General features: G+C 38.5%; 2 protein-coding genes across 11 annotated transcripts; both read left to right on the top strand.

The window, feature by feature from the left end:
- The first annotated feature begins 19,079 nt into the window (after nucleotides 1-19,079).
- On the top strand, nucleotides 19,080-142,089 carry SCEL (sciellin). Of its 8 annotated transcripts, none has more exons than XM_069008589.1 (19): nucleotides 19,080-19,192; nucleotides 92,809-92,997; nucleotides 99,141-99,216; nucleotides 102,869-102,986; nucleotides 103,596-103,658; nucleotides 103,964-104,035; nucleotides 109,297-109,365; nucleotides 111,070-111,135; nucleotides 112,329-112,394; nucleotides 114,438-114,470; nucleotides 115,731-115,802; nucleotides 127,061-127,120; nucleotides 128,747-128,803; nucleotides 129,792-129,848; nucleotides 131,399-131,488; nucleotides 134,880-134,954; nucleotides 136,219-136,327; nucleotides 138,603-138,705; nucleotides 139,756-142,088. In XM_069008589.1, exons 3-19 carry the CDS (start codon nucleotides 99,174-99,176, stop codon nucleotides 139,770-139,772), a joined length of 1,170 nt encoding a protein of 389 aa, XP_068864690.1. In that variant the 5' UTR covers nucleotides 19,080-19,192; nucleotides 92,809-92,997; nucleotides 99,141-99,173; the 3' UTR covers nucleotides 139,773-142,088. The 8 variants fall into 8 exon arrangements, with proteins under 8 accessions (XP_068864690.1, XP_068864692.1, XP_068864716.1 ...); XM_069008591.1 differs by lacking the exon at nucleotides 19,080-19,192 and adding an exon at nucleotides 71,474-71,551 and having other exon boundaries at nucleotides 103,967-104,035; nucleotides 139,756-142,089; XM_069008615.1 differs by lacking the exon at nucleotides 19,080-19,192 and adding an exon at nucleotides 71,474-71,551.
- Nucleotides 142,090-151,709: 9,620 nt separating this feature from the next.
- On the top strand, nucleotides 151,710-202,242 carry SLAIN1 (SLAIN motif family member 1). Of its 3 annotated transcripts, XM_069008586.1 has the most exons (8): nucleotides 151,710-152,397; nucleotides 155,509-155,648; nucleotides 180,654-180,803; nucleotides 182,676-182,825; nucleotides 184,911-185,249; nucleotides 194,786-194,950; nucleotides 196,880-197,171; nucleotides 201,171-202,242. In XM_069008586.1, exons 1-8 carry the CDS (start codon nucleotides 151,946-151,948, stop codon nucleotides 201,244-201,246), a joined length of 1,764 nt encoding a protein of 587 aa, XP_068864687.1. In that variant the 5' UTR covers nucleotides 151,710-151,945; the 3' UTR covers nucleotides 201,247-202,242. The 3 variants fall into 3 exon arrangements, with proteins under 3 accessions (XP_068864687.1, XP_068864678.1, XP_068864684.1); XM_069008577.1 differs by lacking the exon at nucleotides 180,654-180,803 and having other exon boundaries at nucleotides 151,878-152,397; XM_069008583.1 differs by lacking the exon at nucleotides 184,911-185,249 and having other exon boundaries at nucleotides 151,878-152,397.
- The last annotated feature ends 40,211 nt before the right edge of the window (nucleotides 202,243-242,453 follow it).

Raw genomic sequence — 242,453 nt, 5'->3', positions numbered from 1 at the left:
ACAAGAAGCTGGGAGGAGCATAGTCAGGACAGTCGACCCAAACTGTCCAAAGGGATATTCCATACTCAGAACAGCATGCTCATGAACTGGGGGAGCTGGAAGGAGCTGCTGATCACTGCACAAGGGCAGTGGGCACCAGTCAGCAGATGGTGAGCAATTGTATTGCACTTCACTTGTTTCTTTTGGGATTTATTCCTCTCTGTCTCCTTTTCATTACTGTCATTATTATTGTTGTTGTTACTATTATTATTATTATGTTTTAAATTGTTTCAATTATTAAACAGTTCTTATCTCAATGCACGAGTTTTACTGTTTTTTCCTGTTTCTCCTCCTTAGCAGGGCAGGGAGGTGAGCTAGGGTTAAGCCATGACATATACATACACTCAAAAAAATGTCTGCGTCTATCAACATTTCTCACTTATTACTCAAATGCCACTGACCCACTTACATAAAGTTATTTTCTTGGAGTACTTGCATTACCTTGAAGCAGCCAGGCACTTTTCATTCCATTAACACTTAAGACAGGTGTTAGGAAAACACACAGGACTAAGTTTTTTTAAAACTAATTGATCACAGAGGTGAGCTACATCAAGAAGTCTAAAACCTGTGACTCCAGATTCAAAGATTACTTTTTTTTCCCCCCTAGAACTGTCCTGGTACTTAAAGATCTTTTAAAAGAACTAGAATACTAAATTTGTGCTGTTATGAGGTACCAACAGAATGACAACAATAATTACTCTGTAATTATTTTAATGTCACTCCTTAGGTAACAGAAAGGACTGCAGAGCTAGACAGCCAAACATGAAATAGCATTAGTTATGCTCTTACACAAAAGTAGGTCTCATTAAGTAAATCTTCCTTCTCTCTTTGACAGAAATACAGGTATTGGTTTCCAGGTTAGTACTACACAATGTTCCAACTCAACCATCAACACCATATAGAACATAAAATAAATAGGTTATTGACTAGATGATGAACAAGTACTTTTTGAGATGTATCAGTATATGTGCTTTATCCATATTAACCAAATTTACTTCTTCTTCTGCAATTGACCAGTTTCCTATTCCTTCTACACTACAGAGTAACTGAAAAATTAGTGTTGCATAAGAAAAAACAAACATCAAAATAACTCACAAGACAACGCAAAGCTACATTTTAATTTTCACAATCAAGTTACTTAATAGTCACAAGTAGAATATGCTTAATATTCATACGCTTTCAAATATCAACATTAAGAAAAACAATAATTACCTCTGTTACACTTTTTTTTGTGTGGGTTTTTTTTTTGAGAGAAAGAAGACCACTAAAGTAGCATGGCTGTGTCAGCTTCCAACTCTGCACCAGTACTGCTATTAAACAGACAGGCATTATTTTACAAACTCCAAAAAAAGTGCCATTCAGTTCATTCAGCTGCCAAGCAGAAAAAAGCCTCCTGCTAGCCTTCAGTTCACACACTACCTCTTACCTTTCTTTCCTTCATCTTCTCACCCCCAATAAAATTGTTCTCTCTGAGCGTGGACTGCCTTTAAGACAGGACTCCCTTAATCTGGGAATTGTATACCTTAGCACATTCACAGCTGTGTACTACTATTTCTCAAAGTGAAGCAGGCTAATTTCCTAAGTCTCTAACATCAAAGCACAGTGTTATCAAAAAGGACTAAATGTAATCCTTGATTGCAGAATGGAGAAGTGAGGAAGAGGAGAAGTGATTCTGTCTTGTTACATCACATTTTTGAGTTACACCTATTCCTCCTGTCATTGCATTGAGTAGAAGTACTCCTAAATGGGTTTAAATTGCCATAAAAAAGCTTGGATAGAAACACCCTCCAGGTTGCAATACAAAGGTGCTTAGCTGGAACAAGGATTACACCTGACCCTATCCACTGTCCATGCCCCAAGGGCCAGTGAAGAAATGCAGGTTCCTATAATGATTATTTGTCAGTATATTAAAACCACTATTCATGTATATATTCTATATGTTTCATGAAGATATTAAAGAAGTATTTAGAAACAAATTATTCATCAGCAAGCATTGATATGGGCATCTCTAAGTTCTGGTCACAAAATTTAAGGTTTTAAAAGTACTTTCAAAGTAGCAACACATGAACTACATTGTAACACTTGGTCTGGTAGTGCAGTAGCAATCAAATATTTTGTGGAAAGAGTCTTCCCCAAATTGCATTCTTGTTATATAAATTTAATGCCAGGCTAATATTTTGTCTTATAGAAATCATTAGACATCAGGTTAAGGAGCAGCTGTGCTTTTCAAGTAGAGACTTATCTCTTTGGATTACGTCTGTATCTATTTACACACCTTACATTTTTATAGTCTACAGAGCAAAAAACTAGAATGAATATTAGAACTTCTTATTTTATGATTGTCTGACTACTGAGTACTTATAGAGCAGGTGGATTCTTAGCCAATTTGTTTAATTTTGAATGTTCTCCTTTTTAAATACAGGTATAACACATTTACTAACTGAAAAAAAAAAACCAAAAAAACAAAAAAACAAACCAAAACACCCAAGGAACAGAAATACAAGAATGACATTCACTGAGGCTTTACCCAGAAATGAATCATCAGCTTTGTGAATCCTGCATTTGTATAAGTCCACACAGGTACAGGCATTTGGAGCAACATACAAAATAAGTAGTCACATGTGGGTGTACTGTCCCCACTTCTTTATTCCAGAGCCACTTTACAGGTCTTGTGAGACTAGGACTGCTTGCAGTGTAGTGCTCAGAAATAATCTGGAAGCACCATGTGCTAACTGTTGAATTTAGGACAATCTGACAACCTTCTTAAAACCCCACTCCACTCCAAACAGCTGTTGGAATAATGATTTTAAAGAAATGAAGTGTAATATAGATTTAGTTAATTACATTTGGATGACAGTGTCAATTATTTGCTGCTCACAACAGTTACACCTTGGAATGATGACCTATAACTCCTTTAGAGTAGTCATGCTTGTTATAAAAAGGGAAGACTTACTTTACTTAATTATAGTCATTTAAAGATTAGGCATTTCAGAATAATCTGTCTTAAAATCTAACAAAGTACATGTCTCAGTCTATCACAAGCAGCTAGTAATCAATATCCTTCAGGCAGGATTCCCTAATTTTAACCACCTATGTGTTTATTAGCTGTGTTGCCTACACTAGACAAGCTCTTTCCATTGTAAATGAAAAGACATGAGTATCTCCAAATAGCAATTCATCCTGCTTGTTTTTATGGTGGAAAGAATTGCCCTCCAGGTGTGCCCACCATATTTTAATTAGTGCTTGGAGACAGATAAATAGCACATAAAAGCTTTAGACATCTCTTAATCAGGCAGTTATGATGTGTTTTCCAGTTCCTTTACTCATCTTTTGCAATGCAAAGCAGCAAAATAAGAAAGCAGATGTGCCTTATGGTGCAGGTCTTTCTAGAATGTGTTAGAAGGCCATTTACTTTGATTACAGGTGAGCATTGAGTGCAATCTACCTTTGACTATAGCTCTGTTCTGTTGTAAGAGCAAGTAAAATCAAAATATATTCATCTTCTTTAGCCCCTAAACTCTTCAAAGGTCTTCCAGCAAGCCTTACTAATGTCATTCCTTAACCCTGACAATGAAAAAACTTGTTTTTCAGAGTTCAAGAGTTTTGCTAATCAGTTACTGTCATTTTGTTTTCCACACCAGGTTGCCTTTAGCTAAAGCTATATTCCACTGTAGTCCTGAGACCTTAATTATTAAAATGCTCCTGGCTGCAGCTCATCTAATTAATTTTTCCATTACACTTAAAAAAGGTATGGTTTGGGGTTTGGTTTTTTGTTGTTGTTGTTGCTATTTTGGGTTTTGGTTCTTGGCGTTATTTTTTGTTTGTTTGTTTGTTTTTTAGTATAGGAACTGCTTTTGACTGGTGCTCTAAGGTGCTGTGTCAGCTGATCCCTTAACTTGTCCCAGTTTTACGAAGTTCTGCAACAAGTTTTTCTTTGCTTCTAAAGTTTATAATTTTGTTTTTGCTAGACCTGTTTGGGCTCATGAATTTCCAGTTTTACTTCTGCTGTATTCTGAGATAAATAGAAAAGCTGGTATTTAATTTGTTGTCGTCTGAATCTGAACCTCAGTTGTCATGTTTATAGGAGGCTGTAGGCCATATAGTCCCATGCAATTTTTAGATATATGCATAGATAAGGTGAGCCCTCTCATGGAGTCAATTTTTCCCTAATATTAAAGAGCAGTATAGGAATAGCTCTTAAAAATTCAAGGCCTTCTGAATTTTTTTTTAATTAGCAACCTTTCTGCATAAAATTTATGATGAAGCTGCCAAGGCTATCTGTCTTTGCAGAAGGGAAATGAGTGAAAATTTAAGTTTAAGAAGTTTGCTTTATTTGAATAAAATTAACTGTATTATGGGCATCCTGATAAATAGTAGTTGGTTCTCTAGCAGAAGGGCACTAGTTGTTATTTAAAAATCTTGCTCAATGTCTAATAAGAAAAGGAAAGCAACATCTTTATAAAGTTGGAATGTCTTAGATGCTTAGTCATTTGTATTTAAAAGCAGCCAAGTTCAAAGTTAAGTTATATTAGTAACTTAGCTGTGGTGACTTGGTAATAAAAGCTAATATAAATTCAGTTTAAATGAGTGTAGCTAATAGCAGATAATCTAATGTTTCAAATATGCTATAGAAGTTAGTATGTTTGGTTGTTTAGGAAGTCTAAAAGCTATGAAAAGTGAAGAAACATATTTCTCTTAAGAAATATATTTCCCCATAATTTGTTTATTAACATGAAGCTATACTTTCTACCAGGGCATTTTAGAGGTCAACAAGCAACCAGGCTAGAGCTTTTGTCCAGGTAGTTAAATAAATTTAAGGTTGCTTTTTTGATTTCTACTGAATGAAACCTATAATATCCTCTAATAATCCTAAAGTGAGTAGTCCAGACTGAATGCAGCAATAAAACAAATGTTGACTGAGTCATAGCAGGTCAGTGTCTGAACTGACAGCCAACATTTTAAAGCTTTAAACATTGGTCCTGGAAAGAAGTGGATCAGCCATCACTACACTTTGGGAAGAAAGCCTCATCAGAAGAACAAATTTCTACTCTCTATTTTCTTATTGACTTCCTTTCTGCTACACTAATAACACATAGGGCAATCTAAACTGTGGAGCGTGGGGACATGTCCCAATGTCTGGGTCCAGCTACAAACTCCAGCTGCACTCCAGCTTCATCTCAGATAGCGAACCTTCATCCCTTTCCCCTTCTTGTTTACAAAAGCATAGGGAACAGGAGGTGACTTATTTGTGTATCAACCATAGAGACAGTGCTCACAAATTCTGACACGCAGGAATTTTTTTAGAAACTGTGAAAACATGCCTTGCAATTTATCAGGAAATAACAAGAACCAAGGGCACACCATAAGAAATAATGATTAAGAACAGACAGAGAAATGGATCAGTAAAATGTTAATACTAGCAAATTAAAGAGAGAGCAGCCAGTCAGTCTCATAAAATTAACCATAGAAATACAGTTGCAAACTTGATTAACTCATCTGCTTTGGGCAAAAGTGAAAACAATTATGTTAAAAAAAAAAAGTTGATGTCCTAATTAATGTACTTCTTTTAAGATTGATGGTGATAACAAGAATGGAAAACTCTTAGGACTACTGAACTTGAAACTGTGTTTCAACTGATTATTTGGTTTACTTAGGTGGAAGAAATAGAAATATTTCTGCTTTTCCCAACTCTGCTTTCTGCTCTGCAGATTGAAGTTCATTCTGTGAGAGTCAGCAGCAGTTTAACGAGCAGTGTGTTGAAACATTTTAGAGTCCAATTTTTTCCAAACTAATTTTAGGCAAGTAACCAAAGACCCAGTATTGGGGATGTAATTGCCTTGACTCTTAGCTTTCAGTGGGTGACTCAGATGCTACGTGGGCTAGCCTTTGCCATCTGGAGGTGCTATGGAGAGTACTTGACTCTCTTCTCTTCTTCCATGTCTTTAAACAGAAGCTATGATGGCATAAATTGCAAGTCTGGTAAAGATATGGAAAATTTATAGACTTTTTGTGGTGTCATTCAAGCTACAGGACTTTATAAAAATGTTTTCCAGGCTTCAGCACTAGCAAGATAAAATCTTAGTCTGATAAGAGGGGGCCTTTCAATTAGTATCACAACAAAAGTCATCTTGCTGGAATATTTCCCATGAAAGAAGTCTTCTTCCTGTCTTTCCAATCAGAGGTTGAGTTGATGAGGAAATCTGCATGATGAATCTGTTCTTCAAAACCAGTAATATACATGGGGAATTACAGTTTAAGCACACATGAAGTTGCACTTCTTGCAACTGTATCCAGCTTTACACACCTTATATCTGTATCTATATATCTATAGCTATAGCTATACTTTTTTTATATATCACTTTATATAAAATGATTCAGATACATCACTACAGTCTTGTCATCTGGACTCTGTAGTCCCATATAGAGATGTAAACACCAGGTTCTCCTCAGCATCATTTTTGTGACTGTTGCTCCATTTGGAGGGGAGAGGATAAGTTCATCTAACTATGCCCCCCTGTGACAAGCATGAGAGGAAATAGCAAAATCATAAAACCATGAATGTTTTTGGCTCCACATATTCTCCTCTATTTTGTTTGTAACATATTCTCCAGGATTTTATTATGTTTTCAGCTTTAATGTCAATTTAAATGTTTTAAGTGATAATCTGAGGTGTTACTGGCTCAAGATCTGACTGGACACAGTCCCTTTCAGCAAAAGTACTGAAAGAACTGACAGCCTTTGCTAAGAGTGAGTGGTCTCATGGCAGAAAGGCAGAGTTGTTGCCCAAACATAACTGACAAGCATCATTTGAGATGCTGTAGAGAATTAAGGATGTCTTTGATATCCTATACAGACGACCTGCAGGTATGACACAAGTCCTGTGAGAGACCTGCACCTTTGGTGCCTTTGTAGCTGAATCAGATCCTTGTTGACCACTGAAATGAACTGTTCCAGATGGATCTCAAGTCAGGGGACATGACATGGCAGAATTCTGTCATAAACAATCTCTGAAAATTCTTTCCAGAGCCAACAAATCATTCAGCATATGTCAGAGATAGGGAAGCTGAAGTATGGCTGAGTGGCTGGCATTGAGATAACTACGCTTTAGGTGAGTCTTGCTGCAACTCTTTCCTGAAAGATGATGGAAGACTGTGAGATAAGAGGACTTAATATTGTGAGTGGATCTATGAAACTTATTTTGTGCAGGTTGCTCCACAGTTGACAGAAAACTGCAATTTGCCAATGAAGTCCCACAACAGGCTGCTGTAATGGATTTGGGTCAGTTAAAAATGGAAAAATTAGACTAATTGTATACTAATGATGTCAAGATAGTCCATTGTGGGGAATCTCTTTGTCTAGTCCCAGGCAAGTTTAACACAGATTTTCTGAGACTGCTGGGTCTGTGTGAAACTAGTCACCTCAGCACTGTGCATGATGGGATTTAGTAGTCCAAAAGCAGTTTACTCAAGATCTTTATTCCATTTAGTGGGCTGAAAATGTCAGTCTGGTAATGTTACCACAGCCCAAATTGTGCAACAATTGTCCAGGAATGCAAAGAAGTGGGAACCCCTGACTTCTCACTCCATATCCCCACAAAAACTAAGGCTGAATTTGGTCATGTGGATGCGTGTGCTATGTCTGCTTTGCCTGCTGAGTCAGGAGGCTCAGTGCAAACCATGCATCTTGCAACTGCTGCAGGACAACCCCCCCTGGCTTGGCAATTATCTGCTTTGCTCTTTAGCCCAGACAAACAGCACGGAGCTCAGCTCAGCTCAGGGATAAAGTGCAAACTATCCCTCTGGACTTTTTTAATCTATCCATATCTTAAGGGACATCCTGCTAAAATACTTGAAAAGTACACAACTAACCTCTTAGTAAAATAACTAATATTACTTACACACTTGTTACTTCTTTGACTGACTTTGATGGTTTCAGGAAAGTAATAAAAAATGAAGAACCTTTGAAAAGCTGCTCTGTCCACAGCTACACAGAGCTTTCCAAAGGAGTTTGTCTTACAGGCAGTCTCTTCAGAGATAGGAACAGCACGTGTTATCCCAGTAGGTTAATGGAAAAGGGCCCCTGATCTATTTGTGAATCAGAGGCTGTTCCCAAGGGAGAATAGTTGCTGAAGGAGTGTTTAGATATTGTGTGAACAAAATTGGTAAAATATTTTTACTGAAGATGTAAACTCTTGTCCAAAATAACCGCTCTTTCCTGAAATTACCAAGTGCAATTAGGACATTAATGACCAGATTAATAGGCAGTATTAGGAAGGCTCCTGGAAGCATACCAAGTGTTGGATGTACAATTACACATTCAGTTAGAGAGAGCTGTCAGACTGTGTGGGCATTTCAAACAGGAGTTCTTTGGGCTCTACATGTAACGTTAAGAGCAAAGAGACGATAGAAAACTACTAAAAATAGTGTTGTTTTGCAATGTTCTTATTCTGTGTGCCCCACTTGGAAGGCAGAAGTAACACCAGATAGCTGGAAGCCAGCTGGGAGCAAATAGCTATTTCTTCATAAGAACATAAATGAGAAACAACAGGGAGGCTGATGTCAATGTCTGTGAAAGTAACACCTTTTGAATCCAGTCGTTGTGGTTTAGTTCAGCCTCAGCTCTGTTCAGAACCTGAACCTAAACTTAGGTATTTAATTTAAAGGGTGTGTGAAGATTATGGGTTGAAGCATGGTAGGTAGCTTTTCTTTCTGTAGTGAGGAGTCAGATGTTGACTCTGTAGTTCTGATTTTGTCTAAACTCCAGAAATCAAATAACATTTCAAGATACTTTGTAAGTTAATAGGTTGTAATAATTTTGTTAGAAGTCTATCCTATAATAAAAAGGACGCTAGAAATGTCCTACAAGTTTCCTTTTTTCATTAGGAGATAAACTTACTTAGGACAAGTTTTCAGGATGGTAGGTTCTTTGGAGTTTGTCCTTTTCCCATTTCCCTTTGGGATTCATTAATTCACTGCCGCTGAGTGTATCTTTCTCGTGACTGGATTTGTGGGTAGTATCTCCAAGAAAGACAAATAAACAGCCATTGTCAATCTTTTTTTTTTAAGAACAATCATATTTTTTACATTTCTCTACAGCTTTGTTTCCTGAGAGAGCTGTCAGGTAGATTTCATGTTCTATTATGCCTACTACATTTTTTTCTTGTGAAAGTGACATCCCTTAGCCATAGAAAAATCTCTGCTTCTGCTCTTAAAAGATGACTGGGAAGAGATTGTTATGCTAAAAATTGCATCAGATTTAAAACTAGTGAATATGATGGTATAAAATTCGTGGGGAAGTTCAAGGTAGTTCACACTGGCTTATTTTTCAGTTGCTTTTCAGAATAAATGTAATTAAATTTTTATGTTACCTTGAGAATAAATCAAATGCAAACCAGAATGTTTTTAAGGTGAAATGAGCCTAGGTGAATATAGGTTTCAGTGTAATTTTAATTTGCTGTGTTTGTACACACATCTGCCAGTTGTCTTTCCTGTTACAGAGTTTAGGGAAGTATTTGCTTTGGAAAGAAAAGGCAAATTCAGCCACCATCTGGAAGCAAGCTGTGAGAAAGCAGCTCCTCCACAAAAAAAAAATAATATTTAGGAAACAGGAGGTCAACTGATTCCAAAAACCACATCAAGAACTCTCACTTAAATAGAAAAAAAAGGCAAGTGAAAATTTTGCATGAGAGAAGACTGCAGAATGAGATGTAGAGATGTTTGTCCAGCATAATGGGTTTTAACCCATGACACACAGACTTCTGGGGACTTTAAATTTCTTCTAAATAATAAAACCCCCCAAGTTAATTAAGAAATGCAGGATGATTATTTCCCAGTGAGTTTACATTGTTCTATATGCTACTGAAAAATGGCCAAGCTTCCAAAAGTAGAAAAGGTTGAAAATGACATCTCTACTACATTAGCTCACCATTGTGGGAACATTTGAACTGATCCTGTCTTTGGAGTAGCTGTATTCAGTTACAAGGTCATCTTTTGACTGTGAAGCACTTTTATGAACCAGAAGGCTCTGAGTTTGTTCCAGGTAGGACTGCTGGTTTAAAAATAGAATTTAAAAGAAAAAAAAAAAAGAGGGAATGAAAAATGATGAGGATTATAATAAAATCTAAGAAGTTTCTAATATTAACTCTTCACTAAATACCTTTGAAGCCTTTATAAGATTTGGAAAACTTTGAGAAATCATAAACAGTAACTTATCTGTGTTCTTGTACATCCATGGTGAAATTAAAGAGGGCTGCAGAGTGATCTTGAGCATGGTACTTAAATGTTAGCTCAGTCACTGTCTCTGTGTTGTATCGCCTCCACCTCAGACATATCTGTTCATCAAGGGGCAGCACCAAGCAGTGCAGATTCGAGGTGCTTAGTGCCATTTGCCCTTGGCTTCCTGTCTCTGGAGGTAGGTGAACAGTATGGGCCAAGTTGTTGTTTAAATATATTTATTTAAATGCTGTTAACAGCAGTGTTAAATGTTAGTGACCAGGCCAAATACATAATATATATTTTGTGGCTGCTTTTATGGTTTCCCTTATCATCTTATATACTTGCAGTAAAATGTATTTAGCAGACTGAAAGCTTACAGAGCAGCAGAGAGTGCCTGAGAAATCTTTTACTTGAAAGTAGGCACCAGCAGTCTCTTCTATAGAGAACTCTGCTGGGCTCACGTTTTTCTTTCATAGAATAACCTAATGATTAGCACAGTTGCCAAGGAAATGAGAGACCCATATCCCATTACCTCCTCTATCTGAAAGAGCTGTAAAACAAGACTTCCTGGGAGAATATATCAAAAGACTGGATATTGGGATAGTCTTCAAATCTGTCTTTTTTCTCTAACTTCCTTTCTCTCAAGAGCCACATGAAAATAGCAGAAGGATATTTAATTTTGAAGCCTAAGGTATAAGGCACTCTCTGGTATGGCAGAATACCACAGTTCAAGTCATAGAATAGTTTCTGTATTTTCTTTAATGAGTGTTTCACTGAAACCACGTGTATTGCAATAGAAATGCCATTTTGTGGACTTTTTTCCTAATTTTTCCTAGAATATATTAAACCTACTTAAACACTTTAGCTAACTAAAAATTTATTCTTTGAGTTTTGCACATATGGCTTAAGCCTCAAAATCCCATGATGTATCATTTCTCTTGCTGGGATAGTCTCTTGATTTCTTCCTCTTTTTCTTATATCTTGGGTAAAAACTGAGGAGAACATTGGTGGATCTCAGTTGCTTTGGAAAATTAACTCCCATTCTCAGAGTTCCAAAAGCTCTGGGCTTCCTCACATAAAATTCGCTGCTATAGTGAAGAGTTAAGTAATGTCACAGAATATCCCAGCCTTTTCAAAATTTGTCTTAATTTTGAAGCTGTAAACTCTGTCCAGAACTCCGTAACTTGGGTCCAAAATAGATAAGAGACTCGGTGAGTGATAGCTATCCTATACTGCTTGCCACCAGTTATGAAGAAGATTGTCTGGTAACTCAAAAGACAACACTGATAGTGCTGCAATATTTGCAGCTAAGAAGAACATGTTTTCAGAGTGTTTTCATAATCCAACTAATTATAAACAATGGGAGTGGAGTGTTTGTTACAAACTTTACTTAATTACAGTCCACTTTTATTTGGATGCACAATATGCCCTAGACTTTAGTGAGTTTTAATGAAACAGCACATCTAAAAGTTGCAGTGAGTGTTTTTGAGAAAAATTCATGAAGGAATGCTGCTTTTGAGAAGACTGTTTCCTTTCCATAGTTTCAAGAGCACAAAATGCAAACTTTTTCTTAGGTAAAATGGCAGATCTTTGCCCTTCTGGAGGATAGTAGTGGAATCAAGAAAACGTCTGTCTTTGGTAAAGTAATTGTTGTGTCTTTCCCATTCAGTACAAAAGAACACAAAAATTCCTAGAGAATAGGTTCTTCAGGGAATTCATTACCTGGGAGATATTTTTTCCTCTATCTGTCTTAAAGACGGAACTAAATATATGAAGAAGAAAGAAAAAGGTGTCATGGGTAGTATTTAAATATATCAATAATGCACAAGATTTCAGTGAATTTTAGCACCCCGGAAAGTTTAAACAATCTGCAGTTCTCTTGCTAATATAATGAAGGAGAGGGGAAGATGTAGCATTGGGTGCTATATTTCTTAGGGCACCCATTTGGAGTAATTTTTTGTCTGCAAAAAAAAACTGCCTGCATTTCCTTTCCTCACAGAAACTCTTAAGCTCAGAGCAAGTATTGCTATGGTGATAACATATTGACTTTTTCTCACAAAGCAAAAAAATGGAATCCCTCCTATGTCTGAAAAAGATGCATTTTTTTACTGCTTACCTGTGACTGGTGCCTTCAGTCCCTGCCAGGAAAGGCTTCCAGAAACAGTAATAGTTATATTTTTATTTTCAACCCAACAGAAGTTACATCACAAACAAAAAAAAACCAGCATTACTAACAATTTCAAATATTAAAGCCAAGAATAGCTGTGAATAATGAAGCAATAGAAAATATTAGTTAAATTTTCAGGTTCCACTGTGAGTCATTGCTCAGAAATAAAAAAAAGAAAAGAGAATAAATCAGTTTATGATACAGATATTTCATTCTGATCTTAGGAAAAAAATTTTTTTTAAAAAATACAAATGTAGCAGGGCAGAAGCATCCATTGTGTAAATGGCAACTCAGCTGCTCTCCACCTTCCTCATCAGGCATCCCATATCAAAGTAATGAAAAACCACTGTGACACAGAGAGGACTAGGATATGTGTGTTTGCCACAAATATGTTCTTGGCAGCTGTGTAGCAATAGTTCCTGGGCTTTTTTATTATTTCTCATCTTTGCCAAAGCCAGAGAGACACTTCTGTGCTATACAGGAGAGGGGATGTGCAAACTGTCAGCTCAGTGGCTATAGAGATTGGTGTTTCTGCTCCTGAATCTTCCCACTGTAAACCTATGGCTGAATAATTACTTACTATAAAGGAAGAACACCCTGTGAAAAAAAGAAAAGAAAAGAAAAGAAAAGAAAAGAAAAGAAAAGAAAAGAAAAGAAAAGAAAAGAAAAGAAAAGAAAAGAAAAGAAAAGAAAAGAAAAGAAAAGAAAAGAAAAGAAAAGAAAAGAAAAGAAAAGAAAAGGAGAAAAGAAATTTTAACTACTTTAATATTTAACTACTTTAATATTTTTAATTGCCTCAGAAACTGACCTACCTGTAGTTTAGACATTTCAGTCTTTCGTGAAATGATTTGCCAATTTGCTGTTTATTGAATAGTGAGAGGAAAGAAACAGTCCTTGTTCCTGCTATTTTCTAGTAAAGTGACACTAGTGCTTTTGTTGCTGTTATCAAAGACAAATGAAATACAATACTGCATAGTTGGAAAGACTGTTTAGAATTAAAGTTTGACGTTTTTCAGAGCATTCTAACTCTTTAGACCATTTTGAAAATTCTGGATGGGCTTTTATATGATTATGGCGGGTATGGACTCAGGATATTCCAAAAATGCAGAAAATCCTTCAGAGGGCAGTTCTATATCAAGTTTCTCTCACCTGCAAATGGGAGAATAGATAAAAAGCGGTGATCTTATTCCAGTCTATTTCAATATAATATAAATTATGATTCAGAATATTTCTCGTATGATTTCCTTAGAAACTGTAAGAGAGTAGGAGGTTGGAGGAATAAACCACTGCAGAGTTTGCCTCTACATCTTAAATAAAAAAAATTTCTAAGGATCATTTTATTGAAAATGCAGATCTATTTTGATTTCATTTTGGTTTGCATCTGATGGTACATTTAGAAATTAATTATTTAGAAGTAAACATGAAAGTATTAATATCTGAATTTTACATGAACTCATTACAATACAGTGTAGATTATACTTTCTAATAGCTTTCAAAGCACTGATATTTCTTCATAAATACTCATGAAACAATTTCTAAACACAGTCAAAACCTAATTCCCCAAATTTAACACTTGTGGCAGAGAAGAATTCAATGGAAAACTATGTAACAGTAACTATAATCATGGAAGAATCAATAATATTAGCAAATGTAAGAGAAATCAACCTTTTTTATTTATCAATGTAAGTTCAATTCTAGTGTAAGCATTTTAAAATTCACTGTCAAAACCATCAATAAGAAGGGCCGAAGTGAAGACCTAGGAAACGACAAGCTCATTAGTGTTACTTCAATTTTTGGGAAAATAATGGAATTAGTCCTTCTAGAAAGTACTATTCCCCAAATGAAGCAGGTGGCAGGTGATTGAGAAAAATCAGCACAGATTTACCAAAGGTGAATCATACCAGATTAACCTGAACACCCTCTACAATAACATAACATCTGTCCACATGGGGAAAGCACTGGATGTTGTTTACCTGGACTTCAGCAAAGTGCTTGACACTATTTCCCACAGTTTTCTCCTAGACACACTGGCAAGATAGAGATTGGATGTGTGATCAGTGAGATGTGTAGCAAAGTGGCTGACGGGCTGCACTCAGAGGGTGGTGATCAATGCTTTTTACCCAGGCTGGCAGTCTGTTACAATCAGGGTCCCTTAGGGATCAATACTGGGCTTCAGGCTGATAAACATCTTCATAAATTATCTGGATAGAGGTATTGAAAACACTCTCACCAAGTCTGCTGATGACGCCAGACTGGATGGTGAGATGGACTTGTCAGAAGCGAGAGCCCTTTGTCAGAGACAAGCAGGCAGAGTGGGCCAGCAAGAACTGCATGAAGTCTAACAAATGCAAGTGCAGGTCCTGCACCTGGCATGACAAAACCAAAAAACCCAGTGCAGGCTGGGATCTGTGTAGCTGAGAGCAACCTTCCTGTAGAAGACCTGGGGCTCCTGATGGACAACAATATGAACATGAGTCAAGCTGCAGCAACAAAGGCAAATCAGGTCATGGGCTCTATCCATGAGCAGAGATAAAAATATGGTCACCCACTGTATCCAGCATGTATTAGGCCACAGCAGGAGTACTGTGTCTGGATCTGGTACCCACTATTCAAGAAAGATGTGGACAGACTGGAGAGGGTCTAAATAAGGGGCAGGAAGATGATCAAAAGGCTGGAGAACCCGTCCTATTGGGAAAGACTGAAGGGTTAGGTCTTTTCACCCTGGAGAAGACATAGGAGGGACCTCATCATAGTATTCCAGTACCTGAAGAGCGGCTACAAAGAAGACAGTCCCTTCACTAGGTGCCACATGGAGAAGACATGGGGCAACTGGTAGAAGTTGCACCAGGAGAGTTTTCATCTTGACATAAGAAAGAAACGTTTACAACGAGACCAGTCAGTCACTGGAACAATCTCCACAGGGATGCAGTAGAGTCCTCGTTATAGGAGGTTTCTTTCAAGATGCAATGCAACAGGATTCTAGATAATGTCATCTAGGCTCCCTTTCCTGTGAAAGGCTGGATCAGATAATATTTCTTGTTCCCTTCCTGAAGAGTGTGACAGCCTGCTTATTTAGTTGTCAGGTATAAACATCAAGTCAAATTATTTCCAGGTATCTTGTAATTGATAGTAGGTTTCTGTGACAAATCGAAATGCTGTTTTAATTAGATGGTCAAATGAACATCTGAAGTAATCAGCTGCAGAGTGAAGATTGTAAGTTTCTTCCTTCCTTTGTTTTGTGTTGAATATTTAAAATTTATATAAATGTAAACACTCTGGAGTTCAGAATAAGTGTTTAACATTAGATGCAAAACTAACTGTAACAGCTACTAAAATACTTTCGTGACATAGTTTGGGGAAGAAATAGAATATTTCCACATTTTATGGTGGGGAAGACATATATAATGAGACTAATATAACAAGTGAATTATTTTTATTGGCTCATCTGTAGTAATTGTGTCACAAAATTCTTGGTCAAGGACACTGAATCTTATCATTCTGATCATGATGGATGCTATAAATCATGAAATCTCACTGAACTCAATATATTAGAAACCTGAATCTCTCCTGAGAGAAAGGCATTGCCTGGTAATATGAGCTTTTCATTATGAATCAGAAATGTCTCTGTTTTGCCTTACTGGACTTCAGTGCTTTCCACTTAGTCAGTGTAGGATCTATCATGAATCAAAAATGGAGCATTGACGAATGTCAACAATGCAAAAATGCTTTTCATTTTAAAGTGTAGTGATATGTAATAGTAGGAACACTGTGTCCTGTGTTGGTCACTGTGTTCTTCTAAAACTTAGGTGAACTGGAAAGTGTTCAGAGGAAATCAAGAGAATGATAAGAAGGTTAGAAAAGTTTAACTATGACGAAAGGTTGAAGAGCTTACTGATACCACTATGACACCACTGTCGGTTATCTTTGAATGTTCATGGTGATTGAAAGAGGTCCCTGATGACTGGGGAAAAGCAGATGTTACATGCTTTTCAAAAAGGGCAGGAAGAATGATAAAATGAACAATAGGCCACTCAGTCTCCCTTCAGTCTCTCAGAGGATTACGGAGAAAGACCTCACGGAAATTGTTTTCAAGCACGTGAAGAACAAGAATGTGTTTGGGAACAGAGAGCATGGATGTACCCAGGCCAAAGTATGCTTGACTGATTGCCTTCTTAGATGCTAGTGACTCTTTGTATGGGCTGGAGGGAGTGGTGTACATCGTTTGCCTTGGAACAAGCAAGGCCTTTGATAATAGTGTCCCGTAACAAACATGTAGCCTAGAAGAGGAGATGCAGACTGGATGAAACACAAAGTGGATGAAAAACTGTCTGAAACTCCGGGCTTTATGGTAGTGGTCAACAAATTCAAGTTTAACTGGCAGTGATACTCCTCAGTACTGTGATTTAACCCTAGCTGGCAACTCAGACCCACACAGTCTCTTGCTCAAGTCCCCGTGTGCTGGGATGCTGAAGAGAACTGGAAGGGCAAAAGGGAGAAAACTCATGGACTGAGATAAAGGCAGTTAAATAGGCAAGACAAAATACTGCATGTGCAAGAAAAGCACAAGGAATTCATTCATCACCTCCTGTGGGCAGGCAGTTCAGCCATCTCCAGGAAAGCAAGGCCCTAACATGCATTATGGTGACTTGGGAAGACAAACACAATTACGCCGAACATGCCCCCCTTCCTTCTCCTTCCCCCAGCTTTCTATGCTGAGCATGACACCATATGGTGTGGGGTATCCCTTTGGTCAGCTGGGCTCAGCTGTCCCAGCTGTGTCCTCTCCCAACTTCTTGTGCACCCCCAGCCTCCCCACTGGTGGTGTGGGGCGAGCAGCAGAAAAACCTTGACACTCTAAGCACTGCTCAGCAGTAACTGAAACATCCCAGTGTTATCAACACTGTTTCCATCAGAAATTCAAAACGTAAGCCCATATTGGCAAAGAAAATCACCCCAGCCAAAACCAGCACAATCAGGGGCCAGTACTGGGATGATTCTACTTAATACTTTCATGAGAGGAACCTCATGAAGTTTAGCAAAAGCAAATGCAAAGTCTTGTATCTGAGGCAGAACAAATGCATGCAGCAATACAAGCTGCTGAGGTAGCAGTAGCGCAGAAAAGGACCTTGGGGTGGCCAAAAAACTGAATGTGAATCATCAGATTAGAATGTAGGTAGCAGGTCAAAGATGTCAAAGTATTTATTCCCCTTTACCTGGCATTGTGAAGGCCACATCTCGTATATTGTGTTCAGTTTTGCACACCCCAGTACTAAAGTTAGTCCAGCAAAATGTCCTTAAGAGGGTTGAGTGACTGAAGTATACATTGTATGAGATGGAGTGAACTGGATTTGCTTGATCTGGAGAAGGGAAAGTTAAAAGGGGGCTGAATTTCTGTCTTCAGTGACCCAAAAGTCCCTTGTAAAAGCAGACTCTTGCAGGAGGTGAACAGCAAAAAGACAAGAGGTATTTATTTGCCACAGGTTGCAATAAAGAAAAGTGTAACTGAATTTAAGGAACAAAATTTCAGGGTGAAAATTGTTAGGCACTTGAATAGATTGCCAAGAAATGTAATGAAATTTACATCCTTGGAAGTTTCCCTGAACAACCCTATATACTCTTCCGTTCTGTTCACTCTGCTGTTAACACTTCTAGAAAGACAAACTGGTTAATATGTTTTTGGTTAAAAAAAATAAAATCTGATCTTCCCTAGGAGCACAAGAAAGATCTTTGAGGTTCTTTCCAGAACTTCACTTCTATGAATCTTTTGAGGCTAGCCCTACAGAACATAAATTGTGTTTCGCAGCAGCTAGATGTTGGGTTTCTTGATAAATATTAAAATTTATGCCTGCAAATAAGGCATAAGGAATAAGGCTTTCTCTGGAACTCTGGAGTATTCAGGCACCTAAAAACTGGAGTCAAACAAAACCAGTGTGTGGATGCACACTGTGAAATATAAACAAACATAAATGTATACAAGACAGAGATAACAGTTTTTAAGTTTAAGGAATTTATTCAGCCTTCTCTGAATTTGTGATATGGTCAGTTTTTGCCCGTAGTAGGACCTATTGCAGAGTTGTGTGCTTATGTAACTGTTACAGAGCACAGGTAGAAACTAGACATTGAGATGTTCTCTCTTGGTCTTTTTCTTTTTTTCTTTTTCTTTTTTTCTTGAATCAGCTGCTCAATTGTTAGTATACTCAGCAAGGTTAGACAAGACGTTGTGAGAATTAATGCCAAGTCAGCATTTCTTAAGTGCTTTGAAGATTAAAGACAATATAAAGCACTAATTATCAGTACTAATTAGCATCCCACCAAACATGACTCACTGACTGGTTTTTCAAGTCTTTAAAGCGTTGTCAGCAATCTTCTGGAAAGCTTGAAGACCTTTTCCTCACAGACAGAAAGTGAGAGCTGAAAAGCATTGATGTAAAGCCAGTGAACAGCTCTGGGTTTATCTGACTCCAGTCAGAGTAAATTCAGTGTCAGGTGAGTCAGAGGCTGACTTTTAATTTGGGACCACTCTCCAAGCCATGTAGGTAATCATTAAACAAATGTAATGGGTCAGATTCATAATTCATACAATTCTATGAAATGAAATATTCTCTTTCCCAGGATATATACCCAGTGAGGCTGCTCCGTAGATACGACTGACTCCCTGGCTTCCATCCCTGAGGATATTTTTCAGGTGGTAATGTTGAAACTACTCCCATGCAAGTCCAGTGGCATAAGAGACTCCTGTCTTTTTCATCCTAGATTTTTTTATGCAGCTGAGGTAAGAAACAACATATCTTAATCTTAGGGGTGTTGTCTCTGTGTGAACTAGGAGTCTTAGATCTAATTATGTTCTATCTAGAGCTAGATACGATTGATAGTTATCCAGAGCTGGAGATGTATTCAGATGATGAAGTGTGGGTGTCCACCCCAGGACAAGATCAACAGCTTTTTTGAGTCCAGTGACTGGACCAATTATCTCTCTGCTAAAGTAATAGAAGCCCTCAAACTTCTCTTAAATGTAGAACATCTACATTGGAGAAACAGACTTGAGCAGGTTGAATACCATCTGTGTCCATCAGGCAAGTTTATGTTAAATGTCCCCATTGGCCTAATCAATTACAATTGAACTGAGCAAGCCTAACACACGTGAGAAGAATTAATCCCTTCTCAAAATGTGATAGAAGGATCTTAATGAGGCAGAGAATTGTTAGTGATGCCTCTCCTTTTGTCAGACTGTGCCATGTGATGTTACCCTTCCATGCTGGAGCATTTGGGAAGAAGCAGCTGGTTGGCTTGAATACCATCCTTTCCCTGAGGGATTCAAATCTATATCTCTAGAGAGTCAGCCTAAACAGCGGATGGTCTGTTTTGAGAGCAGATGCTTTCCATCTCATTTCCCAAAGAGGTGCCAGCTATTGCAGCAAGAACTTCAAAGTTTATTGCACCATAAAAAGGTAATTGAGTTTCTTCCTGGGCAAACCATATAACCATTACATTGTCTTACAGGAAATGTCATTTCGTTTTGTGAGGAGCCTGATCCCATAATTTATCACTGGGCAGGTATTTTTATCAATTAGCAATTCCCTGATATAACACTTGATACCCTGACACTTCCACTGACCTATTTTAAAAGGCAGGAATTTCCACACCTGCATTTTGTGCCTAGACCTAGCTTTCACTACCTTGGAGAGTCATGGACAAAGGCAGAGGACAGCTTAATTGCTGGTCACAGGCAGGCTTGGGCCAAATCACTTGGCTTTTTAAGACTGTTGCTCTTTTAGGCACACATTTAAATCCAGAGCATGTGGGGAACATGCAGAGTTTAAACAGTTATGCAGAAACAGAGGAAAGATTATGTGAATCTCAGATTTGGATTTATTGTAAAAGTATATATGCAAGTGCTTTTTAGGCCTTTGCCCAAGATGTTATCGTAACTACTAAAAATAATTCATGACATCTGTCTGCAGGCACAGTTTTAAATTACAGCTGCTTCTCATTCACAAACTTTCACGTGTGTGTATGTGTTCGGGGTACATTCCTCAAACCTTTATTGATTTCTGGGATGAACAGACCTGACAGTAAGAGGAGACAGAGCTGCTAACTTCTGCAAGCTTCCAAGATTTAATGTACTTTCTATAATCCCTGAGAGTATGAAAAGACCAGCCTTAGCCTATTAATTATCAGCATTAACACATAAGATATAAATTAAAAATCACAGAATCACAGAATGGGTTAGTTGGAAGGGACCACAGCAGGTCATCTGGTCCAAACTCCCTGCTCAACCAGGGTCATTCTAGAGCACAAAATATAAAGCTTAAGATATAAATCAAAATATGCATTTCCTTAGACAAGTGGCTTTCTAGAAAAGTAAAATTTTTGGCATTGTTCCTGAAGGAGAAAATGGAAAAAAACCAGAATTACTGTAATTGGAGAAGTTCAAAAAATAGCTTACAATGTTAAGACTCTAGAGGCTTTGAAAGGAAATGCTGTTACAGGCAAAGGCCATAGGCAATAAACATCTTAATTGTTTAGAGTTAGAGGTCTTAGATGCTTTCAGGCATCTGTGTCTATGAGCAGTGTACAAGAAAGTTTGGCTACTGACCTGGGCATCATGCGCTCGAAAAGGAAGGAATTTGGAGCTTCAGAATAGGAACCAGTGTATCTGACTTCATGGAGCATGCTGCTACAGAGTAGAAGGTATTTAGCCTTCTACAGTACCTGAATTCTGCCCTTCTCTGAAGCTCTGGTGCCTTCACAGGCTGCATAGAAATGTCTTCTTATGCTACAAGTGCACAGCCTTGAATTCCATGTAAAAGACAGTGTATATGTCACACTGTCCTGTGAAGGGCCAGGAGTTGGAATCAATAATCCTTGGGGGTCCCTTCCAACTCAGGATATTCTAAGGTATCTATTTTTTTCTAACAATCAAGGAAGTCCATTTTATTAAAAAAGATGTATAGGCTGAATTATTTTACCTTTTCATATTTTAACCCATAATCTGGGATTATATCCAAGGCCATCTGAAACAGGAACATTTAAGTTGGATGGATTTATCTTCATAGTTTAATTAGTTTCTTTTTATATGTGGTAAAATATATATATTGGTTTTGTGGTGGTCACCAAAATGAAAACGAAATGCCACAGTACCAGTTTGTTGTCACATTTGCAGTTTCTAAAACCCACTGCCATTCATGTTCTTGCTTACAAGTTGCTGAGGGGATTCTTAGTTGTTTTGTTTGTTTGCAGTTTTGGGTTTGTGCTTGCTTGTTTGTTTATTTTTTGTTGGTTTTTTGTTGTTTTGTTGGGGTTTTTTGGGGGGTTGCATTTTATGATTCTATTTTATCATAGTTTTGAGTATATGTGTCATATCTGAGAGGCTAATCAAAGAAGAATGAGTGCAGAAGACATTTAATTTGCACAGCTTCTGATGGTCCAAGTGTTAATCCTGACAGGCTTTTCTGGGAACTGTCTAGATCTGCAGTCATATTCCAGTTTGGGATGCTGATGGAACTTGAACAAGTTTAAAATATCTGTTGGGAAATCTGAAAGGTAAATAAACTTCTTGAAAATATAAAACATAAAGTTCTGAAAGGAAGAGGCGGAATGATCCTCCTGTTGTCAGCGAGGCTACAAAAGCATATTATCAAGCATAACATTTAGGGACAAAAATAATGATGTCAAGGGATTGTTCATTAGTCATTGTTTTGAAATAGAAGGAGCTGTGTACTATGAATGGCTGCAGTCATCAAAAAAGACCTCTTAGTTTACCTGGAAGTGATAACAAGGACTGACTTTATACCAAATCAAAGCTTCTTTAGAGACATATGGAAGCGAACTGCTAAAGAATTCGTAACAAAAAAATTCACGGTATAAGCTAAAAAATAAGCTAGTTGAGATACGAAAACTAAAATGAATTTTCAGTGGAGAATGGGCAACTCATTTACCTTAATTAAAGAAAGATGAGATTTGAAATGGGCTAGAATCTTACTGCAAAGGCCTTCTAGCACATATAATGTACCGCCATAAAGAGAAAAACATTATATTTCTTCATGGTACATTGCATTTTTATTTCTTCAGTTTTCTACTTAGAGAAAAAAATCTTTTCCCCAGGAAATGCATAAAGATGTTATATTGCAAACACATGTTTATATAATTATATATATGCACATAAATATCTCCCACCAGAAAGGAAGGTGAGTCATTTAGATGCTAGTATTATCACTTCTGAGCAAAAGTTTTGGGCATGTATGTCTTAAAGAATCATCATCAGATTTCACTATCTTAAATGCTACTGCTGTCTCAAATTTCATGTTCACTGACTCACTGATTCAAACCAAGAGCTCCTATTTCTGAGGGGTGACCTCACTGTCGGGATGTGAGGAGGATGGTGGCAAAAGGCTTTTCTTTCAAAGCTCCACTATTTACTTGGCAGAAAATAATTCAAGATTTATTATGCAGCTGAGAAATAAATAAATAAAAGGGTGATTTTGAACTTAGTAAACTGGTTAGGACCTTGGAAGGCAAAGACTGGTACTCCAGTGACTGAATTCTTACGGGTGCTAAGTGGGTATGGGCCAGTTCTAGGTGTTAATGTCCCTCTGATAGTCTTCCGAGTTGGGAGATGGTGCTGTTTAAAGAGAAAGCATTATTTGATTCCCTTATTCAGACTGAACATGGAGGTATGGAGAGACAACCTACTGTGAATTGAATTAGAGCAGTTTGGAAAGTTAGTATTGAGCCCTATGAGCAGCAGTGGATTCTCCCAAGGTTTCTTAAAGGGAAATTAAAGTGGGCTAGCTCAAGTAAGCTATAATGCAAGTGTGTTTTCTTATAACCTTTAACTAACAGATGAAAATGGTATCTTCTTAAACCATTGGATTTTTTTTCCGTAGGGTTGTATATGACAGCAAACTTCTATTGCATTGTTATCAAACAACTATTCACAGCAAATGATTAACACCAAAGAGCACTAATAAAGACTCATTCAAACATCTCTCCTAACCCAGGTGTTGGAAAATTATCTTTTTCTTTGGCTGTACAGCTCATGTATTGGGCAAATTAAGTCTTTTCGTTTGGAAAAATATTTCTCCATTTTTCACTCAATGTGAGTGTTATATTGATTACAGCTAGCTTGGCTGCCTTGGCAACACTAAGATCGATATGCTTTCCTAAATAAAAGTACTAATAAGTTCTCTGTAAGTTCTTCATACATCACAAAGAAATAATATGCATTGCAAAACAAAAGAAAATATGGGAAACTGTAGTTCCATATGGTAAGATACTTCACCTTCATTATGAAATATGCTTAAAGGTCAGTGATACTAAATTTTGGGATCTGAACATGATCAATTCAGAACATTTTGTACAAACAACACTGGTATTTCAGATTTCATAAAAAACACCGACAAGAAAATAAAAAATTGTTTCTCAAAATTCCTTCATCAGTCAGAACAGATTAAGGCTGCTGGCTTAGGATTCCTACATTTTCATTAAACCTAATGATACAAAAACTAAAAATGTATTGGTTAGAAATAAAACAGCTTGTTAATTTTCTTGTCAAGTCATTTAATAGAATGGATTATATCTCTTCTTCTCCTTCCAGCACTTCTATTTGCTTTCTTTTTTTCCTTTCCTTCCTTGCACTTTGATTTTTTTTCTCTCCATCACTCTTTCTGACACATCTTATTTTCCCATTCAGAGTCTATTTTTGACCATATATGTCTTCCTGGCAACCCCTCAACTCCAAATGAGTTTTAGGGAGTACATTTTGGTTTTATTTGTATTACTTTAATGCAAGCCTGTTACCTAGTTTTCCATGTAAAGTCCTGACTTCACCGTTACTCATTTCAGGTCCAAACTTCCAATGACCTTGATATGTGCAAAATCTGTTCCTAAAATTGAAAATATAAACAATACCATAGGAAAGCTAGGGCACTGAGAAAGTACAGAATAAAACTTCTCTCTGAGAATAGCAATGAATGAGTGTGGTCAGGTAGCACTAGCAGGGAAAAGTGTTTCATTATCCTGTCATGGCTTAACCCGAGCCTGGAGCCAAGTCCCACGCAGCCATTTGCTCACTCTCCCACCAGCAGGACTGGAGAGAGAATGGGAAGGGCAAAAGTGAGAAGGCTCATGGGTTGGGATAAAGACAGTTTAAGAGGGAAAGCAAAAGCCTCACATGCAAGCAAAGCAAAACAAGGAATTAATTCACTGCTTCCCATGGGCAGGTGTTCAGCCATCTCCAGGAGAGCAGAGCCCCACCACACGTAACAGTGACTTGAGAAGACACACGCCATCACTTTAAACATCCCCCCTTTTCCTCTTGCTTTCCCCCCTGCGTTTATGTACTGACCATGATGCCATTTGGTCTGGAAATATCCCTTTGGTCAGTTGGGGTCACCTGTCCCAGCTGTATCTCCTCCCATGCTCCCCCAACTTCCTCACCAGTGTGGCCATAGAAAAGAAGAGAAGGCCTTGGCTCTGCTCAGCAATAACAAAAACAGCTCTGCATTATCAACCCTGTGTTCAGCACAAATCCAAAACACAGCCCCACACCAGAAACCGTGAAGAAAGTTAAGTCTACCCCAGCCAAAATCAGCACAAATGCCTAAGGAGATACTTAAACACTTGAATATTTTATGTATTTCAGAGCTATGAAATTAATTTGGAGTTTGTCAAGCTAGGCGAAACTTTGATCTGCTTGAAAGAGTTTGCATGTGTGAGAATGATGAGAAACCTTTCATAACTTTTATATTATGTAAAAAAAAATTTTCTCCCCTCTTTAGTACTTCACTTTTAATTGTGTATTTTTGATAACTGATGTTCTATAAGGTGTTAGTTCTGATTGGAATACCACCTAAATGGATGTTTTATTATTAGCATATATTTTAAAACTTTAATGTGGAAATTAGTTTTTCATTTCTATTGCCATTGTTTTTATCAGTCTCATCCTATTCTTCATACTTTCTCACATTCCAAGTAAGCCTCAACAAATTTTATGCACATGTTAAAAAATACAAGTTAACAAATACTGGAATATAATATGTGTTCCTACTTACTTTCACTTATTTACCCATGTTTTGAGTGGAACTAGTTCATAATGCTATCATAAGTAAAACTCAGATATCTGTGTTCTACAATTTCAAAGGTTTGATTAATTTTAAAATTAATAATTTTGTTCCCTTGCAATTTGTGAGAAGTCGACATATTAGTGTTCTCTTCATGGATAATAGAAAAATAAATTTGTTGCAGAAAACATAAGCAAAACTCTCAAGAAACATCCATAAATTAGACTAGATAAAATGACAAGCAACTCAAGTGCCTGAAAAATCTTAGATTCAATGTTTTCAATTTTTTACTGATTTTTTTTTTCACTTTCTAATTCTCATTTACTGTACATACAGCTAAGAAGTCCATTCATGGGAATGGGACAAACTGAACTACTGATAGTTAACATAATCCTGATTTTGTTTTAGCAATGCAACAGAAGACATTTGATCTTGTGTCATCTAATTGTATGATAGAATTGCATCAGGTCTGTACTCTTGTACTAGATTAGGATGAGAACATAAAGGAATAAAAGTGTATCAACTTTCAATTTTGTTTTTATTTCCATGAAAAAACATTGCAACGTATTTTTACTTGGATAAAATTCTATGTAAATCAGTGGGGTCTTTTGGAAATGTTATATGCCATAGCAGCATTAGAATAAAAGATCTGCATTTTAAATACAGATAACAAGCAACTTGTCACTGGTGTCTTTACCGGTCACTTTGTTTTCCCAGTGATAATAGAAATTACTGGTGAGGAAATGGGGGTGACAGCCCCTGAAAGCTGATGGTTTTATAGATCCTTAATTCATAGAAAACAGATATGGAAAAGTCCTTTCATGGTGAATCATCTAGTATAGTTTGCTGTCTGTTAGAACTTTTAAAATTATTTTATGTTGCAGCATTTTAGTTTGTTAAGTGAAGGAGCTTATAGTTGGCTCCCTCAGGAGAATATTTTGAAGTCTAAGAGGTTTCATTTGGCCTCATTTTATTTACATATATAATTGCTCATTTTATTTACACATATAATAACAATGAAATTAATAGGACAAGATGTATTTGCTACTGAGGAGTTTTTAATGATATTCACTGTCCTTGCTACTCTTCAGTTTCAAATGTTCTTCTTAATAATCTTTAAAAATTGAGATATGCTCAATTAGTTACCACCTGGGGGGCTTTTTCCTTAACACAAAAAACTATATAGGCAAGTTTTGAGTTTGCATGATCTTTGAAAGAGACTTGAGGCAGGGGGAAGTTTACTGTTATTTCCCAGGGAATTATATAAAGGTAAATATATAGAAGTTACTAGCTTTGAAATTATTCCCTTCCTTTATTTCTATCCCTTCCTAATACTTTTCTTAGTTTTCCCTTCTTTAACAAGTTATCAAGAACTATATGACTGCTTTTTGGTGTCAATATTTTTAATCTGTATACAGTTTAGAAGCTGTGATTGTGTAGGTGTCTTATTGTGGATATAGTCAATATGAGCTGAGGCATGTGAGAAAAGAAATCTGTCTCCTGAATATTTTTGTCTTTCTCACATTCATTCTTAATTTTCTATCTAGTTTTCTTTTTGTACCTTCGCTAGAACCATTTCTGTTTTATCTCTTTGCTCTCTTCCCCAACAAAGCTGCAGATGACAGTATATTGCAGCAGCAGAGAGACAAGGAAAATATTGCAATAAGGCTACTGACCTGCTATTGGAGACTGATACTTATATTGACCTCAACAGCTTTGGGAACATGTACCCGGATGGCAGAGTAAGAGCTGTACACTCAGGTAAAATAATTGTGAAATTAGTGAAAGATAATTCTTGAGAGTGACTTGTATTTGTGAAAATATCAAGGATGATTGTGCCCAAGAGAAAAGCAATCTATTCTAAAAATACAGTAGGGAAAAAAGCATTGTTGAGTTTGAATTGCTAACAGAGTAAGCTAATGAAAGGAGTTGGCCAAATAGACTTTATAAAAGCATGTTTCCAGTCTTATAATTGAGAAATGATAATTAGTTTAAGTGTGGGGCTTTTTTCATTCATTTCTTTTAGCATTACATGAATGGATATAGCCTGTCAGAAATGCATTTGGAAAGGAAAATGCCATATATACATATGCCATATCCCTTTGGACATATATAATGCAGAAGTCTAACCATGTAAGTCTTTGGGCCAAGTATTTATGTGGTCATCCTGAGAGCTTTTTGGGAGTTCACAAATGATAACAAGGTAATACTCTAAAAACAGAGAATTTAAAGAAATCACACTGATGAACATCAGCTAAAAATATGAATGAGTATTTGTTACTCCAATAATTCTGAGGAAAAAAGTTACAAAAAAATCAAGGAATATCTTTGATCAGTGGGGAAAAAGAGGTACAATCTTGAGGTAAAAGTTCTTGAATAAATCATCTACTAAGAGTTGTTAAAATCATAAAAGAACAGGGAAGTGAGATCCCACTTGGGACGTGGAGTACATTTATGTGCATCAGATAAAATGAAGGGAATAAATGTGATTAAGAGGGGGATGGAGCAGTCAGGTGGGTAACATCTTTCAAATTAAGTAGGAAATAGTGCTTTTTCAGGGGAGAAGGGAGAAGAGAATGTGCCGGAACCACAGAGTAATAGTGGTGGGAAGGCAGATTAATTCATTTACCCAAAGTCCTGGCACTGATACCTTTATAAGCCCAAGTCATAAGCTCTAAGGATGCTGCCAGAAGTGATCTTAGGCAGGGAAGTGGCTACATAGCTCCTGGAGCAAAAATGAGAGCTGAGCTGGAATTCCCTTTAGTGCCCATAGCTATTGATAATAGTCCACATAGGTATAGATAAACTGAATAAAAATATGTAACTGCAGACTTGTAGGCAGGATGACTTTGTTTTCATTGCCCATGGGTGATGTTCTTAGGGGGACAACTGAACAGGGGTGTGGTTCATTTCTTCCACTGGAGTTTTCACTGAGGTCATACCAATGATGAAGGAACATTCTCAAAACTATGAAAGAGAAGAATTTTAGTCTAAGTTAGCAAATGGTGGCAGTATAAGTTTACAGGTCACCCTTAAAGGCCAAAACTGAAGAGAGGCAAGATACTATGCCATAATGGTGATAGAAAGGATAAAACTCTATTTTAAACATGTTAGGTGTATAATCTAATACAGCAGATTAGATTTAGATGAGTAATGCAAATGATGGTCTTGATGTCTTAGTACACAAGTGAAATAAAGATTTAACTTTTATTACAGAAAATTAGTTCACAGATTTAAAATATTTATATGGGAAAGTAAATTTTGATTTTGAATGGAAAAGAAAGAAGATATTGGTTTTAATGTAAAAAACATATGTAAAAGTATTTGAGCCTCAAAATGCTCATAGAACATGTTGAACTTGATTGGTGTCATGGTGTAACCCCAGCTGGCAGCCAAGTTCCACATGATCACTCACTCACTTTCCCCTGGTCACATGTTGAAGAGACTTGGAAGAGTAAAAGTGAGAAAACTTGTGGGTTGGGATAAAGACATTTTAATGGAGAAAGCAAAAGCTGCACATGCAAGGAAAGCAAAACAAGGAATTCATTCACCACTTCCCATGGGCAGGCAGGTGTTCAGCCATCTCCAGGGAAGCAGAGCTCCATCACATGCACCGGTGACTTGGGAAGACAAATACCATCAATCTGAACATGTGACCCTGAGATGAGCTCAGCTGGTCAGAGCACGGTGCTAGTAACACCAACGTTGGGGGTTCAATCCCTGTATGGGCCTTTCACTGAAGAGTTGGACTCAATGATCCTTGTGGGTCCCTTCCAACTCAGAATATTCTGTGATCTGGAAATATTTACAGAACATGCCCCTCTTCCTCCTTCTTCACCTAGCCTTATATACTGAACATGATGCCACATGTTGTGGGATACCCCTTTGGTCAGCTGGGGTCAGCTGTCCCATATGTGTCCCCTCCCAAGCCCTTGTGTACCTTCATCCTCCTCGCTGGTGGTGTAGGTGAGGAACAGAAAAGACCCTGACCCTGTGTAAGCCCTGTTCAGCAGTAACTAAAACATCCCCGTGTCACCAACACTGTTGCCATCAGAAATCCAAACCACAGGCCCATATTACTGCAAAGAAAATAGGCTCTGTCCCCACCCAACCCAACACACTCAGGGGCCAATGACTATGGGTTATTTACGGTTGTGTTCAGGGTCTCCAGTAGAATATAAGTGTTGGACATTGTGCTTTTTAAAGGGGAGCTACCAACTGAAAACAGGAAGGTCTTTTTTAGTGGAGAACTTTCAGCTCTTCAGTCATCAGCTTGCAAAGAGATAGAACAGACTGGTTAAGGTAAGGTGATGGACAGTAAGACTTCTTTGAACTTGGTTGTGGCCAACTGGGAAGACCTTACTTAGAAAACGAAAGTAAATGGGTAAGGGTTAATATGAAATAATGAATTTTGAAGTTCTTTTCTCTTAAGATGGAGAAAGAGACTAATATGAATTGTTTTCAGGAAAGCAGACTTCCATGAATTCAGAAAAGTGATAGATAAGAAGCTAGGGAAAGTGAAGTTAAAGGAATAAAGACCACAATGTCTGATGCATTCTTAAAAGCCATATACGGGTTACAAATATAGAACTAAGTGCAAAAAAAGGCTAGAAAGTATGCTATGCCATGAATTTAACTGGGATGTGAACTCTGCAGCAACCTCACACACCAGAAGGGATTTCTCAGAATTTATTAAGGGTGAATATAAAAGAACAACATGAAATTGTAGAGACAAAATCAAAAAAGTATAAAATGACATGCAGTTATCAGGAGTTATCAGAAAATAGCCCGTAAGCATACTGCTATTTAGAAGAGTAAAGCAAGATCTCTACACAAAGGGATAGGATATCCAATAGTGGAATATCCTGAGAACTCTGACTGTTTAATATCTTTTTATTTTCATTCTTCAGTAAAATTGTTTAACACAATTAAGACATATGGAAATAGAGGTAAGAACCACTGTACTATAAGTAAAAAAAGAGGAAAGAGACTCATGAGTCATTTTCAAATCTGTTCAGCCAAGTAAAATTCCCAGCAGGAGATACAGCAAACTGAATGAGACCATCTCAAAGCCGTTAACATTTATATCTGAGAACTCATGCAGAATGGATGAAGTCCCAAAAGACTGTAAGAAGGTAAAAATAGCACTAATCCTTGAAAACTAGGGGGGAAAAAGTAAACCAGGATACTATACACAATTAAACAACTTAAGTTCCTGTAAAAGCACCATAATAAATAATATTATTGAAAGCAAGACATAAAGTAAGAGCCCTCATCAATTTGTCCATTACAGATCACGTCAAACCACATTCTTTGTCTTTTTGACAAGGTAACGGGCTGATGGGTAAAAAAGGAGCAGATGTGATTTATTTTGACCACTGAAAGGCTTCAGGCACCACTTCACATGATGGTTTCATGCAGGAGCTAGGGATCAAGATAATCCTACTGTAAGGCTGCACAACTAGGTGCAAAAATAAAGCTCAGGAGAATGGTTTCAATGTCTTACTGTCAAACTGTAGGGATGGATCAAGAAGGGCTGCACAAAAACCTGTCTGAGGCTGGACACTACTTATTGCCACTCCTAATGTCTTCTCTCAAGGACAGAGAGGGTGTTTTCTACTTTTGCCAGGGATATAAATCTGTCTGTGAGTGCTAAGGATGGCTCAAAATGATATTGACTGACAGGAATCAGTCAAACTGAAATTGCTATATTTGAATTATATAATGAAGTATGAAAGATTTTACACATTGATACAAAAAAATCAAGTGCAGAAATATAACATAGAGAGGCTGTCATACCCTTAATTTTTCTATGAAGCAACTGGTTTGCTGATTAGAAACCAAATGTAATTTAAAATAATATTTTATATGTTAATTCATTTTTAAGGCAATAATGTTAAATGGATAATATTCATGATTGGAGAATGATATCTCCCTGTGCCCCGGCCTTTAGTCAGATCTCTCCTCTCCTCTCCTCTCCTCTCCTCTCCTCTCCTCTCCTCTCCTCTCCTCTCCTCTCCTCTCCTCTCCTCTCCTCTCCTCTCCTCTCCTCTCCTCTCCTCTCCTCTCCTCTCCTCTCCTCTCCTCTCCTCTCCTCTCCTCTCCTCTCCTCTCCTCTCCTCTCCTCTCCTCTCCTCTCCTCTCCTCTCCTCTCCTCTCCTCTCCTCTCCTCTCCTCTCCTCTCCTCTCCTCTCCTCTCCTCTCCTCTCCTCTCCTCTCCTCTCCTCTCCTCTCCTCTCCTCTCCTCTCCTCTCCTCTCCTCTCCTCTCCTCTCCTCTCCTCTCCTCTCCTCTCCTCTCCTCTCCTCTCCTCTCCTCTCCTCTCCTCTCCTCTCCCCAATTTCTAGACATACATGTATTTACATTTTCATATATTTGGCATATGCAGTGTTTAAAATTGAGGGCTTGGGTATCTCTAAATATCTGAACTGATCAAAATCTATAGAGAGAATTACTCAGCAAAACTAAGCAAATTAATTACATTTAAGAAGATTATTTGGAAAAATGCTTAGGGTTTGAGATCTATTGCACTGTCATGGTCATTCTTAAATTAGACTAGACAGAGTAGTAATAAAAGCAGTTTAGCAAAGTGTTGGATGCTTCAGTGTTAGGTCCATAACACATAAATATGTAAGACTAGTGAGAGGGTATGAGGGAACTGTGAAGTTACCCAGCTGTCATTAGAGGAATGAAAGTGGGTTTGCAGCATAGATAAGCTTCACTGAAGAAGACAGACTGCCTATGATCTCAGACCAAGAGACTTAGAATTAAACTAGATTTTTATCTATTTCTGGAATTAGAAGTCTGATCTTATGAAAGCTGTCATGTATTTAAATGTCAGGCCCCTGCTACCATAAGCGTTTTTACTCCTTGCGTTGATGTTCTAGTGATATTTCTTCCTAGAAAAATTAGATTATTCTACCATGAGTCACTCAAGAAAAGAACCTGAAGAGTGTAAAAAATTTAGTATGAGCATGATTAGCTCTGTATACAACGATGCAAGCATGAAGGTGAACTGCACACGAATTACTTAAATTGTTTTAAGGTAAGTATAAGGTATTAGCATTTTCTTAGAAACTAACAGAGACTGTATTTACATAATTTGTCTTGATTATAAATCTTCCTACAAGGCTCTGGGAAATGGTACTGAACCATCTTTAGAGATGTTTTCACTGTCTTAGTATTGGGAGGTATAGTAGACAGTGTGAGGGTGTTCAGACAAGGTATAACCTAGATAAGGACTATACTTTGTTTTAGCTTTTATTGAAGCTTTTAAAGATCTGTTATCAAGAACTATCAAGACTGGCATATCCAAATAATGAACTATTTCTTCATTTCATATTCACAGTTAATCCAAATGGAACAATACTGAATTGTGATTGTATAAAGTATATGCATTTGTAACGCGGATTGAATGGCACCTGTGAAGCCTGTTTTGTTCTACTGATTTTCTTTGTAAACATATTTTAGCTAAATTCCAATGGCAGATTTTTAAATAAACAAGATCTTTCCTTAAATAATGACATCATAATTAGGATCTTATGCAGAACATAGTAGTGTTTCAATTCTGATATTCTTTTTACACCTAACATCTATGTAGAGTTACTAATATTTTTTGGTGTTGACACTTGCCTGTGAAGTAGAAACTAGTAAAATAAAATGCAAAAACTGACAAATTATCTACAGACTACTTTCATTAGTAAAGTTTCAAGCTTAACATTTGACAGATCACTGACTTTTCTGATTTTTAGAATATGATGTACAGAAAATGATGGTCAATTTTCTTTTGTTTGGTTGGTTGGTGGTTTTTTTTTTGTTCTGTATCAACTCTCTGCCACTGCATTTTGTGAAAGATCTGAAGAGAAAATAAGTTTTTTTTCTTTACAAGGAAAATATTCTAAATATATTCTAAATATAAGCATAACTATTATGTGTGTAGAAATAATACTTGTAAGTAATAGTCAGTGCCATGGACAATTGAGACCATGTATTGTCCCAAGACTTCCCCAGCTCCTAACAAGAACTGAGTGAAATTTGATGATACGAGAGCTCTTTAAAAATCACGCTACCCAGAACGTACATGATGTCTCTGTCTTTAAGCTCCCTATCTAATTGAGATACTAGACTGTGAGGTCACTAAACTCTTAGAGAAACTTAAACATTCAAGCATTTTAGTCAGACTTAATCTATGCAAATTGTACTGGGACATGCACAGAGTTTTCATTCTCAAAAAACACAATGGGCACAGCAGTGCCTTTTTTTTCACTGTAGGCTCATCACTGCAATACATACAAAAGAAATATAAACCTGAGCTTGTATCTTCTCTAGCCTACGGTGATTCATATGCACATATGTCCTTTCATGAAGACACCTTCACCCCTATCAGAATGTCTTAGTTTGTCTGGGGAGTGGGGCCTCCATTCTTCTTGAAACCAGGATATATTGCAGCCAAAAATGTGAAAGGTGTAGAAGATGACAACTCAGTTATCCAGGGATTGGGGTTTTCAACTGAGCGGATGTAGAGGGAGCTGTGCAGTTTTTTAATCAAAGACCTATCTAAAGGAAACAGCACTGGTTGTTAAGTTCTTATGAAAAAGACAAGTTTCCTATCTAGTTAGCTGCCTACTCTGTAAGAAGAGTCAGATTTTCTAGGTCCATAGTGGCCACAGCTGTCTAATCTGCAGTATGGAAGACATCTCTTTTGTGTGTCTTTATATGACTGTCTTTTCACTTCTGTGAAAGCTGCTTATTCCCATCAGCTGCACAGCACCCATCGCACCTCTGGCACCCTGAGTTAACTCCAGTTGATCAAGGTACTTAATTGCTAGGCAGTGTCATGCCAAAGCATCTCTGATCTCAGGCACACAAGGGAAAAAACCTGGGCCTTCTACATCTTAAAGGCTCCATCTGAAAGGTTAATACACAGAGTACAGACACACATTGTTAGTAGAAAGATCTGGACTGTGAATCCCATATAGACACATGGGATTTCATGCACAAAAGAGCAGGGTTTAAAATATGCAGCTTTTTTTAGGGTAGCTGTTCACTGCTCTAAATTCAGGCAGCTCTTCCTGCACTCTGCATGGAGGTCTGATCTCTGTTCTAATTAAGGGTGACCTACTGCACTGAAGCCCTTCCCCTGAATCTAACCCTATTCCCCTTTCCCCTACGTAGTATAATCATCCTTTAAAAGGAGGTAGTAGAAGCACAGAATCAGCAAGGCCTGTCCACTGCCTGAAACTATTTCTAACTGCCTTTTAAAAGTCAACAGGAGTTTCCATTGGCAGTTATCAATTTCTCAGATGTTACTATTTTTAAAAAATCTCAGATGAGATAAAAAATGGACAGGGAATCATAAAACATTTCATAGAATTTACCAGTGAAGGGTTTCTAGCTGTTTAGAGTTTGACAACAGGCTTAAATGGATCTGAGCACTAGGAAAACTACAAAACAAAAATCCGTAAGGTTGAATACATGAAACTTTTCAAGTGCACTGCTATTTGCAGTAATATTATTACTATTAATAATGCAGTATGTGTGCACTGTATTTGGTGATGTATGAAAAAAACCCCCCAGTGAATAAGTTAAAATTATTACCTAGGAAATTAATTTGTGCCACACTATGGATAACTTGTAAATTAGCAGCAAAATGAAGACATCTTTTATCTCTCTAAATTTTTATCTAGTAGTTGGATTTCACAAGCTTAATCTGGTCCTGGCACCTCTCTCAATGCAGCCAATTCTGTCCCTATTCCTTAGATTGAAAGAAGTGGTTGATTGTGTTATCCCTATGAGCAGTAGGCTGAATAACAAAGATTAAAGGGCACATGATTGTGTTCTTGCCAATGATAACAAAAGAATAGTGGCATGTTGCCACCTTCTATCATTATAAGCCTGCCTGTGATTCTCCCATCTGTGGCTTCGAAAGAGGAATTTTACCTTTAGTTAATGCACAAGGTAACTTTTTGTGGACTCATTCAGTAGTACCAAACAATAATGATTAATGTATTCTAGAAGTTGCTTTATTTTCTTTCCTTAAAATTACTGATATTTTCTTAGAATTTTAATCAGTTTAAATACAACATCCTGTTGATAAGAGATTGAGCTGCTTTAACTGGAATGTAGTGCAAAGGAGATGTGATTGGCTGCTGTAATCTGATCAAAGCAGATGGAATTTTTTAAGATCCTGTGGAGACTATAGCAGGTAAAAGACTGTAAGACTGTATGTATAAAATATATTGATACTTGCAATAATTCTGCCTCTATCCAGCCTGAATTAATTTGAATCCTCTCATGCCGTACCTAGAGAATAATTTCCGCATTTTATGAGATGGGACGCAGTAGATTAGGGCGTTCTTGGCATGAAATGATACACACATTCCTGGTGTGATATGTGCTTTGTAAAGTTCATTAGGAGAAAGGTGCCATGTTGATATCAAATTAACATCTGATGATCCAAGTATCACCCTGTGAAATGAGTTGATATTTCTCTCTGCTATAAATAAAGGTTTGTGTGTTCAGTTAAACATTTTTTGTTGCATAAAAAAAGGATTTTTTTTCTTTGTAATGGTTTTATTTTATTAATATATTCTTGGTTGATATTGATTTATATTTATATTTATATTTATATTTATGTTTACTGTCTTAAGCAATTAAATTTCAGATGAAATTACTTTTTTTCTATTGTTTATTTATAAGTGTCAAAACTTGCATTAGTGTATCAGTCAAGGTTAGCCAAGCTACTGCCAAATTTTCTGACTTGCAATTCATGATTGTCTATGATGTTGGCAACTCAAATCATAAGATGTCATTTTTGTTTCCTAATTAAAGTCTCAGAAGTAACAAGTAGTTGCTGCCCACAAATTAGTTTGCCCACACATGCTTTACTGCACTTGTGATGAGAGGACATGTCATACATACAAATATCCATTCTAACAAGAAATCCTTCATGAAAAGCATCATGAACAGTGAACCATGAGATGAAAGCTTGACTGAGCAAAACATCTGTTGAGGAGTGCCTTCTGAGTGCTTGAAAATTATTTGACAGAGCCAAGCATGCACTGTGAGATCTAATTTGCAAGAAATGTGGTAAAATGTAAATAAGATTGCAGTTTAATATGGACCTTGCAAAGAGACTGTTCTTCAGTAAACAATGAGAGTGAGCAGACTAAATAGGCCTATCTTCAGGAACCCGAGCAAAGCAAAAACTTTGGTTAAATATTTACTTTTCTATGTAATTTTTTGAATGAGTTACCATTTGCCTGTTAAAGTCTCAAATTGTAAAACGTGTCTATCCATCTGGATTTGCGCTCTCTGCTACCATTTTCTGATTAGATAAGGGAGTGGTCCCTAAATCTAAAAAATTTGTTGTGCTAATATTACTAAGTAATTCCCTTTCACCTTTTATTTACAGAGCTCCTAGCTACAAGGAGATTTTAAAGAAAACTAGAATCCAACAACGTTAAGATAAATTATTTCCTATTACATCTTGTAGTTGAATGGACCAGAAAATACAGTTACTAAGTATCACTCCTCAACTTATGTCTGTTTTGTTATTCTATGTACAGGACATATTCCTGCTAGGCTGGGAACATCAGTACTTAAGTAACAACTTCAATAATTCTCTTGGAACAATCATTGCATGAGCAGAAGCACAAGGTGTGGGAGGCAGTTCTTAAGTACCCAACTGGGGTGAGAAAATGTCAAACAGCTCAGCTGGGAGATTTGTGGAGTCCCTTAGGCAGTCCAACCTGTACCTACCCTCTTAGGATAAGAGTCACAACACCCATCTAGAAGAGTGAGCAGACCTGTATCCCATCATAATCCCTGATGCTGGGCCAGAATTACCTTGCTGGTTAAGGATTTGCGTTAGGAATCCTTGTATTAGGAGTTTAGTGGCAACGCTGAAGTTTAGGAAGAGAGCATGTTTCAGAGTACATCTTTACAGCTTCACCATTCCCATAGCTGTTTCCTCTGATTAATTAGATAGCAGGACTTCATTAATGACTTAGCAGCAGGGTACCTTGTACCCTTCTCTAGGAATCACATTAATAATGAAAAAAATGCAGAAATTACATATGTAAGATGATACGTATTTCTATTTTATGTTTCAAATCTCTGAAAATCTGATGCCAAGTTTCAGGAGAGAAGCTGAAGCATGTTATTGAAATAAGACTTGCTGCATGTGGCCTCCCCATATCAAATAAAACAAACCCAAATGAAAATATAAAAATAGTAGCTTATATTAATGAATCTTATTTATGTTCATTTATGTTTAGTGAGAGTTTTGCATGAAGTGCAGCTAAAAAGCTGATCTTCTTGAATGGAAATCATTAGTCCTACAGAGGAGAAAAAGAGGAAGGAGGATCTTTTAAAGTGACAGCTGATTTCTGCAATCTGTTAATGATTCCCTTGGAGAGTTTTTGAAAGCATCCTGGAGACAAGTGAATAAAAATTACAGCATCAATAGTTTTCTCTGGAAAGGCACTGTTGCTGCAAAATTCCTTGTTCCAGGCAGAGTGGGAGGTGTAATTTGCAAGCACTGTTACTCCCTGCAACCTGAGACCACATAATGTGGACCACATTAGCTGAGAGAGAATGCCCACATCCCTGTGTACTGAGCTCATATGTCAGCAATTACTTCATTGCCAGTCCATTCAAGTTTGGAACATAAATAAATAAGCAGATGTGGTATCTGTGCTTTATTCAAGCTTCCAACTAGAGGCCACCCTGCTAAGCATCCTTGATGGAGCTGAGTGAACCAGTGTGAGGGTAACAAAATGAAAATTCTGATATAATGAAAAAGTAAGATTATTTTTCATGCTCAGATTTATTACAAAACATTTGTAAGATGTTTCAAAGACCACTGCTTAAATCTAATTAATCAAAAACTATAATGCAAAGAATGAGGTCTTTGGGTCAAAAGTGAGGGAAAAAAAAGGTGTATCTTTGTTGAATATATTCTGGGATATTTAACTTCTGGAAGTTTAATGAATAGATAATTGTCACATCTTGTTCTTATCCATCTTCCTTAAAGGTATTGTAGTCTAAAAACTCATCTGCCCATCACATGGGGAAATGAATTTTCATCTTTATTTCATCTAGTTTGTCAGAATTTGCCCTGTGGGTTTGTTACAAAGTTTTCCACCATTAATAATGAAACAATTGCATAATATAGATTTTTCTGGGAAGTTTCTGACATGATGTTTATGCAACAAAATCACCTTGAATTATTATAGTGTGTGGGCAAGGTAACCTAAATAATTTCCAATTTATTTTCAGCATCTTCTTCAAAACTTGCAGATGCTTTTCTGTCAGTGCTCTGCATTCTGTTCCATAGCAAAAATTTAAGACATTTGAGTGCCCAATTTAAAATATTTTCATGTCGAGCCTGATAAACCTAGTTTTAAAGCTCAGTTGAAATGTTTTGCATATACCTAAAGATCTGTTTGGGTTGTGAGATCATGTTGAACTGCACAGTTGAAGCAGACATTCTTACAAAAGTGGTCATTTGTGCACTTGTATTTTGTACCATAACTGGTCCATGTAGCTTAACCTGTCTTTCCCATTTTCAGCGGGCCTTGATGAAACCCATGTAAAGATTCCTCCTCATTTTCAGCTAGCAATTTGAATTTAAAACTTATGTAAAATACAATAACTATTTTTCTTTTTTTATCAATTCAACGCAGACAGTAAGTAAGACAGAGAACTTTGTGATTGTAACTGGGAGACAAGAACATCCATAGGATTAATCTATAAACCAACTAACCATCTATCCATAATTTCTCTCCTAACATGTAGGTCATACTATTAAACACTTGCTTATGTTTTCAGTTCCAAGCTCTAACTCAACAGATTACTGCACTTTTAAGAAGTTATCAGTAAATTTGAAATAAATTTTAAATATGCAAGTTCTGAGTTGCCTTGGGATTTCAATATTCATATTGAGACTCAAAATGGAAATTATTTCAAATACTTAATTTAGCTCTATGAATATTTTAAAGACTGATTTAATGCGTAGGTTGTAACACAGTGCCTAAAGACTGCTTACAAATGAGTGAAGTTAAATAAGATGGTCTCTGTATTTGCATTCAAAGTTATTTTAAAACATAGGTAATTTCTGTGGAGTACCACATGGAGCTTTTTACCCTGTGTTTTGTTAATTATAGCATATATATATATGTTTTTAAGGAACACTAATTACTTAACGTTTATTATTTTCTTAACAGAGTAAACTGATGAATCATAGCCTGTGTCTACATGAGGCTCTTGTGTGCTGTTTCAACCAAAAATGAGCACAGAAGCACAGACAGTACCCATATAAAATATTATAAATAATAATTCATACAAAAATATTTAAATACTTTTTGACATTAACATGTTAGGAAAAGACACAGGAATTGGGGAAATTATTTTAAAATTTTTACTATGAAGGCCTCAATCATTCTCCCAGGTTGCTACTCATGCTGTCAATAAACTCATGTTTATCTGTCACAGAAATTGTTAAAATTACAGTCCCAAGACTTTCTTTCAGAACTGAAATAATGGCATATAATTACTGTGATTGATAGACTTATATAACGAAATAAGAAACAGAAATCTAAAGCAAGAGTTCTGAATTGTAAATATCATATAAATTATTATGAATTACAATTAAAATAAATAATAATCCAAGTATTTGACTTTTTTATCTGCACAGCTGTAAATGCTATCAATCATGATGGCATTCACGTACAGCTGTGAACGCAAGGAAGGAAATTATGATCAGCCACGAAATATGGGCTCTTCCAGCTGCTGAGCAGAGAAATGGCTGTATGGTACTTCTATGAACTTGACCCTGCATGTGACAGCACTGTGCTGAGTACAGCTCTGGTACTGCCTGGCTTTCCTCTCTTGGGCCAGCAAATGCTCTCCCAGAAAACACATGGGAATAAAATGGTTTGGTTTTGGTGGTGAAAACTGTCACCATGCCTGTCAACAAGGAAGATGCTCTCAGCTAATTCGCCCTACCCTAGCGCCTCCTTTGAGTCCCGTGGGATTCTCCTTTCTTTGCTCATAAAACAAACCTGATAATTTTCCATGCTGTTTATTTTGTTCTTAGTTGAAAAGTTCTGAAACCATGAGAGTACTGTGTTTTTAAAGTGTGAAAGTAAAAGCATGAATCCAAGCGGTCCTATAGCAGGCATTTCAAAATGAAACAGACTTCCAAAAGTTTTGTGTCAAACCTACCAACCTGATGTGGATGCAGCATGTGCTATAAAGCATCTAAAATGGCAGTACATGTTAATGCTTGCAGGTTCAGTACCAAATTCTCTTTTTCTGAGGGAAAGCATGTCTTCAAAACTGGCATACATAGTGCATATGCATATTCTTGATGCAATTGAAAAAAAAAAAAGAAAACAAGACATAGCCAGTAAACTTTGTCTTTTAAAGTAACAATGATAACATACTTACTCACTTAAATAGCCTTGAGATATAAAAAAAGGGAGAACTAATAGCTATAACACAAAATTTGTTTTTAGAAAATCATTCTGATTAATATCCCATTTCCAAATTCTGACCAACTCTTCATGTTTTCTGACCAAAATTCAGTCATATAGTAGGTTAAAAGTTGTAATGGAGATTTTCAAACCTACAAACCATTTCAAACATGAGCGATTTAAACCTTGATAGTCTCATATCAAACTCTGATTTCCTCTGCCTTTTTATTTGTACTCCAATAAGAGAAAACATGGAGTGTAGCAAAATTAATTGAACAAGTATTGAATATTTTTTGGTATTAACTGGAGAGCATACCTAAGTACAAATATGGTATTTTTTTACTCTAACTAATTTAGATAAATACTACGACAGTATCGTTGCAAGTAAGCCATACATATAATAAATCATAGATGATGAGCAGATCTGTGTGTTTGCCTTTTTCTTCTTTTCATTTGCATCAAATTTTCTTGTACCTCATCATATTCAGGATGCCCCATTCTGAAATTAATACAATTGAAATCTTGCCAGCTTTTTCAGAGGTAAGTATGTCTCATACCCCTCCACCATAAAGCAATTTCAAAAAATCTTCCCAATTTTTTTTAAATGCAGGTGTACTATTTCATATATCTAAAAGCCTACACATTTCTTCTTACTCCCTACACTTTTCTCAAACCATCTGATTAGAAATGGTTTCCATTTAAGATGCATTACATCTAGCAGAATTTATTACCTTACTTAGGGGCCCTAAAAAATGGCTTCTCTTGTCCTTTGCATATCCGCTAACATACAACTCCTATATCAAAAGAGCTTTAGGAGTAGTTCCAACAAACATAATGAATCAGGCTTCTCTTAAAATTTGGTTGAAAATATCTCCTTTCCTACTGCAGAGAGCTAGAAGAAGGAAAGGACATCATTCTTTTTGCAGTAACCCAGAAGGTTTGCCATCCGCCCAACCTGTGTGACTCTGATTCAATGGTGTATTTGGAGAAGGTAAAATCTACTAGTTTCATGGCAATGTCTTAACAGCAGGCTCTATCCTGCCCCATGTGAAACCTGAAAGCAGTTCAAAGCTTTAGGAAGCAAGAAAATAGCAGAGAAAGTAACACTACAACACAGAAATGCCAAGAGTAATCACTGAAGGTTCGAAATCTGGTATTGTGCTCTAAGGCTGACGTGACTTTACTTTTAGCAGTCAGGTAAGTCTGAGTCTTGCTGAGTAGTGACAGTGATGTAACTAAAAGTGCCATCACTTTGAAAAGTCATTTGCAGTCATGCAGAGTTCATTGAAATAAATAATGTGAAGCTATATTTTCAAGAAAATCTTATGCAGATCAAAAGACCCTGAGCTTGACCAGTGGGATTTTAGATGTCTTTTAGTTAAGTCTAGACACTTGCCTGCTTAGCATGCTGGCTGTTTTCAGTTCCATTCTGAGATATCTCCCTTTACTGTGACAATGCAGATCATTCTCAGGAGACATTTTATTACATCACATCACTTCATCACATGACTTTTAGGCCTCTAAGTTCCTTCTATGGATTAGTCTTAAACCTGATCTGATCTTCTCTGACCTTTTTATGTGAATTATTTTATGCAAAACGGAAGTTAAGCATCATTCTGAGAGGAACACAATTGCCTTTTGCTATTATATTTCAAATATATTCTGTCATTGTATTGACAATCAGTTAAAGCAACAAAATCCAAGCTCTTTCTAAAAACATATGCATATATTTCAGTATAAGGCAAGACAGGCTGTGCTGAACAGATGTGCCATGATAATGCTGTCAGAGATTCTGAGCTATGGGCTAAATGAAGCCTCATCGAAGGACCTCAGTAATGAAACTTTTTCCTGCTTCGTTTTCTACTTAAAATGCATTTGTGAGGAGGGGAAACTGTACTTTTATTCACAAATATTTGGTTTTTGAACTTGTGAGTTATGGGCTTTCTGAAATTATCATTAAGGGTTTGAGAGTATGACCTGTGTGCTCTCCACAGCTCTGTCAGATGTGCCTTATGTTGGTCATTCAACAACCAGTGGAGAGAATTCTACTTCACAGAATCATAAAATGGTTTGGGTTGGAAGGGACCTTAAATCCAAGCCCTCTTCTACAGAGAGGGACAACTTTCACTAGACCAGGTTGCTCAGAGTCCCATCCAACCTGGCCTTGAATAACTCCGGGGATGGGGCATTCACAACTTCTCTGACGAATCTGTTCCAGTGCCTCACCACCTACACAGCAAAAAATTTCTTCCTCTTATCTCCTCTAAACCTACTCTCTTTCAGTTTAAAGCCATTTTTGCTCTGTCACAGCAAGCCCTTGTAAAAAGTCTCTCTCCATCTTTCTCATAGGCTCTCTTCAGGTACTGATAGGCCTCAGTTAAGTCACCCTGAAGCCTTCTCTTCTCCAGGCTGAACAATCCAAATTGTCTCAGCCTCTCCTCATAGAAGACGTGCTCCATCTCTCTAAACATATTGGTGGCCCTCCCCTGGACCCACTCCACCAGGTCCTTGTCCTTCCTGTGCTGGGGACTTTGCTGGATCATGTCAAACCTCTCACCCACCAGCCCCCCCAAGTCCTTCTCAGTAGGGCTGCTCTCCATCTGTTCTTCCCCCAGCCTGTGTCGGTACTGGGGGTTGCCCCAACCCAGGTGCAGCACCTTGCACTTGGTCTTATTGAACCTCATGAGATCCCCATGGGCTCAGTTCTGGAGTTTGTCCAGGTCCCTCTGAATGCCATCCCATCCCTCAGGTGTGCCAACTGCACTGCTCAGCCTGGCGTCACCTGCAAATTTGCTGAGGGTGCACTTGAACTCCTTGCCTATGTCATTAATGAAGATATTAAACAGGTTTAAACAGTATGGCACCACTTTTCACTGACATACATCAGGACACTGAGCAGTTCACCACCACCCTCTAAATGCAATGTATTACTATCCAAGATCCTTACAATCTAGTTACTATCAAATGCAGTGCAGGTTGGCCATACATTTGTAAAGTCAATTGCTTGGGCCTATATTGAATACTAGTTAAGTTCAGCACTTTTTTAATCCTCTCAGCCATTCCAGACCTCTAGCAATCCTATGATTAAAAAACGAATACATTGAAATTAATGTTTCATTTGCATTCCAGTTTACCTGCAAAACTTTATTGCAATACAGTAAAGACTTGCTTGGGTATCTTACAGAGTTAAGCATGTCTTTGCTTTAGCAAGTAATTTGTGACATTGTAATATTTCTGTGAAATATCACCAGGAAAATAATTTATTTTTCAGTTAACTCTATTACCTCATTTATAAGCCTTTGTCTGCACCATGACCTTGTAGTAAGTGTAGTTAACTGCTGTCTGTTGTCAATCCAAACAGTTCTCTGAAGAGTAAAAGCAAGTGTCTAATTTGCACCTCACTATTTATTAATCTGCTGTATAATTGTGTTGTATGTCTTTCTGAAGTTTGTTATGTGTTGTGGTCTAACCCCAGCTGGCAGCTCACCCCCATACAGCTGCTCACTCACTGCCCCACCAGCAGGATGGGGGAGAGAACTGAAGGAGTAAAAGTGAGAAAACTCATGGGTTGAGATAAAGACAGCTTAACAGGTAAAGCAGAAGCTGCACAGGCAAGGAAAGCAAAGCAAGGAATTCATTCACCACTTCCCATGGGCAGGCAGGTGTTCAGCCATCTCCAGGGAAGCTGGGCTCCACCACACGAAATGTGGACTTGGGATGACAAATGCCATCACTCCAAATGCCCCCCTTTTTCTTCTTTTCCCCCAGCTTTATATGCTGAGCATGACACCAGACAGTAAGGGATATCCCCTGGGTCAGTTGGGATCAGCTGTCCCAGCTCTGTCCCCTCCCAACATCTCATGCACTCCCAGCCTCCTCCCTGATGGTGAGGAGCAGAGGCAGCCTTGGCTCTGTGTAAACACTGCCCAGCACTAACTAAAACATCATGTTATCAATTTTGTTTCCATTAGAAATCCAAAATATAGCCCCATACCAGCTACTGTGAAGAAAACAAACTCTATCCCATCCAAAACCAGCACAATATATTAAACACAATATATTAAAATCCCAATTTCACCATATTTGTTATGCCTCCCTTAAGGAGCTTCTGACTTTTTAAAGCCAGATCACATTTTTGATTTTGCAATTGAACTATAAATTCATCCAGGGTATTTCTTGTGGCAAAATCAGAATTGCCAAATAATTTATTGTTTATTCCTACCTTTTTTACTAAATTTGATCAGGATCTGGCATCCTAGATTCCTACCTTCTAAGGCACCTTTCCCTCAAATAAGTCTTACTGCCAATATAGGACAATGCAATGGTAAAGCCAAAGCCAGAATGTTTGTACTGGCAAGACATTAAACAAATCAACAACATTAAAGCCTCAAGAAATAAGACCTGAAGTATTTATTCAGAAAAATGTGCCAACTTTTGAGCTTTTACTCCTCAATCAGAATTGTGTAGGTGTAGGTGGCACATGTCCAGGAGTACTGACTTCTGTAGAATAGAAGTAGAATGTAGAGTAGGCAAAGGCAGCTGTAAGCCTGCTGTCCAAACACTCCGTAAAGCACCTACAGTTTCTGAGGGCTACATAAAAATGCTGCTTCTAATGAGCTCCATTTTTCAAAAAAATTTTAGTTTCAGAAGGCTGAACATTTTCATATAAGCAGCAAAGACTCACACAGTGATCCTTGCTACAGAGTTAGAAGTGCTTAAAATAGACCATGGGGGGTTTTTTTTTAATAGAATTTTGAGACACTATAAATGCATACAAATGGATCATATTTTCTTAAAATCAGTTTCAACATTTAATTGTGCTCTTCTAAGCTGTATCTTTTTCCTGGTTTTCCTCATTTTTTAGTTTCTCTTTGCAACTCAACACCTTGGTATGATATATAACCTCATAATATATTAGTTTTCCTTTCGTAATAATTTTCAGAGATATATAATGTCAATTTTAAGATTTTTAAAATAAAAAAAAGAAATAAGAACATTGACTTAATGGGGTTTATTTGGGTTTGTGGTTTTTTTGTAGAAAGGTAAAACATAGGTTTGTGACAGATCAAATAAATAATCAAAGAGAAGCTCTGGAAAGATTCAGCATAGTTGTGAAGGTAAAGGTATGCACTGTACAACTAGGAATAATTTGGTTCAAGATAAGGTGAGGCTACTGATAAACACAGGAACAGTCTCCTGTACTGGATTTTTCAAATAATTTAAATAAAAGCAACAGTAATCTCTCAGCAATGCCCCACCAAAAATAACTAATATATATATATATATATTAAAATGACAGGTTGCAGATTAAAATTAAATTTCAGATCAAAAATGTTCTTGGTTACAGATGTGTTGTTATTGAGTAATTTATTTAACTTGCTGAAGACATTCTAATGAAAGCAGCTATAAAGTGGTTTCACAGGATAGTTGCATCAGCTGTAAGATAATGTGAAACTTCCCATGTTACCTGTTAAATACCAGTGTCTCTCCCTCAGCATGACAGTGGGGTCGAGAGGTGAGAAAAAGCTTGTCCACATGAGGTAAAATAGACATAAAACCACATTGCAAACAGAAAGCTCAGGGATTCAACTAAGGGAACAGATTCTCTATGAGAAAGTTTTTCTGTCTAGTTTGAGATATAATTATGCATCAATATATATTGGTATATATTTTAAAAATCACAGAGCACTTGCTGTTCCACTTCCATCCCAATTATTCTATGGAAGCTGAGTATGTTTGTGGTAGAGAGCAGCCTAGGAGACACAATCAGGGAGCAAAATTAGAGCCTCATTGTGCTAAACAACCAACAGATGAATCAAGCTGACAATTGAGAGGCGACTATTTGCATTTGAAAACAGAGTGAAATGAATTTGCTACACTGAGGTCTTAATCTTTCTACTTCTAATCCTGCAGGTAACTTAATTCAAGTCAATGGCATCACTTGCCTGAGTAAAACAAGCAGTATTGAGTTCTTCCTCAGTGCTGTGCATTAATTAAATGAGAGGCAGAGAGCATTAAAACAGACATACAACAGGCTTGCCTTCAACTCCTTTGTGTTTGCCTGAGAGGAAGACGGACACTCAGAATTGCTGTTTTTCCTTTCAAAGGGCAGATTGTGCATGCTGTTCTTTTTATATTTTAGTCTTTCATCAGGGAATAATGAAAGACACTGCACTTTCCTCTACAAGGCTTGTTTGCACAGGAAAATTTACTAGTGCATCTATGGTGGGATATAATCAGACCAGTGTAACAACCCATTGTTAATACTGCTATGCCAGAATAGTTACACCAGAAATGTCTCCATTTTAGACAGCACCTTTGTTCTGAAAGTATGAACATATGATATGTGGCTGCACTGCTACGCCTACAGAAGTCTTTACCCACTGCCTGGGATTATTTCCTATGTATATTAAGTGTCTTCCTGCATACTGGTTGATGATCTTGTTGAAATACTCAATTCTATATTTACACAAAGAGCTTCAACAATCGCCATGAAATACCCTCTAGCTGAACTTATCACAGGGACCCAAAATGCCTCCTGCCAATATAATTCAAGGATTAATCCCCATCCAACAGGGAATTTGGAGTTGCATATGCCCACCATATAATCAGGGCAATTATATGACCAGCCTTGACCTCTCTCCACTGTGATGCTTGCTAGACCTTTGCTCCCTTATCTCCAAAGCCATCACTTCACTTCTGGCTAAGGACCAGAACTAACTCAAATCTTGTGGCAGTGACAAGTTTTTCCAGAGAAGCAGGTTTCTAGGAAGGTGGTAGGATTCCATGGGGATAAGAGAGGAGAGAGAAAGGTCTGTAAGGCTCTAAGGAAATGACACGTAGGACCAATAGACAGCAAGAGAAAAGGGGTATGAGATGCTGTGAAAAGGAAACTCCCTCATTCCTCGCTATGGCCACTGCTCTCAGACTTTTTTCATTCCTGTGGTGGTCTGGACAACCATGTTTCTTGCCTTTTTTTACCCTCCAGGGTTTCTCAAATTGTAGAAAAAAAGCAAAAGAGGCAAGGTTATTCCATGGAAGAAGGAAAGGATGTGAAGCACAGCAAAGCCAGAATGACAGCATATGGTTGTAGGCATATATTCCTCAGGTGGAACAGAAGACTGTACGGGAAGAGACAAAATTTTTCAGGGTAAAACAGCTCCATCATCGTCTCAGGAACAGACAAAACAACCCATCTTGCCATAAAATAGCTGCAGGATAATATATCCTGGAAAGCAGCTTGGTGGAGAAGGACCTGGGGGCCCTGGTGGACAGCAAGCTGTCCATGAGCCAGCAGTGTTCTCTTGTGGCCAAGAAGACCAGAGGTATCCTGGAGTGCATTAGGAAGAGCTCTGCCAGAAGGATGACGGAGGTGATCCTGCCCCTCTACTCAGCCCTGGTGAGGCACATCTGGAGTGCTGTCTCCATTTTGTGGCTCCCTGGTACAAGAAAGACACGGAATGAGGAGAGGATCCAGTGGAGGGTTATTTTAGAGGATTGGAGTATCTCTGTTATGAGAGAGCTGGGCCTGTTTAGCCTGAAGAGATGACTGAGGGGGGGATCTTATCAATGCATACAAATATCTTAAGGGCAAGGCTTGAAAAGATGGGGCCAGGTTCTTTTCAGTGGTGCCATGACAGGACAAGGGGCAAGGGGTAAAACTGAAACACAGGAAGTTCCATCTGAATATGAGGAAAAATTTCTTTACTTTGAGGGTGACAGAGCAGTGGAACAGACTGCCCATAGAGGTTATGGAGTCTCTTTCTCTAGACACATATAAACCAACTCCTGGTCACAATTGTGTTCAGCCTGCTCTAGGTAAACCTGCTTTAGCAGGGAGTTGGACCAGATGAACTCCAGAGGTCCCTTCAGCCCCAACCGGGGCTTGAAGTATTCTGAGATACAGGAGAGCCAGTACCAGACCCTACTTGAAACCACAGGGCAAGAACTTCAAATGCAATGATAACAAGAGAAAAGGGAAAAGAAGAAGAAAAGAGCAGCACCTTACCTCACCCTTTTTTGTCTTCCCTACTCAATAATTTTCTCCATGTTAATTTTTCCACTACATCTGCAAAGCCAACAGAATATCTCCAAGGCAAGTTTCACACCTGCCCTCACCATGATTCTCCCTTTTACTAGCTCCTATTAAATCTCAGGTTAGGCACAAGGGGAAGAGGAAATTAGAACCATTAGTAACTGTTTCTGGGCTGTTTCCTTATCAGAGATGTAAATTTCATCATATGAGCCTACATGTAATATTTTTTATTAATTTTCAATGTTACAGTAATTAGGTTTAAAACAGTAAGCTGGGACACTCAATGCTGTTATCCAATGTGATGTCTCAGCAATGTAATTCTAACAAAAAGGCAAAGCGAGAGGTACTGTGACTCATTTTAAGTTGTCCTTAAATAGGAGAGGAAATAAACCACAGATTTTTTTGTCTTGCCTTTTTTGTAGTAAACAGCAGAGCAAATGTTCTTCTAACCTAAATGAGAATATAAAACGAGTGCTGTATCATAGCAACAGCCAAAGGTTTGTCTCAATATTTGAATGATTATGAACATCCTTGTTAAGTGTGTAGTATACTGCTATGTCACAAGGAAAACCTAGTAAATTACTGCTATAAAAGTGAGCTGTTGAAGCCGAGTATCTTAGATTCCTTAATGATGGTATTTATTTAGCACTGCAAGAGTGAATTCTTATTCCCAGGCATGCTTTTTAATGACAAGACAGATCATAAGAAGACAAATAATAAGTCCTGATATACTGGGAGTAAAAACTCTCAGATGTATTTTGAAATTGTGCTTCACAATTTTCAAATCAATGTGCAAAGTAACCTTTTTCAGGAATAAGTTTTCATGTCTGCTGTTCAAACTGGGTGAATTGTCAACATGCTGTAATGGGGAAAGCATGTTTTATTGAAGTTTGTGGCAAAAATAGCATTTTTTTAGTGTTTCATCTGTATTTGTCCAGAGCAGGGGTTCTGTGGTAGGTTGGATTTTGGTTTTTTGGATGATTTTTTGCATCAGGTTACTTAAGCCTATTTTGTCCAGTTCTTAAATATTGTGTGTTGTAACCAAGCAACGCAACTAACGTTTTGAAAATCACCTAACTAGGTGCTTACACCAGGGCTGCATTCACAGAAAAATGTGCTGTTACAAAATGTGCCATGCAAAGACACTGCTGGCCAGGGAAATCATTCCCTAGCACCATGGGATGAGAGCACCATGCACACCAGGAGAGGTATTTCTGTGCTATGTGTCTGTGTGTGCATGTGTGTACAGAATCAGGGCTTTGGAGAGGGAAGCATAAAACCTCATCAAGTCAGATAAAGAGCTACTACAGCTGGTCTGTAAGACACACGGGGGAAAGATATCTTAAAAAAGACAGTACCATGACCCTGGGTTGCGTGAAGTACTTGCATTAATCTAGGATCCAGAATAAGGAACCTAACTGGACAGCAGGCTTCATTTGTGTACTGACACTCCCTGTCACATGTTAGTTGTTTTATTCAAGGTAAAAATACTCAGCAGGAAGAATTGAGAGTGCTCCCTCTTTCCAGGACAACCTTCTTACTGCCTGAAAAATGGAAATGGTTTTGAGGAATACAGAGAATGCTGCTGAAATCACCTAACACGGCTCATTACCCTCCAGGTATATTTTAAGAAACAGGAATGATTTTTGAGATGTGCCTTTAGTCTGTAGGAACCAGTAAATATTTCCCAGTGATGAATCCTGACTGGAAACAGCCACTTGTTCCAGCTGTGACCACACCTCTGCTTGTTCAACTCGAAGAACTGCCAAACAAGGGCATTGTTCTTCGATGGGAAGTGTGGAGGAAGAAGAAGCACCTCCATTCTTTAGCAGCCTAACCAGTTTTTCCCTAAGACTTCATGGCAAGTGGTACTCTGACTAGTTAGGGCTTGGCAGCACCCCCATGGTTAGCCCATGAACACCAGTGTAGGAAGGAAACATCATCACTTCATTGCACTTTGGTGCTGAGTGCCAGTCTTTAAATTCTCGTCTATGAATGTGTCTGTTTTGTGAAATAGTGATTGCTGGCTTTGGGGATTTATTGGCCTTGGCATGAACTGGCTGCTCAGGGTTGGCTTTCTCTGTGGCAAAACATTTTGGGCTAAATCTGTCCCACGTAGAGCATGCAGAATAGGCACTGCTCAGGAAGCATGGACAGATGGGGTCCATGGGTGTGCAGTAGGACTTCAATGGGACTTTGGTCCTTCTTTCTTTTTAAAATATAGTACTGGGGCTCCTAAAGTGCTTTGAAAATTGTATAACTCGCCCTAAGAGAGGAAAGACTTTAAATAAGGCTCCGGATTTCTGATTTTTTTTTTTTTTTTGAGCCACAGTATTTTGATCTGATTCAAACCAAAACACATTGATTTTGCTAATGATGTGGGCCAAAGTCATCTACTATGCTCCTTTATACGAGCTCTGACAAATACAGAGAAAATGTAGGGAAAGATAATAGAAAGGCTAAATAGGATATGCATGGAATATCTTAATTTTACTACAAGCTGGGCTAATTAACACTAATTCCTTTTAATGAAAGGGTGTTAAATAAAGTGATATTCAAGCTCTTGTCTCTTACCCTTTCCTTGCTTCAATGCTGGTATTACTCTATTGTCTTTCTCCCCTAATTTCCATAAGTGTAAGAGAAGAATCTGGCCCTTTCATTTTAAGGAAGAAATCCTTGAAATCAGAACTCTGCTCTGGCACTGAAAACCAGTGCAGAATACGAAAGACAACAACTTCCCTGAGCTGGTTTCTGGAGGTACCTGAAGGTGTCATTCCCCTTGGAAACAGCTTGTCTGCACTGCAACATTACTTCTTTTGGAAAAATGGGCATGTTCATTTTTCCTGAAAATGAAAATTTGACGTTTGTGTCAAGTTTCTTCTTCCTGTAACCATCCTCTCCCCTCCAATTGCTATTGTAGAGGTAGACTTTTCTTTAAATTAAAATGAGACTTTCAGAGTGCCCTTCTATTGTATAATAGCAATGGATAATGGCCTGTAGTCCTTTGTCATTGAAAAACACATGCTTTCAGCTGAGAAGATGCATTTTTCTTATCCTTGGCCTCTCTTCCCAGCCACTTTGAAATCTAAGAAATGATGCAGCAGATGATAAGCTGAAAACTAGAAGACATATATGATTTAAGTGTCAGCCGCCTGGTATTTATTGTTCTTTTAGTTCACTATGATAGAAGACTGCAGCTGTGCAAATTAAAATAGAAATCTTAAAAAGATCACAATTTTTATTTCTTTTTTTTCCCAGCGATTTTAAAAAAAATTCAAAACTATATATTCTTTGTCAGTTAAAATCTATATATATTTTACTATACTTTTTCTTTACATGTTAATGTTGTTGTTGCCAGGGGCAACTACAGAAGAAATAAATACAAATAGCCAGTGTGTTCCATGCTTCTTTTCTATTTGTTACTGTGTCATGGGCAAAACAGTTGGGAGGATAAACTCATCATCATAATTTTGCTCTGTTAAATTGGCCAATTTCTGGTTCTGTTCACAACAGCCTGAACAGATTCCAGGGAGACAAAAGGGCTGTGCTACATTCTACCTTGTCTCCACACTGGAATTTTGGAATGAGGTGGGGTTTTGTAGTTGATGACATCAACTATATTCCAACACAATAATCACCTGTATTGTTTAGCCATTAGCTATTGCTTAGGACTTAGGAGTGTTTTAAAAATTAAAATACTGGACACCATTGCTATGAGGGTTTTCTTGAAACTCACCTTCTGTATAAGGAGTCATATATAAAGGAGTCAAAATAAATAATTTGGCTGTGCTACAGCTAAACAGTCTGTATGTTGTCTAAGGGAAGCTTCCTATATTGTTATGTACTTTGGTGATTGCATTTCTTTCAATCTGTTCTCCTAAAACTGCTACAATCACTACATCATTTGGTTTCAGTGTCACAACTCAGTCTTATAGCTCGAGAGAGAGTCCAAGGAATGATGATTTACAAAGCTGAAAATTCATTTGAATGTTCACCAAAAATTACTTTGTAGCCTTTTCACTTGCTGCTTTCCTGTTTCAGATTCTGTTTTAGGGTACAATCCAACCTGAATGCATTAAGGACAGACTATTTTCCCCACTCAATTCACCTTTTCAGATTTTGAGCACAGACTCCACTCCAGAAATGAGCAGCCCAACAGTATTTTTTACTGATCTCAGGAAAGGCAATGCCTGAAGCGGCCGCAAAGATCAATGAGGGAGCTTTGGGGAGACAACTAACATAAAAATTTCAACTATGGAAAGGAATGGAGCTATTGAAAAGGGAAAAACTCAGACTAAGGAACCAGAGACCTCTAAAACAAAAGGTTCAGCTCCAATTCCATTGAAAATACATTAAAGTAATCATGATTTTTCTGTAGGCTACAAAGAAGGCTTAGGTTTCAGTCTGCTACTTTGTTGATAAAAGTTACTCCTCCATATATAAATAATCAAATATCTTAATAAAGGTGAATATTTTGCAATATTTTGTCATTCTCCCATCCTCCATGTGTAGATTGATTTTTCCCACCTTTTTTCTACCCATCACCTGATAGTGTCTCGTTTTATCCATTGGATGGATAAGAGATAATACTGCTGTGATGGTTAATCACTTGCAGTCAAGGATAAAAATATTACAGTGGAGCTGGATGAGTTAAATTTAATGGGTGTATAACTGACAGGCATGTACAGGACAAGCACTTTTATTACGAACTTCTCAGCGCCACTCAGTTCACAGTGTGCTCCACAAATATTGGCAAGGAAATATGTCATGTGCCAGGGAATGAGTAATAGAGATTTGTGTGAAATATGGATGCCAGAGAACGTCTAATTATAGCTCATGAAAGACCAAACAATAACCAATAACAAACCCCAACAGACTCATTCCCTCAAACCAAAAGTGGATTAATGATTTTTGCAGACAACTGACAATACTAATAGTCACTGAAATTCCTATGTGGTCAAGAACCCATGGGTAAAGAAGTGGCCTAAATCTGTGGAAAAGAGGTTCTTATCATGACAGAATGCAGGATGAAATCATCTTTACTTGTGCAAAAGGCATTCCAGCATCTTAAATATAAAACTGTGTGTTAAGCTATGTTGGAATCCGGGAAGGAGCAGCTTTTCCCCAACTAAAAAAAAAAAAAAAAAAATCTGACTTGTACTTCCAACGTTCAAAATAAGGCAGCAGATGGAGTTGCTAGGAGACAGAAGGCAAAGAACAAGAGCCTGAATGTGCTCTAGTGTCTCTACACAATAGCAAAGAGTATATGAAATGAGCTGGAGCTTTAGATCTCACCATCAGCTAGGACTGTTACAAGTGATGAAATGCAGTTGTTGCACTAACCAGGTAAATGTTAAATCTGAACAATTTTAATAAGAGGATCTATGAGAATTATATTATGTGATATTTAATGCTGCTCTACAGGCAATCCTTGTAACCACGGAATTACAGTATAATTCAGGTAGGAGGGACCTTGGGAGATCTAGCTCAACCTCCTGCTTAAATCATAACCAGCTCTGAGGTCAGACCAGGATGCTCAGGGATTTATCCAGTCACGTCTTCCATGAATGGAGATGGCATAACCCCTCTGCACAACCTGCTCCTCCTGACAGCACTCATGGGAGGAAAGGTTTACCTCATATCCTCTCTGAACCACTCTGGTATTAACTTGTGCCTGCTGCCCCTCAGCCTCACACCTCTCACCATGGCTCCCTCTCCTTACTGACAACTCTGCAGATACTGGGAGCTTCTGTCATGTCCCTCCAGAGACATCTCTTCTCCTCACTGAACAAGCCCCAATCCCACAGAGTCTCTTCATGGGACAAATGGTCCAGTCACAATCATCCTGGCTGCCCCTGCTGAACTTATCCCTGTTTTACTGCTGCTTCCTGTGATGCCATGAAGATTTTTTGCCTTTTCTTTTATACCTTTTATACCTTTTATACCTTTTATACCTTTTATACCTGTTATACCTTTTTACAACTTCTGTATTCCTAGTGCTTTTTGCCTACATTCTTGGACTTGTTTGTCAAGCTAAGAGACTAAACATTTTAGAAGCTTCGTAGCTAGAGATCAGTGTGCCCCAGACCCCAAGGTCCTCTCCAGAACACATTCTGTAAACTAAGATAGAACCATCCAGGGGAAGGTTCCTTGGGGAGGGGGGCTCACTTGAGCCTCTCATTGGGTAATCTTTGATAGATATGCTAATTAGTAAAACCTACAATGTTATACCAGATCTTTTGGGGCAATTTTTGGCAGGGTGCATTTCGATGCATATGACCTGAACATGTGCACCTAAGGATCCTTAAAATAAACACCAAGGTAAAATCCCTTTTCCCCTTCTAACCATGCATGACTCTTGATTTTAAGACCAGGAAAAGGCATCACCTGTACTGAAGGCCTAAAACTGGACATTATTATTCATGTGACCTAAGAAATGCTGGCTCTTCTCCTGTTAATACAATTTCGGATGAGTTCAGCCATCTTTGGCATCTTTTGCCAAGGTGCACCACTGGCTTGTGTGTGACTCATGCCTAATTTTGAACCCACCAATACAGGAGGTCAGCAATAGCCTTCTGCCACTCCAAGGATTTTTGTTGACGAGACAATATAGGCACAAGGTGATAGTGCAAGGTAGAAAGAGTAATAGGGTCATGTGCAGTGTTGATGAAATGTGAAGTGAAAGTAAGGGCTGGCTGAGAAGTTGTCTCGGGAAAGATGAAATGGATGAGGAATGAAAGAAGTGTCAGTAGACTTTGATTGTAGGACACTTAGAGCAAGAAAGATTTAGTAACAAAAAATTTTCTTGTAGAAGAATCCCAGGTAGTTTGACCACCACTGGATAAGAAACCATCATGAAATGGGCTAATAGATTAGAGAACGAGTTTAGAACAAAGATATTAAAATATCCATTGAATGCTTCTTCATCTACTTCTTTATGATAATTATAATAATTGGTGAAAAAAAAAGAAAAAAGTTTATCCAGTTATAGAAAAATACTTATATTTAATAATAAATATAAGAAGAAAAGAGTTTATCAATTATAGTATTATGAGGTCATCAGATTTTGAGACAGATGTCTGTAGAACAAAGAAATATGGTGAGCAATACCTAAGTCAGTACTTAATTGATTCTATGAGTGGAGAAAAATTGCTAAAGAAAAATGTTTGCTGGAAAAAAACACTGGGTAAAAGGAATAAAGTAATATAGTTCTATGTGAATTTTAATAAACTACTTGAATAACTATCAATTATTGCTTTAAATATTTATTCCAAAACCAATTTGCAATGAATTGTCACAACTTGGAAAATAACTCATGAAACTACAAAGACTGCCACTTTTGAGCAATTTATTGAATGTAGATGTCTACTAGTCCTCCATAGAGTTCAGAGTTATCATCTAATCATAGTTGTTAACAACCAAAAAAAATCCCCAAACCTTAAACTATGTGTTTGTGTTTTTATGCAATAGGCTGTTGCACATAATCACAGAGCTGACATAAAGAAGGGCAAAAAAAACCCCTTAATTAAAAATAAAAGTAGATAAAAATAACAGAATTGTTTACAGATCCTAAAAAACGCAGGTAATAAGGCATTTGGACAGAACCACAAGAAGGACAGAAAATAGAAACAGGCACTGGGGTGAAAGTACACAATGAATCAGGGAGGAGTCACCAAACAAGAAAAAGTTGGCTGTGCATGCAGGAGTCTGTACAGAGCACGAAGCCCTGGGGCAATGCTGGTTAACCAAACCTGATCTACAGCATTCAGCACAGGCTCTATCAGTGGTTAAAATAAAAAAAACAGACAACACCCCCCACAAAAAATAGGCCGGTAAGTAAAGTAAGTAGGGCATTCAGTGCATGATTGGCTGATACTAATTCTCAAGCTGAGACTTAGCAGGAAATGAGCTTCAAATAAGCTTCAGTAGCTGGCATAACCAGACTTTTATCAGTTGCAGCTTCTCTGGGTTTGGCTTGCACACAACCGCTGTCTAAAAGGATCCAGCAGGGAAAGGATGATTGTGTCTGTTCTGGTCCCACCACCTGCTCTAAGGATGGATTCCCACTTCTCCAGTCAGTGAATTGTGTTCTACAACTTGATGCACGCCCCCTCGAGCAGCCTGGCCCTATCTATAGCACTTGGATATCACAGATGCAGCAGCTATCCCTTGCAGCCACTTACTCCCAGGCATCTTAAACACTGGTGTATTTGTGCAGGATGCCAAGGGTGTGTTTGCATAAGGAGTTATGTATTATGACAGCTCGCTGCCTGCTAGGAAGGAGTTTGAAGGCTGGGCCAGGTGTAGGTGATGGGAACTGGCTTGCTTCCGCCCATAATGCTTATTGGAGCAGGCCCTGAGATGGTTTTATCATTGAGTCAGTTCCAGGTTTTAGCTGGGTGGATACTAAGTCGCTCCATGAAGGATCCAGCATGTGCACGTGGGCAATAGGAGCAGGCCCAACTGACAGCTCAGATGTACCCAGAACTCATATTTGCCAGGTACTTTAACTCAGTCTTACCACCTGGCAAGCCTTCAGAGTGAAAACAGACACATCTCATCGAGGAAAACAAATGTTCACAGTCTCCACTGCAGGATGGAAACCTTCTTTCTCCTAATTGTCAAGTCTCCTCATCTCATCCAGAGTACTATAAATATTTACAAGGTTTTCCCATGTGCCTACAGAATGTAAATACCAAACTTGTAGAGAAATCATTTAATAAGATTCAGACCCAGGACATGCCTTTTTAATATCAGTATAAAAACAGCTGATAATATTCCCAATCTTATTATCCAGAGACATTATATCTGTGCTTTAAAAGGCAGAATTTCTAGGATGAAATTAAATACAAAAAAGCATGAACTGAGTGGTGAGACCACTCTGCGGTGTCAGCATGCTTTGTGGACGGAACAAGCTCCCTGAGTGCTCAGCACTCAGGTTGAAGGTTCACCAAGTTAGATCTGAGGGGAAGAACAAGGCTCTGCACCTTCTTTGTGTCTTGGCTGAGGGAAAGGAGGGAGGCAGCAGAATGCAAAGGATGGACTAAAACATCCGTCAGTGCACTGCGGTTCAAGAGTTCCTTGATGCCTTTGCAGCTGTGCAAAGGTGGTGTAGGTTTTCCATTACTCTCCTGAGGGTAACAGTGGTTCTCCGCATTGAGCTGGCATTTAAAGCCAGACTGACTGGCACTTCATGGTATGGCACCACCAAGCCAAGTACAGCATCTGAATTGGCACAGTGTGTGCTCTGTGAGTCTTTCTGTGCCTTGCTTCTTTTTACAAAGCCTTTTTCTACTTGTGATGCACTGCTAAAAGTCTCTTCCTGAAGACAATTCTTTTCCTTCAGAGTGGGCACACTCTTAATTTTAAAGATTGAAGTCATAACGTGGAGTTGTTCTGTTTGCTTTTTTTTAAAATAATTTCAGCACATGCACAAGCATTAAAAAACTAAGATTCAGATCACTACTCTGCTGAGGGAGAGCTCAACCCCACCTTCTCAACATCCTGGATAAATCCTTTCTCTACCAGGCTACTTCGGGTTCAAATGCTCCTTGCTTCTGTTTCTGGAGCTGTGCCACTATATGATGCTGCCAGTTGTTCGTTTCTCTGCGTGACTCGTAGCCTCATGGTTAGATTACCTTTTCAGAGAAGGGAGATGTGGATTTGAGTTTCCATCAGGTTCAGGAGAAAAGGAGGAATACATCCCAGGTCCTGGTGAGTGTCCTAATATTTGTATAATTTCACACAGAGTGAGTAACACCTTCATCATGTTTGCCTTTGGAAGTACATAAAGAAAAATTACGAAGTTCATTTGCTGTTTTTATGGAACCTCACTTTATTGCAGTTTGTCTTATTTTTAGATCAAGTACTGGATTGGGGTCTTTGTGGAGGTGAAGCAGATGGAAGGAATCAGGTTGGTGTGATGCTTGGGATATGTATGGGAAGTCAATCCTCATAAAGCAAATTAAAACCAAACAAGAAGCTGATTGGTGAGTCTATGTGATTTTGGGGGTAGGGAGCATAAAGCAGACTTGCTCTTGCAGCGTTGGATACAGAGCCACATATTTGTTCCCAATACTGCTTCCAGCCTGGGCCCTCTTAGGTAGAAAGAAAACGGATCAGTTCTGAAGGATGTCTCTGTTCGCCTTTCACTTCACATGCACATCTCTGGTGTGTCTGTGGCACTTGGCACATTGTAGTCTTTCATCATTCCACAACTTGGCTTCCTGTGGTGTGAAATCATTAGCTGATTTAAATTTGCCAGGATTAGCTCTGCTCTGTGATGCAGTGGGGAGACGTCCCTGTAGAGTCGAGTTCAAAAGCAGTGCTGCCACCTAGACAGCAGATGCCACGTCAAGCGGCACCAGCAAATTAGGACATGGACTTTTCTCTCCTCTGACCGTCTTAGCATAACACTCAAGATATCTCTATTATATTGTCCATTTCTTGTGATCTTGCTGGAAACAAAATCTACATTCCTTAAATTTGTGTATTGTATATGTTGTTGTCATGAGTTGTTATATGGGTGTGGCAGTTTAATGAAGATGTGGTGAGGAGGTAATGGTGAAACAACTATTTCATAAGGCAGTAAGAAATGCTGTAAGATGATCTTCTGTCTTTCATTGGAATCTAGTGTGTTATTTATCAGTGAAAATGCCATTGCAGAACAGGTTCATACAGGAAATGAAACTTCAGTGAAAGTAGATGTCAGATAAAATCAACATTCAATTTAGCTCACTCTGTGTAAAAGGAAAATATCCACAGGCTCAGGGACATGCAAAATCTTTTCTGGTTTGGGGCTTAAATTAACACCTAACTGAAATGGCTGTCAATATGCTTTAGTGATTCAGTGTACCAAAACTAAATTTATCTTCTAATTAAATGAAATAGTCAAAACCTAGCATTTAACCTGTCTTAATGAATTCCTAAAGAAGGGGCAGTGTTTAATAGCCTCTTTTGACTTAGTTGTGGTATGAATGATAAAGGAAAGGAATTTAAAACTAGTGACTCTAAATGAGGGGTTTTTTCATTTATAAGTGCAATTGAAGCAATCCTTATTTGTTTCAAAGTAATTTTGAAGGTGATGGAAACAGGTTTTTAACTTGGCCAATTGGATAATCTCAAAAAGGGGTAATGATATAAAATTACCACTCCCTCCTCCAACACAAACCAATTATTAAAATTTGTTAGCCTGACTGCTTGGGATTTCATGTGACTTCTTACTGCAGAGGCAGTGAACCTTACCAGCAAATTCAAATTAATAAAGAGGGCTTATTTTTGCTTCTGTACTTGATGGTCAGCTTTGTCTAAAGATAGAAAATCCATTTGAAAAGATTACAAAGCATGGTGATTCAGTAGACGTGCACTTGCTCCTTTCCATTGAGCTTGATTAGCCTTTTATACCTCACAATAGTTTGTCTAAAAAAATTGGCAAATTTGAGGGAGTTTAGCATTTTGCATTTATAACAAAAGCCCTTGATATGGAAAGCCCATCTTGATTTGCTGTAATGCCAATAGCTCCCAAAGCCATGAAATATAGTTGACCAAGATACAAAGGAACACAAAAAATCTTGAAAATATTGAACACATCTGCAAACACTGAGGCATAATAATAAAAAAAAATCATTGAACATTTAATGTCAAAAATGTTCTGGGAGGACCCTATTTCTCCTCTCTCCTCTGAACAGCACATCCATTCACTCCATCTGCTTTCCTCCCTACTCAAATCAACATTATTGCCCTACAGGATATAAGCTGTTTTTTCACCTCTCTAGGTCTCTTGGCCATTCCACAAGTGTTATTAGTGTTAGAAGTCATACTGATTTCATCCCAGTTCTAGTAGTAAACACCACAGCTTTTGTCTCATCAACACATGGGATACAAAGGGTTTCCCTGTACTTACATATTCAGCATTGCCAGGATCCATGCTTCAATCGTCTCTGGCCAGCTGGCATGGACGAGTCTTGTTCTTATGACTGAAGGCTCATAAACAAGCTTGCTACATCCCAGCTATTTATTGGGAAACAGTGCATGGCTTTTTTAAACTCTGGGCCTATGTTTAGGATTTGTTTGGGAACTGGTCAGGGCCTGAACCACACCAGGGATTGTTTTACTTCTTTAACAAGAGAAGGCAAAATCACAATGTCAGCATCGGTCAGCCAATAGAGACCTGGTCCACCAATAACCAAGTGGACATTTTAAGATCTTCCTGGATCTCTTTCTGGATCCACAGTCTCCTCTGGAGCTGATGGGGCACCTACTTGTGGGGAATCTTAATTTCTCTCCTCCCAGCCCAGGCAGTGGCAGTACAAGTGCAGAGGGGACCCCTCAAAAAATATTTCTTCAGTATCCTTGTCCTGTCTGTGAAAAAGGGAGCCTGGCTTTTGTTGTACAGGTACAGTGTTGCTTTTTTTTGTACAGAAAGTGGCTTTATTGTCTGTCCATTTTGGGAAATCAAAAATTTCCCAGGGGTCAGAGACTGAAAATTTTTATTCAGCAGGGAAAACAGCACAGCAGAGGGGTTAAATTTTAGAAGATTCATTTCAACTAACACCTCTGAAAATCTGGCTAAATCGTACATGTTTTCTAGTAAAAGATACTATTTCCTTTATTTCAGAAAGAGCAGGTTAACAGCCTGATATTTCCAACCCAATGCAAAGAGATCCTTAAGAGAGCTGAGGTGGCACTTTACTTAAGTCCCACGCAAATCTGACTCTCTGAGATTTATTTCTGTCAACTGACAGCCACAAACTCCAAATCGTGAAACTGAAGTGTAAAAAAAAAATCTTTTTCCTGTATTTCAGAATAGATTGCATAATATTAAGCTTTCAAGAATTCTATTTCTAATTTTATTGTACCCTTTTTTTTTTAAGTTTTTGTCACACAGCAAGAAGGGCAGAGTTGCCACATCCTTGCATCTTGTGATGAGGTATGTAGGTCAGCTGAGTCCTAGTGTGAAAAAGAAAACAAAGCGTTTCTAGTTTATGCCAAACACTTCTCCTAATTGTAGTACATTTAATTCATCATGGGCCTGTCAGATTTCAGGCAACAGAATAAACAGGCTTTCAGAGATGCTGATGGCTCCAAGCGTGACCCTTTTTTTATTGAAACAGTTTTTAGTTCTGTTTGTTTGTTACAGAGTATTTTCCTCAGTGTTGTTTTTATGCTGAACTGAAACTTGGCAATGTTTTCCTTTGGAATGTTACACTGTCATGTAAGGTCAAAAGGGAAAATGCCAGTCGGTGTTTCCCAGTGACTGTACACATGTAACATTATGTCCTTTCACTGAACTCAGTTTTTATTTCTGAGAAATAACTGTTATTTTAGCTTGCACCACTGCAGATATTATTAGTCATAAACATATGCAGCTGCTTATGCCTTATGCTCAACAGTCAAAGAAAAATACCTATTAACCTTGTCATAAAATATTATCAATTCTAACTTTTCAGAACCAATCTTCCTTCCTTCCTTCCTTCCTTCCTTCCTTCCTTCCTTCCTTCCTTCCTTCCTTCCTGCCTGCCTGCCTGCCTGCCTGCCTTCCTGCCTTCCTGCCTTCCTGCCTTCCTGCCTTCCTGCCTGCCTTCCTCCCTGCCTTCCTCCCTCCCTTCCTCCTCTCATATTGGATTTTTCTGGGGGGATGGGCAGATAGGGAGGAGTGTAATTGCAAGGCCTAGACCTTGGACAAAGCTTTGGCAGTGACTGCCTGTATAACTGGTTCAAGTAAAGCTCTCTCATGCCTTTTGCTTCTAAAATAGACACGAAAATTTTATCTGTAAATTCTTTAAGGAGTATCTGTATACAAATCTATTATTGCCTCTGCTAGAATGCCTCCAAGTAGTGTTTAGAAGCTTTTAGAAGAGAGGATTGGATCAATTCATTCTTTGACTTATTTTGAATCTCAGCCTTTTGAATGACAGAAATGCAATGCCCATTACCTTGGAGATGGACACATCTGCAAATCTGTTAAGTAACAGAGTACTGCTTGCACAAGCTGTAATTTAAAGGTTGAAAACCTTGCATCATCCCTGAAATATAAAACCACAGATGCTCAGTTTTCCAACACTGCATTTTACAAAGATCTGAGCCAACTCCTTAAGCAAGCCCTTATGTAGTCCTGCTCCCTCCTTTTGAAGGGAAACTCAGTGCATCTTCTTTATTTCAGTATTAATTTGTCTGAATAGAGACAAATTAAAAACTAAGAATATATCTCTCTTGTTCTGTTTGATTACTGGAATGTCAGTGGGAAATTAATCTTCTTCATTACAAAATAATCTCCCTTTCACACATGACCTAGTCTGAGCACATTTTTAACCCCTTTGCACTTTCCTGGTGCTATATTGCCATAGGTCTCTAGCTGCAACAGCCTGTTGGTTTATATCAGAGGTGAGATGTCACAGGACTCTAACTCCCTATGATAATTGTGAGGGTTTTAATTCTTTCTGAAATGTCCTTTAAATCCTATTAGAGAGGGAGGTCCAGATGTGTGACAAAATCGAGTCACACATCTCAATTCTTGACAAAATATCTTGGTGTGATTACTCCTGGCATTCAAACTCTTCAGTAACTTTTCTTGCAAGCAAAATAAATTTACTGTAGGAATGTCATTAACCACAAATGCAGGAGGCTTGATTATTGTTTTTATTATGTTAAGGTACTATGTTTATACCAAGCAAACCCACCAGTGAGTTTCAGTGAAGCGCAATGCACTCGGAATGGGCAGGTATGGCCCAGTAAATAGCCCTGTATACACGCCAGCTCTGGTCCTGCAAGCAATAGGTCTGTGTTAGCATGGCAGTGGCCCAGGGTAAGTACTGCTACCTCGGAGGAAGGGCTAATTCCCCTACGTGTAGTGCTACATTGACACTGCATTATATTGCAATTAGTCTAAACCAAGCTGAAATACCTTTACACAGTGATGCATTTCAGATACATGCACACCCAGATACATGCAGCAGATGGAAACTGCTCATCTCCAAAAGCGTATTTACACTACAGTGTTGGTGAGCCTTGTGTTTATCCCAGGTTCCAACACCTTGTATTGCAGACAGACTAGTCTGATGTGGAGCAGAGTGGTTCCTTCAGGGGGGTGAGGGATATAACTGAGAACTGCTTTGCACTGGAGTTCACATTATATAAAATGGATATAGTCCTGTCTATACCCCAGCCCTGCAATACAGGAAGCTTCATGCTTTGGCTGGGGTAAGGAAGACAGATAAACCATGTCCACCCCACATTATAAAAACACTATCCTTTGTTTGAAAGATTCCTGGATCAAACACCCATTTCTGCATGATGTGGCCATTTCAATTTTCCCTCCTTTGCTAAAAATAATCAATTTTTTATTTAGGTACCAGTGTGAGGTGGGTGGTTAGAAATACCTTGATTATTGAACAACTTGCAAATGGAATACAAATAACTTTCATTGATTTGGATGGCAAAAGCTAGGCCTCTGACTTCCAAAATTTAGCTTAAAACTGGAAATCAGCTCCCCTGTTGCTACATTTTGCAGTGAAGTCATAATTGTGTGTTTGACATTAGTCTGTTGCCATGGATAGTAGGAATCAGGGTAGGATGTGATGACATTAAAAGGTCACTTCAATCTCTAATAGCTGTGGTTCTGGAAATGACTAATGGCATTGTGCAGTTACAAATGTAGAGCTGGAGCAACATGATGAACTGTAACTGACTCTTGTATAAGCATAAATACCTCTGAGACTTAGAAGAAAGGATGACAGAACCCTATTAAAAAGCGAATGGACTTATTTTTTATTTTGTTCCTGTCTGAGAGAGATTGCATACCTGGTCATTGGAGAGGGTCGTTTCATTGGTACAAAAATTTAACACCAAATGGGTGTATCAATAAATGTTATTTCTGGCGTAAATCTATGATTGTATTTAAACAATTAACTCTAGGTAATTATTTACAGGGGATTTACTTGGACCAATAAACGTCACTATTTTGGTATCTTAGAAATTTTAAGACTTCTCAGCTGATCACAGGAAATAAGGGATAGTGTTTATTTTCAGAAGGAGATATTTGAAGTGTCTAACTGAAACCACGGAGTTCCTGCTTGATTTGGAACAGTTGGGCTCGATCTGGCTCGATTACTCGAATGACCGAGTAATTCTGAATTGTTAACACAGTCCTGGCGGTTATGTCAGAAGATCTTTAGGGGAGGGGAAGGAGATGGAGCACAGATTTCTACTACAGCAAAAACTATTAAAACCAAAAGAAACAGAATATGAAAATTATAAAGCCTATTTTGTAGAATGTCTGTGATGCTCTAATATAAACTTTTTATTTACTCATGCAGTTCATCAGGAAATAAAAAAAAAATTATTAAAAAAAAAAAATCAAATACAAAGTCTTCCCACCATCCCTCTCCCTTGTGTTTTATATTTTCTTCTATTTCCTTTCCCTTCCCTTCTCTTCCCTTTCTCCCTCCTTTGCTTCCTCCCTTCTTTCCTTCCTTCCCTAAATTTTAAAAGTGAGGGCATTCTATATCTGTCCTTCTATTAAGCTGGCTGTTTCAGCACTTAGTCGTGTAACCATTTTCTATCTGTGATGTGTTTATTAACTATCCAGTGTTGCCACATGTTCCGCTGCACATTTTGCATTCCTGAGAACTGTTTGTAGATGGTTTCCTGTGTTTGCAAATCTGGGCAGTCCAGCCCAAGCTGCCATTCACTGCTGCTGAGAAAAGGTGGTATCGCCTGGCCATTTGCAGAGGCAGTTGCTCTTTGCCTGGAGCAGGAGAATAACCAAAGGAAGAGTAAATCCTTTCTTTAATCTCAAGTGCAGAGGTAATTTTTCTCCAATAATAAGTTTCCTTCTGAGGGTGCAGAACTGCACCACTGGAGCATCTGTCTTGTGTCTTGGCACATGCTAGACATGATCAAAGCAGCAGGTTTTGTTTAAAGAAATAGAAAAGCAGGGTTGCAGAACATCCAGAGATGGGTATATCACCACAAAGCAAGGAAGAATCGCAAGAGCCAAACTATATTAAATGGGGTTTTTTTTGGCAGTTTGCTAGTGTGCAAAATAACAAGTTATATCAGGGGACACAGTTGTGAAATAGTTTAGTCAACAGATATTCTCCCCATTTTTCTCCTCCCACAAATTCCTTGTATAGATTTTGGGCATGTAGATTTTTTTTGGCATCCATTTTTCAGTTCTGTAGATAATCAGTCCAGACCTTAAAATAATGTTGCTATATTCCATGACAATGAGAAGCAGCATTTTTTTAACCAATATTTTTCGTTACTCGTGAGACAAATTTAAACTCTGCTATTAAATGACAATGAATAAACCTAGGCATCTGTTCATAAGAAAAAACTTCTCAAAATGAAGCAGATTTCATTCATACTAGTTCTACTTTTATGCAAACATAACATTGAATCAAGCAAAGCATTTCCATAGTATTTCTTTAAACTATGAATTAATTTTATATCATCAGTACAGAGAAGGCAGACATTCTTTCTCAATACACAAATAATCATTGAAATACATATTTTAGGCACCTGGTTTTTTTCAGGAACTTGAGCTCTCAAGTGTTGCATGTGAGTAATTATCAGTATCAGTGATCTCCACATGATTTTTTAATGCCTTGCTAAAAAGCGCTGATGTAACTGCCCAGAACCGTTTTCCTTTTTATACAGGGAGAAGAAAATCCCAAGCACTGTCATCATCAGCTGGCTTGTGTCCAATAATTCCAAATTAATTTAAGTGATCAAGAACTGGCCATTAACTTCTCTTATATGTCAGGAGAGCAGGTAATAAAACACAACCAATCAGTCAAAGTGTAGCAGCTCTGTACTTGTGGGAGGAGAGGGTGAGATCACTGGCTCTGCAAAGCTGAAGTAAGTGACCAGCTGACTTCTTTGTCTGCTCGCCTGCGTGCTCTCCACTGGCAAAGCAAGAGACAGGCACTGCTCCCCGCTACTTCATGAATAAGGGGCTTTCCCATGGAGCCCCTCTGCACAATGAAGCTCAGAGATCTGGTGACAGTTTGTGTCTCCATAATTTCATTTTTTCTTACACCACACCTGAAGAAAGAAACAGGTTAATTAATGAGAAGAGTGATGCACTGCTTTAATTCTCATTGTTATGACTCTGAGCAAGGCCCCATGAGAACACTGAAGTAATTACGGTACATTTCCTTCTGGTTTAGCTACCAGGCCTGGATTTGTTCACAGAAGATTTTACAAGAATTTTTTGCCATCTTTAAGACTGGCATTCACCCTTTATGTCTTGGAATAGTTTAGGATGTGTCATTTCAATTCTGAAGAACAGATTCAGGCATTTAGTGCTGAGAGACCTCTTATGAAAGAAACAATCGTACCTCCTGGGAGTTTTCAAATTTTTTCTCTTAAAGTTTAATGTGTCCATACCGCATTGTAATGGGCTACTTGATTTTGTGATTTCTTATTCAGGACCCAAAGCAGTCTATTTCAATTTATACATAATATGCATCTTTATAATTTGGGTTCAGTCTTCTTTAGAGCCATAGAAGGCACAGTACAGTAGGTTAACACAAAATGCTATGAACTGAATTCTTAAAATACAAGCCACATTTCTATATATTGTGTGTAATAAGACAAGATTTCCTTTTTCTTGTGCCAAATAGGCTCTCATTTAAAGCACATCTATGAGAAGATGTGTTATCAGTCAAAATTCAGCTTGGTTTTGGATTGTTAATCTAAAAACAATCTAAATGAATTAATCTAAATAAAACAATGAAAGAGGAGTTGTGTCTACTTGTATCTGAAAGTCTGTTGTGATTTCCTCAGTACTTTGAGGAAACACCAGTCAAGGAGAATTCCTCAATTGCTCCCTTCATTTCAGATAGAAAGGAAAATATGTTAAAATATGTCCAGTTAGAAACTGCAGAGAGGGGCTTAATACACTGTGGTTACTCAGAATTAAGATTAAAATGCTGCTTGATAGCCCCTGGCTTTTTTTAGTAGCAATTATTCTGAGTGCATGATAATACTTGTAAGTGACTGTGTGTGCTTTAAGCTCTTCACTCCTTGATATGCTCTTGAACTTGTGCCATTTTGGAAGGGCACTAAATCAAAGGTTTTGATGTGGTGAGAGAGGACTGACGTTATAAAATTAACATGTCCTGATTAGTACCCAAGAAACACAGACTCCCAGACAGTGTATGCTTTTAGAGTTACACTCATTGTTAACTGACATTAAATACACTCTTGTCTTATTAAAATGCTATTAGGGCTGTGACTGAATGATTCACTGTGATTTTACGATAGCCTGTGCTAAATATTTTAAGAAATTTTTAGTTATGAACTAGTTCAATAGAAAAGGATTGTATTGGCCTAATATATTATTGTATAAGCAGTGTTTTCAGTACTGTTCACTGAGTATTGTCAGATACTGGTCTATTTGGTTGTATGATATCACTATGGTTTATCATATCCAAGACTCATTAATAATAAAGTCATTCAGTCCATTAATCTGTTTAAATAACCTAAGAGAAATTTGATGTAGAGACTGAATTAAACACAAGTATGTTCATGCACGTGCACACCTGTGTATACAGAGCTCATAATGAATTACTTTCAGAACATTTTAGTTACGAAGATGAAGACCAGCATCCAAAAGCTAAGCAAGACATATAGATAAATTACTTTTTGCTTTAGATAAGTCTTCAACTTCTAAAAGTGTCTTACAAGCAGCTCTGCATCTAAGATGCTTACATTTTAATCAAGTGCTGTCAAACTTTTTGATGACTAAGGGAGAAATTACACTATAGCTGTTTACTCAAAGAATCCAATGGCAAATAAATTTTACAGTGTTAAAGGATGATGGAAATGATCTGAGAACCATTTGAGAATTCTTTCATGCGCTGCCAGTTTGATGGCCTAATTTGAGTAATGAGCTAATTTTGCTATGCCTTGTATATGGATTCTGCAAATACCTGGGTTTCAGATTTAGCATCACTGCAAGAATCCAGGTTTCTATTATCTGTTATAAATGTATATTACACTGTCAGATAAATTATATTATCCACTTTATCTTAAAAAAATGCATTCTAATATAAACAAAATTCAGAGTGTTTATTGGCCTTTATAGGATGCCAGTGGCCTTTATAGGATGCCAGAGCAAAGATCAAAAGGTTCTTTGTGATCCTAAAATATTATAGGAAAAAAATGCACAGATTCATAAATGGATAAGTAGGTGATACAAGTAGCCATTTATGGAGGAATCCTGACGTTGCTGGAGTCAGTCTTCTTATTTCTTTCTGTCTTCATTTCTCTTTGAATTTTCTCAACAAAAATTTTGAAAACTGTGTTTATGTCTGTGTGTTCAGCTTACTGGAGACAGCAGGATAAGGCAGAAACTGCAAAGAACATAGCCATGTATGTCTGTTTCTGTCTGTGACCAGCTTACTTCTAAACATTTGAAATACAAATTCCCCATGTCCTCTCCTGCAAAAGCACAGTAGCAGTTTGTCTGTTGAATATGTTTCTTTAACATTTCATATATGCAATTCCATTTTCACTGTGTCAGTTAGCTTCAGTGAATGAGTACAGCATAGTGCTGGTCACCTGCTGTGAGGAATGAGACAACTCTTGGTTCTTAATTAAAATAATTAAGAACAATTTATTAGAAGAACAATCAGTAAAAAAAAAATTGCAAGTACAAAGTAATTAGGGATCCAAGAGAATTAAAGCCAAAAAACTGTGTCCACAGAGATTGAAGACTAGTTGGCCGAACTGGCTCAAAGTCCTCAATGCAGAGAACCTGCAATGCTGGGGTGAGTTCAGTTAATCTGAAGTCAAGGTAATTAACATCGTCTCTGGAGAGAGATAAAGGCCTGTGCTCCCAGCATTCGGCTTCACCAGCAACTATTCTGAGGTGAATGGCACCTCTGAGCTGGTTTCCAGCAGTTTTATAGAGTCTGGGTCCCACCCATGACCGCCCACTGTCCAGCCTCCATGGTCTTGGATGATTGGTGGTGTCTTGAGGTGAGGTAATCTCAGTCTGCCAATGGCTCGCTGCTGTCTCGGGGAAAAATGTCATCAGCTCCAAAGGTGGGAAAAGTCCTCATTAAAATTCCAGGTTGCCATGATGCTGAGTTGCAGGCCAATGGCCAGGTTCTAAAAATAGCTCCCTGTCAGTTAGAAGGTCTGCTTTTTGGCAAAGTTCAAAACTCACTTAAAACTTAAAAAGGTTAAGAACACTTGGTAAAAGGTCTAAAACTGGGTTATAAATATTTCAGAGAACTCTTAAAAACAGGGTAATTAACTTGGACATATACAAGAATTAAGACATAGTGGGTTTTTACACTTTTTAGGGACTAAAGAGGGAAACAAACTTGTGGAACTTTTATTAACAAGGGATTTGTAACAAGGAATCATGTAAAACACTCTAATTAATCAGGGGAATAACTGTGGAACTTAGTAACTCTCAGCTGGGTTGGGGGTAATTTGAATAAGCAATAATTAAACAATTAAAAGTTAAAACACTTAATATGCAAAGGCTAACACTCAGTCTGATATATGACACCTGCTTAAAATCCAGTCTGTCTGCAGAAGATATTCTACGCTGCCAAGACTTGTGTGATATGTGTGATATTAAACGCAGGAAAGCAATTGCTATCCTCCTGATGTGTAGCATAAAGACATGCTCAAAAGAACTCAGCTGAATAACTCTTGCCTTACAGCAGTTATTCACCCAGGAAAAAAACATTAAATGTGTGAATATTCCAGATTACAGTATTAGTTGGAATTTTACTCGATCAAAACAAAGTAGAATATAAAGGCAGCCTATTTGAGGAAAGAGTGGAAACAAGACAGGGAACTTTATCATGAGGGGCTTTCTGGTAGAGGAGACTGGCTCTAGATGGAAAAGATTTAAAGAAGTGGACAGAACAGCACAATGGAGAGGAAAAAAATGGGTTCTGTGGGAAGTCTCCTCCAAAATCTGCACTGTCTTGAGTCAATGCCATTATTCTGTTGAGATTGATGAGATTTTTCTCTTGGCTTTACAGCAGCCAGGATCTCACTCCTGATGCTTATCACTCATGCTTGACCTTTCAGGCAAGGAAGTCATTGCAATTTACAGTACCTCAAAAAAGAACCTTTGCCATATGACTATTGGGCTGAGTATGAAGACAGTCTTTATGTGTCAGAAAGGCAGAGATATACTTAATGCACCTGAAGTGCATCTAAGTCAGATTTCTGTATCAGATCACTCTGTTTACAGAGCAGGAGGAAAGCTGGGCATGTCTGGATTTATCCCACATGTTGACTCACAGCTATCCTATTGAGAGCCAAAACCACTCCTAGTAACACTTCCAGTCACTAACAGCAACTGCCAGCCAGCAAAAGTAGATAACAAGAGGTAAACTTTCAGTCTGCTTTAGCCTGAACCTTGAATCTTGGTGGAAAAGGGATTTTATCTGTTGGAAGTAGTAACTGGAGGCACATCAGGCATCCTCTATTCAGTGGTCAAGTCTTCAAAGGATTTGAGAGTGGTGGAAGTTTTTGCATCTGGAAAGCTCTCCTGAGCTACACTCTTCAGTGCCAAAATTGGTAAGTCCATGTTGTAGCAATAAGCTTACCTGAGGAACTTGAAATGGGAATTAAATTGAAATTAAAAAAAGAAACATCTGGCTTGACTTGCAGAGTTTTCCATAGAATTTCTGTTTAATTTACAAGTAGAATTTCTCCTGTACTCCTGCCACGTGTAATGTGGGCTCTGCTTATCCTGAAAAGTCTTTCTTCTTCTTATTTTAGCACCATCAAGAAACTCTTCAGTCATGTAGCTAGACTACTAAAAACTTCAATTGACACAAAATCCAGTGCCTAAATACTTAGCAGAGTTGGAATAATAGGATAAATTGAATGCATGCCAGTATCTTCTGACACAATTTCAAGCAGAGATGTTATTGAACCTCTTAAGGATGTGTTTAACAATTCCTGTATTCATCACCTTTTAATTGTAAATAAAGTATGAGTGACACTGTTTTATATATTGCAAGGAGATTTTCATGCTATTTAACATGTGTCTTCTCCTCTAAAAGATGACCATAATTATAAGGATTGGGATGACCACCTCATAAGGGAAAAAGGACTAAGATAGACACTACTTGTCCTATGGAATTTATTTCTTTTTTAAACAATTTTCAAAAATCTTTGCAGAAATATACAGTATCCCACTGATAGGTTTAATTTATTGGCAACTGGCACTGAATTCCTCAAAACCTTTCCACCACCAAAGGTTTTACTTTACAATTGCATTTATATCTTGGCCTATCTAACCTTCATTGTACACATCATGCACAAACTTCCTTCAGGAATGTGGACAGTAGGTTTATGCACCTATCTGATACTGGGTCTTTGAGTTGAGCTTAGCATATGTTCCTACTGAATTTAGAAAATGTGCTTCTAGTCATTAATTCTAACTTATTGAATATATTTACCCAGTAGATAGAAAGTTATATTTTCTTGGATCTGGAACAATAGTCTAAGTTACCCCCAAGCTTCAACAGGTTTCAAGTTTGGTTCAGATTTTGACTTGCATTCCACCAGAATGAATACTTGCTTTGGCATCTGAGCTGATTGACTAAGTCACCTCAGGCAGTTGAAATCTACTTCAATTTTTAAAATTGGCCTGAGATATGAATGTCTGCCCTCTCCTCGGTTACAAAGTCGGCATAGATGTGAACTCGGGCAAACATGCATAATGAAATTGAACAACTTATTGGTAATCAACAACGTTTTAGCAAAAAAAAAAAAAAAAAAATAGAAGAATTTGGAAGAAATGAAAATGTTGCAGGAAACAGGGTAGCAGTCACAAATGAAACAGCATGCCATGAGCTCTAAATAAAACTAGAGATGTCCCTTGATATTGTATCAGCTTCTTAACCCAGACCTTTCAAGCTCTGTAGACAGTACTGAAAGGGTGAGGGATGCCTAGGTCAGACCCTTGAAGCTGCATAAATCATGACTATATCCTTTCAAATGGGTGGTCTTACACCATTGATCATTTCTTGGAAGTAAGATGAGAAGGCCTGGATGTCCCATCCTGACCATGAATGCTTGGACCAGCACTGCTGTTGTGTGTCTCACTTCTGCTTTGTGATTTCCAATGTAATGCCACATCATTCCTCCTAATTTCTGTGGGCATTTGCTGGAGTTGCATTCTGCATATGGACTTTTCTGGAGCAAATTTTTCCACAAGCAACATAATATGGCTACCATCCAAAGCTAAATATCATTCCACTTCTCTTTTCTGAGATTAAAAAAAAAAAAAAAGAATTATGATAAACAGGCTCCTAGTACTGGGTGATAGAAGGAGCAAAATTAGGGTAACTTTTCTAGCTCTGATTTTCTTTTTGCATAAGCAAGTGAAAGAAAAACATTACATTTCTATTTTCACTATTTTATTTGCTTAGAATCTATAACAAGGAAATGGCAGCAGACAAAAGCAGCATTATATGTTCAACATAAAATTTTGCAAAACTGCAATAGAAATAGAGGGAAGATTGATATGTGTCTAATTCAGGTACTAATTTTCATGAAAATATTTGAAGAATAGCCAACAGAAATGTATCCAAGCACTCTGAATAAAGGTATCCCAAAATTTAAATCAAGAAAACAAAAAATCAATTTTAAGAAGACTAAGGATAAAATTTTCTCTTATTCTTGTGTGAAAGAAGTGAGAATGATAGAAGTCCCCCAACAAAATGAAGTGTATTTTAGCTGCCACTCCTCCCTTCTGGGATCTCAGTCGTGTGTGTTGAGAAAAGCTCTTCCATTTGCTGTGCTGAAGGGTTGCTAACTGTCTTATTTTCATTGCTCTGTTTCCACCTAGTGCTCAAAGTGCACATTGCACCAAGCTGTACGTATGTTCTAGAATCCAGAACTGCAAATCGGTGTCGCTCTCTGTTTTCAGGGAGTCTGCAGTACAAATTAGCAAGTGTAAGATTAATTATCACTTTCATAAAAAGCACCAGTTCCCAGAATAAAGCGTGTCAGGTGTCTCCATGGTCTTTGCTGCACGATCTGTTCAGAAACAAGAGTGTCAGTTATTTGGTTTTACTCTTAGAATCCCTCTTGTGGATGCATTTTTTGTGGTAGTTCTCTTGTTAACTGAAGACAAATGAATGCATGTGAATAAAAGGAACACACCATAGTAACTGAGAGAAATTCATTACTCTCACAGGCACAAGTATGTGCTCAGGATGAAGTCTAGAAAGGGATAGCTAAGACACCTGGAAGCTCTGAGGTGGACTATCATCCAGATAGTTTTTCCTCATATAGCTCAGGTTATAAAATACCTTTCACATTTTATAACAATCATAGCATTTTGGAAACACAACTGGAGGATTCAAAAACTTGATTGTACCGCAGGATGAAAAAAAGGAGAGATTTTGTAATGGACTACGAAATTTGTATTTTTTTCAGGACGTTGAAAAGAGCTAAAGACACAACTTGTGGATTTACCTTGTCAGATGTAGCAAGAGGCTTATGGACAGATACAGGCATACACAGACAGGACAAGTGATATTTTAAATCACTTTCAGCTTCTGAGACAAAATTTTTATGGTATATATGCTTATAAATATCAAAATAGCTAAGTAATGCTTAGTTGTACACAGGCACCATCTGAAAAACACAGTATGGTTATTTCTCCTGGTGTCTGATGTGTAGGAAGATGGAGCCTCCTGTTCCACAATTTGTAGTTTGAACATTTTCTTTAGGAAAATGACGTGAGCTTCTGCTTTTCCCTTGTGCTTTCTCTTTGAGCGTGTGCAAAATACGAACAAGTTAATGCCCAGACTAAGAAACTGCAATGTCCTTGGCTTAGGAGAGTGTAATAATCGCTGGTCTACCAGGTAGGGGCAGCACAACTGTGGCCACCTTTTCCTGGATAAAAACAGGCTACCAATCCCAAATGAAGCAACTTGTCATAAACTCTGAATAAAACAAGACAGACCCCTTTGAACTACACCACCTGTGGTAACATTTATTTTATAATAAAGCTTCTGCAGCTTCTCTGGTTTATTAAGTGCCCAGCACTGAGTGCTGCATTAGGCCCCCCTGAAAACCTGTATTGGACCAAACTCCTTCTGGATATTGGTCACCCAGTTTAGATGTGAGGCAGATACCAAGCTGTTTGCTCCAAGCCATGCAGATGCCTCTACAGAGGCATATGTGTATGTCAGTGGGGAACCCCGAATACAATGGCCTGCCTATGGAATTTACATTTTTCTAGGTAGAGGCAACAGGTGGGCTGAGGTTTTTTTACAGTTCCAGTTTTAGATTTAAATTTAATTTTACAGAACAATTTTTTTAACCTTTCAAGAGACTAAGAGCATAGGACTGCATAGGTCAGCATAGGTCAGCATTTTCTAGCAGAAACTCCTTGTTAAAATACTGTATTGTTTTTACCACTCTGAACATTGCTCTGAACTCTGAGCTACAGAATGGCTCAAGCCTACACCAGTTTTTGTTATGCAACCTTCTTGCTTGAATAGTAAAATCAAAATTTATTTACAGTCAAATTCTCCTTATTTGTGAAATAATATTAATTAAATGGTGCTTTTGATGGAGTATGAATGGGTAGGTGTAAGTGAACAGCATTATTTTATTATACTACCTGTTGCTACCTGAGCTCCCCATTCCTGAAAGAGAGTTTCCTGCATTGAAGCATAGATTTGGTTTGGTTTGAGTCCATAAACCAGCTGGCAGGAAATGTAAACTAGGGAAGGGATTGCTGTGGATGTAACTCTGCAGTACAGAAAGCAGTCCTTGAAGAGGGCAGGGTCTGTCTGTGGGGTCTGTGAGAAAGTCCCACCCATCTGGGAACAGCTACTCTTGTCTTGGATCATAGTGAGGTGAGAGGCTGTTTTATTCTCTATGGATACCCAGACAGGTGAAGACTATCTGAGTCTTTGCATTATTTCAGACAGTGTGCCTTTCCAAGGGGATGGAACATAGGACTTTGTTACAGGAGAAAAAAGTACTGCCTGTGTCTGAAAGCAACTATAAACTGTTGCAAGCAGAATAATTTTTTTTTAAGTATGGGAAGCCTCAATATTATCCAATATAATTAAAATTAGTACATTTACTTCTAAATAATTATTTTTAATAATATGTTTAGTATTTCTTGTCTTATCATCCTTCAAGGAACTGCTCTTGGCAAAATAAAAGCTTATTTCCTTGGAGGACTGTATTTATGTAAATACTTAATAGATTGTGATTAAATTAAATTAGTACTGTGTATCCTCTTCAGACTTGTCTATATAGTCCTGTCCTGTGATCTTTGCACTAATGAGTGTTTGGATGAGAATATGTGGGGGTTTTTTTGGGAGAGAGTGTGGAAAATTAAATCAACTAAACAAATTATCACACTTAAAAGTGAGGGGTAACCCTGCTTCAATATTTGTAACATTTCACTGGCAATATCATAGTTTGAATCACTCTTTTTTATTGCAAAGGCTGTCAGGAAGAAGGGCACTTCTGCTTTTAATGTTTTCCTTTGTAGAGGCATGGACACACTAGATTAGACCCACACACCATCCAGGCCAGTAATTTGTTTCTGACAGAGTCCAGAGGGAGATGCCTCAGAGGAAGGTGCAAGGACTTGCAGTCAGAAGCAAGGGCACTGCTGTCCCTCTAATATTAAAGTAGTAAATCTGTCCATGCAGCTTGAGCAGCCTCCTGAAGATTCAAGTGGTGCCAGAAATAATGAATAAACCCTTCATAGATTTTTCTGTCTATTGCACTGAGTGGTTCTGAACTATGGCAGAAGCTCTCAAGTCTGATCCTTCTTTGAAGATTCAGTGTAACAAAATGGAATGGCTGCTGTGACTTGGAGGCACTGCATGGGGCTGGGAGGCAGGGGCTACAACAGCAGGGGCAGATCCCAATCCAAGACCTATAACCATTCACAGCTGAACATGCCTAGGCATGTTTACTGAAAATCCCTATCTGCTGAGAGAGGAGAGCAGATATTTCCTTGGGACTCTTACAAGGGACTAATCTAACCTCTTGTGTTTGGTGCTGCTTTGTCACAATTTCAGAACTTGCACTTGTCTTGGTCTTACTCTCAAGTTACTCCCTGACTTTATGGGTAGGACTTTTAAAGGTCTCAACAATAAAATTAAAGAAGTTTGAGGGAGGTCAGACATAACCAGAGGATATGTGACCTCACCACACCAGTGACGTGTCTGCCACTTACACTCAGAGCTGGGTCAGGCCATCTCTGCCTGCTTTAAATAATGCATGGAGCCAGAGATCCCTGATTATGGAGCCACCTGAAATTCCCTTTCCCTTTGTGCAGTCACCTAGGAGTGGTCAGTGAAGAATTACTGAGGGCAGGGATTGTCTTACATCTGGCTTGCAGGTGCCTTATTCTGAGCTCTGTCCATCTGGAACCTGAGACAGGTGTGTGTTCACCACTGTTTCCTCAAAGTACTGACTGAGGACCACTCCATTAATTACAAATTGATGAGAAAGTAATACAGGGGACATGTGGCCACCTTGGGATCAGAGACTCTGCAGGAATAGCCCAGGGGCCAGAACTGGGACTCCTCCTGATTGTATGGTGGCACACTTTTCAGGACAACTATAGAGAAAGTTTGCCATGTGGAACTTTAATTTTGTACATGACTATATTTAAGCTCAGTAAACTAATATTTATATTATACATACATTAAATTTACTGTAGAATTAAAACACATAAAGTAGTGCTTCAAGTTTCACTCATCTGCATACTATCTATGAAGTCTGCTTCTACTGTGTGGTCATATATTTACCTGAATGCATATTCTGTACCTTGTTGATAAATCAAAGCAGTTGAGTATTTTACCTTCCATAGTACCACTGCTAATGAGATACAGTACATCTGTACTCAGATTAGCTTGGATGTTCATCACTGAGCAACATCTCTAGTATTTACACAAAACTGCAAGTGATTAAATACCTCAGTGGAAATATTGCAATATAACATGCCTATTTATTATGTTCCTCTCCTTTGCTTCTAATACATATTTATGCTTATATTTAAACATCTTCCTGTATATGAATTTTGGAATTTGGGCTTCTAATAGACTTTCTTTTTGCAAACTTTTTTGTAGTAATTTATGTCACAACAGAAGAATGAAAATAAATCAGTACATTTTAGTAATTACAAGAAATTATTTAGAAGGCAGAAGTGGAGATGGTTTACATTTCATTGACTTTATAATTATAGAGTTGCCAATGTATGGGTGATTACCTCCTTCCTTCTTGTTTGTTATTAAATGAAGGGTTCAAGGAAGCCCTTAATTTTTTTCTACATGGTTGTCAGAGGTGGAATGTGGCAAGAATAGGAGAAAATGAGGAAGGAAACAGGTTAATGCTGTCACATGAAAAGAAGATGTATATAATTAAAGAGAGAAAGCACGGGCTTCTTTTCAAAGTTATTAATTCTGTCTTGGTCTTCCCTCTGGGGTAGTAGCACTTTATATGGTGTACATGCAGCTTAGGGAGAAGAGAAATTGTCTTTCATCACAAGAAGCAGGACGGTCTGTGCTTTAGATGGTTGAATCTAATCTAGTAAAGCCACTAGTGCTGTGTGCCAGGGCTTAGTACTGGGGCTAAAGCTGTTCTCCATATTCATTAGTGATCTGGGCAAAGGAGCACAGTGCACCTTCAGCAGGTTTGCAGATGATACAAACTGGGCAGACTGGCTAGTGTGCCATGTGGCTGTGCCCCATTCAGAGCAACTGTGACAAGCTGGAGAACAGGGCAGGGAGGAATCTCCTCAACTTCAACAGTAAAGGCAAACCCTTATATCTGTGGAGGAATAACCCCAAGCACCAGTACATGCTGGGGACCCACTGGCTGGAAAGTTGCTTTGCTTAAAAGGTCCTTGGAGTGAAAGTTTTCAGGAAATGGAAAACCAGATGACCGTGAGCTACCAACACACCTTTCATGGCAAAAAAGGGCAGCAGCTTCCTGGGCTACATTAGTAAGAGCATTGCCAGCAAGATGAAGAAGAGGATCCTTTCTCTCTCAGCACTGGTGAGGCCACATCTGGAATACTGTGTCCAGTTCTGGATTACTGAGTACAAAAATGATATGGTTTACTGCAGCAAGTCCAGTGCAGTGATGATTAAATTACTGAAGCACATTTGAAGACTTTGGAGGTCAGATGGCTTCTTTAAAACCTAAAGTGATAATAGTTCCTGTCATTCAAATCCTCAAATTTTACCCTTCCCAGCAGTGCTTGAAAGATATCAAAGACCATTAATATGAAAACAAATGCTGATATCAGAAAAAGTTACTCCATATGGAAAAGGACATGAATTGGTAATAATTAGCAAATTACCCATATATACCAAATTATGGTTTTACTAACCTTTCCCATATGTATGCATGCAGAGATATGAACATGTGATTTGTAGATGAGAGAAAAGCTAATGCAGTACTTCAAGAAACTTTGGACACCCTCAGAAGGGCCATAGATAGTTTCTTCTAAGTGTTAGAAAGTCCTTTCAATTGAAATCCTGTGGGAGACCTCTTGTGTTAAAAACACTGTAGCTGTTAGGGCAGCAAAATTACTAATAACTATCACTAATAACAATATGACTGAATTTACAGAGAGGTTAAAATACTAGTTTTAGGGTGTTAATTGTCCTTTTGTTTCAATAGTTGTTAAATTAAGGTGCTAACTTGAAAGAGCTGGTTTCCTGTCTGATATAAACCACCTAAACACACTGTGGCAATGGAATGGTCTTGGCCTACCCTGAATATTTTCTTTGTCCACATGCTTTACTTCATTTCTTTTGATTATGAGAGTTGCAGTGAATTAAATCTTGATGTTTGGTGATCTGACCAAGGCTAAGGGATTGGAGAGCATGGCCAAGGGCAGGACAGGCCAGGAACTACTGTTACTTTTGGTGGAAATGTAGTACTAGATCAGTTTAAACTGATAAAGAAACCGCACCCTTGCTGTTCACTGCAAAACCTATTGTCAACACCCATTTACTGGACCACTGCACTGTACAGTTAGATAAATGACAGAGATACTGATTCAAGACAATCTCTGTGGTGTTCCCTGAACATGCAGTCCCTGCAGTGATACCTTTGGCTGTTTAGGAGGCTGACCTTGCAAAACCCTGAGAAACAATTGTATTGAGAGGCTATAACTGCACTTACCCTCATGGATGAACTTCTGAGTGTTGCTTGTTTGTGGCACTGTCTTCAAATCACTTGGTTCCCTTGTTTGCAACTCAGCAACCCTCTTTTCTTATCCTCTGTGTTTGCCTTTATTTGCTCCTTCTGCAGCATAATTCAGATGTTGATCTGAGTGTTTTTCTGTCCAAACACAAGCCATGTGGATGGAATAGCTGACATGCCATGCATTGTTCATGGCATAGTTCTCATGCAACATCACTGCTCATCCTGTCTCTCTTCATTTGATTGCAGTTTTTCTAAAGAGTACAATTTCCAGGCAAAGAATTTTCTATTTTTTACACAAACATGTCTACCACTGCTTAAAACCAGTGGGATACATTAACTTTCATTTACAAGGATAATGTTCTTGAAACACTTCATGAACACTGCCATGGAAGATTTGCTTTGTCAGTATATGAAATCAGACTGATTTTTGACTTTTGAGATCCTTTCATGCTTACTTCCATTTTCTCTTTGACATATTTCTCCTTCATTCTTATTTCAAAATGTCTTCAGTTACTTTGATACCTGCTTCCAAATTTCAGTGTCCCTCTGGTCTGTGTCTTCCAAACAGCAGCACTTGCATGTCCGAACTCCACTCTGCCTTTTCATAGACTAAATGTTGTTCTGGCAAACAGTGATCTGTGTGCATGTCATGGCGTTCCCTTATTACCTTTGGAAGCAGGAATTTAAAAGATATATTTACTCAAATAACTAAATACTGAAGAGGCTTCCTGGGAAGAGGCCATGACATGAAGCCTGCCAGAGTTCAAGAAATGTTTGGACAATGCTCTCAGGCGCAGGGTGTGGTTCTTGAGGATGTCCCATGCAGGGCCAGGAGCTGGACTCAATGATCCTGTTGGTCCCTTCCCAGTCAGGATATTCTATGATTCTACTGGACCTTTTGGCATTGACTGTTTTTATTTTATAAAATTTTGAATAGCACTGTAAGTACTATAGCATAATGCCACAGGAGAGATAAATAAAATTAACAGCTTTACCAGCTTTAGGGAGAAAAATTGTTTTCAAAATGTTGCCTAGAGAATAAGGTTGAATCCTTCCAAACAAAGACTTCAGTGTTGTTTGCAATAATGGAAAATAGTTGTTCATATATACAGAATTTTGTATATATATTCCTCTCAGCTATACTAATCAAGGTATTGAAATGGATATTCCAGACATCTCTTGTGAAATCTGTTCAAGAAATTTTGCTCTCATTTTCAGTTGGAATTATCTGTAGTTCCCGTAGGATATCCAGAAGAAGGAAATACTCACTAGGTCTCCCAGGCTCAAAACCAGTGCTATGTGTATAAAAGATTTAAAATTACATCCATTCTCCATGCAAAACTTCTGAGAAATAAAAAAGATTCAGGTTCAAAATCATGTGACTTTTCCAAGGTTCCTGGGAACTTGCAGCCCAGACTTTATACTGGGGAGTTTCAGACCTTGAAGTGGCAGCCCCAGCAACACTAGCAAATAACTGTTGTACAACTCTGAGAAGAGAAATTGTTTGATCCAGAAGCTGCTTGTCCTCACCACAGCTATTTTTTGCAGAAAACCACAAGATTTTACTGGCTGAATTCAATAGCTTGTGTACTGAGGTCTCCAAGGAGTGCAAAGAACAGCAGTTCTGGCAGTTTCATTTCCCCACTGATGGCAAAAATAAATAAAAAAGAGAGAGCAACAGTGTGACACATAACTGCTACACTGGATTTTGCGGTATTGCTTAAACAGAGAGTCAGTGTGCAGCTCAGCTGTTTGTAACCACAGAAACAGAAAATGTTATTTGGAAGGAGGGGGGATGCACACCAAACCTATTATGTCTCAAACCTGACAGTGTTTCTTTAAAATGTTCTTAAACCTGTTTAACACACCCTGACTTTTCACCACTCCCTGGGAACATGCACCACTTATAGCAACTTGTAAATCAAGAAAAACCAAACCCAGCAATTTATTCTCCAGTGTGCACTGGATATTTTCACACACCCAGCTTGGCCATATAATTAAGTTACAACAAAGCTCACTAGCTCGGATCTTTCTGCTTCACCTGAGTTCAGCACTGTGAGTTTAGAAGTCTCAAATATTCTGGAGCAGAATTGCATACTTAAAAATTGTATTAATAAAACTAAGAAAATATTTAGAATTTGAAGGTTGTGATTTATGCACAACGCTATGAGGTTCTGTTCACGGATTCATAGAAGATGCCTAAACTCATTTATATTGTTTTATCTGAAGGTCAGGGATCTGAACAGAGTGAATATAGCACCTACAAGTAAAGCAGTTAAACCCCAAAATTCAAGACTTATAGCTAGAGGGTTCAAATACAGAAAAACATGACATATTCTTTCTAAGAATAAAAGGAATATTTCATTTGTACCCATGAGTGAAAGGGATGGAACTGTCAGGAAAGCACAGTTGTTTTTTTGTTTTTGTTTTTCTCTCTGCTCTCATCTTACAATTTCTCTGTGTGGCAGACTCCTACATGGCCAGATTATAGTTTTCTAGTCACATTTTTTGTGTAAGGGGCCACAGTGCAGCAGGGGAGCACATTTTTATAGATGTAGTACTGTTGAGGCTGCAGAATGAGCTTTGCAGCTTGAATTTTGTCCAGATAGAGGGGGAAAAAAAAGTCTGTATCCTCATTTCCTTTTCCTTTTAATTTGACAAGAAGCCATTGCTTTCTGCAAAAGGAAAAAATTATTTGAAATCCTGCCATTACATGGAATTCATCTGACATGTATAGGTATCTACAGTGTAGATGCCTAGATCTGACTTGTCATTTTTAGACTTCCTTTCAAAACAGTGGAGAGAAATAGTAACTTCCACAGCCCAAGCCTCTGACCTACTTTAATCTGTATTTGTGTGAGATTACATTAGGGGTGTCTTGAGTGATAAATTTAGAGATAAGAGCCTAGCTTTTGATGTAGCCTAGCTTTTTTTTGCTAAATAGGGCCTGTGATGGAAAGTCTCACCCAGCTCTGAGGTAACAAGTGTTTGAAAATAGTTGTCGCTGGTCTGGCATCTCCTTCATTGAGTAGAATTCAAATTATTTACTTACACATTAATTGGCATTTAGCTCTCTCAAGCTAATAGCCTGCATGGAGACCCAGAACAGCCTACACCTGAAATTACTGGGTTCTTCACATTATGCTCTTACTGCCCTGTGGCAGGATCTGGAACCTGAGGAACTTATCTGGGCCTCTGTGATTACATCCGGATAATTATAATACTTCTGTTCTGATCCTTTCCCTTGTAATATCACCCAAATTTTTTAAAAATCATCCCGTTTCAAAGCCCAGCCTTGTTTTCATTTCACTTAAAAACAGCAACAGAAAGAAATGAAAAAAACTTCAGTTAAATTCTTCTTCATGTACTGAACATTAAAACTCATGTAAAAGTTTTTTCTGCCAACATTCTTTCCAAAGTACTCACAATTTGGAAAACAATTTTTAGAAGAATGTAAGTTACTCAAAATAAAATGGAAGGAGAAGTTGATATTTAAAATGTACTAACTTCCACACCATTGCAACTGTCTATTGGCCAGTTTATATCAAGGGAAAAGTATTTTGAAAAGGGAAGAAGAAAGCTCAGTGGTTTCTTCAGCTTCTCAGCTCATAGGCCCTGTTTGCAGATGTGTTAATTTAGGAAATGTATTCTCCTTTCCTTCACATAGTTTGTGATTGAAATCTGCACCTGAATTTTATTCCTTGGAAGATGCTTGGAAATGCTACTAAACCTTCTACTTCCGTGGATAAAGGAGAACAACAAGACAGCTGAATTCTTTTCCAGGGAAGCTGGAAGGGGAATGTGGAGGGCTGATGCCATTTTTGTGATACCATTTTCAATTTTACTCCTGCAGATGACATACATTTCAACACACATCATAAATCTGCTTTGCTATTTTTTCTGTTATTTGAACAGGTGAGCAATTTTATTGGATTGCAAAGGTATTTATTAGTAAGGAAAGGGTCTTAAACATGTACTAACAAAGTAAAATTCTCTCCATGTTTACATATATGCATACTCTCCACATTTGTCCTGTAAATAGAGAAGAAAGTCATTCTGAAGAAAGTAAAGTGACAATGCTGAATGACTCTCAGCTCAGGGGCTGAATGAAAACCCCTTCACTAAGGCTTATTTCAATACCTAACAAATCAACATTCCACAGAAAAATGGTATCACTTTGATTGTATTGCTAATTGTTTGCATTACCATCAAAGAATTAGGAAATAATTTTAATGCAATTTTAGTTATGTGCCTTATACAAATTTTGTTCATAGGGTCATAACATGACAGTGGCAATCCTTGGTCAGCCCAGTACTCTGTCTCTGACTCTCTGTTGCCAAAAGCAAATGTTCAGGAAAGAGTGGAAGAGCAGGGAAAGTGTTTAAGTTGCTTTCCCTAAGTGTCCTTACAGTCTCTATCAATTTGCTTGTCAGGCACTTCTTTAGCCCAATGGAGTTTCTGCTTGTTTAGTAGCTATCAACACATTTCTTTTCCACAAGCTTGTGTCTCACTGAGTTATTTGATGTATGGGTACACACACATGCCTATGTAAGTACATACATGCGTACACACACACACACGTACACCTTTTTAAGTTCAAACCCATCCTTTCTGATTCCCATTTTTAGTCTTTGTCTTATTTTTGCAGTTATTGATTTTAGAACACACTTTTTAACAACTCTTCTAAAATAAGCTGTTTTGTGCTAATTATACCACAGTCAGCATCTTCCAGGAACAGGGAAAACCCTTCCTTTCTTCCATGCCCATATTTGGCTTTGATGTGGATAGAGAACAGGATGTGGATAGAGAATAGGATCACAATCTGTAATGCTTGGCTAGCATGCACAGCAGTTAAGTGTGCTGATAACACCAGTACGGAATGTACATGTCAAAGGAAGATTTAATTAAATAGGTAGGATATTGTTTCATTGGGTTGTTTTGATTGGTATGAAATTTCCATGTAGGTTTTCAAATGACAATCAAGTTCTCAGACAACTAATTTGATCCAAATAATAAAAGAAAGAATTTCAAGAGAAGACTGCTTAGCAGAAAATCCAAGCACAATACCAGGGCAAGGAGAGGAAAACCAGTCTATCAGATAAGTGTAATGTGAACTTCCTCACATGGATATCGTTCTGTGGGGCAGATAAATCTCCTTATCTCTACCATAAAAAAGTACAGCCTGTGGGGGTTGTCTCCTATGTATTTACAGTGCCCAAGACCAATTAAATGCTATAAGAAAATTTCTGACAAGGAGCAGGAAAAAACTTTCCTCCTTTTAACACTGCCTCTTCTAACGTCTTTTAAAGACAGGGTTTTTCCTGAGATCAGCACTGTTTGTTCTTTCCCAGAGCTCTCTCAGTGGGGATTTGATAGAAATATTACAAAGTCATTCCTTAATGAAGAAAGCATATCTAGTCATAATTCTCACACTCCCTCTACTACTGTTGGTCGTAATTTGATTGTCATTTCTTTAGCCACCTATGTGAATGTTTTTTGTCAATTCAGATACTGGTAACAAATTAACTATCAATAAATAGTTGGTTTTTTAAACTATTTTTCAATAACATAATCTACAAAACTGGCTACAGCCATTCAACTGGTACCACACAGATGTCATTTGACTAAGACAGATTTTCAGCACATCTTTCCTTAAATAACTGATTTCATCAGTAACCAATAAAACTAGTAACTGTGTTCTTTAGCTAGGGCAGTTATGGCAGTGGTATAAGATCAAAATACTCAAGTTTAGCATGTTATTGGCCAGACTTTCAGGGACTTCTGAAATGTATTTCACTTATTTGCAGACTAAAGAGCTATTCAAATTGTGGGAAAATGAGGCCTGCTAACATTGAAGACTGTGTATCTCCATGAAATGTATTGGCACCTGCTATGAACAGAAGACACTGCTCAGACATCTTCTGTGGCAACTAGATGATGTGAAAAGGTTTAGGCATTTTGCATACTATTTATGGCATTTTTTCTTCCTCCTTTAGTTTATGAACTTTGCCACACCCTTTGGGAGAACAATGGGCTGCAAATATGTCTGCATTGTGACTAAGGTTTTCTTAGCATTCAAAAAATGCATATGAAAAAGCTCTGACAGTGCTCCTTCCTGTATTCAGAAAGGTGTGGTTAAAAGATTGCATGCCTTACTTTAACCAGTTGAATGGTCTTCCCCAGTAACAGCAACCTACAATAACTAAAGGAAATGGCTTGGCTGGCAAAAGTTAATCCATAAAACACAACACTATCTCTGGTACATTGCTGTACTCACTGACAGTAACTTAATCTAGTGAAAGTGTTTCTAAGTTCTTCTGCCTCTGCACAAAAGCTGTTGCTACATAGTATTAAAAAATAACTCTCATGCCTGCCTATTTTAATCATCCAAGTGATAAAATACTGAGAAATTACAACGAAAAGAAAAATGAGAATTCCATACATAATATCTAAATATTAATTTCGCCAATGGCGAGGCCAATATTTGTATACCATAGTAGAAGGACTGTAGCATTATTTTCTCTCTAGTGAATATTTAAACTGTCAGGAGGTAGAAAACTCCAGGTAATTGTGTTCCCTCACACAAAAAATTATAGCTCAGTGGTTAGGGTAGCCTGCTGGTAAAAGTAGGCTGTTATCAAAAGGAGGAATGATTTGAACTTGGGTTTAGTCATAGCCTAAGTGACCTTTCCAACTGGCAAGGTACTGCTTTCTTGTTCTGTTCTTTGAAAGAGTGAAGTGTGTGTAAGGAGTTAGAAGAGCACAGCTGCCTGTCTCAACATTGTAAGACCACTGAAGGAACTTGCCATAAGATAAGCCACCACAGTGGGTACAGAAGGGAGGAATTTGAGACAGGAAGGCCCTAATTCCAGGCCTGGCAGAGGCAATATCTGGTTAGCACATCCTGGTTAATGGATCTGGACAAAAATTCTCACCATGGCAAACTGTGTGAAAAAAGCAATAGTTCATATGCATATCACTGGTCAAACAAAGGTCACCCCAATTATGGGACAGATGGCATCTGCGACCACCAATGGCCACCAAGTCCCCCCAGCTATGTCTCCGTAGATCCCTGGAACTTGAGCTGTTTAAGGGGATACTATTGTCTGAGTATTGAAGGATAAATTACTTGTCTGTAGAACTTGCTAAAGTTTAGGGCTTGACATACTTCAGTGATCTCAGGCCTAGGGGGAGCTTAACAAAGCTTGTGAAGAAAAATGCATCACTGATTGTGGACAAAATGAATGCAGAGTTTACAGGCTACAAGGACATTTGGCAGAACTTCCAAGATAAGAAGGAACTAATAAATGCAATTCATGTGGGGAGATCACGACCACCAACTCACCATCCACTGACCCAAGAAATCCACCACATCAAAAGAAGAGAAAGACTGAGTATGCAGACTAATTAGCTCTAGAGCTGAGGGAATCATTTAACCAACAGAAGATAGAATACTAACTAATAAGAGATGTATAAATGGTGAAAAGTTTTGAACAAGCCCAGGACGCCTATCTCTCTCTCTCTCTATCTCTCTCTCTCTCTGTGTATCTCTTCCCTCTTTTCTAGTTCTTTCTATCTTTCTACCTCACATTCATTTTAAAAATAAATCTGTATTATTGACCTGGGCATATGGTCTCTCTCATTTGTACCTAAACTTGGGCAGAGGTATCTCTTAATCATTGAATTGTAACAGCATGAGCCTTGCATGTGGATTAAGCAGAAGAATCATTGTTGAGCATGAAGGAAAGAACAAAGTTGTTACAAAGGACGCCAGGCACTTGGCACTGCCAGTAGTTGCCCTTTGCAAGGCAGCCCAGGACATTGCTTATCTACCTTTAAAACCCATATCCTAGTAGGAGCAAGGAAACCCACGAAGAAAGGGGCTTTCCATCTCACATTAGATCATTAGTATATTTTATTTTGAGGTGTCTATCTAGGAGCAGGAGGACTAGAATCTTCAGGGAAAATTATAATGTTAGAATAACCTGCCCATGGAAAAAAGTCATACGTCTTATTTCTCCCTCTCCTCTGTGTTGCAGTCATGAATGCTGCTAGGATTCCTACAGCCATTTTTAACCTGGTTCTGAGTCACATATACCTCTTGGTAAGGGTGTACCCACAGGCAATATATTCTCTTGGTTAATTATTTTGACCAGAGTGAAATAAGGAAACTGTATAAAGAGGTAGCACAGGTCCCAATCATCAGGTTATTTTATGTAGGGCTGGACTGGGAATTTAGGGAGGAGCAGGCCTTGTGTTAGTCACCTTCAAGAGGAAGGTGTCACCCTATGCATGAGCATCACTTCCTTTTCTATTGGCTGCAATGGGTTCCTTTTTTGCACAAGAGACCCCTTCCCTTTTGACTTAATGTGTTAGAACTGCTGCCTACATATATAGGTGAGCTTAGACTAAGCTTAAGCGAGAAAAATGTGCAGGTGGCATAGATGTGCAACCCACCTCCCAGATAAAGATTACATTAACTAGCTGTGTTGGTCTGCTAAATGCTGCCTTGCAGCTGGGCACTATCCACTGCCAGCACCTATCTATATGTTTCAGTGTTTAGTTGTAGTCATTTTTGACACGAGATCTATTGAACACAATTAACTTTGGAGAAATCAGGGCCAATGAAAAGGACCATATTGGTTAACTAAGTAGAAGTAGGATATGGGCCTGAGCAACATCCTCTGTTTGTCCATATTATTATCATGCACAGTCCTTGACAAAGTATTGTTCATGCCAATTATCTGTCTCTGAAAAAAGACTTGGGCATGAACAGATCTCTCTGTTACAAGCTCTGGACTGCTTTCAGTAAGAGTGTGGATGAGGCCACACAGGTTTTTTTGAAAAGCAGCTTTAGTGATATAGGTACAGAACATGCTGTGCTGCTTGTCCTCAGGCCAGATACTGGGTTTTGGTATGTTTCATTTAATAGCATAAATGTAGCTGCTTTATCCTGTCTTGAATGAAAAAAAATTGAATATTACTTGCTAGACTGCCTTCAATCTTCTGGACATAACAGTTATAGAATCTTATAACCCATAACACCGTAGTTAACTAATCCTGCTTGGAAAATCTGAAGTATTACAGGACTTCTCTTTTGGAGGACTGAGTGTATGAAAAAATGTATTCAGTAATGTATTCCTTCCTTTTTGGGAGGAGTCACAGAATCATATTTATCCAAAAAGTTGTCTTGTGAGTCACTGCTCATTCCCAACTCTCTGTTGTGAATCTGTGTGAAAGCTTGATAGAGCTAGGCTACATTATTTTATTTTCATGATGCCATCTTAGAAACCTTAATAAAGATGTGGAGGTAGCACAATATTTTGTGGTATGTTTTGTACTCAAAAATGGAAAACCAACAAAAATTGACAAGAAAATCATGTAGAGGAAAATGCATTTTACTAGCAATCAAGGGACATAGACTTTTTAGAAAAGTGTATGAGCTGAAGCTAAGAACACTGATCACAATCATCTTGTTCAGAAAATGATGAGAGCTGGGGAGTATGATAATGTATTGCCACTGTAGGGTGCTATAAACATTTGACTTTAATAACACTGAATAAGCCATCCAAATCTAAATTATGGCACTTCTGAAATACTTATGTTCAGTTTTCTCCCAGTGTTACACTATTTTAAAAGTCAACATCCCCTACTGGCAGTTTCTTAGCAGACATGGTGAGAATTCCTTAGATGGCAAATAAGCCTCCATTGTTGATGAGGTATTTAAAAAGGGCCTGGTTGAAATGTCCTCCAAACTGTAAAAAAATCTAAGCTGCAAGAGACAGTGGCCTCTGATTACTGATCACTAATTTGTCCCTATTGCTGGTTATTAATAAATGATAAAGAGGATTAAACATAGGGAGGAATTCTAAGATATTTCTTTCTTTCTATCATAAATCATTACAGGCCACATACTCTCTAAAATCAAGCTATCAGAATGATTTTGATGGGGTTATATCCAGTTATATAAGCCTAGGATGTTGCCATTTATGTTTGTATCTTTTTTCAGAGAACTTCCTCTTTTTCTTGAGAGAATGATAAGCAAAAGCAGAGCATTTACTTAAGTCCCAGGAAGTAGATTATTGATAGATAGATATGAAACTAGTTACTGTCAGCTACAAGGCACCTTACCGGTTGAACTAAAAAGAAAAATTTAAAAAATCCTTGAAATGTGATAAATCAATAGTAGTACATGACCCAGTGCAATGATTAGCTGAATTACGTGCTTCAATTGATAGTCATTGGTTGTCAATACAACTTGCTTGTATTTTTTGCATTGCTCTTTTCTGACACTACAGAAGAATCTGTGTCTAGACTACTGTCTGTCTGTGCTTCAGCTTGGATGTTTTCTTAAGAGCAAGAAAGGTAGTAAGGGAGATACAACTAAGTTCTGAAATATTCTGAGAAATTAAATTTCACTGTATTTCACTTCTGTTCTTCCTTCAATTAAATATGGACCTTATACTAGAGAATTACAAGAAAGCTGAAACCTGACAGCAGAACAGTTCACACACTCTGAGCATTGCTGGATTTGTGAGTGTTGCTTGTTATACTGAGATCCAGAGGCAAAGTCTGAGTTCCTCTGAATTTCTGAAAGCGGAATTTCTTCAGAGTATGGGAAGTTTTTTCATGGAAAATAGTTATGGGTCATTTTCACTGTATGAAACATGTTTATGCTGAAATGGTTCGATTTCTGATACACAGCACTGCATCATATATTCTTTATTCATTATGAACAATGCTTGCATGTGGTTACAATACAGAAAATGAGACAGAATGTTTAGTAGTAAGTCAGATTTGCTTTAGTCTAAAAAAAGTTTAAATGTTTTTTTCCAGCTTTGAAAAATTAAGTAATCAGCTTAGCTAACATCAAAAATTCACCAACCAATGAATATACTGGTTGTTGCAGACCAGTCACTAAAAGACAGCTGGCCTGCTTTATTCCTAGGCTGAGGTCAGTACCACTGCTGGAGTTCCACATGTATGCATTTTCCTGTAGACTGTCTATTCTGTCACACCAGACGCCAAAGCCTCAGCAAGAACTGCCTTAGAATAAGCCTTGGGCTTATTTTGGGTAGCAGAACTGGCTTGCTCTGCCCCATAGTTTCTTTTCTGTGTTCAAAGGCCATAAATACAGGAAAATACCAATTTAATTTCTCCAGACTGTATTGTTTGCATTTCTATTTGTGTTTCTCAAACACTTTGGCTGAAGAAGGCAGTGCTGTGAGACAAGCATATCTCTGATTTACAAGTGGAACTTGTCTGATTGAATGTAAAACAACAACAAATTCATACCATATAACACCTGAATTATGAAAGAAAAATGTTTCAAAAAACAAAATATTCCTAATCTCAGGTGTTATTATAAATCAAAGCCAGATGTCCACTTCAAGTTTAAGTGTATGTAGATTTTTTAAAGCTAATTCCCATTTAATGCTAGCTCCTCATTTCTTATTGAGCAAAGAAAGACATCTGTTTCATATGGGAGGCAACTAAATTCTCAATATGTCTGTAAAGTTTCTTCTTGACTGTAAAAAAAGATAAACACGTAGTACCTGAAAGTTCCAGGACTGCTGTAAGTATTTTTGACTTTAAGAGACACAGAATTTGAGATGTACAAAATCTAGAAGTGCTTGCTTTCTTGTATTCCTTAATTCTGAGATTTATGATAGTTAATAGTTTATACGTGGTATTTTCTTTGCTGCTCTGCTTCATCAGCTGTATTTTATCCGATAGAACTGATGGGTAGAGAATAGCTTCATGCTACTAAGTACCACGCCTATGAAAATGTAAACATCAACAAAAATACAGATTATTACTAAGTTAATTCATGTCAGTTTGCTTTGTTTGCATTCAAAGAAATTCTTAATTTTCACAAAAGACAAGGTTGCCCAGCATCTTGCTAAATGACCTCTTACACATTTCATTACAAAAGTTCCCCAAATATAAAATAAGGTGGACTTGTATAGGATACATTAAAACCAGCCTCTGAATCTTAAACAGAAGCATGGAGCTGTATACAGTATTGCTATAAGAAAAGTATAGATTTCATACTACTGTATTTACTAATAGTAAGGCTGTTCTTAGCCTGCAGACAAACTTATTTGCAGCCATTTTAAAGAAAGAAAAGTGAACACAAGTTTTTCCCTCCTTTGTTTATTGCTGGCAGTACTGACAGAGAATGCAAATGCGCAGAGATAAGAGAGACTTGCAACAAAATCTCCTGTGGGAGGGATTTCCCCCCAGATCTTTTGCCTCTGCCCACATACTCAAATGGTGAAAATACTTAATGCAGATCAGATCCCAGGGTGTTCCCGACTTAACACTTCTGCAGAACTTTTCTCTGTTGAAATATGATGTTACTTCGTGTTTGCCCATGTAAATACCTGCAACTGTGTAGCTGAGAGGCAGCCCTGTATCTCTGCAACATGTATTTCTGTGGAAAATCCAAATGACTGCAGTATATTTTTCCAAATGGTAATTGCTTGGTTTTCTGTTTCAAGGTCTGTGAAGGCAGTTCATTTTGTGAAACCCAACCCTACTGCACTTGAAAAGAACAGCAAGCACAGGATAACAACTCACCCGTACTCTTAATTGATCTGGTATTTCTACAGGGTGCCACCCTTTTCCACACCTCCTACCTCCTCCTTAAGTGACTCAGCCTCTGAAGGAGAAACCTCCTGACTTTTCAGGTAGCTGGATGGGGAAGAACAGTTCAGCTCTCAGTCTGCTTTGATTGTGCCTCCTCCAGGTTGACTAACCACACTGAGCCACGCTAGGACACTGACTTCTACCATACCTGGGTAAGGACGTTTATTGTTCTGGTTTTATGTTCCACGGAGGGAAGCACCTACATTTTCAGATGTTCTGTGATTTCTTAATGTCCAGTTTATGATGCCACTTCAAAGGATCTGATTTTCAAGAAGTATGGAGAACTTTACTATGAAATTGCAGCTCTGAAAATGTTACAGTTTAGGTGTTAAGAGTCCCTGGACATTTCTGACTTCTTCTGTCAATACCATCTTAATTTCTTCATTGTTTATATTATATTCCTAATTGTATTTTATTCTAGTGATAATTTGCTGTTGATAAACTCACTGTTCAGACCACTTTTCATGAATGGCTGTTTTACTGTAATTTTTGCTCTTTGATTCATTTTATTGTTTATTTATTTTCTTTATTTGGAATTTTTATCCAAAATTAATGAGTATTTTCTCCTTTCTCATTTTCTTGAATTTTCTTTGAGTTTATTACTTTGGAAAAAAAAACCCAAAACAACAGTTCCCTTTAATTTTCACCTTTGCAAAAATACCCATTCTACTTTAATACAAGGACTTATCTATACAATGACCTGAACCCATGTATAAACAGGAAGGGTTGTTCATCAGAAATCAAGTGAATTGAATGACAGAGCTGAATAAAGAAAATAAAAAATTATCACCCCCTTTTCTACACTCTATTGAAAAAAACCTAACATTTAAAACTGATCATGTATTTCTAATTTGAAAATGCACACAAATTTGGATTGTGACTTAGCTGATTTTACATTAGTGACAGTTCCAAAGCTTCTTTCAAAACAGAATCTCCTCCGCCCACATCTTGAAAAACCAGTTTTGAGAGCTCTTTCAGCTACAAATACATGAATGATTGCTGTCATACATTCATGTGTTTTCTAGTCCTACCTTGCCTATTTTCTCTTTTACAGAAATACACGTTATTTCTGTTTTCTGTGTGAACTATTTTCTGTGTTATTAATTCTGTAGACAAAACAGTAGAGTAAAATATTCATTTAAACACAAGGTATTATTTCTAGAAGTTCACAAATGTATTATGTGTCTATTGCTCTGATACGTAACTCTTGAAAAAAAATCTGTCTAGGAACATATTTCTGTGATTCTTTAATGTCTGTAAAATAAATGTAGTAATTTTTAAATGTAGTTTTCAGCAAAAAGGACAAAAATACTAATTGCCAAACAAACAGAATCATGTTACTTGTGGAAATTGTGTAGGGAAGAAATTAGAACATCAGTTATACATATAGATCTGTACCTGACAGAAAGGACCTTTAAGGCTATTTGAAGAGATCATATTCTTGTCTGTAATAACAAGTTTGGATGTGTGAAGCATTGTACAGCCTTGAATGGTTCTGGCTGTGGTGGTGATTTGCAAAACAGCCTTTATCTACAATCAATAAATTCTTATTTGCATGTAAGTATAGGTAGGCCCATCTGACAGCCCAGTCACAGCACTATCGTTGTCTGAGGATTGAAAGGATGGATATGGACAACAGCAAAGTTGGTATTGACTTCCAAACCAGAAAGATTTTACCTCGCACACTTACAGGTGCCTGTCTAGAAGAACAGCTGCAATGATGCGTGTCCCTGGTGCCTTAGTTATAGGGCTTGGAAATCTTTATCCTGTATCGAGTCAGAATTACTTAATTCAGTTGCTTGCTCACACTTACTATAGTCAAGAGAAATGATGGAGAAAATAATGAAGTTTGCTGACTTGAAAGTTGTTAACTGAAAGCAGGGAGATACTGTTGTGTGTTTCCTAACTGTGATTAAAACCAAATGTGCTTTTCTTCAAATCGTCATGTTACCTACATTCAGCTCACATAAATGAAAGATAAGCCACATATAGAATTAACATTAAGAGTTACAAGGGAAAACAATGCAAAACAAAAAGTAGAGGTGAAGTAAATCTTCAGTTCTAATGGAATAATTCTAAAATTTTGAGCTCTGGTTACTCACAAGATATACTCACTATTCATCTTACTTCAGAGCAGAACAGTTCTTCAAGAAGATGAAATTTTGGTGGCAAGCTTCGTATTTGGGGTAAAGAAAGAACAAAGTATAAGCCTATTTTCTTTTTCACATGGCAAATATTAGATGCTTTCAAAAAGCTGAAACTTGAAGGACATGTAGCAAACAGTAGCCAGCAAGCTGTGGCTGTGTAGAGCCACATATGAAACCTGTTTGTTCCAGCTGGTGTTTCATGTGGACATCCCAATCTCAGCAACTTCTCTACAATTCAGGCTGGTTTAGCAATACACCACAAGAAGTTGGATGACAGGAAAAATCTGAAACATTCCTTTTTTAAAATCAGTTGTTCAGCTACCACTTTTTGTGTCACCCAGTTCATTAATAATAGCGGGAAATTTGACATTTTAGGCATTTGCATTTCGCAATGCTTTATATAAAAAAGCTCAGCATAAAAACAAATATTTTGACCTTTAAGAGAAGGTGTATCTCTCTCGACACTCCTTCAACATTTACTATGTTGAATTCCTTATTATACAGTGTGGTGATAATGCAGAGGCCTCCTGCCTCTAAGCTGTGTAAATTAATATTGCTTATTAAAAGAAAAATACATATCAACTGACTAGTTATTAATAAGGTCCTAATCACTGTCATAGCTTCAAGCCAAAGAACAAAGATGTTTTTTGGTTGGAACTAGTTCAGTCTGATGTGGAAAACATGAATCTTACAGGAAATGCTTCTATTATTATGTATTTTTTTTAATACAGCAATGCATATGTGTGAAGCCTAATCACATAGACAGCTACAGCCAAGAGCAGGAGAAGGAAGGCAAAAGGACTGTGATGGAGGAATGGGTGTGTTCAGATGATCTGAAAACTAGAAGGTCTGGCTTTCAGAATTTAGCCTGAGAGGTATTCTGCTGATCAGTCACTACAGGAGATGAAAAGGAGATGTAGATGTGTAAATATAGGTATCTGTGATAAAAACAGTGTTGGAGACTTGTGCTGCTTTTGGAGTAATTGCTTGCCAGATGGACTGGCAAAAAATTAGATGGACTTTTGACTTTCCCTGAAGTCGTGTCTGAAGTTTTTTCTGAATTTCTTTGGGATTGTGTTTGGATTTCCCCCAGAATGTTTGAGGGTCTGAATCTAGGACTGGCATGTCTTAAAACCATTTGGGAGCTGCTCACTGGACTGGCCAGGGCAGTTTTAATTTTCGCTTAGAGTTTCCTGACGCTGTTTTTAAATTCAAATTACACTGGAGTTGCATTCCTGTTTGTTTTTGTTTTGCATTCCAGCTGAGTTGTTTTGCTTCAGTGGTTGAGATCTTATTAAGAATGTCTGAACATAATTTACTACTACTACAGCATAGTATAGAAAGCTCTAACTCTGCTTCTCACAATTTCATTTACCAAGTTAAAAACTTTTTTTAATCTTATGGTCTGAAGGTGAGTGTTCACTGACATGTGTGAATAATGTGACAGTTCCAGATCTTTATGAGCTGATATTTTTAAACTAATGTGATCCTCATAATCTCTTGTCCACTCCGCTTTTCAAATATACAGATACACATACACATACAGTTCAGACTAGGGAAGACCTAGTAAAAATGCTTTGATGAACTGTATTCTGCCTCTTTATGCAAGATTCGTTTCATTTCTAAGATCCTAAAATTTAAATCTTACTCTGATGATTCTCGATTGTCTGTGCTACAGATTAAAGTAAGATTTTTTTTTAAATTTGCATTTTAAATTTTAATGAATTAATCTTTGATATACAACTTGAAAGCTCAGAGGCAAGAAGCAAGCCTTAAGGACAAAATGGCAGTATTCTGTAGGACTAAAATGCCTGGGTTTAAAATTTCAGAATCCCTGGCACATTTTCAGTGCTGATTGTAAAAGGGAGTATACCTGTTTCTAATATTTACTTAGGCATATTACTTTTGCATTGGGAGACTATGCAGCAGTTTATTCTGGATGCTCTACACATGTGCAACAGAAATATTTTTTGCCCTAAAAACATTAAAAAATGAATATAGGATGAGAAAAAACACAGTTTTAATTAAATGTTTGAGGATGAAAGAAACACACTTGCTGGACCCTCTCATGGATACAAGAGGAGTTGCAAACCTCTTTATAGTCACTTTTTATTTGGTTTAATTTTCAGAAAAGAAGTCTCCTTTTTCAAAGTTTTATGATTCATTTCCCTTAGCAAATGGCTTTAGAAGTACTTAATAGAAAATAAATGCAAAATCCTTTAATACAAACTACTACTTCTTCTTGAGATGAAGAAGTGCCAGTTCCCAGTGCTTGTAAAATATACTGAAATATCAAACCTTCAATCATCCTGGGACTGACTACATCAGATGTCCAGCTGTACCTAAGCTGAAAAAGTAAATCAGAGACCTCTCTATCATCCTGGGATGATGGAGTTCAGGAAAATTTATAGTGAAAGTAGTAACCATCTAAAAAATTGGTTGCTTGATAACCTATCTAAACAGTTTCTAGGGAATTCAGTTCACATATGCTTAAAACTTTATATAAGTATTTTTAAAAGGTATTTTATAACCTATTGCAAAATAACTAAGGCTCACCATAGCCCCAAGCATATTTTTATTGTGTGGGAACCAGCTCCAGCAGTCACATGTTTTCTACACACACTGTGCCAATGCCTGCTTGCTACCAACAACTAAAGTAAAAAAAAGAAAGGAATGAGGGTAGGAGCCTTTCAAAATGCCAGAATTTTAAACTCTAATGAATATTTGGAATTTCACAACTGCTTAAGATACATGCAGACTTTTGGACTCCAATAGTGGTTTTGTATTTATATTTTTACTTTCTAAAAAGATCTGTAGTTATTTACATCCAGATTTTGGGTTACTGCTTCTTTTTGTTTGCTTGTATGTTAGTGTTGGGGTATTTTTTGGGTGCCTTTTTTGTTTTGTTTTTTGGGGGGGTGTTGGAAATGTTTTGGTTGTTTGTTTGTGTTTTTAACATCATAAGCTTTTTTTAGTAATTGTTTGGCAGTAAAAGCATAGAAAAGAAGAATCTGCTCTAGTGCAATCCACTGTGGCATCCACAATGTTTTATTGTCAGTATAGGCATTATTCTCAAGCTTTTGCCAGAGTCCAAAATCATCTTCACTTTCCATCAGTAAAGAAAGAGCCACAAGCTCCAGTGTCAATCCACTCTATTTTAGGTGTGTGAGCAATACACTTTACGTCTGCAAAAAGAAAAAAATGTTCTCTGTGTCATCCAGAGAACCAGGAATGTTTCTGATTTTTAAGGACTGCTTCTGTCACAAAAACAGTTTTCTGGTGCTTCTGTAAATTTTAGCATCCTGACAGTGGAACTGGTTGTGAGCTTTCCAGCACAACATTGTTTTCTTGGAAAATGCTGCTTTACAAGAAGGAATCCATTTGCTAAAGAGGGTCAGTTTTGGCCAAACTCTTAAGTCAGTGTTAGCATTTGGGGCTTTTTTAACTTAAGGGAGAATTTTCTGTCATGAAAATGTCATTATGTTCTGCTTGATGCTTTCTCTAGGTAAGCTGGTATTCACAATCCAGTTTCAAAGCAAAACTTGAAATCTTTTGAGTGGCTCAGGTCCCAAATAATAGATTTTTTTTTTTTTTTTAAATTATCCGTCTTGGAGGCTTTTAACCTGATTTGAGGTAAGAGAAGAAGTCAGTGACTGGAAAACTGTTGCAGAGCAGCAGAACTGCCTCTGTCTTGACCCCCTGTGATATCTGCTGGCCACAATCCGTGAGACCAAGAAGCAGGGCTGGATGAGTTCACCTGTGCTCCAGGTGCTGTGCCAGGGACTGATACCATCTCCCTATAAAGCTCATCACCTCAACCCATTCTTCAGTACTCTGTCTTGCCCGCTGAAGGCTCTTACCACACCAAGTGATCTTGGAAGAGCTCCCAACAGGGAAGGGGCAGAGTGACAAGGCAGAGGGGCAGGGCAGGAATGCATACAGTCATCACCAGGCAGGGAAAAGCCACCACCATGCCCCAGATTCAGTCTGAGAAGGGCTGCTGCTGGCCCTAAGCCATTCCACACTGTCAGGCTAAACTTGTGCAAGGAGGTGATTGAAGCGGACGACAAACTTGACCTGTCTTTAGGGCTGGTTCCTGGTATCGCTGTCAACCCTCACTTCCTTTTTTTTGTCACGTTTTCTTTTAGATTCCCGCAGAAGGACAACATCCTACCGAACAAATGTCAGCTTTCAGCATACGAAAACAGTCTCCTAATCAAAGCGGTAATACTGAGTCTCCTCCATTTCCTGCTCCCGGGGCACTTGGAGGCTGAAGCGCGGCCTCCCTCCTGCCCAGGCCTCGCCATGGCCCTGGCACAGCTCCCTCACAGGGCAGTGGCAGGAGGGTGATTCAGGCCACTGCGACCCGTTTCAGATGCCAAACTATTGGTGTTGTGCACAAGATGTGGCTGGCAGGGATTCAGGCCAGAACATCCCACTGGGCAGCGGAGTGTGGTCGAGTGGGGGAGCTGGGTGGTGCGGGGCAAGGTGTGGATGTCGTGGAGAACTCACAGGAGCAAGGAGGCTGCAAGGGCAGTGGGAAGATCCCCCGGTCTCAGCGCCGTCTCTTTGACTTGCACAGGGAAAATGAGGAGAAATTGAGGAAATCTAGAATGGGGGAAGGGGAGAGAAAAGCTGTTTAGTCATTGTCTGATGGGATGGTTTGCTCCTCTAGAGTCCTCTGCAGGACTGCTGGAATTTGCTTTCTATACCGAGAAATGTCCAGAGGCAAACTAGAAACATGATGAAATTTTCCATTTCCCTGAACCTCAAAAATATTTCTATAGACTGAAAGGTATTTGAGATGCATGAGGACCTGGTTCGGGTGGGATATACCAGGCTTACAAAATTGGTGTTGCTACATCAGGGAGCTGCTTGACTCTGCTGTATTGAAGACATAAATTTTTATTGTCAAATTGAGACAGGGATGAGCTGCATCTGCCTGTGCTCATGTGACCTAATCTGTTGTATCAGATCTATGTTTAATTTTTTAGCTGAAGCTTGGGAGAAAATTCTTAGGCCAGAAACGAGTACTCTTCTGCAAGCCCAGGGCCTCAGGCATTAGCAGAGGGCTTGCAATGTTTCTTGAGAAGAAAACAATATATATTCCTTGTCTACCACCTTTATAAGACGTTTCATGAGAAACCTTCTTTGCACTTAGCAGTTTAAAAAACATGATATCTGAGAAATCCAAGTGATTTTTGGGTAGGTGATACCAGTTTTCCTAAAGTACTATTGGTAAAAAAGACAATATGGCACATGTACAGTTAATTTTAATAGTTGGATATATACCAAGTACTTCTTGATTATACAGAAATGCTTATGTAATGTTCATATTACTGAATAATTTTTCTTCAAGATTCAGAGGAGGTTATGGCTGATAGTAGAGAAGAGATTAAAATATATTGCAGACAGTTGAAAGCATCTTTGGCTAAAACTATTAGGATGAAAAAAATGCTGGAATAATTTACCCCCTTTGGCTGCCATCAAGTATCCTTGCTGAAGAGAAGCTTTCTCTTTGGCATGCATAAACTTGAGCTCACATTTTTCCTACTTCTGAAAAACTAACTTTTCCTTTGTTTTTTTTTAACAATGCAAATAATTGTACCAAATTAAAAATCCTTAAATATTTATTACAAATGAGAAAAGGTACACATTTCTAGAGAAAATGCAGTTTATATAGTCTTGTTTGCTAATTAAAACTATCTCAATTCTTGACAGTGACCATGAGACAAAATTATTGTTTGAAGTGGTGAAGGTCTTTCCTCTTTCCGGTTTGCAAGAAGTGTTTGTTTTAATAGATATTCTAATGAACCACTGGAGCTATTCAGACAAGCCTGGGATGCCTTCATTTTTTTTAAGTGTTTAAAGTCAGATTTGAATAAATATTTTTAAGAGAAGAGCTAGCTCAATAGGCAGTGAACAGGCTGATGCAGAAGTCATGCAGTGAGGATAGATTAGTTTTTGTTAATCTACCGTGATTGTCAGCTCATTCTTACAAACAGCATTTTTCATGTCCCTGGTCATTTGTCAAATGGCTGGATCTATGCTGCTTAAAAAGAAGAAAGGCAAACCTGGGCATCAAGGCCAAAAGATAGAAGCACACATCCGTGCTATCACAGCCATGGCTTCTAAAACATTTGCCACTTCTCTAGCACCTCAGTCTTGGAGAGAGCAAGTCCAACACAGAACCAGAGAACATTTGCAACTAGGCAAGCATCAGTGATGAGTCCAAACCTTTCATTCCTTCTCTTTCACTTGGCAGTGTAGGGAATTGAAACAGGCACAGTTTGAATTACAGACAGATATATATACATTCTTAGACTGAATTTTATCTTTGTACATCAGTGTCTACTTTTACAAGAAAAATGTATTTAAAAATTCACTCTTGGCCATTGTCACTTAAGATAAATGTTTTGGTGCTCTATTACGATTTGGTCTTGCACTCACTGTAGCCATTTGTCATTTTTTATTGTTACCACTATGGGTGAAGCTCTTGTATTAAAAGCAAGAAGTACATTTTCTTATAAATCAGAGCAGAATGCCAAAACACAGCTCTGACTAATGACGTATTACTGACTGAATGTGTTTTCTGTGGAGTGTGTTCTTTCTACACACAATTTTTACTGTCTAATTACTGCACACCAGATAGTGATGTCTCCTGAAATTTGATGTCTCCTTTTGTGTGAATCCTCAGAGTGTGAGGAATTAGTGGAGAAAACTGAGGGTCTTTAGAGGAAAACACAAGATCCTCTGTATTTTTCAATTTTTTTGATTAATTGGTTGTATTAACAAGGATTTTACATATTTAATTTTTCACCTTCTCTGGATAAAATTTGGGGCAAATATAGCAATTAAAAAATGGAATTCATATTTGCTCTGAACTTCTAGCTTTTCATTTTAATAGGTCATGTTAAAATATTACATCAATATTTCCTCTCACCTCAAATAAGCTGACAATATGAAACTCAGGTAAACTGAGAATACTGAACAAAGTCGTTGCATATTTTTGCTTGCAAAAAGGGCCAAAATCCTCATGAAACAAACCAAAGGAAATAAATGTCAGCTTTCTAATACAGGGAAGAATCCATATTTTCTGAAATCAAGTGAATATCATATTGTTACTTCCCTAGTACACTAAATATCAGCCTTGTTGGACAATGATATTTTAGGATGTTTTCAGAAGTAAATAAGTCTTCCATGTTTGTTCAGCATGTCAGTCTGTCTGTCCCAACAACCTTTGAAACCCTACACCAATTTTAGTTAAATTTGATGTAAAGGTATAAATCTGAAAGGTATTGCTTTTATTAAAGTTCAGTAAAACTAAGTAACTGACTAGAAGAGAAACTGTTCATTTAGCCTTTCAGGAAGAAGCTTCAGAGGGAGTCTGACTCTTTGTGAAACATGAAAATCCACATATTTTGGACTGGTTGTAATTGGAGGGCCATGTGGTCAACTCAAGATTAGCCTTCCTTCAAAATTTGCATCCTGTCACACATCTGCAAATACAAAACCCACAGACAACACCCCAGGAAATTTGCTGTCAGGATTCATTAGTTTGACTTTCCTGGGATTACTGTGGTATGCAAATTTCATAATTCCTTTATCAGATCTGTGATACGTGTTTTCATTAGAAATAGGCAAAGCAGTTTCATATTAAGGATGAAACTGAATTTAGTTTGCTATGCTGGGCTTCTGCAGGCCCTTCAAAGTTGAAGCCACAAACTTTTTAAGAAGCGATCTGCACTAAACAGGTATGATAACTGAAAATTCAATCTGTATGAAACTTTTATGTATTTCAACCTATGTAATAGTACTTTAGGTTTCCAAAGTTTTTCTACATGTTAATTTTCATGACATTTCTCTGCATTTGCAGATAAGAAGAGCCCCTCTGTTGCAATTAAAAGCAGACAACAGGCTACTCATGATATTAATAAACGACGGACCCTTTTGCAAGATAACAGCTGGATAAAGAAGAGGCCTGAGGAGGAAAGGTAAGAAAAATATGAAATGCATTTCTTCCATATTTAGTTCAGTATGCCATGTACCTTTGCATGGAGCATCTGCTTTTGCATGGATGGTATCAACCAGAACTAGGGGAATTCAATCAAATAACTCTTATTTATTTATCTTGATGAGATATTTGTTGCCTTTTGGAAGTATTCACTGCCTGTTTTTCATTGGGACATTTGAGTGTTGAGTATTTGATGAGGTTTTGCTCTACAAGTAAAATCCCACATTTCATGTATCTAGGTTGCAAGACTATGATCTGACTTTTTATAAGCAAGAAGATTATAAATCTGGGCAAGTTCTTTTAAGGAGCTTAAGTCAGAATCAGTTTAAATTTACTCTAATGTAAACTAGGACTTAAATTGCAGTAGAAACAATGCCTTGAGACCATGTTATCATTATCTGGCCCATGAACAGCATGTAGGAAGAGATAATTCTTACTGCAAAATGTCTGGAGTCTTCTACTGCAGAGTTCTGCAGCTGGTGCAATTACAGTGGTAGTGGACAGCTGCGAAATCTGATGGAAGACAGAAATCTTTTGCCAAGAAAAAGTGATCTCTTTTTAACACTCACTGTTTTTCTTTTGCTTGAAGTGCTGATGAAAACTATGGAAGGGCCGTCCTTAACCAATATAAATCCCAAGATAGCCTACACAGGTATGGTAGAGTATCTGAACACCTTTCTAATGATACCAAAGAAATCTTGGTATCCTTTTACTATATCCTGTATATAGCAAGAACTTGCTTTGTTTAGTTTTAGTCTATTCATATTTTCACTGTAAATCAGACTCCAGTGTCAATAATTGATCACTGCAGTGGATCCAGGGTTAGATCTGTTGACACCTGGATGGTCTAAAACCCTGTATGATACTTTATCTGAGACATAAATACTGTTTTATTAATGATGAGTTTTTTTAATATAATCAGTGAACAAAGTGGCATTTCTAAATTTTTTATTCCAGCAGTAGCACAAATGAAAAGGAAGATCAGAAAGCTGTACTTGGACGATACAGATCTGATACCACCTTGGACAGGTAGGGCTTTTTTCCTGGATGTATTGTGTGTTGTGATTGTCATACCTGTGAGAGGTCTTAAAAATGAAAGCATGAATGAAGTCAGTGTTTTTTTTAAAGTTTTTGTATTCATTAAGCATCTAAGTAAAAGACTTTGAATGATTTTTGCATGAATTTTCAATGAGACAAATGAAAATGTGATTTGAGAAAAGGTTCTTTTGGTATCTTCTTCTTTTTTTGTACCTGTTCCTGTATATTCCTTTCCTCATAAATGTAAGTATCTTTCCACAGATGATAACCACTCCTCCCCAATTTCCTCCTTTTCAAACTCAAAACCAAAGTCATATCTCCAACAGCTAAGCACAACATGGCTAAACCCATAGTTCTTTGCAAATACCGTGATCAGTACCAATATTGGAGTTGTGGTTGTCATACAGGTGCTTAATCAGCCTTGACCTCTGCTGGGTGAAGACATGACCATGCTTGTGTTTGCAGATTCTTTCTGTGTTGAATCTTCAAAATCCAGCCACCATTAACATCTGCTATCCAGAACATGCTGAGGCTGTGAGATCCAGCACTTAAACGCACACTGTGGGAAAAGTGCACTTTGTTTAGTTGGGTTTTAGCACTGGGCTATTTCATTTCATGATCCTTACTTCTCTTGTAAGAAACAATGCAAAATTGTTACATAAAATGTGCCTTCTCCACAGGAGTTTGAAAAAGAATAGGCTAGAGACCTGTGCACTATCATCACCCTGCCTATCCTACAGCCAGTGGATGCTGCTGTCTTTGTTCAATCATCATGAGAAAGCCACTCTATAACTTCAATTCACCTGTTGCTCTTCTCTGCATATTTTCTATTTCCATATTAGTCTTTTTGATCTGGGAATCCAAATCTCCATGTAGCTATTTAAGATGGGTGCACACTTTGTATGTACACAGAGGAGTAATAACAATGATTTCTATTTCATTTGCAGTTCTTCCCCTTGTACTTCATAACATTGAGTTTGCTCTTTTGAGTCCTGCTAAGAATTGAGTTTTAATTTTCACAACATTATCTATATAATTCCAAGATTTCTTTTCCGTGTGATAATTGCTGGTTCAGAGATCAATTGTTTCTCTTGGCAGGCATTACTTTGCATCTAAGAAAAGTGAATGTCATCTGCCATTTTAGAAATCTGACATGTTAGCAGATGACTTCTGAAAAGCTTTGCCAGTCTCCATTTGTTTTGACTACCATTAAGTAATAACATTGGCAAGCAACATCATCGCACTCTCCTCTTTTCCAGATAATTCATGAACACATGGAAGAACATAGGTCTTGTACATCTCTCCTTCCAGTCTGGAAACTTGCCATTTATTTCAAACTTTTGTTTCCTACATTTTAAGCAGTTATTTCTCTATTACCCACAGGAGATCAGTTTACTTAAGAGCTCTTAAAACGGACTTCGATGAAGCTTTTTGGAAATTCAATCAGCATATATCAGCTATGTCATACTTACTCCCATGGCTACTCACTTCAAAACAATTTTAAAATTTGATTTTCATGCCTCAAACCCTGATTACTAATTTAGAAGTCACAGAACAATTCCAGTTTCTACAGTGTCACTGAGGAACACTGGTTTTTTTGTACTCGATATCTTTTTGGTTTATGCTGAGATATTAAAGTATCTGAATTATTTGAGGTTGTAAGCTGACTATCTTCGTGTTTCATATACACAAATATCTAACATAAACGTTTCTTAATATGTAACTGATGACAGAGTATACCAAAAAAGGAATTTAGGTGTAAATATAGACTTCTGAAAACTAATGCGGAACGTGCCATAAAGGGAGTGAATAATGATGCTTCTGCCTTGAAATTATCACAGTGAGGAAGCTGCAGTCAAGTTATTTATGTTCCTCAGTCATCAATAGTCTTTACAAAACCGGAATATAGCCATTCCAGGATTAATTTGTGCACACCTATTGCCAGCAGGCAGTTTTATAAGGGATGACCACATGTTCTGCAACTCCTCAAATTTGCGACCTAAGATATAAAAGGGTGTGGTGACGTATCTTCTCTTAGTACCTTTCTTGTAGTTGAATTTGGTGCTTCTGCTTCCTCTGTGAAGGATGTTCTCCACTTGGTATAATTCTCTTACTTTCTTAAGAATTATTCCTGACAAGCATAGCCATATGCTGGAAGTCTCCAAGCTTAGAACTGACCAGTTTGCAGAACACCTATATTGTTTATCTGCCTGTGTGGAAAAAACACTTTGGTTTTTTTGTAGAAAAAACCCTGAAGGACTGCTCCTAGTAGGTGCTTCTAGAGACGAATTACCTTGGTACTGGAGATCTCTCAGATCTGTTTACAGTATTATGTCATGTTGCTTATATGGAAAATCATTTCTGCCTAGATAAATTTCTGGAAAATGACCTTCTTCTATCCTGCAAATGGTCCTAGGGAGTTACCTGTTTTCAAACTGGATACTAGAACATCTTTTCACAATTCTGCTGTGCATCTCTTCTGGCCAGTAGTATTCCAGTAGGAATACTGTAGTATTGCAAGGGGAAAGGATTTAAGGAATCTGGCTCTATCTAGAGAAATATATTTTCAATAGCTAATTTTCTAAATGACAAAATAATAATTGAAATATGAATTAATAAAATCTTTGAGGACTATAGGAATAATTTTGAGCTCTTCATTGCATGTGTAAATGTGCAAATAATAACATATCTAAAAGCCATATTATGTGCAGCTTTTTCTTCTTGGATACTGCTATAACCATGTCAAAAAAGGTATTTTTTGATATGAATTTTGCCTAACCCAATGGCTACAAAATTTGAACACCATTTTCCATTTTAAAGATCTGGGAGAGATGTTGCAGATAACTACATGGTATTTCACCATTGGCTGCAAGCACAGGAAAGTGCTAAACAAGTTGTTTTCAGAAAGCCATAGATTGATGGCAGTAGATGCACGTGTACTTGTACTGGCATGTAGATCTACGCTATTTCCAACTAAGACAACAACTGCATTGTGCAGATGATCACAGATAGCCTTTCTGGATGGGTGGAAAAAAATTATTTATCCTTTTATTTCTCACTCATTATTAGCAAACTTAACCACCTTTGACAAAAGGTGGGAGAAGATTTAAAAGTCAGGTAGTGATGAAAATTACATTGCTGTTTTTCCATGTACTAAGTCCAGAATAGCTTCCAGAAACACTAAGTCCTAACTGCATCTAGAGCAATTAGATCTGGATAGATGGGACTGAAGCAAATGACATATTTTCATTGTTTATTTATTATTTATTAATAATCTAATACTTTGGAATAATAGAAATTACTAGGAAAGGATCAGAGACCAAACCAGAAACCATTGCAGTGTGTGGTATGAACCTCCTTTCCACATCTTGAACACTGCATGCATCATTTCACTTATGTGAAGAAACTACAATAGAAACAGGAAAAAAAAATAAAGAGGGAAGTGAGAAAGGATGGAATAGCTCTCATATGTAAAATGTCTGAAAAGACAAAAATTCCTCAGCTTGGAAAGGAATAATATAGGGAAATGGTAATGGAAGAATATTTTCTGCTTGTTGCACTGCTAGAATGAGGAGATACTCTATAAATTTTTGGATAATGAATTAAGGAAAAAATAAATCTATAAAAGGGAGAGAGAGAAAGAAAGAAAGAAAATGGAGAAAGAACATTTATTTTTCCTTTAATGCATACATTAATTATAGGAGTCACTAGCACAGGACACTGTGGGGGCCAGAAATTTAAATTGGTTCAGATAAACACAACATGTTTAACTGGCCCATTGATGCAGGGGTGTCTGTTGTAGACAGTGTTGTGGGTGTGAACAGAGGGTATTCTTTGATTCCGTATCAAGCTCGAAAGTTATACAAGGAGAAGTTAACATAATACTTACCTTTCTTTCACTTTTTATTTAAAGTTTCTGCTACATTGGGCAGCAAGGGAGTAGGATGCCAGATAGAACCTTTAAGGCTTTAAAATGAGAAAATACAAAACTATGTAAAGCATCGTGCTGGAATTTTGAAAATATGTGATGAAATGTGAAAGAAATGCTGGTTGGTTGGCGAGTGGGGAATGAGAAGGAACGCTCGGGTTTGCATCTGCAGCAATGCCAGCAGGTTTAGCGAGACCTCTAGTGATCTTCCCTGCAACTGTAGCTGCTGTCACAGTCACGAGCTGCCCTGACAGGAGAGGATTCTTTGCAAAATTGCAGTTAAGATTTGCAAAAGACACAGAGCACACGCTGGTGCAGATTGTGTCCCAGGATTCCCTGGAAGGCTTTTCATTAAATACAACTGTATTCTGTGCTGCTTGAGGGCAGGATACAAAATGTTTTATATGTAACATCAGATTATAGTTCTAGGATTAATTATTTTGCATCTGTAGCTTCAGTTTATAGATGGGAATAGATAAAAAAAAATATATAAGTTGTAGCTCAGGATGTGTTTCAGCTGATTGAACCAAATATTGAAGACAGCCCTGTCAACTTAGTATTTATCCTCTATTTCAATGTACATCACTTTATATTTAAGCTTTCCAGAGTCCCCCTGTTCTTACTAAAGAATATTTCCTATATAGGAAGAAATCTGGAATAAAAGAAGAACCTAACTGCTTCAGCTATGATAGCTACATGGTGTATTTCTGTGAAAATTTTGAAGGGTTTTAGGCAATAACTGTAGAATCCATAAAGGGCTTGAAAAATCATGTGTTTGTTTCTTCATGTCAATTTCATGGCTTAATGAAATCAGTTCAAGCACAAATAACCTAACTGTTGATAGAAGTTATTCCTGTAGGTCAGCACCATGCCTTGCCAGGGATTTTGCACCAGATTATTTTCACATCACATGGATCTATGAAATCTGTAAATAAAACAAGACCGTTGCATCTCTCCAGGGATGGTGAGGCAGAGGAAAAGGCAATAGCTCTGTGTGTGCTGCTTGACTGAACATTGCTTTCTTTCTAGTATTCTGACCTAATTCAAAGGAGTTGTAATAGATGTTTAGCAACAGTGAAATTTAATGCAGTATTATTGTTTGAACATCATCTTTGAAAACTCTTTTTTAGTGAGCTACTTACAGTCTTCAGATAATAATGCACTAAAGTGATATAATTTCAGCTTCTGTTCTCTACCTGTTTTGATACTGGGATATTTTTAATCAGTACACAGGGCAAAATGATACTCTGTCTTTTGATTTTATTGAAAATGGATTTAAAAAAAATTTAGTGTGTATTATAAATAATTTCTGTGTTTCTGACAGAATTCCATCTGGAAATGATACTGATAAAATAAATAAGTCCCCAACTCTCAATCATAAGGAAAACAACAGGTACGAATTTCAGAAACATTATCATCTATTATGTATTATAATTTATCATGTATCATTTACCATGCATTATCATCTAAGTGTTATATACTATCATAACTTTAGAAGTCAGGTACATACCAAGATTATATAGAGAAATTATTTGTATGGGATATGGCCTAGTGTAGGCTTCATTTGACCACCTGACCTCTGGAATGTAGGCATATATCTAGATTACCATAGACTCTTTATAGCTGGTGAGGAGAAAAAAATATTTTCTTTAGAATAAGAGGAATTTTGCTTGAAGAAGCCTATTTCTCCACACAGATTAAAAGGGAGACTAGTTCAGATTACACATTTACTCAGCATAATGATTAATAATTACAGTATTTTAAATACAAAAAAAAGAGAATAAGAATATTTTGAAAATGTGGGTATGTTCTAGAGCTCTAGATTTCTCTGCATAAAATCTGCCAAATACAACACATAGTTCTGAGGAAGGATACATGAAAAAAATCTATTTAATGCTTTCAGTGGAAAATGCCATTGTACATTGCCAGTGGAAAACTTGAGAACCAAAACATAAAAAGGTTTTTTTTTTGATAGGATAGATGATTTTTCCAGTGGAAACCTTTTCTTTTGTCAGAAGGCCAGTCTTTTGTTTAAAACAGTTTTAATTTAAAGTAAGTTAGCACAACATTGTTGATACATTGTTAAAGAAGTTGCTATGATTTGGAGGTGGCCACTTATATAGGTAATATGATTCCACAACACTGAAAAATTATTTTCTAAAAAACTTACACTTATTACCTGATTGATTCCCTTCATTTAAGAAGGGAAAGTCAGAAGAACTCAGCCACCATATGTGTAAATGCAAAGGGACAAATGCATCTCTTTGTGCCTTCATCAATGTCAGTAGAGTTCTGTCAGTACTAAATTACACAGATCATAGCTCCTAGAGAGCACAGCAATTACAAGTCATCTTGGGGAGAGTTGTGATATTACTCTGAAGAGCAAATCAGTATCTGGCATTTACAGTTCAACGGAGGTCACTCAAATTATAATTTTGCACCATTATGTTGTAAATCATGGTGATGATGACACATGAAGCCTCATATAAATTGGATTTTATGGGGTTTGTTCTGGAGATGGTTTTTTAACAGACCAACAATTAATTCTGAAGTGGGACTTAAGAGAGACTTAAATTGTATATATTTTTTCCTGCCAGAGAGCAAAATGATTTGTAAAGTGCTATTCTTCAATTACTGTTATTATGAATTGTCAATTACTATCATTAAGAATTGCAGAGGATAAGACAATAACTTTTTGATAAATTTTATGACAAATTACTGGCTTGGATTTTATATAGGTTAGTTTTACAAACATATAAAGCATTTTATTTGAGCAAGAAACATAAAATCCAAAGTATGAAAATGAAAGATATTATTATTATAGTGTTTGGAGACTAAAGTGTAGGTACAGAAGTCAAGATTCTAAGAAGTCAGAAATTTGGACGTCAAGTAAAAATGCAGCTGTCTAAACATCAGAGCCCTTTAAGGTCTGCCACATCTTGTGTCCTTTGAGGTATATAAACATAGTTATAGCATTTACCATACACATTTGTATCATTCTGATAGCAGAAACATGATTTCTTATAATTTATTTTTTTTATAATTTAAAATGATACTCTTGTTCAAGATTAACTCAGTAAGTATATTTCCTTAACAGACAATCTTGGACTCCTAATGCAGCATCTACAAACACTGCAGCTACTTCTCCAATCAAGAAAAAAAGGTATTCATTACCACCACTGCTTGGTTGCCAGAGGGTATACAGCACTGTATTAAGCCTCAGTAATATATCACAATTACATTAAAAAATTACCAACTTCCTCCTCCAGCACACTCAAACTCCTCAGCAAACTTCAAGAATTAAACTTTTACATCCTCTGTCTTTTTCCATGGGATTTAAAAGTTTTATCTCTGTAGACCCAGTTTTGTGAGCCTGGTGGACATGGCACAATGGGTGCTAACTCTTGGCTGCAGCTCCTAACTCAGCTGGTGTACTCATTTTCAATGTCCAGATTTAAAGCACTGTAGCTCACTGTAATTGTGAAACCTCTGATGCCAAACATGACCCTGTACTGTTGCAGTGCATATGAATCACACAGTTTTCTGAATGATACACAGCTGCCTTTAAAAATCTGGATTTCAGATAGCATTATCTGGGCAAAAATAAAAACAGGGTGTAGAACTAAGTACATTTTTAATTTAAAATGTACTGCTGGTGATAGCCATATTTTCTGCATCCTTCCCAGCTGCAAATTCTGTTCATTTGTGATATTTTATTTCATATTTCATGCATAAAAAATGTGATCAGTAGAATAATTAATGTAGAAATTAAAATGTCATCATATTTATATTAACATATAGACCTGTTTGTTTGGTGGACATTTATGGTGTTTTCAATCCAGGCTCTTGAAAGATATGGAAGGCCATCAATGAATTGTACTGCTTCTGGTGTAATTGTTTTTACTTCACAAACAATTGCTGGATTGATAGTTTTGAGGGTTAAAATAAAAAACAATAAAAAAAGGAACTGAAAGTGCTTGTGCTGTTTATGTGACCTCTAATAGCCTGATTGTATTTCTTGTGTTGATAATTGACACGCTTTCCTTTGTGCATTTTATCTGGTTGTCCTTTACATGAATGATCCATTTATTTGTACCACTCAGATTGCAGAAAAAACCACCTGGACTCACAGAATACATTTTTCACAATGAATAAAATTACTGTAGTATTTCCTATTCCGTTCAGTTTTCTGTAAAAAATGGTCTAAAAAATATCAACATGCAGTCTTTGAAAATACTGATAATTTAAGAAAAGTTCCAGGTATTTTTATATACTTCTATTCTAACATTCACAGTATGCTGTTCAGCCCCAGAGCATTAAACTAACACTGAAAATTTTATTTATTAAAATTTACAGGCAGTCTTGGATGCCTCCCCCAGTTTCGAGTAGTAAGACCCCAACAGAAGCAGAGGAAAGCAAACGGTGTGTATCAGTGATTGCTGGTTGTTTCCTAACTCTTGGCTAGAGCTAATTTTGGGAGCAAGAAAGCAGAGCAGTTCTTTGATCTACTGAGTTTGATGCATAGGATGCCCTTCAAAGAGAAAGCATCCCATGCCGAAGTACTTGTTTGGGCTCTTTGCAGCCTGATGCCCAGCATTGACTAGGGCCTGAGTATATGAAGTGCCAGAAACTTGAGGTTACATAAGTGGTCCCAAATTTTTTCTGTCATGCTTGCATTCTTTCTTCATGGTTTCACTTTGACAATTCCAGTTAATTCTCCTCAAGGCAAACATGTTGTAGAGAGACTGGCCATAAGGGCAGGGATCTGTTGCTGTCATTTGGGTTCACAGTCAGGCCCTTGGCCCTTTTGGGTATCAGCGTGAACAAAACCTCAAAATCTACTAAGTCCCCTGTCAGCAAAGTATCCAAGAAATAGTTTAGAACAAAAAATCAGACTAAAGTTACTTGCAGATGCATGTTTAATGTTTATTTCTGAAGTTATGCTTGTTTTCTGGCAGAATAGAAAGAGAACAGGGAATGTTTCTTGTGCTCTTACCTAAAAGCAGAATATGGATGGTTTAAAATATTAATAAATAAACCTTCATGATACTCTCTGCTAACGTCCACTATTTGCTGCAGCATGGCCTTCTGCTTCCCTAGTTTTAATCTGGGAAGTTTCCAACGTGAGCCTCATGTGCAGCAATGATGAAAATTAAATGAAACAGAAATGAATGGATATGCTGTGATGTTAGGTACAAGCCTTGGTAGACTGTTGCCCAGGGAATTTATGGGATGTATGGCACTGGAAGACTTAAAACCAAGTTTAGCAATTATTTTAAATCTTACTCTGTGTTTACTACCCTCTATCTGTTTGGCCAAGATTCACTCTCCACCCAGCAGAAAGATGGCTCTTAGATGTTAAAGTTTCTTTTCTTTGAAGTCAGTCTTTACTAGATGTTCTCAATGTGCCAACTGAGAAGAACTTATCTGGCTTCATTTCAGTATCTTGCTAAGATGATGGTAATTTTGAAAGAATAGGATAATGCTCTACATGGCATCCACCCAACTTCCGATAGCAAGCTGGAATTCCTTTATTCTTCTCAACACTAATTATCCAGTTACTCCTCCAGTCTCACAGTTCAGAGAAGACTGAAAACAGGCATATTCTTTCTGAAGCTCTCATGACTCTTCCTGGATCCTCTAACAATGCTGTCATCAAGAACAGCTGGTAAAAAAGTGATGGGCATTTAATGATTACTTGGTTTATGTTTTAAAAGTCCTTTGAAAATGTGAAAGCTATTTAAAATTGTGAATATCACTATAACTAAAAAGTTATCAAAGGAAAGCCTTTTACTTGCCTGTGAGTTTCAGGAAATAAAGTGCCATGCATAGATGCTAATAAGCACGGTTTCTAAAGGTCACTACCAGTCTTAAAGACTGAGCAAAGAGCTATGTCAGCTATGTCTTTTCTTCAAATTTGAGAATGGCTGACTGATCTGCTATCCTCAGGAAGGGAGTCCAGCAATCCAATACGTGGGTTTTCTTGGTCAGGGTTAGTTATATACTTTTGTGATTCTGAGATGTGATTCTAGTCTTCCATAGTTAAACATGATATATAAACTTCCAGAGTTCTTTGGAACTCTGGAACTCAGTTCCCACCTGATTAAACACACTTTACAGAACACTTAAAGAAATTGCAGTTGGAGCTAAGATTATAAGCAGCTCACTGTATTTGAGTTTTATGGTTGTGAATTGTGTGCTGAAAACAAAACACTATTAATCAAAGTGATTAACTGGAGAATGTTAATTGAAGAATTATTGTCTTAGTAACATAAAGAACATAGTTTGAATTTAGTATTATGCTACTTGAGTTAAAAACATATTCTGCCTTTTAAAGAAAAAAAAATATCTTGGAAGGAAGGGAAAGTAAAAGTAATTGCTGTTGATTGATCTAAATCTTGCAAAGTGCTTCAATACTTGCATTTTGCTACTTGGTTTCTGAAATGTTTACTCTTCTTTCTCTAGAACCACTTCAGAAAATTCAGAGGCTCCAACAACGTATGTCTTACTTACTTTGCTTCTTGGTAGATTTAGAAATGTACCACACTCCTTTGCATAAACCTTGATTATTATTTTGCATTTATTTATAATACAAACTATGTATAATTTACCTGTGAGGGTTCCTCTGTAGATGACATGCAGAAGTGCATGAAGAAGATTTCCTTCCCGGCAGAAATGCAATTATTTGCATATATTTTAGAACATTTCATTGGTTATTTACTCAAATTGAAAAAACATTAAACTGCGTAAATGTTAAAAACTACCTTGCAATTTTAGTTCCACAGTTATATATGTTGCTAATGCAAATACTCTTTTATATGCAACTGATACTCTTAAAGTCTGTGAGAGAGTGTGAGCTACGTGAAGAAAAAGTGTTAAATCAAGAAGCTCTGCACATGGAAAGGCTTGTAATAGAAGCATTAACTTAAGATGAATTGATGGAAAGTACTCTAAACTTATTCGAGTGTCTGAAAAGGTTGCTCTAATTTTAGAAAATAAATTTATTAAATTAATTCATTAATTAAATGTACATTTCGCATGGTCTAAATTAAGAAAAGGTTACTTAACCAACCTGCAATTTCATGACTTATAATTAGGACAGCTATGCAACATGTCATGCTTTAGTTGCCATACAAACTGAAAAATTCTCTAAAAGAAGCAGGTAATCCTCATCAACTCTATCTGCCACCTTCTCCCTTTCTTATAATTATTCATAATTTTAGCTTTCCTGTAGTGATCAATTTGATTGTTCACATAAAAAAAGAAAAATAGGAAACTGTAAATGTTTGCTTATTTAGCTTTTAAAAAAAGAGTGCTTTGCTAGTTAAATAAAAGTTTTGTCTTTACTAGATAAGATTTGTTTATCAGGTAAGAGAAAAGGTTTTTCAACTTTTTTTACTGCTAAAGTAATTTTTGAACAGTAAAGAAACTCCACTTTATTACTATATCCATACTAGCAAAACAGCTAGTCTTGGCATATTAGTTTTCCAAAAAGCTCAGTTGATGTGGTAATCTAGTGAACTAAAGCATTACATTTCTTGTTTTATATATGTATAATTCTTTATACACGTATTATATGTATGTTTTTATAGTATTTAAAGAAAAAAACCCAGAAAAAATTCTCAAAGACAATGCAAACTCGCTGTGGTTACACCTGAAAGAAATATAATATCTACAATAATAAACCATTTAAGTGATACAATGTGTTGTCAAGTATCTTCTTGTGCCTTAAGTATGTTTTCACCATTCCTGTTGCAGGGCTGCCCTTTCATCAGAACAGGTGACCCATCAGAAATCAAAGTCTGATGTGGACGATCAGACTACAGAAAGGTAACATGAACAGTATAATCAAAACAATGTTTTGATAAGAATTGATTAATGTGATATTAAGTACTCAATTTGCTTTATTTCAATATTTGATAGCTCGTTTGGACATGGTGTTTGATTAATGCAGCACTTACCCAGTCCTAATGAATGGCCTAGAAGTACAAACTCTGAGTTCCCTCTCATTGACTTGCTAAGTTATCTCAGATGTTTCATTTTTTAATCTTTCAGTCTATCCAGCCCGCATCTTAAAAAGCAGCATATAGGTAGTTGCTGCAAATATTTGGAAAGAGAAAAATCGGGGTAGTATGGATTATACAGTGTATTTTCTTTGCTCTTCAAGACATTGAGGGTGAAGTAGTAACTACACTTTATTATATATATAAAAAACCCCCAACTTGTGCACTGTAGTGTTTAGCATTTTGAATGGTGAAAACCCAACATACACCCTTTAGGATGACAAAATTAGTATGTCTCAACAGATGGACTTGTTTTTGAGGGATGAGTTAGATGGCATAATGTATTAATCTTTGAAAGTCTGCAGAATACCATAAAAATCATTGGTGGAAAAGATACAGAAATTTAAAATTTTTTTTAACTAAAACTTCAGCAAATTGTAAGGTTCTGTGCTGACAGAGATGTTATCTTTTTCAAAGTAATCAGCAATAACTACCCCATCCCTGGAAGTGTTACAGACCAGGTTGGATAGGGCTCTAAGCAACCTGAGAGCTCTAAGCTCTAAGCTCTAAGCAGGTGCTCTAAGATGCACCTGCCCATGGGAAAGGGATTGGAACGGGATGATTTTTAAGGTCCCTTCCAACCCAATGACATTCTATGACTTTATGATTCTATAAACATGCAAAAAATTGTACTCTGTGTCCTTTACCAGAGTAAAAAGCCTGAATGTGCAATTAAAAATTGAATTAAATTAGAAACAGATTTCTAGATATGCACTGAGAATTAAAATAGCTCATTTGCAGTTTCTATGAGGAAATATTAAATGGAGCAGACATTAAAATTAATTTAGATTAGCTAATTTTATTTAATTTGATACATAAAGTTCAGTTTTGTGAGGTCTGAAGTTCCAGTCTATACTATTTTGAATCCTGTTCCCCTCCCCCAAAGTCCTCAAAATGTAAAACCAGTACAAAATGACTAAGAAAGCATCCAAAAGATGTCTGACAGTGTAATCCCTAGGAAAGAGGGGAAAAAAAGCAATGTTTCAGTGAAACATTTTCCTGTCAACGAATGTGAAAGATCTTAGAGAATTAAATACGCCCAGTATTAACTAAGGAAGTCACAGCCATTCTTCACTGCTAGGGGCTTGTTAAGGTCTGACTTAATCCTCACCCTCAATCAGTTCACATTCATCATCCCCTGGTTGCTCTCATTACCATATCAAGCTCTGTATTCCTGTCCCTTCATTGGTGAAGAGCTGGAGGAATATTTTACTGGTCTACAAGTTTCTATGGCAACACTGCACTGCTATTTGTGTCAGTATATAAACTGTAAGTAGTCTGTAATCTTAGTGGGCAAAATTTAGGCCTCTCTACTGCTGCTATAATTCCTTTACATTTGGCTGATGCTTCAGATGTCATCCATCTGCTGCTGATGGGTTAGCTTCACAAAACTACAGATTTTTGTTACATTTTCGCTAACCAGAAATGTGTTAAGCAGCTGCCAGCAAAAGTTCCCTTTTGCTATTAAAGATTTCACATAAATACTACATTTTTGGCAAAAATGGTTGTGTCATACAGGGTAAGTAAACAGTTACATGAAGAGTATACATAGTAACATCAATTAGTATTAGAATATGATTTTAAATTGCGTCCTTTAGTTACCTATATTTTTACTTGGAGTAGAAAGATTTTCAGGTCATGCTTTTAAAGTCAGACTTAACTGATTACTTGTCTTTCATTCAGGATTCTGATAGGGATGTTAAAGGAATAATGAATTAATTTCAGTATAAAATAAATGGAAAATGGCAATTGGCTTTCTAACAAACTGGTCAGTGATAAACAAAAATCTTTCAGAAGGGATTTACCTGAAAAGGATGTCAGATACTCTCTTTTGGCTAAAATTAAAAAAAAAAAACAAACCCAATTACTATATTTCTTTTAAGGACAACATTTAGATCTGGCATCCAAACACAGAGAGTGTGTGTATATGTATACCCATCTCACATCTGAAGCATGGACATACGGACCTTCACCTGTTGGATATGATTGAGAATAGAATAGGCATCTCATGATGGATTAGGGCATCTATAGATACTCTAGGCAGCATAAGTAGGCTAGGACACAGAAAAAGTAAAGATAACTCCTGCCTAATAATCGTGCATCTTTCAGAGCATAACAGGTCAAATCAGCTCTCTTGGTATCTCACAAATGCAGCAGCAGATGAGCACTACACTGGACACGTACAGAGACATTTTTCTGATTTCCTCAATGGGGGGCCTTTTATTCATTGCTTTTCAAGTCCTTTTTGTGCTTTTTTCCACATCAGTGAAGATGTAAGATTCTCACACTGAATTTTTCCATTCCATAATTGTAGTAACTGTTAAATGCAGGTGTTTAAAACCTGGCATTTTTAAAAGAACAGTATTCTGCAGAAAATCACATTAAACCACTTCAAATAGTCTGAGGGTGTTTTACACCAGTAAAACAGCCAGTCTTTCATTAATGATTACAGTTAGTATTCAAAAAATCTTTGTTTCTATAAAAAGGTTTTTATAATGGGGTTCACTTGTATTGAACTACACATCATTACAGAAAGTAACGGTATTTGGCACAGTGAGCAACATTTATCAGGGCTTTTACAAAGTTATTACCACTAAAGGATGCAGAATAATCAAAAAGCCATATTTCCATAAGTTCATAAACTGCAGAACTAATGAATTTATCTTTTATTTTTCATAGATATATCAGAATTAATTCATGTTGGACATACCTGAGGAAAAGCTTTTGAGGGGATAGTAACAGGGGCTATACCAGAGATTAGAGATCTCACTCAGCTCTTAAGGCATCTGTAGTGAGATTGTCTGCTACCAGGGAAAGACTATTAGTCTGTAGGGGCAAAGGGCATATTGAAGAAACCCTTACATAAGGATGTCTTTTTTGGTATGCCAGCTACAGAAGTTATCTTGAAGAAAATATTTCAGCTGTATATTTGTAAGTATGTGGGTGAGAGAGGCAAATTCTAGGGAACAGAAGGGACTAGAATAAATTTTTCTGGCATAATTAAGAGAATCCTATATTCTGTACATGTTTTTCCCCTAGTGTACAGGGTCACTCACTATTATTACTCCTGTCAGGTAGTAGAAAATTCAGACAATGCTGTAAATCTGTGTTTACTATGCTCCTTTTCAATGATACTCCTATTTCACCCAAGATGTGTTCCCAGTTCTCATTGCAACAGATTGTGAAAGAACAACAGATTAATTACCTGTGCTTAAACTAACTCTTGTAATATGATCTCACATTTATATGTCTATCAACATCTGGGAACTTTGAAAGTGGAAAAAATATAAGATCCAGGGGGTTTTTTTAATATCATTAAAAAAAAAAACAACTAGTGAATTATTATTGACTTGGAATTTTCCAAACCAATGGAATTAAAACCGTGATGTCAGGTCTCCTAAATGAGCATTTATTGACAAAACCTTTCTTGTTCTAGAGCTGCGTAAAGCACAAAATTGAAAGAATATGTAGGTGCATTTTGCAACATTGGCTAATTATGTGTTCTCGTTAGACTGCCATCCCTGGAAGTATACAAGGCCAGGTTGGATGGAGCTCTGAGCTACCTGGTCTAGTGAAAGTTGTCCCTGCCCATGGCACAGGGGTTGGAACTGGATGATCTTTTAGGTCCAACCCAAACCATTCTATGGGTCTATGAGATAGGCGATTCCAAAGAGCCACTAGAAATATTCAGAGGAATTGTCTTAGGTGGGACTAAAGTTTAGATGGCAAAAATTTAAGGCATGGCTCCTACATGAGTAATTTCTGTGTGAATATTCTTTTGGGATGTCTTCTATTTGCTCTGACTTTTTAGCTAGACCATCTGGAGACCTCTAAAATTTTCTGGAGCACACCTGTGTGCCTCAAAAATCGTTGGAAGCAAGGATACTGAAACAGAACTCACATAAGCACACCCATAATTCACTAGCTTGCTTTTGCTGCAATGACAATTGTTTCTTTATGGTAAAGTGAAGTGGCTTTACACTTTCTAAATTGTTTTTATAGTACAAATCAATACAGTAATTTTTAATTTTTAAAATTTTTTTTATTTCAGCAGAAGGCCCTTCCAAGTGACAGGCTCCTTCTGTCTCTCAATTTTGATAATTTGGCATTCACTGTAATGCTGCTTTGCAGCTTTTCTGCCTGTTGATACAAATGATTCACTGTTGCACAGCTTCTGTGAAGAGATCCAAGCCCATTATTCCTAACTGAAATGTTAAAACAGTGTTTCCAGGGTCATACATATCCTCCCAGAAAAATGAATAAGTTGCCTTTTTCCAGTGATCTTTCCCAGTCTATCTCCTATAAAACGTTCTGATCAACAGCTTCTTCCTCTGTATTTAACTCCAAAATCCTCTGGGCTAAGCATTACACTGGTGTTGGCACAGTATAAATTGGCTTTCACAGTTGACTGCATTGCTCTTCTGTTCCCTACCCTCAGAGGTTATTGATGAAAGGTCTGAGTGAGGGCTCCTGGCACTGATTAGTGAGCATAACAATGTAGAAGGAAATGCACCCTGCTCCAGGATAAATGCCAGTCTTTCCTCAAAAAATTCCTTTATTCATTCTCAGTTATACTGGTCGAAACCTGATACAAGGACAGTAAAGCAGCCATAACATCAGATCAAAATTCAGCTGGGCCCATGATGTTAAACTTTACCCAATAAGATGCCTGACACATTTAATATACTCTAGACCAACTGTTTTAGTTCAGAGTTGGAAGGTCCACTTGGCAATTGGTTGTTTTTGTCTTGTCCTGTGCTGACATGACTAGTTCAAAAATGTCCTTATGGTTTTAGCCAGACTTTCTTAGTGAGGTCTTTGTGTATTGCATCATATCAGAAGAAGAAGCTGTTTATCAGAATTCTTTGTAGGTCAAGTGGGAGAGATCACTGAGGAAAGGACATCAGATGCAACTTTTTTGGTATCACATTTGAAAATATTCTATGTATCTTATTATCTATTAGAAAAAGAGAGTCATCTCAGTAGTTCTTATAATTCTGGTCAGTGCTTTTAATCAGAAAACAAATGCAGATCTATTAAAAACACTGTGCATGACTCCTTTAACAGAGCTGCTTCTGGATTGCTCATGATTATGTTGATGATGACAGAGTGACTAGATTCAAAACCTCACTGAGTATGCCTGGATTTGACATCAAGTGGCCCAGTCATTAAAGACATTCCAGCAAGTCTGAATATGCATGGTCCTTCAGTTTTCTAGTCCATATAGTAACACTTACAATATTGGTGCTTGGGTATTATGTCAACTGTTGGTGTATCAGCAAAGGTGGATGATTAAATTCTAGGCAACAAGGCAAGAATGCCTTCAAGAATTGGGGAATATTTGGAATTAGATAGAAGCTCAGGACTTTAACAGGTTAGGTAAGTATTCACTGAATAATGAGGCAGTCGTGGGCTCATACTCTACTGCCTCATCCTTGAGCTTCAAGAGCTTAGCTGGGGTCTGTTTAAAATTTCGTTATTCACTCCCACAATTTCACCTCAGCACTAAGGACAGTCAGAAAAATGTGATCAAACTTTTTAAAATCTATGTTTATTGATGCTTTCTTCATTGCCTTCAGAATTTGAGAATACAAATATTTTTATTATACAAAGATTTTTATTGCTTTCTCTAAAGAATAACATCACTAAAGCTTTTTTGCCAGTGTGATTCATGTTTCCTGCTTCTATGCCATTGGAACTTTACCTGAATGTTTTCAAGATTAAAAAAAAAAAAAACCAAGAAATCAGAAAGAACTATGAGATGTGCATGAATGTGTGGATCAGATTCATTTGTGTTTTCCATTTTGATGGTGATCTGACTTGGCACCAGTTACACCAGAATTTCAGAACCACTATCCACGGAAATAAGTGAGATTCACAAGCACAAATCACAGAACAGAAGGACTGAAAAGTATTAGATCTCTATCTCAAGCTGAGTTAGAAATCAAATGCAGACTGAAAAGCAAAGGGAAATGTAGACAATTCAATTTCTCTTTTTGATACAGAGCATAAAAGAAAAAAAAAATCACACTTTGTGATTACATATGACATTCATTTTTCTACTTTTAAAGATCGCTTACTGAAAATGTCCACAGATCTTTCTTACATGAAATCAACAAAGGCATGAGGTATCTAACGTTAATAGAATCAGATAATGCAAAAGACACTGTTCCATAAAGAAGGAACATTTGCTGATATGATATAGAATCAGAGATACTAAGCTTTTGAAAATTAGCTGATTTCTGAAGAGCTTGTCACACAAGCCTTATATAATGTCCCTTTCTGTTTGTGTCTGAGAGGCATAGGGGTCCAAGATATAGGAGAATAGGAATTCCTGGTTAAACTGAGCCATAAATTTTGCATGCAGCCTGCCTTGACAGCTTTTTTTAAACCTACTTTACTTACATTTTTTGCTAGTCTTTTATTCTGCTGGACTGTCTTCATTAGTTGTCAGATTTCTAATCCTATTTTACACAAGCAGCTAGAGGCAGAATAGCAGACAGCAGCAGCAAAGTTCCTGGCAAACAAGCCTATAGCATGAGGCCCTCAGTGGCCCAGTTGCACATGTATTTTTCTATCCTTCAAGGAGGGGCTTAATTTGGATTCACAGTGCTATTTTGAGCATTTTTCTGCAAATATGTTGTTAAAGTCAGAATAGGCTTTTTTTTTTTTTTTTAGCAGGTGGTCACTTACAAACAGAAAAGTAAATTAATCAACAGAATTGTCTTCCATACTTTAACAATAATGACAGGTGTACCTAGGTCTTAATACAGTCTTAATGTTTCTATTTTATAATTAATTAATTAATTTTCTCCAGTACCTGAGATCCTTTTGTACAATATGTGATACAAAATTTTCTGTACTGCCATTCCAAATATTTTTATGTAGAATACAAAAATGCATGTTAGTTATTCTGAGTTAGATGCTCCTAATTCCAGTCATGTCCTGAGTCTTTATTAAAATATTTCATCCTATTGAATTGTGAGCAAACTATATATTCTCCTCCTGGCAGGCTGTCTGACCTACCTCATTCTCATCCATTTCAAAAACATTCACCCTAGGCGGAGTGTTCACAGGATTTAATGGCTGTCTCAGAAAATACTATACTTGGAGGTGGCATCCTTTGGAATGACCTATGAAAAATGTCAACATCCATTACAGGCCACCTACCATATTTGAAAGATATTTCCCCTAGATGGTCTAAATTGCTTTGCATAGACGTTTTATGCTGCTGTTTTCCATCATCATCTATGTTTTAAAAAGTTGTTGACAAATGTAAGAAGTATGAATTCTATTCAGCCAGCTTTGGACACCAAAACAGCTTATTTTTTCAAGTGAAAATTATACTTGCAACTGGAAATCCTTCTCCACAGGAGCCTTTCACTGCATCTGATACTCTGATACTCAAAAAGCTTTTTTAATATATGAATATAGGTTAGTCGTTTTCTGCTTTACTACTTGTCACCTCTTTCAGAAGTATTAAAAACGATCTAAGTTATATTGTTGATTTTTAACACAGTAACAACTCTCAAATGAAACCTAACCTGTAATTCTGTTTAGGTTCTGTAATGCAGATCTACTCTAATTTTTAATGTGAGGCTGGATTATGTTCTAATATAAACACTGGTTGATAGCACTGTGTGCATATGCTAAAGTAAACGTAGCTTTGCTAACAAAGAGAGATGTAAAAAGTCAGCAAAAGTATGCCACGAGCACAATCAGATAAATTCTGAGTTATGCACCCTGCCATACAGTTTTTCCTACCTTACCTTTTGTCCTTTTATAAATAACAGCTCTTTAACTTTAGTTCCTAATAACCTGAACTATGCTCGAACCAGTAGCTTGCAGTAGTGTATCCTATGACCTCTGCTTTTCACTAAGGCAGCCACCTCAAGGCAAAGAACTTGCAGGATGTCAGTCCTGGTTACTTGCTGCAGTCGTGTCAGGATGTTTCATGAGGCTGAAAGTTTGAGAAATGTTACCAATACAACAAATTAATATCTTCCAAGGTTCTCTTTTACAGAACTTTTGTTTCATAGGAGCCATAACGTTTAGCTGAACAGGTCAGTCTGCTTGTATTTTTGTGTGGAAATCTGCAGCTGCAATCGTTTCTGTTCACTTATTAGGACACTTCAGAGTTCGTGTTCCGTGAATCAGGCTGTAGATGACAAGGAGTGCACTAGTAGCCTCACCTAGGTAACAAGTAAAATCTTCCCTGCAAGCCAGTCAGTGCACTGGGATACTCAAAGCACCAACAAGAACAAAATAACGTGGGAGGAAGTAACAAAATACTGTCGGCTGCAAAGTCATGGTGATTTAAAGATTACAGAAGGGAACTCACTCATCTATCCTTTGAGTTGCACCAAGGATTAATGTGAGCCAGTACATGCATTTCTGAAGGAATAGGTCTTAAATTACTGGAAATTTCTTTCCCCCAGTATTTCCAATCAGGCAGTAGGTCAAGTTTGAACCAATTTAGGTAACTCCTCATTATTTTTTTGAAAACTCTGTGCAAAGTAAACAAAGCAATTTAAGGTAAAGGAAATATGAAGTTACATGGAAAGAGTGTTAAAATACATGTGAAAACTTAAAAAGAACATGTTTTAGAACCAGAATCTTTCCTGCTCATCTCAAAGGAGCTTCTTCCCCCTCTTTTGACAGAAAGTTGCTACCTACAAGAACAAATATATGGGTGATATAACTTTCCAGTGTTCTAAGATAAATTTCTACAGCATTATTCATTCAATTATGTGGTAATTGATACTACAAAGATTAAGACAGAAAGTTCTAGTATTTGGGCCTTGTTGTGGGAACATATTTTATCTGTGTTGTATTGGACTGTTTTGGTAAGAAGGCTTCTTTGAGTAATGTATCTAATTCAGAGAGAAATACCCACAGAAATTATTAAAAAATACAAAACTTAAAGTTGTAAAAAAGTGAACAGAATATTTTATATCTACACTATGAGTAAAAATTTCAAATATACCTCTATTACTGAGCTAAATCTCATTAAAAGCGTATTGGGATTTGGTTCTCCAAATGCTTACATGCCTTTGATAATCAGACATAGGAGAGTACAGACACAGTGGCCTGCAGGGCACAGCTTTGCTACTGTCAGAGCTTTTCCACTGCTCCACGCTGGGAAAGTCAGCAGAAGTCAGCAGAAAGGCTACTGATAACTGTGCTGAGTAAACTGCATATAAGCCTGTGATTGCAGCCAGAATGAATAGGAGTCCCAGATCTGCTTTCTATGTTTTGGGTGAATATACAATGCTTAGGCTGATGTATATGTGCAGGTTGCATAGCACATAAAGATCATAACTGAGATGGCTGCAATTTCAAAGCTTCAGTAGACCTTGTAGAAGACTTTAAATGAACATTTAAAATACCTCTAAGAACAGAAAGGAATGGAGGATGCAAGAGACAAGAATAATAATGCTTATTTTACTCAAGCCAGACACATGCACAACTGTTTTTTTTGGCTTTTTTTTTTAATAAAAGTTGCAAAAATATCAATTAAGTAACTACCTGAGCTCTTATTTACACTTACTATAATTTTAGTGTTGCTACCTTCACGTAGGGAGGAAGCAACTTGCCATCCAATTCACCAAGGAAAGGATATTTTTGGATAAATGCAAGACTTCCGTTTCTGAAGGAATACTCTGAAAAGTGATAAATCTGTGATGATATAAAGAGAATTTCCAAAACTATATAATTTATTAATGGCTGGTATGGAATTCTAGCTAAATGACAGTAGACTCTCTTTGCACTGAACTGTTTAATTCCTAAACAAATGGAGATCTTGATAATCATATCAAAGAGAGCCCCAAATGTGATAAACATGATCAAGAAGAAACCTGAAAGGCTACCTTTATCTTTCATGGAGATGTTGTTTCATGACAGAGCAGGTCAGAATAAAAAGTCAGTAAAGAAACATATGGAACATTGTTGATTGCCAGGTTATAGAACAGGTCCTATAGGAGGTCATATAATCAAAGGCATCGTTCTTTCCCCATTGCTTGCTTTTGAGAAGTAAACTTACCATTTTTTTAGCGAGTTAATGTTACTAGATGCTAGCTTTTTAAGCAAAGCTGCTGGAAAAATTTCAGTAGAGGAGTTTGCATTTTGAAAATGCATTTTCACAGAAATGAAATGCTTTACAGAAATGTTGACACCAGTACAATCCTTCGAAGGAAAATAAAGGTACTCAAAGAAACACTCCATGTTTTGCCTTGATACTACTAAAAGTTCAAAAGTTCATTTAAAAAGTATGAAATACCTTAATTTAAATTTCTGTTTTTAATAGTTGCATTACATTAATATATTTTTAATATTAGTATATTGAAAAAGGGGAAATTAATTTACCAGACAGATCTAATTCAAGGAAGATTTTTTTTCTTACATCAGATAGTAATGATAAATCGCATTCTATCTCTTGGGTGGAAGTGCAAGAATCAGTGGGTGTAACTAGATCTCAGCATCCCTCAGTTTAAACATGAAATTCCTTGTGAGAAGGGAGAGTTTACTTGGGAAGGACCTGGTCTAGACAGCATACCAAATAGACAAAAGAACTTTTTTTTTAATTTATACAGAAAGACCTAGACCATAATTACTTTTTAGTTATGATTCACTCACATATTGGGAGTACTTGGTTCATTGTACTACGTGGTAAAGATTTTTTGTTATATCATAACATGTTAGAGGTCAGGCACTCTTTGAAGTTGTCCACAATACACGTTTAGCAGGAATTATTCTTTTTGACATAAGTACTAGGTATAACTTCTTGCTTCCAAAACATAATTTGGTGCTTTTATTCCAGAAAGAGTATGTGCTTAATGTGCATATGGTGGGCATATTTCTGTATCTATACCTTTGAATTACTAAAATGATGGTCATCAGTTCAATTTTTTCTTTCATAAAAAATGTGTCAGTTATAACATTTTCTAAAATGAGTATTTAATTTGATTAATTGACAGCTGGCTATACTAATTGGGATTTGATCTGGGTTTTGTTCTGTCTCTGAAGGAACCAAGACCTCGATAACCTCAGCAAAGAGAATCCAAGTTCTTTCACAAGTGACAAGGAGTAAGTCTTCAAAGTTCCTCAGGCCCTACTTTTCTAAGGCAGTGAGTAGTTTGCAACTATGAGAATTTCAGGAAAGGTAATGTTGCTAATCTGTAAAAAGTTTATATATTAATAAGTAGCATTCCTTATACAGAAAGATGAATATAAAAATACAGATTAATTCACTGGCATGTGCACTACCAGCTGAACAAGTACTACCTGTGGCAAACTTTCATACATGCCCTATGTGCTCCCACAATTAAACTGTTGCTGAAATATTCTGATACAGTTAGAGAAGGGGCAGGAAACAAAATACTGTAGAACTCATGGATGGTAAGTGCTGCCCAGCAAGGTGTAACAAAGCATTTCAATCAGCAAGGGAAGTGATCCATAGAGAACAGCTTGAACTTTCTTTTCTGAATAGTGTGTCAGTTCAATGAGTTTCAAGCCAAATTTCTGGAGGTCTGCAAGGAGCCCTCCAGCACAGCAAAAGGGATGAACTGGGGGGGTACTGTGCTACTAAGAGCTGTTTGTCATATTATTGTCATTATTATTTGTCATACCGAGCACTCATATTCTACAGATAAATTTCAAGAACTGTGTTCTAAACAGTAACAGCACATAAATGTTGCCAACCTGTGCCCATCTATTTCACAGTAGAGAATCTTACATATATGCATACATATACATATAGATGTACACTTAGCACTAAACTCTGACTTAAGTATCTTTTTTTTTTTAAACGCTCATTCACAGAGAACTTACTAGGATAGAGTACAAGGCTTTGAGACACTACTGAATTTTAGGAGTATCCAAAATTTTAAGCCTGCCATGGATTGAAGTGACCAAATCATGAATTTCACAGAGCTAACTTGGCCTTTTGTTTTGCTCTCTACTTCTATTCAAAGAGAATAATGGGGCTTTTCTTACAGTAGTTATGGTGCTTTTCCTAAGTCATTCCATTCTCTAATTCATTGAACCATTTTAAAATAGTAAGGAAAACAGAAGAAAACCTACCCTCTAGTTTAACTGTAGTTATGAAATCAAAGAAAATGTTTCCTTTGTGTAAAATATGTGAATCTTCAGATACTAACATTTTCAACATACAGACATGATCAATGCATTCATTGTTACACAGAGGTAATTTCTTGTCATTCCAGACACAAAATTTTGGACATTTGGCCATATATTTAGGTGTTATCTTAAGAAGCTAAAGTTTCTTAGTTTAAATAAAAAATCATTTTTTCAAATAAATGATGCAAACATGGATTAAGTAGCTTGAAATCTGCAAATTAATTCCAAATTCTTTGAAAGTTCATGTTTCTTCTTCACTGTCTTCATTGGCAAAGAACAATCTTAAACCATGGCATTGATACAATTTTAGAAAGCATTTTTATTTTCTTGGATATACTAGATAATACTTTTTATAAATAAATAAATAGTACAGAACTTTATCTTGCTAGGGGAAAATTACAAACATTTTTTCTTCAATAATATAAGTGTTTGCAAATTCTGAACATAAAGTTAACTAACAATTTACTTTTTTTCTTTTAAATGGGTGCATAAATATATTTCTTTCTTTTACGACATTTTATCCCTTCCTAGACAGGGGGAATATCTTAACAGTTCTATTTGGATTTCTTTCAGAAGAAAAGACCTTCCTGATTTTACTGGAAAAAATACTGCTGATCAGGAAAATAAGAGGCAAGCCTGTCATAATCTTTCCCTTACACACTTAAAAAATATTTATGGTTGATTGGATATTAGCATTAATAGGTACTGTTCCATAAAAATCATTAGATTTTTATTTGTTTTCAAATGAGAACCACAGTGACCTTTTTTTCAAACTTAAACGATTTGTCAATGGGTAATATCTTTTATTATAGAGCATTTAATATGCAATATTAATGTAAAATTATATTTTATATACATATGTTGACATATGAAATTTGTTATATTAAATAAGCTTTTTTTGGAGCCAATGATTGATGAGTTATTGGTATAAATGTGGCCATATAGACCTAGAGATTGTATACAACCCTAGATAACAGCAGTTGGAAGAGGGATTTGGGCTGGATATGGTAACAAAGCAAGGGACACACTTTGGTAGCCATTTCCATAGCTCATGGTACTGATGCCTGAACTGCATCAAAGTCTGTTTATCAAGTTAAAATGACAGAGCCACAGCCAGTTTGGAAGATGTAGGCAGGACCTTCACCTGTAGTGTGGCACCACAATGTGACACAGTGGTCATAAGCTGAAACGAGACATTCTGACTCCAGCAGTGGAGCAGCTTGCTTGGAGAGGTTGTGCCATCTCTCTCCTTGAAGGTTTTCAAGACCCAACTAGATGAATACCTGAGAAACCTGGTCTGACCTCAGTGCTGCCCCTACTTGGAGCAGAAGGTTGGACTAGAGAGCTCCTGAAGTCCCTGAATTCCAGCCTGAATTATCCTACAATACTATAATGGACTTGACATTTTTGAGTCATTTGTAATTCTTTTGCAGTGTCACATTGGAAAGAAAATGAAAAATATTAAAGCCTGAACAGATAACTACTCATTGTAGTCAGGAGTCTTACCTGAGAAATGCATACAATTTTTTTCTTCTTCAACATAAATAATTCAGTTCATTTAATATGTTTAGATTAAATTAAATACTTCTATTAATTCTGAAGTTTTTCTCACTTTTAGAGATGAGGACCATGGTGATCACACTGAAGTAAAGTCTGCTGATGACCAGAGTAAAAGGTGGTGAGACTCAATTCATAGTTCTCTCTAAAGTTTAATGATCAAATATCAAGACATGTAGCTGTTTAGGAGTATCAGAAAATGGGAATTCCTAATACAATCAAACAGAATTTGCCCAATGTAAGATATCTCATTATTTCTAAATTGTTTATTTTTATAAATAATAATAATAAATAATTTATAATTGATTATTTCTAAAATGTGCCTGATTAACCAAATATAACAATAAAGCTGCATGTATTTTGATAAGAAATGACTCAAACCTATAATCTTCCATGGAGAATGAAAATGACTAGTGACAAGATCCTCCTAAGTATTTTTGTGCTTATCTAAGTGTTCTGTGAATTCAGCTGCTGGCGTCTCAAACAAATACAAGTAAATGAATTCCCAGTATAAAAGCTTTACTGCTACTAAATTTCATTATTTACAAAAGGTAGGATCCATTTTGGTCAATTAAAGTGCTATTAGTATTATGTTTTTAGGTACTAATCTGATGGTATCTTTTTTGAGTTTTCCATTTAGTTGTACATCCACATTAAGAGGAAGAAAATAACTATCTGTATACATAGGCAGTTTTACTATTTTTTAATAGAAAATATTTTTATCCCAGCAGTTCCACTTGACAGTCTGACCAGGGAAGCATATGCTGAGCATCTCCAGTGAATGAGTTTCTTTCAGTTCTGACAGGGGCCTGCTCCATCAGGAGTTGGGCACAATGGAGGTGCTGCTTCTTGCAGCACTGCTCTGCATATAAAGCACAACAAGCACTGAGCGAGGGTCGTTCAGCAGAGCCTCAGTCCTTGGCAAGCTCGCTGAAATAATTAAGCTGCAGCCCACACATCCAGAGTTAAGGCATATAATGATCATGTTGTTCCAGAATATAACCTTTGGCAGAACCAAACAAGAGCAGCTGCTTTGTCTGAGCTGCTTTGTAAAATCATCAAAAACATTATTAGCACATATTCCTTAAATCCCATAATTTGTATGACAAGGTCTATTTTTATATTTGTTTTCCTCATGTTTTGTGGCAGGGAAAACTGCAGGAGGCAAGGTTTCTCTTGCTTGATCATAGTCCTGCTTTTTGAAACAAGTCTACATATCTGTTTAGTTGGTCATTTCTAAAAACATAACTGTAGTATATCCAAAAAAAAGAAAATTTGGAACTAAAATATAGTAAGCCTAAGAATACAACATTATGGAATACTGAAAAGAAAATGTGGAATGCTATCAACAACTGAGATAGTATTGCACAGTTGAAAACCCCAGTGGGAACTTTGAGGAAACTAGAGTTCAATTAAAGTTAGATGAAGTTTCCAATATGAATATATATCAATATATCAGCATAAACTGGAAGACTTAAAATTATAGGTCAGTGACTGCATTATTTTTCACCAGCAACAATTGAACAAAAATAAGATAAATTTATTTTACCTACTTGTTCTAGTCCAAGCTTCTGCATTCATGACTTAGTGTAAATTAAAACTGTGTAGCTGAAAATGATTTCTAAAAAGTGTTTCTTTTCTTGTTGTATGGATTCTTTTTTATTTTAGGATAATTGAGAAAGCATATGAAAACCCTCCAAAGGCTCCAAATAATCTCCCAGAAACAAACTACTCTAGTAACAGTGAAAGAAGGACCAGGTACTGTGGACAATGAATTAAGTAGCATAATGTCTAAAGTGTCATTTCTTGAAAAAAATTAATAAAAAACTTTTTTATGCAAGAAATTTAGGGTATGCTTGGAAGTTCACATTGGTCTCTGGAAACATGCCAGCCCCTTTCCAAATCTGCTTCCAGGATCCCTGGCACAGAAGGTCACAAATCCTAATTCTAGTGTACAGAGTGGGGAGCACAAGACACACCCTGAGTAGCTCTAGAAATGTAGTTAAAACATAAAATTTAGGACAGCAGCTAGGCCAGAATTCTTATATAATCAATAGAAAAAAGGCATTTCCTGAATGCTCTTATTTCTTATGAACTTGTTTCTTTATGAGACTGTAAGGAAAACATAACACTCTTCACTCAAGTGCCTTATTAAGTTCCTAAACCTTTATGGGACAAATCTGAACCCATGTGTCATCAACCTAATCACTGAAACTGTGGCATGGGATTCTGACTTTTGACCAAGATCAAACTATTTTAAAAAACATTTTTCTTGCAGTGCTCATGCTCTAGATGGATTCTGCCTCTACAAACCCACATATTGCAAATCTGAGTGAAAAATGTGACGTAGGGATATTTAATAGAACTAGCTGAACACCAGGTCTGTTGGTAACAGGAAATAATTGAAATAAAAGAAATTATATCTTGTTCTTCAAGGTCAAAATTACTTTCAAGAAATATGACAACAAAAAATATAACATATAGTTCTTGAATGAAAGGCCATTTTGGATTAGGAAAACCTCTCTTCTGTATCAATCCACTCATCTAAATGGATTAATTAGGTGTTAATGTAGGAAGGATTGTTTAAAGACATTACCTATACATTGTATTGCTGTATAACAGTTGTGAACTGCCTGAGTCAGGGCTGATGACTGAGCAGGGAGAGGAGAAATCTTCTACTGAGCCTTACTGACAGGGAAAGTAAAAGTCACAGTCTGGTACTTTATGGGAATTATGGTCAATGTCCCCATCCTTAACCTTATGCACACCTGATCCTTACTGTGGATATAGATGGGCCCGGAATCTTTAATCCCTGATATTCTTACATTTGCTGTAGGAGGTTAGAGTACAATTGAAATTTGTGTATTCTGAAAATTCTGCATGACCTTGAAGGAAAACCCCATAAACTGACTGAGAATAAAAGCAAAGCCAAAGAGTATACAATTTAAAATTAAAAATGAATATTCAACAGGAAAATTATTTAGCATTTTTCAGAATTTTGCGCACATACAGGCTCTGAGTTATAATAGGCTCTTTATCTTTGAAAGTCAAAATAGAGAAAAGTAATAGAAGAATGGCAGGGCAAAGTGCTGAAATTTGCAATGTTACCTTACAGTTGACAGAATTTATACCCTCTACCTGCAGTTCTAATCCAAATTTAATTCATGAAAACTTATTAAATGAATGGTCTTTGTAGGTTACTCTTTCAGGTTTTATGCAATAGGTTTATTGTTACAGAGTGTTTACTGTTAGGTAGTTTGCTGTATGAACAAGTCACACCATAGCAAGTAAAGGAATGACTGATAGGAACGGAAAGAAGGGACGTGATCAGATGCACAGTTCTCAGGCTATACTGGGACTCGGTTTTCACTTGGTGTCTCATCCAGCTGTCAGACTATGCACTTACTGAAATGTTCTCAGTTTTCTTACCATTTCAGTTGACAAGGTTAGAAACTGATGCTTTGGAAATATTTTTGCTGTAGCTTCAGCATTTTTTGTTTTATACACTCCAGTTGTGGGTTTTTTCCTAAGCTGTGGTTATATATATTTTTGTGTATTTCAACCATAATACTCCAGTCAGTTAGTAAAGTCCAAAGGTTGCTCTTCTCTATAGGAGGACACTCAAGGAAAGTATTTTTCTCTATACAGCTTCCTGTAACATAGTGTTACTTTCAGGCATGCAGCATGTAAATACCCATATTAAAGTGAGTGTGCAATGCCTGAGATTCTGCAGTTAAATACAACAAGTTAAATGGAAGATTTGGGAAAAATAAGCTTAACAACAAAAAAAGAAGCACAGGCTCATACTTTACAGGAGTAGAGAAATTATCCACCTATGCCACTTTTCACTGTAGCAAGAAACTTTAGGCAATTGCACGACCAATATACCCCACCCTGTGACGTGTTGTGCACATTCTTGGTCAAGAGAATTTCTCAGCCAGAGAAACCCTTTCAAAAGGTGATCACTTGGCTTTAGTTTGCATTCCTACTTAGTAAGCTTACTTTCATCTCACCTGAAATGTAAATGACATCAAATGTTCATTTGATAAGATACTTCCTCTGTGGTGAGCAAACCCAGGTTTGTTACATTCTGATTAAATAAAAAGCCTATTTTTATGTTCTATGAAACATTAATAAAACGTTTATCATTTCAGCTTATCAGTAACTGTGCAATTTAAAGACATTTCTGGTGTTGCACAGAAATCAAATAAGACATGTACTTTACAAAATACGGGTATGTAGAAAAGAGTATCTGAGCTTCATAGACCGTACACACACGTTATCAATCTGTTATATTTCCCTGAAAAAACCCCAGTGTTTGGTAAATACACAATTATAAACAATTGCTCCTAACATTGCAGAACATTATTCAAGAGTGATATGAAACATGTAATAATTACTATATACCTTAAGAATTTCTGGAGAATAGGATAAATAAATCAATTCAGAAATCTTCAAAACATGTATGGCAATATTACTTCTTCAACTGTTGCATATATGTCCACCCCTTCCATGGCAACAAAACTGACATTTAAGTAACTTAGAAATGGGACTTTTAGAAATGGAAGATTTAACTTCCGTGATAATTAAAGTCAGTATGTTCCTTTCTACTCTGATATAAGGAACAATACAGTTACTGTAGTGAACACAAATCACACATTGAACAGCCTGTGCTACAAAAGACCCTCTCTCTAATTCTAGGGACGTGTTGTAATTTTGTTTGGCTGTTTGACAGCTCTTTGAGGACAAGTGAAAGAAGCAGAGGAAAATGAAAAAATGTAGTCTGTCACCATTTTCTGATATGTATCATTTAGGCTGAGATATCAGCACAGGAGACCCAATACTGTTATGCAAATTTTGCTCAATGGGCTTGTGGATTTAATTTTGAAATGTTAAGAATCATTCAAAAATAGAACACAGTCTAAGGACACTACATTACTAATATTACTATATTACTAATTTACACTTTTTATTTGATATCTTATTCTTGATGGTTGTAAAAAAAAACAGAAAAAGAATTCGTCACAAAGGATGATTTTTTTTTACAAGCATGTTGTCTTAGTTTATTTTGCATATTAACATCAGTGTAGTGAAACCTTTAAAAAATGTAGTACTGTATAGTGATTGCTATGCACTCTCTGCTTCACAGCAAATCATCATATGGTGCCTATGAAGAAAATATAACTGGAAATACTATCAAAACTGTTTATTCTACTTCTGATCGGTAAGTACACATTAATAACATCGTAGAGTACCAAAGGACACCGACATTTACATAAGCATTCAAGTCTTCAGACAAAAGAACGCAGTGGAAGTCACCATCATGAGACAGCTTTTCATACAAAGCTCTCTTTCAGTGAGATCTTGCCATCAAATCATTACCACAGTTCAGCAGCCTAATATTATGTTAGGCTTGTCACAGCTGACATTTTAAAATATCTATAGAAACAAGAACCAATGCCTTAAGTGACAGAGTTGGCTTTGTGATTCTGTAGGTTTCTATCTCAGGCAGCTGCTTACTCTGCAAAATTTCCTTCCTTTGTAAGAATGGTCTCTGTAATAACCAAATTTATGTACAAATGTGGAGGAATAAGTTCACATGACAGTGCTGTTGAAAACTATTTTCACACCAGTAAGATTCAGGATATTTGCTCAGTCTGTTATAACTTACCTCATGGGGAAAAATTAGTAAAATGGGCCAACTATTTTCAGCTCAGACTGTTTGGACAGCCCCACTACTTGGAAATACCAAATCAGAAAATCTTGTATGCTTTCCAACATAAGGATGAGGAACTCTGGGGATGATTAAATATTAGTACAGTGGTTTGTCACTGACAGGAAAGGAGCAAGACCCATTGATTTTGTAATGCTAAACCAACATCAACAGTTATATCCAGATAAAGTACAGAGTAATGCTACATAAGAGTGCAACAAGAGCTGAGAAATTTTTTAAAAATATTATTGTCATGAATACCTGGTAGGCTGTTCTATACATGTGTTCACTACAATTGTCATGAAGGTATGAGTTCTGTCTGCAGTGCAGAAAGTCAAAAAATTTTTCAGGTACTTCCGCAACACAGAGAATTCTGTGAACTAGATTGATCAAATTATGGCAGTTTGAATTCAACTACCAATTTACTTTTGTGATTAAAGTATTAAAATCATTTCCCTCCACTTTATCCCTGTTTAGTATACATGCTCCCAGACATTCAGCAGCTTAATTCTGTTCACCAGAGAAGACCATTCTTTCTACCAAGGTACTTTTGCTACTTGACAGTTATGCTCAGCAATTTGCCCATCACAGGAGCATGTGTATGACAGCTGTCAACTAGAATGGAGAGAATACACAAACGACATTTTTCCACTAATGGCCATTGTACAGTTATACAAATGTCTTTCCCACGCAGTGTGCTAACCTTATCAATTTTCTGCTTGAGATTTCAATAGCAGCTCTTTTTCTGACAGCTGATGTTGTATTATACACACAGGAGTATAATTGGAAAAGATATATGTACATACTGCAGGAAGCCCTTGGGCATAGATGCCAAAATGATCTTAGATGCCTTGCAAATTTACTGTCATTCGACTTGCTTCAAGGTAAGAAGATTTCACCTGCTACCAAGAAATATAATTTGATTGTAATACCTGCATTATAGTACACATATAATAAGAGACTATTTAGGCCTTAGGCCTTCTCCACCTGTGAGAATAAGAAGGCTTGAGACTGGAGGAGAAGGTTAATGTAGGAAATACTAATCTCTCCATTTCCCACTCTTCCCTACACAATCCCTTCTTTTTTCTTTCTATCTCCTGGTCTCCTTCTCCCTCTACTCTCCTTCCCCTTGCCTCTCCTCCCTTACAACTATAAGCAGGATAAAGGATGCAGCTGAATGTATTCTTAGAGTCCTACATGTTTACAAGCCTTCAAGTCTGATACAGTGAATTATATCAACTTACACTTTCTTCATATTGTAAAATTTTATTCAGTTTTTAATGAAGTTTTGTAAATGTTCTTCATTGACATCTAAAACTGTCTTAATTATTAAAAAGTAGGCAATTTTTTCCTATTTCCATTAGGAATGAAAGCACAGAATAAATTTTTTTTGTTTGCAATTCCAAACCCTAAGCCTCACCCTAAAATTTGCTCTTAAGCTTTTCTCAGGGTATGCCTGGCAGTGCTCAGTCCCATAGTCTGTCTTCTTTCCGCCTCATTTGTCCTCTTTCTGCTTGCATCTACACACAGAGTTTGTTGTTCTAACAAACAATACTTGGCAAAATCACTGCATTAGCATAGCTCATATTTCTGCCCAGTCCTGCACAGCTTTTACTTCTGCTTCTGACAGCAGTTCTCATCCCTATTTACCACATGAAAAGTAACACAAATCAGAATACAGCAGTAACGTTGCACTTCACGTGTATGAAGCTGCACGTGCTTTTTGTTTACTGTGGACTTTCTGAGGTCTGTGAGCACCAGAAATGCAATTTCTTCCATGGGAACCACTATGTAATACCTCCTCCATACTATTATAGTAAGTAAATATAAACTCTGGTCTGCTTCCATTTTTTTAGACAGATCAACCCACATAAAGAAGAATGGGCTTTTCATTAGTTAGGAATAGTAACATGTTGGCAGTAGCTGAATTATCTGTTAAATATTTATGCTTATTTTTTAAACTATACATTTTTTTGTTACATACTCTCAACTGAGGACCTGTCTGGCCAGGAATATTCAGCTTAATTTTTGTATAACTAAAAACTTATGAAAGCATTGGCAAAAAAATTAAACAATTGATGTAAGTCTGTGGTTCATGCTTGTAGTTATGTATTTAGCTAAGTAGTGCAATTTCTCATCATTAATATTCATTTAGTTCCTTGCAAATACCCTGTGTCCATTAGAGATTTGCACACAGCTGACAGCAGTACACCATCTTCATTTCCTTTTAAAGGTATATACCAAAAGTGTAAAAATTCTAGCTAATATTGGTGATCAAAGGTTTGAAGACATGGCCATCCTTTTGCTGATTTAAACAAAGAAATATAAAATGAGTGAAGACAGCAGTTTGTTTTAATAGCACCATAATACTAATGCTCATTTTTACTTATGAGTGGATAAAATATCCAAAGAAACCAGAATTTACTGTTCTTTTATTAGATTTAAATACATACATAAATAAATAATATTATCTGGGTATCAAGATCCTAGTTTCTGTATCAAATTACCATGCTCCTTGATCCATTGTAGGCTTTCTTTGTGATCTTGGTACGGCAGCCTCTGTGTGTATCTGTGTATTTTCATATGTGAAACATGGGCAATGCTCCTCTACCTCAAAAACTAGCTTTTTTTTGAGGCATTTGTGAAAGCAGTGTCCAGATACTGCAAGAATGGGAGACCTGGTTAATTGTTAAGATAAAGCAACATAAAATATTTTGAAATAAGCAGGTTTAGATTCTTTAAGAGCTACTCTGAGTTGGATCTTTATGTGTGATCTTGCTTCTTTTACTCAGTGAAGAAAGAAAAGGATCTCAAAATGTTGATTCATCTTCTTGTAGGATAAACCCCTAAGCTAAGAAAGAGCAAGTACCCTTTGGAATTTCTGGGTAAAGGACAGGGTTATTGAGTATAATGAGTACCTAGGCAACCAGTTGAGACATTGGTATCTGATTTTTTAGATGTCTAAAGATGAGACAGTCAGATACCTAACTTCCTGTTCTCTGAAACTACTCTTTCAGAGATCAGTTTTTATCCTGTAGTACTAATAACCCCTATTCTGGTCTGCGGCTGCTTGTTTCCTAAAGGAAAGCATGCTGGGTATGAGTATTAGAGAAATTTTTCATTTTACTTTTTCTTCATTCTTTGACTGGTGTGTTGAAGTGCGAAGTATGTAAGAGACCTCTGGAAGATCTAAAAGCTGGAGACAGCATTTGGATTTACAAGCAAACTGTGCACTGTGAGCCTTGCTATTCCAAAGTTAAAGGTAAGGCACAAGACATAAAACACTGAATGTAGGAAAAACAATTTAGTGAACTTCATTCAAATGACTTCAATATATGACAACACAGCTGTTGCTTTTGCTCATTTGTGTGAACTTAAACCTTTTCAAAGTATACAGCTCAGTAAGTCTGGGTGCTTAGGATGATAGCCAACCCCAGGATCTAGACACAATTATGTTGTATCTGTGAGGGAGATCTTGGTCTCATTGCAAGTTCATCTCTTCACGTGTCACTGCAGAGTTGTACCTATGCAATCAGTAGAGACACCTGGAGTGAGGCAATGGCACCTTGCCCTGGAAGTGAGAATAAATTGCTAGGCCATCTGAGAATCAGATTGTTCTATTGAAATGAATAAGACAGGGTTCAGAGGTCTTTTCACCTAGTGGAGTAATTGTGACCAGTAGAGAGAAGATACAAAATCCATGAAATCATAACAAAAATATTGCACTGTGATTATGATTCTTACCTTTGTGAGGAGCAAAGTGAGCAAAAAAATGTGCAAGGCAGGTAAAAATAAACATTTTGTTTTATTAATTTTTCTAGAAGTTGCTAGATTTTAAGTCTTCTCTCTTCATGGCAATTATTATTTCATAATACAATAAATCAGTACCTCTGTACCAAATTAAGACAAACAGAGATGTAGATGAAATGCTCTGATAAGCTGGTTTTCAACTACATAATTCTGAGATAAGATCATGTTAACTAATCAAAATTATATTAAAAATTTGTTTTCTTAAAATACTTTGTATTATTAAGCCATTGCAAAATCTGATGGGAATGGTGAATTTTGCAGCTAATCAGATTAGAAAGTTAATAAAGCATGGTAACAGTTATAACACTGTAGAAAGACATACCAAGGGTCTGTTTACTAAGCATAATAAATTGACATGTCCTATTTCATGAAATTACAAGATAAACAGTCATACTTCAGTAGACATTCTAAAAAAGAAAAAAAAATTCTAAAGTTTCCTTGTAGGATATTTAGAGTATACTGCTTTGCTTGGCATCTCTGACCAATCTTTTCTCTCTTGCAGAAAAATGGATCTACTAATTTTGACATACAGAACGCATGATGAAGAAGTTACTATTGTTTAGTTAACTGCGCACTGGCCTGTTAATTCAAAACACTGTGGGAAATTATTCACTTTTACTTCTGGGAGTTTTCTAAATGAAGTCCTACTGCATGGTTATCAAAGGAATTAATTTAATGAGAATTTAGATGCACTTTCATACACACATTGCAGGAAGCAAAACAAGATATTGGTCAGTATATTTATCAGATCTGTGAAATCACAAAATTGTACATAAAATCAATGATAAATTATTGAAATTTTCTGAATGTCAGGACACTCCTACATATTTTGAAGGGGCTTCATACATGTTTTGAAGGGGCTGTATTCTCTTTTGTGAAAACATATCTCCTCCAATATAAAGATCTGTTGGCTTACTATAGCATGAACGGGATTCATCTCGTCAAGATGAGCTATTTAGAAGTCAGCTATTCAGTTTAAACTAGTGTTTTCATGAAGAGGGATGTGGGTTCATACTGCACCTTCAAGGAGAGACATCAACCTCCAGGGGAAGGTTCCTCTCAAGTAACTTAAATTATAAGTTTGAAATGAAACAAATTATCTTTGGAAAATGCATCTCTATTACTGCAGGAGGATTCTAGACAAAAATTGCTAGAGGATTTTAAGTAGAACAACCCCACTCCATGTTTGTAATTTTGGTAACTATTTTATCATCATTTTTTTAAGAAGTGCACACTTAATAGTTGACATGAAATAATGAAATACATACTTTGCATGACATTATGCTGTATTTATCTTTCCTACTTCATTAAATTGACTATCTAAATACTTCGGATGGATTCATCTTGCCTAAATTTATATATCTACAGTGTAGACTTTTGTTTCTGAGTAACTTGATCTATTCTGTTTTATATAGAGAAGCAGACGTTTTTAGGAAGCAATTCAATTGGTCAGATTGCAAACGTCTATTTTACTGTGACGTTAACCCTGTATGAATGTATATCTTACTTCCACAGTTTGCAAAGGAACCCGGAATGAAGAGCTCAGATTTCTAGACATCTACACTAGGTCAGATACACTCCTTCCTTTGAGACTACAGTGAAAGTATTTTCTTTTCCTTTTGGAGAGTGTATGTGTGTACAAGTATAGAAACCAAAAGAATTCATGCTTTGTTGTAATATGTTGCCGAAAATAATCAATAGTTCAGTAGCTTACTGTACAGATGAAGGTATTGACTACTAGTCTTTGTCACGAGATGCTTAGATTATGGTTATTCAGAACTGATTTTTCTGCCTTACATCTCAGTTTAAAAGGACTTCCTGGATATGACCATGACAGAGTTAGTGTTTGGAGGCTACTGGACCTAGGCAAGAGCTTAGAAGCATGCGAAGTATTAAAGCCATAGATTAATAATGGTGAGTGGCTGTCCCAGTCAAATTCTCTCTCCTTGACTGCACGTTTCATAGTGGAGGCAGGAGGTATGGATGTCAGTGTAATTTAAACCATTGGGCCTGCAGCTGGATAAGGATGTAATCGATCTTGTCTGGCTTAAAGGATGTTCAGACTGATTATGCAATGGAGACATGAGACAGTAGATATTTTGTTTTGTTAATTTTATGAATATCTTATGAATTAATGTCAGTAGCTCAAATAAATCTGTAGTTATTGATATTTTTTTTCTGGTGTGTGTCTTCTTGCTGATGACATATCCTAGTTAAACTGTATTTGTTATAACCCTGTGTTTTACCAGGAAACAATGATATTTGCACAACAAGGTGAAAAAAGTAGTGGCAAAATTTTATTGTCACAAATTCGGTCCTGTTGAGAAACCAACAGTTATTGCTAAAGCCCAGTTACAACAGAAGATGTTAGACATTCGTTTGAGCCAGCACATTAGAATCTAGGACTTCGTAGTGTTTGAGGGGATGAGAGATTTTAGTTCACTCCCCTAGAGACCAGGAGCTCTGGATGAAAATATCTGCTACTTAAATGCTCACTGACAGAGAAATAGCAATAAGAAACAATAAATAATAATTCTGTGCTCATTAAGTCATCCTCACTGAACAGCCCTGGTAATTTTACCGTGTGGTTTTTTGTTAGTTTTTATTGTATGTTGTAAATTGGCTAAGAAGAAACACCAGGTTTGTGATTTACCATATAAAATCTGGCATAGCAGTACTCATTAAGAAAAATCATATTAACATCTCAATACCAATGTATCAAAACTTAAATGTTTTTTGTCCTTTTTGCATATCATTAGTCTGTGGTGTTTTATTTCCCTTTGACTAGTCCTTCCATGAAACAATTCAAATGAAGAGTTTGCTGGCAGCTGTTTTAATGAACATGTTATTTTCAATAATGCATTAAATTAGACTGAAAAGCTGTATTGAGAGATGATGTACTAAATTATGTGGGGGTTTGTGATTCATCAGGCCCATTTTTTCCAGTGTGTAATGGATACTTTATTTTACAAAGCTGGGGCATTGCTCTACCAGGAGGGGAATCAGCAATCAGAGGAAAGGAGTGAAATAATGCATATAATGCAAATTGATGCATTTAAATATGTAGATTGCTTCAAAGCTACTGATATTTACAAGAACAAGGAATGTCATAAGAACATCTTTGCTGTGTTAATATATTCTGTTGTATCCTGTGTAGGTTCTCAGAGAACACTCAGCCTGAGCATCCCCTCCCTTTCAGTGCTTGACACAGGGTGACAAACATCTGTAACACTGTCCTCTCATCCTCTTCCTCTTGAAATAAACATCCCTGTCAGTTTGACAAGACATAATCTCTGTTACTTCACAGTCTCCTTAGCTAGGCTTGTAAAGAACATAAAATGGATCTTGCATTTATTCCGTAGGTCACCTCTATCCCTTGCTTCTTTGCATAGGGATGTTTGTAGTGTTGGGATAGCTTCAGGTGTTCAGTATGTTTATTCAGAACAATAAGGTCAGAACTCTGCTACTCCACTTGCCTTCCCTGATATTTGGTATTTTAACACAATCCTGTTGTTTAGAATTAAAAATACCCACTTTCTTGGTTAGTTTTACTTTCTGACCATACTTGCATATTGTTCATTGTAGCTACTTTGTTACATCAGGAGGTGGTTTCAGCTTTCAGTCCAGTTGACACCAGATTACAAGGGAGAAATGTCTCCTTTTCTTCCTTCTGCTGCACCAAAACACCTCATTTTTCTTCACAGCAGCAGAGACATCCATCATTCCATAAAGACAAAACATAAAGAGACCTAATATTTAGGTAGGTTTGATGTGCCAAAGCCTGAATAGCTCTGTTTAGCTGCTTAATTGATGCAGAACAACTGAGTTCTTAAACTGATAAGGTATTTCTTTCTTTGACTTCAAAAGCCTTCTGTTTTGCGCTTTGCCTGCTCTGAGCAACTCAGCTCTAATATCCTACACCAGTAAAACTAGGACTTACAAACATTCCTTGCATTTCAGGGAGAAGAATCTGCAGATACTCTCAAAATATGTTTGGCACAATCATACCTTCTCAGACATTGCAATAACTACCACCTTTTAAAACCATGGAGATGGTGTTCTCCTCGGAACATGTGAACTGGGCCCAGAAATTGGGTGTGCCAACTTCAATTTCTTCCCCAACATACCTAAGCAGGTTTTGTAACACAGCTGGGTGTGTGGGATAAACAAGATGTTCCAGGCAGTCTTTTTGCCACGTTCCCTGCCCAGTGCAGCGTGGATCCTTATGGCTCATGTTCCACTGGATAGCCACACTGCTTGCACATTCATTACATGCTTATTGATAACTCAGGAATGACTGCTGAATAAAAAATACATAGTCCTGGGAGCAAAAACCAAATCCTGGAACTTCACCATCTCATCCAAGTGGTCTAATTCATAATGAAAAGCTGTATGAATGATTAGAGGGGTTGTCTACACTCAGATTTGGCTTGAGCAGGACAGTGAGGGAGTGGAATTTTGAGGGGGATTTCATTGCAAGACTATTACTAATACATCTTCATATGACGATCTCTTCTTAGTATCTTCTTTGTCTTTCCAGCCTCTGAGCTCTTCGGACAGGAACTCTCTCCTGTTTCTGCAGTGTCCAGCATGGCAGTGGCCTCTGGGTGGTACTGCTGCACCTATATGAGTGATCCAAGAAAAATTCAGTTTACTTCCCTTTCCAAGCAAGCTGCTTGAAAATGGCATATTTTTTCATGGGGTTTTTATAAGTGTGTCAGTTATAAATTGACAACGACAGTCTTGTAGGCTGTGCCAGGACTTGAAAGCGACTGTTTTTGTCCTGTTAGAATCAATATCTGAATATAATCATGCCAAAAGCACTTGTCTGAGTCTTGGCATTACTGTGCAGTCATCAGACATCTGTTTAGGGAGCTTAGACAGCTATTGCGGTCAAAACAATTGGCAGCCAACATTTTAAAACTACCTACTCAGGAAAAAAGAAGACACAACCAGTTCTGAAAAGAAAGGACAAAATTTTTCTGGCATTCAAGCCATTTTTCCACATATTCAAATACTAAAAGAAGCAGAAAAGGGAGAAAATACTACGAAAAAGATGAAAGTATTATGCAAATAAGTCAATCAAGGAATTTTAAAATTAATAGTGTTGTTGTAAATAATGGTACCATTGAAACTAATAGTCAAACTTGACTGTAAGATGAATATTCCAGAAAACATTGGTCTGTCTTCATATTTTCTGGTTCCTCCAGGGAGTTTCCACCCATGGAACTTTGAATTACAGTATCCCTGTATGTAGCTCAAATCTTGGAATTAAGAATGAGAACCCAGCTAACCATATTTGTAACATTGTAATTTCAAATAGCCAAATATTTAAACAATACTTGGGATATCTACAGAAGTATATGACTGATCATGCATTTGGACACTGTTTTTATCTGTTTTCACAATTGAGAATGCATTTGAGCATTGACTTTATCCATTTGCCCAAGCGATATACGGGAAAGTAACAGTAAAGCCTTTTGTAGCAAAACACCAGTTTTCTCACAGCAGAATTCTGTCTGGGAACAAGCATACCAATTTTGACATGACTGACATCTGCAGAAAGCTGCAGGAGGAAAGCCAGGAAGGAACAGTATTTCTTCTGCCTCTTCCACTCTAGTGAGAGATGTCCCAGATACCCAGTCAGAGGAGGGCACATACTTGGAGAACTGTGGTTTCAGGGATTTAATTTGGAGACCACCTTAAAACCTCCCCACCTTTTAATTCAGAATCAGAATCTCCTCAGGAGGAACATAAATGAAACAGGGAGCGAAGATAGTAGGGGCTTTGCTTCTCATAATGAAATTGGAACAAACACAAGGAAAAGATCTAGCTAAGAAGAATACACTCTTTTTGTAATACCACAATTCATACACCCTTCATCAATCCAGTGAATGTACTCAAGAAATACCTTTGCTGTACTGCATTTCTTCTATTTCCAGATTGTCCCAGAAAGGGCTGATTTTAGACCAGCCCTCCCCCAGCCCTGGAAGTGTGTCTGACACTGACTGCACATCTCCAGGACAGACAAAAGGGACCCAGAGGGAGAAAGATTGATAGATCCATCACCACCTGTGATAGAGCCCTCACTGCCTGGACCCAGGAGTTCTGGTATTTTTATCTCAGTTTTATGCCAGTGTAGTGATGTTACAGGGAAGATCTTGAGTACCCTACAAGTTATACAGTTTATGGAACAGGGGATCTAGAAAAAAAGTTTGGACTAAGGTTTTCTAACTGTACCTAAATTACCCTCTAGGTATCTCTGCCATTTTATCGTATCTTTTGTGATTGAGTGGGTTATAGATAGTGCAAGGACAAGTTTTTATGTGCTAGGCTTTTTTTTTTATCCCATCTGACAGTAAAAAAAAGAGATAAAAATAAATTACATGGGCTTTTCTGGATATTCAGCAAAGATTCTTGCTTGGCCAAACTGAAACTGGATGAAAGTTCAGGTACTTATTTTTTTAAACCATTCCCTATCTAAAAATCTAACACACCCACTTTGACTCAAGAAAAGCCTCTCAAGCAACTGCAAATTTTCTTTTGATGTGGTGCCACTCAGATGTGCTATCTCAAACACAATTCTCAATTACTGCTGGATTGAGGGGTTTTTGTATTATTTAATTTTTCCTACATACATCACATAACCAGAGCTAAGCATATTGCTGTTTATTTTTTTAAGATGATAACTTCTAAACCACTTTGCAGCATTATAAAGCCCTCAGTCTGCTGGCGTATACTTACTAATATTTTGCAAACTGTAAAAATCACTTATGTATCCACATGATGGACTTGCTGACATGGATCATAATTTTTTTCCCCTTTTTTGCAAAGTTCATCAATTTCTTGAATCTCTTTCCCCTACTATATGCAAATAGACAAAAGTAAAGGTGACAGAAGATGAATAAAAGGAACAAAAAAAAGGAAAAAAATCATAATCAGGATTAGTTGAACCCTTTAGTATACTCACATCATCATGAAATAAGGCATTTTTCCTGAATCAACTGACACTGTTCCCTGAAAGTAAGTCAAGCGGAAATCTGGAGTCTTGGTAGAAGGTGTGTCATGGATTTTTAGCCTCCTGGAGAGAAGCTGCATTTCTTTCATTGTGATCTTCAGTACTTCACACTCAAAACAGCCTTTCAAAAACTTTACTCCTACATTATCAGCTCATTTATTAACAACCTTGAACACCACATCTCCCCCTCAACCTTCTCTTTCTTATTCATCAGTGGTAAACCAAATTATACTCTCCAAAATACTTGTATACTGGAGACAATGTAAATATTCAAACTTCTTTGAAAGTCTAATTAGTCTTTGTTATCGATGAAGACTCATTAGGAAGAAACCCATCCTGATTTGCAAGATTCAGGCTGATGCTTTCAGTTTATAAGAAAGGGAAGGAATGGGAAGGGGGGGGGAGGAAGGGCTAAAGCATTTGAAAGTCAGAGTGATTTGATAACAATCCAATAACAACCCATTGAACATGAGCTGTCATGGATAACTGTCTAGATGGATCTACAAACTAGCAGACCCTAAGCTTAATTCATAGACAGTATCTTTGGATACCATAAGCACTGGTTTTCTGGAGCAATTTGAGGTCACTGAAATGATGACATTTTGGATTTGTTCCTATAGTAAATCCATTCTAATGGTGATTAAAATGTACTTCAATTTAATATTAATTAAATAAAGAAAAAGCCTGAAGGAACCATGGTAGTTCAGAGAAGGAAACAGCATAAAAAAAGAGAAAATCAATTAGCATGAAATTAGCAACAACTAGGAAGTCAAAATGTTTGCAAGAGACATTGAGAATGAAGAATCCATGCTGTAACTTCAGGAAAATGTTTAATTGCTCAAATAATGCAGAGTAAATATATAAATTTAACAACACCAAATTGCTAAGTCTAGGTAGTACCTACGCAAAAACTCTATGGCAGCTCAAGTGTGACTTTGTTGAAGTTCTCACAAACATTTACTGTTCAAAGCAGGATTGGTGCCAAATTGGAAGCATCAGCTGGGACACCAGCCTTGAAAAAAAACATGAAAACTGCTCTGGGGAACTACATTTCAGCTAGTCTTGTTCTTTTATCAAGCCAATTTGTACAAATTAGAATAAATAACAGAATACAGAAGCATCTGGATATGTATGACACATTGGAGGAGAGTCCACACAGATTTTTTAAAGCAGGTCATGCTCATGAATATATGAGTGTTTCCAAAGAAGCCAATATGTTTTTGGTGAAGCTGATTTCTTTAACTAAGAACATTTGGCTTTATAAGAAAACATGGAGTGAGAATAGAAAGAAAACAATAGGTTAGAAAATTCCATTTTAGTTATGGAGCGAGACAGGAAACAATGGGAGCTTTGGCCCGACTTCTGCAGGGATAAGGCTATATAAATTAGGGCTTGTCAGCTGGGAAGAGAAGTATCTGAGTTTTATATAGCCATGAATGACAAAGAGAAGCTGAATAGAGAATGATTAATCATTCTGTCTTTCTCAGAAAACCAGAACTAAGGGACACCCAATTAAATTACTAAGCAGCAGATTTAAAGTAGATAATAAGAAGTAGTTTTCCTAACAATACATTATTAAATTGCAGCTCTAATTGCCACAGGGTGTTGTAGAGCCCTAATGTTTAAACGGTTTCAAAATGGGTCTCAGCAAATGGAATATTATTACACATTGGTCGCTATCAAAATTAAATGATCCAGATGTCCTGATTCAATGACTTCTGAAAGATGGAAAATATCCTCAATATTTTTCTAGTTTCTGAGATATTTTTCTTACAAAGCTACTATCAGCCCTTGCTAAAGGCAGAATACTGGATAGGATGGACTTCTGCTAGCATGACAGTGGCTCTATTTTTATAAAACCACTTTCACAGTCATTTTTCAGACTGGAACTGCACTTTAAAATAATCTCACTAGACTTGGAGTTTACTGTCCGTGCTCTGACCTTATTGTTACACATCTTTTGTATAGCCCAGACTGGATTACTGCAATTAATTCTTTACTAGCTTGCCTGAAGGGCAGATCCAGCCTGCAGCTATTGCAGAATAAAGCAACAAGCTTATTACCAGAAAAGAGCAGATGGGATTTGCGAACTTCCTGCTTCTTTGTTCTCTGCATTGGCAGCCTATTAGTAACTACACTGATTCAGAAATTCCTACTATAGGATACTGTGTAAGTAGCATCCTATAGTATATTTCTACTGATTTGGGGCATATGACTTCTCAAGTCCAGGAGTAACAGGTTTCATGGGCACATTAGGATGTTTGGGGTTGGTGTCAAAAACATTTTATCAATGCCTTAAAAAAAGAATGGAACCATCAAGTCTTCAGTGTGGTTTGTAAAGTGCTGATGAAGTTCTGGGTTGATCAAACTCATCAGCTATTGCTGGGATACGGAATGGAAATCATTTACAATTTACTAAAAATGTCAATACTGGGAGGAGTATAATTTCTGTTTAAAAACCCAAACAATTAGGTTAACTATTTAAATGACTAGTATGCTCAAATCATCTTCCCACTAGACAAACAGACCTGCATGAAAACCATGGGACAGTGTATTCATCAACACACATTTTACCTGCCAGCAATTCTGTGTGAAGCTATATTATTAGTGGAATTATGTGTTAATGAAATTACAAGTACACTTAAAATAGAGCAACAAATACAACACAGTCAAATGCATTTTTACCCTTTACTAAATCCACTTGTACAGAAAATGCCTGGAAAAAAGACAGGGTCTCTCCCACTGACTGTGAGCATGGTAGCTGAGGCATGTGCAACTTTAAGCTGCTTTCTACCCATCCTACTGGGTATCAGGCTTAAAGCAGTCCCAGTCAAGTAACAGCCAATCTCTGGATCGTTTTCTTGGCAATGAGATGTCTAGGATCAATTCATTTGTCTGGAAAAGCATTTCTACTCATGCTAAGGCACGATGCCTGGTCCTAAGATTTTTCTCTTTGATGACTGAGTTCTGAAATGAATGACTGCATGCAACATTTGTGTAGGTGGCACAAACAGTAGAGGGCATTTGAAAATTTGCAACTACTTGTACTCATAACTGAGGACAAGCATTCCCATGGTGACTCTTCAGATCCTGTGCTGTGATGCTACATGCTCTACCGTGTCTTCAAATGTGGCTCCTGATGTATCTTCAAATTGGTGTCTGCATCAAGATATTTTTAATGATGCGATATCCAGTCCACACACATTCCTGTTCTGACAACTTAAAACTTCAGATACCCATTTACTGGGTTTTTTTGCCAGTCCACTAAATGACTTTGCATCCTTAGTTCATATTTTAAAAAAATTAATTCCTCCATTTTGAATCTCTTCTGAGTATTTCACAGAATCATCAAGGTTGGAAGAGACCTTCAAGATCATGTAGTCCAACCATCAATCAGGCACCACTATAATCACCCCTAAATATCCCCAGCTGCCACATCCAGACACCTCTTGCCTGCTTCCAGAGACAGAGACTCCACCACCTACGTGGGCAGCTTATTGCAGTGCCTAACTACTCTTTCAGTGAAAAAAAATTTTGTGATCTATAACTGAACCTCTACTGCCTCGTTGCATCCTCCAGCACTGATACTATCATAAACTTCTTGGCTTCTTTTTTTATTCTATACTAGTGATCTATAATAAACTCAATATTACATATGCTGCCAATTCATCTTTTTATATCATTTTGCAATCTTACTGGATTAACAATGCACTTCTACGAATCAAGGCTAGTACCATTATTAGCGATGACAAACTGAGCGAGATGCGTTTTGCCTGGGAGTAAACGTGTAGAAGCTCAGTTCTTTTTCACTTGTGGGAATAAGGATTGCACCTATTTGTAGTAGTAAAAACTGGATTCTGTTACTCACTCTAATAAAACATGGCAGAAGTAAGGCCAGATGGTTTTTACACTCTCAACATTTTTCCCCTTCTTCCTTCCAAAGGGACAGAGGAGACACAATTGAAGTTTTGGATTAAGTACTGTCTGGTTGCAAAGTAGTACACTGGGAGCTGTATTTACTCTTCATTGACAGAAGTTACATCATCTGGAAGTCAATGCTTTGTGCTCCGTTCTAGCTTCCCTTCTAGTCATTCTTATGGGACTGGTTGTTATTACTTATACTGCAAAAGTGCTTGAAAGACTGACAAACAACAGTGCTGTTGTCCTGTGCACATGCAGAAGAAAGCTTCCAGATCATAAACAAAAGAAGAAATGGTGACAGGCTGATGATTTCAAAGTTTGATTTACGCCCTGAACAGAGAAACCTGAGACAGCAACAAAGCACAGTGAAGGCAGCAGTGGCTGGTAGTGCCACTGCTCTGCCTAAAGGTGATGCTCAAAAATGGGGTAGTAACTAACCAATAGCTATTATTAGTGGGTAGCTGAGCAACTCAGACGCACAGAACCATTTAGGCTGACAGACATCTAAGATCACTGTCTGTTAACCCAGCACTGCCAACTCCTTGCTAAACCATCCCCAAGTGCCACATCTACACATCTTTTAAATACTTCCAGGATAGTGACTCAACCACTTCCCTGGGCTGCTTGTTCTAATGCTTGACGACATTTTTGATGAAGAAATATTTTATGATATCTAATCTAAGCCTATCTATCTAAACCTGCCCTGATTTCATGGAGATTTGTTCCCGATTTCGTATCAGAGCTGTAGGAGGCTTAGGACTGTGGCTTAGAAGGTTTTCCGCTATAGCTGCAGCTAGAGGAACTCAACGAGGGTTGTGTGATGCCTGAGCTGTCTTGAGCAACACTGAATCTCTGCTCACCTCCTAGGTGACAAGAAGAGACACAAGCAATGGCTTCTTACAGTGCTGGGCAATGAAAGACAACGCAAGAACACTACCGTGAGTGAACATTATTCACCTCTCTCGCAAAGATCTGCAAGCTACAAGCCCACCTATGTAACTAGATTGTGTTAAGGAAGACATTTCAATACGAGGGCATCTTTCACCTCAGGGGTTCTCCTACACATAACCAGTACATAGTTACGTAGCTTTCTACAATGCTCGGTTCAGTCTTTGCTTCACCACCAACGCAACTTCAAACACGTCGCTTTCCTTGCTTTGCGCCCAAACTCCCGGAATCAGCTTGTTTCAAACCTACAAACGGCGGCTTTTGGCTGAATTAGCTCCTTTCAAGCCCAACAAAGGCTCTATTTGTGATTCCCATTCCCCTCACAGTCTCAATCTGCATAATTACAACCCTGACACCACCAGGCTCTAATTACACGGCTCACGAGAGGCGCGGCGCCCTGGGCCGGATCCAGCCCGCGGGCGGGGCGGGGAGGGGCGGGACGCGCTGGGGTGCAGTGGGGGAAAGGCACTTTTGTTTAAACACCCGGGGCTCCCCTCGGCGGTGCCCCCCGCCGCCCTTCCCCGGGGCTGGATAGCGGGGGCACCGGGTGGCTCTTTGTTCCTACTGAGCGCGTGTGCGCGGCGCTCGGGCTGCCGGAGTGGGAGGGGATCCCGCCCTCGCCGCCGTTAACGGGAGGCGCAGGAGCAGCGGCGGAGCGGGGCCGGGCGGGCGGCACAGCGGCGCAGGGCCGGGCCGCCGGCGCTGCGAGCGGCGCTCCCCGGCGCTCCCGCCTTCCCCGGGCGCCGGGCGCTGCCCTCCGGCGGCGCGGCGGAGCAGGTGCCGGCGGCGGCAGCGGGCCGGCAGGATGGAGGCTGCCTTGCTGAAGCCGGCGATGATGGCGGAGGTGAAAGGGAGCGGCGCTGGCTCTGCCGTCAGCGCCGAGCTGGAGGTGAAGAAGCTCCAGGAGCTGGTGCGGAAGCTGGAGAAGCAGAACGAGCAGCTCCGGAGCCGCGCCGCCGCCGCCGCGGTGGCCACCGGCCCGCCCAGCCCGCACCTGCTGCTCGCTCCACCGCCGGCCTCGGGCGGGCTGCGCCCCGCCAGCCCCCCCATCGCGGGCCCGCCGTGCATGCCCAGCCCGGTGCCCACCCTGCTGTGCCCGCCGGAGCCCCTCGCCTACTTCAAGCCCTCGCCCGGGCCGCCGGCGACGGGCGGCGGCGGGCAGGAAGGCGGCGGCGGTCCGGGGGCGGCAGCCACGGTGCTGGACGAGGTGGCGGTGCTGGAGCTGGAGGACGGCTGCGGAGAGGACGAGGATACATGGTACATGCGGCTCGGCCCTGCCCTGTCCCCCGCCCCGCGGGTCGGTCGTCCCCGGCCGGGTCTCTTGCAGCGATCTACCGGCTCTGATTAGCATTAGCCCCCCAATCCACTTGATCTCCCTGCTTAGACTGAAATCTGCTTGTTTTTTTCGGTTTTTTTTTTTTTTTTTTTTTTTTTTTTTTTTTTTTTTCTTTCTCCACTCCCCCTCCAAACCGTGCCGCCCTGCCGAGGGAAGGGCCCCGTGTGCGGGACGCGGCTCTGATCGGGGCTTCACCGCCCGGCTCGCCCGGGGCATCGCGGCGTCCGTGGGGAACAGTGCTCGTTTTACACCCCGAGGAAGATCGTTCAGATCTCAGCCTAGTTTCAGCCTCGTGTTTACATAAGGAATTAAAAATAGCGGAATTTCGTTGCGGGAAAGCCTTGATCTGAGCAGCGCTGCCTCGTCATGCTAAAATCTCTGCCAAATTGTCTCCCATCTTCAGGGATTTGGGAGGGCTTTTGTCTTCTAGACGTTGATCTAAATTGTGTATCTTAGGCGCCCACGTAGCTCCAAAAGGCACGGCAGGGTGCTAGTAAATGGAATAAATGGGAAATGAATAGCGAATGAATAAAGCAAAAAATAAAATCGACATGGACGAATGGTTACAGTCTCGTAAAAACAAACAGAAGGGGAGGTTGCAAGGTAGAGATATCAGTAGAGCTAGCGCCTCAAAACCTGTTTCAGCAACGTGGACGAACATTGTAGGGACAGTGCTGGAATACTATCTTGGCTGTATAACCATGTGGAACGTCATTGAGGCTCAATTGTTTTGAAGTGTCAGTAGCAATATATAGATTACCTTTATTTAAATAATATCTGTAGAGTACCTGTTTTAAGCTTCCATGTAGCTTTATTTTTTATGAGGTTAGTTTTTGAATCAAGCTGAAGTTAATGTCAGATGAAAATAAAATGCAGTATAAAGAAGCTGAGATGTGTTCAAACATCCTTCATTTTGGTAGAAGATAAGGTGTTCAAAAATCAGTCTAAATGTTAGAAAAGTTTCTGGTTGTTGTGTGTGCTTCATGGTATGCAATACTGTGTTTCTGAAAGTGGCTTTGGAGAATCACGTACAAATCGTGTGGAAATTTTTGTCAACGTTGCTTCATTGTGTATGTGGTTGGTGTGTGCAGGACTGGTTTGGGCTTGTCAGTCCAGACTTAAGCAAATTTTGCATTGTTTCCAACTCTTAGCTTTCCTAGCATTAAGGAATATCAAATTTGTTTGATACTGCCCTCTTAAACAAAATGCTTTCCTTGTTTATGTTTTAGGGTGGTAGTCAGTCATCCGTCGTTGCATTATGTGCTGTAGTAAAATTTCCAGTTTGATTTTCTCCGTGGGAGCAATCCTAGATTTGGGTGCCAGAATTTACCTTTATGTTGCACATGTATGTGTCCACAGGCAGAATTTCATGACAGGGATTTCTTAACAAATTTCTTCCACTAAGAGTGAGTTGTTTTAGCTGTTGTTTCTTATTTCAAGGATAAATCTCTGTCATTGTCCATGAAAGGTCAGGCGTGTGATGCCAGTTGCTTGGGGCTTTTTTGTAATCTCAGTCTTTAAAGCAAACTGCTATCTGGAAAGGCAAAGCCTTCAGTGTATATGCTAGTTGTTGATTAGTAATTTTAGGCCTTAAATACCTTTGGTTTTTTGTGTTTTACTTTTTTGTTGTTGTTTTGTTGTTGTTTTGTTTTGTTAACTGCAGTTACAAAAAACCCCAAAACCAACTAACCCTGTGGAACTGTAGACAAGTCAAACTACTTCGTAGTGTTCAGCTTTTTACAGGAAGGTCTGATCATCAATCATATGTTTAGCTTTCGAAGCACTTCTGCAGGTTAACAGGAAGCCTGAAAGCTTTTCTTTCCTTTGCTTTTTGGTTTTCTCAGTATCACTTTTTAAATGTGTGGTCAGGCACCGCAGGAAGTCTGGGGAAATGAGTCCTCAGAGCAATTCAATAGTTGATCTCTGCTAGGATTGCCAAGAGAGATAGATAGCAATCACAGTGAGGATATTTATTCCGTGTGAACTGAATTGACAGTGCTGATTGACTTCAAAGGCAAAAAAACTCCGTGGAGCAGACACTGGAGAGGGGTTGCTCTGATGGGACTTGGGTAGCTCTTGAGGCAAAACCATGAAGGTGAAAGGTTGCTGCTACCTGTTAATGACCCCCTGAGGGGCAAAATCCTGTTCAGTTTTTGGTCTTGCCTTTCACCCCTGCTTTGTGCAGGCCAAATCCCTATGCAGTCGGTGGAGTGTTTTTCTGGTGCCTTGAGAATCTGCCTCTGGCTGTCCCTAGCCGCGTGTCTTGGAGGTGGTCAGGGCAGGGAGCTACGAGTCACCTCCAGCAGACAAGAATAGTTTGCTTCCTGGAAGATTTGCACTCTCCCAGGTGAATTTGCATCTGCTGTGCCTGCTAATCTGCCACAGTGACAGCAGCAACCCAGGTCTCAGCCTCAAGAGTTCTCCCAAAAAATCTGCTTTGAAACCTGGTTTCCTAACGTGCAACTTATCAGTTGCCAACTCTTGTCTGAGAATAATGCACGTACATTAGATTTTCTTGCATATGTGGGTTTTTTTTCTTTTCTGCTGGTATTGAGTATTGAAAATGGATTTTCATTGTTTCTCATCAAATGTTTTTTAATCATTATAAATATGACTTGAACAACAGCTGGTTCATCTGGGTGAAGATAAAATCAGATACTGAAATTATGTAGATTTCCAGTGAAGAGAAGTATAGGAAAAACCAAGAGCACCTTTGGTGTGTGTATAGCACCTAACACATTTCAGCTTTGGGCAGTGCTGAAATTCAGACAGTGGAAGATTTTAGTGTGACATCTACTTGAACTTTGGACATGCCGTACTGGTAGAGTTAATATTTTGCCACTTTTCTGAGGAGGGAAGAAAGAAAACTAATGTAAACTCTTCTATTTCAGAATGTATTTTTTTTATTAGATATCTTCTTACAGGGCTTTGTATGTTATGAATTATTAGTGAGCTAATAGGAAAGTGAGCTTACGAAAGCAAGCTTTCAAGTGCTGTGTATCTTGCTGATACTTCTGTGTATTTTGGTTAAGGTTGTACGTCTTGCCTACCAAGACTCACACTCCTCCAGAGAAATCACTGAGTCCTCTGCAGTGGTGCAGGCGTGTTCTGGATCATCCTACTCCAGAGATAGAAGCTGCAAAACGTTCCCTATGCTTTAGATTGGAGCAAGGTAATACTGTTTTGTTCATTTCTTGTTAGGAGGTTGTCATTTTTGGTCTGGTGTCCCACTCTTTGGTGTTTTCACAATTTAGCAGACTTTACACATGGCAGACATGCATTTTCTTCATATGTGTGCAAGTCTTCCTTTGTTACATAAATGCTAACAAATGTTTGAACTTTTTCTTTTCTGATCATTCAGTTTTTAAAGTATTTGCCTCCTTTGTTATCTTTTTTCTTTTGCACAACTTGTTCTAACTTCGGTTTTCATCCATGGCTTAAAATAGAGGACCTCCTGGCAAGGAAATATTGGTGCTAACTTTACTATTGGCATATCTGTTGAGGTTTGAAGAAGGGTGCTTTTCGTTTTTTGTAAAGTCAAATTTATCATGGGCTACAAATCTTTAAAGGCATATTTATCAACATCTAATGTAGTGTCAGTACTTTGCTAAGTATAGCACACACCAAAAAGAGGTGTAACTTGACTGTAGTGCTGTTTTGTTGGCCTCTGGGTAATCTCAGGTACTGGAATCCATCTGATGGCTGTTTAGTGCCAGCAACTTGAAGAGTTATCTCTGTGTGCACTGACTTTTGTTTTAAGTAAATACCAGACAGCAGTCTTCTTACTTTCTTACCATCTGGGGTCTCATTAAGATTGTATTAAGTGTTGTTGAGGAAAGCAATTAAGGGAGGATATTAAGGTTTATAACTCACAAGGAAAGAAGAAGAAAATGAACAATAAAGGAAGAGAACAGAAGAAGGAGTAAAGCTAATGACAGCATGAAAATATGGCTGTATGAGTTAGCTACAGCTGTCATTAAGAGAGATTGAGTATGTTCCTGTATGCTTTGGAGGATATGGGTAGCTGTGGATAAGTCTTACCCAAAATCAGGCTTTTAACTGAATCAGGCTCTGAAGGCATCTGCCTCATTGCATTGACTATAAAAGATGCTACAATGATTATTGCTCTAGAAATACTTAGTTGAACTTACTTGCCTCAAGTTACATGGGCCAAGCTATGGTTCCTATATTTGTAGTCATGCCATCTAGTTTTAGGGTGGACTTTGCCTTGTTAATTGGGTATCTGAGTTCAGGTGTCTGTAGAGTGAGCTGAGTATCGTGCTTGACCATCTATGGAAGCTCTGTCTGTAGAGTCAGGGGAGCTGCTCAGGTGACAAGGTGTAGGTGTTGACTGTAGAATGAATTTAGTAGCTCTCTTGAGTCCACTGACAGTAATGGGTGCTTGGCACTCAGTCCCATGTGCTCACCTGAGGGTACATCTGTGGGGTTGTTCATCCAACAGTGGAGAGCAGTCTTGTGTAGAAGCTCTGTTTAGATTGCCCCACATAGGTATTCAGTGCTATTTGAGATGGCCTGTTACCCTGGTTTCTATTCAGGACAGATGCAGACCTTCCAAAGGTCCTGTGCTTCTACTGTCCTTTAATGATATCTTGGCCTCCCCAGAGGCCTCTCAGGTGGGCAGGCACATCTGAGTATGGACAATTGAGTCAAGCCTGTAATGTCAGTGGAGAAAAGCAAGAGAACTGCATGACCTGTGTTTTTTTCCCTTACAAGGGTTTATTTAAATTGAATAGGAAATAAAGGTTTCAAATTTAAGTCACTCTAGGGTTATCAGTTGAGTTTCTCTCTCTGCAGAAGTCACAGCAAGTGACATATGTCACTGAGTTATGTTGACAATGAGTTAGTCTGATCCATATGTTCTACTCATGGCAATTGGCTCATGAATTTCCTGAGGTCTGTAGGAAGTTTCTGAGAAATTATATGCCATAAATAAAACCTATTATAGGAGCAGTATGTTCAGGGAGGGAATAGACTTGTGTTTATACTGCAGCAATTCTTTGGTAAAATTGCTTTAATTAATAATTCAGTGAAGACTTGATTAACACTCGTATGTCTAAGTATTTTCTTTTAGCACCTGTACCTTTACAAGTAATACATAATAAGCAAATGTCATCCTTCTTACTCTTAAATTTTTAGACGTTGATTTCACAATATTTATTTATTCCTTAGTTTTTCAACCAGATGTGAGACTTTTGTAAGAATCTAATAATTTGGTTTTCGAAGTACAGCAAACTTTCTGTAACCTGACTTTCTTGTGTTTTGTTTTGCAGTGCACTCAATCAGTAATATACATGTATAAATATATACACATAATTCATCCAGATTTTATAAGTGACTTAGTAAGAATGGCGTTCTTCTTTTCTGGTACTAAAGTTTCAAACTTAGTACTTGTAAGTCAAATGGTGTTTTCCCCTTTTAGCCATATGCCTTGCAAGGGCATTTTCAATATATTTTGAAATCTAGTTGTGCCTCTTCCTGCTTGGTCCTGAATCAATGGTTAGCACTGAAGTACTTGAGAACTATGAAATGCATAGTCAAAAAACATTTATAGTGTACCAGAGTGTGATTTCTGAAATGGCTTATTGGTAGAATTTGCTTAGTGCATGGTGCATTAGCCAAAAATTAAACCAGTTTAGTTGTCTTAGGTCTTTAGACACCATAGTGCACATGGAAATAAAAAGCAGCAAAAATTGATTTTTGATGCTAAGTCAGCATATCTGAATAAGTTCATGCACAGAGAAGAGCTGTGAACCAAAACAAGTAAAAGTTTTGCCAGTCTATTTTTGAGTTGTAACAAATTCCTGTTCTCTTACTAAGATTTTGAATCCTGCCCTCATTTATTCCTGCTTGTGTGAATTTTTCTTACTACACTAAATCCTGATTTTCATAAAAGTTTTCATTTGTTTTTTGAAATATCTCAGCATTAGGGTATCTCATAACAAGGCTAACTGCCAAAGCAGTCCAAGGCAATAAAATAGTCCAATGGGTACTTGGTCTTTCAGGCCAGAAAATCACTTGAATTGGGTGTATTTTCTTCTCACTTTGCTGCACTCACCAGCCTGTTTCATTTTCTAGTGAAAATGATTGTGTTGAGTATTTCATGGTGGACGTTAAGAATTCTTCTTGGCATAAATCCTTAAGGTTTATTATAAGCACGGAGGTGGTCTCCAGCAGGTGGTTCTTCTGTGAACCGCTGTGGGAACTTGGGCAAGCTTCTCAACATTCCTCTGGTCTACCGCTAAGTAGGTAAAGCTTTTATAATGTTTATAATGAACTAGGCTTATTACAAACCCTGTTTCTGTGGATTAAGCATGCTAGCTTTAAAGAGGATGAAAGTTAAATGCAACCTCCTATGGTAAGATCTTTGCTTGGAATCGTTCCTGTTTTCCGTGAACAGTTATGGTCTTGAGGTAATATTTGTTTGTTGTTTGTTTCAGTTGTTTTAGCTCAGTGGGCTGGTCTGGATCACATCTTTCTTCTTGCTCCTTGTCAGTTATCTTTTGTTTGAAACCTGTCTGGTTTGTTAGGCTTAACAGCAGTTCTCTCTCTATTGTAGGGTTAATTACCTTGCTGTGTGGATTTTAATCTTGCTGTCTATTTAATTTTTTTAGGTTAATTTAAATGAACAGGGCCACCTAACAGTCTTAATGGTGTGGTAGAGCCTCTTCTGTGTTTTCTTGGCAGTAGTTGAAGATATTAGGACATGTATTAAGTTCAGTGAGCAGAGAGATGTGACATGTAAGCTTCCTGGCTGATGTAGATGGGTATAACCCTTCTGAAACTGATGAGATAGTGGTGACTGACACCCTGGCTGAAGATACACTGCATAACTTCACCTCTGCAAAAAGCTCTGAAGCGGGTGGGTGGATAAACTGAGGACTTAAGAGGCTTAGGAAGGAGGAGCTCAGTCTGTAGGAGCTCAGCTTTTATGCAGGGCTTCAAAGCGTAACTCATCCAATTCTGCCTTCCAGAGAGGAATCTCCACTTGCTTGGGGAATATGAAATACTGGCTAGATTCAGAGTTTGGCTTAGATGAATTCTTATTCAGAAATACCATTTCAGATGTTTAGAAACAGTCGGCAACTGAAGTCTGTAGGTTTTGCAGTTGGCTGCAGTAGTTTAAAGAGTAAACTCTTGTTTCTTAAATTATTACTGTGCTTCAGGATGGATGCTGTTATATCATCTGTGGATGATAAGTTATGTTGTGATACAGATCCATTGCAATTTCTCTCCATTGCTTATGATTCCACAAAACAAAGATTGTCATTAGTGTTACTGTGCTGGATCCCATTGCAATAGCACTGTATTCTTTTTTTCTGTTAAAAAAAAATCTGGTAGGTTATAGCTGGTAGGACCCCAGGGAGGAGGTTTTACCTGGATGTGTAACTTGTGGCTTATGCAAGAAGAGGCAGTGTTCTGTCACCTTATTCTAACTCTCTTGCAATTTCTATGGGTTCATAGTGAAATAATGTAGTTTGGAGTCTTTAAGATATGGAATGCGCTTCGTCAACTGTTAAAAACCTCTGTCATAGGGAACTTCTTTGCTGTAGTCTGTTAACACCAGAAACAAACAGAAAGCGCTGTAAGTGAACAGAAGTTTTTATCTTGTATACTTGAGCTGGATCCAGTGCTGAACCAAGAGCTTCTTGCTCATATATAATGCAGGTTAGTTCTGTGTAAATTGCTTTTGAGGCAGGAAATAATAATGTGCAGAAGCTTGTGGATGATTGTTGTTTCCATCATAAATAAAATGTCTAAAACTCTAGAAAGAATAAAAAAGTGGCATGAGAGGTTTGGTTCCTTTTTGTGTATGTTTCTGATAATAAAAAATGATAAGCTGCCATAGCTCTTATCCACATCTTAGCACCTTTTGAGGAATGTGAGGTCTCGAAGGCCAGGCTGTTTAGGCATCTTCTGCTGCAGTACAGGCTTAGTGCTTGGAGTGCACCTATGCAGGCAGAGCAGTTACTTCCTAGTAGATTTCATTTATTTGAAGTAACTTGTTATAGCAGCTGCATAATTCCAAGCACTTCTTAGAGGTTTTACAAATGCTGATACCACTGGATTTTCTAGCACATCTGCTGAAGATTTTTGTATTTCAATTTGGAAGAACTCAGGTTTGATACTCTACTTGCATTTCAAACAGTATTTCTCTCTGCCGCTGTAACATTGCTACTCTGCAAGTACACTTGAAGATAGAAGTGTTTGGTTTAAAACCCTTATGGCAACAAATGCGTAGAAGATCAGACACTTTACTTTTGATGAACTTCAGAGATACCTGTTGCCTTTCTACTACAGCTCTTCAATATGATTTCTGCCTTTTTATTAAATTACATTATACATAGTATTTAAGAATTTAATTTCATATTTGGGGATTGATTGTTGTGCAGCTCATAATTATTTGCTTAGAATAGAGTTCTGGTTATCGTTACACTTGCAAGAGGAAGCTGAATTCTGAAATGTCTGTAGAGAGGTGATGTTAGGTCTTAGTTGAGAAAACACCTATCCCATTTTAGAGTGCTTTTTTTTAATCCATGCTGACTACTGAGCTGGCATTATCATCTCATCATGAGTGGTTAAACAGCTAGAAACACTTAAATTTCACCTGAGGATTTCAGTAGGCTGATTCTTATTTTAAATAACTTACACTCGCAATATAAGTTCAAAGACTGTAACGCAGTGTGTGTCTAAAAGCAGTAGAAGTAGCATCAATACTGTTCTATGCTAAAAGTACAGGCGCATTTAGTGTTACCCAGCAGAGTACTAATCACTGGGTTGGTTTCTGAAGTATGCAACTTCTTTCCTATATAGAAATTAAAAAGAAACCTAGGTTTTAATATTTGAGTTGAGGGCATTTGAAAGCTTATTATCCTCTGGAGGTATTTTTTCTATTGAAAGGAGTATCCTTTCAAAACTGGACTGTTCTGGATGCTGTCATTTCATTTTTGCTTCGTACAGTCTTATGTGTCTTGCTCACTGTTTGTTAGTCCCCACATTATTGTTACAGCTTTTGTCATTCATGTTGTCTTTCTTCCACGGTCTGTTTTTGATACTTGCAGAAGAGAGCTGGGAATAACATTTCAGAATGCAGACAAGTGTGATATGTAGAGGTAGCACTGCTTCTTGACTAAAAGATTTATTTCTGTATTTTCACTTTCAAGGAGTACTTTGGTTCTTGTCTTCATAATATTGCATCTTTTGGGAAGCTTTTGTTCACACTGTGATGTGTGTGTTTTTATGTATTTTTATGCCGTGATCCTTAAGTGTCTTCTGATTGGTTACTTCTGGGATATAGTCTACAGTCCTGTAAATGTGTCATGCAGTCCTTCTTGGCAACTGACCTTGGTTTTAATATATTAGAAGAAAATTGATTATTTGCACTTGCTTTCCTAAGTGTTCCACATTCAGCATCTCTGTTCACATTTCATGGAAATAAGATGTTTACATCGGTAATTTGCTTTTACCTACGGGTTTATGCAGCAGTTCTTGTAATAAAATTCTTTTGACTCTACTCAATAATGAAATGTAGTCAGTAAGCTCTAATCTGAATACTTATGGGGCACAGGCATTCACAGATTTTCTTGTTTTTTTTGGTTTTTTTTTATGTTGCAAGACAGAAGACGAGTTACTACAAATGATAGAGACATAGGAGTTTCTAAAAATAAAATTCCTGTGTGTTCTATTTTTTTTTTCCTTCGTGACATTCCTTTAAAATACTGTTCTCTTAATTTTACTTCTGAAATTGGGATATTCTTGTAAAATTTTTAATTACAGAAAATGTTTTCTTGGGGAATATTTACCCTTGGTGAGGTCACTAAGCCATTCTAAAAGTCTTTTGCTTGTGGGTTTACCAAACACAGTAATGGAATGCTTCATTGAAAGCTTCACACTTACAAAGTCTGAGGGGAAAAAAGTAGTAAAAGTATGCCTGTGGGACAAAAAAAAAAATCTTTGTCAGAAAAAAAAACTTACAATCTAGGTGGTTCCTGTTTTGAAAAAACATTTACAGCATTTAAAGACTATCTTTTTGGTAACTTTAAAGGAATTAAGTCACTGCAGTAAGTTCTTGAATGTTTTATACTATGATTGGAGTATTTGGCTCTGAGAGGTTATGAGGTAACAATTTTTAAATAATGTTGAGCTGGTAGCATAGGCATTTCTTTGTTTTACCTATGTTACGTATTTTTAAATCTATTCTGTTGTGTAACCAAAACTAAAGAGGTACGGGATCACGTTACTGGTGAATTTGGACCACCATTACCACTTCTACAATGTAAAGTACCTGTTAACCAAGTCTACACAGCTGGCTGAGCTCAGACTGGCCCCATTTCATAACACCAGAGAAATCTGTATGACAATACCATTTTGGGAGAGCTTTTTGCTTGAAAGTGGTGGCTGCTTGCTGAGCATAGTCAACCCTGTGTGCCCCTCTAATGCAGAGGGGGTCACTGCACTTGCAGTCTGACTTGGAATAAACAAGTCCTCCTGCTTTTGGGAAGAAGTCAGCTTCTTTGTATTCACTTGTCTTTTCCCATTAGGTAGTACCAAGTACAAGTGTTGGTTTTGCTGCCTGCCCTGTATTAATTCAGGGTGAGGGGACTTGAAGTGCACAATCCTAAAATGGTTACTCAGGGAGTTAGAGGTGAAGATACCCTCATGCAGTCAGAAAAATTCCTCTGTAAAAGTTGATGAGTTGTGTCCTCTGCTGCACAGGAGAGATCAGTTGCTTTTTCTTAGTTTTGTCTGCAGTTGATGGAGGACAGATTGTTTCTGAGTTAAGTACAATAAGGATTTGTAAGAGCTCTTTTTGATACTAAATGTTATGCGCAATTTCACTGAACATTAGTCATTTAAGTTAGGTATCTGTGAGAAACTATCTGTCCACTGATTCTGAAGAAGCCAAGGGCAGTCCACCCAACCATTCTTAAACAGTTGTGCGAACTGAGTCTGGAGATACTAATTTCTCTCCACTAATTAGAAAAAAACCTTGGAGTACTTAGCATCAGAAGGATTTAGATTATTACATAAAAAGCAATATTACTTTGTATTTTTAACAAGTTTTGAATACCCTCTGCATTTTGCAAGAGTAGCCCTGGTGCCTTTCATTCAGAGATGGTTTCTCACTGGCACTTCAATCATGGCACTTCAGACCTTGTTTGTAATCATTTGTTTAGAAGCTAAGCTCATTCTCCAAAATGAGGACACAGGATGCTTGGGGATTTTTTTGTGTTTTCACATACTAGTAGCTATCTGTATCTCTCTATGAAAGGCACAAAAATTTTGTGCCATATTCCAATTACTGGTGAAATGGTGTAAATTCTATTGTTGTGTTTGCTAGTCTTAAGTTAGATACATGGGATATTGCTTAGTGTTGCAGCTGTATCACAGAGGAACATCTGTATGATTGACTCTTCCTTGGAAATACGTTTTGTGTCTCAATTTCCATCTCCAGACATGGAGCTGTTTCTCTTGTGTCTGACTGTAACCTTGTTGTTGACTGACCCAACCTTGTTGTTGGGTCTCAGGTATTTATGAGAATTCATAGAACATGTAGTGGTCCAGATTTATTCCACCTAATCTTAGTCTCATGGCTAAAAAATAAATAGTTTAGGGTTCAATCACTTTGACTGTGATTCATTGGTCTTAGGGTGCTAAGCATAATTGGACATGCTTTTGCATCCTTGAGGTATCTAGGTGGGCAGATGGGTATGACACAGGATCTGCACAATAGCCTCACTTAACTGGACTAGCTGGAGCACCTAAAATGTCATTACATTCTGGTTTTAGATGGCTGAATCATGCCCTTGCTGTTTTGTGCTGAAGGATGGGTTCTGCTCCAGACTGTAGGTGCTTAAATGAGGCTGTCTGCAAGTAGACCCTTCTGTGTGTATGTGTGCATTGTTTTGTCTTTTCTGTTTAGAATTGCTTTTGACATGTGAGAAAATTCAATATGCACTTTATATTAATGCTGTCATGTCATAGAAAAGTTATCAGCACACAAGAAAGTCAGTGCAAGATCACTCACATGGTAAAAGTGTGCTACTGCAAGTTGACTTTAAGTAGTATTAGCTACTTGCCGCTTCATTTCAAATCACTTCAAAATCATGTAGAGATTTGTGTCAGAAGTTACAGTAAGCTCTTAGGGCTAGAGACTTTTTAATAAAAGAGTAGAGTAGTAAGTCTGTAGAATTTGCATCTGACTGATACCATATGCTTTTTAATTATTATTTTGTTTTATTTTAAAGTTAGTTGGCACTTGATGTATTTGTGGCTTTTGTTTTTGCCAATTTTTTCTTCATAACATGTTTGAAGTCAGTTGTAGGTGCAGGGCAGGGTTTTGTGGCCTGTGGTGTGGGTGATAGCAACTGAGTCATCTGTTGTGTTGTTGCCTTCCGCTACAGAGGACTTGACTCAGCATCCTAACATCCTAATGTCCTTTCTTCCTAAAAGTCCACCATGTCCTTCAGGCAGCTCAGTGGAATGCTAGCAAACCTTCTCCGTGTTCTTTGTTCCTTCTTCCTAGCCCATAAGAAAGGCAGGGTACAGAATGGTTTGCAGGCCAGGATGAAGTAGGGCAAAGTGGAGTGACAGAATCTTGGCTTCAGCCTGTTCCTTCATGGTGTCATCAGTTTTCTTTTTTGTCATTTCTGCTTCATGTATTGCAGTTGTATAGACAGTGTTCAGACTGCCTCATGGTTGTTTCTTGCTGTCTTTTGAAACACTGGGTGTGAAATAACTTCACTATAGTCACAAACGGATCTTTATTTATAAATAAAAAAACAAATCTCAATTTGTAAGTAAGCACAGATGTGCTGCTTGTGTTGGACATAGTCCAAAAAAGATGTTACTTGTTTTTTATGTGGGTGCTGATAAATCTGGTATAATTATTTGGAAGAAATAAAATGTTTCTTTATAGAGAAGCTTGAAGAAACATTTCAAACTATATTGTGCAAGCCTGTTTCTGCTTACTGTGGACATGACAGGTTCTGGTGACAGAAACACTTAAAAGGTGCTGCGGAGTACCTTTTATCCTGAACAGTAAGACGGGCAGAAGGATGTTGCAGCAGTGTAATGGTTGTACTGATGGTGCTTCTGCAATTTGTGTGCTTTTGACTACTGTTTGTGTGCTATTCTCATGGTTTCCCTGTTGTACCATGCTCTTGGGTGATACTACACTCTTCTCTCCTCCTCTGCCAGCTTATACCTGTTGTTTGTTAGTGAGGAGCAAAGAATGCCTTTTTGTTGAATGCTTTTAGAGTTCTTGGTGCAGTGTAGGTACATCTGGAAGGTACTCACAAGGCAAAGTTTACTTAAGGAGTCTCCCTTGATACCTGAAATCACCGCAGGGAAGCTTAAATGTAGGAATGTGCTCTGAGTTAGTGTCAGGAGCCATTGGTCTTTCTCAAGGGAATCTGAAGAGGCTGATCTGCTTAGCTTAAAAACTGTTGCAGAAGCCCTAACCCCCATGGCAGTAATGATAATGGTATATATATATCAAACATCTATGTGTCACTTTACCCATTTTTCTAGTTGTAATTTTTTGGTTAGTGCTTCTTAATTAAACTCAAGGTTGATGTTGAACCTTAATTCTGTGTGAGAATATATATTCTGAATATGTTACTGTATTTGGCAGTGAATTAAACCTCTATTACAACTTTCCTTAATCATAAACTTTCATGAATTTTTTCCTATTAGGTGTTTTAGAAGTATGAAAAATCTGTTTCACAGTAGCTTTTGTTTTTTAAGTGTTTTGTACCTTTTCTCTGCTTTTGGTATTAGTGTTAACAGTTTCTCATGATAATCACATAACTGTGACACCTGCTATATTTATCCAAAAGCCACAGGGTTCCTGGAGGGTAAGTGCTACATTTGACCTCGATTTGAGACAAAGATTTAGCTTTTTCAGTCTGACTCAATATAGGCAGCAGATATACTTGAACAAAGAAAAGGGAGTGTGGCATCTTGGAATGGTGTTGGAGTCAGAAACTGTAAATTGAGCTCTCAGGCAAAAGGCTCCTGCCAGAAATTAATCCTGTGAATGCAGATGGCAAGTAGATACAGTTATAGGGGGAGCTACAATGTTTTTATGGGTGTTTCTGGGACGCAGGGGAATTTTGGGACTGAACAGTAACGTTAGGAAAAATGCAATTTAGGGTTGATGTTGAAGTAATTTTATCTTTTCTGTGGTGTCATGAATGATCAAGAGAGTTATATCCTAACAGACACGTATATTTGAATTCTACCTGGTATATAATAAAGACCCTACACCATTAGGAGAAGAATGGGAAATTGTCCTTCTGTGAGTCTGTTGTAAACAGAATGAATCCCTCACCCTTTATGCTTCTCTGTTTTGCTGATGGTAATGCAACAAAGAAAAAAAGAATTATGTATGCTACCAGAAAACTTAAATTTAGGAAATGTAATTATATATTTTTAACTGTATTTTTCCTCCAGCAACTTGTTCAGAGCAAAAATACACCTTTGATTCAAATTGCTGCTAATATGTCTGATTAGGAGTATAGCACATGTCCACTTAGGAGAACTATTATTAAGTGGAGTTACCCTCTCTGAAGAGTCCACAAACGAGTGCATAATAGCATTTTTTTTAGTTTACCTCTAGTACCATGTATAGACTAAATGAATAGCAGATTTTCAACATGAGATTACCTTGTGTAGTAGCTGAGCTCTGATCTGTGAGGAGAGTTAACTAATCCCTGTTCTTTAAATCACACAGGGAAGCCTTGCTCCTCATCCTAGAGGAACCCCCTAAGCGTGGACTTAGAGAGTGAAAGGGCAAAGGCACCTTTCATCTTCGTTCATTTTGTCAGTGGCAGTTGAGCTCTTCTTGAAATATATTCAACATTTTTTAAAAATAAAATTGTTTATACTGTGATTAAATGTTTGTCCTTATTATTACATAGTTGTGATTTGATGTTAATTTGTTTTTCTGCAATGGTACTGTTACTATTGTCTTCTTCTATCATTTATTTCAACTCCTGAGATCAAAGCTGCAGAAGGGAATTCTGTCCAGTAGAGTTCTCTGGGATTGCTGTGATTGACTCAGCAATGACTCAGCACCTACCAATACAAAGAATCAGAATTACAAAGCAGCTGTTATTTTCTAAGGACTGAAAACATTTCTAAAAGAGTGGATGCATTGCTATTAGTGGGGTTTTAAATCTGCTCTTGGCTGACTGAAGTGGGGATGTCTAATGTACAGCTGTAAGAGAGTGGGGAGATGTATTTCTGCACTAAAAAAAGCCTGATTAGGTTAACTGGCTTTGAAAACAGGCCTCCTTCTCAGGCTGAATTTAAGAAAGTACCGTACAGCTTATAATTTTTTTGCTATGTAGAAAGTAGCTTGCTGATGAGAGAGAAGCTTCTCATGTTCTTCGTAGCCTTGAAGGGTACGGAGCATACACAGGCACACAGGAGACCTCACACCTTCTTGTGTTACCAAAACATAAGTAGATCCTAGGAGTTGATCCTGTCAATGCACACAGCCTGTCTACACCCTGCAGAGCATGCCAAACAGCTCCAATACATCCACACAGCGCAGTGCTGCATGGATAATATACATTGGTATAGCTGTCACTGGGATCCAACTTGAATGAATATCATGACATTCATTCATGTCATATTTCAACTTTCAGGTTTCTAATTACCATATCTGTCTCTGTTAAACATTGCTAAACGTGCTGTAAGTGCTTTTAAGACAAGGGTCATACTACTTTATTTAAGCTATCTTAAACTTCAGGCTTGAAATCCTTGATTAGTTGAAAAATAGCAACATCTACAGAGCATGAGATCTGTCTTCCTCCAGTGCCAGAGAGCAGCATCATTGGTTAGGTAGGACTGGAGGTCACATTTGAATATTGTACACTAGTTGAGCCGAATACAGATCACAGTTTCTTAAAGATGGAGAATATGCTGTGTTTTTGGCAAATACTATTCTTCTCTCTCCTCCTCTGTGGCTGAAATTCAGGTTGGCTTCCATACTGTAACTCTCATAAGAAACTCTCATAAGAATTTTTAATCATTGAGGAAAATGAATTTCCAGCTTTTACTTACCCTGTGGTATACTGGAATTAATTCTCTGGAAAACAGGCTTTCTACAACTTCAGAACTAACCTGAGACAAGAATCAAGTGTCTCCAGTTTTATGGCACAAAGGAAGGTAACTAAATAAACACTGTTTTAAAAATCTTTTGTAATTATGTCTGACATACTAGATAGAAGTAGTAGAAAACAATAGTAGAAATGTAGTAAGAAAAAAGACCATGTTGATCCAAAGCCTGCTGCAGTCACTGGAAGTCTTTAATTTACCTGGGGTTTTTGCATTGCCTTTATGTTCCTTAAGGTATTTTGCCTACTAATTGTATGATTTTGGGGATGAGTGTCAAACAACTTTGGGACGAGTCTTCTGCTTTATATTTCAGGTCAAAAATATGATAATCTGAGATTTGGTATGTATAGTTTCCCACCTGACTGGAAATACAGTAATTTTATGCTCTAGATTTGGCTGACAGTGATCAGTACAAACTATTTCAATCTCTGGAGTTTGATGCACTATATTTAGAGATTGTGCTTGAGGAAGACTTTGCAAAACTTGCCTAGACACCACAGGGTTCTTCTGACTCACATAACAGAGCTACATGTGGTATTCCTGCCGTTTGTACAAGGGAAGGTCAGGTCTCTGCTGAAGATGTGAATGCGGCATAGTTTTGTTCTTCAAGAATGTGAAAAGATGTAAATCCATGACCTGCTTTGGCCAAAGTCCCTGGTACGTGCATAAATTTGTTCTGGGAAGTTCTCCTTGTATTAATACAGCCTGTGTAGTTCACAGCAATGCTTGTAGAGTGTTTTATAAAGAACAACTTTGCTCAGTGGTGTGTCGTTTACAGATGTTATTCTACCTTATTGGCAAAATACCCCTTCAACAGGCTTACTCGGTTTTTGTATTAAGGAATCCAAAGAATTGAGTGGGTGTGTGGAATAGACAGGTTAGGGGAAATAAGTATCTTTTAGCTGCAAGGCAGATGCCCAAGAGAAGCAGCATTGTCATAAGTACTAGTTCAATGAGTAGTCTGACAGAGAACTAGCAAAAAATTAATTTAGCAGCTTTTACTGCAACTGAAAAAAATTGTCACTACAGCCAATGTGGCAAGTACATGGGTGGATGAAGCCAAGCCCTCTGAACAGGAGACATTAAACTGCTTCTCCTTCCTCTTGGTGGTGAGGCAAGCTCCTCATATAAGGATAGCCCCAAGGGCCAGAACTATCTGGCTGGGGAAGAGGAGGACCTCTAACAAAAGTCACATAACCAGTATATGTACCAGGTGGATTTGTAGCTTGAAAGCCTGCTTCTGAATAATACATAAACATGTCCAAAGAAGCAGCAGGTCAGATTTCTCTCAGTCAGCTTTACCACTAGATGTATTTTAGGATGATGAAGGGCTTATTTAAGTGCACAGATTTATGATCATTAGCCTAGACTAGAGCAAACCCTCCTACTCCAACATACGTTATTCATTGTGTATATGATGCTGGGTTTCTTTTGTCATTGATCCAGAATCCTGGCTATCAAGAGTTGTGAGTTAGTGGGCTCAGCATGTCCCAGGGGATGTGCCCAGGAAGGGTTGTAGAGCTACAGCTCTCCTGTTCCTTTCTCTTAAGTGGTTGGCAGTCTTGCAGAATAACTATTTAGCTAGTCTCCATCTCAGAGTGGGAGGAATTTCTGTCTTTTTGTAATATCTTGATCAGGGCCTGACTTTAGACTTTAAACTTAATCTTTGTCTCCATACACCAGACCTGAAAATCAGTGACAACCTTACAAACAACCTGATTTCTGGTGAGGTTGCCAAGATTGTGCCACTTCCCTTCTCCATGAGGATATGTCATTGATCCAGTTACAGTTAAAGGCACCTCTCTGTGAGATGATGACAGTACGACAGTTTTGAGCCAGAGAAAACAGCTCTACCTATGTCCTCATACTTTTGGGTAATGGCCATGACCCACTGAACTGTGGTGGTAATACATCTAGAATGGTGGCTATCAAACTCCTGGTAACCAGTGTTTTACTGTGTGAGCTGCGTCCTGGGCAAGCATCTCTGCTGAAGATGCTGCAAGTTTTGAATTACGGCAGCTGCAGAGTTGATGCCTGCAGCCACATACTCCATCTGCAGGCATTCCCTTGACTGTTTCAGACTTACAAAGGGTATGTCATACTGGTCTGCAAAGCAAATCTCCACTGCATTTGAAAGATATGAACTGTATGGTAAAGGTTGCTGGTGCTCTGCAAGCAAGTAGGCAGTGAAGAGATGTCCTGAGACCCAGACACACTGTCTCTCAAACCTGAGAGATGCTACAGACCCAAGAGCCAGCATTTAAAGGAAAAGACAAAAATACATTTTTCTGTTCAAAATGTACCTGTTTTTATGATTTGTGGACTATTGTGGCAAATGGAGCAATTAAGTTCTGATTGCAGAATACTCTTCCCAGAATACTCTGTGGGATTTTGCTCTATCACACTGTCACTGAAATACAAACAAAGCATTTACCAAAGGTAACAAATTCAAGAGGGAAAACCAGGTTAGGATGAGTTTCACGGTGTTTATGCAACGAGTATGAGAGTTTGGATTTTGGTGATGTTGATGTTATGGTAATGTGTATGTGTGTGTAATCAATGATAGACCTGTGTTTTATTAAGGAAAATACAAACTCTCACAAATGGTGCCAGTGAAAATGATTCCCTTTTGGATTAGCAGGCAGTGAGTAAAACGTGATTCATGATGATCACAATGTTCCAGCAATGTTAAAATGGTATATATGTCATGACTTCTGACACAGCTCTACTTAAATCTTAGTGCTATAGACTGCAATAGAATGTCTTTGTGAAGACACCCTTTCCACATCAGAGTAAAGCCACAACTCCTAACTTAGTGTGGTGTGGAGTTTTTGGCAAGGTTATTTCAACAGATTAGTTATCCTCACAAGACTGGGTGCAGCTGGCTGCTTGCAAAGGTATGCTGATTGTGGAAGAGATAATAGTTTCTTGCCACAGTCTGTCCTTCCCCTGGCTGATGCATTAGCCTCTTCAGAGCTTCGTCAGAGCTCTTCATTTGTGCCGACAGGAATTGCTGCCCCTTCACATCTGCTAGCTGAGATTATTGGATGATAACTTTTCTGCCCATTTCAGTCAGTACCTGCTGGGTAAACCTAACCAGAGACCTGAGAATTTACAGCCAGAACCAGTGGAGGCAGGTGGTCTGTCCAGCTGGCACAGGAAGAGTTGGAGGAAGATGTTTCAGTGGCCTTGGGTGCATTGTCTGCACATCCTGGTGGTAGATCTTTACCCAGTGAGTGACATTGTGAGGTAGTTACCATTTTGCTCCCTTTTTTGTTACTAATTGCTAAAATACAATGAAAATGCTGTTGTTTTACTCTGCACTGTGTGAGGAAGTGACTGATGCCAGACATTTGAGTTCATCTCACCTGCCCTTACACACATCTTGGAGGCTGTTCTCTGATATGTGTTTCTTTTGGTGGCAATGTTACTTCAGCAGTCCCACCTTCCTGCTGCTCTTCTCCACTTCTCATCTCTCCCTCAAATGTGATGATACAACTGAGCTTCATCTTCCTGGTAAAGGGGATTGAGAAACTCTTCCTTGTTTAAAAAAATTAATCATCATAAAGGTACCCTTTCAACTGGAACTGCTGCTGAGAAAGTTGTTCAATGACTGTGAGTATCTACAAGCTGTTTCAGTAGGATGCATGTAAGCATTGCAGTGCTCTACTGCTGCAAGAGTTGTCTTTTTCAGTTGCTTAGAAAAAGTGAAAACTGAATGCAGTCTTTGAACTCTGTTTTAAAGCTCTGTTCATTGTTCTCTGTAATGAATGCAGTCAGAGTGAGTTTTGTTTGAATATATGCAGAGATCTGTATTGAAGCCAGTCACACTGGGCTGCCATTGTGGGCAGAGCAGACAAAGGGGCACAGCTCATGTCCTTTGCAAGCAGAGGTGAGATGAATAATGCCCTGTCCTTCCTCTTGGAAATAAATAGTGTCCTGAGGTGACTAGGCCAGCCATCAATGTCTGTACATATGAGCATCTTCATTGCGTCTGGGACCTAGGATGCAGCATCCTAAAGCACCATAAATAGATACTGGAAGAGAGAGAATATGGGGAAGTATCTTATATGCCTGCCCTGACACCATCCCAGCTGTATATCCAGTTCAGTGACTGACAGAACCAGATGTGAACTCTGAATTATATGTAATTTATTAATCTTTGGTGGATTCTTCTTTTGTGAGTTTGTGTAGTCTTCCCATGTTAATTTTTGCATTCGCAATGCCCTTTGGTAAGAATCCTGTGTTTTTGAAGGCTCTTAATGCCTTATTTGAAGTGGGGTAAACATGCTTCTTAATGAATGAAATACTAGTAGTTTGATAGAGGAATCTGAGGCTATATATCCAGGTTACCCTATGTAATAATACATGACAATGAGTATTCTGTTCAGAAAGGTCTGTCTTACTTGAAACAAGCTGCAATGTGAGCTGCTCATGTATGCTCATGGATTCTGGTCAATCCACCAAATAGAATGAAAATGCATCAGATTGACTTTTCTTATATAGAAACGGGGAGCTGGGGAGGGAACAGAGATTTGGGCCCTAGGTCGTGCCTAAGGCTTAGTATTACAGTATTTGGCTGAGTTCTCAAAAGAGGGAAGCTGGGAAGCCAAGTTTGGCTGTTAGCTCTAATCAGAAAATTTGCTTTTGGGCGTGTGTGTGCAGAGAGAGTTGTGCATGCTGGAGGAAAATGGATGCTATTGCATTTTTCACAAGGCCCCTGTGCTTGTCTGTTTTACATAGGTGTACAGTAAAGGGTTTGCCTTAAAAAAAGAGCCAAGTTTAAAAAACTGAACAAAACAAAAAAGACTCACAACCCAACCCTCCAAAGCACATAGTTAAAATGTAGTATCCCTTTTGAGATTTGTAGGGAGTAGATTATACCTCTCAATTCCATGTCCTTTCTGGTCTTTTGAATTCTTTGATGTCATAAAATCATTTTTGTGACAAAACTGGGTCAGAGAATGGTGGTTGGAGTTTCCATGTTCTTCAGCGTGCTGCAGCTGGACAGTGCTGTGGTGGTTTTTTCAACATTCAGTGTGTTCAAAAACAATTTTCAGGTCAGCCTTTCACTGGAATACATCAAAGTACAGTAGTTACACATTTACCTTTGAAACTTCCCTGCTCATACCTATAGATAATCATTGGCACAACTAGATGATGTCATGCAAAGGATTAGTCCAGAATCTTAAATTTACATTTTTGTCACCAATAGCAGCATGCCAGACACCACTGCCGATTGCATTACTTGCTGTGCTAGCTAAAAGTTATAGAAACTGCTATTTAGACAGGCTTTCTGATTGCACCTTTAAAAGAGCTCTGTGCTGGTTTTGCTGGGGCAGCCCTTGAGGTATATGTTGTAGCTCTATATATCAAGCAGTTCTATACTGATACATACCAAAGGAACTGCCTTCTCATTCTATGCTAATATTAGATCTTCTTAATATAATTTTTCAGAAAGGGATGTGCTTCTTGTGAATGAATTGGGAAACAAACTTTTCAGGTACTCCCAGTTTTCTTTATATTTTTAAAACTGAAGTTCTCACATACTCTTAAAGTTGCTTTTCTGTTTTCCTAAGCTTAGAGGCAATTAGACGACAATCTTTATTAATTTTCTCAGCTCTTCCTAATTTATTGGTGTTTGTCCATGAGGTGCATTGCCCCTGGCTAGACACCAGATGCCCATGAAGACTATGCTATCATTCTCCTCCTCAACTGCACAAGGGAGAGAGAATATAATGAAAGGATTGGGGTCAAGATGAGGGCAGAGAGAGATCAGTCATCAGTTAGCATCATGGGCAAACCAGACTCGACCTGGGAAAAATTTATTACCAATCAAATCAGAGTACAATAATGAGAAATAAAACCAAATCTTAAAACACCTTCCCCCCACCTCTCAATTCTTCTGACTCTTGAAAGAACTCACCTTGTGCAGTCTATACTTTGGAAGTTTCTGTTCTCATTGCAGTTGGGGATGAGGGAGTGCTGTGCCTCTCATGATGGAGAAATCAACAGACAGAAATGACAAACAAGCCTCAAGCATTTTTTGAGCTCTGTGTGACAGGGCAGAGAAATAGTTTTGAGCAATGACAGTTTCACTGTTACTGCAAACGTGCATTAAGCATATGAGGTGTGACTGTGCCTGATGGCAAAATTTCTGCCACTAGTAGGATGGCTGACTGAGCTACAGCTATGGTTAGGAAATTGAACTGGAGTAAGCTGATGGAATGACCAAAGCTGATGGCTATGGGAGACTGGAACTAGGAGTGTGCTGCTTGAAAAGTCAAGAAGTTTGCTGTGTAATATTCAACAAGATGGAAAAATGGACATCTTCCAGATTTACAGGTACAACTCAATGCTCTTTACTCAGAGTTACTAGAACTGAAAACATTGTTGTCTTAAGCCCATATTTTACAGTCTTGTAAATTGTAAACCCATAGTTCTTTCAAAAATGTGAATTTTTAGGACTTAAAATTGCAAAGGAAAGCTTTGAAGCACTGTGTTTTGATAAACTGTGGAAGGTGTTAGAGTCCTTCTGAGCACGGAAGCTGAATGCCTCACCCTGTGAAACAGACCAAAGGATTGCTCGTACTTCTGAGGTCCATGTGTTCGGGAGCTACTGAGGTACTTGAAATACAGATTCTGCTTCTTTGAAAACCTGGCTCCCTGAAGATCTTTTACAGGATAGGGGCAGCACAGTATTGGTTCCCAGTAAGTATCTAGCACCTGTCTTCTACCTGGTACTGCTTCAAGTTCTTACAGGAGCTCTGAGTTTTCGAGTGTCTCCCGTAAATCTCCACAGGCTGCTGAGTAGTGGGAGCCCGTGTTTCCTGCTTCTTGAGCCAGTGTCCCGATAACAGCACTAATCAATGGGTAGTGGGGAATACCTTCATGTTTTCCTCTGTCAGTCTTTTCAGGCATATTAGACACTTAGCTATTCCCAGATGTGTATCTGACTGTAGGAGTAGTTTTCAAACTCTGAATTGCTTTTTAACAGGAACCAAAAGTGAAGGTTAAATACCTATCTTTGGGAGGGAGATACTAGATATACCTCACTGAGGTGATGCCTCTTAGCTGGCTTAGGCATTCTTTTCTATGGTAAAGAGAGAGTTTTGAATTCCTTCCTAGTACTCCCGATTTTCTCCTGTGATCAGCTAAATGCTTCTGTTTTCCATGTCGGTCTCTTATTTTACTCCCATGAGAGATATCTTTCTTTTAAATGTGGCTGGCAGCCACACATATGCAGAATGCACCAGGGAAGTGGTTTGGATTTTCCGCTCTAAAGAAAGTGTGTTGTCAGGAAAGTATTTGCGGTACTGTGGATTGACAGTATTTTAAATGTTCCTTCAGTGCTGGCTTGAAAGAGGATTTTGTTCAGGCTATGTAATTAGAACCCATATTCAAATGTCTGCATGTATGCAATATAATTTGTTTTCAGCTTGAGCTTAAAATGTATTTTTGACTTTGGCCCTGGAGGCCTGTACAAAACTTAAGCTAACTTGAGTGGATAAACAAGCCAGATAATGCCTCATATAATTTATCATGTTTAGTCAGTAGTACAACACTGATATATATGATTTTGCTGTTTTCTGTCTTAACAGCAAAAAAACCCCCTTTTATTTGTGTTGCTTAGAGTGGAAGTAAGTTCTTGTTCTGGCAAACTGAGCTTGCTGAGTTCCATGATGGAGTTATGAAAGTGGAAGGTGTTTATAATGTGCATGCTTGATTTGGTTTCTTGGAAACCCTGATAGCCTTAGCTAATAGAATCCACAGAATCACAGAATGGCTCAACGTGGCAGTGGACCACAGTGGCCATCTGGTCCAACCTCTGTGCTCAAGCAGGCTCATCCTATAACGCATTGCATATGGCTACCAAGTATCTCCAGTGAGGGAGACTCCACAACGTCTCTGGGCAACCTGTTCCAGTGCTTGGTCACCCACACGTCCTAGATATATCACATCTGATGTTCTAGGTGTATCTGATTCCTCAAGTAGAGGTCCTATGCTTGAACTGTCCCTGATTACATCAGTATAACCCCCTCAAAATTAAAACAACATAACGAGGATCTCTACCAATTTTTACCCTGTGTTCCAGCTGAACATTCCCATTAATTTAAATGGCAGATTTCATCTTCCCTTTCAAAAACATGCTTCTGTATATGTTTAGGAAGTTCTTTTCCTTTATGTAGCTTAAATGAGGAACTAATTTTAGGAAGGGAATTGCTTTAAAGATGGTACAGCATCCTGTGGTTTTGCAGGGTGGGCCATTCCTTTTGAGCAGTGCAGTTCTGTAGATGTTCATTTGTTCAGGCTTTCCTGTGAAATTTTCTAACAGTTCTTATTAAATACTGATTATTCACAGGAGTCATTGTGGTGAATATTTTTATTTTTTAATTAATTGCTCATATTTTCTTATATGAATTAGTATTTTGATCTGGTTTAGCCTTTTGATAGCTCCAGGAATGTTACAAGAATAAGGTCTTAATTTTTAAACCTTCAGTTCTGTTAGTAAATATTTTAAAGATATGAGCAGTCTCACTTGTTGCTGATTTTATTTTTTGAAGGAAAGGTTTTGATTGTTTACTTAAATGGTCAGTTTGAAAAGTCCTTTTTTAACATATTAGAGTAGGTACTGTGTAACACAGTGCATTATCAGCAGTATGGTTTCTAAGAATTTATCAAAACCAAGGAAATCACACCCAAAAAGTTGGACACTTCTAATAACTGTAGACTTAAGATGACTGGGACAATTTATTTTATTACAATATTTGTTCCACCACTTTAATACTTCAATAAGTCAAATTAAAAGCATTTACCTCTTTGCTGTAAGTGAAATGGATTTTTTTGCTTTTCTCTTGATGGAAACAGATGCCCCTGTTTCCCTTTCCATGGCTGAATCTCTTCCTTCCTTCAGTGCATCTTCACTGTAAGTTACTCAGAGCAGGATTATCTATGTTTCTATTCAACTGCAAAGATTAGAAACTTTCTTTGTTTTTAAAGGGTACCCAGTCATCTTCATCTGCAGGCAACTGGCACTGGGGCTTTAAGAAGAAGCTGCAAATACTGCAAAATTCAGAGCTTAACAGCTGGGATTTTAAACTTAAAATAAAGGTCTTAAAAACATTGTCTCATCTGTGTGTAGTAGACCGGTGCTTATCATGCTAACCAGGACAGTCTGAGATTCAGTTTGGAGGAAAATAACTATTCTAAAATGACTATCCATTGCACAATTTTGGGATTTTACAAATTTTACATGAATTTACATATTTGCCTACATGTCTGTAGCACTCGCTTCCTATGTACCTTTTTATGGTTTTGGCATTAGCACAAGACTTCAGTAAGTCTAATTTTGCTGTCTTTGTTAGTATGGTAAAGTAGTCAATTTGTACATTGATATTTCCGTTTGAAACATAATGAAAACCATTTTCTGTATTTGATCCTAAACCATGGATTTAATCACGTGCCTCAAAAGTGTCCATCCTTTCCTGATGCTTAAACTACAAAGTTCTGTTTTGGGCACAGTGACAGAAATTTGTAGAATTGTGAATATTTTACATTGGTGTCCCTAGAGATTTAGTATATATAGAGGTTAGTGTAGATAGAGCTTCTTGGCCTCTTCCATCCACCTTTCCCTGAGAACACATGCCGTTTGAAAGAGGAGTTTGAAATCTGGTTGGCCATAAATACTGATTGTATTCTTGGTGTGGGTTCTTGCTTTCGTAGTCACGATAACCATTGCCTTGTGCTCAGTGGGCCAGCTCACAGCAGTTATTGTAGAGGGTAATGAATGATGTTTATTTATACTGTGTGCCTGACCACATCTGGGGGTGAGAACATGCTGGCAGCTAATTGGCCTGGCAGATGATCAGGCTGCTACAAAGCAGTAGCTTGTGCTAGGCAGGAAAATGAAATCGCAAGGAACTGTCATCCCTTGCTCTTATTGATGGTTCCTGGTGGACATGACAGACATTAGCTGTGGATGTAATACTGAGATCTACTCTTGTCGTATGCATTTCTTTCAGTGAATGCCTCAGATCAATTTGCTGTTATTAACACCTTGTTAATTAATCTCATCCCCAGGGATTTGTGTTAATTGCTAGTTTGTAGAGTTATGTCCATTGTATTTGCTCTCCTTTTTGTCCTGAGGCACTTGAATGCTTCACTTTAGAACTGATCACTTCAAGGACAAAGAATCCAGGCGGGAAGTCTGTGTTGTGTGGCTTGGCATTGAGCAATTTCCTGAAAGTGGTGCTGGTGCTGCCTTTAAAGATCTCAGAACTTTGGGTTTCCTTGAGCTTGAAGGAGCTAGAGTCACCAAAAATGAGAGAATTGCAATAATTCTTCGATAACGGGATAGCAAAGAGTACTGTTTGAATTTTTATATGTTACTAATGTGTACTTAGCTACCTTCCTCAGAGCTTGAGCCGTGCAGGTAGTCCCTGTCCCCAGCAGACTGTTCTGTGCCTGTGCTGTAACCAGGCAGTTGTCTTCACTCCAAGCTTAGCAGCACTTATGGGAAGAGTTGAAAAGGCTTGTACTCCTTACAAACCCAGGATACATTTAAGTGAGTCAAAGCAAAAGGAATAGTTTGGATTGGCGACAAACTGATTACTGCAAAAGGTTGTGAGGATCTGACTGACAGCCCGCCAAGACATCCTTCCCTGCTGTTCCCATGGCTGCTTGGAATTGATGTTAGCAAGGAGGAGGAATAAAGTTTTTGTGTCCTGCTAAATCATTTTGGTGGTAGTGTGGTTTGAAAACAGAAAACCTGAGTATTTTTTGAGTAGCTGTTAGTGTGTAAAATGACCAGATGAACAGGTCCAAATAACACAGCAGATCGTGGTTTTAAGTAGCCATGGGATGGAGAATGGCTTTTTTTTTTTTTTTTTTTTTTTTTTTTTTTTTTGAGGGCTTCTGGGCGCTTCTCGTTTTGGAAACCAGTTTGTGGCATGTGACACTGCAAAGTACACCTGCTAAGCATTGAGGTTATGCCATTGATTTCAAAGCTAAGTATACGTATGTTCCTGACTCCCCCTCTTGTGTCACTGTACTTAACATCTTTGAGTACAAAATAGATTCTGTTAAAAAACCCCAATACTGTCGTATGTTTTTCATATTTCCATGTATCTGTATGAGTTCTCTGAAATTTATATCTTTTAAAATTTCCCTTTTTCTTAAAACAATTTTATTACTAATATTTATTTATTTTTGGAAGAGCATGGGAATGTTTATTTTACTTTTTCAAGGTATGTAAAATAGGCAAAACAAAGGATAGTTGTATTAATATTTTACTGGATGAGCTAAGAAAAGATAAATAAATGTAAATTAAATAAGCCTTTATTTTTGCCTCTTTGAGTTCTTTCTGATACTGCTTAGAAGACCAGGTGCCTTGCAAGCTTTTTGTAAACAATATGTAGAAAAAGGGATGCCTTGTTTTGTTACTCCAGAAACAGTGAAAAAAGAAAAAAAAAAGTGCTTATGCAATCAGGAATTTGATGCTGTAAAAAGAGAAGGGAAAATATGGTAGCTTAAAAGCTTGATATGGGATTACAGTTGTTTTTAGCTCTTCATGGTTAAGCATCTTTTACTACTGTGTCTCTTAACTCCCGTAACTGATAATTTTGCTGCTAATTCAATTGTGTGATGATTGATTGCCATTAACAATTCCTTGAAGAGCACTACAAATTTAGTTTTTGTTTCTCTGCTAGCTGTAGCAGTTTTTACTTCCTCTGTTATTTGTGTGTTGTCACCCAATGATGTATGTGATGAATATATACCAAAAAAGGTATATACATAGAAAATAGTAAACAGATATATTTGCTGGAAAACTTCTTGGAGCTCACTTCTACATGTAAAAGACTGCGCTGATACTCTGCTTTGCTGTGGAATATTCACCATTATTTTACTTTTGTAATAAGTAAAAAATGCATGATGAACAGATTAAGATGAGATGATTTTTCTCTCTAACGGTACTGTTCTATTAATCACTGTAAATCTTGTTTTTTCCCCTCCTCCCTCACACCTGTAACAGCTAGCCGATGGCGGAACCTCTTCTCTACACCTGTCTCCTTGGCTTTCCCCTATAGTCCTGTTGCAAGACTCACCCCATATACCAATGGCTTTAATAGTCCCAGCTTCTCTAAAACCTCCAGTAAAGCAATACTAACACCCGAACGGACAGGTAATGCTTATCTTCTTATTGATTTACAGTGCTTACAAAAGTGCTTGATTTAATCTAATCCTGCTAGCATTTAACAGCAGTACACTTTTTGGATGATTGTATATGAACTCGCATCTCAGAGGGAGATTGTTGCGTTTTTTTTAAATGACCTAAAATTTGGCTGTTAACTACAGGTGTTATGCAGGGTGTTATGGGAAAGTGATGCTAGTAGATATAACTGATGAGTCACCCAATAGTACAGTTGTGACTGTATCAACTTAAACAGTCCCCAGCTTTGTTGCTCATTTCTGCCCCATGGTGCCCCTTCCTTGCATCTGCAGAAACATATGTGCAGCTGTGTAATGAAATTGCAACGAGAATTTCCCTATAATAAAAAGAGCTGGCAAATCTGTGCCTGTTTTCATACTAGTCTTGTTGCTAATGTTCAAGATTTTTTTTTTTCTACTGATTTTCAGGGAACGCACAAGTCCTAGGAAAACTGCAAACTTTCTGTGGTCTGTAAATTGCAGGGATTTGCATTTTCCTTCTTCACTACAGATATCGGGAGTCAGTTTGTATCTATGACTTCTCTTAAACTGCAGTGGCAGTGGAAAAAATAATCTTCTAGGGGAGAGGCATTAACATTTTATTGCTGGCTGGAGCAGGTATGGGCTGAGGATGTCAGCATCAGTGTCCCACCAATCTGCGTGCAGTGTTCCTTACGATGCATGAAATCACTGCAGAAAGCCCTGTTCTAAGGGATATGGGCACTGTGGGTGAGATACAGCTCGAGACAGTGCCTGCTGTAGCTGTCTGCATGTGAGTGAAATGTACTCCCTATTCAGTGGGATGAAGCCTAGTTCCTAAATGAACTCATGCTATTTGAGATAGCCTCAGGTACCTTGTCTGGCTTCCCAGTGCTGCTCCAAAAGAGCACAGCTGTTACTACCTCTGCGGAACCTCAGGGACTGCTATAACTTTCACATTTAAGAAAGAAAACAAGCACATTTACTCCATACAATCCTGCCAAAGCAAAGTAATCCCCTGCCTGTCCTTTTCTTTTGGAGATACTATTAGAAAATAGCTGGATTTAGGATGAATTTTAGGTGGCTGCTTTCAGCAGTGCTAGAGGATGCAAACACACCTGTGATACAAGCACAACTGGTGAGCCATGGTCACAGCAATTCTTGCCCTGCAGGGTGTGGGTCTCTGGTGGTCCAGAGGATATTAGAAAATTATTTACTGTTTTAGTTGATGGGATTTTTCTTTAAAGTTGGACAACAACTAGCTTATGCAACTGATTGCAAATTAGTTTATATTTCACTATTGCACACAGAGAAAAAGTAGAATCCAGAGCCTTTCCAAAAGATAGCTCTGTGAAGGAAGCAATGCTTTCTCTGTTGCATGATGTTCAATCTTAATTGTTCCTGTCATTGATTTATATGATAAACAGTTTAAAAAACAGTAAAATTAGCTAAACGGCTCTGATACAGCATCTGAGTACTGAGTAGAAGTCGGTGACACATACCCACTTGTTTTTCAAAAGAGAGTAGGGAGAACCACAGTGCCACAAGAGAGATGCAAATGCAGATGTGGTTAGACTACACTAACAAATCTGAGCTGTATCAGAACAGTATTGGGTAAATTATTCATTGTCTACGCTATGCAATGCTATTTTGGGAGCAAGCCGAGGAATGATCCATTTCGACGCTTAATACTTCTCATGAATATCAAAGCTCTCTGCTAATTGTTACTGAATTGAACTACGCTTCTGAAAGTTTTTATGTGCTATTCAGAAAATGTTTTCAGGTATTGTAATGTAAAGAGCAGATGATTCTGAATGAAAGCTGGCCAGACATATTTGTAGCCTAAAGTGTATGTTTTCTTACATAGGGTACATTTCTAGGAGTTCCCCTTTGAGTCCACAGTCATCAGTAGACAGTGAACTGAGCACTTCAGAGCTGGAAGATGATTCCATTTCCATGGGATACAAGCTGCAGGACCTCACTGATGTTCAGATCATGGCTCGTCTACAGGAGGAGAGTAGGTGGTGCTTTTTTTGGTTTTCGTAATAGTCTGAGGAGGATTTCCCATAACAGTTAAAACTGCTCCAGTATGGTCTCCAGTCAAATGGGTCTTTTTTAAATGGTGTTGTCTCTTGAGTGGCAGGTGGAAAGACTCTTCACCTGCATGGAGAAGATGTGCATGTTGTTGGGTTAAGGTTAGTCTGAACTGGTACTGGATTTCAAAGTTTGATGTTTATATTTTTCTGAATATGAATTGAAATAAAATTATTTCTGGAGAGGGAAGATGCTAAAACATTGTTCTCATACGTGCATTTCAAGAGAAAGGTAAAAATAAGCAGCTCTCTTGGCTTCCTTTGCCTCCACTTCAATTTTCTTAAATTGTCAGATGAGTTTTGAAATTAAATCCCCCTTAAATACTGAATTGGGACCTTTAAATTTAATATCTTGGTTTAAAACTACTGATTATGCACAAATCTGAGCCTAGAGTCTTCTTTGAGATAGATTATAGTTTGGCTTAGTAGTAGTTTTTGTAAAATTTCTTTATTAATAAATAAAGGGCATTTGACTTAGAGGTCACTGAGACAGTAAGTGGAGTATCTGTTTCACATCCTGTTAGTGACAAGTGAGATATCAAGGAGGAAGCAATGAGATTAGAAGCAAGAGAAATTCATAGTTGGGGCCTGAATGAAAATGCCAAGTAACAAGTGATTATATAAAACAAAAATAACAAAATGGGAAGAAAAAATCAGAGCTGTGGTCTGGTTGAAGCCACCAGACTGAGCAGGCAGGGTGATCACCTGTCAACAGGAAAACTTGCTGAGTTGATCGTGCTTGCACGCATCATGTTCTGCAGTGAAATTAACAAGTGTTCTAATTTTAAAAAGCAAAAAAATATATGACTGTCAAAGATACAAAGGGGATTGCATTACTTAAATGACAGCTGTGCTCATCGTTTTTAGAGTGAGGTTTAAAAAATACTTTGGGTACTTAGCTCTTTAAGGAATCAGGGTATTGGCAGACTGGAAAGAAAAATGCTGGTTTTTCTTCTATTCTGTGTCAGGTGCAGTGGTTGTATCTCATCCTTGTAGCAGCAGCTGGTGGAGAATGTTTGAGCACGTGACAGTTGTTGGCCACTTAATCCCGTGGAAGGTGGCAGTTCTATATGTGCACGCAGGCACGCTCTCTTCACAGCCAGAAATAGAAACTCCCACTCGAGGAGGGGGAGAGGAAGCATATTAAGAAGTTTCCATTATGAAGCAAAGATATCTGTTAAAGCTGAGGGCTTCTTGTAAGTCTAGGAAGGTTGTTATCTGCAGCTACTGTCAAATAATTACTTGGCTCCTGCAAGTGCAATGTTTTTTCCTTAGCTGCTGTGCATTTGGAGAAAGGAGGCCTGTGCAAGGGATGTGAATGCTTCCCTCTCACTTGACCTGGAGCAAACAGGCTCTTACAGGGTAGTGCTAATAGTGAGATGGTTTTCAAAACCTGGCATTCTGCGAAGAGGGTGGTAGGATTGTGTACCTGTGTAAAATACAGTTGTGTTATCACTAAGCCTTGTCCATGATACTGGATGCTATCAGGAACCAGTTCTTGTTCAGGGAGGTTGGAGAGCCAGAAGATCTAGATGGGTTGTAAGTTTAACAAATGTCGTAAACATTTTTGTTGCATGAATACAAAAGTTTAATAGCAATAGCTTGGAAAACTAATGTGAGTGCAATTCCTCTAATTAAGAGTATTGAGAAGTTAAAAACTTAGTACCCATGTGGTCTTTTTATTGGCAGAGAAATAGGTACCTCCTGAGGGTGGTTCATCTTAAGTAAGGCATCTAAGACATCTCTTGGAGACTCCTGTATTCTTTTTTAGTATTTTATTTAAAAAGATTTTGAGGGAAAGAATTCAGGCTTAGATGCCTGAAAGGTAGATCAGATGCCTGAAAGGTAGATGAGATGAATCCTACATCAGATCTTCAGCCTGATTACATTTTAAATCCAATTCTTGCTGTAAAATTGTCTGCTTACCTGCTTCGTTTTCAAGATTGAAGTGCATATTAAGAGTTAATCACTTAGCAGAAGCTGAATCATCCTCCTCTTGGAATTTACAGGCCTTAGGCAAGACTATGCTTCAACATCAGCATCTGTGTCAAGGCACACTTCCAGTGTTTCTCTGCATGCGGGAAAAAAAGGGACATGCAGTGACCAGGAATATGATCACTATAGTCTTGAGGATGAGGAAGAGTTTGACCACCTTCCACCTCCGCAGCCGCGTCTGACTCGCTGCTCCCCCTTCCAAAGAGGGATTCCTCACTCACAGACTTTCTCCAGTATCCGGGACTGCAGGAGGAGCCCTACTTCCCCACAATTCCCTACAAATACTTATCAGCAGCCCTTCTACTCTCCTCAAGCCCAAACTCCAGAGCAGCAACCAAATAGGATTAATGGAGGTGGGTTGCATGCTTTTCTGAGAAGTGGTCTTTTCTCTGCCAAGTGCCAGTGCCATTTTAAAGATGACTTGTACATAAATTGTGACAAATAATTTAAGCCTGTGTAAATGATTAAGATATGTTACTGTTAAGCAGTTTTCTACAAAATGTAATCTGTGACCTGGTCATGAAAGGTGTTGCTTTAGTCTGTTTTAAAATGGTGCAAAGTTGACCACAAATGAAGAAAGAAACAGAAAGTAAAGAAGAGCATGTTTTAGCAGGCTAATGTTGGTTAGAAGAACCTCTGGGGCTTTCAAGCTTGATGTACACATGTCCATTGTGGATGCAGTAAAATACAGATCAGGGTTTTCAGACTTCCATTTTCTTTCTTATTCCTGAGTTTGCTGTTAATGCAGCTGTGCTGTGAGGAGAGCTTATGACACCTTGCTTCTGTTCCAGATCTTATAGGGCTGATTGTTAAAGTAGTTGGAGATAATGTCACTCCCAAACTACCCTGAGACATTGCTGCTTTTTCATACTGCATTTGAGATATGTTCCAGGGTCTGGAACATTTGTCTCTCAGTGCTTATTCACGGTTTAAATTACCCTCCATTATTGCTGTTTATTTCTTTTCTTTCCTTACTATAATCACAATTTTCTTCTTTCTGCTGCATTTTACTTTCCTGTACCTTGGGTCTTTCCCCCAAGTTAATTCTTAAACAGTCCATTTCCAGCCAGGGTTTTGTATGTAGCATTACAAATTACAGCTCACCCTTGGGCAAGAAAATAAATGTGTTGTTCAAAACAACATATAGTTGCTATTTTTGGTGCTACAGGTATATGCATGTTGCTTTTCTGAAAAACGAGACATGACAGGTTGATGCCCAAACCTCTTCTATTCAAAGTAAGCCATGGCATGGAAGTATAATTGACAAGTGGCAGTATAGAAGGAGAGGTGATGTTAACAGAGGGTAGAGCAGCGTGGGTGTCTGTTAGTACAGCATTTGTGCCATAGTAATTTTAATGTTGCTTTCCTTGTCAGGGACAAGAATGGGACAGCAATGCTGGGCTTGCAGAAATGTTGGGAGATAGAAAGGAAGGCTTTGGGGCATTTTTGTTCAGGAATAAGAGAATGATGTGTTGCTGCCATGCTTTTATGTGGCTCCCAAATGTGTTTTAAATAATTTTTTCATGTTTCCTGTCAATGGAAGTTAAGCATTGGATTTCCTGCATGGAAAGGCATGGATATTTCATGTCAGTGGAACTTAAGCACTGGATTTCCTGCATGGAATGGCGTGGAAACCTTTAAGGCGCTAAAAACATTAGACTCCTAGTTTATTAACTACGAAGTGTATAAATGTAAAACACCACCAATTTTATTACCTGGTTGACTTTTTTCTCAAGAACTCTGAGGATAATGTGTTTGGCATCACCCAGAAGTTGGACACGTGACTGCAGTTACCTGTTTGCAGGAATGACAAACAGTGCTATAGTAGTCAGTACCACTGTCTTTAGAAGGGAATTATCTCCTCAGCTTCCACACCTTCAGCCTCTAACACATGCAGCTCTGATCCATGTAAGTGGAAATACTGATGGTGAGAAACATTTTACTTTGGCTGTGTTTTTTGGCAGACAAGGAGATAGAGTCAAGTGTTCACTGTATTGAGTATGTCTTCGTAGTATTACAGCATCTTCTTATTAGCACATATCGTCTTGGCAACAATTTCATTGTCTCTCAAGAATTCCTACACATTGAAATGGAGGTAGACTCTAAAACAAGAATTTGTCTGAAGCTCTCTGTGATGGATGTGTTCCACACTGTTAGTTTACCAGGCCAGTTGAGAAGGAGGGGTGTGAAAGATGGAAGAACTGAACTTTCAGTTTCTGCCTTCAGTATATGTGGAAAGCATGATCCATAATTAATAATTGTCAAAAATACCACATGCTGTGCTGCTCTTGGCCATTCCAACAGTCTTCCCAAATCTTTATTCCTCTGTCTTCCCCCAGAGAGATCATTTATGTTCTTGTATGTGCAGTCAAGGGTCTGGCCCCTGCTTCATCTGGTCATTCACAGATCTCTTCTTAAAAGAAGAATAAGCAGCAAGTAACTGCTGAATTTTGACACTCAGTCTGGGGTAAAAAACCCAGTATTTAGCTTTGACACAATATTCCCTCAAACTAGTCCATGTATTAGCTTAATTACAATTTTTTGCCTTTAGGCAAATAGTTTGAGGGATGCTGCCCTACTTGCTTTTCGTAATGTTTGTTTGGTATGGTACTCTAGTTGAGGTACCTAATTACCTGCACTGTAAAAAATACACTGAAGGTGTGATAAACCTGGAAAACTAATAATAATTACTCTAGGAGTGTAATATTGGTTGCCTGATGAGAAGCACCTACATTTAAATGCTGAGATGTGGGTGTCCACCTGTGTATGAAGGGTCTAATTCAGCTGCCCACATATAGCTACATGAGGTACTTTGATGCACCTTGGCTTCACCATCACCCTGTGTCAATGCTGTTTAGATTCCATAAACAACCCAGGATCTCTGAGATGGCATGAGGTACCTTCACATAGGCACTGACCTGTGCACCAGATGTCTGGTCTCTTAAGTATAGCCAAAGGTCTGCTTGTTCTCCATCCACAGGGTTCCATTTTAGGTTGCAGATTTCTGTTGCTCTGGTGATCTTCTGCCTTTTCTGGGGTTGAGAATAGTCTCTCAGGTGTTTTCCAGCTGTGTTAGAAGCTATACTTTTGAGCTCATACAATTGCTCTTGGCAGTGTATTGTAGCAAAGTGCTGCCCCTGCTGTAATACTGACACTCTTCCCTGTTTTAAATTGCTGTACATCTATTTGAAGATAAAATTACATACTTCTGGACCACACTACACCATGTAGCCCCCACTCTCAGGTCCAGGTTCTTTATCTCGCCTTAACCCACTCATGTCTGAATGAATGGTGCCAGTCATATTTACTGCCAGTCCCCAACAGCTTGCTGTACTGGAAGGCTCTTGGTAAACACTATCAAAAATGGCAGGTGTGTGCCAATCGAAATATGTTTAGATGTGAAATATGTTGCCATGTGTTTAAAGTGTATGTGGGGCCACTTGTAGCATGGGCTCTGTAGGTGTACCTGTTGTTACCTTTTAAACAGCATTTTCACAGCCACTGTCTGTAGAGTGTGTGTATTATCTTTGCTTTCTAATAGGTTTTATTGCCAGTTCTGGCAAGAATATAGTAATAGATAAGCTTTGTGTGAAATGTTGTTTTCCTTGTTTAATTACACCCTTTTCCTAAATCAGCTGAATTTTCTGTAATGATGAGTTACATCAGAAGAATTCCATTTGTAAACTTTTTAAGGTATTCTGATTTTCAGGGATTTTTTAATTGGTTGGTGGGTCAGAAATAGTTAATTTAAAGAAAATCTGAGAGGGACAGGAGGTGAACACCTCTTGAGTACCGGTTGTAATTAGCTGAAGTGAATTTGTCTAGTTAGTGTGTGTTTTATACTTTAATAAAGCCTTTAACATGTTTGCAGTGGAAAGATTTATGCTTACCTCTCTCCCCTTAGTCTAATTTGAAGAAGTTATTGGTTAGCAACTTAAAACACTGCTAACTATTAATATCAAGAATACTTTATATATAGTAATTTTCATATAAGAAATACCACCAAAAGTCATAAAACCAAGCTGGTTTCTGCTTTATGTTGTCCATAAATAGACATTCTTTTAGTTACTTTGATGCAAAAGTACCTGCTGTCACTTTAACTTTTTAAAAATATATTTCATTTTTTATTCAGTAATTTTATTAATTTTTAATAGCTGTTAGTATTTTTGCCCTTTATACTTCTGATTTTCTGAAACCACAGGTAATGTTTAACTATAGTGCTGTGAAATGATCCAGAGTAATCAAAATCCAGGATAGACAAGATTCTGAAAATAGGATTGATTTTCTTGCGTTCAGGCCCAGTTTCCCTATCTTGAGAGCAGCTTGCTCACAACCTTTTATCCTGGCACCCCTTATTTTATGTGCATTTTAAGGTGTCCGTTTTTATAATACGTGAAAATTGGAAACTTTGTACTTTGGACAAATTATTCCAGGTAAAGAAGGAGTTTATTATAATACAGTGAGAAGGTGGATGAATAATACGTGGTTCATGGTGTAGCAATGCATTCAATCTGGTTAATCTTAATATATATTTTCCATTAGCTTTTCATGTTTATTTTTAGCTTGGTTTTTAGCTAAGTTTTTAAGTTGGTTTATACCTTCATAAACAGGCCACAAATGCCATTCACTTGAAAAACTTTGCTTTTATTTTCCAGAAATTAATAGTTATGAGTTACTTTCTTGCCTAGACTTTGAAAATATTATGGACATCATTGGCTGTTGCCTCAGTTTGAAAGCTGCAAATGTGGTTTCTGTTTGTTGTTTGGGTTTTTCAAGCAAACTCCAGGCACCATAGAAGAGCAGCATTTCAAGGGCAGTACAGTGTGTTTAGATATGGGTTCAGCATAGACTTATGAAGTGTTTTCTGCTCAGAACCTCTCTTGCTTGGTAAGAAAGGAAAAATTCTCTCTAGGAAATTGTTGCAGACTTTACGACAGAAAATGAGGAAAATAATCTTAACGTTGCCACCCTTGCATTATATTGGGGATAGTGATCAGTGGGGAACTCATAGAAGGCTAGTGGAAAAATCTTTAATCGGCTCTATCTGTGGTGAGAGACATATTCCTGTGAAGCCAGGACGAGGTGAAGTAGTAATTCTGAATAAAATGTAGGTATTGACAATACTGAGAATGGTGTCACTCACTTACCTGAAGGACTTGCTTTAGTCTGTATTTGTGTTTTTACACACTGATGTCTCTGCTGTATCAGCTGATGATTCCACAGACCTTTAAAAAAGACCCTGGTGTATTTGGGATGTCACAAATGTTATAACAAATATAACGCAGATACTCATCTCAAGTCTTCAGAGATGAGGAAGAGAAATTAATCCCGTAAAGTGAAGCTGTAATAGAGTCTACAAGTTTAAGGATTTCAGAACGCACTCTGAATGTCTACATAATATTAAAATCAAGAAGCATGGGTTTTTTCCTTATGGTTTTACCCTGACTATTTACAATACTTACAATACAGATAAGGCAGAATTGAATTTGCAGGATTTGTGTGAAGGATTTAAATATGTGTAAGGAACTGCTAACATAGCTCAAACAGTGATACAGATTTCTCTGAGACACAAATAATTGTGATTCATTGTATCACACTCCTGCACTTTTGGTGAGGTTTGGGAGTCCTTTTGTTCAAATAAAACACTGACAACACTTGCAGAGAATAACAGTGAAGGAATAAATGTGTTTTAAGACACTTCACTGTACAGTCTACATCAGCCCTCCTTGTAAGGAGAACCTCATTGGATGAGACATTTTGGCAGACAGCAGATGATACTGACCAAGGACTGCTGCAGAAGTCCCCATCTGGCCTCCCACCAAGAATGTACCTCTTCTGAGGTAGCTTTGCTCCGAGGACAAGGTCTGCTTGTGTGCTACATGGAATTAATCTTCGGCCAGTAATAGTAGTAGGTCAGGGAAAGGAAAAAAAAGCAGCAGTGGAACAGGGACGGCCACCAACGGTGAGGGGATCAGAAGACAGAAGGCAGGTGCTGCCTGTTCTGGTGTCCTGCCAGAAAGAAGCTGGGCCACTGATCCCGAGCTGACTTCAGAGAAGAAATAGTATCAGGGGAAGAACTTCCTGGCAAAAAATCAGAACTGAAGCAGCTGGGTGAGAGGCGAACTGCTGTCTTCACTGTAATTTTGTGGAATGTTTGACAAAGAAGGGACACTTTTTCCTGCTTTTTGACCTGTTTTTAGCAGTGAATATGATCTGTGCTGTGGGGTGGCCTTTTCATGTCCATTTTCAGTTGAGGGCAGAGGATCCTGTATTTCACAATTCCCAGCTTTTTTGTGCTGTAGAGGCAATGGGCTAACTCAGCATGGATGCCACATATGGAGGAAAGTGTAAACATGCAGTAGGCAATTTTTGATGTTTCATTCTACTGCAGGTATGTGAAAGGGCAGTGTATGCTGCCTAGAGGAAGATCATGAAATGACAAGCACATGTGCATAATTTATTCTCAGAAGGTGGTAATAACCAGGAACTGATTATTAACTCCCCTTGCATGACCTATCCTTGAATTTTCTTCACACTTACAAATACCTCAAGAAGTCAATGGCTGTAGGTCATGATATTTTATCTCGGAGAAGGCTGGGGAAGGCGAAGATACATGTGATGTTTTATATGGCTGCATTCTACTTAAACACCCTATTCATTTCAACCTAAATTATAGTTGAGACTCAGTAGTGGGTCACAGTAATAACTGTGGATGCTGTTAGAGATTGAGTCCAGTTGACTGATGACCACCTTGCCAACTAGACCATGGCATCAAGTGCCATATCCAGTCATTTCTTGAACAGGTGTAGGTCCTTTGAAGTCCCATACTGGTGTTACTATCCACATCTTCCTAACAAAACAAATTGCAAGCAACTGATGATTTTTATAAGTTTGTCACTGAACCAAATTAGTGCAGAAGAGGTAGGAGAAACTGTAGCAAATTCCAGCATTCATCACAAACAGGACTACATGAGCAAATGAATTCTCAGCTGAGAATACATCTCTACTCCTTTACTTCTCCTCTCTATTCATTTTCTCATCAGTCTTAGGAGAGCAAAGAGGTCTGAAAAGGAAAGCAGCTTGGAAAAATATTTTTGTTTTCTTCTTGTATTTTCCAGCAAGTTCATATCTAGTCACATCTCAGTGGCCTGAAATAATATTAAAATCATATAATTCCCACCTTCTGCTTCCATATATTAAGCTCGCAAGAGCCAGCGTTTCATGTACAAACAAAACGTCTGTAAGACTATTTCCACTGTTCTTAGGAGGGAAGCAGGTGACAGAACAAACTTCAAGAAGGAGATGAAAGAGGATGCATCATCCAAGGAGATGAAAGCTGCAAAATGCCATCAAGGCGAACATTTCTGGGTTTTCCCCCAAACACAAAACTGACCTGGTATTTTCATTGCTTTTCAGGGCCATTTATGTCAGCAGACACAAGGACCCATCAAAGAAGTAACACAGCTGCTTGATGGATGAGAATTTACAGGTGCAGCAGGAATCTGCTGCCTGAGGACTGAATGAATCAGCAGCAGAGCAAACTGCTGGAACAAGAAGGGACTAATGAACAGGAGGCATGTGGCCACCCAAGACATGGAGGAAATCCAAGCTACTTCTGTACCCCTTTTTCTGCTATTGTAGCTGCATCCACTGGACAGTTCAAGGCACAAATAATGCTGGGGTGGCTGATGCAGACCCTGAGTGGAAGACCATGTAGAGTCCAAAGATACTAAATGATACTAAAAAAAGCGATTTTATGCAGTGCCATCTTCCCTACCGCCATCCTGCTCAAACTCTTTTTCCCCAAGTTCTGTAATGTTGAATTAGGATTTCACCTAGGACTTTGAAAGGGTAGGCTAGGACTCCAGAATTAACAGTAGCTATAGACATTCCATATTCATGATTTTTTTTGCCTCTCTTGGCCAAGGATTGCATTACAGGGTGACAGTTCCCTCTTCAGTTTGCAAAATTCTTGACCGTTTTAGAAATACGGTAGCTATATGGGTGCTATTGTTTGCATCCCCAGGACAGTTTAGGAAGCCTGATAACTGTTCTATCATTGTTACATCACTGATGTTAATACTTAGTACCTGGCTGCACCACAGTGGTAATCACTTTGCTAATGTTCGTGGCTGTACCATTGAGAGTTTCGGTCTGCCACTGTCAGTAATCAGTCACTGAAGCACAATTCTGACTCATTTGATGAAAGATTGTCCATACAGTAGTTCTTTATTAGGATTTGACTGTACTCTAGTTTCCAGGGATTCAAACCTTACATTTCCTTTTCCTGCTGGAGATAAAGCCTTTCTCTGACACAGGTTGCTGGAGTTACGTAGGCATCACATGTATTGAAGTTACTGTTAGTGAGTCCTAAGAACTTGTATAGGTAGAACTGTACTGTCACATCTTATTACTTTCCACTTGTTAGCAGCTTTAAGGATTAGAGGGGCTAATGATGGTGCTAAATAGGTTGTGTATTTATGTGGACTGATCAACTGAGATTTCTAAATAAATCCGTTGTTTCTGTGAACTGAACTTGGCCTGTATGAGCCAGGAGGTCGACCCATGCCAGCAGTTCCAAGCAGGGTGCTGTGTTGTTCCTATGCATAAAACCAAAATATCAGTCTGGAAATGCCCTCCTCTCTGTGGGAGAGAGCAGTTGTAGCTGCTGCTACAAGACAAGTATACCTGTGCTTTCTGTTGCAGTGTAAGAGCAGCGGGCAGGCACCTGCCAGCCAGTGGGACCTATGTCAGAAACAGCAGCTGGTGGCCTCTGTGCTGGCCATGCTATGAGGAGGGACATAGCCACCTCGGCAGGGCGCAGCCCTTGTTTCTGAACCTGGCCAAGAGGCAAACCTTGGTGATGTTGTCAATGACAATTTAATAAATACCCATTGTTTTCCCACAGTGATGCTTTACTGAAGTCTGTCACGTCACAGGATCGGGTCCTTCAGTCTGTGCCTTTTTGCCAGTCTCTTCTGATTGTACAAAACTGAGTCATCTCCCTTTGGCCCAACGGCAGAAGAGACCAAAAAAGTTTTCCCTTAGACTACCTGATGGTGTTATGGTTGGGAAGCTGCCTTGAGATGTCAGGAAGTTTTTGGTTTCTTTCTTCAAAAGCACTGGTGTGAGTGGGGTTGCAGACAACCTTTGACCTCTTAGACACTTGCCTTAGCTGTTGTACCTCCCCCAAAAATATTTGGCATATTTGCAGCTTTCTTTTTGTGAAAAGCCCTACAAAAAAGCCTATTCTGAAAATGCCTATCAAATCAGATGCCACAAGTGAAGTAGGAGGGAGAAGTACCAGATTTGAAAATTCTTATATCAACCCAGGGCTTCAAGCAACTGAACAGCATCAAGACTTTGCAGTTTTTGCATGTGGCTGCCTGCAGAAACTTAACATGCTAACAAGGTTAGGTTCGGAATGGAGTTATTTAGCATCTTACTGGCACCTGAAAGCAAGACTTCAGTCACTTAGGATGGATTTATCTCACCTGTCTTTAGACATCCACAGAGTAAATAGCTGTGTCTGACTGCCATTGCAAACTTGCTTTTGTATTCACTGCAAAGAAACAGGCACATTTAGGGCATGGTTCACCTGACCTACTTTACACATCTATGTGAAACTCATCATTATTCATTGTTTAAATCCTTGCAGTTCTGCAACTGTACTGCCTGTTGGTGTCTTTAAAATTGTGAATCATCATGATGTTACAGTAGTCATAATGATTCAATTTGAAGGCTGTCAATAACATGTTCTTCTGGTAAAGCAAAACCTCTCATTTTATTGAAATAGTTTGTTCTGATTTTCTACAGAAATTACATGGAGGTGGCTTGTGTTCTTTGGAAATTCTGACCTGACTATGGATGTTGTCTTCTTTTGCTCCAGACAAACTCCGCAGAAGCATGCCTAACCTCGCTCGGATGCCAAGTACCCCCACCATTAGCAGTACTGCTGGCTTTGCTGGTTCTCCTGTCACTGTGAGGAATAGTCAGAGCTTTGACTCCAATTTGCATGGAGCCAGTAATGGGATTTCAAGGATGCAGTCGTGTAGTAAGTACCTGTGTGTGTTCTTTGGCTGCGTGCAAGGGATCGATAAAGCAGTAGAATACACGTCCCGGTGACTGACCCTTTGTTCTATGAAAAATTAAAAGCAAACTGTTCTTTTGCACCAGATTTTAATACACCTCAGGATTTTCAAAGTTTCCATTTTGGAAAGCAAATTCTGCCAGTCTTGTTATTGAGAATTTCTTCACTTTTTTTTCCTTTGCCCATTCATCTTGTGCCAGCATTAAAACTGAATTTTTTATAAGTAGTAGTGTTGTAGAAACACCAAAAATGCAATTAATTCATGTAAGATGACCTTTTTAGTTTTGATACTACAATTGAAAACTGCTTTTCTTGGTAATTTATACAATGCTGGTTGTACAGTACTCTGTATAAACACTATCTTAAAATACATGACCTCTCTCCTACTGAAGTTGAGCCACTTTCTTCTGAGGAAATGCAGTAAACAGAGGGTTATATTCTCAAGTATAATATACTTGTTGAGTGGGGGAATTTAAATTGCTCTGTAACTGGTTTAATTTAAGTGACTTCTTGATGGGGGGATGAAGCAGGTATTGATCTAGTAGATTAATCATGTAGAACTTGAGCAAGATAGATCAAGATCCAAACCCATCTTTTTTAGCACTGTAGCTGAGGTTCTCTGAGTGGAAATGGGAAAAATGGATGTCACTGGACACAGGCAGAAGAAAAGAGGAAAAAAGAATTTGGGAAGAAAGGATTTAACTTATGCTCTCCATTTCTTGTGAGATTTTGGAGGGAGAAGTTGGCAAAAACTTTTCCTTTGGGTGTTTTTCTTTCAAATTTGAGCAGAAGTCTTCAAAACAATTAAATTGCCTCTTTTCTGAAAAATATTCTTGACTGATGGTTTTATTTTATTGTATTTTGTCCTGCTTGAATAGGAGAATGGAAACAGTTCAGATTCCCACATGGATTTTTGTGGTCGTGCACTGAGAGTTTAATTTTATTTAATATTTTAGAAATATATATTTCTTTGTGTGTTCATGCTCATATATATGTGTGTGTTTATAAAATTCTGTTTTCCTGAAATACTCTTCTAAAAAAATATTTATGATAAGCAGCTGTGCTCTGGAGTATTTCAGGAGCTATGTTATAACTGTTTTCATAACAAGATATTGCCAGTATAATCTGAGTCACTCCCTTGCAGTTTTTCCTGTGTCTTTGAATGGTTTAAAGATGTTCTTTTTTCAAAGACTTGAAAAAGGGTTGCTCTAAATGTAGTGTCTTAGTTTATATGCTTCAGGCTTTTGACAGTTTGCTTTTGATACGTGGACTTGGAAAGCGATGCGTGCCAAATGTACACCAGAGGGCAGGATTGGGTAGAAAATCTGTATATAAAGCTTCTGGAGCTCATAGCATTGATTTAAAATTATAGTTTGCATAACATCAGCCTTGGAATATGCTGTTACATTCAAGACCTTTTATAGCCTTTTAATTGTTTTTATGCACAAAGCTTAAACTTCTGTGATGCTTCATAATGCTTTAATGCAATTGCTTGAACAAGATGTGGTTGTTACAGGCCACCTTACAAAAATCAAAATCATCTAACAGTGACTAATTTATACCTTCAGCAGTTTCTCCAGTTTAAAGCTCTAAGTGTGTAGATGGATTTAATGTGCTTATAATGGCTAATTTAATCTCTGTGGGGAGAAAGAAGGATCAATATGGACTGGGATTTTTTTTAGGGATGGGGGTGGAACGGGATATTTTAGTTCAGTGCACTGTTACTCGATACAGTATTGGATCCAAGAGGTTTTTCAGCAGTTTGTAATCAGGAAGTAAATTGTGTAATGATGCGTTTATCCTTATTCAGATCTATTTAGAAATGAGCATAACTACCTGGTGTTATTTGTTGCATACTGAACTTGTTACTTCCTTTTCCATCACTCTTCACAGTTCCATCACCAGGACAGCTTCAACACCGAGTTCACAGTGTGGGACATTTTCCAGTGTCTGTCAGACAGCCTCTCAAAGCTACTGCCTATGTAAGCCCAACTGTACAAGGGAGTAGTAACAACAGCAGTATTCCAGTGTCCAGCAACTCGCAGTTGTATTCCAACACTGGGATCCCAATGCCAAACAAGACTGCTGGTCAAGGCATGGTAGGGCGCAGTGCTCTTCCAAGGCCATCGCTGGCCGTCAATGGGAGTGGCATTCCCAGAAGTAAAATTGCACAGCCGGTTCGAAGGTAAGGGTTCAACGGGCCTCAGTCTCTATGTGGATGACTTAGGCTTAAATTGTGGAATTTTTTTACTTCCTGAATATGAAACTATAAAACATAAGTTTCTTTCTCCCAGTGCTGAGCCGCTGAATGGGTTAAGATTGCTTGCTAGAAGCAGTGATGGACAATGCATGCTGGTAGCCCCCAGTAAACTGTGATAATGGATAGTGTGTAGTCACATGTAAATAGGAATGGCTTGCCACCTGTCAGTAAGAAATCCAAACAAATGGAAACCTCATATCATTAACTGATGTGTCTTACCTTCTCCCAGACTTTTGCCTACTGCTATTTCAGTGTCACAGCATGAGCAAATCGTAGAGTGCTCAGATAGAAAGAGCTGCATCCCTGTTGTTGTAAATGGCAGTAGTCTGTACAAATGCAAGTTGTACCATTACAGCATTGGGAGGAAGGAAATATCCTGGATAGTAGTGTCTTGGAACATCTTTTCAATTCCACCTGGGAGACAATAGGCACACAGGGAATCCTAGAATATCACATAGTTGCAATAAGCTGTACTGTTAAGCAAATGCATTTTTTTGCATGCAAAAAAAAGAGAAATTCATCTTCAAATTAATTATTTTAAAATCAAGCAATAAAATAAGCTTGATGCAAGAGATTGTGTTTTAATTACCTTGTAATAGCTGGGAGTTAAACTCTTAGCTGCATGTTCTGTAATTAATAGGAATTAAGTCTTGTCAAGGAAAAACTTCTTTCAACTTGAGTTAACTCCTCCAACTATTTCTTCCCATTGCAAACATCCCTCGTCTTGTGAGGGCCTGCTGTGTGACCACCTCATTGTCTGCTGGATGAACTGTCACGGTTTAGCTCTCATCATTTTTGTACTTTTCACTACATACTGGCTAGATCCAGAATAAGTTCAATTGTTCACATTCTGTCTTTGGTTGAGTTACTTGGGGATTATACTGATGTGGCTGACAACAGATTTTGACCAACTGCGGTGAAACTTTGATAAAGAGCCGTCAGGTTTCTTCTTTGATGAAGACTGTACCATGAGATTTCTATTATCGCTTTCTTTACTCTCAGCTGGAACTCTCTCAGTTAGAGCTCTTTATAGTTGAGGGTTTTCTTTCCTTTTTTCTTTTTCCTTTCCTTCACTTCATGTTCTTCTCCAGAGCTCTTAAATCTTTCATAGCAGCATGTGAGGAAGCCTTTCTGGGTCATGAAGACCAGTCCCTTGCTATTTTGTAACTTCTCATACAACAGACAATATTAAAGAAAAACAGAATTAAGAGGTTTCAGTGGGAGGGTGAGACACTGTACTCTCAACAGTGTTTTTATTAGAAGCTGATTCAAATTAATAACAAAGCTATTTACAGTCCAGAAAGTCTGGGCTCCTGTCTCCTTTCCTTCAAATGTGCCTTAGCAGCATCCTATGCCATAGAGCCAAACCAGTGATAGTTGAAGATGGATGATCTTTGCACTGTGGGAATGAGGAGTTCACAGGACTTGAAAAGCACAGGTCAGTCGAAAAGACTGGAGCTCAGCCTACAGTTCTTTAACACCCTCGTTTAATTTTATTGATTCATTAGCAAAAATACAGGCTGTTTCAGTTCATACAGACTTTTCTTGGAAGGAATTCAGTTGTCAGTTTTTTTCACTGTGTAAATTTCTAATGAATGGTATTAGATTATGAATGATTATCAGTTTAAGAGTCTAGCTTCTTTCAAACTTGAATAGTGTTTTTAGTCATGACCTGATTAAAAATAGAACAGGTATGTTGTTTTATTTTAAATAAATCAGATGTTCAGGGAGAAGTGCACACTCAGAGCAAATCTGTCTTCCTACCTTTGGCCAGACTGTTAAGTAGCCAAGTTAGTGGTATTTTAGTACTTAAAATAGGTTCTTAGACACAGTATATTGGGGTTCCGTTAGGGAACTTCAGTATTTACTGCATAGGATAAAACACTGGATGAGGGAATGCTTTTAATAATTTTTAATATAAAATTAAAATAGCCAAGATAAATAATTTGGCTAAAAGTTAACTGCTTTTCTCCTTATCATCCAAGATTCAAGCAGTGTAAAGAAATTGTGATGGTACAATCCATCTCTTCTTAGCCTTAGAAGTCAGACAGCACCTTTTTCTTTCTCCTGTTGAGTGGATCCACACAACCCTCAGCCCTTTCCAACTCCAATCTCAGGGCTTCTTGCAGACCCCACCTTCCAGTTCTCTGTGTTTTAGCCTTATGCAGTGTGACGGGCAGTGGGGGCAGCTTCCCTTAGGGCAGGGTGAGCAGGGAGCTGAGTGGGACAGCTGGGCTGCCCCGCAGTGCCCAGCCTAGAGCAGCGTTGGTGGTGATCAGGGTCAAGCAACACTCCCAGTGTCCAGACAAGTCCACAGTGATGAGGCAGGTTCCAGCTAAAGCCAGAAAGTCAGTCAGCAGCTCAGGGTCTGGATCATGCCACATGCCATGCACAACTGCGGCAGGAATGTAAGGATACTTGTGGAGCCAGGGCTTGCTTGTTCCTGCTGCCTTACACTGGAGCCAGTCACTGCTATCCAGCTGGTGATGGAAAAGTAGAAATGCACTACAGCCCCTCCAAAACTCTGTTGTCTCAAACAGTGTAATGTCATACCTACAGCTTGTGCTTGTTTGAAATGGTTTTCAGTGCTGGCACATTTTTCTGTCAGTGCCCTGTAGCAGAGATTCACCTCTGGTTACATAGCAGTATTCTTAGAATTATTTTCAAGTTAGCTAATTATTCTCTTTTTTTTTGCCCTCTCTGGTTTGGAGTTTTTTTGAACATTGTTAAACATACTTGCTTCTTTTTTTTTCTGGAAGCAAAGCAGCAGTTGCAGAAAACAGCAGAGGCAGATTATGTTCTTAGTCACAAGTAACTGGATTTGTATCAAAGATAAGTGATGCTGCACCAAAGTGGAGCTGCACAAAAGCAGCTTGGCTGAATCTATGTTTAACCAACTATTTTTATTTAAGTAGTGTTTCTGCTACTTAAAAAGCAGTTGTACAGAGAGTTGGAGCTGCTCTGAGAGTTGACTGGCTGCCTGCTTCACAAGATACCTTTGCCTTTTTACAGTAAAAAGCATTTGGAAGGGAAAGGAGGCATAAGTAACTTACTGCAAAAGTAGAGTAGTGTGAAAACAAGGCTTGAGATCTGCTTTTATATGTAATAGTTTCACAAAATTGAAACACATTTTTTTCAGCAAATTGTGGTGTGACAAAATTATGGTTGTGGCAAATCAGAGATAGAGCCTGCTGTGTTACCAGTGAATTGGCAGTTAGATCAAGTCACATGGTTGTTTTTCCTTTTTGTAGTTTTACTTGAAATGGTTGCCTCAGTAGTACCTGGAGGGTTTGGATAATGGTCAGGGAGCATTTTAGAAGTCCTCATTGATGAGTGGGAGATGCAGCCCAGGTGTGAGGGTGGGGACACAGAGGATGGTGAGTTCCTGTCAGGAGTCATAATGCTTGAACTGATGGCTCTGGAAACACATTGTCACATGTCCTGGAAAGAGGGTCTGGAGCAGAATTCGGTGGAGTTCTTCAACCAATAAAATTCTTTGCTGTTTGCACAGTATTTATTATAAACTGCTGGTTTTTCGTGAGCGTGCTGAGCACGATAGCTTTTTGGAAAGTGTTTCCCATTAGATCTCCACTGCCCATAGTGACAAAAATGTGTTTTTACTGTCTTTACCCCTGAAAAACCAAATCTTGCCATTTAGAGGCATCTCATGCATGATTACAATTATTCACTCAATTCCTTTTTACAAATCTTTCATGCTCTTCTCACTGGAGAAGATCATAGATCTTTACATAGATCTTTACATACGCATTCATGTGTAGCCAGAAATATACCAGAGTGATATCTCTGAGCAAACCCCAAAGCCGTTGTCACTGCAGAAGTAAATTACGTCTTTTACCTTGATCTTTCACAGGAGATATGACTTCATTTTCCTTTCTTTTTTCCCCTGTCATTTGGTTAATACAGTTTCCTTCAGCCTCCAAAGCCACTGTCGTCACTGAGCACGATGCGGGATGGGAACTGGAGAGACGGCTGCTATTGATGAAGGTTGCCCCTCAACGGTGGAAAACACATAGTGTGAATTTCATTACCCAGCTGGCTGGGTAACAATGATTTGGAAAAGGAGGGTCATGCAGTATTATTTTGCCCAGGATCTTAATCTGTAACCATCTACAATGCCATGTCATTTTTAAAAAATGAACATCTTATCAAATACTAATGTTGCACTTAATCAGTTACCTGAACGGCTGCATTGTTATCAGACTAACAATGGCAGTGTTGGCATTTGGAACTGAAGAAAGTATTATATGTCTGAAAAATACCAGAATATTTCCTTGGAAGGAACTAGGAGATTTTCCTTTTGGGCAGCTTTGCCGTACTGAAGTTCTGAGATAATTTATTCAGTGTAAAGGCGTCATGCATTTTATTTGGAATTTTGGGGTACTTATGTATGTGCTTGAATTTTTTTCTAGTGTTTTCAGTACATTTTATTTTGTATACTTAAGTTCATTTAAACTTGCCTGAACCTTGAACTACAGAGAGATAATTTAACTTTTTCTGTGCCATAAATAATATTTTTGGGGTAATGTACTTTTTTAGCGCTAGGAACATATCTTAGAAAATCTTACATTGGCAATACCAAGCAGTATATTTATGTTGCAGAAGCACAAAAAAAAAGGTAGCATTCACTGGAAATTGTCATCCAGCTGGGTCAGCATGGTTTTTTTGGTCTATCACCATTTGTTGAATTGTTAATTTATTGTCATAGTGTTTTGTATTTAAAATGGCAGCATAAATCACGTTGCACTTACAAAGGTACAATGATCATTAAAACTACTGTTGATTTTCAGTACTTTATTACAAAGAATAAAATTGTAATGTTTTATTAACAGTTGCTTATGGAAAATGAGTTTTAATGCAAATAAATCTTTTTGATAGATCTTTTACAAAATCCAGTTGCACTAATCAATGCTTTCTTATAATGGCATATGACTTAATATTTGATTACAACTGTGTATACTGCTGTTTTGGAATGTTTCAGGAAATAAAGAATTTATTTCAGCAATAATGCTCTTCTTCAGTGTGCAATGTAAACATTGTCAGAATTTTGCTACTCACATTGACTTAGCTCCTGAAGTATTTACTTAGTTTCTGTAAAGACTGTGCTGGATTTTTGCAAATAGTAACTTGAATTACCTGAAAAAAAAAATTAATTGCGTTAGAAAGCCATGGTATGCCTAGAAGACAAACATATATTATTTTCAAATCAATCTTAGTATGATCTTAAGAGACTTTTTCAGTTTCATGTTGAAAGTGTGCTAGTGCAAATGTGACTTGCAGTTGGAAACAGAGAATTGTGTACCTTTTGCTGTGGCTATGAATTTGCTCTCAGTTTTGCTCCACAGTTGCTTGAGGACCTGCTTTTCTAAAAAGGGAAAGGTAAAATAAAAAGCAAAGGGGAAGTATTTAGTGGTGAGTAAAACTTTCATTACACTGAGAAGCGATGTGTACTAGTGCAGTAGGATCCCTGCACAGCATAGCATTGTTTAACAGAGATAGTTAATTTTTCACACTGAAGTTCTTTCAGTACAGTTAAAATCCTTTTTTTTTTTTTTTCCAAAAGAGCAGAGCTGTTGAAGAAGGCATCAAGAATACTCAAAAAAAGAAATTACCTCTGCACAGGTAAGTATTTAAGCAGGAGTGTGCCAGACTCAAATTGTTCATTAGAAGCTTTAATTGGAAGAAATTACTTCTAATTAAAGAAGTCAGTCATTTGTGGACAATGTCTGGTAGTGGTGGGGTTCAGAGGCAGCGTGGGGTTGCTTTGCCTTTGGTCTGTGAGAAGGAGTTCCTGCAGCTCTCATGGCTTCTGATGCTAGGGATCCAGCATGATCTCCTTCATAAAAGATTGATGAAGGCCTATGGCAGTGATTAGTTTCTCATTGATGACAGCCGTGGCCTGAGCTGTCTCTTCAATCTGTTCCCGTAGTGCCAGGATTTTACCACTGTTCCTACATTATCTGGGACACCACAGCACCACATTATTTTCAGTTTTTGAAGTAGGTTGCAGCTGTTGGATCTAATACTGAGTTGTACACAGGAGGGCAGTATATACTTGGAAAATACTTTCTTTTTGGTAGCTAAAGCTCTTCTGTTCTCCTCTGAAAAGATTACGAGCTCTTTGAGAAGATGCAGTTGTTTTTCCCTTTTTAATGACCCTATTCCCTTGTAATACATCATGTTAGGATTTGGTAACCTTACAGCTTTTCTGTTCTAAGTGTTTTTGTCAAGTATCTGTCACATTGGATGCCATCAAGCTCTAAGAGGAAACCCAAGGTGGGAGCAGGTGGATCTGAGAATCAGCAGAATCCCATTTGTTTCAACCATGGGCTGTGGTACTGCTGCTGCTCGCCTGTAGCTGGTGGAACTGGGCCTTTCCCCTCAAATTTGCATCTGTGAACCAGAGTACTGCTGCACGGTGTAACATACTTCACCACAGTCTCAGTGGGAGCAAACTGGGCGGAATATGCAGCCCAACATCACTTCTGCCAGGCTCAATTTCGTGAGAGGGCAATGGAAAACAGTTACCTTTAAAAATACAGACTCAAACTTAATTTTCACAAGAAAAAATATTTTCTAAGTGTAAGGGAGCATTTGAAAACTCTTTGGGTCTTTTCTTTTGGTCCATAAATGCAAATCCTACTCCTGCCTCCTTGTTGCTGCATCCCAAAAACGACCTACCTCCTTCAGTCCAAACTGTAATCTTGGGCTCATTGCTTGAGCTACTGGATGAACCATGTCAACCTTTTTCTCAAGGGTCTTTTCCCCCCTCTTTAGTCACTGGGGATAAAACCTCTGCGTTTGCAGTCTTTGAGCCCCATAATCTGGGGCACTGTCTTTGACTTTTCCACAAGCTGATACTCTAGGTAAGTCTAAGTCACATTTCTTTTTTTCACCCCTACATATGGACTTCATCCATTGCCTCCTCACCTGAAGTAGTCTTGGGCCTTGTAGTGGCTTCAGTATGTGAAATCTGTCCAAACTAAAACCGGTAAGATAGTTTTTTCTCTTTTCCTGCTTTGACAGTGTCGCTTCTTTGACCATTTCATGTGTACTGCTACTGATATTCCCCTCCCTCTCTGTTGAAAAGAATTATTGTGACCTAGCTTTACTCTTCTACAAAGCCATGGACACTATCCCATCCCCACTATTAGTTTCTCACCGTGTGTTGATGTGAATTCCCATATCAAAGTCCATGATGCCAGCCTGCATTGTGCCTGCTGCAAGCAAAGCACCTGCTAGCTCCTTCTGTGTTGTCCCTCACTGTAGGGGATCCCTGGGCATCTCCATTTTTTAATTGACCTTCAAATCCTTGTTAAAAGGTTTTTTTCCTTGGCACAGTACCACTCAAAGCAGGACAACAGTTAAATTGCCAGTGTTGTCATCTTCTGCTTTTAAGCACAGCATTCTTAATTTGATTATTGCTGTACCTAAACTGCAAGCTGTTGGAGACATAGACTGCTGTCTTTTTCCTGTGGGTTTTCAAGGCATGAAGCCCAGCAGGATTTCAGGCCCACCAATTACAACTAATATAGACTGTATACTAAAACATACTAAAAACTAGCATTTTCATACAGAAAACACTATTTAAATATCCACAGTGAATGATAGGTGAGGTTTCATAATTAAAAAGATTCGGGGCAGTAGCACAATCACTCTTGAAAGCAGATTTGTGGTGGTTAATCCTCAGGCATGATTTACTAATTCAGAAATTCTGGTTAAAAAGGAAGTGACAAAGCCCGTGTGACTTTCCCTGTCACTGTTGAGGTGAAAGGGATATGTTCTGGCTAGTCTGATTTAATTTTCTTTTTCCCATTTGACCAGCCCATCTTTTCCCCCTCATCAGTATTTCTACCTCTTGCACTCCCCAGATTCACACCTTTCTTATAACCTCTCTCAGTGATTACACATGCTCTTGTGGCTCATGTGGTTCATGTGGCTGGTGCAGTTCTTGACCATCCACGTGCAGATTCCCACCCTGCTAATATGTTCCTCACTCTCTTGCCTGGGGAGCAGGTCCTCAGTACATCTAATGTCTCTGTAACTGAGACTCCCAGCTCTTACCTGCCAAGGTAAGCAGTTATACTTAATCTGAATTAATGTCTGTGGAATAGGGGTCACACCTCTGCACTAGCATGTGACCAGGCTGCCCAGTTGTTGCAAGGGGAGTTCACGGGATTATCTTTGACCTAAAGAGGCCCAAGAGATTATGTTTCTACATGTGCAGTTCAACAATACATACAAAGTATCTCATGGAAGGAAGGGAGTGATTAGATAAGGTTATTCTTGAAACCTCATTCCTCTTTTAAATAAGCTGTTTTCTATAAGCCATAATTATTTAGATGACTTAAGCATTATGAATCCCTTACCAATAAACAAACCAGAGTCCTTTGGTGCCCAAATGTTGATTTTGGTATAATCATGGAATGGTTTTGTTTGGAAGGGGGATTAAAGATGATCTAGTTCCAACACCCCCCACCACAGGCAGGGACACCTTTCACTAGGCCAGGTATTTCAGAGCCCTGTCCAACCTGGCCTTGAACATTTCCACGGATGGGGCATCCACAGCTTCTCTGGGCAACCTGTTCCAGTGTCTCACCACCCTCAGAGTAAGGAATTTCTTCCTAGCATCTAATCTATACCTGCCCTCTTTCAGTTTGAAGCCATTCCCCCTTGTCCTATCCCTACATGCTCTTGTAAACAGTCTCCATCTTTCTTGTAGGCTCCCTGCATGTACTGGAAGGCCACAGTTAGGTTACTCTGAAGCCTTCTCTTCTGCAGTCTGAACAATCCCAATTTTCTCAGCCTTTCCTCATGGGAGATTTGCTCCATCCCTCTAATCATCCTAGTGTCCTTCCTCTGGACTCCAGTGGGTTCATGTCCTTCCTGTGCTGGGGACCTCAGAGCTGGATGCAGTGCTCCAGGTGGGGTCTCACCAGAGCAGAGCAGAGGGGCAGAATCCCCTCCCTTGGCTTGCTGGCCACACTACTTTGGATGCAGCCCAGGACACATTTTGTTTTCTGGTGTTTGGTCAAAGTTTGGATTCAATCATCTTGGAGGACTTTTCCAACCTTAATGATTCTGATTGCATGATTCTTGCTTAATTTCTTTAAAGAATTAAACACATTTCTTAATTCATGCATTACCTTGAGCAGGTTATGGAATGATAGCAGGCATCGATACAGACATACAAAAGCAGCTGGTAGTCTTGTTTTCCACTGGTTCATGTGAATGGACAGCTGTATAGATTTGGCTGTGTGAACCACGGTAAGAAGTTTGGACGATGAATGGTGGTTGAACTTTAAACTTTTTGCAGAGAACTACTTCAAAAGTGAATCTTTTGATGTGAATCTATCTTGACTTTTTAGCAGTGAAGAGAAGCTTGGTATCTAACACAGTCAAAAGGGGTGCACATTCCCAGATGCAGGTGTCAAAATTGTATGAAACTACAGTCAGACAATGTTCACACACTATTAAGTGACTCATACTTGAAAAAATAATGTGACAAATACACAAAATGAAGGCAACTCTGTTAGGTGTTTGCTGCTTCTCAATTCAGCCTTCTTTGTAGAGGGGTTGAACATTTGAAAGAGATTGAGCCGTTCAAGTTGTTCTTGTGGCTGGGCAGAAAAAAACCCCTTGTGGCTCCTTAGTGTGGAGTAGACTCGGCCATGCTGTGTGGATCTGCAGGGCAGATCCATTGCTCTGCAGTAGCCTTGTTGTTTTCCAGGAGCACAGATGCCCACTGCACACTGGCACCCAGATGCAGCCTTGGCTCCCCACTGCCTTCTGTGAAGGTACCAGAGAGGGGACATTCCTTGCTTGCTAAGATTGAATGCTTAAAAGAGTCTCGTTACTGGGGCAGAGTCCAACTACACAATGATAGTCAAACATGTTATTTTTGTTCTGTGAGCATAGCTAAAGGATAATGTTTTGCCTTTTCAGACATGATCTTTCTGCTCTGTAGTGTTCTTTCCCTTTGCTCATGCATTTATTGCTGAACTTTCCTATTTTGACCAATTTTTTTTAGTTAGAAGAATTAAAATAATATTTTTTCTGTGTTAAAAAAATATGAAATAATATTTCTTCTTTGTTTCTGTTCACTTGTTGCCCCTGAGATTTCTGTTGTTCCCCTAGAAAAATAAAATATTCCTTTGTCTTTGTGGCCAGACATATAGAAAGAATGAGCCTGCGGCCAAATTCCCAAACTGAGCTCTAGCAATCCAGCCAACCCTTAATACTTTGCAGTCTGCACGCAAATGTTACTAAACAAGGTATATTATCTGTATCCAAGACTTAACTTTTCAATAATGTAAGCAGCAGATAACATGATGGGGATGTCAACTACAATACACCTAAACTGAAATTTTTGGAACCGTTTTTTTTTGCAGTAATAGAAAACAGAAAAGGTACTGATAACGTTTCTTTTGCTTTTCAACCCTTCCTGCAGGAGGTTATACTAACTTTGTTTTTGGAACCCTTGATACATGCTTTTTCCTTTCTTATGGTTTTCATTGAGCCAATACAAATGTGTTGAATTCAATTTTAGCAAAATGTTTAATGAATACTGACCTGTTTAGGAGACTTACATTGTTTTTAAAACTGAGATATTCTGGTGCTAGCATACTGTTTCTGTACGTAATGCTAATATCCTGTCCTGGGTTGAGGTGTATTCTATTACCATCCTCATGAGCTGTTGAAATTAGGTGGGGCAGTGTTTTCCTTGCCTTCTCCCCCCAGACTATCTTTCTGTTAATGGCCCATCATTGTCCTGCTGCATGACTCAGAGATAACTCCCTCCGGACTATCTTCTGTTAACGAGCCTAATCAACACCTGGCCTCATGACTCATTACCCCATTGTGAGATGCTCCACCCAGAGGGAGGAACCAAGCATCCCATCATGGATATAACTGGGACTCTGAGCATCAAAGGGACGGGCTCCACTGGATTTCCAGAGGACAGGAGCTACACAGCCACCGCTGGACTTTCTGAGGAAGAGCAGACCCCTTCTACTACAGGATCACCACTTCAGAGGATTGCAGCCACCATTCCACCAGACTGCTACCACTACCCTGCCTAATAGGGATTCAGGTTGTATCTTGGCTCTGTCAGTGTTTCTTTTACTTTCTTTTCCTTTTCTTTAATTTCCATTAAATTGTTATTCTGACTTGGTGCCTCTCACTGGTTTATTTTCAAACTAGTACATAATTTGGCGCCCAACGTGGGGCCTGCTCTGAGAGAAAGTCAGAATTACAATTTTGTATTCACCATGGTGCTCAGCTTGTCTGCATGGGTACTGTATCTTGCTCTCTATATCTTTCCTCACATGGGGAACTACCTGCCTGTAGTATTACTCCTGTTAAAACCAGGGAATGGTATGAGAATTGCTTTAATGGTTTATTATGTCTATAGCATAATAACCTGCGAGGCGATGAATGCCATTCGGAAAATATACTCCATTTTGTTTGGCTGTCCTAGTCTGGGCTCCTATTTCTGGGATCTCCTCAACAATCGCACCCAGCCTCTGGTGGGAGGAGTAGAGAGTGGTTTCTTCCAGCCTTTCAGGCCAGGCACAGCAGTTTTTGAAAATATTGAACTCCCTCTGGATGTCAAAGATAGCATAAACTTGCTGTCAGTTCTGCTTTGTCTTCTCTGTACAGCCTGCACCATGTACACCATGCTCAGAATCAGAGCTATGGCACAGCATCCTCAGGATGAGGGAGGGAAGAAGAGCAGAGCAACAAACACCATGTCTGCACAGACTGTCGCAGAGAAGAAAGAAACCAAATGCAAAACAACAGCGTCCATGTCTACGCAGACTGACACAAAGGAAAAAGGAACCAAACGCAAAGCAACAGTGTCCATCTCTACGCAGACTGACACAGAGGAGAAAGAAACCAAATGCAAAACGACAGCATCCATGTCTACGCAGACTGACACAGAGGAGAAAGAAGCCAGACGCAAGACAACAGCGCCCATGTCTACGCAGACTGACACAGAGGAGAAAGGAACCAAAAGTACTGTCAGCATCCCCACGCAAACCATCACTGAACCAGAACAGCCCAAACCGATTGCAGTTGCCCCCGTGCAGAAGAAGAAATCAAAAAGCAAGTCAGTCCGCATAGTGACTGACGAGGATGCAGCAGGACCTTCGCACCCAGCAGAAGAGGCAGAGCCAGAGATCATCACTCGGTCACTATCCCTGGGTGAGCTGCGTGACCTGCGGAGGGAATTCACCCGCCAGACGAATGAGTCCATCCTGACCTGGCTGCTCCGCATCTGGGACGCTGCAGCCAATGACACTATTCTAGACGGAAGTGAGGCCAGGCAACTGGGATCTCTGTCCCGGGATGTGGTCATTGACCAGGGGATCGGGAGAACCCAAGAAACCCTCAGCCTCTGGCGGCGACTGCTTACAAGTGTCAGGGACAGGTACCTTTGTAAAGAAGACCTCCAGGTACACCAAGGAAAATGGAGCACAATGGAACAAGGTATCCGGTGCCTGAGGGAATTGGCTGTGCTGGAGATCATTTTCTCAGAAGATGAGAGATTTCCTAAGAGCCCAGATGGTGTCCAGTGCACATCACAGATGTGGTTGAGGTTCGCACGCCTTGGACCAGAGATATACTCCCGTTACCTGGCAACGCTGCAATGGAGGGAAGGCGAGGACAGGGTGGGCGTCTTGGTGAACAAGCTGAGGATTTACGAGGACACTGTCACAGCCCCATTTCGCACCCATGTCTCATCCGTGGAAACAAGTCTTTTGGCTGAGCAAGTCCGGAGCTTGGTTGAAGAAGGCCATCAGAAATTGAAAAAGGAGCTTAAGGAAGAGATTTATCACATCTCGCCAGAACCAACAAGAGTCTCTGCCATTAGGAGCCGGCGCCCCCCAACCAGGGAGAGAGGATACACGCCACGAGGTAATCTCTGGTTTTTCCTTCAGGAACATGGAGAAGACATGAGTAAGTGGCATGGAAAACCCACCTCCTCCTTAGCAGCCAGGGTACGTGAACTAAAAAGAGGGACAACTACCACAAGAAGCGCATCTAGAGTCAACATTGCTCCGGTCTCTCGCACACAGAACTCCAGACGGTACCAGAATGATAGTATGACTGATCCTCTTGAAGGGACCTCAGGAACATATTCACCGGAAGGGAGCAACATGCACCAGAACCAGGAATAGAGGGGCCCTGCCCCTAGCCAGGTAGAGGAAAGGGATAATCGGGTCTTTTGGACTGTGTGGGTCCGATGGCCTGGCACAGCTGACCCACAAAAATACACGGCTTTGGTTGACACAGGCGCTCAATGTACTCTGATGCCATCAAGGTATGTGGGAGCAGAACCCATTTCTATTTGTGGGGTGACAGGAGGATCCCAGCAGCTGACTGTACTGGAAGCTGAAGTGAGTTTAACTGGGAACGAGTGGCAGAAACACCCCATCGTGACTGGCCCGGAGGCCCCGTGCATTCTCGGCATAGACTATCTCAGAAATGGATATTTCAAGGACCCAAAAGGACATCGTTGGGCTTTTGGGATAGCTGCTGTGGAGACAGAAGATATCAGACAACTGAGTACATTGCCTGGCCTCTCAGATGACCCGTCTGCCGTGGGACTGCTAAGAGTTGAAGAACAACAGGTACCAATCGCCACAGCAACAGTACACCGTCGGCAATACCGCACCGACAGAGACTCTGTGGTTCCCGTCCATGAGATGATTCGTAAACTGGAGAGCCAAGGGGTGGTCAGCAAGGCCCATTCACCTTTCAACAGCCCTATATGGCCAGTGCGTAAGTCCAACGGGGAATGGAGACTGACAGTGGATTACCGTGGCCTGAATGAAGTCACACCACCATTGAGCGCTGCTGTGCCGGACATGTTGGAACTTCAGTACGAGCTGGAGTCCAAAGCAGCGAAGTGGTACTCCACTATTGACATTGCCAACGCCTTCTTCTCCATTCCTTTGGCAGCAGAATGCAGGCCCCAGTTTGCTTTCACTTGGAGGGGTGTGCAATACACCTGGAACCGACTGCCCCAGGGGTGGAAGCACAGTCCCACCATTTGCCATGGACTGATCCAAACTGCACTGGAAAAGGGTGAGGCCCCAGAACATCTGCAATACATCGACGACATCATCGTGTGGGGAAACACAGCAAAGGAAGTATTTGAGAAAGGAGAGAAAATCATCCAGATTCTCCTGGAAGCTGGCTTTGCCATCAAAAGGAGCAAAGTCAAGGGACCTGCCCAAGAGATCCAGTTCCTGGGAGTAAAGTGGCAAGATGGACGACGTCAGATTCCCACCGAGGTCGTCAACAAGATCACTGCGATGTCTCCACCGACCAGTAAGAAGGAAACACAAGCTTTCCTAGGCGCCATAGGTTTTTGGAGAATGCACATTCCCGAGTACAGCCAGATCGTGAGCCCTCTCTACCTGGTTACCCGCAAGAAGAATGATTTCCACTGGGGCCCTGAACAGCAGCAAGCCTTCGCCCAGATCAAACAGGAAATCGCTCATGCGGTAGCCCTTGGCCCAGTCAGGACAGGACCAGAGGTGAAGAACGTGCTCTATTCTGCAGCCGGGAGCCATGGTCTGTCCTGGAGCCTCTGGCAGAAGGTGCCTGGTGAGACTCGTGGCCGACCACTGGGATTCTGGAGCCGAAGCTACAGAGGATCTGAAGCCAACTACACTCCCACAGAGAAGGAAATCTTGGCTGCCTATGAAGGAGTCCAAGCTGCCTCAGAGGTAATCGGCACAGAGGCACAGCTCCTCCTGGCACCCCGACTACCAGTGCTGGGGTGGATGTTCAAGGGAAAGGTTCCTGCCACGCATCACGCCACCGACACCACATGGAGCAAATGGATTGCTCTCATCACACAGCGTGCCCGTATTGGAAACCCAAATCGCCCTGGGATTCTGGAAATTATAACAAACTGGCCTGAAGGTGAGACTTTTGGATTATCTTCTGAAGAAGAGGAAGAGCAAGTGACTCGTGCTGAGGAAGCCCCACCATATAATGAGCTACCGGAGACTGAAAGACGTTATGCCCTCTTCACTGATGGTTCCTGCCGAATTGTAGGCACTAACAGGAAGTGGAAAGCTGCAGTATGGAGCCCCACACGGCAAGTTGCACAAGCTACCGAGGGACAAGGTGGATCGAGTCAGGTTGCAGAGCTTAAAGCCGTCCAGCTGGCTTTGGATATTGCTGAACGAGAGAAGTGGCCGAGGCTCTATCTCTACACCGACTCGTGGATGGTAGCTAACGCTCTGTGGGGATGGCTGGTTCGCTGGAGAAAAGCCAACTGGCAGCGCAGAGGGAAACCCATCTGGGCCGCTGAGATTTGGCAGGACATCGCCGCCCGAGTAGAGAAGCTGACCGTGAAGGTTCGACACGTGGATGCGCACGTACCCAAGAGTCGGGCTAATGAAGAACATCGCAACAACGAGCAGGTGGACCGAGCTGCCAAGGTGAAAGTATCACAGGTGGATCTGGACTGGCAGCACAAGGGAGAATTATTCCTAGCTCGTTGGGCCCATGATGCCTCTGGTCACCAGGGGAGAGATGCAACATACCAATGGGCCCGTGACCGAGGGGTGGACCTTACCATGGACAGCATTTCACAGGTCATCCACAGTTGTGAGACCTGTGCTGCAATCAAACAGGCCAAGCGGGTGAAGCCTCTGTGGTACGGTGGACGATGGTCAAAGTACAGGTACGGGGAAGCCTGGCAAGTTGATTACATCACCCTTCCCCAAACTCGCCAAGGCAAGCGCTATGTGTTGACCATGGTTGAAGCAACCACTGGATGGCTGGAGACCTACCCTGTGCCTCATGCTACAGCCCGGAACACCATCTTGGGCCTGGAAAAGCAAGTCCTGTGGAGACATGGCACCCCGGACAGGATCGAGTCAGACAACGGGACTCATTTTAAGAACAGCCTCATCAACACCTGGGCCAGAGAACATGGTATCGAATGGATATATCATATTCCTTATCATGCACCAGCTGCCGGAAAAGTTGAACGCTGCAATGGACTACTTAAAACCACCCTAAAGGCACTTGGTGGGGGGACCTTCAAAAATTGGGAAGCGAACTTAGCGAAGGCTACCTGGATGGTCAATACCCGAGGGTCCATCAATCGAGCTGGTCCTGCCGAGTCTGAACCCTTGCACACAGTGGATGGAGATAGAGTCCCTGTGGTACACCTGAGAGGTATTTTAGGAAAGACTGTTTGGATTAATCCCACCTCAGGCAAAGGCAAACCCATCCGTGGGATTGTCTTTGCTCAAGGACCTGGTTGCACTTGGTGGGTAATGCAAAAAGATGGGGAAACCCGTTGTGTACCACAGGGAGACCTAATCTTAGGTGAGAACGGTGTGTAGGGTTTCATTGTATATATATATATATATGTATGTGTGTTTAGAGTTTAAGAAGGTATTGATTTGGGATGATGTAGATGGTAATAGAATAAGGGGTGGATAATGTCCTGGGTTGAGGTGTATTCTATTACCATCCTCATGAGCTGTTGAAATTAGGTGGGGCAGTGTTTTCCTTGCCTTCTCCCCCCAGACTATCTTTCTGTTAATGGCCCATCATTGTCCTGCTGCATGACTCAGAGATAACTCCCTCCGGACTATCTTCTGTTAACGAGCCTAATCAACACCTGGCCTCATGACTCATTACCCCATTGTGAGATGCTCCACCCAGAGGGAGGAACCAAGCATCCCATCATGGATATAACTGGGACTCTGAGCATCAAAGGGACGGGCTCCACTGGATTTCCAGAGGACAGGAGCTACACAGCCACCGCTGGACTTTCTGAGGAAGAGCAGACCCCTTCTACTACAGGATCACCACTTCAGAGGATTGCAGCCACCATTCCACCAGACTGCTACCACTACCCTGCCTAATAGGGATTCAGGTTGTATCTTGGCTCTGTCAGTGTTTCTTTTACTTTCTTTTCCTTTTCTTTAATTTCCATTAAATTGTTATTCTGACTTGGTGCCTCTCACTGGTTTATTTTCAAACTAGTACATATCCCATTCAGTTCCTTTAAAATGTAAATAATTGAAATGAAAGTTCAGGAACTCAGAAGAAAAAAATTATTTAGAAGACGTGATATTTTTTAAGCCAAAGAAAATAATAAAAATGTATTTTGATTTAATCCATGTTTATCTAGGCAGTCACTGACTGCAGTAAATTATGCAGCTCTGAGTAGGTATATACATATTCAGCAGAAAGGATTTTTCTCTATGTGAGAAGGAAAAAAGCATCAGACAAAAAGGTATAGCTGTATCAATGGCTTGCTCATCACTCAGTCTGAATTAAAATTAAACAACCTACTTCTGCCTTATAAAAAGGAACACTTTTAGCACCTGGTCTTTTCAATCAATGTGAAACAGCATTGGTAATATAAAATGGACCCCATCCCACTTAATTTACAGATGCAACTACTTGGGTTGGTGCAGCTGGGCTCAACTATTTTAATTATGCTCTCATCTTGTTGGTGTAACTGCAGCTTGATCCAGAAGTTATGTGAGTGTTAGTGGCGCTTATCTTGCTTCTGAAGACATCTTATTACTTTGGCTCATCCCGTGCAGACGGAGATCTGTGGCTGGGTGGGGTTGGGTGGAGGGAGACCATGCATCTGCCTTACCTAGTTCAGTCCTATCAGCGTGGTAGGTGATAGCTGATAACAAATCTGTGTCTTTTTTATCCAGCCCTGTGGTTTGTGTATGAGCTGAGTGATCCTCTTTGATGAGGAGCCAAATGTAATTATGCACAGTCTGTCAACACAGGCGCGTTTTTCTGAAGCACTGAGTACTTCCAGCCCCAACTGCATCTAGTTAAAGTCGTAAGAGTTTTAGCACCTCTGAAATTAGACAGTGGGAAAAATTATCTTGCTGATACTGTCTTACTAAGGTCCCATTTAAAATGAAGTTTCATTACTGTGTTTTCACAGGTCAGTATCTTAAATTTTACTCAGAAAGCAGTTTACACAATGGCATTGAGGGAAAGTGGCTTGGAATAAAATTCACTGTCTGGGCATGGATATTTTGTACTTTTGTGGAATTCCAAACTCAGTGCACAGAACATTCTGTTAAAAACAGTGGTTAAGATTGTTTTGCGTTGTCAATGATCTGTTTTCCAAAGGAAACAGGAAGAAATGTGCTATTTATTTGGCAAGCTATTCCAGACAACTGGGATGATAATTTTCCCTGGCACACAATCTCCTTATACAGAATTGAGTGTAAATGCCAATATTGATTGAACAGTATCAGGTATTCATTAAAATCCAAGTTAACTTTAAAATGTAGCACAGCCAAAACTACCCTTCAGGGACATTAAGGTAATGGAGGACTCCATTGTGGAAAGCCTTAGCATCATTCCCAAGAGTAGACTTTCTGCCTCCATATAGTCTAAACCAACAGTTTGCTCAAGAAATTCATGTCTTGCTTCATAATATAAATCACAGGTGCATGTGGGGTTTACATAAGCACAAGCATATTTTCAAGAAAGATAGGGACGTGTCAATCTTGGAGTGTTTCAGCAGTGTTTTGGAACATAAACTGCTGAAAAGAGCCTTGTTTCCGTCTGCATCATTTTGTAGCCTCACTTGATATCCTGTCTACTTTATATCCTCAGTGTGAACAATATATGATAAGATGAAAGGCAGTTTACATAAAAGCAGGCCATCTCCTTGAAGAGAGCCTATGAAGTACATCTTCTGTATATTCCTGTAATCCTTTGTGAAGCAGTAAACGGCAGCTTTGCCCTCTGTTTTGAAACTTTTCCTTAATTCCATGGGTTAAGTTTGTTGTGAAATAGTTTGGGGTTTTTTTCCCCTTTCCTCTGTGTGGAAAAAAGATACGGGAAAAAACTGTCTCATGGCATGTGTTAGCCTGCGGATAGAATCACAAAACAGTAGAAATGAATGCATTTTCTTGAAACCTCAGTAGTACCAGAAAACCTGCCTGACATGCTCGCACTTGAGTAATGGGATTAAATGTGCTCTGGTAGTGTCTGTGGGCTGGAAGCAACTTGGACTTCATGGAATGAAGCCAAAAAGCCTTGTCCAAAGCAGCTGGCAGTCTAAGTGAGGGCAATGCCTAAGCTCTGTGCGCCTTGTCATGTGAATAAAGCTCTTCCAGCTGCAAGTGAATTGCAGAACCAATTCCAAAACAGGAACAGTCAGGACAGTAAACTGAAAAACAGAAAACCTGGATTGTCTTTCCCAAACATTTTCTTTAAGGCTGATCATTTTTGTGTTCTTCCATAATTGAGTTTCTCCTTATACAGTTCTTGTTTTAACAAACTTACCATGTACTCATAGAGTTACTGTTTAGGTTTTATGGGAACTACAGTGAAGCAAATAATTTTTGATTCTATTGAACACAGGTAGCAATGAAGAAAAGCAGTGGAATAACAGAACTGTATAATTCAAATTTGAAAATAAAATCCTGTACAGATATATGCTGTCTAAATGGGTTATTTTGTGTTATCGATGCATTTAGTCAATGAGCAAAGTCTGTGTAGCAAGTTTAGGAATCCATAAGGAAATAATTATGTACAGCTTGTTAAATTTTGTTTTTTGTTCTGTGTGCTGATGAAGGTTTGTATTTTCATGTCATGCAACAAAATAGGACAAATACAAGCGACAGGAAAGGAGAGAATCAGAAATAAAGGTAATTGAAGTACTTCAAGCAGTACTTGTTTGAAGACAAAGAGACTTCCATAGGAGGCACTGATCTGTCATGTGCACCAACAGTCAAAAAGCCACAACTGGGAGCCACTTTATCATCCCCATGCTGTTTCCTTTGAGCTGTAAGCGGAGAGCTCGCTTAAAAGATCTCCAGAGACGTTAAAAGCACTATTAAGTGCTACTCATCCTTAATCTCACACATACTGATTCTTGTCCTGAGGGACAGTGGATTTTCCTGGGATGCTGGAGAGACAAGATGATAGAGGTATGACCTGTATTCAGGTAGCAGAAAATGGAGGAAATATTAATGTCCTCTAGTGTCCACTCTTACATGTGCTGGCTGCAAATCCAGCTGTCAAGACTGAGGAGAAGGAGGGAGAATGGTAGAAAACTGAGACAATTGTGGTTCATCTGTATTTGTTTTTATATTACATTGTATTGAGGTGGTTCACAAAAGTAACAGGGAACCAGAGCATCTGGGCTAGAACACTTGATGTTCTGATAGTATGTATTGGTTATGCATGCACTGTCCTTTCCATCACAATCCAAACACTTTGGTATTTTGTGGGTTACAATAGCTAAACAAAAATACCATCCTGTTTTCTGATATTCAGGGCAGTCAATGTTATTGCAGGACTGGACCTGTTCAACTGCTGTGCACATGGCGTTGGTCAGGAGGTAAAACTGGGTCAAGTCAAGAACAGGTCCCTGCCTTGAAGAGTTTAAAAGTCTGAAAAGCAAGGGGGAAAAAGTACTATAATACTAAACAAAACAAACCCATGTGTACTTTTATAGAGCAAATCAGATATGGCTTAGTTTGTTTGTACTTGAAAGGGAAAGGTCTCTGGCAACTTTCTTTCTCATTTTTTGGATTTGCCACAGGAGCTGGTCTTGAAGTATTAGTTCTGAGATTAAGGACCCTGAGCCAGCAACCACATGACTGTGGTCATCCCTGAGCTGATGTTGACCCCTTAAAGGGGAAAGGAAGAACAGGAATGATAGCAATTGACAAACAGCAGAGGAAAAAGAACATGGTTCTGTTATTCAGTGTTATAGAATCGTGTGGCACTTATTTTTTTCCTAGGGTGTGAGGTTCTGTCCTGACTGGTCTCTTAACTTCTTAACTTCTTAACTTCTAAGCAGTTCCAACCAGGAAGCTTTTGTTCTTCATCTAAATTTGCATCAGCAGAGGCTTAATGAGCAGAGATTAAGTCTAAACCTGGTGAAAACCTGTAAAAGAAAAATGCTCCATGGAGGAGTGTAGGGGTGGATCCGATTGTGGAGGTGGGTGCCTACATGGTACAAAATGGGACGTCTACGTTTGGCATTCCTGTCCTAGTTGGTAATCCAAGATACTAAGTCAAAGTAAGGAAGCATCCTAATTGCTAAGGGAAAGCGAAACACCTCAGAGGAGTGCTCCCATTAGGGCTAACTAATTAAAAATTCTAATTAAATCCTTCCCTTTTTCTAGACTGCAGGTGCTTGAATTAAGTCTTCGACAGAGATGACTGCTCACTTGCAATTCACAACCACAAATCCTTTAATGAGGGTTGACACCCACATATGTTCTTTAAAGAGATGTTTATGCTGCTAATTCAAAAGGGGCCATGAGCCAATCCCTGGCCTCAAAGCCAAGTGGCACAAACTGGCTCAAGGCTGCACAGTTGAGGCTTCCTCTGGAACTAAATTTATCTTGGAGAGAATTACCTGAAGCAGGGAAAAGGAATCAGGGTGTGAACTAAGATTTAAATATTGTGCATTATTTGTGGGCCTGCTGCTTAACCCAAATTCTGTCTCTCTTATTTAGCAGTAAAGTTATGCTTTGTGAGACTTGGAGAGAACTACCAGCCTTAATAGAGAGCCTCCAAGACAACAACTCTCTATACAGCCATCAATGGTTGCAATGCTTTCTGAAGAAGTGGGAGACCTGGTTTATAGGTTCCGAAGGAGTGCCACTGCCATGAAATTCCCTCAAACTCTGCTGTTAAACTGGACAGAAAATACTACTGGAAGCTTCAGGGTAGGGAAGGAAAATAACTTTGCATAACTTTGAGTGCTAATAGTTAAGGGAAAGGAAACACTCTGTTGGTTGAGTTTGGTTTGATTGGTTGCTTTTCTCCTGGGACTATTTCTGTAGAGGAAACAGTTCTTAAATACAGTAATTACCATGCAGTTTAAATGTCTATGGTTCCTTTTATTGGCTCTATTTCTGAAAGGAAAAAAAAGCTTGGAAAAATCCCCAAAGAGGTTACTGTAAAGCAGTCATGACAAATGTAGGTACAAGATGTAGATGCAGGCTGTGTACATTATCACAGAAAGGATTGTGTTCAGCAGGAGAATCTGAAATGCATCTGCTGTAATATAGCCCTTTTCACTGCTTTTCTCTGGAAGAGGCTGCAGCTGTTAGATGTACTCAGCATTGCAAACCTTCATGCAGATGGTAGTTACTAGCATCAGCAGACAGAACTTGTGGTTTCTGCCTGTTTGGTTTTTTTCCTGAACATGGCTTACAAAATTTGTAATTATTATTTCGAAATGTGACAAGAAGAGGGGAGACCACGGAGGGGAAAATGAGAAGTCTTAAAATCCTCATATTAATTGCCTCAGTGTTTGTTGCTATACTTTAAGCTGTATGCCAAACAAACACACTTCTTTTTATTGCTCTGCAGATATGAACGGGAACATAATAGCCAAGGTCAAATGCATCCATCCAGAAATATTTTGCAAATACTTTTATGGAGTACTTCTTTAAAAAGGTTGTGCTTAGTTTTCAGAGGCTTTCAGTGTGCATTGGTTTTGAAAAGTTTCCAGAAAAAAAAATGTCTGCAGTTTGTGTGTCCTGGAAGAAATCAAGGAACATTTTACTACCTGAAATGATGGAGAGTCACCACCAAATCAAGCCTAATGCAATCACGCTGCTGCTGAGCACTGGTTTGTCATTCTGCATAATCGCAGTTCTCTCTTTTGACCAGAGCTGTGTGTCAGCCAAAATACCAGTTGAATGTTTCAACAGCCAAAAACCAATAGAGAACTGAAAAGCTTTTCTTTTTGTTCTCTGTGGTTCTGACATCACCACAAGCACTGATAGGACATTGGGAAACTTTTTGTTTCTGAAAAGTAGAAGTTTCACAAGTAGAAGAAAATTGAATTAATGCTGCAACTGAAAATAGTATGGTGCAATAAAATTCCTCAGTTTCTAGGGGTTCCTATTTGAATTAAATAAATAGAAACTGGATCCATATTGCCCACCATCCTAGAGCCTCCAGTGTCTGGGGTGTCTTTCATGATTGGCTTGGTCTCCTCAATCCTGGGTGGGGCTTTACATATTGGGGGGAACACACAACATCACTGGGGTGACAATTACAGAGGTGGTTGTGGAAGAGCATCTCTGCCCAGTAAAGTATTCCAGTTCAGTTGATAGAATTCAATAAAGGGTTTAAGGCTATTTAAAGCAGTACTACTCTAGCTTTTTTTTCATTTGGCTTGGCTTAGTATGCTTTGCTTTGCTTTTATGATTCTCTGTTGATTAAAATCTTTCCTGTTTTCTACACGTTTAGCCACTTATCTTACCACTGACCTCTGTGTTTAGCTGAATCTCTGGGAAGTTACCTAGTAATGATTTGAGGTGCTCAGGAGAGAGAAAAATACAAGAATTCTTCCCTCATGAAGTTTTCTTTTGCTAATTGTCCTCCTCACTGGCAAAAATATGTGCCTTGTTTCTCACTTGAGTAATGTAAAAGTCATGGACTAGCATTTTTATCATTTAGGCAAAAGAGTTCAGGGAGTTTTATGTCATGTGCTGCAACAAAGACAAGTTAATACAAATTGTCAGGCTTACCAAAAAAGGTAGGAGGCAAAACTTCAGAAATTAATTGTAAAATTCCAGTAACTAGAAAGACGAAGAAAGTGAGTGTCCAGCTCAATATATCTGATAGATTTCTTTTAGTAGCAGGAACTGGCAAACTAGGAGAATTGTGAGTTGCTCTGAGATTGTCATATGGCATGTCCTAACATAATCAAACATTCTTTGCAGTATTAAACTTCCATAGTTCAAACCATTTTATCAGACACATGCAAACTTGATTTGCCAATAACAAGGGAAACAACCCTAAGGATATGATTTTGAACATTTTTTCAAGATGTATTTGAGTGCTGTTTCAGCTTTCATTCTCAGGTATTGGCAGAAACATTATTGCTTTTGCTGTAGATGAGCAAGGCTCTTTAACCTCTCCAGATACCAGGGAAATGAAGACTGTGAAAATACAGTTGGAAAAATAGTTTAGAGAGCTTGTACTCTGTGAAATGAACATTAAATAGATATTGTTTCACTGCACACAGGGGACATGGAGTTCTGTTTTGAAGCCTCAGAAACAGCCCTATCTATCTGATTGTTTTGATAACTGCAGTTGGAAGAAACTGACTGAGAAAGCTCTTAAACAACATTGCTCCTCTTCAGGAAAGTATGAAAACAGGTGCCTAACATTGATTGCAATGTATATTTAATAAACACTTAATTGAAAACTCTATATGGGCTCTTATGAATATGAAGATCCAAAGCACTCATGCATTAATTTCCAGTTCTCAAACGTTTTTAAAATGCTACTTAAAACTGAGGCCCATATATTTTACTGAGCTACATCCAGTAAGTTCAGCAGGCTTCAATGAAGCTGCCATTCTGAGGATCTCATTCTGTGTATCCTAGTGGTTCTGAAATAAAATTTTATTTTCTAAGATGGAATTGTGGCTCTTCATTGATAGTTCTTCTTTCCATTTTCTTCTGTCCCAGAGAATCAAATACTCATGCTGTGAGAAAGCCTCAGTGTACTTTATTAACAATGATTAGTTAAGCTTTTTAGCAGCCATTCAAGGGAGAACAGTGGCAGTTCTTAACATTTTACAAAAGAGGTCGAAGGTACAGATGGTAATGTCTAAGTCTCATGCAAGTCTCATGACTTTCAGGTTTGTGCCAAGTGCTCTGCCTTCTGGAAAAGCAGCATTCACATCAGAGGTCACCATCAAACAGTCACAGTGTCTACCTGTGAGCCTGTACATAGATCAAAAACCTATGCTCAAGAAATGTTCAGTCATCACTGGCATGTGTGCTACACTAGGGTATGGCTTTTTCAGAACTAAAAATAACTGTAGAGCATTTTTCTAGAAGTCCCAAATTTTCTTTTACAGATAGAAGTTTGCTTAATCACATGCTGGCTTCATTTTAAGCTATTAAAATGAATTTTGGAGCTGAAGTGCTACAACAGTGTGTATGTAACTTAATCATCATAGTGGAAAAAAGGATGCCACGGGCAGCAGCTCCTGTGGCTTCTGAGTATGTGAATGTGCATGGCTCTAAATCTTCATTCCACTTGGTAGCAAGAGTGCAGATTTATACTGGCTAGGCCCTCAAAATCATGCAGACATGTGAAGAACTGTAGAACCTCTTGTTTTTTGATGTAAAAAGCTTTATTTTGTCCAGTATTTGTTGCTAGTTTCATGGTGGGGGGAAAATCCATCCCTGTGCTGACAAGGCAGCACAGCTGGGTCAGTTTTGCTCCTTGTTACAATTACTGAATGCAGAAACTCCTAAATGGGGATATTTGCACAGCTGTCTAAAATACTGAAATATCTTCCCTCTTCCTCAAAGGAAATATAAGTGTATCAAAAGATACATTCTAAAACCATTTTAAAACCCAGAACTGGAAACAAAACTTTTTTTAACTTGAATGAGAAGGACTTGCTTGAATGTACCAGGATTTTTTTGGTTGGATTTTTTTCGTGTGTGTGTGTATGTTTTGGGTTTTGGAGTTTTTTTTGCTATTGTGAACTATAGAAATTAGATTTCAAAATTATTATAGAAAATAAAAGACAAAAGACAAGTTTGGATGAGGTTGTGAGCAATCTTGTCTAATGGAAGGTGTCCCTGCCCGTGGAAAAGGGGTTGGAAATAAATTATCTTTAAGGTCCCTTCCAACCCAAGCCAGTTTATATTTCTAAGATATACCACCAAATAATATTTATATACTCTGAATGCATGCACAAGGTCACCTACAATCTTCTTGTTCATCTTATGGAACATGTTTATTTCTAGAAAAATCTTTTGGACCAAAAGAAGATTATTGTTTTTTTGGAAAAAAAACAGTTGGCATAAATGATTTCTGATTAAGTATCAGAACCTGTGTATTCTGTAAATCACCATCCCCAATTTTAAGTGGATTTTGAAAGAAACAGCAAGACTTTGCAAGTTATCTTTTCACAGCCCAAGGGGAAAGCTCCCTCCCTTCCTTTCACACCAGCTATTCTTGACTGCTAAATTGTCTTCCTGCTTCCTCCCTCTTAGATTTCATGTTTAAAGCTGCAGAAAGTTAAGATAAACAAAAGTTGTCACACTAACATATGACTCAGTAATACTGCATAGTTTTGTAGTTTGTTTTGTTTTTGTTTGGGTTTTTTGGATTTTTTTTTTCATTAGAACTAGGACTGCTAGTGCTGCACAGGGTAATTGTGTTTTAAAAAAAATATGAGCAGCTGTCTGTGGATGCTTTAATTAGAATGGATTTCCTCATAAGAGATCTTTATAGTCTCACTCTTAAAGTAGATGGCTGTCATAATTCCCAGTCTGACAAGCTACACATGATTCTCAAGTTTCACTACCTTCCTTATAGCTTACATTTATATGGTCTTTCAAATGATCCAAAAGCTGTTATATATGTATGTATGCTACCACAGAAGAGTGAGCAGTCTGCTGCTGGCAAAGTATAAAAGAAAAAAGGTCTCGTTTTATGATCTGTGTCCCAGGATCTCAAATGTCCAGTCAGAATAAACAGGAACTTTTAAAGCTTTGTGCATGACGCACCTCCCCAGAGCACTGGTAAACTGCACTGCGTCTTGTTTGCCCAGAGGACAGAAGGGAGAGTAAATATTCTCAAGTTTGAAAGTTCTGATTCTGAGATAATAGGGTACTTTACCACCTAACATATAAAATGCATACCTCCTTCCCCTTTGAATAGGTAAATTCCCGGCGTAGGGAAAATAAAAGCTACAGGGTTTGTAGGGTTGTGGTATTCCCCTCACTTCAATGGTTTTGCAGATGGTGAAATTTGCCTCAATATATGTCTGCAGATCTTTCATACTTGGTGAATTAAATCCCATTTCCTTTAGGACAGGGAGTATCTTGTCAAACATCTGAGCAGAATGAACTATATTGACTCAAAATTATGTATACCCAAATGATACCCAAGTGGTTCTAATGAAACATGGTTAGTCCTGAGCAGTAATAGCCAAAGTATACATGGATTTTAAGGCACCTAGGAAATGCTTCTCAACACTGAGTGCCACTAAGGCACACTCAGAAACCAGAAACACTGTGGTGCGTCATTCCTTAATTCCAGCGTAATGAGTACTCTTATAAAAAAAAGAAAAAGGGACTTGCTTTGTTTTTTTTTTTAAATTTTGGTTTCATCTTTAACAAAGCTTGTCTGCCCTCCTGTTGATGCATTATTTTGGAGGGTTTTTCTTTACTATATTAAAGGGAACTAATTTTTTAATTCTAAGTGTATCTTTCCCATTTACTGGCTATCACAAATGATTTTTCATTTACTCTAGAATTGTTTTTTTACAAGTTCTCTTGCATCTGTGCATTTTTGCTTTACTGAAAACCAGTACACTAGTGCATTCAGTGCACTCTCTTCCATTTCTTTGAAAAAGAGTTTTACTTAGAAAATGACTTACTGATTTCTCTTTCCTTCTTAATCCCACTTTTCTTTCCTCTTTGTCTTGTGCAGGTGACTTAGATTTGGAGCACCTGAGCACTGCTCTTCCAAAGCTAGAGAGAAGTTGTAGCACAGTGCAGGAAGAAGGACTGCAGGTGCCTGTGTCAGGTCTGTGTTCCTCTTTCCCGAATTCTGTCACCGTTTCTATACCATGCAGTGGGGCTCTTCTACTGTCTCTCTGTCCACGGCATCCCTCCAGAACATTAAATAATTGTATCCCTGTGTTCATGCTGCTTCTGCTTATGTCCCTTCCTGACAAGCATTTCTCTGTACTGACACCTGAATTTGAGGTTGAGGAAATCTATATACAGGTGCAATCCTGAATTCATGTATGGATGGGTGTGTTCCTTGTTGATGGAGGAAGATGACCCAGTCAGCTGGAAAAAGTTCTTTAAATTAAAAGGTCATTATTTGCATTGGCTTACTAAGGGTTTTATTTGGTCTCATTTGCCCTTGAAAATCTCTGTAACAATGGTAAGTTGTTGTGGAAATATTCTTGACTTTTGTGCTGCAGGTCTAATCTGAGTGTATTCAGCCCACAAAATCAAAGGAGCTACTCTGATTTCCATGGGTTGCTTGTGTGCTTTATTTTGGAGCAATGATCTAGCCACAGCAGTGTCCTTTTTTATTCTCTTGGGCTATGGCATTGGAAAGCTCTCTCAGTACGGTTGCACTGAAAAGACCACCTGGGAAACTCAGCTAGAGCAAAACAGAGCTGCTCAGTTTGCTGGACAAGGATCCTCTAAAGGAAGACCTAACACAGTGCTCACAGTTATCTCAGTTCTTTCAAGTTTGGTTGGAAGTGAGGAAGAATGTACTTTACAGAAGTGCCCATTGGTGTCTGGGATGTCCTTTGGATGGCCTGCTGCCTGCTCGTAGTGGGCGTTGTTCAAAATTCTTGGACTGCTGTACCTGTTCTGGACACAGGCTTTGGACAAGGGAATTCACTGATGGATCTCTGTCTTGTCTTTGTAATAGAAACGTGATCAGGACTGACAGTTCTGCTAAAACATTACAGATGATTTTTAGTTTAGCACAAGCAACATGTTCAGCATTTGCAATGCCTTCTATATACATTACTATTGGATGTGAATAGCCTAGAGTTTACAAGAAACACAGGAAGAGAGGAAATTCATTGGTGAAGATAACTGGGAGCTTATTATCATTATTTCCATGTCTTCTAAGGTTTCTTGAGTACTATTTGTTTTCATTAGTTTCAAGTATTTTACATGAAACAGTAGCTAAATTACACAAAAGAATCTCAAAAGCCAACAAAGGCAATTTGCCAATTTCAAAACACAAAGTGTAGGAAGGAAAACCCTTCCAGGTTTTAGAAGGTAGCTAGATGACTGCTAGTATAGTGAGAAAACCGCAGCAGCACTGAAAAAACTAAATACAGTAAAGGTTTCCATCAGGACTAGCCTGTGCAGTTCTCCAGACCAGGTGTGAATTGCTTCCTCAGTGCTTTGACCTAAATCTGTCAATATGATCAGCTTGCTGGTGGAAATGCAAACCCATTTTAGCAGTTGCCAGCAGTAACATCTGAACAGTATGATGGCATAATCTGTCCAGTCAGTATGAGACAGTTTCCAGCAGCAGATCTGGCTACACTGAAATGAAATTTGCTAGTTTGAATACAAAAGGGGCCTTTCTCTTTTGTTTGATTTGTATGTTTGCCCACTGTATATGCCTGCTTTTTCGTTGCTTTCATGTATTCACAGTTCAGCACCAGTAAAGGCATAAAACAGTTCAAACAAGTAATAAAACAAGAAAGCGGTTTGGTTGATTTATTAATCTAAGTGGAGATAAAAACTGTCAAGGGCAACTGATAGAGAACAACTTTGTTGTACACACCACTTGCTCCTGCTGGGCCCACGGCCTTTCCCACTCCTTCAGTGCCATTACACATGCATTGATGTTGCTCTGTCATCTGTTCTTTGTTTCTGAAATACAAAAAATATTTCAGCCCAAAATAAAATATCTAGAGAGATGATGTATTTAAACTAGCCTTAGCCACCCCAAAGTCAGGTATCTCCTTCAAGCTATCCCATACACGATTTCCCCATATTCAACAAAGAAAGATAAGATTCTCTTTGGAGCAATTTTTCTTTCACCAAGACCTTAATTCAGGTTGGCTTCCCTGTGGAAGTGTCAGAGTCTCTCCATTAAAGCAGAGAGGGCCTAGGCAACTAGATCACAGTCTGCAATGAGAGAATCCTGTCCCCATGCTAACACCACACCCCTATCATGTCCTAGAACCTCTGGGATGGTTGCAAAGAGTATTACCCATGCTTTCAAGATTCCTGCCAGTGGAACATTAGGATAGATATTAAATTAATTAAAACACACTTTGGTTGACAAAACTAAGGTGCATGTCTTCCAAACACTGCTTCTCTTCTCAGTGACAGCTACTGAAGGCGTCACTTACTTTAAACGTGTGAGCACAGGTTTAAAATAAGTGATTCGATGTCATTTGATATGTGCCCATGGGCAACTTCAGAAAGACTTAAATGGCACTGCAAGATGAACTTTCTCTCTCTTCTTTGTGCATGTACTCACGTGTAATGTTTACAGCACTTGTGTAGTAAACATTTTGTCTGAAGCACCCTGCTTGCTAAGTAACTCTAGACATTGAAGCAAATATGATGAACAGTAACTGCTCAAGTAACCACTGGAGATTGTGCAGAAATAAAGGTGCTGATAGGCAACTGGGGAGGCACCCATCACACTAATTATGTAGGAATAAGACATTTGTCCTCAGGTTTTTTTTTATTTCATCACTTCCTTGCTTTCTCTCTGCAAATTATATTTCTTATCCTTAAATGTCAATTTGTCTTCCCTTACAGCTGTTCTCATCCACTACACAAGTATGCTTCTCCATGGTTTCAGCTCACAAATTGTTTACTTCTGATTCCTGGAGTTATAGGAGCCACTTGTTTCCCCAGTAGTTAAAGTCATTCACATTTAGTGCATTCCTAAACAGATATAAATGTTGAACAAATCATCTCATGCTGATGTGTTGTGGCAAGCTATTACCTATTTCAGAATTTTTTTAGAGGGTGAGCCAGGACAATAAAGAGGTATAAATTTTGTATTGATGTTAGTAATATCCTAGGAAATTATGCAAGATTTAATTTTTTGGTTTTTAATAGAGACAGTTTTTTCAAAAATTTTAAGATGTTACCTTGAAATTCAAGGCTTGACACTAATCAAACTAAGTACCTCAGCCTGATATCAGTACATTTACTTTGTTTTTGCTATGATGTATGCAAAATAAGTACAGGTACATCCACAAGAGATTCTTGGCATTAATAACTTCACCATTTTGCTTTATGTTAGAAGTATGATTTATATTTTTTTTCTTGGAGGTATTCTCATGAAAGTCAGGCATCTAACTACAGAATCTAGAATATGAATTTCATCTCCTTATTTAGTTAATAGAGGGAAATACTTAGCAGGAGGGTAATTCAGTCTTTCTGTAATGCTTACTTCTCTCCTGATTGACTACAGCATCAGATATTTACACTTCTGTCTCAATTCCTCACCAAAATATTAATAACTACAAGGGATGAATCCTGGCTCTATTATTGTACATTCAGGTTTTATGTTAAATGATGCCTTCTGACAAAGTGCTGGATCTAATGCAGACAAAGGATGTCCAGATGAGGAAATGGAAAGCGTAGCAGTTATCATATGCTTTGAAAACTCAGAGAATTCCATGCAACCAGTAGCAGGTAGGATCTGAGAAAGAGAAAGCTTGCAGAAATACTTTGCGTTATCCATAATGTTGCTACAGAGGAAAGAGCTGTTGATTAAAAGACTCCGAGAATCACACAGAATAATTTTTAGGAAGCAGAGAAGCAAAATCAAAACAAATTCTCTATCCTAAAATAGTTCCAAGGTGCAAGGGTGGCCCTTGAGATTTAACCTGCAGTAACAAAAACCAATAGATTTTTTAGCATGGTAGGAAAGAATGAGGACTGAGTGATTTTTAGAGCAAAGACAGTGCTGGAATTTTAACTCTTCTGTAGGAGACTGGCTATGGAAAATGGAAACACTTGGCACTTAAGTAAAGCAAATTCAAAAAAACTTAACCTGGAAAAGGTGCCAAGATGTAAAAGAAAGGTCTAACACCAGCTTTCCTGGAGATTAACACAGCATGTTAATTATCCAATGGAAGAGGGATTTTTGCTCTGATTTTTTTTATAAAACTGATCTTTACTGTGAAACCCACGATTTTCCAGTCCACTTATTTTGGTTTTCATGGCGTTTTTCCATGAAGGTGAGGAAGCTTTGAGCTACTTTCAGTGTACAAACATACATGATTATCCTGTCCTTGTTTACCTCTCCTTTGTGATATAACACACCACAAAACCCATCTTAGTAAGAATGAGTTCCTTACATGAAATTTCTTATCACACGTCTCGCTGTTTGATGTTGTGGAGTTTTTATTTTGAGTGCGTTTTAACATTAATTCTGCAGAAAATTAATTTCCTTCTGAAATACATACTCTTCATTGACAGACTTGAGCTTTGGAAACTGCAGTCTGCCCTAGCCCAAGACCAAGTTCTTTGGGGTGAGATTATACCTGGGAGAGTACCTGTACCAGTCATGCTGTAAGGCCAAGGAAAACGTGAAGGGTAAACAGCAGTACAGGAGCTTTTGTGAATTGGTAATCAATCATTACTGATACATGGAAGCACTGAAATGTAGCTGAAAACTGTAAGCTTGGTATTAAAAAGCGTTTTCTCTCTCCAAGATGAGCCACAGATAGGAAATGACATTGTTCCTTTCCTTGTTTTCTCTTCAAGTTGAGATACTAATTTTTAAGATAGTTTATCTGTCTCTGCATATTCACAAAGACTAGGCTGAACTTTACTTACTGAAGTTCACTTTAGGATTTTTCAAATGGGAAGAGTTCATTCTCTAGCTGCTAAGTCACCACCACGCCACACTCAGATCACCCACTGTGAGATTCTTGTATCAGCTTTGATACCGGAGCTACCTGCTATTCTTTCTTTATGCTCAGTAGAGAGAAGCAGGCATTTGTTCATCTCATCTAAAAATTGAAATGTGGAAACCAGTTTAGTTGTCTAAACATACTCACTTGCTCCATAAGGTGTCTTGAGCCATCTATATGAGACTGGTAGGTAAAGTACCAGCACTTGTGGGAGACCTGTGCTATTCCCTAATAGAAGGCAGGAGGCCCAGCATGATGCCCTGTTGTAGTTAAGCTGCTGAATCAAGTCCTGTATTCTCAAGTTTTCACCACTTAAACCATTTAGGAGTGGGATTTAGTACCAGACTGTAGATGCCTGAATGTAATGCTTGCAAATGAATTGCATGTCTAAGCTCCCATTAAAACCAAAGCACATTTAATTACTACTGTCAGTGGTGTCTGGAGAGCTAAGATGTCATTTAACAGAAATTTTTCAGAAAAATAGATTGCTGATTATAATGGGTTTTGATCTGACTTGTAGAAGCCAAATTCTTCTATTAACAGGCATCTGGTGGCATTTTAGTTGAGAGCAGTGGCATTATTTATCAAGAGAACTTTTCCAATCGGTGCCTTGAATTAAAGTAATTGATTCAGTACCAGCTAGAGTAATGTGACTATGTTAAAACTAAATAACAGTGACTTGGGGTTTATTTAGTTCATAAACCCTTTTTTCATGCTCACTTCATTCTCATTTGTTAGAATTTTATGTGGTAGGTTTAAATGAGTATATGTTTATACATTTTAGGATGTTTATATTAAGTTATGCAGCACCTGCAGCAATTTTGCTGTTATTTTTACTGCTAGTCATATGGTATTCTGTGACATGACAGTACATCTCATACGTGTGTTGTAGAAAGGTAATGCCTGAAGGTGTGATAAAAATATTATTTAAAAACATCTCTAGATCATGTTTCTAAGAGACTTTTGCATGAGGAAAATTATTTTTCTGTCACAGAGGGCAATTAATAACATCTGTAAGAAGTATGACCAACACGGTAGAGTGGTTTGGGTTTTTTTTTTAAATGGCTATGTTCCCATGTCCAAAAGAAAATACAACTGGGAACAACAGGGACAGCTGACCATTCATGTAACATAATATCTCTAGCAGCTTTGGTCCAGGAATATGCTTTATCACAGGCTAGAGTCCTTTGGATGCTCTATAGTTCCTGGAGCATTTTTAAAATCTGCATTAAACCTAAAGAAGATGAGTAGAGCACAGGCTTTGATATGACAACTCAGTCCCTTCCTTGCCTTGGCAGAAGAGACAGTGACTCTTAAAGAGAAGTGACTCTTAAAGAGACATTAGCCCGATAAACAAACCATCCATCAAAAAGGGGATCTGGAAAGACAAATGCAGTAAGATCCTTCCAAATCACCCCTGGGCAGGGTGGCTGACAGTCTTGAGATCCCTAATCATAAGGTCCTTCTAAAGACCTGTTAGCACCATCCCTGCTAACAGCTAGACTCAGGAACTTTTGTGTTGGTGTCAGCTTCTGGGAACTACTTGCAGAAGATTCTCTGTGACTTTGTTGTACGTCCTTAGAATGGTGCAGCACACTGCCTGCAGAGGAGTAAACTGTGATGCAAGGCTGGTGTGACAGCCTTAGTTAAAAGTCATGTTCATGTATCCCTGTACAGGTAAGAGCTTGGAATAACCAAAGGTTTCTGAGGAGCAATCCTCAAACAGTTAGCAGAGATACATCCTCTATTCTGTGCTAGTTGAGTGACTTCTTGCTGCAGAAAAAAAGAGAGCTGGGGAAGAAGCTCAGGCACTATACCCAAGACAGTCTACATCATTTAATTCCTAGTTCATTCCCTGTCCTTCTTTTGGGCTGCTTCAGCCAGCCATCTCCAAGACATGCTTCTAGGAGATTAGTCCTAAGCCAGTTTGAGGTAAGCATGCTGGTGCCAGCCAAAGTGACACCCTTTGTTGAGCAGTTTGTGGTCAACAGGTAAACAGGTGACCTCAGGGTTTGTGGTAATGGAGAGAGATCCTTTTTGATCATCACTTTCCAAGATGAACTCCTTAAAGGTAAGATTTCATACACCACAGTTTATTTTCCAAGCTAAAACTTAACAACAGTAGTCTTTTTCTCAGGCCTTATTGGCAGCAGAAAAGGCTGCTAGAAGTTTCTTTACTAAAAGAGATATGACTATTCATCTAGAAGCCTGGGAAAATAAACATATTTTGTCTGGAAAAATACTTCTCCAGATATTTGTGATGAACCAAACAAATTAATAGATTAAACAGTGCTAAACATGTGGAAAGGAGGGAAGGAGGAAGGGGAGGAGGGGAAGCAAAGAAGCAGAAACAATGTACATCTTCTTCCCTCAAGTACGCAGCTTCTAGTTTGAGTCCAAGAACTTCAGAGCGGTTTACTTGCTTCTTACTTTTGGTTGTATCTCAGTCACTGTTGAGCCATCCAGGTTTAAAGGCCAAGGCTCTATTATATCTCCTAGTTTAGGATGAAGCATTAGGAGTCCTTTTAGTGGAGTTGCAGTTACATAATATTTTTGGGTTTAGTATTAATTTTTAAATAGATATACAACATGAAATGAACATAAAACATACCTAAGAATGTTCCTTTGCTCATTCCTCCAGATTCCACACTTGCCCCTCTATGCCAGCAAGGAGGGACAATCTAAGAGGTCTTCCATGCATGCAGAGCATGATCTTCTTTGCTCAAAACACTTAATATATTCATCCTTAAGGTACACGTATAGGACTTGCTTCCAAATATTTGCAATGAACCTACTACATAAACTGGTTATCATGCACTGAGGTATTTTTGACTAGTCTCTGAGGTGACAGGTCTCTTTTGAAATATCATAACTATTGCTAATTGGAAATTGTAAGTAGTTTATTTAGATACTATAAAGGACCTGGGGTTTAGTTGTCTTATTTGTTGTAACATCTGCCTAATTATGACTAGAAAAGAAAAAAAAAAAGCACTGAATGACTCTTACATCTTCTCCTGAAACTGGAGGCAGCAGCACTTGCCTACTGATGTCATTCTCAGAAGCATGTGAACAACAGTATCATAGTCCATCTCTGTCTAGCCACAGTGTAGGTAGGAAAAGGTGGGAAATTGGGGAAATTTGGTCAATTATCATATGATTAGAGTGCATGTCATGAGGCAGTTTTGATTGGACTTTGTGCTCCTCCATCTCCTTTGTGTTCTGATCAATAGTTTCCATCACACGCATATACAGTGCTTTGAGTCAGGTAATTAATCATATTGCATATAGCTGTATTTATACTTCCACAAAACTCTGGCATCTACTTCTATCATCAGTAAAAGTGTGAGAATTCTCCCTGTCAGACAAATACCTACCTGTGGCAACCTGTATTAAGTTGTTATATCCTGTAATTTAATTGTAGTAAACTTCTTCACAGGTCACTTGGATAACGACTGAGGGCACACTAGCAGTAACTTGTCTATACCCAAACTTCACAAAATACTGCTTCTTAGTAAACTTAGTCCAGAAAAAGAAAAAAAGTACATCTATTTTCTTGGCCAATCTAAACAAATCTAAGTCTATGTTGCTCCAAGGGAACAATTTTTCCTGTGCCACCAATAGGGGCTCTTTTGCTTGACTTGGCTTATTCTGAAATATATAACACATCTTGAAAGTTTTCTCAATATCTCTGTTCAGCTGAGCCAATAGAAAGCATTTCTGGTTCTCTTAGGTTTTTCAGTCCTTAAATGACCTCTATGGTCTTTTATACAAGCAAGAGTGCAAAAATGTTCTTTTTTTTTTGTCCAAAATTCTGTCTGAGTCTGAAATTCTCTCTCACTGAGACCACCCTCTGCTAATTGTATTTGTAATTTTTTAAAAGTCTTATCCTCAGCTTGTACTCAGCCTTGCTGTGTACTCTGCATAGGTAAGTGATGCTTAAAGACTTCTGTAAAGTTGTATAACTTTCCAAACTGAGAAGTATGGACTAGGAATTGCTAAAGCTGTGTCTAGGTGATCAGGGTTAGAAGTGCATCTAGGACTGAGATGACGGAGAGGCACAGCTTTCCTAGCTTACCATGAAAGCTAGGAATGAAGGCAGAAGTTACTCTGCTTAAACAGACTGTCATGTAGACATCTGGGAGTACATCACTGACAGTAAATTGAACGGAGCTTAAACATCTTCCTTCCTTCACCATACAGGTTTTAAAACCTACAAAAGAAGCAGCAGATCTGAGCCAGCCAAAGAGTAAAGCTGACAGAGCCACTGCAGAAACTGTGGAAGCTGAAAGCATTAAAACAGTGATGACTTTAAAAGCTTATTTCTGCTGTCTTGACTCCATATAGCCTATTGTCCATACAGGTTTGCCATTTGCTCTCACCGATTTTCTCCTATCCTTTTGTTTTTCCACCTGTGTAATTCTTCTCAGAACTCCACTGGAAAGATTGAAGCAACAAATAAAGCCAATAATAGCAATGCTAACAGACATAGTATTTGCTACTACCACATTGTTTGCTGTGCTTGTATGTTCTTCCTTTCCTCTGCGCTTTGTCTGTCTAGTGTATTTTCTAAGTTGTGTGGTCCTGATATTTTCTCTAATTGCATATTTATACAATTGTGGTAAATTCCATGTTTCTTAATGGTTCTTAAAGCACAGTATAAGCTTCTATTAGGTCTGCACAGTATATGCATACCAAATATATGCATTTCAAAATCAAACTTTGAGAGAGAAAGTACAGAGTCAGAGATTGTGATGACAAAGGGAAACAGAATTTTGCTCTGTATTGGATGAGAGAAAATTGGTTTTTTGATATGTGTTCTTGTGTTTGGATACACATGGTTACACTATTTGGTCTTGAAAGACTACAGAAGAGGGTTTCATGTGTAAGTCTACAGATACCTGCATTCTCCTTTGAAATTTAGTCCAAGATGTAGACTGCCATTAAAAAATTGTGGTCTCGTGCTACACATATTATTTATCAGAATGTATCTTGTGTAGTGAATGATTTACCACAAGGAAAAATGCTGTACATGAAAAGTAATTTGAAAATTAGTCCATGCTATTTATCATATATATTCTATTTTTCACATATGTAGTGAAGGCAGAGAGAAAGATGGTATGTCCGGACTCTGAAGAACTTTCAAGCTTTATATTGTACTATCACAGTCACTAGCAATGATTTCATTTGGACTTCAGTCTTCTAAGTTAGGTGATTATTTTTTCTCCTACGGTTGAGTGTGGTGGTATTCCAGCATACATGTATGTTAGAATCCCTGAATCAAAGAGTAGTTTAAGTTGAAAGAGACCTCTTAATGTTCTTTGATATAACACTGCTTGAAGCAGTGTCAGCTGAGATCAGGTTGCTCAGGATTTTGTCCACTTTGGTTTTAAATACCTCCAGTTCTCTGTATGTCAGAGAGAGGCACTTAACCTCTTATTTGGACCTGTTAAGTAATTTGTCCATTGGTGTGGCTCCTGATTTCTTATTGGCAGTGTTATGCTTTTTACTGGGAAGAATATTTCAGGTTTGTTCACACTGCCTTTGTTGGAGGAAAGATGTCTAGCAGAGGATGAGCAGACCTTGGCAAGATGGATCCCTCTCGTCTCCAATGCTCTCAGACAAGGCTGTTTTGATGGTGACACAACCCTTTATCTCACTTTGTCAGGAGGGCAGCCACAGACTTTGTTGCTGAGGAACAGCCACATTATATTTTAGACTTGGGATGCTCAAAGCACCTCCAAAACTTGAAGTTAGGAATGGGAACATATTAAGTTCTCTCCAATGGGGAGCTCATTCATGCCTTGCAGCAGCAACATGGCATCATCAGAACCTTTCTGTCATGGACTGGAAGTGGCCCTGGGGGAGCTGTCCACACCAAAATAGTTTGGCGAAAGTTAATTCAGCAGGCTCAGAGGAAAGGTAAGGCAAGACCCTTCTCTTGGCCTCTCTATTGTAGGCTCTTGGCCGTTCTGAAGCAGTAAGTGCATCTTTTCCCTGTGCATATAAGAAACTAAAGGGACACTTTCCCTCCAATTTCCCAGTGCTAAGACCTACAACTCTGTGAATCAGTAGAGGCATCACTCCCTGATCCTGCAGGGCATTGATGATCAGTGGGGAGATTCATTAATGTCATGACTTGTGCTTGTCCACTTATCCCTGGGGCCCTCTCCACCATGGTTACCAACATCTGGAGGCAAATCATGTGGGATGTTGCACAGCTGGGCTCTGGGTAGTCTGGAGATGCTGAGACACAAACCTATCCCTGTATAGGGTGTGCCTTGAGCACATGGGATCATAGGCATGTAGGATAGTTAATTCTCCATCAAAGATTTTGTGCATATTTTGGAAATACTGAAACTTCCCTCAAATTCCTGCCTCTTTTTTTTTTTTTTTTTTTTTTTTTTGGCTTTAGGTGATGTTTTCTGAATTTGAAATGGTGAAACCATGAGTGTTGATCTCCTCTTGGCTCCAGCTGCCGCTTCTTTAAATGCTGTTTGGCACCATTCTGTTCAGCAATGGACACAAACAAGACAAGTGCCTCACAATCTAACACAAGAATGTTTTGGAGCATGTTGCCAAGGTTAAGGCATGTTGTTTTGGTCTATAGCATGAGAATCAGGAAGGGCATGTGAGGCAATGAAGCCTTCAGGCTGAAGAAACCAAATCTGCTAGGATTTATTTTTATGTTTCATATAGGAACAGAACTCTGGCATTTATTTTTTTCCAGTTCATGCTTGCACTTTTTATTTAAGGCTTCAGCCCTTCCAACACCACCCTACAAGGAATATTGGATGATAAACAACATGCATGTACCCAGGAAGATCAATAGACTAAGACTGGAATGTGAAACATGGGATATAGCAATGCAACAGTAAAGATAGGACACTATTTGTAATTAGGCAGTAGCCAGGACTACTCTATATTCAGTGCTCTTCTAAAAGGACAGAAAACACAAATCCTGTTCCAAAATTATCTGAGAAAAGGACTGAGATAGGGGTATGAAAAGATATGAAAATAAGGTGGAGCTATGACACAATATTATCCAGCATAACAAACATCCAAGATATATCCCTGATTATGTAAGAGAATGAGGAAAATTTCCTAGTATTGAATCCACCCTATGTACTAAAGAGAACATCCTTTTTTTCAGGCAGTCAGGCAGTGGAAGAAGACAAGTGAGCATTTCAAGCTACTATCAGTGCAGAAGCACTGGCCAGTAAATCAAAAATTTTGAGAACTTTTCTGCAGGAGCCTGATCTGTTATGGCAAAAAAAGCACACTTCAAATGAAAAAGTAATAGTAGTAACACATGTCAGTGATAAATACAAGACAGAGAAAATACAGAAAAGCTGAGCTGTGAAGAATCAGGAAAATTAATGTTGGTGTTCATGCCATAAAAAATTTATTTAAAGAGGCTTGGAGAAGACAGGAAAAACTTACCTGATTTCAAGTGGTTAACTTCAACATTTAATGAATATTAGTCCAGGAAACCCCAGCTCCCTTTGCAAGAGCCATTAGTAGAGTGAATTGCTGTCAAAATCCAGCATCTAATACCAAAAAGTGATAACTTATCTGCTTCAACCAACAAATAAATCAAACTATAAAAAGATTTTCCAGCTACTGGTTTTTTGGAATGACTCCCAAATATATTAATGGCATGAGTTCTTTCAACTTGAGTCTTTTGGAAAAGCTCCAAATAAAGTTAATGAAACGAAGTTCTTTCAACTAGTGTCTTTTGGAATGTGTCCCCATAATATTATTGTGATTCCCTCAACTCATTCATCTTTGTAACATCATAGTAATTACACATTCATTTTCCTATATATTGAACTACCTTTCTTTGTAATAAAGTAACATTTTAGGTAATTAAACAGCATTTTGATTTAAACTATATTCTATATTAATATATGCAGTGTTTACAGCCAAACATAGAGAACTGAATTAGTAAAACAAAAATTTCATTAAACTGAAAAATTGAAATTTTCAGACACAGTATATGTCTTAATGAGCAACTCTGTTGTCCTGGGCTGACATTATGAAGCTGCTTTATTCCTTAACCGTCTGCCCAATGCCCAAGGACGCTGTGTCTGTAAGATGGACCCGGGAGGTGGGGCCGGAGCCACAGGACCAAGTGCGGGGCGGTTGAACGGCTCAGCCCAAGGGCTCAGGGGTCTGGGCGGGGCTCGGGAGGGAGTGCGCCAGGAGCGCTGTGCTGCTTTTTGTTTTTCCTTTGTGTTCCAGCTAGCTGGGAAAAGGTTCTGTTGATTTTTCTTGTTCTTTTTTCCCTTTCCTTCCCCTTGCCTCACTGCCTCACTTTCCTCCTCACCAGTCCAGGGAGCCTGCAGGGCAGCCCTGGCGGGCCCGCGGGGTGGCCCGGGCTGGTCCAAGCCCACGTGTCTGTTCCCTCTCTGGGAATTTGTTGTATTTTGAGGGTTTTTTTATTCTGTTCTACCCTGTTTTGTTTGAGTGTTAATAAACAGTTTGGTTTTTTCCACTTTCATTTGCTGTGACCCATTTGTCTCATTGACAGAGGAAAAGGGGATGCCCTTTTCCCTTCGGAGGAGACACTCACTCTGGAGTGTTTCCTCCTGAAGTTTTGTCTCAAAAACCAAGACATCTGTTATAGGAATTCAGGTATGCAGAATGTGATGCAAAGACTTCTTTCATAATTTACCCAGTTGAGTTGTCAAGCTAATTCACGTAACAAAATAGTCTGGCTTTTTTGTGTGGCTGCATGGAAAATAGTCATAAAAGACAATGTATCTTTTAACCATTTAAAAGTGCTTATCTCTGAAATGCTTATGTTGTCATTCTTTGATGTACTTTTTCATGCCACAATGAAGTTGAATCTTTTGGTCTCATCCAGACTGAGTAAGTTGTGGTTTACTGCAGACAATGGTAACTTGCCACTTGATACTCCTCCCTAAATTACACCTACTGAGAACAGACTGCTTGTCTATCTGAATCACTTTTACAACTTCAATGAAACACTGCCAACTGACCCAGACCAGGTTTTTCCTAAACATTTACTTGCTCTGATTGCTCTGCTCTAGTGTGGGGTCCTCCACAGGCCACTGTCCCTTCATGGGCATATCCACACTGGCACAGGCTTATCCATGGGCTCCAGTCCTCTGGCAAGTAGTGCTTCCTCCGAGTGCATCTCCCCCGATGCCCCTCAAAATGTCCCCTTCTGTGTCCCTCCTCCTGTATCTTCACATGTCCCCTCCTGTGCCTCCTCCTCACATGCAGTTTGGGCATCTGGCAGCTCCCGTCCTTTCCTAAATATGTCTGAGCAGAGCTACTGTGTGTTCCTCTGACCAGCTGAGGTTTTGGCACAGGTTGTATTGGCTGTTGAGCTGGCTGGAACTGTTACTGTACAGGATAGTTCATGGCCTTCTCCCAGACAAGTCACTCCTGTAGCCTTCTGCTACCCAAACCTTGCCAGTTATGCCCACTACACCTTCCCAGAATGGATTTTGGCCTAATTCTGCTTTTTCGTACACACACACATGCTCACATATACATACACACCCACTTCTTCTTGGCAAAGCAATTCCTGCTCACACAGATGTCTGACATAGCTGTGGGCACTGAGGTCACCCAAAATGCACTGCCTTGGTCCTGCTGGCCACACTATTTCTGACACAGGCCAGGATGCCATGGATGCCATGGGCCTTCTTTGCCTCCTGTGCACACTGCCAGTTGATCAGCTACTGTCAACTGGCATTCCCAAGTCCTTTTCTGCCAGGCACCTTTCTGGCCACTCTGCCTGGAGCTCTGCAAGGGGTTGCTGTGACCCAAGCTAAGGTCCTAGGACCCAGCCTTTTTGAACCCCATACAATTGGCCTCGGCCCCTCAATTCAGCCTTTTCAGATTCCTCAGCAAAGCCTTCCTGCCTTGCAGCAGATAAATATTCCCACCCAACTTGGTGTCATTTGTGAACTTACTGAAGATGCACTCAATCCCTTCATTCAGATCATTGATAAACATATTAAACAGGACTGGCCCCAAAACTGAACCCTGGAGAACACTACTTGTGACCGACCACCAACTGGATTTAACACCATTCACCACAACCCTTTGAGCTCATCCAGCCAGCCAGAATATCCATCCAATAAGGATGAAGGTTCACTTTTTTTTGGTCACATATTTATAGAAACATTTTTAATTGTCTTTTATGGCAGTAACCGGATTAAATTCTAGTTAGGCTTTGGGCCATAAAATTTTCTGCCTGCATAGCCTCACAACCTCCATGTCTAGACTTAGTTGTTTTTGCCAGCTGTATGTAATTCAGTGGTATGGACTTCCAAATAAGGTATTTTATTAGTTGGAAGGCTTAGATTGTTTAGAAACATGGAAAATACATGTAGGGCTTTTAACTTTGAGGTCATTGGTTTGAGCTTGGTCCAGCCTGATAAGAAACCAAAAACATTAATTCTGTATGTTCTCATGCAACTCTTCCAAACAAGTATTTCCTAAAGTATAAGAGGGAGGTCATTGCTGTTGTTTTTCCTTCTTTTTCCTGCCTTCCCTTCTGAGTTCAAACTTGAACACTTCCTGGTAGGACAATCTGCTTTGGCTTTTTGAAGAAATGCAGCAGTGAATGTTCTTCTGTTGAAAGTATTTCTTGTTCCCACCTACATATTGTATATGAATAATACTGTGTGATTACCCAGTTGACTTCACTAGATGGCCTTTCTGCTAGATATTTTTCACTGTGAACACCCTTTTGTCCAGGCCATATGTTCTGGGTTTATTTCACATAAATTCAGGTATTGAGTCAAATCACATAATTTAAGGGAGGGTTTCTTTAAGCCCTATCGTGTGGAAGAGAGAAAAGCACCAGGTAAGCATGTCTGAAGTTTTATGTGAACCACTTTATCTTCAATAGCAACACATTTGTGCAATTTTGCTTAATACATTTTGAGAACTGGTATAATTTGGGATAATGCTTAGGTGCAGAAAGGCATACTCAGTGTCAGATTAGAATGTTCACACTGAGATTTGAGATGTATTCAGCTGGATTCAGGTTGAGTTTTGATGGCAAGATTCAAAAGAAAAATTAAGGATGTCTGCAACAGATAGCTGATGACCCTTAGAAACCTCTAATTCTACTAGACTTGCAGTGCAGGCTTCCCTAAGAACTGAAAACTCAGGATCCTATGTAACCACAAAAGTTTCCCAATCTATACCTGTGGGAACCTGAACTCCTGGAGGCTGATTTACTGTGATCAGGCTGGTTAGCATACCTGGGGAGCACTATTTCACTTGAAAACACACAAAGAAGGTGATGGCACTGCATAAAGACTGTTTGAGCCTGAAGATATCTTTGGGGTTTGGGTCCTTTGTCACTGGCACTACTGCCAGCTTCTTATGCTTCTGGTGGCTTCCTCTCCCTTCACTGTGCAATCCTGGGTTAAACACCAGTATAGGGATGAACTGCAGCTTTCTTATTAGCTACATGCATATTCAGGCTGTCAGATTTTCTAAGATGACTGTATAGTGAATGGCATTACAGAGGTAACTGTCCTTTTATTTTCTACTGTTATTTTGGATCCTTCATTTTTGATACCTATTGCACTATGGATGTTGTTTTTCATTTACAGTAGGCCATATTCTTTAATAGGTACCTAAGGGTGTATTTCATGGTTACTGCCACAGTGATTCCTGTATATTCTCCTTGTTTCTAAAATAAATACTGTACACAAGTCCCATTTTAGAAAAACCATTCTCTTGGCTCCCAAACACCATTTAGACCAGTTAAACCTTCCACCAGAACTCACCACTGCTTTGATCAAGGTCTTGCTTAATTTTGAATCCATTTTTTCCAGCTGATACCTGAAATACCAGTACTGGGGGTAACTAGCTACTCAAACTGCTTGTGAACCCTAATCAATAAAATGTTCAAGGAGGAGACTGGCAGCAGTATCTAGGTTTTCAGCTCCATTTTTTTCATGGTCAGCAAGCAGCATAGACACAGTGCTGATGTGAGTTGATGCTGATCTCTCTTAGTCTAACTTTTATCTCCATATTGCTCAGTCCCTCTGAAGCAGCTGAGTGTGTCTGCACTACCGTTTTCCTAAGACCTTGTGAAGGCATTGGCTTTATACTTCATAAAAATGCCCACAGTGTTCAGCTGGCCTCCTTTTGTCAGTTTAGGAGCTGAGTGGAGGGGAAGCAGAGTGAGGAAGAGAATAACTCCCTTAGTGTCCGAGCAGTCGAGTGAAAGGGGTGTGTGTTACTTGCAACTGCCACCAACAATAGGGTACTGTTGGTGTTACCAGAGTCTGTGATATTTTCAGAGACCTGAAAACGACATTTTATTTTGGCATAGAAGCAGAAATTTATCCTTTGAATTGCTTGTACTTTCCCACATTGCAAATATTGCTGATACAAAGAGGGAATGATCAGCTGCTCGTGGGATTTGCAACCATTTATAGAGAATCCACATAAATTTGCTTGTGAGATTTCCAGAATTGGTGGTGCCCTGCATGCAGCTGTGGGAAAGATGGGTGGGCTTGAACTGTACGTGGGAGAATGGCATCAAAAGCCCTCCCTGTGCAGCAGCCTTGGGCTGTTTTATAACCCAGTTAGAGCACTGCTTTAGATGATTGTAATATGTGTCAGTACCTGTCATGGCTTGATCTCACAGTGAAGATTTTGAGATATTTTAACCCTGATCACAATACTGAGCAGTTACTGCATTCTATAGCATTATTTCCATGTGCATAAGCATTCAACTTTACATCTGTATAGGTGGCATA

This window comes from Aphelocoma coerulescens, chromosome 1 (assembly GCF_041296385.1).
Source record: "Aphelocoma coerulescens isolate FSJ_1873_10779 chromosome 1, UR_Acoe_1.0, whole genome shotgun sequence".
NCBI classification, from domain to species: Eukaryota; Metazoa; Chordata; class Aves; order Passeriformes; family Corvidae; genus Aphelocoma; species Aphelocoma coerulescens.
Note: the sequence above shows the minus strand (reverse complement) of the source record. Positions and strands in the feature narration are given on the sequence as shown.

Bases quoted from the DNA above. Each gene is read 5' to 3' on its own strand.
- SCEL (XM_069008589.1), top strand. From the start codon at position 99,174: ATGTCAGCTTTCAGCATACGAAAACAGTCTCCTAATCAAAGCG. The intron at 102,987-103,595 runs GTAAGAAAAATA...TTTTGCTTGAAG, and splicing joins AAGAGGCCTGAGGAGGAAAG to TGCTGATGAAAACTATGGAA. The intron at 115,803-127,060 runs GTAACATGAACA...CTGTCTCTGAAG, and splicing joins GACGATCAGACTACAGAAAG to GAACCAAGACCTCGATAACC.
- SLAIN1 (XM_069008586.1), top strand. From the start codon at position 151,946: ATGGAGGCTGCCTTGCTGAAGCCGGCGATGATGGCGGAGGTGAAAGGG. The intron at 155,649-180,653 runs GTAATACTGTTT...CACCTGTAACAG, and splicing joins ATGCTTTAGATTGGAGCAAG to CTAGCCGATGGCGGAACCTC. The intron at 182,826-184,910 runs GTAGGTGGTGCT...TGGAATTTACAG, and splicing joins GGCTCGTCTACAGGAGGAGA to GCCTTAGGCAAGACTATGCT.